The sequence below is a fragment of the Peromyscus maniculatus genome, chromosome 4 (genome assembly GCF_049852395.1).
Source record: "Peromyscus maniculatus bairdii isolate BWxNUB_F1_BW_parent chromosome 4, HU_Pman_BW_mat_3.1, whole genome shotgun sequence".
Lineage (NCBI taxonomy): Eukaryota > Metazoa > Chordata > Mammalia > Rodentia > Cricetidae > Peromyscus > Peromyscus maniculatus.
This window is the reverse complement of record NC_134855.1, coordinates 131,218,137-131,504,117: the sequence shown is the minus strand read 5'-3', so window position 1 is coordinate 131,504,117 and position 285,981 is coordinate 131,218,137. Positions and strand designations below refer to the sequence as shown.

The 285,981-nt window shown below is 49.6% G+C and overlaps 2 protein-coding genes and 3 long non-coding RNA genes across 15 annotated transcripts; 1 reads left to right on the top strand and 4 right to left on the bottom strand.

Moving 5' to 3' along the window:
• Positions 1-44,320: 44,320 nt before the first annotated feature.
• Positions 44,321-56,478, bottom strand: LOC143273036 (uncharacterized). The gene is made up of 3 exons (XR_013050882.1): positions 56,225-56,478; positions 50,644-50,843; positions 44,321-44,554 (listed from the first exon to the last, which is right to left on the bottom strand). It is a non-coding gene; the product is annotated as an uncharacterized LOC143273036 (long non-coding RNA).
• A 10,293-nt stretch (positions 56,479-66,771) lies between these two features.
• Nol4l (nucleolar protein 4 like) lies at positions 66,772-187,908 on the top strand. Of its 4 annotated transcripts, none has more exons than XM_076570886.1 (11): positions 66,772-67,111; positions 114,913-115,068; positions 120,527-120,638; positions 127,812-127,921; positions 160,365-160,506; positions 175,768-176,045; positions 178,528-178,713; positions 178,793-178,984; positions 179,186-179,308; positions 179,887-180,088; positions 183,613-187,908. In XM_076570886.1, the coding sequence occupies exons 1-11, from the start codon at positions 66,791-66,793 to the stop codon at positions 183,828-183,830; spliced, it is 2,040 nt and encodes a 679-aa protein (XP_076427001.1). In that variant the 5' UTR covers positions 66,772-66,790; the 3' UTR covers positions 183,831-187,908. The 4 variants fall into 4 exon arrangements, with proteins under 4 accessions (XP_076427001.1, XP_006985526.1, XP_042132448.1 ...); XM_006985464.4 differs by lacking the exon at positions 66,772-67,111 and adding an exon at positions 104,984-105,807; XM_042276514.2 differs by lacking the exons at positions 66,772-67,111; positions 114,913-115,068 and adding an exon at positions 116,042-116,190.
• LOC121828902 (uncharacterized) lies at positions 95,457-104,547 on the bottom strand. 2 transcript variants are annotated; one of them, XR_013050881.1, is made up of 2 exons: positions 103,560-104,547; positions 95,457-99,641 (listed from the first exon to the last, which is right to left on the bottom strand). It is a non-coding gene; the product is annotated as an uncharacterized LOC121828902 (long non-coding RNA). The 2 variants fall into 2 exon arrangements; XR_013050880.1 differs by having other exon boundaries at positions 95,457-99,638.
• Positions 150,897-153,583, bottom strand: LOC121828901 (uncharacterized). The gene is made up of 2 exons (XR_006071575.2): positions 153,224-153,583; positions 150,897-151,994 (listed from the first exon to the last, which is right to left on the bottom strand). It is a non-coding gene; the product is annotated as an uncharacterized LOC121828901 (long non-coding RNA).
• A 3,340-nt stretch (positions 187,909-191,248) lies between the features above and the next one.
• Positions 191,249-268,067, bottom strand: Asxl1 (ASXL transcriptional regulator 1). 7 transcript variants are annotated; one of them, XM_076570884.1, is made up of 12 exons: positions 267,784-268,067; positions 261,023-261,105; positions 256,568-256,676; positions 205,529-205,649; positions 205,356-205,453; positions 202,833-202,926; positions 202,258-202,410; positions 201,069-201,232; positions 200,873-200,969; positions 198,405-198,510; positions 197,045-197,675; positions 191,249-196,070 (listed from the first exon to the last, which is right to left on the bottom strand). In XM_076570884.1, the coding sequence occupies exons 1-12, from the start codon at positions 267,841-267,843 to the stop codon at positions 193,182-193,184; spliced, it is 4,605 nt and encodes a 1,534-aa protein (XP_076426999.1). In that variant the 5' UTR covers positions 267,844-268,067; the 3' UTR covers positions 191,249-193,181. The 7 variants fall into 7 exon arrangements, with proteins under 7 accessions (XP_076426999.1, XP_076426994.1, XP_076426995.1 ...); XM_076570879.1 differs by lacking the exon at positions 267,784-268,067 and adding an exon at positions 267,112-267,254; XM_076570880.1 differs by lacking the exon at positions 267,784-268,067 and adding an exon at positions 266,383-266,998.
• Positions 268,068-285,981: the final 17,914 nt, after the last annotated feature.

The following is a 285,981-nucleotide window of genomic DNA, read 5'->3' as shown; positions in this document are numbered from 1 at the left end:
GGCCTCATGCGGTCATGCATGCTGTCCCCTGCACCTCCAGCCTCCAGGCTTTATTTTATTCACTTACTTGGTACTTGTTTGATTGACTTGCTTGTTTTAGGACAGGCTCTCCCGTAGCCCAGGCTGGCCTTGGACTGCTGATCCGTCTGTCTCCGCCTTCTGTGTTGGGATTAACAGGTGTACGGTGCCTCACCTTGGCCTTCGGGCTCCAAATAAGGGAGAAATAAAGTCCCCTGAGAGGAGGGGATGACATCTGGCTTGAGATGGCAGCTTGGCTGCTGTCACTCGAACTCCCAAACTTACGACAAAATGACTCAATCCTGCCTTGCAGACAGGAGAGGCGGCTGGCCCGGAGCCCAGCTGGCTTTGTACCTGCGCCTGCCGCAGCCCCAGGATGTGGGCGCCTGCCGCAGCCCCAGGATGTGGGCGAGCGAGCGGCTTGCTTCTCCCAGTCATCTGGGAAGCTGGGCAGCTCCCTCCTGGGCTTCCTGGAAATGCCCGTGAGGTCACTTGCGAGGGGTCTGGCTGGGTCCACAGAGGTTGTACAAGGCACAGCACGGTGAGTTTCCTGGCCAGTCACAGGTGCCCTGAGCTTCAGTTTACTCCCCCGCACAGTGAAGATGGAGTGCTACCAGTCGCTGCAGGTCCTGGGGAAGATGAACGGAAACAGACTGTGTAATTCACAGGGTGTGAGGCTGACACACAGGGACTGCTCACTTGGCCGGGACTGTGTGGAGTTCCTTTGCTGGTAGGAGCAAAGCCAGGATGAGGATCTGCCTCCACCTCAGGCCTTCTGCCCAGGGCTTCTCCTCCTTGACCACAATCGGACCACAGAAGGGCCAGAGTGACCTTCACCAGACTAGAAATGCAATCCTCGTGTCCTTGGCACTGTGGCGTGTGGTGGGAAGTCTGGAGATCAGCTGTCAACAGCTCCCCCGATGGCCCCCAGGAAGCCCCAGTGGGGGCTGGGCCTTGGGATGGTGGCAAAGCACTGGGGTCTCATCTGGCAGACAATGACCCTTGGCCTCCTGCCTGGTCATCCACGATGCTCCGGTGTCTCCCGGCCTTCTGCGCACACTGTCCCTGCTCCAACAGAATGCCCACAAAATGCTTTCCACAAAACGTTTTATGACTTCTTTTCTGGCTGTAAAAGTAATTCTTGTTTATTGCAGGGAGAAAATTTCAGCAAAATTAAAGTTAAGAGCCAGACATAATGGTCCAGTGCTTGGAGGGAGGAGGAAGGAGGATCAGGGGTTCAAGGTAATCTCTGGCTACATAACAAGTTGGAGGCTAGCCTGGGCTACTGAAACTTTGTCGAAAACCAAAACCAATCAACCAAACAACAACAAAACAGTATTCTAGTTCCCAAACTTTCAGGTGTTTTATGCATCTGTTAAATAGAATTTTTGTTTGTTTTTTGCAACTACAGAATCCTATGATTTTTTTTTTTTTTTAGATTGGCATGAGCTGGAGAGATAGCTTAGGCATTAAGAGCACATACTGCTCTTCCAGAAGACCCAAATTCATCATTCAGTTCCCAGTTGGAATGAACATCTTCTTCTGGACTCTGTGGGCATCCACGCTTACGCACGCACGCACGCACGCACGCATGCACGCAGAGCCGCAAACACAAGCACACAGACATAATTTTTAAAAACTGCCAGTCATGTTGGTACGCACTTTTAACCCCGGAAGCCAGCTATGGTGGGAGGTGTACTTGTAGTTCCAGTGTTAGGGAGGCAGAGTCAGGGAGATCTCTGGGACTCACTGGCCAGAAAATCTCGTCTAATTGGTGGCCTCCAGGCCCATGAGAGACTCCATTTCAAAGGAGGTAGATGCCAGGGGTGGTGGTACCTGCCTGTAATCCCAGTGCTGGTCAGGTAAAGGAAGGTGGATCCCTGTGAGTTTGAAGCCTGCCTGGTCTACACAGTGAGTGCCAGGTTGGCCAAGGCTACATAGAAAGAACTTGCCTCCAAAAGAGTGGAAATAAACGGAGGTAACGGTATTTCTGAAGATGACATCTAAGGTTGTTCAGACACACACACACAGACATGCTCAGGCACACACATAACACACTCACACACACACACTCACACACATTCACGGTCACTCACAAACACACACACCTTTAAAATTTTGACATGAAAACTAGTTATGGTGGCTCCTGCTTATAATCTTAGCAAGATAACCAGGATTTCAAGGTCACCCTCCACCACATAGAAAGTCAAGGCCAATGTGACCTATATGAATCCCAAGTGCTGGCACTCTTTCTTTTTTGACACAAAGGATAGCCTTAAAAAAAAGGAGGGGCTAGAAAGATGGCTTACTGCTCTTGCAGAGGACCTAAGTTCGATTCCCAGTACCCACTGTTTCTCCAACTTTCATTTGAGGGACATCTTTTTTTTAAATTTATTTAAAATTTTCATTATATGTGTATGGGTCTTTTGCCTGCATGCATGTCTGTGCGCCATGTGCTTTCCTGGTGCCCCTGGAGGTCAGAAGAGGGTGTCGGAGCCCTGTAACTGGAGTTACGTTTGGTCGTGAGCTGCCATGTGGGTGCTGAGTATCAAACTCAGATCCCCTGGAAGAGCAAGTTTTCTCTTAATCCCTGAGCTGTCTCTCCAGCAGCTGGAGGGACTTTTTAACTCTTTAACTGTGCTGTGACAGCCTTGTAAGTGTTTGTGTGAATGTGTGTCCCATTTCTCCTGATTCTTTTTTCTTTCTTGAAACAGGGTCTCGCCACGTGATCGAACTCTTGATTTTCCTGCCTCAGCCTCCCAAGTGGTGGAATTACATGCGTGGGGTCCTCATCCTCAGAGTGTGTTCTCCTGAGGGCTGTACAGTTTGGGCTTCACATTTAGGTCTAATCCGCCTTCAGTTCATTGTTGTGCAGTGTGAGGTAGGGGTCCTGTCCTCCTTCCCATGTGACTAGCCAGTGTCTGCTGCCCCATTTGTTGAGAAGGACGTCCTCTCCCTGTTGAACTGGCTTGCTGTCTTTGTTGATGAGCTGACCTCAGATGTGAAGGTCTATCCCTGGGTTCTCAGATGTGAAGGTCTATCCCTGGGTTCTCTGTTGTGAAGGTCTATCTATCCCTGGGTTCTCAGATGTGAAGGTCTATCTATCCCTGGGTTCTCAGATGTGAAGGTCTATCCCTGGGTTCTCTGTTGTGGAGGTCTATCCCTGGGTTCTCAGATGTGAAGTTCTATCCCTGGGTTCTCAGATGTGAAGGTCTATCCCTGGGTTCTCAGATGTGAAGGTCTATCCCTGGGTTCTCAGATGTGAAGGTCTATCCCTGGGTTCTCTGTTGTGGAGGTCTATCCCTGGGTTCTCAGATGTGAAGTTCTATCCCTGGGTTCTCAGATGTGAAGGTCTATCCCTGGGTTCTCAGATGTGAAGGTCTATCCCTGGGTTCTCAGATGTGAAGGTCTATCCCTGGGTTCTCTGTTGTGAAGGTCTATCTATCCCTGGGTTCTCAGATGTGAAGGTCTATCTATCCCTGGGTTCTCAGATGTGAAGGTCTATCCCTGGGTTCTCTGTTGTGAAGGTCTATCCCTGGGTTCTCAGATGTGAAGGTCTATCCCTGGGTTCTCAGATGTGAAGGTCTATCTATCCCTGGGTTCTCAGATGTGAAGGTCTATCCCTGGGTTCTCTGTTGTGAAGGTCTATCCCTGGGTTCTCAGATGTGAAGGTCTATCCCTGGGTTCTCAGATGTGAAGGTCTATCCCTGGGTTCTCAGATGTGAAGGTCTATCCCTGGATTCTCAGATGTGAAGGTCTATCCCTGGGTTCTCAGATGTGAAGGTCTATCCCTGGGTTCTCAGATGTGAAGGTCTATCCCTGGGTTCTCAGATGTGAAGGTCTATCCCTGGGTTCTCAGATGTGAAGGTCTATCCCTGGGTTCTCAGATGTGAAGGTCTATCCCTGGGTTCTCAGATGTGAAGGTCTATCCCTGGGTTCTCTGTTGTGAAGGTCTATCCCTGGGTTCTCTGTTGTGAAGGTCTATCCCTGGGTTCTCAGATGTGAAGGTCTATCCTGGGTTCTCAGATGTGAAGGTCTATCCTGGGTTCTCAGATGTGAAGGTCTATCCTGGGTTCTCAGATGTGAAGGTCTATCTATCCCTGGGTTCTCAGATGTGAAGGTCTATCCCTGGGTTCTCAGATGTGAAGGTCTATCTATCCCTGGGTTCTCTGTTGTGAAGGTCTATCCCTGGGTTCTCTGTTGTGAAGGTCTATCCCTGGGTTCTCAGATGTGAAGGTCTATCCCTGGGTTCTCAGATGTGAAGGTCTATCCCTGGGTTCTCAGATGTGAAGGTCTATCCCTGGGTTCTCAGATGTGAAGGTCTATCCCTGGGTTCTCAGATGTGAAGGTCTATCCCTGGGTTCTCAGATGTGAAGGTCTATCCCTGGGTTCTCAGATGTGAAGGTCTATCCCTGGGTTCTCAGATGTGAAGGTCTATCCCTGGGTTCTCTGTTGTGAAGGTCTATCCCTGGGTTCTCTGTTGTGAAGGTCTATCCCTGGGTTCTCAGATGTGAAGGTCTATCCTGGGTTCTCAGATGTGAAGGTCTATCCTGGGTTCTCAGATGTGAAGGTCTATCCTGGGTTCTCAGATGTGAAGGTCTATCTATCCCTGGGTTCTCAGATGTGAAGGTCTATCCCTGGGTTCTCTGTTGTGAAGGTCTATCCCTGGGTTCTCAGATGTGAAGGTCTATCCCTGGGTTCTCAGATGTGAAGGTCTATCTATCCCTGGGTTCTCTGTTGTGAAGGTCTATCCCTGGGTTCTCTGTTGTGAAGGTCTATCCCTGGGTTCTCAGATGTGAAGGTCTATCCCTGGGTTCTCAGATGTGAAGGTCTATCCCTGGGTTCTCAGATGTGAAGGTCTATCCCTGGATTCTCAGATGTGAAGGTCTATCCCTGGGTTCTCAGATGTGAAGGTCTATCCCTGGGTTCTCAGATGTGAAGGTCTATCCCTGGGTTCTCAGATGTGAAGGTCTATCCCTGGGTTCTCAGATGTGAAGGTCTATCCCTGGGTTCTCAGATGTGAAGGTCTATCTATCCCTGGGTTCTCAGATGTGAAGGTCTATCCCTGGGTTCTCTGTTGTGAAGGTCTATCCCTGGGTTCTCTGTTGTGAAGGTCTATCCCTGGGTTCTCAGATGTGAAGGTCTATCCTGGGTTCTCAGATGTGAAGGTCTATCCTGGGTTCTCAGATGTGAAGGTCTATCCTGGGTTCTCAGATGTGAGGGTCTATCCCTGGGTCCTCCGCTATGTTCTCCTTCTCTCTGTTCATCTCTCTTCTCAATTACTACAGCGTCCTCACAAAGGGAATGGGAAGTGGAGTGACTCGAAAATTGAAATTCTTCTTTTCTTTTCATTTCTTCCTTTCTTTCTTCCTTCTTTTCTTTCTTTCCTTCCTTCCTTCCCTCCTTCCTTCCCCCCTTCCTTCCTTCCTTCCTTCCTTCCTTCCTTCCTTCCTCTTTTGGCAGAGTCTTGCCATGTAGCTCTGGCTGTCCTGGAACTCACTCTATAGACCAGGCTAGCCTCAAACTCACAGACATCAAACTCACAGAGATCTCTGCCACTCCAGTGCTGGGACTAAAGGCGTGTACTGACCATACCTGTCCTAAAATTGTTCTTTTAAAAATATTATTGGGTCTGGGGCTACACAAAGAAACCCTGTCTTGAAAAACAACAACAACAACAACAAAAATATATTATTGGGCAGGGCATGGTGGCACATGCCTTTAATTCCAAAACTTGGGAGGCAGGAGAATCTCTCTGAATTCAAGTCTAGCCTGATCTACATGGCAAGCTCCAGGCCTGCTAAGTATACATAGTAAGACCCCATTTCAATAAATAAATAAATATATAAACAACAAAAAAAGAAAAAGAAAGAAAAAATTGCGTTCTTTTCCCATCGTGCAGCATCCCTCTCCAGACTCCTGACTGAAGGCAATAACTCCCATCCCCCTAAACCTACAGCATCAATAGGTCAAGCCTACACACACAGAGCCCTCCCTGGGTGGCTCTTACGCAGAGCCCATTCGGGTACCCACAGCTGCTGTGAGTGTGTGATTGCAGCATCCGGGGCTTGTTCAACGCCGTTCTCTTTAAAGAGTATCATCTTAAGTCTCTTGAGTTTCTGCTGAATTTTACAATTAACTTGTCCATGTCTATAAGGAACCAAGTTTCAGGCTGGGGGTCGAAACTCAGTATTAAAGCCCCTGCCTAACATACAGTGCGTGATCCTCAGCAACACACACACACACACACACACACACACACACACACCATGACGGGGGAAAAGCCAACAAACTGGAATGTTTCTGGGGGTTGTGTTGAATCTGAAGACAGTGTGGAGAGTCTTACACATTATTAACAACATTATGCCTTCAGATTCAAGAATATGGATATTTCATGATGTTGGTTATCTAAACATTTTAAACAGTGTTTTATAGCTTTCAGAGTATAAATGTTGAACTTCTGTTAACTTTATTTCTAAACATTTTATCCCCCCCCCCCTTCTCCCTCGTTCCTTCCCTTCCCCAGGCTGACCTCTGGATGTGGCAGACATTGGCCTTGAAGTTCAGATTCTCCACTACACCTCCCGGGGGCTGGGATTGCAGGCGTGTGCCAACCATGCCCAGTTTTATGCAGTTCTGGGGACTGAACCCAGACACTGGTGCATGCTGGGTGAGCACTCTGGCAGCTGAGTACATCCCAGCCTGTGTAGGATGTTTGGAAACCCACCGTGAAAAGCCACTTTATACAAAGGTCACTCTGGTTCCGGTTTTGAGTCAACACTGACTCTGAAGCCACTGCCCTTCTCTGGGCCTGTTTTCTCTGCTGTGTTGAGGAAGGGTAGTTCATGCTTCCAATAATGACCAGCCCGCCCCACCCAACCTTAAACAAATAGCGGCTTGTGTCCGCCACTTCCCAGATCTGCCACCAGAGGGTGCTACAGACCAGCATTTGGCTGAGCTCCGGGCAAGGCCCCCCACCTCCTCCCCCGGAGCTGAGCCAACAAGAGATTCCAGGAATATAGGCTTCCTTGTAGCTCCACCTGCCCAGGACCTTTGTGCCTATCCCTCCTTGTATTGTGAGGCCTGAACTCCAAGGATAGAGGGATGAGGGTGCACTCTGAGGCCAGATCCCTGCCAACTTTGACTGGTGGCCTAAGGTCTCAGGGTTCCGGGTCGGGGAAGACAGCCTTGAGTTTCTCAGCCTCCAAAGGGTTTCACATGTCTAGGTCTCAAGATGGCTCCGTATTCCTCCCTCCACAGAGTTACCTAGCAAAAAGGTCTCATCCCTGGCCATGTAGAAAAATAACACAGCCCTTCACAGACATGGATGGATTTGTGTACCGTGCAGTCCTTGAAACCACGGCATCTGAAATTACAGATGCCTGGGAACTTCTCAGAGTGCCAGGGAGGTTAATGCCCACCCTCCAAGACCCTGGAATGAAGTTCCCCCTCCAGTGAGATCAGAACGTTGCCTTCAGAATTTGCTTTGCAATTGAACCCTAAAGCAAGCAGCATTTCCCACTCAGGCCCTTGCATGGAGATGCGGGAGTGCCCACTCAGAAGGGCTCAGGTGCCTGCATTCTTGTCCTTGTGCAGGGGTGAGGGCGAGGGTTGAGATAGGGTCCCTACAGCTCAGAATGCCCTCCAGCTTACTACGCAGCTGAGGCTGGCCATCCACTCCTGCCCACCCTGCCTCTGCCACCCAAGTGCTCAAATGATATACATGTCTCTGTGCTGGACTTTTCTTCTTTTTGTCTTTTCTTTTCTTCTCTTTTTTGTTTTGTTTTGTTTCAAGATAGGGTTTCTCTGTGTAGCTTTGCTCCTTTCCTGGAACTCACTCTGTAGCCCAGGCTGGCCTCAAACTCACAGAGATCCACCTGCCTCTGCCTTTCGAGTGCTGGGATTAAAGGCGTGCGCCACCACCGCCTGGCTTTTTTTTTTTTTTTTTTTAAGATTTATTTATTATGTGTACAATATGCCTGTATGCCAGAAGAAGGCGCCAGATCTCATTACAGATGGTTGTGAGCCATCGTGTGGTTGCTAGGAATTGAACTCAGAACCTCTGGAAGAGCAGCCAGTGTTCTTAACCACTGAGGCCTCTCTCCAGCCCTGCCTTTCCTTTTCAGTTCAATCCGTCCACTTCTGGGATAGAGGGGATGACTGGAGCCTTCACACGCACATCTCCAGGTGTGTGACTGTTTTTTCTCTGGTTACAGACTGGGGTCCCCTTGGAGGCAATATGAGTCCTAAGTTCATGTTGGTCCCCTTTGTGGAGACTGATTCTGAATTCTGCATCCAGCACACCACTCGGCCTCTCTAATGACTTGCTTTTATTTTATTTATTTATTTTTGGGATAGGGTTTCTCTGTGTAGCTCTGGCTGTTCTGGAACTCACTCTGTAGACCAGGCTGACCTCGAACTCAGAGATCCACCTGCCTCTGCCTCTGGAGTGCTGAGATTAAAGGAGTGCACCACTACCACTCAGCAAATCACTTTTTTTTTAATTGAAAAAAAAATAATTTAATTCTTATCCTTTACAAATATTTTATTGTATTTTATGAGTATAGGTGTTTTTCCTGCATGTATGGCTGCGCACCACGCCTGGTGTGCTGGTCAGAACAGGGCATTGGGTCCGCCTGGAACTGGAGTTACAGAGAGTTGTGTGCTAAGAATTGAACCCGGGTCCTCTGGTAGAGCAGCTGGTGCTCTTAACCACTGAGCTGTTTCTCCAGCCCCTCTAATCGCCCTCTCCGGGGCACAGGCTGCAACCTCTTGGAGTTGGAAGTGGGGGAGGTCTGGTGCCAGGCCCACCTGGTGTCCCTTGTTCTCACACCTGTCAGAGCTGACTGTGGGCTGCTTCACCTGCGCTGTCTCCGTGATGCTCTCTCAGTGGTCCTTCAGGTGGGATTGCTACCCTCTCCAGCTCCGAGGACACAGGCATCAGGGCACAGGGCAGCTGCTTCCGATGCCAAGAAGCATAATTGGCAAACGGGTGGGGCCTGGACTCCCACTCAAGTCTCTGTCTAAGGAGCCCCTGAGTTACACCTCTTCTTGGAACCAACGTGGGGCAGGACTGGGCAGTTTGGAGTCTTTTTTTTTTTTTTTTTTTTGTACTCTGAAAACACTCAAGGGTCAGAGGTCATTTGTTGAACCTTCCTCAGACATGACTGTATCGCTAAAACCAGAAAAGAGGGTGTTTGAGAACGCTCCCTCTCCTTCGCTTGCTTTGAATGTAATAAAAATAAAACCCCAAACAAAGCGGAAAAACAACGAAGAGTCTAGAGGTTGTCTTTGTGGCTTTGTCCCTAATAGTCAGACTTCCTTAGGCTAGGACTCATGGGCCCCAGCAGAGACACGTTAGGAGTTGGGGTTAGAAGGAGCCCCGCCTAGGCTCAGCACAGTGCCCACAGAACCCACCGCTGGTTCAGGCTAGGGGCCACAGGCCCGGCTTCGCCTTTATCAGGGGAGGATTTGGGTTGGTGGGAAGGCGGGGGAAGTTGGAGGCCCGACTGGCCAAGGTGGGCAGGAGAGATAGGGAAGTGGGGAGGGGGCCGGCCCTCTGGGGAGGGGTGGAGGCGGGAAGGACACGCAGAACCTGCACAGTGGAGGCCTCGCAGGCTGGCCCCTCTTGTGGTTCCAGAGCTTCTGGTGCCTTCCATTCTTGCCAGGCAAGGCGCAGCGCCTTTAATTAGCACCCTGCAACCTCTCCCGATTCATCACCGCAGCAGTTTAATTAGCCGCAGGAGGCGCCCCCACCCCCAGCTCTGGGCTGAGCAGCTGCCTCCCTCACAGAGGTGGCCACCACCTCAAGTGTCCCCTGTCACCCTCCCATACTCATTTCCCTCCCCAGAATGTGGGGTGGGCACAGCCGCCTGGCTGAAAGAAACCAGGTGCTCAGCCGGGGCTTCCTTCTCTGGCCTCCTGGCAGGCGGATCGGGTCCAGCCCAGGGCAAACCTCCAGCTGGATGGGGCTGAAGCCGAGCTCCCCCACCGGTGGAGACTGCTTTTCCCCTTGGGAGCTGCGGAGGCATCTCTGTCCAGCTTGCTCTCCGTACTGAGAAAAGGCTTCGGCCCTGCATTTTGCTTCTTCCCATATTTCTTCCTCCTCCCCCAGGCTGAGGCTCAGCCTCAGGAGAGAGGGCCCCGTCCTGGGACTCCAGCCCCAACAGATTCTGGGGCTTTGCAGGAGACCTAGGGTGGAGGAAGACAGGGCAGGGCAAGGAGGTGGGCCAACAGATAGGGGTCTGGTCTGCATGAGGCCTCGGGCAGGCCAGGGGCAGGTCAGGGGTAGCCCTACATAAGAGTCACACCATCTGCTCTGGGAGAGTACTGACGTGTAGCAGCCGAATTCAGAAGGCACCCCTACTCTCCCCTTTTCCCCAAGTTTTCCTCCCTGAAAAGGGCTTCTGGGATGTTTCTTTTCATTTCCTTGTTCTTCAGTGAGGGTGTGGATCCAGGGCCCACACTAGTTTCGAAGGTGCTCACTCACTGAGCCACGCCCCCAGCCCGGGATCTTTCTCCTGCCTTCTTCTCGACTCTGTCCAGGCAATTTCATTTTTTGTTCCAAATCAGGGCCCATTCTCTCCAACTTCATCATGGCTGGCCCTGCCTTTTCTGTAGCCAAGGCTGGTCTTGAACTCCCTACGTAGCTGAGAATGACCTTGAACTTCTGATCCAGCTGCCTCCACCTCCTAAATGCTGGGGTTACAGTTGGATACCACCATGCCCATCTTACTCAGTGTTGGGGGATCTCACCCAGGCCTTTATATATGATAGTCAAGGGCTCTTCCAGTTGAGCCACATGTCCGGCCCTGGTTTTGTATTGGTTCGTTTGTTTAGACAGGGTCTCACTAGGGTGGCCTCTAACTCACAGGAGTCTGCTTCTCTTGTCCCCCTAAGTACTGAGATTACAAGCCACCATCTCCCCCCTTAAAGATAGGGTCTCACTGTGTAGCCCTTTGCTGGCCTGGAACTTGCTATGAAGACTGGGCAGGCATCTAACTCACAGAAATCTGCCTGCCTCTGCCTCCTGAGCGCTAAGACTAAAGGTGTGCACCACTACACCCAGCCCTGTTTGGATTTTTTTTTTTTTTTTTGGTTTTTCGAGACAGGGTTTCTCTGTATAGCTTTGCGCCTTTCCTGGAACTCACTTGGTAGCCCAGGCTGGCCGCGAACTCACAGAGATCCACCTGCCTCTGCCTCCCGAGTGCTGGGATTAAAGGCGTGCGCCACCACCGCCCGGCGCCCCTGTTTGGATTTTTGATTTTTATAATTCTTTATTGATTCTTTGGGAATTTCACATCATGTACCCCAATCCCACTCACCTCCCAACCCCTCCATATCCACCCCTCACCCTTGCAGCATCCCTCCCAAAAGACCCCCCCCAATTAATTAAAAAACAAACAAACAAAAGCCCACCTCGATCCTGTCTTTCCTACCTCTCCAATACCTCTTTCATCCATCCTAGTGCCGGCCCGGGTTTTTGTTTGTTTTTGGTTTTGTTTTAAATATTTGTTAGCCCTGTGGTGGTGGCACCCGCCTTTAATCCCAGCGATCCGGAGGCAGAGGCAGGTGGATCTCTGAGTTTGAGACCAGCCTGGTCTACAGAGTGAGTTTCAGGACAGCTAGGGCTACACAGAGAAACCCTGTCTTAAAAAAACTTGAAATCCTCCTGCCTCAGCCTTCCAAGGGCTGGGATTACAGGCACGAACCACAGAATCTGGGCAGCTCAACCAAACCAGAGTGGCAGAAACCACTCAGCAGGAACCTTGGGTCTCCAGACACCACTTGCCAGGAAGCCTTGGACGGGTGTTTTCCCCATCCTCTGCCAATCCTGCACCCCTGAGAGCTCTGCTCTGTTATAGAGGAGACAGGTTAGTTAAGTCACTCACTCAAGGCTGTGCTGCTGATGCAGAATGTGGAGTCAGGGATCTCTAACAACAGGTAAATGAGAAAAATGAGGCACAGAGAGGTTGAGCAACCGGCCTGAGGTCTCTCAGCCACAGTTAACTAGTACATTGTATGACAAAGTCAGCCTGACCTTCGATACCTACTAGTGCAGAGCTCCATGGCTTCAGGCAAGTCCCCGCACCTCCTCATTGCATCAGAGCCCCTGAGCAGTTGGTGCTGGGGATGTGGGCCTCCCCTCTTGCTCTAGTGGCCGCTCCTAGAGGTCAGCAGGAGGAACATCATCAGAAGAGGCCCTGAGGTAAGTGAGTGGAGCAGCTGTCTTCCAGAAATCCCTTGGCCACTCTTCTGGTTGGCCCAGAACCCTTGGAAACCGGGAGCCTGGGGTCTCAGCCCTGGTGACTACCCCACCATGAGGGGTAGGTCTGTCAAGAACAGCCGCAGAAAGGGATTCCAGACACACTGTGCTCTGTCCCCGGTGTGGAATCTGGTTCCCCTGCTTCCTTCTAGAGCCGCTCTGGGCAGTCCTATTTTTTTGTTTGTTTGAGACAGAGTCTTGTGTAGTCCAAGCAGGCCTCAAATGCCTTATGTAGCAGAGGATGGTCTTGAACTTGCCAGACTCCAAAATGCTGTTGAATCTTGAGCAGAATGCAGGTGGGAGTCTACTGGGGGCAGCCAGGATGACTGCGAGCTTTGGGTTTAGATAAATTCAGGCCAGGTTTCCAGGAGGGGTTACCCCTGGCAGAGTGACCTTGGACTGGTGGGCTATGCCTCAACATGCTCACAGCAGTCCTTGTACCTGCTTGGCCCCTGACCCCGGATTAAAGACCATGAGCCGCCATAGCCAGATTCTCCATGGCAAAACCAACGTCAGTTTTTCTTTCACTATTTTTTTTCATTCTTCCCCTCCCCCACCCCTCCTTTTTGAGACAGGCTCTCTTGTGACCCAGGCTGGCCTTGAACGGTGTAGATGAGGGTGATCTTAAACTTTCGGATCCTTTCGTTTCCAGCCCCTGAGTGCTGGGCTTGCATCAGGTTTTTTATTCGGTGCTGGGGATCGAACCCAGGGTTTCACACATGGCAGGTAAACACTCTACCAATTGAGCCACACTGAACTACTTCCTCGGCCCCTTCTCTTCTTCTCTCCTCATGTAGCCCGAGCGGGCTTCAGAGTCACAAACCTCTTGCCAGTGCTGGGACTAGAGGGATGAACCGCATGAGGCAGCGGTTTCTATAGCTACGATGTGGCCCAGACTCTTTGGAGTCAGGGCACCCCAGCCCCTTACCGATTCCCTTCCTACATCTCAGGTACCGAGAGTGTGGGTTCTCAAGGAGCCAGGGTCTAGGGAGCAAGGTGGGGCTGAGGCCTTAGGTCATGTGTGGTTCATCTCGGGCAGCAGAACAAACACTCTGTGGGCGTAGGAATATGGGGGCTAGAGAGGCAAAGCTGGCCTTGGATCCTGCAGGCCAGCCCTACTGGCTCCTCTCCACTGTGAGCCCCTGGTTTCTTCCTCTGTGAAATATTACCAGGATGAACTGAAGTCTCACCACTCACAGGGCTTTTCTGTAGCGTACGGTGGATAGTAGCCGCTCAACAAATGCCAATCTCCTCCATTGATGAACCAATTAATACATTTTCTAGACCCCCACCGGGCCTGAAGAGGCCATCTGGGAGAGGCATCTGGTTGCTGACTGCCTAGATGTGGACCTGGAGATGTTAGGGGCCCCTTGACAGTGGTCCTGACCCCCCTCATTGACTCTTGGTCACGGTCTCCTCTGCAGGTGCTGGGGCTCCCCATCCTCTCACACATCTTCCTTGCCCGAGGCTGGTTTGGCTCAACCCATGAAGCTTCTTTCTGGCAACTCCTTTTTTTTTTTCTAGAGTGTTCTTGCAGATGCAGCCATCTGTCCTGACAGCATTCCGGTACAGCATTCTGGTGTTCTGTCTGGTCTGTGGGAACTGGAGGCAGCTGTTGGGGGTGGAAAGAGAGCTGAGCCAGGCCTGGCTGGGCAGCTGTGGGTGCCTCAGTCATTTCCTGATTGGGGTGCAGACTTCTGGGTTTGCCTACTTCTTCCCCTTTGCTCACTTAGTCCTAGAGAGAGAGAGAGCTGGGTATTGCCTGTCCATCTGTCTGTCTGTCCATGCTCACTGAGCACCTGTTTCAGGTTCAGCCCAACCGGGCCCAGCAAGGCTTGCTTTCTAGCCATTGTGTGGCACTCATCTGCTGAGAGTCGGGCTAGGAGTCCAGATGTCTGAAGATGTCCTGGGAACCAGGGTGGTGGCACACACCTATGGTCCCAGCACTCAGGAGGCAGAGGCAGGTGGATCTCTGTGAATTCGAGGCCAGCCTGGGCTACCAAGTGAGTTCCAGGACAGCCAGGGCTGTTTTGTAGAGAAACCCTGTCAACAAACAACAACAACAAAAGACACTTCACACTCATGAAGATGAATGAATGAATGAATAAATAAGTAAATTAATAATAATAATAATAATAGTAATAATAATAATAATAATAAAAACCAGGCCTTGTATCCCATGATTATAATTTTAAGTTCAGGTCAGCACAGACAATGTAATGGGAACCTGTCTCAAAAAAAAAAAAAAAAAGTAAGTAGGGCCAGGCGGTGGTGGTGCACATCTTTCATCCCACCACTCAGCAGGCAGAGCCAGGTTGATCTCTGTGAGTTCGAGGTCAGCCTGGTCTACAGAGCAAGATTCAGAACAGGCACCAAAACTACACAGAGAAACCCTGACTCAATTTAAAAAAAATTAGGATAAATGATAACTAGTATAGGCAAAGATGTGGAGAACTGCAGCCATCATAAGTGTCCATGGGAGCATGAGCTGATGTAGGTGCTTAGAAGGACAGTCCGGCAGTCCCTCGAGAGATCAAGACAGACCTGGTAAGGACAGCAATGCACTCCTAGCTGCACCCAGCACAATTAAAACCCCACATCCAAGGCTGGAGAGATGGTTGAGAGCTCTTATGGCTCCCACCAGGACCTAGCTTTGGTTTCCAGCATCCACACAGCTCCTAATAACTCCAGTTCCAGGGGAGCTAAACCCCCTTCCGGCCCCTGAGGGCACCAAGCACACATGTGGTGTACATACACACAGGCAAATACCCATCCACACAAAAAGTTAAATAAGGGCTGAATGGATGGCTCAGTGGTTCTGAGCACTCATTGCTCTTGTGGAAGACCCAGAGTCAGTTCCCAGCACCCACATGATGGCTCACAACTGCCTGTAACTCCAGTTCCAGGGGATCTGATATTCTCTTTTGGCCTCTGTGGAAACCAGACATGCATGTGGCACAACATATGTAATGCAGGCAAACACTGTACACATAAAATAAAATTGAATCAATCTTTAAAAAAAAAATCTGAGGGGCTGGAGATGGCTCAGAGATTAAGAACACCGACTACTCTTCCAGAGGTCCTGAGTTCAATTCCCAGCACCCACATGGTGGCTCACGACCATCTGTAATGAGAATCTGGCACCCTCTTCTGTGTACATAATAAATAAATAAATAAATATTTAAAAAAAGAAAAAAGAAAAAAATTGAAAACCTGGGGCTGGAAAGAGGGCTCATCACTTAAGAGCACTGGCTATTCTTCCAGAGGACCCGGGTTCAGTTCCCAGCACGGACATGACAGCTCACAACTGTCTGTAACTCCAGTTCCAGGACTTCTGACACCCTCACACAGATATACATGCAGGCAAAATACCAATGAACAGAAAATAAAAATAAAATAAATTTTTTAAAAATCTGAAAAGCAGCAATAAAGATCTCCGTGCAAAGCCACCCCCGACAGTCATCGACAGCACCGTTCCCATGTGTTAACTGTACAAGATGAGTTTCCCTGTGACGTTTTCACGGGCACACATCAGGAGCTGTGATCACATTCATTATCCATTACCTATCTTGTCTCTCTTCCCTCTTCCTCTGACTAAACAGGCCCCTTTCTCCTTTCGTTTTCTTTTCTTTCTTTCTTTCTTTCTTTCTTTCTTTCTTTCTTTCTTTCTTTCTTTCTTCTTTTCTTTTCTTTTCTTTTCTTTGCTTTTCCTTCTTCTTCTTCTTCTTCTTCTTCTTCTTCTTCTTCTTCTTCTTCTTCTTCTTCTTCTTCTTCTTCTTCTTCTTCTTCTTCTTCTTCTTCTTCTTCCCTAGTTTCTGCACACGAGCGAAAACATGCCAGATTTGTCTGACTCTAGATACTTCCCTTAACAAAAGGAAGTGTGCTGTGGGATGTCTTTCTGCACACTGTGAATATGTGTTGCTATGATTGGTTAATAAATAAAGCTGCTTTGGCCTATGGCAGGGCAGGATGGAACCAGGTGGGAAAATCCAAGAGAGATAGTGAGAGGAGAAAGGAGAGCAAGGGGAGATGCCGAACGGCCACCAAAGGAGCAACATGTAATGGGACACAGGTAAAGCCATGGAACACGTGGCGATACATAGATGAATAGTTATGGGTTAAGTTGTAAGAGCTAGCTAGTAAGAAGCCTGAGCCATATAATTTACAATTAATATTAAGCCTCTGAGTGGTTATTTTATAAGCAGCTGCAGGACTGTGGGGCCAGAATAAACAGAAGTGTTTATTTTTGAGGCAGGGTTTCATGGATTAACCCAGGCTGGCCTTGAACTAGAGAGCTTCCTGCCTCAGCCTCCCAGGTACTAGTATTACAGGCCTATGCCAACGCACCCATTGAAGGCCCCGGGTTGGATTCCTCAGCACCAGAGCCATTCTCCTCCTTTCAGAAAAAGAGAAGAAATACAGATAAGAAAAAAATGATAAGATGTAACACGAATCTTAAATGGTCTTATTAATAAAATCAAACCCGGAGCCAGGTATTGGGGTGAACACTAAAAGATCAGAGAAACAGAACCAGCCACAGCTTCCTCACCTCACCAGTTCCTCAGCTGATCTCGTTTCCTCAAACTGGAAGCCTCTGAGTCCTCATCTAGAATAAATCTCAGCTGAACTACTGCTCACAACCTGAACGCTTAACCAGGCTCTAGTTCCTGGTCCTCATGCCTTATATACATTTCTGCTTCCTGCCATCACTTCCTGTGATTAAAGGCATGAGTCACCATGCTGGTTGTTTCCAGTGTGACACTGAACTCACAGAGATCTGGACAGATCTCTGCCTCCCAAGTAATAAAAATGGTGTGTGTGCCACCATTTTCTGGCCTCTATATCTAGTGGCTGTTCTGTTCTCTGACCCCAGATAAGTTTATTAGGATGCACAATATATTGGGGAACACAATATCACCACAATAAGACCTTTAATTTTAAAACTATTATTGTTGTGTGTGTGTGAGCACACTACACCCTTGTGGATGTCAGACTACGATTGTATGGAGTCTGTTCTTTCTTCCGCTTTTGGGATTGAACAAAGGGAATCAGGCTTACATAACAAACACCTTTCCTCCACTGAACTTTCTCATCAGCCGGGCCCAAGCCTTGAGTTCCGTCACCTGGAGACAATGACCAACCGTGACCTTGACTCTCAAAGCCTCTGCTTCTCCATCTTTGAGGTAACTGTGTCAGGTTTTTGTCGATGTGACAAAATCCCCTAGAAAACAATGTGGGGAGAAAAGGTTGATTTTGGTTGAATTTCAGAGGGCTTGGCTGGCGCAGCAGGCATTGCCGTTTCTGGGCCTGTCGGGAGGACACTGAGGCAGAACTGCCACCCTCTGGGCAGCCAGAGCAGCGGAGGCAGAGGTGGGGCAGGGGCTGGTAACAAAACATAGCCCCAAAACACATCCCAGTGCCCACACTCATGCCCATCGGGCACCCATTCAGCTCGGAACTCATCGGTTGATGGGTGACTGAGAAAATGAGGGTGGTCCCTCTTCATCCAGTTACCTCGGGGGAGCCGCCAGCAGGGGATCAGGCCATCCATACTTAAGCTTTGTGGGGGACATTTCATATCTAGACCGTAACAGTGGGCTAACTGAACCTGTCTTCAGAAGTCGTGAAGAGGAAGGACAGGGGTCACACACCTGCTGACGTCACACCCACGAGAGCCTCAAACACATGCTGGCACCAGAGGCCCTGCTGTGCCCACAGTTGTGCCCATGTGGAGCACTGACCAGGCCACAGTCCTCCCCCAAAACATTCTTGTGCCTCAATCAGACCGTAATTTAAGCATCCATAGTTTAAAATTTGGAGTGTGAGGACAGACCTGAGGGAGCCCGTTGTGATATAGCTGAGGAACTGAGGCCTGGTGTTGGAGGATATTTAATCACCCTGTGAACCCCAAGTTAGCATTTGTGTTAATTAAATAAATCAACCTTGGGTCAGGAGGCTGAGTTAGCACCTAGTTGACAGAAAGTAATCATAGAGCACCAGAGGGCATCTGGAAGAGACAGAGAGACACAGCAGAAGTAAGAGAGAGGGATTTGGAGTGGCATGGCTTTTTTTGTTTTGGTGGGGTGGAAGGATGGGCTTTTGGGGAGATGCCAGCAAAGAGAGAAGGTTAGCTAGGTGCCACTCAAACTCTCTGAGCTAGCAGGTTTTCACCCCAGCCTTTGAATCTCCAGTTTTATTTATAAATAGAACAATAGAGATTTAGTTAAAGATCCCTTTAGCAGCAGCGACAGAGCCGGCGCCCGCAGGAACAGAGTTCCTGCCTGAGAGCAGGCTGGTAACTGTGGAGTCACAACTGCTGGCCGAAATAGCAGCAGATTAAGGCACAGCCACTGTGCCGAAGGTAAAACAGCCTGGAGGCTCCAGCCCTGCATGGTTTTCCTGGGCTCTCTGCCTGAAAGTCAAGTTGTTGCTGCTGCTTGGCCCCAAGGAAGAGGCGGCCTCCGAAGATTATTGTGCTATCGACTTGAGGGACCTCCATTATGTTTCCACAGACCAGAGCAAAGGGAAACCCGACAGGGTGGAGAGTTATTGCTCTATTATTTCAAATAAGGATTTTTTTCCACTTATGCCTACTAGGGGCCAATCCCTCCTCTGGGGTATTCATGGTTTTTCATTTGCTTCTTTTGTTTTTGTGTGTGTTGTATTGGGGTTCGAACCCAAGGGATGCTAGGAGAGCACTCTGCTACTAAAATACAGTCCTAGCCCCTGTAGGGCTTCTCACTTTATCTTTTAAAAGTTTATCATCATCATCATCATCATCATCATCATCATCATCATCATTTTAAAGATAGGCTCTCTATCTATAGTCCTGGCAGGCCTTGAACTCACTTTGGAGACCAGGCTCCCCTGGAACTCACAGAGATCCTCCTGTCTCTGCCTCCCAAGTACTGGGATTAGAAGCATGTGCTACTGCACCTGACTTTAAAGATTTATTTTTATTTATGAGTATATGTGCCTCTCTGTCCCTCTCCCTCCCTCCCGTCTTTGTGTGTGTGTGTGTGTGTGTGTGTGTGTGTGTGTGTGTGTGTGTGTGTGTGTGTGTGTTGTGTAGGTACCACATGAGTGCAGGCACCTGCAGAGGCCAGATAAGGTGCTGAATCCCCCTGGAGCAGAAGTCTCAGGCAGTTGTGAGCACCCTGTCATGGGTGCTGGGAACTGAACTCGGGTCCTCCGGAAGAGCAGCCAGTGCTCTTCAGCATTGAGTCATCTCTCCAGCCCTTATGCATCTTCTTGAAAACTTAACTAGTTCCCTTGTTAGGGACTTGAGGAACCTCTCTGTCCATACTCTGCTTGCCTCCCTGCTATGGGTGGGTGTATGAATTAAATAAACTAGGCCTTTTCCTTGTCTGGGTTGGGGCTCCAAACCTAAGGCCTCTCACATGGTAGGCAAACACTTTACCACTGAATTACACCCCCAGCTGTGGTTAGGGCACCTCAAACCTCACCCCAGAACTCCTGGGAAGAATGCATGCTGGGACCTCCAGCACATAGGCCAGCAGAGCCTGATATGGGAACCATTGTCCTTTGGTGACAGGACTGTGAGCCTCAGGCTCACACATCGAGGGAGCCAAGAAGGAGTGGCCCAATATGGGCACTGGCCGTCCAACCCCATGCGCTCCTCTCCAAGCCCAGGAGGTAGCTCCCCAAGCACTGGGGAGAGCATTGGAGATAAGAAGCCTCTGTGCCTGGTGACTGGCAGAGGGGGAGGGAATCCTCCCCGTCCCCTCAGGCCTGGTCCTCCTGTGCTCCGTTGGAGGAAGCTGCTCTATGCCTTGCAAGCACAGCTGCCCCCTAACTTGCATCCTGTCCTTTCCTGCCCTCTGACCCCTGCCCCTTCATCCTCTTCAGCTTCTCCAGGATGGCTACCTAGCAGGGAGACCTCAGCCTCCCCTGGAGTCCTGTGGAGCCTGGCATGATCCCAGTTCATCCTTTGGCCAGCACTGTGACCTTGGGCACTTTGACCTTGGGCAGGTGACAGTGAACCTCCTTCATCCTGCTCAAACTGAGCTTCCCAGCCCAGGGTTAGCGCTAGCTTGAGTCTGAGAGCCTGATGCCCCACGTGTTCACTTTGGTCCTCTGAGCCAGGTGTTCAGCCCCTCGGCATCTTCATCGGCAGAAGGGACCACACTAGAGCTTCAGAGACCTAGGAACTAGCCGGGGAAATGCAGGAGAATGGCTCAGAGCAGTGGTAAGGGAAGGGCGAGTGTTGGATTCGTCATCTGCCATCGGGTCCTGATCCTGGCCTTTGGGACTGCTGGAAAAACAGGGTTCTGCGGCCCCTCCCCAAGCACCAGGTCCTTGGCCTCTTGAGTCTTGTCCAGGTTCCTGTCCCTCCTGCCATGAGTCTCTGTTCTGCGTGTGTATGCATGTACACACACACACACACACACACACACACACACACACACTGGATACTGATGTCTACTGAACAAATTAAAAGATCAAACACATAAGACGAAGACCACAAAGCTCCAGATTTTCCTGGGAAAAGGAAGGCTTATCTACTCACTCACTCACTCACTCACTCACTCACTCACTCACTCACCCACCCATCAGATGCTCCCAGGCACAGAGGGGTTTGCAACAAGAAAATAAAGGCCCTTACCTTCTGAAGCCCATGCTCTAGAGCAGTGGTTCTCAACCTGTGGGTCCCAACCCCTTTGGGGTTAAAATGACACTTTCACAGGGACCAGGCTTCAGATATCCTACATATCAGATATTTAGATTATGATTCATGATAGTAGCAAAATTACAGTTGTGAAGTAACAATGAAATAATTTTCTGCTTGCGGGGGGGGGGGGGTGTCACCACACCATGAGGAACTGTATAAAAGGGTCACAGCATCAGGAAGGTTGAGAGCCACTGCTCTAGAGGGGGCGTGTGAACCACAAGAGGGTGCACTTCAGTGGGTGAGGACAGCATGTGAGTTGGTGAGAAACGCCAGAGAAAGAGCAGAGAAAGAGATGGGGAAATGGTCAGGATGTCATTTCAGACAGGGTAGCCAGGGAAAGGCCCTCAGGGGAGGCAGCATTGAGCAAAGAGTCCTAGGAGGTGGAGCTGCTGTTCCTTCCTTTACCCATTCATTCACTCTGGCAGGCAGGCAGGCTCAGGCCTTGTGTTTGGGGGGCCTGTGCTGTGGCCTTGCCATGGCAGGGCTAGGGAGGTACAGATGCAGCCTCACCCCATCCCGGTGGCTCAGGCGGCTGTTTCTCAGCAGTGGGATGAACATGTTCTGCCTACCCCGAAAGACCCAGGAGAAGTTGGGGGGACTAGTCCTCTTGGTTCACAGACCATGGAGGGGTTTTGGAAGCAATGCTTGCTGTGCCAAATTGAGACAGCCTTGGGCAGACAGGGTGAGGGGGTCTCCCTTGGTCCTGGGGGGAGGTGAAGTCAGCAGAGCCCTGGCTTCACAGAGGATGTGGAAGGGAAGATTGGGTGCCCTTGACAGAAAAGTTGAAGGACAGAGACTCCAAGTCCCAGGCTGTACAGCATGGGTAGGGTGGAGGCCAGAACAGGAACATGGCTGTCTTCTGGGGCTCATTAAGTGAAGAGACGGGAAATAGTGACAAGGTGGCCTTGACTAGGTAGCTGTCCCCAAGCAGTGGTCAGTTCCTCTGAATTGGAAATTTTCAAAAAGCAGAGTTTGAACTAGACATAGTGGTTCATGCTTCTAATCAAAGCACTTGGAGACAGAGGCCAGCAAAGCTCTGTGAGTTCGAGACCAGCCTGGTCTACACAGTGAGTTCAAAGCTTGCCAGGGCTACAAACGGAGACCCTGTCTCAAAACAAAAGATAAAAATAAATAAAGAAAAAGACTGGGAAACACCCGGTGCCTTCTGGAGACCCTGCCCCGCCGAGTGTCAAGATGCCTACGCAAGATCAGCAAGCTGTAGCTGAGGCGGGAAGTCTCAGAAAACCCTGGTGAGGGGTGTTTGCTGGGACTTCTGGACATTTTCAAACTGAAATGTTGGAAGAAGGGGACGAATAAAGCTCTCTTCTGAGGCTCTATGAGGTCTATAGGGAGGGCAGAGGGAAGGCCTCTCCCTCCCCACAGCAGCTCACAGTCCAGAGGGGCACCAACTGTGTGAGCCCATGGTTTGTGCTCAGACATGCAGAAGGTTCTCAGTGAAGAACCCCGAGGCAGCCAGGAGCATGGGGGAGCAAGAAGGGGAAAACAGAGTAAGAGTGGAAGTCAAGGCACGGGCAGGTGGGGGTGGCAGGTGGTTTTGGGAGGCTCCATGGAGGGTCTGATGAGCTGGGAAGGGGAATCCCAGCCCCTTGAACCTCCCTCTCCTCTCTGTATCAGTTCCTTACATAGTGTGCCTGCACCCTGGTTACAGAGAAGACAGTTTTTGTTTTTTTTTAGTGCTGGGGTTGAATCGAGGGCTGCATAGCACTCTATCACTGAGCTATATTGCCAGCTCTGGAAAGTTAGTTCTAAGACATACAGAGCTGGGATGTAGCTCAGAGGGTGGAGACCTAGGTTCGTCCCCAGTACAACAATAAAAGGAAGGTTTGGTAGGGGCTAGAGAGCTGATCAGAGCTTAAGAACACGGTCTGGTTTTACAGAGGACCTGGGTTCAGTTCCCAGCACTCACACGGCGGCTCACAACCATGCAACTCCAGTTCCGTGGGATTCAACCCCTCTTCCGGCCTCCAAGGGTAATGTATACATGTGGCACACAGACATAGATGCAGGCACAACACCCATATACATAGAATGAAAATAAAAAGGTTTTACAAAAATGTGTTAAGGATTTTTTTAAAAGGATGATATGGGGTGTAGGTCAGTGGTAGGGCACTTGTCTAGCATGCATAAGGTTCTGGGTTCAATCCCCAGCATTAAAAGGAAAAAACATAATTCTGCTTTCTGTTTGCCAGGTGTGGAGGTTAGTGTTACCTGTCAATGTGGTAGACTCTAAGATCACCTGGGAGACGGGTTTTTGGGTATTGCCTCTGCAGGACTGTCTTGAGGATGTTAACTAAGGTAGGAAGACCCATCTTAATTGTGGGCATGACCATTCCCTGGACTGTATAAAACGTGAAGAAAGCACATTGAGCACCAGCTTGCCATCGTTCCACATACTCTGCTTCTTCTTGAAGTCCAGGATTCAATCCCCAGAATAGCGGAAACCTAGTGAGGAGGCGCACACATGTAATTCTGGCATTCAAGTTAGAGGCCAGCCTGGGCTGCATGAGACTGTCTCAAAAACACACAAAATCATAATGGGGGAAAGGGAGAAAATACAGAGGCTCCACCTCCCCCTGAAGATCTGTGAGCAGTTCATGGTGCTAGGGGACGAGAGATTTCATTTGGTGATGTAGCCACTGGGAAGCTGCCCATGCCCATGTAAATAACCTCTTATCCATGCTCCTGTAAGTAACTCTAGTGAAACTCCCAGGGCTACAAGAGGAAGCAGAAAGAAAAAGACACAAGAGTAGCTGGAAGAAGGGTCAGTAGGAGAGGAGGAGACAAGAGAAGGTAATGGGGATGAATAGAGCATCAAAATATAGGCTAGGAGCCAGGAGTGTTGACGCGCACCTTTAATCCCAGCGCTCAAGGCAAAGGCAGGTGGACCTCTGTGTTGCAGTTCAGCCTGGTCTACAGAGGGAGTTCCAGGCCACCTGGGGATACACAGATTGTATCTCAAAAAACAAACCAAATCCATGGTATAGGGGTTATAGCCAAGGCTAAAGGGTTCAAAGCATCTTCTACTCCTGCAGAACACCCAGGCTGGATTCCCAGCACCCACTTGGCTGTCTTTAACTTCTGTTCCAAAGGATCCAATGCCCTCTGTAGGTCCAAGGCATGCATGTGTTACACAGACATACATTCAGGCAAAATATCATATGCAGAGAATAAAATAAAAAATATTTAAAATTTAAAAAACATGGCATAGAGAGTTGTGAAATATCATATGAAAATCTATTAGCATATATAACTAATATATGCTAATTAAAACATTAAAAACAGAGGAAACACAACCCGGAGGTCAGCCCACCAGAGATAACCACTCCAAAGGGCTCACATCACTTCTTCCTCATACATGCAAATAATTAGGGTAAGAGGAGAGCTGGCCGACTTCCGGCTTTCAAAGCAGGCTGGGAGTGCCGCCCAGAGGTAAGATACTCACATGTGCAAGCCCCTGGATTCAGTCTCGGATACTACAAAAGGAGAAGCACACCTACTTTTTATTTATTTATTTTAAAATTTATTTTAAAGGTTTTTTTTTTGTTTACATTTCTTATGTATATGAATGCTTTATCTACATATACACCTACACACCAAAAGAGGGCATCACATCCCATTATAGAAGGTTATAAACCAGCATGTGGTTGCTGGGAATTGAAATCCAGACCTCTGGAAGAGCAGCCAGTGCTCTTAACCTCGGAGTCATCGCTCCAGCCCCTTATTTATTTATTTATTGCAATTAACAAATTAATTTATTTCTTTTGTGTGCCCTGGGGGTACGTATGGAGATGAGGAAAAACTTGTGGATGTCAGTCCTCTCCTTTTTACCCTGTGGGTCCTGGGGATGGAACTTAGGTCATCAGACTTGGTGGTAGGTACCTTTCCCTGCTGAGTTACCCTTTTGGACCCATTGTTTTATTATATTTGTTTAAACCTTTTAACACGTTTAATTTATGCATGGGGGTGTGCACACGCGCCATGGTACCTGCACATGTGATGGTCAGAGCACAGTTTGCAAGAGTTAGTTCTCTCCTTCCACCTGTGGGTCCGGGGGTCAAGCCCAGGTCGTCGGGCTTGGTGATGAGTGCCTCTAGCTGTGGAGCCATCTTGCTGGTCCTATTTATTTATTTTTATTTTATTTTATTGAGACCTGTCTCATGTAGCTCAGGCTGGCCTCAAACTCACTATGTAGCTTACTTAGGCTGACCTTAAACTCCTGATTTACCTGTTTCCATCTCCCAAGAGGTGGAATTATAGTCCTGTAACACCACACCTAGCTTAAATAAACAAAAACAATACAAATAACCCCCAGAAATTGAGCTTGTTCAGTGGCTCCAGCTAGAAGCAGTAAGCCGCTTTTCTCTGGTCCTAGGACCTGAGGTTAGACCCATTTATTGTTTTTTTTTTTTTTTTTTTTTTTTTTTTGATTTTTCGAGACAGGGTTTCTCTGTGTAGCTTTGCACCTTTCCTGGAACTCACTCTGTAGCCCAGGCTGGCCTCGAACTCACAGAGATCCGCCTGGCTCTGCCTCCCGAGTGCTGGGATTAAAGGCATGCGCCACCACCGACCGGCCACTTTGCTAATTGTTATTTTGTGTTTTTGTTGTTGTTGGAGATGCTGCTGGTTTGTTTACTGATCAATTCCAAGACAAGAGGTTCCAGGTAGCTGGGTTAGGCCTAGAGCCCTCAAGGTGGCCAAAGGAAAAGGAATGGGCTCCCAGGAGCCCTGAGTCCCTGGATGTGGGGAGTGCCTGGGCCTAGCTATAACGGACAGCCAGGACTTTGTGAAGGCCTCAAGCTGCCCCCAGGTCACCCTCTACTTCCATGGAAGTCTCCCCAGATCCCCTCCATCCAAAGTCTCTCTCTCTCCCCCTCTCTCCCTCTCTCTCTCCTCTATCTCTATCTCTATCTCTATCTCTATCTCCATCTCTCTCCCTCTCCCCCCTTCCCCCCTCTCCCCCTCTCCCCTCTGTTTCCCCAGAGGTCAAGTTCAAGCTGGTAGAACTGGCTCCATTCAGTTCAGGTGAACGTGTGCTGAGAGAGGAACAGGAATGGGACAAATGAATGAACAAATGAGACAGACTGGGACCAGGGATGCCTTGCTGGGAGGAAAGAGGCCGTCCTGGAGTGACAGGCTCCAGGGGACACTAAGGCCAATCACACCGTAGAAGGAGAAGCATCACAAACTCTGGAGCCCCTTCGTAAGTTCAAATCCTGTCTGCTGTGTACAAGCTGTGGGACAGCCTAGCTTCTCTGAAGATATGTGGATGAAAAAAAGAAATAAAAAGGAAGGCCTTTTTATGACTGCTCCTAGGGGTGGTGGAGGAGAAAGTTTACTGTAGATAAAAGGGAGAGCATAGCCAGAGGCAGGGACGTCTGGGAGAGTCCAGAGTGGACATGACCCTGAGCCATGTGGCTGTGGTGTAGTGGTAGGAAGCCGGACTTAGAGACCAGGAGGGTAAAGGGTAGACAAAAAACCCAAAAGGTCCAGGTAACCAAAGTGGATGGATTATATAGAGAAGGACAGCTCGGAGGAAAGGTGGCCCAGCCCCTGGGCTGGAGAAGTTTAGGGTAGGGGGCGGGGTATGCCAGCCATACCCTATAACCCGTAGGGACTGAGGGATGCTGGGAACTTGGCTGCCAGGTCCACTTTGATATGTTAAATAGGCACCTTAGTCTTTGTCCTGGGTTTGAGACCCAACATCTTGGTTCAATGGTGTTTGCCAGGCATACACAAGGACACTAGTTCTATCTCCAGCACAAATACCACACCACACCACACACAGGCACACCATCAAACACGTACACACACACACCATCACCACAACCACCATCAAACACCCCCCAACAGGCACATACACACACCACACCACCATACACTACCACCACCACCATCAAACACCTCCCACACCACTCCACACACATACCATCACCATCACCATCAAACATCCCCCCACACCACACTCACATACACAGTACATACATACACATATACACACCACACCACACACCACCACCATCACCATTAAACACACACACACACACACACACACACACACACACACACACACACACACACACACACACCCTCACCAAACACAAACCGGGATAGTAACTATTCATCCTTCCTTCACGTTCTCCCTTCAATAAACACTTACTGGGGTTCAGCTATGGGCCCAGGGGAGCCTGAGAGGGCTGGAACCTGGGCTTGCCATAGCAGCTCTACTCACAGTACCCCCCTATCAAACTGTGGGGGTGGAGGGTGGGGGGGTGGGGGGGTGTTTGATAACAGTGAGGTGCGTGTTATTGACTAGCTGTTGTCATTGTCCTCAAGGGAAGTGTCGCCATAGGTGGACACTAAGCTGTGCTAGCCAACCATAGGGTAGAGGGGACTGTTTTCCCCTCCAAACTCCAGTGTCCTTTGGAGGAAGGCCAACTTTTGTGATTTTCCTTGGGCAGAGGGATAATCACCTTAGGCCCCTAGTTCTGTAACAAGGGTCCATCTGTCTGTAACAGGCATCCATCTGTCTGGCAAGGAGGCTGGCATGCAGGAGAGACCACAGTACAGAATTCTGGACTTGGCTCTATAAATCTCGGTTTGCTTATTTATCTAGAGTTGGTTCTTGCTATGTAGCCAAGGCTGGCTTTGAACTCTAGGTCCTCCTGAGTCAACTTGCCCAGGCACCATGCCCAGCTGGTTACACTGACTGTGAGGGCATTAGCATGGCATGGGCATTCCAGGCAGAAGAATGAGCCAGATCCCATGCACCTCCATGGATGAAGTGGAGATATGTACTTTCAATGGAAAAAACAAAGTATAAAACACTGTTTGGGGTACACACTATACAAGGCACCCCCCCACCCACACACACACATGTACACACCAGGGCACTGGTGTCAGGAGAAAGTTGAGGGAGCCCCTGTCCTCTGCATGGTTCCTATTATACCAACCTTTCGTTTGCATTGTCTGGTAGAAACACCACCACCCAACATCTATGCATCAAAAACCCACTCTGTACAAAATTAAACCGTTAAAGTTACTAAGTAAAAAAAAAAAGGGGGGGGAGGCCTTGTGGACTATGGACGTACCTTAGTTGGTAGAGTGCTTGCCTAGCATGCACAAAGCCCTAGGTTTGGATTTGATCCCCAACATGGCATAACTGGGTATGGTGGTGCACTCCTGCAATCCAGGACTTGGAAGGCAGAGGCAGAAGGATGAGAAGTTCAAGGTCGTTCTAGGATGCACAGAGAGTCAGAGGCCTGGAATATATAAGACTGTCTCTAAAAGCATGGGAGCAGCCGGGCGGTGGTGGCGCACACCTTTAATCCCAGCACTCGGGAGGCAGAGCCAGGCCGATCTCTGTGAGTTCGAGGCCAGCCTGGGCTACCAAGTGAGTTCCAGGAAAGGCACAAAACTACACAGAGAAACCCTGTCTCGAAAAACCAAAAAAAAAAAAAAAAAAAAAAAAGCATGGGAGCAGGCCTGGTTAGGTCCCAGGATCCAGGGGGTACCCCATGGGAGGCCTCTCCATTCTTCACCCCAACCTTGCTGACCTCTTGGTGTTCAGGGGCACAGATGGGCTGCTGTCTCCTCCTGGGGTGGGGGCTGGGGGGAGCAGATACAAAGGATGTGACTACAGGGCCAGTCCAAGCTGGGAGGGTAACTGTAGCTGCATTTCTCACACAGCATCCTGCTGGAAGGCCTGGGGGGGAGGGGGCACCAGCTCGCTCCTCTGCCTACAAGTCCAAGGTCATCTCTGGTCCCAGAGGCCTGCCCTGCTTGGAGGAATGGAGGTGGGCCCACCTTACAGGGCACCACAGTTGATTTAGGAAGAAGGTCTTGGTCAAATCTGAGACACCCAAGCCTGGCTGGTTCATAAAGATGCTGACTCCCATGTCCTCTTGGACCTCATCCTGTCTCAAGCTCCTAGCCATGTGGCTGGGCTCTTTGCTTTTGAAGTTTTTTTCTTTTCTTTGTTTTGTTTTGGTTTTTCGAGACAGGGTTTCTCTGTGTAGCTTTGTGCCTTTCCTGGATCTCACTCTGAAGACCAGACTGGCCTCAAATTCACAGGATTTGCCTGCCTCTGCCTCCCGAGTGCTGGGATTAGGGCATGCACTACCACCCAGCTCTGCTTTTGAAGTATATAAATATATCATATGCATTTCAGGAAAATATTCTCATTGTAAAATATCTCAAACATTAATAAAATACAGTCAGTAAAGACCAATCACCTTCCCCATATTTCCTGAACTCTGCCCCCTCAAACTGTTGTTAGTTGATGAGAAACAAAAATATTTTCCTGTGGTGGGCAATCAGCAATTCACACTACACCTGTGCTATCGTTGCCTGGGTCCAGGTCCTGGTTTTATCTGTACTTGTCTGTTTAGGCGTGCTTCTCACAGAAACACTAACATCCATGTTAGAAGCAAGATGCCTTACTTTTCACTGGGCGCCTCATGGACATGTGTGTGTGTGTGTGTGTGTGTGTGTGTGTGTGTGATTACATATACAACTACTTCCTTTTTAGTAGCTGGGGAGTCCTCTTCCTCTCCCTCCTCTTCTTCCTCCTAGTCTTCCTCCTCTTCCTCCTGCCTTTCTTTTCCTTTGAGGCAGGGTGCCTCCTGTGTTGCTCAGCTTGGTCTCCAGTTCCTAGGCTCAAGTAATCCTCCTGCCTCAGCCTCCTAAATAGCTGGGACTATAGGTGCCTGCCACTGTACAGAGTCTGTGCACAACTCCATAACATGAGCTGGTCCCTCATTCCTCTGTCCATACCCTGACTTTATTTATTCTTCCTTGCAGTGCTGAGGATGGAAGTCGGGCCTCTGTGCACCCTGGGCAAGGGTTCTACCACTGTGCTGCACTCTGGAAGAGCAGCCAGTGCTCTTAACCACTGAACCTTCTCACCAGTCCCCCTGGCTTGACTTTTAAAAGCCAGATAACTTTCTAGCCATCTTGGCTTGCCTCCCTTGTAAGAAGGGCCTTGACCTCCTGCCTGGGATGATTTCAGCAGCAAAGGGAGGAAGTCCTCCCCCTTCACATGTCTGCGCCGAAATGCCATTTGATTGTGGCTCCTTCCCAAAGAATGGGGCTGGGGATGGCTTGCCCCCTAGCAGTCCTCAGTCTCTCAGTGCTCTGGGTGCCTGACTTCCTGCCACAAAGGCTGGGATGTCGAGGAGGGAGGGCAAAGATGGAGGGCTTGGGAGGGGGGAAGCAAAGGGGGCCAAAGGACCCCTCAGTGCTGGCCAGTTCGTGCCCAGAGCAGGTGCCATAACTGTTCACCCTGAGGAGCAGCATGGGCTGGCAGGACAGGGTGAGCAAGAGGTTCAACGATGAACCAACTCTGCCTGGCACAGTGTGGGCCCAGTCTCCTAGCATCCTGCTCTATCATTACACGTGATCTACACCAGGCTTGTCTCCCACCAACACTCGCAGGATTCAGACCCACACAGCTACAGCCATAAGCGCTCTAATGTGTACTAGGAACATCCACACAGGTCTGGAACGCCCCCCATTAAGAAGGGGTGGTGGGAACACGACTCTCAATAGGGTAGGATCTGTGGGAAGAACCTTCCAGGTAGCAGGAACAGACTGTAGAAAGCTGTACTGGTAGTGATCTTCATCTGATGGTGAATCCAATCCTGGTCCATGTCTCTGTGTGATGGCACAGCTAGATGACCGGAGGCCCGGCCTGTACCACGGTATGAATGCAACACACAGGGTAGCTCAAGGCTGAACCCATCCTTATTTTCATTTGTGGTCAGTGATAGCTCTAGTGTTAACTCAGCTGTCATCACTCACTTTCAGACTCCTAAAGACATGGACACCATGACCGTCAGCCAGCCAGTGACAAAGATACTAGTCTGAGGTTCCACGGGCCCAAGGGCAAGCCTAGTGACTCCCCACGAGTGCTTGGAGCAGCAATAGATCTACCCTACAGGAAAAACAAGAAGGTGGGGGGAGGAAGGAAAAAGGAGGCTGGGGGAGGGTGCAGATGGGTGAAGGAATAGAGGGATGGAGGGAGGGAGAGATTGATGGATGGAGAGCAGATAAATAGAGGGGTAGATGGATGGATGTACAGGGGAGAAAATGATTTGGGACAAAGAAGCATGAAGGTCTTCTGACCATTGGACAGAGAGGACAGGTCACTGTCATGGGTACTTCGAGGCACCTGACTTGAGGTTTCCAGGTAGAAAGTAGGATCAGAGTACCCCAGTGTGCTCCTAGCTAGTGGGCAATGGGCAGAGATGGCAGAGGCCACAGGAGCTATGCCTGAAGCAGTGAAGGCTGCTTAAGAGACAGTCTGGGCTGGCCTTGGACCCTAGACAGGAAGAAAGGAAGGGTCATGGGGGGTGGGGGGTGGGGGGGCTTTGGGGGTAATGGTGACAGGCTATGGGTGCTGGAAAGCAGAAGACAGTCACAGGCTGTGAGTGTGATGGTTAGTTGTTGGTTTGTTTTATTTATTTTTTCTTGTTTGATTCTGTTTTGTGACAGTTTCACTATGTAGCCCAGGCTGTCTCAACTTCACAGGGCTCCACCTGCCTCTGCCTCCAGAGTCCCGGGATTAAATGTGCAGGCTGCCACAACTCGCTGATGGTTAGTTTTCATTATCAACTTGACATGAGGGAGAATCACCTGGGAAGAGAGTCTTAATAAAGGATCACCTAGGTCAGGCTGGCCAGTGGGCATGTCTGCCTGGGAGGGACCTCGTCTTGATTACATTAATTGACGTGGGAAGACCCAGCTTAAATGTGGAAGGCATGCCTTGGGTTTGGGTTCTGAACTGGGTAAGAGCAGAGAAAGGGAACTGAGCACAAGCATGCACTCTTTCCTTTCTGCTCTGGACCCGTGGTGTGATGTGATTAGCTGTTAGTTCTCTACCTCGACTTCCCTGCCACGAGGGACTGTAACTCGGAATCCTGAGCTGTAATTAACCCTTCCTCCCGTAAAATGCTTCCCCGTCAGGAGGTTTTGTGCCTGCAATTGAAAAGAAACTAAGATACTGAGCCTCAGCTTCCCAGTCTCTATGTAGAGACAACAGAACCTTCCTCACAGTCATTCTGGGGAATGAAGAGAGAAACCTCGGGGCAGAGACCTCCTGAAGAGGGACAATCGTAATGGAATTTAGGGCTGGGTGTGGCTCAGTGATACAGTGGATATTTCAGCACGTGTGACACTCTGCTCCCAGTTTTGAGGGGGCAGGGACAGGACATCCTGGCTAGTGTGCCTACAGGTTTTAGTGCATTCCGGAAACTATTTTTTTTTTCTTTTTAAATTGTATTTATATTTATTTCACGTGTATGAGTGTCTTACCTGTGTGTATGACATGTAATGCCTGTGGAAGCCAGAAGATGGCGTCAGAGATAGACTGGAAGTGGAGTTACCCTCAGTTGTTAGGTGCTATGTGGGTGCTTGGGAACAGAATACAGATCCTCTGCAATATCAGCAAATGCTGTTTGTTTGTTTTGAGACAGGGTTTCTCTATGTAGTTTTGGTGCCTGTCCTGGATCTCGCTCTGTAGACCAGGCTGGCCTTGAACTCACAGAGATCTGCCTGGCTCTGCCTCCTGAGTGCTGGGATTAAAGGCATGGGCCACCACCACCAGGCCCGCAAATGCTCTTAATTGCTGAGCCATCTCTTCAGTCCCCAGGCACTCTTTTTTAAAAAAAATTAATTAATTAATTAATGTAGTTATTTATTTAATGTGTTTATGAATGTGTGTTGTGTGTGTGTGTGTAGCACATACATGCAGGTGCCCAGATCCCTTGGAACTGGAGTTACAGATGGTTGTGAGCTACCTGACATGCATGGGTGCTTGAAACCTGAACCTGTGTCCTCTGAACAGCAAGTGCTGTCAATCACTGAGCCATCTCTCCAGGTACACCCTTCATCTCACATAGCATCAGGGTTTTGTGGGCCGGGGAGAGGGGTGTCAAGGTTTCTCTGTGTAGTCCTGGCTGACCTGGAACTTGCTGTGTAGACCAGGCTGTCCTCAAACTCAGAGAGATGCGTGTGTCTCTGCCTTCAGAGCACTGGGGATTTGAGGTGTGTCTCACCATGCCTGGTCTCAGGCACTCTTTGCTGCCCATCCTGCCCCACCTCTTCTGTTATGTTGCCCAGCAAACAGCCTCATTGCCACCTGGATAAATGTGAACCCTACAAATGGCTGGTGCTGACTCGTGGCATGCCTTGCTGCGTCACTCTTGATTCAAATGGCTTACAGTTCCTGTAGCCGCAGCCAGCACAGAACTCTCCTACACTGATACCCAGTTCTTCCTGCACACACTCTGTAGACATTATGCTCTATGGCTAGCTGACCCTAGCTAGGGTCAGCAGGACTCGGCCACCCAGACTGCTATCCAGGAGCTGGGAAACAGCAGTCTGCTTTGGGCCTGGGGCTGGCCACAGCCTTCGTTTCTGATCTGTAAGATAGAAGAGCTGCCAATCTGACTTGACAATTCCCAAGGGCCTTGTTTGTCTCCAACCCCCATCCCTGCCCCCTGGTTTGTATTCCCAGTAGGCATACCGCTGAAGGGTGTGGAGCCCTGTCCAGACCAGGGGGACTGGCAGGAAGTTTGAGTTTGACTGTATACTCCCCACCGCAGCCCTCAGTGATGGGTGCTTGCCACCCATCCTTCTCTCTGCCCTACCTGGATAAATCACTTCAGCAAGCCTCTGTTTCCCAGTCTGGGAACGACTGCTCCCTTCTCCTGTCCCAGTGTCCAGGCTGCTGGAAGCTAGCCTGAGCTGTGGGATAGGAAAGAGCTTTACTTGTTGGGAAGATTCATTGTGGTGACTGCAGGTGTGACCCCTAAAGAACCTCAAAACTGAGATGCCCCTACCCCAAAGGCTGGAGCCCTGGCAGTTTTGTGCTGAACAAACAGCCTCCCCGGGGCCTTACTAACCCCCATGCCCCAGGCTGGGCTATCCTTCAGTGGGTATCCCCACCAGGGGCCCTGTACCATCTTAGTTAGGGTTCCTATTGCTGTGACAAAAACTTATGACCAAAAGCAACTTGGGGAGAAAGGTGTTTACATCACCTCACAGATTGTAGTCCATCACTGGGGAAAGTCAGCACAGGAAGTTGGAGAGGAACCTGGAGGCAGGGGCTGGAGCATAAGCCATGGAGGGGTGCTGCTTACTGGCTTACTCCTCATGGCTTGCTCAGCCTGCTTTCTTTTTAACACCCAGGATCACCCGCCCCAGGGGTAGCACAGCTCACAGTGAAGTAGGCCCTCCACGTCAATCATCTATCAAGAAAATGCCCTACAAGGCAGTCCGGTGGGGGACATTTTCTCAATTGAGGTTCGCTCTTCCCAAATGCCTCTAGCTTGTGTCAAGTTGACACAAAACTAGGCGGCATTGTGACCGGGGAGGGGGAGGGGAGAGTATGCAACATCGCACCTCCCCACACACATCCTGTCCATTCTTCTTCCTCTTCCTCTAGGACCCACGGCCCTCCCCTGCTACCTTCCCTACTTTCCCTGGGCCTGCTCCGTGTCCACTCTGCCTCAGGAACCCCTAGATCCCGGGATCCGGGCACACCTCCTCTGCCAAGTGCCGTCCAAGGTCAGCCTGTGCAGAGCACCGTGAGGCCAAGGGGAGGGAGAAAGGTGTCCTTGCGCTCTGCAGTCTTCTGACCCAGCTACTGTCCCAGAGACCATGTGGTGTTGTGGTACACCCCACGCCCTTATCACAGGAAACCGTCCCAGGGTCTCTTCCCTTGGGCCATGCTGTCCTTCCCTCGCCTCTGACCTGTCCTTCTGCCTCTGTCAAGCCTTCCTCGGGCCTCTCTTTCCTGCTGTCCCCTGTTGACCGGGTGGGGAGACCTCTTTCTCTCTGAGAGTGAACCTAAGTCATATCTGCGCAGGTCTGGAGGGGACCATGCGCCTGGAAGGCAGGAGCAGGTTTCCCAGGTGCATGGAGCCTGGCTGGGTGCCTGGCACCCTCCGCCACTCCTTAAATGTGTGCTGGACAGCTGAATGAGTAGCCACCCCTCGCCACTCTCCGCATGGCCACCCGGGGCAGTTAGGAGTCTGTGTGACTTCAAGCACAGACAGACTGAGCTATATTTAGACACCAGGGCCAGGGCGAGCTTCTCGGGCGGAGGAGGTGGCAGAGCCCTGCAGCGGGGCCCCAGGGGACTCCTCGTGCAGTGGGACAGTCGCTGTGTGAGAGGCCAGAGTCATTACACTCCCACAAGGCTCCCCTACCCGGGAAAGGCAGGGACAGCTTCCCTTCGCCCCTGGAGACTCTCAGGCTGGCTTCATGTGCAGCTGAAAAAAAAAAAAAAAATGAGAGCGGGTCTGGTTGGTCAGTTCTGAGGCTGGGCCAGACCGGGGGCAGGAGTTTGGGGGCTCCTTTGGTCTGTTCCTGTTCTGTCTACTTGTCCTCTCTCCCTTCCTCCTCAGTGGGCACCTAGCCAGGCTAGCTGGGTGTGGCCAGTGGGGAGCCCAGGAGGGGCTGTCTTAGTCCTGGCCACCAGCTAGCTACCCAGCTCTGGGGCGGGTAGGAGGCAGGATGGATGTTCGCAATAATTACCCAGCTGCAGCTTCCTCGGAGCGGCAGCCATAGCAACCGGGCTAGCGCCCCAGCCGCGGCCAAGGGGCAGGGGGAGACATGGGCGCCCTGGGAAGGTCGGGGAGGGTAGCTCTAGGCACAGCCCCCAGCTCCCTCTGTTGGCACCCTCACTGGCTCACGCATCTCCAGGGGCGGGGGAGGAGGCTTTGTCAGCGCCGGGAGGCTGGCACAGCCCAGAGGAGTGTCAGGAGAAGCACCATTCCCTTTGCCAGGGCTGTAGGGCAGGGAGAGCCGGTAGCAGGGGGCAGGTGAGCCCACAGTCCCAGTACTGAGAGCTCAATTGGGCCCATGCATGCCCCCCTCTTCAGCGGCTGGCCAAGGACCCAGGACAGCTAATGTAACCACCCACGGTCCCATCCCTCTCCAGGTGTGTGACACCCCTGTGGCTGCTGGCGCTCCCTTGGGAGGGATGTTTATGGCTCACTCACCCAGGTCCTCTCATAGTAGGCATGGAGCTGCTTTGGGCAGGATTGGCTCTGCTTGGGGGTTTGCCTGTGAGAGAGGGCCTTGGGACCACAAAATCACCTCCCCCACTCTATAGTCGCAGGCTCTGCCTCTCTCCCTCTTATGCAAGTTGAGATTAGATGGAGGAACTGTGTTTACCGCTCATTTTATAGGCAGGAAAACTGAGGCCAGAGAGATGACCTGTCTAAGGTCACACAGCTGAAAAAAAGTGGAGTCTTGATTCAGTCTAGTCTTGCTTTGCCTTGCCAGTGCTGTGGAGCCCATTTGCCCCTTCAAGCTATCTGGCTGTGCTGCCCAGTGGTCAGAGCAGACTCTGATGTCAGGCTGCTGAATCAATGTCTCTGATTTTCTTATCTGCAAGACGGGAATGTAGCGGGATTGTCCCTGTAGACAGTGCAGGGATTAAAGAAAGCAGATTGGAGAGTGTGGCACCTGGCTCCGTGGGAAGTGTGAGCCACTGTTACAGCTAGAATAGGTGTCTTTTCGTATTGTTGTTACAACAGGGGAGGCAGCAGACCTTGATGTTTACCAAGGCCCCTTTGGCTCTGCCGGGCCCCCTAAGGTTTTTTGGGTCCCTTGCCAGCTGGGCTGGGCAAGCTCTGGGACGTGGGAATTCACAGCCCAGTGAGGAGGTAGGTGCTAAATAGACTAGTCCCATGGGTCCCAAGTCCCAAGAGTGATACCAGTCTGAGGTGTGTAGACTGGAGAGAGTAGATGAAGGCCTGGAGCGGGGTGGGGGTCGGGTGGGGCAGGGCCCTGACAGTCACAGGAATTACCTCTTCCTTGCCTCCACCCCCCAGGCCTGGAAAAGTCAAAAGAATATTCTAGAATAGAGTGTCACTGGAAGAACTGAAGAGGGAGCCGGGTTTGGGGACACAGGAGACTGAGCTTGGGCTGGGTTCCTGGGTCTTTAAGAATCTGAGTTCTTGGGTGTAATTTTCAAACAGCACTTAGCTCTGACCAGGTTGGGGTTTTTTGTCAACTTGACACAGCTAGAGTTATCTGGGAAGAGGAAACTCAATTGAGAAAATGCCTCCACCAGGTTGGCCTGCACGTAATCCTGCAGGGCATTTTCTTAATTGCTGATTGATTCGGGTAGTGCTTCCTGAGATGTAGTGATGGTCCTGAGGTGTGCCGGTGGCCCTGAGATGTGCCGGTGGTCCTGAGGTGTGCCGGTGGTCCTGAGATGTACCCGGTGGCCCTGAGGTGTACCGGTGGCCCTGAGGTGTGCCGGTGGTCCTGAGGTGTGCCGGTGGTCCTGAGGTGTAGTGATGGCCCTGAGGTGTGCCGGTGGTCCTGAGATGTATAAGGGAGCAGGCCAAGAAAGCCATGGGGAACAAACCAGTAAGCAGCGATCCTCCATGGCTTCTGCTTAAGTTCCTGCCTCCAGGTTCCTGCCCTTAGCTCTTCCCCGTCTTCCCTTCATGATGAACTGTGATTGGGACATGGAACCTGAAATAAACCCTTTCCTCCCCAAGTTGCTTTTGGTCATGGCATTTTGTCACAGCAATAGAAACACTAAGATGGGGTTAATATGTGTTTTTTGAGTGAATGAGTGAATGAATGAATGACTTAATGATGGAGAGCCACCTTCTGCCCTGGCCCAGCCCTCATCCCCTCTCTCTGTCTTCTCCCTTCCTCAGACCCTTTCCCAGCCACCCTAGTGTCCTGTCCCCATCCCCCCCCACCCCCGCCACTAGCTTAGTCTAATACATTATCAGCCACCACCCCTGGGAGCCCATAGTGTGAGGTGAAGGATCGAGAATTAAATAGAAAAATCCCAGCTCAGCAAACTGGCCATTGTACAGAAGCACGTTCTGAGGAAAGAAAGTACACACCAGGCCGGTCGGGATACTGCTTGAGTGGGGTGTTGAAGGGTCAACAGGAGTTCACCAGGCTGCTGAGGTGAAGGGCACAGCATCTGTGCAGTCAGAGAGGCAGGAAACACCCCAGCAGGATGTTCTGTAGAAGAAGGTAGCAAATAAGGTAGCAATTTTATTGAGCACTGACTGTATGTCTGCCCAATGCTCCAGGGTAAGCTTGTTAGAACCCTTTGCATCAGAGGCCCGTGTTTCTCCCCCTCTCCCTCCACCAACCTCTCCAGTGTAGCCCTGGCTAGACTCAAACTCATGGATGATCCTTCTGCCTCTGCCTCCCAAGTGCTGGGATCACAAGCCTGTGCTACCAGCACCCGTCATAATTCACTTTTATTGATGAGGGATTGAGGCTCAGATGTTAAGTGGCTTGTGCAAGGTCACACCACGCAAACGTCAACATCCACACTTTCAGTTATCCAGGCATTAGTCCAGGCTGAGCTGGACCACGAAGGGCCAGGAATCATACCTGATCCTAGGGTTACCAGACAGCCACGATAGGTTTTGATGTGGGAAAGATGGATGGGAAGGTCCAGACCAGCTTGGAAGCTGCTCTAATAGTTTATGTGAGGGGTAGTGAGGTTGACCTCAGTGGGAGGTGTTTAGGGAAGACAAGAGGGGTTGCTTTGGGAGACACAGAAAGGGAAGTGTGTCGCTGCCGTGGCTCCCGGGTGGATGTGTGGGGCGCAGCTAGAGTGGAAGTCCACAGAGTTCTTTTCTTGTTTTGTTTTGTTCTGTTTTTCAAGACAGGGTTTCTCTGTGTAGCTTTGTGCCTTTCCTGGAACTCACTCTGTAGCCCAGGCTGGCCTAGAACTACAGAGATCTGCCTGGCTCTGCCTCCCGAGTGCTCGGATTAAAGGTGTGCGCCACCACCGCCCAGCTCACAGAGTTCTTGCAGGAAGTTGATGCTCTTTTCTCTCTACTAGTTAATTGTATGTGTCAACGACTTTACAATTTCTCTCTGTGAGATTGAGTGTTTTAGAAAAAAGGAAGGAAGGAAGGAAGGAAGGAAGGAAGGAAGGGAGGAAGGAAGGAAGGAAGGAAGGAAGGAAGGAAGGAAGGAAGGAAGGAAGGAAGGAAGGAAGGAAGGAAGGAAAAAGGGCAGGTAGATGGGACAGGGCAGTTCTTAACTCAAGTGAAGTTGCCCAAGGCTCCCATCTCAGGCCTGGGAGTACCACCATGGATTTCCCAGCAAGCCAAGGAGGGCAGAAGGTGTCACTGTGGGTGGCTGTGACCCTTGAGTGTGCATGTGGCAGCTGGCAGTTATGAGGGACCAGGCAGGGGGCTGCCTTGGGTTTCTTCCAGATGCTGCTGGAGCTGCAGAAATTGGAGAAGTTTCTAGAAGCCTGGCAACAGCATTCCTTCTCTGTCTGGCTTCCCAAGGCTGGTCCAGTAAACTGAGCCCAACCCCACCCCACCCCACCCCCACTCACCCCTGCGCCACCCCAGCCGCCCACTACTCTGGGAGTGTTCAGCAACAGGACGGGCAGGTGGAGGCTGGAGCTGCAGGTGCTGTGCATGTCACCTGAGCCCTGATATTGCTGCCCCTTCAGGGAGGGGGAGCCCCTACAGAGAGAGGAGCCCCTATAGGGAGAGGGAGCTGCATTACCATGGATGCCTTCCAGTTAGCCCACTGGCCTCCCCTGGCTCCGAACTTGGGACAAGGGTGTTGTTCTGTTGACCTCTGACCTGGCCACATGACCCCTGTAGGCATCTGAAGCCAGAAGGGGCTGGGATTTGGTGGGAGGGGCAGGTTCCCTGGGTACCTCAGTCCTGGGTGTGAATCCTAGCCTCTGTTGGTTGACACCCAGGTACCCTTGCCCACGTCTCGGTTTCTCGAATCATCAGTTGCCCTGCCTGCCCCTGACATGGGAGCCCGTGGAGGCTGGCAGGTTCCTGCCCAGATGCTGAAAAGCACACGATCCATCCCCCATTCCCTCGTCTGTCAGTGAACACCGGGAGAGAAGTGTCCCACACTGATCCCAATGGAACCACTAGAAGCCAGTGAGTCTGAACAGCCGCTGTGAAAGGCCTAATGTACTGTCAGCTCGGCGTCCAGATGGGCACCCAGAGCAGAGCCCGCCTAGCCAGATGGCTGAGGCCCAGGGGGCCAGAGTCAGGACTGTGGGGCATGGGCAGCCGAGGCAAGCCTGCTCTCTTGGCCTCTCGGCCCTGCCTTTCCCTGTAGCCTCAGCTGCCCTGGCCTGTCTCCAACCGGAGTAGTGGGGCTGCTGATCTTGACACCGTACTCTGCCAGCTTTGGGAGCCCTGTCTCCCTGTGACCTTGTTCTGAGGAGGCAGACAGTCCATGCTTATGAAGCGGCCCAGCTAGGACACAAAGTCCGGCTTTTGGCTACATGACCTACATCTTTTTCCAGAATACCCCAGGATTCTTGGATGGGACCATCCCTCAAATCCCTCCAGGGCTGGCTGTCATTCCTATAGGAACCCGGGATCTGCCTTTTAGTCCAGCCACTGTTATTGTTCCAGCAAGGTCTCATTACATAGCCCAGGCTGTCCTAGAACCCTTGACCCTCTGCCGAGTGCTGGGTGGCAGGTGGGTACCCCCATGCACCATCCACCCCGAATATCTGCTCTTACTGTTCCTCCTTCTGCCACAGCCTCCCCGACTCCTGTGGGGCAGCTCGCTGCTCCTCAGTCTTGGCTCCCTGGCTGCCTGTTCCTAAGGGTCCTCCTGGATGAGGAGGCACCCGAATGCCCTCCCCTTCCTTGATAAGAATCACTTGCTTCCAGAAAAGTAGCTGATTTTTGTATAGGTAACAGATTCGCCTAGCTCAAAATTTAAAAGGTGCAAGACAAAATGCAGAGAGAAGAAAGTCTGTAAGAGTGTGGGAGCAAGTGTGTGAATGTGGGAGTGAGTGTGAGTGTGTGTGAGAGTGGGTATGTGTGAGCCCATGTGTGTGTGTTCCTGGTAGGCAGGCACTGTTCCTACCATCTTCATTCACCAGAGCCAGTTTTCTCCACACCTGAGCTGTTGCACATTGTGTCTCCTCCTCCCTCCCTCCCTCCCTCCCTCCCTCCCTCCCTCCCTCCCTCCCTCCCTCCCGTAAGTAGACAGTAATTTTTGGTGTGGTGACGTGCACCTGTAAATCTAGCTCACGAGCCTGAAACAGGAGGCTCTCCAGTTTGAAGCAAGCCTGGGCTGCCCAGGAAGACTGTCTCAAGAGGGAGAGGGGAGGGGAGAGGAGGGGAGAGGAGGGGAGAGGAGGGGAGAGGAGGGGAGAGGAGGGGAGAGGAGGGGAGAGGAGGGGAGAGGAGGGGAGAGGAGGGGAGAGGAGGGGAGAGGAGGGGAGAGGAGGGGAGAAGGACAGTGACAGCCTACTGTACATATGGTTTTACCCTGGGGTGGATTTTTGTTGTTTAATTTTTTTTGTTTCTTTTTCTACTTTACTGGTTAATCCTAGAGACTTTTTAAGGTTTTTTTTTTTCATTTATTTATTAAGGAATTTTTTTAATTTTTGTTTTATTATTTTGCTGTTTGTTTGTTTCATGGTGCCACAGGTTGCACACAGTGCCTTGTGCTTACCTAGCAAGCATTCTATAATTGAGCTATAGCAGCCCCAGCCTTATGTATTTATTACTGGTTTTATATTGTTCAGGATGGCCTTGAACCCACCATGTAGCCTGTGACTCAAACTTGGAACCCACAGGATTGAGGATGAAGCTCAATTGGTAGAGAGCTTGCGTAGCATGATTGAAACCCTGGTTCAATCTCCAGCATCACACACATGGAGGGTGGTGGCATACCACTGTACTCCCGACCCTGGGAAAGTAGAGGCCAGAGGATCTGAAGCCCAAGGTCGTCCTTGGCCACCTACCAGGTCTGAGGTCAGTCTGGGCTACAGGAGACTCTATGTTAAAAAGACAAGAAAAAACAGCTCACTGCTGCAGCCTCCCAAGTGCTAAGGTCACAGGCATGTACATTGAACCAGTTTTAAAGGCTCTTTTTATTTTATTCTATTTTAATAAATAACGAGACAGGCTCAGGCTGGCCTCTAACTCCCTATGTAGCCACAGATGACTTTGAATTTCTGATCCTCCTGCCTCTACCTCCTTAGTTCTAAGATTGCAGGTGTATGCCATCATGCCCAGTTGATGTGGTGCTAAGAATTGAACCCAGGGCTTCAAGCATGTGGGCAAGCACTCTACCAACTGAGCTACAGCCTCAGCCTAAAAGGATCTTAAAACAAAACAAACAAACAAACAAACAAAACCTGAGCATGATGGAACATACCTTTAGTCCCAGCATCAGGAAGAAGAGGCAGGAACTCATCTCTGTGAGTTCCAGGCCAGCCTAGTCTGTATAGTGAGTTCCAGGACAGCCAGGGCTATGTAGAGATAGACCCTGTCTCAAAAACAAACAAACAAACAAAAAAAACCCTCCAAAAACCAAAAAAAATGGGTCGGGGATTTAGCTCAGTGGTAGAGCGCTTGCCTAGCAAGCACAAGGCCCAGGGTTCGGTCCTCAGCCCTGAAAAACAACAACAACATCCACCACTGTACAACATAGCCTTGCACCCCACCCCACCCCCTAGGTAATTCCCATCACTCCCAGGGATGTGAGTGACTTAGACACTCGCCTCCCCCTAGCCAGCCCCCACACCCCCTGCTGGCCTCTGGCTGCCAGCCAGCACTGCAGGACAGGCCCACCCCAGGGCCTTTGCACCTCTTTACCCTCCTGACTATCTCTCTCCCTCTCAGGTCTCTATTCAACTGTCACCTGCCCAGACAAGCTCCTGTGATTATCTTGGCTCAAATACCCAGCATCCCACCTGTCTCTTTATTGTCCCTTATTTTCCCTGTTAATGCTGATTACCATTTGTGATGGGTTGTATTTGTTAGGGATCCATACAATAAGCACTCAGAATGTCTTGGTAATGTTCCATCCCAGCACCTGTGTGTGTGTGTGTGTGTGTGTGTGTGTGTGTGTGTGTGTGTGTGTGTGTGTGTGTACACACGCATGCGTGCACATGTAAGAGTGTGGAGAGATGCTGGATATCAAACTGGATGCCTCCCATAGTCTAGACAGGCGTCCTACCACTTAGCCATACCCCAGCCGTACAACTTCAGGATATTAGACAAAAACTCTGTAAATATTTGTTCTCTGAACAAATAAACAGTGCCACAGATGAAGAAATTCACATGTGCATGTGGGGGTACTCTTTGCCCAAGTCAGCATATAGCCATTGACATTTAATGCACCCCAGCTTGAGACCTCATTTGACGCCCAGTTTCTAGCTGTATACAGTCTGAGGCTGAATTCTTGCCCTTTTTGGGCTCTGAGGTCCTCACTTCCCTTCGTGGGGACCATGACAAAAGTGTGGTGGGTGGCATTCATGGCATTTTGCTGGAGAGTTAGGCTTTACCTGAATACCACAGCAAGTTATGGGTTGTGGGTCCCTGGCTTCTGCCTCCACCCTAAGCCCCACCCAGGCTGGCCCATTAATGGCTATCCAGCACTTTGAGATGGTTCCTGGCCATTAACAGTATTTGGAACAGCAATCCCAAGGAAATGTTTTTAAAATCCTGAATTGTCCTGGTGAACACATTGAATTATTAACCATCCGGCAGCCCTGCAGTATGTCTTGACAGTTTATTCCTACATGTACAATTTCATGAGAACCGCGTTCTCTGGGTTGGTAATATGTGTTCCCATCAAGTGTTCCGCCCCAGCTGAGGTGATGACTGGGAAAACTCAGGAAACTTTGATCTTTAAGGAACATCTGGGGAGCTGAGTATTAAGGGACATATCCCAGGGATACAATGTAGCCATGATTCCCTGAACTACCCAGCCTGGGGCTTCTTAGGGATTTACTAGAACCTTGACAGAAAGGATGGATTCAGTAGCTACAGATTCTCTTTCCAGTTTCAGGGCAATCTACTCCTTCCCAGAGCTGCTGCCTGTCAAGATTGCCCATCAGCTTCATGTCCAACAGGCCCAGGGTGAAGTTCCAGTGAGACACTTCTAGGGACCTATGTACTCCGGCCACTGCACTGCCCACCTACCTGCCCTGGGCCTCAGCCTGTTGTGGACATGAACGGAGTCCAGTGGACTCAAATTTAGACTCAGAAACATTAGCTTCCAGTTTGGGCAGTACTGTATATACAAATGGGTATACACAGATGTAGCTAAGTGTCTCTGGATCAGTCACCACCCCCTCTGATCCAGTTTCCCTCATCTGTAAGAGTGAAGCATCCATTTATGGGGAGATTTGGGCATCAGAGTATATGGGTGGGACAGACAGACCCAACCCAGGGCCCACCCCTGCAAAGCTCATTCTGGATCAGATTCTGAGGAGCTCAACAGACAAGGCCTGGATGCTGGAGAGGCTGTGTGGAAAGGAAGACTGGGAGGTGGCAGCGTTGAGACAGCATCCTCAATGGGACTCAGGATAGAGGTTTTTATTCCCTTCTTCTAGAAACCAGGAAGATGCCGTCCCCCGGAGACTGCTGGAGTCTAGTGTATACAGGCCAAGGACACTGCTCTGTCCTCCATTGTGTGAATGGCTTATCCAACGGGATTCCTCTGGCCAGGGGCTCCTGGGGTTGAGGAGAGATAGCCTGGATGGGTCTGGACCCTTCCATGAAGGTTCCGAGTCTCCGTGCAGCCACAGGAAGGTTCTGAGGAGAAGGAAGGACACAAGCAGCTTCGAGGCATCGCTTCGGCTGCTAGAGGGTGCTAGCAGGTCAGGCACAAAGTGGCTGATGCTCCAGTGTGGCACATCAGGAACCAAAGCTGCCAGGCCCCGCTAAGCTTGGGATGTCCGAGAAGAAAACCTGTTTGAGCCGCTGCTTTGCCCAGGGCCCTGAGAAAGTTCCCCCGTCACTCCAGGGACAAGCTCCAAGAGCCACAGGCTGAGTCTGGCTGTCTAACCTCCCCAGCCTGTGGCTCCAGACTCCTCCAGGCTCCCTCCTATTCCTTGAATATAGCAGGTGTGTGCTAGTCCAGGTAGGCCATTGCCAAAGTCCTCTGCCTGGACACCCAAAGGTTCCATCCCTGCCTTCAGACTCCTCCCAGATGCTACCCCCACCGGATCCAGTCACCCAGAGACAACATATTTCACCTCAGCCTTCACCTTCTGGCTCCTGCTTGTTTCCATCTGCCCATCCTTCTATCTATTCTTTTGTTCATTCAGTCAACAAATACTCACTGTGCCTAACTGTGGGTCTACCCCTGTGCTAGGTTCCAGGGGCCTAATGAGGAATGAGACAGACAGAGCCTGGGCTTGTGCAGGTCCACACAGCAAGGGGACAGATGGTGTCAGCCGCCTACACACGCCTGTGCTGTTTCAGGAATACTGTAAAGGTGTGGGTGGCATAAGGGTGTACATGGTGGGGGCCTGGTCCAGGCTGGGGTCCTGAGGACTTCCTTAAGGAATTGGCTACTGAGCTGAAGTTGGAGTGGACATCTCAGGGAGGCCTGATTATGGGACTTGGGTAGGTGGTGGAATAGTGTGCCAAGCCTGGGAGGTGGGCAAGAGCATTGTAGATGTGTAGCATGGCCTGGATGATTAGTGGCGGAGCTGGAAGAGATGGGGATGGTGAGAGATGAGGTTCATGAACTCTGTTTTGAGAGACTGTGGATGAAAGGAAGGAGTTCCAGGGGAAACTGAGGCAGAGGAGCGGGGCGGGGGCTAATTTATAAAAATATTTATTTTTGATTTATGTGTATGGGTGTTATGTCTGCATGTATGTCTGCACCAAATGCGTAGAGTACTCACGGGAGCCAGAAGAGGGCATTGGGTCCCCTGGAACTGGAGTTACAGGCAGTTGTGAGCTGTTGTGTGGGTGCTGAGAACTGAACCTGTGTCTTCTGCAAGAGCAGTCTGTGTTCTTAACAGCTAAGCCTTCTTTCCAGCCCCATAGTTTATATCCCAAATCTTTATCAGAGAGTGACTCAAAATGGGGATCGGTATCAGGGGTGCAAAGAGCCCATTAGGGTTGGCACTTACAGCTCACTGAGGCTGGACCATTGTCCCAAGAGACCCAAAGCAGCTCAAGGCTCAGCAGCAGAAGGATCATGTCTACTACCAGAGAGCCTTGTGTCTCCTCCTGCAGGCCTTTGGCAAGTGTCTTCAAAGCTATGCCCAGCTCCTGCAGATCCCTAAGGAGGGCCTGCATCTGGGAGGGGACTGGCTTCTGTCCCTTATAAGTCCTTCCTTGCAGACATTCCATCTGGTCCCTCCCCATCCATCCCACAGCCACAGGAGTGACTGGCTGGGGACACGCCTCTGTGATGTTCTAAGGGTCCTGGGATGCTGATTCATGTTCACAGTACCCCCTTCAGTATGTGGAGTTGGGCTGTGGCTGAAGCTCGCCCGTTTAAAGAGGACTTGCGTCTTCCTGCCCAGCCCAGAGTCCCTGAGGATTAGAACAGGGCAGGCCTGGTGTCTCCCCTGACTTAGACAGAACGGCTCCAACCTACTAGGGCAGCCTGGGAACCCCACCATGCTGAGTGAAGCTCAGAGCAGGACAGGGAAGTGCCTGGAGCCCACACTAAGCAGTACGACCTGACTGTGCAGCCCCTGAGCTGGGGTGACCAGTAATTCAGTTTGCCAGACTCTGAGGAGTGCAAACTGGGACCATCCATCAAGGCCAAAGCCATCCCACGCCGGGCAGGCAGCCTTCTGTGTGAGGTACAGCAGTCTCAGGCGCCAAGGCCTGCTCCTCGTGGGACATAGCTGTGTGACCTTGAGTGTCCCCTAATCACTGAGTAGTCTCCTTTCCTCGACTGTGACTCGAGGGTGTGGCCCCTACCCTGCCCATCCCAGGCCAGTGGGAAGCGCAGGAGGTGCTGGCAGCTAGAAATCCATATTTTCTGATTCAGGCCGTGTGCACTGGTAGTAGATGTGCCTGGGCCTCTGCATGGGCAGATTCAGGGCAGGGCTCCACTTTCGCTCCACACAGGGCCTGGCAGAGCATGCAGAGTGGATGCATCTGTGAATGAGTGTGCAGGTCAACACATCTGTGCAGGGCTGAGGAGTCAGAGTTTCTCTTGGCTTTCAAATAGGTCACCTTTAAGGGCCGGGAATCAGAAAAGGAGTTCGTGTCCAGAGTGGACCCACTTGGCACCTCTAGGCTGGGTTTCTTGCCAACAGAGAAAGATAGGAAGATGGCTTCCTCGCCCGGGTCTCTAGAATCTCCATGCCAAAGCAGTGAGAAAGACTGAAGACAGCCTCCTCCTTGCAGTTAAAGGGGAAGGCTGAGCAAAGCGTCGCCAGGCTTGTGCCCGGCTCTGTGGCGATTGTTCTGTGAGGGAGGCAGGTGGGAGGAGAGGAGAGAAGTTGCCAGGAGGAGTGGGCAGTGCCATGGGGGAAGAGTCAGGAAGCTTAGGGGTGACCTTGGGGACTGTACTGGGTTTTGTCTCACATCTGGGGCTGCTGGGACAGCCTAGAGACTTCAGAAGCTCAGTGTCTGCCTAGGAGTTCATCTGTGGGTGTGAACCTCAGGCTAACAAACCCCTCTGCCTGCTCCCAGCACAAACCATGTGATGCAGACCAATGTCCAGCAGCTCAGGGTAAACAAGCTATCCAAGGAGCCAGATTGGAGACACATTATTCCGTCCCACACAGAACTGGGTCCTCCATTCATAGAGCCTGAGGGTCCATCATGTCACCTAGTAAGCAGGCTGAGCAAAACCAGGATGGAGGCGGGCAGTGTCTTCTATCCCCAGACTCCAGGGAACTTCTGGGACCAGGGACTGAATGCAGGATTTCTCCCCAGGGGGAGGACACACAGACGCACCGGGGCGTTATCAGAGCCCTCCTCCCCCATGGCAGCAGGCTCACTGCCCACATTCTGGTGCCCAAGGCCACAGTGTCTGTCCTGCTCACGGTTTCCCCAGGGTCCTGTGGCCAGGCCTACTCATGGTGCAAAGACCAAGGAGGTTCTATCTGACTCCTCCATGGCCCAGAGGATGGACCTGAGGCCTGCTGCTGCACCGGGTGGGCAAGGGTCTGAGCCAATTCCGGGCATCAGCTCCCTCACTCGGCGGCATTGCCATAATTATCCAGCCATCCCCTTCAAGTGTACGGCAACCATAGCAACAGACAGATGTTCTGTCCCAGCCACGGTCCACAGCAAGGCAGGAGCCAAGCACAAAACTTAACCCCTTCCAGCTCAGACCGGAGAAGGCAAGACAGGAGGGGGGGGGCTGGGGGTTCTGGAGGCCCAGAGACCCCAGACTACATGCCCAACTTTGCTGGTCTGTCAGATGGGAACAGGGGAGTCCCGAGGAGCCATTCATTTCTCATACTTCCTCTCTTCCGTTTGTTCTGCCTGCCTTTCCTAATCTCTTCTTCCTTCTCTCTAGCATTGGGCTTGCGGGTGGAGGTCATGTTGAGTGTGGGTCTGGCTGAGCCCTCAGAATGAAATAGTTAAAAGAGCACTGGGTGTAGTCAGGTGAGCCGAGCTGGGCCCTGGCTGACACTCTCGTTTGCTGTGTGACCTTAAGCAAGTGACTTATCCTCTCTGAACTCCAACCGCAGCCTCTACATACAGAGGGGTAGACGCTGAGATTCCACAAATGTTTATTGCTTATCTATTGTCTGCAAGGCCCTGGGGAGACTCCAGGGAACAAGATCATGGGGGTGCTTACATCCCAAAGAGGTCAGGGCACCTAGAACAGGTGGGCCAGCAGTCATGAAGTGGTTCACTTTTGTTAAGGCCCCCAAGAGACCTGAAAGAGCCCTGTGATGGAGAGCAAGGCCTCGGGACAGGCCTGTGTGACAGGTGGTCAGGGCTTTGAGGATTGCTGCCCAAACCTGAGGACCAGGGACACGAGTCTCTGGCACAGGGACTAGCCAGGGTAAAGGCCTCATGGAGAGAAGGGGTGAACATGGTTGGCTATAAGTAGGGGGGTCCTGAAGGGCTGTGGGGAAGCTGAGGAGGGGAGGACTCCGGGAGCCTACTTGTGACATAACCCTGGGAAGGTTCTAAGTGGCCTAACTAGCCTACACTTTGCCATGTGTCTCTGTGTCCTTGGCTGGTGATATCCTAGCCAGTCTGCATGACTATAAAATTGTACATCCTCTGATGGCAACGGCCCTGCTCAAAGGACAAGATGGTACGACACAAGGGGAGGAGGCCATCCCCTCACTTGTTACCAGGCTTTGCCCCAAAGGCTCAGGGCTCAGCCCATTCTTAGCCCAGCAGGGCCCCACCCTGGTTAGCTATTAATGAGCAGAGTCATGGGGCCCCCTGGGGTGAGGAGCCTTGAGTCTCTGGCCCCACATCCCAGCAGCCCCCGGTCTGGCCAGACCTCTGACCCTTGTTTTGTGGCACTTAGCTTCCCCCGGCCTCAGTTTACTCTCCAGAAAAAAGGCTCAACCCCCTTTCCACAGAGCCTGGCTCTGCCCACTCTGGCCTCCACTGAACGGTTCAGCTCCCACCACTGCTGCTGAGTGAGCTCCCACAGTCCAGGCTGAGCCAGGCATCAGGGCCTTTGCACCGATTGCCTCCTGTACCAGAACATTCCTCGCTCGAACAAGTCGCTGGGCCTCTGCCATGCCACCTCCTTGGAGAGGCTCCGCGATCACCCGGTTTAACACTGAAGTGGCTGCTGTTGCGTCTCCTCTGCTGTGCATGCAAGGATTCCATTCCTCTCTTCAACCAAGGTTTCCTCTGCCTGGCACTGTCCTCGGTGCTGGGGACAGAACAGAGGACAGAACAAGCAGCCCCTGCCTGCCCTTCGGAGGGCATGTGCTAGGGGAGGAGACAGACAAGACAGAGGGGTGGGGCCTGTAGCTGGGGGCAGTGAGGCAGAACTGTAGCAGGGCAGAAGCCTGGGAGGAACTCCCTCCCTCCCTCCAGTGTGCCTGGGAAGAAGGTCACAGGTTTCTTTCTTTGCTCCATTCTTGGCACCCTGAACGTAGCGAGAGTCTGGGGTTGCTGTCGATGTGAATGGGGGGGTCATTACAGGAGCTCAGGCTGGCCCCGGAGCTCCTGGGGTGGACCCACAGAGCACTGTGATGGGTTGAGGTTGAGGTTGAGCCTGGGCTCAAAGCACCTGTTGGAGAAACGGCTCCTCATGGGGGTGGTGAACCCGCCGGAAGGCAGGGCTTCCAGACCACGGAGGGCCTGGGAACGTCATCCCGAGGACCCCGGCACCATGGATCACAGAGGACAAGGCCATTGGAAGGCAGGAGACCGGGTGAAGCTTCCGAGAGCCAGGGGCTGGCCGGGGTGAGGTGAGGGGTGGGGGTGACACACTGAGAGCTGAACAGTCAGTCCCGGCCACTCACACCTCTGCTGAATGGCCTTGGCCCTAGGCACTAGCTAGTAGACCACAAGTCCCACGATGGGCCAGGACCCAGGACAGAAGCCCCTATGCTCCCGGAAAGGACTAACCACCGCCATTATGTGTAAAATAAAGAGCTGATATCTGAGGGGCCCTGCAAGTGCCCAGGGGAGACTCAGAAGGTGAAGGGAGTAGGTAGAGCTGAAGGGACACTGAAAAGCCTGAAGGAGTGGCTTTGGGAGCTCAGGATGTCAGTATCAACACAAGAAACTCAAGCTGCCGGGGGAAGGTGCTCAGAAAGGAACGGAAGAGGGCAGAGGAACAGAGGCCGGGCAGTTAGCCACACTCCTCACTTCACAGACCCAAACCTACAGCCCAGAGATGTCACTTCTTCTCGCCAGGGTCACACAGCCAAGCCGCGAGGGTGAGTCCCCTCAGATCTCCTACACCTGCTTGCCACAGGTGGACTTGCCTGTTTGTCAGAGGTTGGTCAGATTAGTCAGTTCACAGAGCAGGCCAAGTTGGAGATTGGTGTTAAGCTGTCAAGGATGAGGCAGTGGGAGATGACGGGTCTTTTGTTCTCTCCTGGGGCTGCGAGCCTACAGAGGAGCTGCCTTCAGATGCTGAGTCTCGTCTGTCAGGTGAAAGGCTCTCTCCGTCTGTGAGGAGAGACTCACCAGAGCAAAGTTTCAGGTGAGGGTATGATAACCCTTCCCACCTCTCTGAGTGCCCAGAGGGTACTGGAGCCTACAAGAGGGCAGGCCTGGAGCTCTCAGAGCCGTGTGGGCCCTCAGCTCTGGGTTGGTTCCCTGCCTTGAAGTCTCCTAGAGACACCAGGAGCCCTTAAGAACTGGTAAGGGCGGGCGGGGACTCCAGGAAGGGAGGAGAGTGTCCTGACAGACCCTTGCCTGCTCACCCCCATCAGAAGCTGCCCTGTTGTTAGCATGAGGCGTTCTAGATGTCAGCTGTGCTCTGAAGACACACCCTGCACTAGCTTCCAGCGGCTTCCTCAGAGCAGATGGCATGTCTGCATCCTGGCATGGGAAGTCAAGAAGGCTGGGTACCCTCCCTGCTTGGACTTAATTTGTTGTAGGCAAGTGGCCTAGCCTTTTGGAAGCCTGGATGATATCTGGACCCCTGCAGATAGCTGGCATCGACCTTCCTCAGAGCTTTCTGACTTTGGTAGGTGAGGAGTTCCCAGCTATACCGGAGAAGTTTCCTGCTCTAAAGCTAGCTTCCCAACAGAGCAGGGCCCCGCTGAGACACTCTGGCGGGCCTGAGATGGTGGTTTGTGTGATACATGTCTCATTGACCTGGGATAGAGAAGCTGTTATGTCTCGTTTCCAAATGCGTCCATTTTGAAAACGAATAACCTTAGGCCAGGGAAACATGAACCCTACCCTTGGTACCCTCCTCTTACCACAAATCCAGGCTGACCCCCTAGGGGCAGGGACTGGCTGCTTTGAGGACATCTGTCAGTGTCTGCCCTCACGTCCCCTGTTGGGACCCAGTGTGGGATACTTCCTGTAAGCTGTGTCTTCAGGACACCGTGAAGACCCAAAAGGGATCTCAGCTCGTCTTGTGGAAGACACATGAAAGAGAAAGCATGAGAATTTTTGAGGAGCTGGGAATCCTGGGAGGGAGACTCTTTTTCTGCCTAGAGACCAGGGGGCTCCCTGGAGGAGGAGGCGCCAAGGCAGATCTGGGAGCCTCAGCTTGAGGGTCTGGTCTCGGTGTCTTCCTGGGCCCCAGTGAGGCAGGAGTCACGTTAGGCACTTCGCAGATAAGAAAACAAAGGCTCGGCAAGCTGAAGCGATAGGGGCCAGGACAGAGTCTCTCCCCAGCCTCAGCACTACCGTCCCGGGGCCCAGGGGCAACGCCGCCGCCGCTCACATCCCTGGCCTCTCTAGGAGGCCCACGTTTTCCTCTGCCCGAGCCTCCTCAGCACCCACTTTCACTTCCCAAAATGCAGACTTATTTTCAGTCCTGCTGACTTCCTTTGTCACTGAGGCCTGGGCGACGACGAAGAGGCCAGCAGAGTGCTGGCCTTTCCCAATGCGCTCTTGCACCACCCAGAACTGTGGGTCTGCACTCTCCGCTGCCTTCTCATTGGTGTCTGTCCCTGCTGCTGCTAGGCTGCTCTGGGCCCTGGCCACATGCTGCTTAGAGTTGATCCCTGCCCATCCGGAGCCACTGGGCCAGGCAGGACTGTGGGAGGCTGCGCCTGGGGTCTAGAGCCTGCCTAACTGTATCCTGGTCTGGTGACTTCATGTAAATCCCCCGCCCCCCAACCTCCAGTTCCTTGTGTGAGAGGAGACTCAACGGTCCTCCTCTAGCTCCTAGGAGACCCTCAGGGTTTGGTGGAGCTGAGCAACATGGAGTTACCAACTGATTCAAAGACTTTTGTTCTCAAGAAGCTAAAATTCTTCGGGGTGTGTGAGTTGAGAAAGCCGGGATGAATATGTCAACTAAATAACATTTTAGAAAGCAACGTGGAATCTTCCAGAAAGATTTGTATGATGCACAGGGAAGGGGACCCAGAGCCTGGTGCATTCTAGGCAGGCGCTGCTCTGCTGAGGCCCGCCTCCCACCCCAGGCTTGCCATGCGGAAGTCAGGGAGGCCTCCTGAGAAGATGATAGTGGCTGACTGACATGCAGGTATGACAGAGCACTGGCCTTGCAGCCGCCTAGGGAAGAGCATGCCAAGCCGAGGATGCCACGTGCAAACGCCTAGAGGCAGGAGAGCCACAGAGCTGGGCTGCGATGCAGGCTGTGAGGGTGGGAGGCTGGGGGGTGAAGGCCATGCAGGGCAGGAGGCCAGAGCACGAAAGCCCCAAGGACCGAGGGGCGGGGGTAACTTTATTCTGAGGGAGGTAGAGACACAGGGGACTTGGGAGCAGGGAGCTGTCCGTGTGATTCATTTTAGAGGTCTCCTTCAGGATATAGTGAGTCACTGTGGGGCCAGCTGGGGGTCAGAAGAGACAAGAGGGGCAGAAGCTGCTGTCCCGGGGCTTCAAATAGAGGTAGCAGACGGTCAAAAGCATTTGTGGGTGGATCTGCTGTCAAGGCAGGGTCAGGTATGGATGAGGCTCCAGCCAAGGGACAGGCGGCCTTAGCTGTGCTCACCGACCTGGGGAGCTCTAGGTGGGATTAGGGAGTCAGGTGTAAACACATCTTGCCAAGAAGCCCAACAGCCTCTGAGGCAATGCAGGGTGGTGGTGGGGTGTGACAAGTGAGTCTGGAGGTGAGGGGAGAGGACCGTGCCTTTGCCAAGACTTTGGACTTCCCTCTTAGCCTCCTGAGGGCCGGTAGTCCCAGCAGCGCCCCTCTCATATATGTGTGTGTGTGTGTATGTGTATATGTGTATATGTATGTATATATATGTATATATCATACACGTACTGCTGTGGAGTCCTGACCAGCCTCAAGCTCCCATACTGTCTCTGCCTCCTGTGCTGAGGTTGCAGGCAGGCACCGGCACTGGGTTAGCCAGACTGTGTCCAGACCTTTCCAAACCAATGATTTCAAATGACTCTGGCCCAGAGTACAAGCCATTTACCTAGCCGGGTCTCAGCCTCCTCTCCCTCTGGCCTTCCGCTCCTTGTGCCAACCACAGTCCCTTTTCCCTTACCCAGGCTGGACTTGGATGTGTCTGTTCCCAACTCAGTGGTCCCAGAGGTAACATATCCTTTTACTTCAGCTGTTTCTCCATATGCAAGAAGGACTTAGTCCCCTTGATTCCAAAAGAGGGTCTGTATGTCCCCCTCAGGGATTCCTGGCTGCTCGGTCTTCTCTGCTTCTTTCTTACCTGGTGAGATCTGGGGGAAAGTGCCTGATACCCCCTCCCTGCAGTCACACCTGCCTTTAGGGGTCTCTCACAGGTACTTCCTACTGGAGGTGCAGAATGGAGGTCCCTGTGCTGGTACCCTGAGAGGAAGGCTTCCCACAGACCTGGGTGAGCTACAGCGAGTCCCTCCCTTGCTCTGATCTTGCTTCCATAACTCATGTGTGTTGGGTGATCTGCTCCCTTAGAGCCGGGCCAGCACCTGCCCCTAAAAGGCACATGGCGTGACTGACATGCAGGACCAGCTGAGGCCAGCCAGGAAGAGACGCTCTGCCTGCGCTTCTCCAGGTCCTGGGCCTCCCTTGCCTCACTGGCAGGTGGCCACCCCTCTCTGGGCCGACACTTTTGTGCACCTGAGCGCCTGGACGTTTAGAGCCAGGTGATCCTAGGAGCCACAGTGCGTGCCGCTTTTGCCGCTGACAGCCGCGGCATATGGATCACAGGCTTCCACACTGGTGAGCTGGCTCAGTCAAATGGCCTGGTTCACACACGGAGGGCTCCAAAAACATACTGCAGCCCAGGATGGCTTTGAACCTGGGATCCTCCTTCCTCAGCCTCTGGGGTGCTGGGATCCTGGGTATGTGCCACCTCATCCAAGGAACACTGGATTCTTTGAAGTGCCTTTTCCAGTCCTGTCTAGTGGGCCCAGGGGTATGAGGTCAAGAGCTGACAGTCCTTGGCCGTGGTGCAGGATGAAGAAACTGTTGCTCCTGTTTCTGGCTGGGTGGGCAGGGTAGTGCCCGAGTGTGGCTGTCTCTGGCTACTTCCTGCTCTAAGGCCTGTGTCCTGATGACTTGCTGGCCCAGATTTCTTGTCTCACAGATGAGGAAACAGGCCAAGAGTGAAAGAGACTGAGCAAGACATACATCTAGTGAGTGGCAGGCTGAGGCTCAAACCCAGCAGCCTGTCTCCATCTGCTCCCCAGACCTTGAGGGCATTTCCTGTGAGGGCCTTGGTGGGATGTAATCTGAAGCCAGGGGCCCTTGGGTCAAAGGCAAAGACCTTCCTTAGCTCCCAGAAGTCAAGAATGGGACCTGGCTGCCAATGTTCATCTGTTCCCCCCTGTGCTTCATTTTCCACCCTTGTCAACCGGACTTCCCCGCCTGAGGCCCTGCACATCCCTGCTGTGGCCTGTTGTGTGGTTTTCCTCCTACCAGTGTACCCCAAAACAGAGTTGATGTGTGTGTCCTGCAGTCCTTGGACTCTGTCAAGCCCCAAGACGTGCCAGGAAGCGCCGAGGCAGTAGAGGGGTGGGAGCCTTCACAGAAAACATCCCGCCCATCGTGGCCCTACCTCCTGAAGGAGCCTATCGCTCTTTGCTCCCTGAAGTGTGGGGACACAGTGGATTCTCAATGGCCTTTCTGCTACCCCAAGGCCAGCTCCCCTCTGCCCTCTGCGCAGGTACTGAAAGGGAGCGCTTGGTGAGCAGAGGTGACCCTGCATGGCCTCCAAAGGTCAGGAGGTCATCCATCCATTGGCTCAGCACCAGCTGCTTGCCGATCACCTGCCCAGTGCTGACACTGGGGACATGGATGGGAGGAGGCAGAGTCAGCGGTTGCTCTCAGAATTCACAGCAAGGGATCATCAACCCAGATGCCATGGGAAGGCTCGGGTGGCTGGGACCTAGGGCTCTGTCCGGAGTGAGCTGTGGGGAGTCTGGGGGCTTGTGCAGGCAGTGGAGGTGAAGCTGAGAGCTGTCAACCTGAGTCTCAGGAGACAGCTAGATGGATCTGAGGTGAGGGGATGCTTGTGCAAAGGCCCTAAGGTCGGAGGAAGCCGAGAAATTCCAGCCAACAATGGAGGGTCAGCAGATCTGAAACCTTCAGGGATGGCAGAGGTGAGCCGATCTAGCTTGGCTGGATCACTAAAGGGGTTTCCAGACCAAGAGGGGAGGGGCCTTGGCCAGCTTCCAAATGTCTCACGGCACAGATAGAGAAACTGTGCCTCTGTTGGGCTAGGGAAATGGACGGGTTGAGAATACGCCTGGAGGAGACCCAGGGTTAGCGCCTAGCTTCTCGACGGCCCAGGCCTTTCCGCCCCGGAGTCGCCCAAGAAGAGGGAGACAGTTGGCATTCGTAAAGTGCCTGCCTGAGCCAGGGCCTTGGGTGAACACAAGACCACGGCCTATCCCTAGGAATTTCTTCCACAAAGAGGGCACGAGGGACCTAGGGAAGTTATTTGGCTACTGCCGTGTCCAGCCTTACCATACCGTCTCATCCCAGGCCGCTGTGGCAAGTAGAAATGACAGTTGCTGTCTGTGGATGTACAGACAAAGGCAAGGAGGGGTGACACACGTAACCATAGCCTCCTGATTGCCACTGTAGGGCTCTTAGGTCACACATGATCCAGGTTATAGCCATCTGGCAAAGTAGTGAGTGAGTGGTCCTTCCTGCCGCCTGAGATCTGCCTAGCTGCTAAGCGCCCATCTTCCTTGCTGGGGATGTGGGGAAGCACTGTGATGCACTTCATAGTGACTGACTCTCCATCTGGGAGGCGAATTGTGAGGTAGGAGGCTCAGAGAGACCTCCCAGCGCCAGCCTGGAGCAAGGCTGTGGGCGTGTGGGGTGGTGGGGCGGTGAAGGCAGCTCTCCAGGGATGATGTCCTTCCGGACAGCCCAAGGACAAACGCTTCCTGAGAGGCAACTGTCCAGGGGCCTGGCAGCAGCAAGCTCCAGCAGAGAGCCCAAGGCCTCCGTTCCCCTGTGGTCTCCTCTGTTCCAGCCCACAAAGCCTGTTTCAGAGCTGGGGTAAAATGCAGGAAGAAGCCGTTAAGCTTCTTCACCTCAGGGAGGAGGCCGTCTGCTGCCTGGGACTGTGCAGACTCAGGGAGGAAGCCCACCTGAACCAGATTTTTAAATCATGCTGAGGGCTAGAATTCAGGGCCTTGCTACATCTGAAGTCCTGGACCTAACATTGACAGCTTTGTCTCAAGGGACCAAGAACATGTGTGTTTAGTATTGCCTGAGAAGGCCAGGGTCACGGTGAGGTTGGCATCATTTGTTGAGGGCCTACTGTGTGCCAGACACTCTACCAAGTGCTTTCCCCACACCACTTTATCAGGTTTAGCGGTTCAGTTAAGGTCATACGGTTGGCCAGAGGTGGTGTAGGGCTTGAGTTGAGGAGGCTGGCTGCGGCGCCCTCACTCTTAATATCTTCATGCATAGGTGAATGACAGGCTTCCAAGGGTTTCAAGGGAGAGCACCGGCTGAGGGGAAGGGTGGTTGGATCTAGGACTTAGATTTTCTGTCAATTGTCTGTTCTCTCTGGGCCTCGGCTTCCCCTCTTCTGAGGTGGAGAAGTTGGACAAGATGACCTCAAGCTGGGGGCTAGGCCAGCTTCGATTTCCTCCTCTCCCAGGAGGTCTGAAGTGGAAGAAATTCTTGGCTAACTAGAGAGATGACCAGCTAACCTATCTAACAAGACCTTGGAGTGGGGGTATGACCTCAGACTGAATGTCTTGTTCGTAAGCCACTCCGTGGACACCTGTTTTTTAGCATGCAGGGGACTCAAGAAAAGATGCCGCACCGAGGAAGGCAGGCCGCTGAGCACAAGCCACACTGTGTGCTTCTCGCGGTGAAGGAGATTGGCTGGGTGCTTGGTGCCTGGAGGCCGGAAGTGCTCCATCCTTTCTGGGGGGCGGGCGTGAAAGCATAACAGATACAGTGAGGCACACCGGGTCCTGAAGGATGCACAGGCATTCTCTAGGAAGAGTGGCCCCAGTGAGGGGAGCAGCCTATACAAACCATAGTCAGGGCGACAGCTCACTGTGTAGCCAGCTCAGTGGGGTAAGGAAAGAGGCCTTGAATGCCAAGGAATCTGGACTTGGTCCTGGTGTTCTGGACTACAACAGAGGTTGTATTTGAGAAAGAGACTCTGGGGGCTGCAGTGGAGGGAAACCTGTTTAGTCACATAGGACAGGCCCCTGGGCTTCGTGGCTCTGAGACAGGGCTCTTCAGGCGGCAAGAAACCCAGCCCCAAGGGACGGAGGGATATAAAAAGGGCTTCAGTATGGCTGAACCTAGGGTTCTGTCAGCCATCACTTGGAGCTGGGAGATTTTCTTCCTTCCTTCCTTTCTTTCTTTTTTTTTTTTTTTTTTTTTCCCTTCAAGACAGGGTTTCTCTGTGTAGTTTTGGTGCCTGTCCTGGAACTCACTTTGTAGACCAGGCTGGCCTTGAACTCACAGAGATCCGCCTGGCTCTGCCTCCCAAGTGCTGGGATTAAAGGTGTGTGCCACCGCCGCCCGGCTGAGCGGGGAGTTTTTCAATGGCCAAGCTCAGGTCCATCTTGCCTTAGCTGCACCTGCCGGGAAGATGGGAAAGGAATCATTTCTCAAGGGACATGGGAGGCCATGCAGGGCAGGGGGGAGAGTGACAGGTCACTGTGCACAGAGGTGCTGCTGTGTGGTTAGAGGACAGTCCTTGTCCAGCTCTCACCTTGTACCTCCGAGGCTAAGGCATGACTGAAATGGGTTCCTCAAGGAATCAGGCCTGGAAGCAAGGGCACAAAATCTGGGGAGATGGTGTGAGTCCAGTGAGAAGGGGACCTTGGAGAATATGGAGGTGTCCTGCTCAGAAGGAGCCCAGCAGGCCCATGGACTGATTAAGGAGAGTGGATGGAGGTGAAGCCGGAGCTGAAGGCCACATCCCAACAACCTACTGGCTGTCCCCTTCAAGTCCCCAAGTGTGGGCAAACAGTGGCTCATGGCTCAAACACTTCCCATGGCTCTCCACACCCCAGAGGTTCTCAGCCTGTGGGTCGTGACTCCTTCCGGCGAATATCAGGTCTCCTGCATATCAGATATTTACATTACAATTCATAACAGTTACAAAATTACAGCCATGAAGTAGCAACGAAATAACTTTATGGTTGGGGGTCTCCATAACATGAAGAACTGTATTAAAGGTTCCCGGCCTTAGGAAGGTTGAGAACCACTGCCATAGCCCATTCAAAAGCCGTGACCCCATTCCAAGTCATAACCTGTCTCAGTGGCACCGTTTCTCTGTCTACTTCCCTGCCAGAACCCCACGGCCCCTGCTCCTTGCACCCACCCCCAAGGGACCAGGAGGTCATCTCTACTTTGAGCACACCGACTTTTCTCTCCTTTCCCATTGTCTCCCCTCCATTCCCTTTCCCTGTCCCTTCCTTCTCCTCCTCCTCCTCCTTCTCCCCGACCCCTTTCTGGGACAGAGTCTCTTTCTGAAGCCCAGGCTGGCCTCAAACTCATGGCTCTCCTCCTGAGAGCCAGGATCACGTGATGTGCCAGCAGGCTGGCATGGAGCTCTTGGGGGCCATTTGTTCCACCCCCCTCAGCCAACCACGCCAAATAAACTTGGGCTTTGAAGCCAGGCGGAGCTGGGTGTGAATTCTCCTGCAGCCTGCTTGGTTGGCTGTGTGATGTTCTGCACAGCATTTAGTCTCCCCAAGATGTCACTTTCTGACCTATTATCAGCAGAGCCACATATGACATAAGGTTCCGGCAGGCCCTGGGCAGATCTCAGCATTTGTTCAATTACACCCATCCTACCTGATGTGACTCAGGCAGGCAGGGACCCATCTCCCCCATGCCTGGCACACAGTGGGGGATGTGGAGGGAGGGCCTCACCAGACAATTTCTCTGTGCCAAGCAGACCCATGCTCCGCACCTCAGACCGCTGTGGGTGAGGCAGGGAGAGCCCTAGGGCACTACCCCATTCTGTGACGCTGACCTGGCATGCCGCTAGGTGCCGGAGTCCAGCATCAATAAATTACTGGTGAGTTCAGGTGACGGGACAGATCCAGTGTCAGCTTCCTTTGTGTCCTATAGGAAGCCTCCCGGCCCCCTTCCTCAGCCTCCCCCACTGAGGGCTCCATCTGTCACCTTGATGGCACACCCATCTGCCCCATGGTGGGATGGCATCTCACAAAGCTGCCAAGCCGGCACTGGCTCCATCCTACAGATGAGGAAACTGAGGCCGCATGAAGGGGAGTGACTCACCGGCCTCACTTCTCCATTGCATCAGAAGTCTCCATTAGAAGACAGGTGCACTGTGTGTACACACACTTAGGGTTTCCTTACGGCTTCATTCCCTCCTGGGAGCTTGAGACAAAGTGCTCACCCTGTCGCTCAGGCTGGCCTCAAACTCAAGGTTGTCCTACTTGGGCATCCCAAATGCCGGGATTACAGGTGTGTGCCACCCTACTGGCTGGCTTCATTCATTTCTTCACCATGGTGAACATCAGAGATTAGACAGTAGTAGACAGGACTGAGTCCCTGTCCTTCTGGAACACACATCCCAATGGGTGAGATGCCTCCAAGTGAAGGAGCAGGTGTCGCAGTGGAGGGAGCTTCTGAGTTTGGGAAGGCAGACCAAGCAGGCCAGGGGATGGAGTGCCTGGGGGACTTTTCAAAAGGGCAGAGGGGGCTCCTCCAGGGAAGTGATATTTCAATGAAAGCCCTGAATGATAGTTTCAGTGTTGCCTTAAGTTTTCACTTCTGGAAAGGTAGCTGTTGGACCCAGGGGACCATGAAAGTGGGCGGAGCTTGTACACCTGACTGTGTACCACACGGTGCAGCCCAGGTCACTGCAGAAGTGGAGACCTAACCGCCCTTCTCCTGTTCCTTGCCCTGGGGACTTCCATCTTACTGGCCCATGGGTTTCCCAGGCATTTTCATCTCAGATCTCCCGCCCGACTGATGGCCTTTGAGTTTGAAATCTCAGTCTACGAGTCTCAGCCTGGGAATGTACCTTAGTAAAAATAAGCAGAGAGTAATGCATATTGTTCTGGGTTTGATCCCTAGCACCCCATAAACTAGATGTGGTGGCACACACCTATCATCCTAGCAATTGGAAAGTGGAGTCAGGAAGAAGTTCAAGGTTATCCTCAGATACACAGTGAGTTTGAGGCCAGCTTGAGATCTTTGTGTCTAAATAAATGGGGTGGGCAGCTTAATGTCAGGAAAGCTGAGCAGTGTCCAGCTCACTTACTACTGATTTTCCACACCCCGTGACTGTTTAACACACAGAAGATATTAGAACAAATGTCCAAATGAAGGGTCGGTGGGCATAATAATATCAGGAGCAGTTTCTCATTTGCACACAGCCCTGTGAGCTGGAGACTATCATCAATATCCCCATTTTACTGGCATTCGAAACTGAGCCTACAGACAAGGGACTTACGTCACCAAGAGCAATGTCAGGAGAACGACCAATGTTGATGGTGCGACAAGAACAGGGTGGTACTAAACACTGTAGGTCTCAGTCCGACTTCATTCATTCACTCTTTTATGCATGCACGCATCCAATAGTTATTTATTAACCCACAACCCTTATCCTGGGTAGAGAGTAGAGGGTATTACACTTGCAATTTTGGGTTCAGAGTCAACACTCTGAAAAGCCAGTGGTCCATTAGTGACCAGAAATACTTGAGTCAACTGTGGGCCCAGGTGGCTCGGCAAACTGGCAGGGAGATACTAAGATGGAGGTGGCTTGATAGAGTGGTGCCAGGCCTGGTACTAGCTGCTCCAGCCCTGTTGGGGGCGGGCCTCTGTCAGAGTCTGGCTCACTTGGCTCATACCCCAAGCCAGGAGCTTCCCAGGACAGCCTTATGGGCCACATGACCACTGTCTATATATATTCCTGCCATCCTGGACCCAGCAGAGCTCGAGGGCAGGCAGGTGATCCAGGCTAGACAAAGCTAGGTGTTCTGTGGACCAGCTTCTTTCCTTTTTTCCGATTCAGTTCATCTGTCTACTGAGCTCAGTGACCTCATGCATTGCTAGCACTACTGGAAGGTGCTGTTAAGCCTGGGGTTTGGACATCTGGACAAACAGTTCAAACAAACAAACAAACAAACAAGCTACAAACAAAGAAACCAAAAAACCCAGGGCAGGGGCTGAAGAGATGCCTCAGAGGTTAAGAGCACTTGCTTCTCTTGCCGAGAATGTGAGTTCAGTTCCCAGCACACACAGAGGCTTACACCCTTCTGTAACTCCAGTTCTAGGGGATCTAGCACCCTCTTCTGGCCTCTTCCAGGCATTACATGGACCCGGTACACATGCATACATACATACAGGCAAACCTCTCATATACATAAAATAAAAATAAATGCACCTTAAAACAAGGACAGGGCATTTCACTAGTCTTTGACTGGTGGGCAACTTCTTTTGCCTCCTTGACAGGTATCTGGAAGGGGAGGAAGAGAGGAGCAGTTGCCCCAGGGCCATGGATGTGGGGAGACGCCCCAACCTTCCATTCTCTGGGACAGGATGCCACTGACAGGAACAGGCCAAAGGTCCAGGGATCTGTTTCTACAGCAGCAGGGACAGGCATGGATGGCAGAAGGCCATCCTCATCCCAGGACTCAGCCATCTCCTGCCTCTTCACAGCATCTCTTGGGGCAAGAGGCTGGATGTGCCTGGTGATGGGGAGCTGGCCCTGTGGAGAAGGCCAGGCTTCTGACCTTGTAGCCTTCCTCTCCTCAGTGCCTCTGTACCTCAGTCTGTAACTAGCTCCTATGGATCTAGGACACAATCCAAAGATTCCCCCTGGACCTCAATACTCCTGCCTTCTTCTGGGCACAGTGGCACACACCTTTAATCCCAGCACTCAGGAGGCAGAGGTAGAAACAGAGGTGGGTGGATCTCTGTGAGTTCGAGACCAGCCTAGTCCAATAGCAAGTTCCAGACCAGCCCGGGCTATACAGTTAGAAGACAAACAAGACTCCTGCTTTCCAACCCCTCTCTGCTCACCGATTGTGGCTTCTAAAAGATGGAACTTCTTTCCTTAAAGAGCTTTAGGGAAATGTTTTGGGTTTTGCTTGGTTGATTGTCTTTTGAGACAGGGTCTCTCTATGTAGCAATGGCTGTCCTGGAACTCTGTTTTTTTTTTTTTTTTTTTAAAGATTTATTTATTTATTATGTATACAGAAGAGGGAGCCAGATCTCATTACAGATGGTTGTGAGCCACCATGTGGTTGCTAGGAATTGAACTCAGGACCTCTGGAAGAGCAGTCAGTGCTCTTAACCTCTGAGCCATCTCTCCAGCCCTTGTTTTTTTTTTTTTAATAATTTATCTTTATTTTATGTGCATTGGTGTTTTGCCTGTATGTATCTGTGTGAAAGTGTCAGATCTTGAAGTTACAGACAGTTGTGAACTGCCTTATGGGTGCTGGGAATTGAACCCAGGTCCTCTGGAAGAGCAGTCAGTGCTCTTAACCACTGAGCCATCTCTCCAGCTTCTGGAACTCTGTTTTTTGTTGTTGTTTTTGTTTTGTTTGTTTTTAAGACAGGGTCTCTCGCCGGGGCGGTGGTGGTGCACGCCTTTAATCCCAGCACTCGGGAGGCAGAGCCAGGCGGATCTCTGTGATAGGCACCAAAACTACACAGAGAAACCCTGTCTCGAAACACCCCCCCCCCAAAAAAAAAGACAGGGTCTCTCTCTACATAGCCCTGGCTGTCCTAGAACTCATTTTGTAGGCCAGGCTGGCCTCAAATTCATAGAGATACATCTGTCTCTGCCTCCCAAGTTCTGGGATTCAAAGTACTATGTCTGGTTTTAAAAAATTAAAATTACATTTACATATCTATTTTGGGGAGGGCAGTGAGACATGCCATGTGGAGATCAGAGGACAAACTGCAGGAATTGGTTCTCTCTGTGGACCATGTGGGTCCTGGGGATCAAACTCAAGTCATGCGGATTAGTGGCAAGTACATTTACCAGCTTGCTGAGTTATCTTGCTGGCCCCACCTCACTGTAGGGCTTTTGCCTCTCTCTGCTGTTCCCGCTTCCTGGAAGGCTCTTTGCTCAGATCTTAGCATGGCTGGCTCCAGGGCACCTGCCATTTAAGGCACCTCTCCAAGCCTACCTCCTCAGAGGGGCCTGCCTAACCCCTAAGAATAGCAGGCACTTCCTGCATTATTTACTTCCATAGTACGCTGTTTCCATCATGGGCCCTTTCCTGCAATTTCAATGACTGACAGCTGGTTTGCTTGAAGGCCACTCACCCCACCCATTGAGGAGTTTCAGGAGAGTAGGACCTTGAGAAGCCCATGTTCCCACCAATGTTTGCTGAATGAATGAAACACCAAAAAAAAAATCAGTAAAACCTGTTTTTTTTTTTAATTTTAATTTCCCATCTTTAATACTTTGTGGCCCCCATGCAGAAGAAGGCATTTATTGGGCACTTTATATAGCAGACACCCGCTTGAGTATTTCTATACATGGCGCACTACCTGTCCTACAGATGATAAAGTTAAGGTCACCCAGCAAAGGTGGAAGCTGTCCGGAAGAACCTGGGAGCATGGAGCATGCTAATGCAAGTCTCAACTGCCTTCAATTCCAAGTCTGTTTGACTCTGCACAAAGCTCACCAGACCTACTAGACTGAGGGTCATGACCGTTTAGGTCTGACCATCAGGTATTTAGGGTCTGGAAAGCAGGCAAAGACCTAGACCGGTAGAGAGGGGGGGTCTGGCTTAGTGATTATTCAGGTGGGTTCAGATGAGGACCCCACTACCTACAGGACTCCCTACTCAGTGATCATGAGCACTGCCAGGCAGAGCACTTTGGCTCTCAGAAAGGGAGCCAGCTGGAGGAATGCCTGCCTACTGGGAAGTTCAGGCAAAAGCCCCCAGACCTCCGGGATGGTCATCTTTTGCCAGAACGTCTCCTCTTTATCCCCGGTGGAGTTCAAGGCATCTTGAAGCTCACTATGCTATGGAAACTGGCCTTGAACTCAATCTTTCTGCCTCCTTTACCACCACACCCAGCTCCCACTGGCCACCTCTTTATAGTGGGTATGGCGGCACAGATCCAAAAAGAGATCTTGGGAAGAAGAAGAGGAAAAGTGAGTGTGGAGTTGTTGGTGTATATAAAGTAACATGGAAATGTAAATTATCTAAAAATAATCGATGTGACATGCAGAGAGGTTGGAACTTGGAAGACCCCTTAGGTTCTCCCAGCATCTATTGGCACCTACTGTGTGCCAGCTGCTGTGCCAGGGCCGGGAAACTCAAGGATGAGTCAGATAGGGCCCCCGAGCATCTGGGTCCTCTGATTGGAGGGGTGGGAGGAGTGAACTGGAGCTCCCACCTGAGAGAGGAAGGCCTGTCTGTGTGTGAAACGGTATGGGTGCCAGGCAGAATTCAGAAGAAACCCTCTCCCCATTCCTCCTTCCTCATGACCTTGAGCAGATCAGGCCCAACTCTCCACTCCCCAGAACCTTCTGGAAGATGGGGATGCCCTTCACAGCTGCCAGGGCCTGGCACCCAATAGTCCCAACGACTCGGGTACGAATGAGTACCTAGTAGTTCTTAGGCAGAAAATGATCCTGTTCTGGGACTCAACTCTTGAGTGATAATATGCTTGTAAGAGCGGCCCGGGGACATGGGGGTGGCCCCCAGGGGACAGCAGAGAGGATAGTGCGGTAATTTCTTACACCCTGATAAGATAGGAAGGCAGAAATCCTGGCGAATTGGCCTAAACCTTTATTTATGCTTGTAATTTCATGGGGGAGGGAAGAAGTTCTATACTGGTCAGATCTGCTCAGGTGGGAGGGGATGTGGAGTCGCTTAAGTCCATTCACCAAAGGATTCTAGGCCAAGGTGCACCGGGAAGGTCAGGCTTGCCAGCATGGGTTTGTGGGTGTGTCAAGGTCTTCAGAGGCGCAGTGAGGTTGGCACAAGTGAGACCACGGGACAAGGTGACTTCTGTAGGGCCTGGGGCTGCCCACCCCCACCTCCATTAAGGCAATGGCGGCCAGTCTTTGGGTCATTCAGATGAGGCGGAAAGAGAGGAAGTTTGGGGGCCTGAAGGCTGGAGGCTTGGGGTTCCCCAGCGGGAACAGTCCGGTTCTGGCACCCAGCTGACACTGACACCAGAGAGGTCAGGCCAATTCCGGAAGGGAGAGAGGGAGGGAGAAGAGCCTGCCCTCATACCGCCCGGATTGGGCTACCTCGGCTAGGACGACCCAACCCAGGAGGCCGGGGACGCGGGTCGCTGGACTAGGGTCTGTGCCCTACTCCCCGCGGGACAGCCAGCCCGTCCCGGCAGAGCGCGGCCTTCTAGCTGTGGGCTGGGGCAGCCGGATGGAACGCGGTCCCTAGCTGGGTACTGCGCGCCTGCGGCTGCTGCCCTACCGGCCGCTGCCGGTGCGGCGGCCCCCGCGCCCCCAGGGGCCGGGCCGGGCGGGGCTGGGCTGGGCGCGCGGGCGCGGGAGGGAGGGGGGCGGGCGGCGGCGCAGGCTGCGCCGCTCTAACAGGTGGGATCCCGCGGCGTGGTGGAGGCGGGCGCGGGAGGAGGAGGAGGAGGAAGAGCAGCGGCAGCGGGAGCCGGAGCCGGAGCCGGAGCAGGAGCAGGATGAGCCGCGCGAGCTGACAGCCACCGCTGCCGCCCGCGCCCAGGCTCGGTCTCGCTCCCCGCGCCCGGGGCCGCTCCCCGCCTCCCGCCTCCCCTGGCCGCCCGCGGGGCGGCCCGCCCCCTCTGCACCTCCGGGCCCGGAGCTGCCTCCATCGCTCCTGCATCCCGGCCGGGGGGAGGAGGAGGCGGAGCAGGAGGCGAGCCGGAGCCGCCGCCGCCAACGCCGCCGCCGCCGCCGCCGCCCGAGCAGGACAGAGCGCGCCGCAGCCCCGCGCGTCCGGCCGCCGCCCGCGCCCATCCAGCAGCCGCGCCGAAGCCACACCGCGGGACAACCCGGGCTGCGGCGCGCCCCTGCCCAGCCCGGCCCGGCCCAGCCCAGTCCCAGCACCGGGCGGCCCGGTGGCCGGCCCGCCCCCGAGGGCGCCGGGCGCGGCGAGAGGATGCCGAAGCCGACGCTGCTGCTGCGCGGGGGCTGGGAGCGCGAGCGCAGCCCCGGGGACTCGGAGCTGGGCCGCCAGTTCCGGGACTGGTGCCTGCGCACCTACGGCGACTCGGCCAAAACCAAGACAGTGACACGCAGCAAATACCAGCGGATCGCCGAGGTCCTGCAGGGCGGCGGCGGGACCGGCGCGGGCAGCGGCCCGGCGGCCGGCGAGAAAGGCAAGTTCCAGTTCTGGGTGCGCTCCAAGGGCTTCCGCCTGGGCAGCGGCCGGGAACCCAAGATGGGCCAAGTGGTGTATGTGCCGGTCAAGACGGGCTCGGTGAGTGCGCGCGCGGCGGCTGCGGGCCAGTCCCACGGCAGGGCTCGGGGCGGGCGGGGGCGGGGTGGGGGTGTGGATGTGTGTCCGAATGGTGTGTTCTTGGGGTTGTCGGTGTGTCTAGCCCACCGGGGCGCGCGCGTCCCTGCTCACCAGCCCTCCCTGGCCCGCCTGGGCAGCGCTCCGGGTTTGGGGTGTCCCTGCCCCCCTCTGCGCCGCTGCCCGGGCCGTGGCCGTGACGGGCGGGCTGTCCCAGGCTGCTCACCCCAGCGTGTTCTGTCCTCCCGTCCCCTCCCCCCAGCCCCCCCGCCAGCAGGCGGCTGCTCCGGAGCTCCAGCCTCCCCCCTCCCGCCCCGGGGCCGCCTGTCCCGGGCGCCTCGCGCTCCCGCCCCCGGGCCGGCTGGGCGGTGTGTGTGGTGTGTGTGTGTGTGTGTATGTGTGTATGTGTGTGTGTGTGTGTAAGGTGGTGCTGCGGGGGTGGGGAGGCAGGGGCAGCGGCGGGACGGGTAGTCCTCTGGGCCTCCAAGCACCAGGGGAGGGGGCCAGCCCTGGCACTGTCGCCCCGACCCCACCCGGCGCTGGCCCGGGGAGGGGCAGCCGGAGCCGCAGCCTGGCGCAGGAGCAGCCTCCCAAGGGTGGGTGGGGCGTCCCCGCCGCCCCCCGGGCCCCGCGCTCCCCCCACCACGGGACAGGGGCGGCATGACCTATCCATCCCCTCCCCTCCCCCGTCCCCCGGGCCGGCCCGGGTGGCTCTGGGGAGGGGGCGGGTAACCGCAGCCCCGGGGAAGGAGGAGGCCGGTGGCCGGGCGGGGGCGTCCCCTCCGGCCCGGGGCGCCCTGGAGAGGGCGTGCGGCTTGGGCCCCGCGGCTCCCCCCGCCGGGACCTCATTGTTCTGCAGAGGGTGGGGGCTGGGGGGGGGCGGCTGCTCTCGGGGCGCTGCTGAGCTTTGAACTTTCCGTCGCCCAGACCTTCGGGTAGTCTGTTCTGTCCCCGGCCCAGCCCGGCCGGGCCAGCCTAGCTTTCCTCCCCGCCGCCCCTCCCTGGCCTCGCCCGGCCGGAGCGCTAGAGCCCGGCCGCCCCGCGCCGGCCTCCCTCCTCCCTGCTCCCCCGCTCCCCCCTCCGCGCTCCTCCCCCGTCCGGCGCGCCCGCCCCGCGCTCAGCCCTGTCCCCGGCTGGAGCGGGCTCTTCACACACAATTGATTCGGTCGTTACGAAAAGTGCACTTGTCCCCTCCCCCTCCCCCTCCGGCGGCCGCCCGGGCCGGGCCCGCGGGGTGAGGGGACCGCGAAGGAGGGAGGCGGGAGGCAGGGAGCGGAGCCCGAGGCGCCTCCCCCCGCGCCCAGGGGACGGGGCTGCAGGCCGCGGGGAGTGGGAGCCGCGAGCGCGGAGGGCGGGCGGCCCATCTGCGAGGAGCGCTGATAACCGCGCCGCTGCCGCTGAGGCCGCCAGCAGCCCATCTGCGCCGCTGCCGCCTCCGGCCGGACGGGGAACAGGGGGCAGGGCCGAGGGGCGCGCCCACCGGCTTCCCGGAGCGGGAGGCTGAGCCATGTCCCTGCGGCGCGGGTCACAGAGCCCCCCAGCGCAAATGGGCACTCGCCCCCAAACGCAGGGAGTCTGGGTCATTGTCCCCTGCTCCGATGGGCCAAGGATCCTCCCTCAACCAAATCAGTGTCCATTTGCCCTTACGGGGCAGGTAAGCTGTCACCTCCCACAAGCATGCTAGGTCAGCCCTTCCCACCCTGCCAGTTTGGGACTTCCACTTGGTTCTCCCCATCCTGAGCAAGCCCTCCCTCCTCCAGGTGGTTTTTCCCAGGGCAGCCATCCGCTAGACGGTTAGTTAGATCCGTGCCTTCAGCCTCCAGGGCTTCCCAGGTCAGCCCCCACCTCATCGTTCTCCTGGCTACCCTTCCCAGCAGCGTAGTCTTGCCCAACTCCTTTTTAGGTAAGATTCCCCAGTCCACCCACTACAACTGGAGTTCAGGGGCGATGCTCCCACACCTGGCATCTGGTTTACTGGCTCTCTGTGGGTCACCCACTCCCCTCGGGAGTGGGAATCATGAGGCAGTTTGTCCATCCTTTTATTCCACACAGCTGTCACGGCAGAACGCCCCTTCCCATCCACCAGCAGAAGCTGGTGCTAGGCTTGGGCTCTGGTCCTGCCTGAGCTAGCTCACTAGCTGGCTGCTTCAGCTCTTGAAGCTCACTCACTCTGCCTGTCTTGCCTGCCTTTTACAGCAGGGACCTGACAAGCCTCCACCCTGGCTCTAGACCAATAATAAACCTTCCCCAGGGGACCACCTGCCTGGGAGGCAAAGAAACAGGACCCAGGCCTCCCTGCCCAGGCTGCCAAGAGGACGGCAAACACAGCAGGCGTGCCCTCCTGTGACAGCCTGCCCCTCCAGTTCCCTGTGCCTGCTTGCCTGGCCTGCTTGTCCCCAGAGAACCTGTTAGTTACCTGCCACATGCCTAGCCAACCAGAGCCAGCCACTGGAGATGTCCGGAGTGCTGCCACCCCATCTCCAAGTATCTTCCTGGGGTGCCGTTATCATTTTTTCCATTTCTATTTTCCTTTTCGCTGATCTGAGGAGCAGACCCTGCTGGGGATTCCAAGGCAGCCATGGCCTCTTCCTAGGAGGGCCTAAATGGGACATTTTTTGAAAGATGGAAAGGTCATCCCTCTGCCTTGACTGATCCACACACATATACACGTGCACATGCGTATACACACACGGCAGACATGCACCTGGAGATGAAAGCTGTCATTGCTTCTGGTGTCAGTGGGGAAGATTCTGTAGTTTGTCTTGGGTGGGTTCCTGTGAAGGTCATTGGGCCATAAACCTTTGTCTAGGACTTTTGTTTGGTGTCTCCAGGCCTCGAGGTAGGCCCTGGGCCGTTGAGATGAGTACTGGGCTTTGGAGTGGGTGAGTGACTTCTCCTGGGACCCCCCCCCCCCAGCAAGGAAGACAGGTGTGGCTGACAAAGTGATAGTAGTCTGCAGAGGCTGGAGAGGGAGCGGGGGCAGGTAGGAAATGTCAGAGACGTGAGGAGGCAGAGATAAGCCCATGGTGGCTTCAGTGGTCTGAGAGTGACCATCATGTGGGTCCTCTCTCTTCTCACACCACCCCAGGTCCCCTTTCTTCCCCCTACAGTTCTGTGAAGATCTGTGGTCAGGGCCCTTTCCCAGTTTCCAGGCCAGCCTCAGGTCGATGATCTGACACTTGTCCTGTCCCATCTGGCCCTGAGCTTTTCTGGGTGTGTGTGACAAAGGCTTAATCTGTCCGGACGGGCCAGGGCAAAGAGGAGGGCGCAGGGAATTACACTCAGCAGGGCCTCCTGCAGCTGGGGCCCATGTGGGGGTGGGGCTTGGCGGGGGAGGGAAGCCTAGCTTCGGGGAGGCCGGCTGGTCTCAGTGTGCAGGTTGTCACAGGAAGTCAAAGGTGCAGGCAGAAGACAGAGAGGGCGGAGTCCCTCACTGGTGCTCACAGGGACGAGATCTTTTATGATAAGAGCCAGCCAGGGCCTCTGGCTGGGCAAAGCCTGGTTAGTTAGGCTTTATTATTTCGTGTGCTTGGCCTGCTTTGGCCACATTGGGTGGCTAAGCAGGGGAAGCGAACCCCTTGGAGGGAAGACCCTCCGATTCTGTTCCAGCCACATAGTGAGTCCGCCCCTCTCCTTTTCCCCTGGCCTCTGAGTGGGGCTGCCTCTGGGACCTGGGAAGGCCACAGATCAGGCTGGGCCAGGACCCTGAGCCAGTTGTCAATTCCTAGGTCAAGAGAACCCCAAGGCTCTTTAGAGAGAAGTGGTCTCCGACCAACAGTACCATCTTCCAGTACACAAACTGAGGCCCCAGGGAGAGGCAGCTCCACTGTGAGAGCTAGCACTGGGGCATAGGTCTCTGAACTCCACCATCGTCTCTCCTGGGCCTAGCACAGGCTTCGGATCCCACCATGAGAGCCATATTCCTCCCGGGCCCCCTGTGGGATCGCCCAACCCCACTGTCAACACGAGGCTTCTGTGAGCTGGACCCCAGGTGTTGCGCTGGCCAAATTGACTAATGGTGGTCTTTTCCCAGTTTGCAGATGACGTTCATTTAGTGGAAAGCGTTTTCACAGTCTGAAGTCTTCCTCCCCAGAGCTTTTGTGTAAACCTTTGGCACCTGCGGCCACTGGTCTGGGCGGGAAAGGGCCTCTGGTGATGCAGTGTAACATTGTAACAGGCTTTGGCTGAGTAACAGGCTTCTGCCTTCGGGGGAATGCCTTCCTCAGGATTCTCCTTGGTTTTCTTCAAACCGTCACCACCACACCTATTTTTCTCTCTGCCTCTCTCTCCTTTTTTCTTCCTCCACGTTTTTTTTTTTTTTCTTCTTTAAATTTTAGATGGGGTCTCACTATGTAGACCCCGGCTGGCCTGTGTAAACCAGGCTGGTCTCAAACCTGGTAGAGATCATGGAATTAAGGCAAGCACTCACGGCGCCTGTTCCTCAGTAGGCTAGTGTGTGCCTGTCACTGGCCTGAGATGGGAATCTCACAGCAGCGTAGAGGCCAACATGCTATTCACCTGTCAGATAGGTAAACTGAGGCTTAGGGAACGTAAAAAATTTCCCTAGACCACAGGACTGAGTGGGCGGGCCTTGGGCTTGGATACTGCTTCATTCGCATTTCTGTTCTGACTCTAAGGTATACTGCAACCTAATCTAATCTGAATGTCTAAGCCCTTCGTGATAGGCTTTCAGTCCCTTACCTGTCAGTCTGAATGTGTTTAGAAGGGCCCCCCAGTCAAGATGTCTGGAATTGTAGTTTGGTGCCATGTAAGATGTCTGGGGTTTTTCTAGAGCACAACAGGGTAGGCATGGGTGAGGAAGGCCTCTGTTGTCCTGGGTCTCAGGGGACTTTGAGAAGAGAGTTGACCACCGTGGTGTCTGGTGCAGGCCCCATTTAGATTTCTCAGGAGTGGCAGAGGAAGGAAAGCCTTTTCATTAATTAAGCCTCCATAATTTGGGTAACAGGGTCCTGGAGCCTTGGGGAGGTATTTTAGAGCTGAGTGTCATTTGGATATGAGTGTCGGGCTGTGACTTTCTGAGTCCTCTTTGGCTCTGGGTCACTCCACTGGGGTGGGGACAGCATGTACTCTTCTTCCTTCACTAAGTAGCCCGCCCTCTCCTTTGTGCCCCAGATGGGCTACCTTCCTGTCTAGAAGGCCAGGAAATACTCCTGGGAACACTGGTGGGTGGGTGGGGGGGTGAGAAGGAGTTGGGGCAGGGAAGCCCGTGACTAGGGCTCTCTAGGGACAAAAGTTGGTGGCTTCAGACAAACCTTGGCTTCTCCAAGCCAGCTCTTACCTTAGAGGTTGTACCACGGATGACGGAGTCCACACGAGTGTGAAGCCATGGGGTAAAACACATGTGCACAGTGTATGTGCATAGAGTACATGCTCCAGTCAGCCATGTGGGTATGCCTATCTGTGTTGGCTGAGAATGGTGGTGGGAATGTGTGCCCGGGCACCGGTGTGTGCAGGTGGAGGGAGGCAGCGTGCTTGTGATGTATGTGGTTGTGAGCGTCTGTGTTGGCAGCTGTGGGAACACCTGGGGTGCCGTGACGGCAGACCATGGTGTGACTGTGTGTGAGGATCTGATAGAAAGCCCTGGCTGGCTGGTGGTATGCTGTTCATGGGGTGCTGTTCATCACAGCTGGGTCAGTCCAAGGGGACCCCCTGACTCTGGTGTTCCTCTTGGCCAGCTGAAGCTGAGTTAGAGAAAGTGAGTGGGAGATGGGGCCTTGTCCCCATGCTGGAAACTAAAACATTTCCTTGACAGCCTCTCCCGTCCTCCCCAGGTCCAAAGTCTAGTCCCCGGGGCAGGATGGATTGTTCTGGGAGAGAGGGTTCTGAATCTGAAGTCAGGTCGGGGACCATGGACAGGATCTCAGCTCCACTTTGGTGGCAGGTAGCCTGCCTGGAATCTTCAGGCCTCTGTTTCCTTGCCTGGAAAACAGTCATAAAGGATGCCGAACCTGGACAACCTGGAGACGGCAGTGTTCTCCTTGAGGGCAGTGGTTAAGGAAGGCACCCAAGGTCACCCTGCTAGTGTCAAAACCAGGTCTGGCCCCTGAGCACCAGAGCAGGCAGAGGAGTGGGAGGAGGGCTGGGTGGCAGCCTGCTGTGGCCGCAGGCCTGTTAGGGTAAAGACTGCCCTTAAGACATGGGGTGGGACTCAGCCTTTCCAGCCACAGGGCCATGGATGGGTTTGCATCCCTGTTCCAACCTCTCTTAGGACACTCCTGTGAAGTTCACATCCCAAGGCACACAGCAAGTGTTGGAAAAAGTTGACTACTAGGTGAGCTTGCTAAGCTTTGCCCTTCCCCCCAAAAACGGCCATGGTGATGAAAACTGTCATGGACGTTGACTGGGACCCAGCCCAGGCCCTGGGACTCAGTAGGCAGCTGCAGGGACTTGCTTCCTTAAGATTGTGCCTGAGGCGTCTCTGTGCTGCTGTGTCCTCAGGGGCTGGGGAACGTGGTGGGAACTGAGCACCCCTCAGTACCCGGTACCCCTCTTTGCTGCTGCTGGGAAGGCCGGCAGAGAGGGGAGGTTTACCACCTCTGTTGAATGCCCTGTTGAATGCCCAGCCCACCACCTGCTGATAAATCCCTGAGGCCAGGGTCTGAGCAGGTCTCTCAGTCACCCAAGCCCCTACCCTGTGCCAGTTAATTAATCTTCCCCCCCCCCCAAAAAACGTGGGACGAGAGAGGTCAGAAGCCCTTCCTGGGTTCCCCAGTAAGCAGGGCTCAGACGCCAGAGCTCTGTCTGGCTTTCTCTGCAGAGTGTCCTCAGCCTCCGCCCACCCCAGGCTCACAGAGCCCTTGCCTGAGGGCCATTCTGAGGTTTCCCAGACCTCCATCAGCCCTTCCACCTGCTGGCCCAGCCTGGGGAGGCAGATGCCACCCTCCCTCCCTCCCTCCCTCCCCCTTCCCTCGCCCCTCCTCCTGGTCCTGATCAGCTGCAGCTGCAGGCCTGGCCTGGGCAACTCCAGGGGGTGGGGAGCCTGGAGGGAAGCTGCTTGGCCCTCGGGACAGGGTCACCAGCTCCTCCATCTTCGTGCCTCTTGGCCACCCTGGGACATGGAACTCCTCCGCTACAGGCAGGAAAAGTGTGACAGTGCAGAGGGAATTCGCTCCAGGTCCAGCAGAATCCCAGCGCTGAGCAAACATCTGGTTGTATAAGCCAGCCCCCCACCCCCACCCCACACCCCCACTTCTTGTTGTCAAGCCTCTCCTCTCCCCATCTAGTCCCTCCATCCTGCCTTCCTGAGCCACGTCTAGGAGGTGTTTCACCTCTTTCTTCTTATCTTTGTCTCCTCGCCCAGCCAGCTCATTTGAAAATCCTGATTCTGTCTTCAGCGTCTCAAGCCCCACCACATCTGTGCCTCCTTGAGCTGTGACCAGCCCTGGCTAGCGGGGCGGGGCGGGGCGGGGCGGGGCGGGGCATCAGCCCCCTACTGGTTCCCAAATCCACTCTGGCCAGAGGATCCCTTCTTCGTCCATACAACCAGAGGAGACTTTTTGAAAGGCAAGCCAGGTTCTGTCCTTCTGCCCGGAGCCCTCCGGGGACTTTACCTGATTCCTGGATGTAGTGGCACACACCTGTAAGTTGACCCTCAGCACTCAGGTAGAGGACAGCTGGGTCACAGCTGGGACAATAGAGTGAGACTCCACTCAGGAACCAAACACAAGATCCCACCTCACTCCAGGCAGGGGTGGATGTCCCCGAGCCCCGTGAGATCTGGCCAGCTGCCTGCTGCCTGCTGTCTCTACAGCCGTCCACTCGGCCTTATCCATCTGGCCACACCCTGCCGGCTTCCACTATTTTGCAAGCGCAGTAGGCCCCAGGGCCTTTGCACTGGCTCACCCCGTCATCTCCCTTCACCCCAGTTTTCTGTGCGGCTGGCCGGCTCTGTCTCCTTAAAATTTTTGCTAAATATCACCTCTTCAGAGAGATGGCCCTGAGGTCTCTGGGATGCTGTCCCCACCTCTCTGTCTTTCCTGTCACCCTTGTGTGACTTGGTAGACAGTACTGCCTCAGTGTTTCCCCTCAAGGGGGCAGCTTCAGCAGGGCTCTGCCTCTTTGTTTACTTTACACCCCAGAGGCCTGGAGTCGCCCCTGCCCCTCCCGGTTCCCTGCAGGGAAGGGTTACACAGATGTTCCCCTCTGAGTCAGACTCCAGGGCCCCAGAGCCCTAAGCACAGACACAGCCTTCAACCCACGGGTGCCTGGGAAGTCCTCAGAGAACTGACCTTTGACCTGGGCCTTAAGGTGCCCAAAACATCTTTCATGGGTGTAGAGATAAAGAGGTTGTAACTGAGGCAGGGTGGATGCAGTTGGGGAGGCCTTTGCAGGATGGAATCTGGTTGGCTTTCCCTGTGGCTGAGGATGGCCACTGATTTAGTCTGTTGAGAACAGAATGGCTTCAGAATCCTGAGGACTGGACTGGGGAACCTGGCTGGGGCTAGTTGGAGGAGAAGGATCTGGAAAAGTGCTATACCTGCAGGGTAGGTTGAGTAAGGGTTGAGGTTAGGTTGGTTTAGAAGGAGCCTTGGAGTCATGGGGTTATTATGGGCTCTAGAGAAGGAGAAAGGGGTTCAGTCAGAGAAACAGCCATGGGAGGCTGTAGGCCTCGCCCCATAGGAGTTGGGACAGCAGCTGAGGTAGGACATGTGTGTATGAGATGGAAAGAGAGGCATCCAGGGAGCCAGGAGATGTGTGGGGGCACGGGCGGATCTGGATGAAACTGTAGGTGGCAGGGGTATGTGGGGGGGCGGGCAGCAGGGGTGTGTGGTGGGGTGGCACGGATGTGGGAGGGGTGTGGGAGGTTGGCAAGGGTGTGGGGGTGGCAGGGGTGTGTATGGGGGGTGGCAGGGGTGTGGTGGGTGGAGGTGTGGGGGGGTGGCAGGGGTGTGGGGGGGGGTCTTGAGCAAACTCTGGTAAGTAGAATCTAAGAAGTGTCCACAAGCCCTAGGGTGCCTGAGGGAGGCCAACAGGGAACCCTAGGGACTCAAACCTCAGTGGCCAGCTCAGGAGCTGCCATGTGCACAGGAACCCTGGGCTGCCTGGAACTTTCCTGCTGAGTTGGGACCCGTCATCTCTTGCTCCTGGAAGGCCTCTGCTTGGGTGGATGACTCAGCATTTCTCAGCATCTGAGGACTGAGCAAATGTTCTAGCAGACATGGAGCCTTCCCTCATCAGGCCAGGCCTAATGGAGTATGAGGAGTGGACAAGAACACGTGAGGTCCAGGGCCTCATCTCAGGTCTGTCCGTCCGTCCGTCTGTCCGTGGACCGGCCCCTAGCTTCCCAGTCTTGCATGGTCCTCAGCCACCTTGAGAGGTTGTTATGACCCCATTCTACAGGTTAGCAAACCAAGGCACAGCCTGTGCTGGGCGCCCAGCTAGGTAGCCACTAGCAACTTCTGTTTCATCAGAAGAATGGGTCTGAGGGCAGTTCTTCAGGGTTGATGGGAAAATTAAGGAAAGAATTGAGTGAAATGCATCACATAGTCGGGTTGACATTCTCATAGGGATGTGAAGTCCGCACAGATGCTCAGTACTCATGACTAGGCTGGAGCAGTTACAGGGAAGACCAGAGGACAACAGGACCAATGGCAGACACGCCTTTAATCTGTACCCTGTGGGTTGGTGGGATGGTGGCTCGAAGCTCAGTTTGCTAGGCTGGTTAGGGTAGAGGCGGTTGCTCCATCTCAGGCACCTGGGGGAGGGGGAGGACTCCTGCAAAGATGCCAGAGTCAGGCCGCTGTCAGCCTCTGGTGAGGTCCTCTTTGGGGTAGCAAGAAGGCTGGATGGAGGAAGTAGCACCCAGAGCTCAGTCAGTGGCTTGAGGGACCTGGAGCTTCTCCAGAACTCTGAGTTGAGAGGCCTGGGGGAGTGGAGGGTTATGGATGGTTTTGTTTTGGTGATGGTGTCAGAACCCAGGGCCTCCGCATGCTGTACCCTCAAGCCTTTCAGATTGATGCTGAGGCTCTCTGCAAGTATGTGGAGCAGTGGGGAGTTGGAGGCAGGGGGCTGGTCTGAGGCAGGGGGCTCTGTCATTTACTACCTTGAAATCTTGAACACATCCCCTTTCTAATCCCTAGTTTCTTCCTTTATTACATGGAACGATAGGACTGGCAGTGTAGCTCAGCGGTTGTGATCTTACTTAGCATGAACAAGGTCCTGGGTTCCATCCCCAGCACCACAAAATATTTATTCGTGTGTATGTATGTGTGCCTGCATGAGTTTATATGCACCATATGTATGCAGGTGCCCATGGAGACCAGAGAGTGTTGAATCCTTCCAAGTTGGAGTTACAGGTGTTTGTGAGCTGCATCACGTGGGTGCTGAGAACTGAACCCAGGTCCTCTGCAAAACCAATACTTAAACAGTGAGACATCTCTTCAGCCCCAACCACAAAGTAAGTTTAAGGAATATAAGTAAAATGGAGTAGAAAATGCTCTGGATTCCATCCATCCTCTTGCAGGCTCTAGGCCACTGTGTAGGGCTTCTACCCCAGGGTGATGCCCTGTCCTCAGTAACAGTGAGCTGCTGTCAGGGCTTTGATGGAATGAATGGCCATTGAACCCCAGGGGCTGCAGGGCTGCCTGTGGACCTTTGAGTTCAGTGGCCTGGCCTCTGGTTGAGCTCTCAACTAGCGCTCACTCAAGGATCTTGAGAAAGTCCCTGCCTCCTTTCAAGCCGGTTGTCAGTTCTGTGAGCCCGATGGTTTTGCCTGTGTTGAAGCTGTGGGGAGTAGGAGGCTCCCAGCAAAGTGCTCAGCCCAGAAATCCAGAGGTTTGCTGCTGCACCTGGCCTGTAGTCAGCAGCAGCTGCGGGAGACTCTGGGATCGAGGGTCAAAGAAGCAGTGGGCTACGGTGAGGAGAGAGAGCGAGGGGGAGTGGGCACAGGGACACAGGCATGGCAGGGAGGGGGCTTCCAGGAAGAGGACATCAGCCTCCAGGATTGGCTGGGACCTGGTCCTCAGTCATCGAGTCATGGGAGGTGAGCCCATTGGGAGGGTGGCTTTCAGGAGGCAGGAGGAAGAACCCAGCCAGATTCTTGGACTCCAGGCTGCCCATTAAGAGCTGTGTGTATCCCAGGTGTGGTGGCACATGAACTTAATCCCAGCACTCAAGAGGCAGAGGCAGGCAAATCTCTGAGTTCAAGGCCAGCCTGCTCTACGTAATGCGTTCCAGGATAGCCAGGGCTACACAGAGAAATCCTGTCTGGAAACAACCCCCCCCCAACCCCCCCCCCCCCCCCCCCCCCCCCCCCCCCCGCCACACACACAAAAGAGCTGTGTGTGTGTATTCCCTGAGGTCTGGGGGCTCTGGATTCGAATCCTTGTTCCCTTACTGACTATGAAACCTTAGAAGCAACTTCTTCAGGTCTCCATTTCCACATCTGTAAAATGGAAGAGTGGTGATGTTAAAGCTCTCTTGGGGTGTAGGGGTGATTAGGGGTATACTGGGTCAATGCCCCCTGCATACCTCCAGAGTGAAAACAGTGACCGCAATGGCACAGCCTGTGTTTGGTGACTGTCTGGGAAGTACCAGGTCCTGTGCCAGAGACCTTCCGTGTGCTGGGCCTTGTGTGGCTGACCACTTGTCTTTCCTCACACACAGAGTCAGGCTCAGAGAAGCTGAGTCCGTGTGTCAAGGCTTCACAGTTGTAAGAGACAGAGTGGGCACTGGGAGCCACATGATGAAGTCTGACTTTGGCTCCCCACATCGCCCATCCTTTTGGCAGCTGGACTGAACCCCAGGGGACTGTAGGGGTGCTATATAGGCTTGGATGGTGGCTCTTACAAGGATGAGCAGGGTAGTATGGATCCATATGGCAAAAGGCTAACTCTGGGCCACGCTGTGGCTCCGTATCAGCCCAGTGGGAGAGCCTGGTGGCAGCTCTGGGGGGTCGAGGCCCTGTCCTTTATGGTGGCAGAAGTTTCTGTTCGGCCACAGTGCTGCTACAGCTCCAAGAGACCAGTATGGTCTGGATGGCATCGGAGCTGAGGGTGAGGAGAAGGTGCCATGGGGTCAGGGAGGGATCTGGGAAGCTGCTGTGAGCCAGTGATTCTGGAACTGGGGAAAGGAGGGGCCAGGGCCTCCCAGGAAAGCTAGGACCCTGTGGGCAAAGGTGCTTGGGACAGGCTTGCTTACAGGGACTCTGTGTGTGTGTGTGTGTGTGTGTGTGTGTGTGTGTGTGTGTGTGTGTGTGTGTGTGTGTGTGTGTGTATGGTTTAAGGCAACAGTAACTCAGCAGCAACCCCCAGTGGCCAGCTCCTGCCCCTGCCCCAAGCTTCCCAGTCCTTGAGTTTCCCAGCTTTGTCCTTCCACTGGACTCTGGAGCCAGGCTGCCAAGTTTGGATCCTGAGCCCCCCATCTGTGTGCTGTGTGACGTGGGCAACTTGTTGAACTTCTCTGTTTCAGTTTCTGCATCTGACCAGGGTGGGCTAACTTACACAATCTGCGTCAGGGAAAATGGAGGGCTTCAAATTGGGCATGTGGTTGAGGTCGCCGCGTGGCCGCCGCCATTGCCACCACCATTGCCACCACCGCTGCCGCCGCCACCGCTCTTGGCATTACTGTTCTGCATGCATAGCTGTTCACACTTCATGTGCACGTTTAAATGTCTGCTGAGAACCCTTCTCCGGTCCCAAAGCTCAGTTTGGGTGCCCCCCAACACTGGGAAAGAGGCAGGGGGAGAGGTCAGCCTGAGGTCAGTCCCGTAGCTCCAGATCTTGCAGTAGGAAGCTTCTGTGTGGAGGGGTTTTCCTGGTTGCTGGTGAGCCCCAGGGCCTCCTTGCTTCACCCAGGGCTTGTGGACAGATCCTCTGCCCCTAGACAGGGTGCTTCAGGTGATGATGGGTACGGGAGAGGACAGGACCAAAGAAAGATCTGTGACCAGGCTCCAGTGATAGGGTGCATGGCCTTCTCTGCCCCTTCTTAACCCTGCACTCCTTAGAAAACCTCCTGTGAAGGGAGGTGGCACCATGTTGCTGTGGGGAGCCCGGGCAATGCCTCAGGTATGATGGAGGGCTGGGTTGCTCACTGAGGACCTGGCTGGCAGGTCCTTGGCCTCAGGAGGAACGCTGCTGCCTTTTGTGGATCCCAGCCCAGTGGAGAAGCCTACTGATATTGAGTGGCTGGGCGGGGGAATAACGAACCAGACCAGTCCTCGGTTTCCTCCTCTGTCTAGCAGACCTGTTTGTGACAGACGTTTATGTGCACAGCTGTCTGGTGCAGGCAAGAGCTTCTGGCCCAGGTCCTGCCTCATGGCTCTGCATTCAGCAGCAGTTGCAGTTAAAGAACGAAGACTAACGTGGAAGCCACCAATGAGGGGCACAGGCTGCTGGGCATGGTGGCCCCTACCTATGAATCCAGTACTCGGGAGGTGAGTTCTAGGCAGTCTGAGTAGACTTCACGGTGCTGTCTTAAAACACACTCTCCAAACATCCAATACAGAGCTCAGAAGGGCTGGGCCACTTATTCACCCCCAGGCAGCAAGCCCTGCTCATTCATTCCTCCAGAGCATGGGAGTGAGGAGTGGGGACAGCGCAGACTTGACCTCCTCCCTCCGACATGAAGGCCAGAGGCTGGGGAGCCAGGCAGCCATCCTTATCCGGAGGGTGTCAGCTCTGTTGAACTCTGGGGCCACTTCTGTAAACAATCTCCAGCGCCCACCAGCTGCCCCATCTGGAACCTCCCTTTTCTGGGAAGTAGAACTCTCCGAGGTGCAAGGAATGAAGGGCCTTTCCTAGCACCTCATCCTGATTCTTGTCACTTCCCTGCAGTGGCACTCACTGTCCTTCCTCTGTCCTCTTCACCATCACTCACTGTGTACTCATTTAGCTACTTTTAGAGGGGCCTCCTGGGAGGTAGCCTCGAGCCCCACAGGTATAGCGTCTGCCCTGGCAGAGTTCGGGATACATTGTGGTAAATAGATGCTACATAGTTACAATGGTGGCGCTCATGGAATGGCAACGGGTGCTGGTGATGATGGTACGGTGATGATGATGGGAAGTGGTGAGGTGGTAGTTAGGCTGCTGGTGGTGATATTAATGGTGATACGGGTGGTGGTGGTGGTGGTGGTAATGATGTTGTAGTGGTGATGCTAATGATTATGATAATGGTGATGGTAGTGGTTGTGATAAGATGTTGATGATAGTGGTGATGAGTGTGGTGATGCTCATGATGGGGTGATGGTGGTGGTGATTATGATGATAGTGGTGATGATGGTAATGGTGATGATGGTGGTGGTGGTAGTGACTGATGAGATGGTTGTGGTGGTGGTGATGGTAATGGTGAGGATGCTGGTGGTGATAATGGTGATGATGGAGGTGGTAATGTGATGGTGCTGGTCATGAGGTGGTAGCTATGATGCTGGTGATGGTGGTTGTGATGATGGGGGTAAGGATGATGCTGATGATAATGGACTGGTGGGTTCTAACCATAACGATGGTGGTGATGGTAATGACAAGGTTGGTGGTGATGGTGGGATGATAGGAGTGTGTCAGCTCACAGTTCAGTGAGTACTCGTGGAGTGATGACCTAAGTGCTTCCTGTGTGTTTGCACATTGGCTTCTGCACCAATACAGCATGGCATGGAGCTCTTACACAACTTGCCAAGGCCCCTGTGAGCCGGATGTGAGCTCAGGCAGGCTGCTTGACCAGCAGCCACTTCAGCCATGGCTGCTTGCCAGTGTAGCACACAGCCACCTCCCCTGTCTCCTCAGATCCCTTTCTTGCTTCCTGGGACCAGCACAGGAGGAAAGGGCCTGAGCCTGACTTGCCCAGGCAGGGTTTATGCTGTTTGTCTTCTCCACAGCACCTTGTCTGAGAGAGCAGAGCCATCCTCCGAGGGGCCGCTTGAAAGTTAAGGAGTTTCCCTTTCCACAGGTGATGGCTTCTCAGGAGGGGATCTCACATCATAACTCAGGAGGCGGAAAAGAGAAGATTCTGTTGTTTACCCACTTCTGGGATCTGGTGTGGGCGTGGCTGGCCGAGGCTAGGGGCTCTGGAAGGACCACTCTACCCACCTTGCTGATTACTTTACACAGGCCCTCTGCTCTCTGTGCTTACAAATCCAAGCTGATCCCATGAAGGTGAGAGGAAGGGACAGGTCTCGAGGCAGAAGGCCGGGACGCAAAGGTGGCTTCGATGCTTCCTGGGTGTCCCAAGTCACACCCCATTCCCAGTCTGGGCCTCAGTTATTATGCTCACTTGTCCAAGCATTTGCCGTGTGCCTGCTCTGTACCCAGGTGCTCTACAGTGGAAACGCAGAGGGCAATCACTAGGGGCCAGCAAGATGCCTCAGCAGGCGAAGGTGCTTGCTGCCCAAACCCAGCAGCCTGAGCCTGAGCTCTGGGACTCACACCCGTGGTGTATGGAGGGAACTGACTCCTGGGAGTTGTCCTCTGACCTTCACGTGTGCACCGGAGCATGGGTGCCTCACCCAATATATAAATGAGTGGAATAAAAATGAGAAAAAAGAAAATCCGTGCCATCGGAGAACTGTCACACGGTGGGGCTGATACCGCACGATAAACAAGGAGACTGCCTGGCTTGCCGGGCTGGCAAATGCCAGAGAGGGTAGAGCAGGGGGAATTTTAAAGAGTGTCAGGGAAGGCTTCTCATAATGACAGCTGAGCAAGGCCGGGATAGGTGCTGAAAAGTAAGCTATGCAGGCGTTTAAGGAAGAGGAAGCACAAGGGCCCTGAGGCAGGGGTGTGTCCGTGAGTTTGAGGAACAGTGAGGAAACCATAGCCCTTAACTCCTGCTACCTTTGTATTTGGAGCGTAAAAGACCAGCTGTTTGTTTATATTTGTTTGTTTATTTATTTATTTACCAAGATATGTAGCCCTGGCTGTCCTGGACCTCACTCTGTTGACCAGGCTGGCCTCAAACTCACAAAGATCTGCCTGCCTCTTTCTCCCAAATGCTGGGATTAAAGGCATGTGTCACTATGCCTGTCCAAAAGATCAGCTTTTACCTCTCAGGACTCTGAAAGGTATCAGAACAAAATAATTTATTTGCCTTTATAGCGCATTCCTAGATGGAGCTGGGCAAAGGGGGAGGGGAGATCTTGCTGGCTGCTTCTTCAACTCTTTGAGTAGCTTTTACGACCTGTAGTGACTCTGAGGAGGGAGCATTGTCATCTTGGCTCCTTACTGGAGAGGGTGGCTCTTTCCTGCCTGGTCCTGGATTAGAATTATGGGTCTACCACTTTTCAGCATGACTTTAGGCAAGTTCTTCTCTGGGCATCGGTGTCCTCAATAAGGACAGGATGCTTGTAGATCAGAGTGGCAATGGGATTGCAGAGAATCCTCCAGAAATCGAGTAAGAGCCCAGCCTGGTGTGCTCAGTCAATGTTTAAAACTACAGGCTGGCCAGTTGTGGTGGCGCACACCTTTAAGCCCAGCACATGGGAGGCAGAGGCAGGTGGATTTCTGTGAGTTTGAGGCCAGCCTGGTCTACAGAGCAAGTTCCAGGACAGCCAGGGTTACACAGAGAAACCCTGTCTCAGAAAAACCGGAAAACCCAGAGGTTGATCTTTCGCCTGATTTGAATCATTCTCCTATTTTGCAAGCTTGTCTTGTTGCATGGGTCCCTAAGAGTCCCATGAGAAAAAGGGGACAAGAAATAATAGCCCACCTTAGGAGAGAGAAACTGAGGCCTGGATTGGATGAGTGAGTTGCCCATGGTCATAGTGAGCATCAGGACAGATGGATATGAAGACCAATGCCTCCTGGGCTCCAGGAGCTTCATGGTGCGTGGGACCTCCTGCGTACTCATCTGCGGCCATGAGTGGGCAGGTCCACTTGGCACAGCCACACAGGGCATCCTCACCCCCACCACACACAGTAGCAGCCACTCAGATTTGTGGTTCAGAGCAGGTTTTGCAAGGCATGGTCAGGAGGGCTGTGGTGATGCTGGGGAAAGGCTGGAACTGGGAGAAAGACAAGCCACGGGGCAGCGGGCGTGGGGCCAGGTCTGGGAGAAGAGGAAGGAGTGCTTCATGTGATTGTCTGCTTGGACTGTGTGTCCATCCAGGGAAAGGAGGGCCGGGTCTCCAGACTGTTCCGCCATGATGCCCCCAAAGAGTGCTGCCCCATCAACCTCTCTTAACCTCAGGACAGCCCCACGAGGGGATATCACTGCAGAGGAAGCTGAAGACGGACATGCCTATCCGGGGCGGAGAAGCCAGGACCCGGGGCAGGCCTGCCTGACCCCAGGCCCCAGGTGCTGGCAGGTAGGCCTGTATAGGGGAACCCCCTTCTCTTTTGACCTACCTTTCTGGCCTGCCAGCCCCTGGTTCAAGATCCAGCCCAGGAGTCCCAGCTCCTTGGTTATTGTAGCCTCAGCCCTCAAATTATTTGTCTTCTGGCCACTAGATTTAGCCCAGCTATGTACTAGCCTCGTAGAGGACAGCACACTGCCTGGCTCCTGCGAAGGAGTGGCCAGGGAGCCCACTTTGGTTCACACCGTGGAGGACACGGACATCTTTACCCCGGGCACACCAGTAACTCCATTTTTCTGGACCCATTTCATAGATGAAGAAATTGAGGCACAAAGCGTGACGATCGACGATTATGTCTTGAAACATAAGAGGCAGAGATGGGAATCCTAGGTCCATGCCATTATCCTCCAACTTGTCATCCTCCTCCTCCTCCTCGTCTCCTGAGGGCTGGGCTGGGGTTACTGGTGTGAGACACACACACACACACACACACACACACACACACACCGGGCCCTGCCCATTCTGTAGCTTCTGCCCTGCCCTTCCCTTGTGTGTGGGCGGTGGCTGCACAGTAGGAGGCATGAGCCGGGCACTCTTAGAGCACAGTGAACAGTGTAAAGTGAACTGGCTGGATTCTAATCTGGTTTCTTGGTTTCCTCGCTGGGGCTTTGGCCCACCCCGCGATCTCCCCCTCAGTTTCTCACCTGGGCTGAGAGAAGCAGCCACTCTGAGCTCTGTGAGGCCCAATGAGCAAGACACCAGGAGAGAACGGGTGGGACTCGGTGGGAGGTGTCAGTTCCCATTGTTCACTCCCCCTGCCAGGTCCCTCCCTCAGAGAGGGGTTTCTTCTTCCTGAGGTGTGGTCAGGTGACCCAGACCTGACTGGCGCTGCTTGCAGATGCTGCGGAGGACAGGGGGCCAGGACTGGCTGGTGACAGGTCCTCGCGGAGGAGAAGCTAGCTGCACCAAGGGCGCCTTTGTCCTCTCCGTCTCCTCCTGTGCAAATTAGCAATTACCTTTCTTGCTCCTAGCTCAGCCTTTCCTGGGAGAATTGCTCCGCAGAAGCCACCTGGCTAATTAGTGGGCGGCCACCCGAGACAAGGTTGGGGCCTAGCGGTCAGAATTGGGGCTACCAACGCCTGGGAGTTGGCATTAGCATGGCAGAGACCCGGCAACCCGGGGCCCCAGGGTGGTACAGTTTTTCTATCCCGGGGCTTCAGTCTGGATGCTCTGGCTTTTCAGCTGTGTGACCTTAGATAAGTCACTTTGCCTCTCTGGCAAGTTTGCCTATCCTTTATGTTGGGATTATGTGAGGTGGGGAGGCTGGTCCCTAAACCATGGCAGGTATCATTACTGCTGCTTCATTGTGGCCACGGCCAGTGCCTCGGGCTTGTTCTAACTCAGGTGAGGGAATGCAAAGAATGCAGGTCCAGTGACTGCCCTTGGCCCTGTCATGCCATGTTGGTGGCACAGACCGATGGAGAAGCCCAGCTAGGCCTCAGTCCCTGGGGCAACAGCAGGGCTTGGTTTCTGCAAGCCCAGACCTTCCTTTACTCCTCTGGAGGTGTGGTGCCCGTGTACCAAGGACTAGGATCTGGCTGGTGTTGAGTGAGGGCAGGATCAGAACTGTTTCAGGAAGAGTGGGTGGCAAGGCCCCTCTAGGGCACTGGGGATTTAGGAAAAGGCCTAGGAGGGGGTTTGATCTGTGCCTAATGCGACAGAGACAGGAGACCCTTAGCCTTGTGGGGGAGTGTGGGAGTGCCTTAAGGCCCAGGAGAGGTACAGGTGATAGGCTGTGTGCAGGGCCAGGTGAGGCTGGGCACACAGGGCAGAGGGTACCAGCCTGTCAGTTGTAGAGGGTGAGTGAAGGCCATGACCAGGAGATACGGGGCCTGCCTTCGGCTTGTGAGGCCAGGCCAGTCTGGCTCTCCCCACTGGCCCTGAAGCTTCAGGAAGCTCTCAGGCACCATCCCCTGGTGTGAGGATCACGAGGCATAGTTGAAGGAGTCCCCCAGCTTGACCTGGAAAGACTTCTGGAAGGGTGAGCCTCGGGCCTGAGGCTCATCAAGAAGCTGAGCAGAGGGTGGCTGTCCCCACAGCAGGGGTGACAGGCTGTGCCGAGACCTCAGAGCACCACCCACAGCCTGCACTCTGCTGCTGGGAGTGGGACCCAGGTCCTTCTGCGTGCGAGGCCAATGTTCAGCCATGGAGCCCCGTCTCCAGCCATTAGTCTGTGTTTTATCTTGGCACTGGGGAGGCACAGAAGGCCCAGGGCACGTGGCTTGGCATCTGATTGTCAGAGTGGGCCCACAGTCCCGCTAGCAGAGGCAACCCCCCCTCTTCCCTGGTGTCTGACCTGGGTAAAGCGAACCCAAGGTTGCCTCGATTTCTGTTTTTATCCACTGAGTGGGTGTGGGCTTCCTATGTCCCTGAGTGTTTGGGGGCTAGAATAGCATCCTTCTGACTTGCCTGTGGCCAGGAACCCTGTGGCATTCACTGAAGAGGAAACCGAGGCACAAAGACTTGCTCAGGAGACATAGCTGCGATTTGAACCTAGGCAGATCTGACCCCAAGGTCCTTGCTGCTCACCCTTCAGTAGTCTTGTCCTCAAGCGTGGCTGGGGCGTGGCCCAGTCCCCAGGCTGTTCCCCGGGGGCCCAGTTAATCCCCTTTCAAGACCCACCAGCCCAAGAGCCAATTAGTGCCTTCGTGCTAGGGCGATGCACCTGTCCCCTAGCTCTGGGAGGCCTGGCCCTGGGTAGATCCTTGGGCCCCACCCTTTAGGCAGATGCTTCCAGTATTTCCACTAAGAGAAAGGACTAGGCTCGGACTTCTTCAGGACAGCCAGGGGTGATGGAGGGCACGGTAAAGCCAAAGAGAGTAGTGTCCCAGCAGGATCTTCCACAGCCAGGCTGGGCCTCCACAGAGCAGCCCCCTCCCTCCATCTCTCCCAGAACCTCCTCTCTCTCTTCCCCTCCTGGGGCCATGGGTTCCCAAGATCCCCAGTGACAGGGGCTGCTGGTGGCATTGGCTGCAGTTTCTCACCTGCATGCAGGGTCTGGCTCCAGTGAGAAAGGAGGAGCAGTGGAAAAAAAAAAAAAGGTCCTTGAGATGGTGACAAAGGTCTGAGTGTGGGCCGCGAGAGCAGTCTGTTTCCAGGCAACTGCTCTACCCTGGGCTCCCCGCAGCGGCGGGCACATCCGTCATGCGGTAGCTCTGCTGGCGAGGGAGCTCCGGCTGCCGGCCCCGCAGCCCAGGCACACATCCCAGGGCCCCCAAGCACGGCCCTGCCGAGCACGGGAGGCCCTCTATCAGGGCTTGTGTTCGGGAGCACAATGTGGCGTGGCCGCCGCTGGCCGAGCACTATTGGGTACCTAGCCTGGGGCCTGAAGCACACAGGGCAGAGTTCCCAGTCAGTTTGCCTGCCAGTCTGCGGGATCGGCAGTTGCTTACATGCCGGCTCCAGACCACGTTTTGGCCGTTTGTTCTTTGGTGATTTTTCCCAGTCCTGCTGGGCCTCGGTTTCTTCGTCTGTGAAGTGGACATGATAGTTCTTACCCTGTAGGGTTGCTGGAAGAATTAAATGACTTACAGGCAATGCCCTAGGCTCAATGCCCAACACAGAGTGAGTGCCCTGTAAATACCAGCGCTTCTTCTTTATTAACTGCTTATAGAGAGGGGATGGTACCCGCCGGCATGGTGGTGCACACCTGTAATCCCAGTGGTTGGGAGATTAAGGCAGGAAGAGCATGAGGTCGTGAGTTTGAGGTCAGTCTGGGATGCACAGGGAGACCCTGTCTCAGAAAGGAAGGAGGGAGGGAGGGAGAGAGGGAGGGAAAGGTGGCCGAGAAACAAAGTGTCTATTGCAGTCAGAGAGACAATGTGTGTCCCGCTTTTAAGTGTAGGACCTTAGGCAAGTCACTCCAAGCCTGGGTTTTCTCCTGACTCAGCTGGGGAGGGGATCTGGAGGTGTCTCGGTGCCCCGTCCCCTCAGTGTGGGTTTGAAGCCCATGTAGAATTGGCAGGATTAGAGGCTGCGCAGCCGGGCCCCACCCTGGCAGCGCTCTGGATCCAAGTGGTCCTTATTCAGCAGACCTCGGGTGCTGCACATGGGGTGCCCACCTAGGACCTGCCAGGCTGCCCTCGCCAGTCCTCCCACCTACCTTGTGCCTGGGCCACTCTGTTGTGCAGGCCTGCACTGCTCCCTGCCGCCCCATTAACCTGCCCAGTCACTGTGCCTGCCCCAGCCCCGGCCCTTCTGCCCAGTCCCAGCTCTCACCCTTCCCTCCACCTCCTTTGTGGAAATAACCTCTGCCAGTGCCCTGGAGAGAAAAGAGGAGGAGAAGGAGGCCGCCCAGGGGCCAGGGGGGCCTGGCACGCCACTGGCCTTTGTCTCGGCCCTGCAGTCAAGAGAGGCTGGGTCTCCTAGGGCGGGCTATGCTGCCAGCCTGCTGGCTGCTCAGGGAGCCCGTGTGGGCGGCAAGGCCTGGGCTGGCAGTGGCCCCCCTGGGACGGCCTGGCCCACTCTGGTGAATGAGAGGCTAAAATCACCTTGGGGGTGACCTTGTCCTTCTGGGGCCAGTTACCGACAAGTGTTGGTACCTACTACGTATCAAGAGTGGGGGCAGCCCCCTAGAAGTGGGCCACACAGTCTGGTCCCAAGGTCTGATAGCCTGCATGCTCACACATGTTCTGTCTCTTCCTCTCTTCCCCCCTCTCTTTCCCTTCCTTTCCTTCTCTTTCTGCCTCTATTTACCTCTCTCCCTCCCCAACTCTCTCCCCCTCCCTTACCTCTCTTTTCTCTGTCTTCTACCCCCCCGCCTTTCTCTCTTGGTTTGTTTTTTATTTATTTTTATTTTTATGTGCATCGGTTCTGCCTGCATGTATGTCTCTGTGAGGGTGTTATAGATCCTGGAGTTAGAGACAGTTGTGAGCTGCCACGTGGATGCTGGGAATTGAACCCAGGACCTCTGGGAGAGCAGCCAGTGCTCTTAACGGCTGAGTCATCTCTCCAGCCCCTCTTGATTTGCTTGGAGACAGGGTCTTGCTATGTAGCCCAGGCTGGTCTTGAACTCCCAGTCTTCCTGTCTCAGCTGAGCTGGTGGCGCGCCTGGCTTGGTGCTCCACTGTTTGATGGCTGTGGGCCAGGTCCTGCTGCCTTTCTAGCCCCCTCCTGTGTGTCTCCAGAGTGAAGGTAAACACAGTTCTCCCTCTGCCTCCGTGGTAGCGGGTGCAGAGGAGAGAGCAAGCTCCTCATACCGCTCCTTCTGTTTCTGCCCTGGACTCTGCCCTTGATGTGGGGCTGAGAGTTCTTACTGTGTGTCGGAGCTTTACCCTGAGGAGGTTGCACCTCAAGAATTAGCCACCTACTGTGTGTTACCATTCCAGATGGGCACCTGAGGAGGCCCGAAGAAAGACCTAGGGCAGGGAGCTTTGTGGCAAGAAGGAAAAGGAGAGGAAGGCCAGGTGTGGTGGCTCCTACCTGTAATCCCAGCACTCAGGAGGCGGAACTCACGGATTGTCATGAGTTCAGAGCCAGCTTGTCCTCAGAGTGAATTCTAGGTTAGCTTGAGCTACAGTGAGACCCTGCCTCAAAGACAGAAAAAGGAAGGGAAGAGAGAAACAGGGAAGGGGGTAATATAGGAGGTCCTACTGTGTGCCAGGCTTTACACTGGAATCCAGAGCCAATGGGTTTGCCCACCATCTGGATGAGGAAATCTGGGTCCTAATTATTACCCAGGATAACCTAATGGAGAGGCATGAGGGCTGCGGACCTGATTTTGAGGCGCAGGAAGACTTCTTGGAGGAAGCAGTCTTGGCAGTCTTCCCCACCAAGCTCCCTGAAGTGGTTCTGAGACGTGGTCGGTCTTGCTTTGTTTGGAGATGGGGGACTCCTTGCCCAAGGAGGAAGGCACTGCTTCTGTTTGCAGTCAGCTGACCTGCCCTCTGACCAGTTCTGAGCACATTGGCTCCAAGCTGGGTCCCAGCCCTGAGTCCCAGCGGCTGAGCCTTCTACGTCAGCCAGCAGGCTCTCCTCAGACTTTCTAACCCCTTCTCCCAGCAGCCAGAGCCATCTTCTGGAACATAAATCAGACCACATCAGTGCCTAGCCTAAAACCCTTCAGGGGCTCTCCAGGGGCTCCTCGGACAAAGCCCAGACTCCATTCTGCAGCCTTTGAGGCCTGCCCAGGCAGCCTGGCATCACGGACCCTCTAGCAGCAGCAGCTGAAGAAGGAAGGGGTCATGACCCATTGGAGCCTCCACCTGCCCATGTGGCTCCTTAGGGTCCGTGGAGGGCTTGAGTGCAGATGGATGCCACCACCTGGGCTGCGGGGGGATGGGCAGTGCAGGGGGATAGGCTGGGGTGTCTTGGAGCTGGGTGACCTTGCTCTTGGTCCCTTTAGCTCCATACTTCATTTTCTCCATCAGTAAAATAAGGGGCTTACCTCAGTGATGTCACCAAGAGTCATATCCAAAGTGCTAGGGCACCCGGGGCTTTCATGCGCTCGGTCCCTCCACACACACTGGAGTCAGGACAGCAGGGAAGCTGCCAGGAGTCCCATCTGTGGTGAAGGGATGCCCCTGATCTCTGGAGTGGGTTTGGGAGGTGACCCCACTTTGTGTAGCAGACAGCTTGTTTCATTTAGCACTTACCCCATCTCTACCAGGTAGACACTATTAACCCCACGTTACAGCTGCGGAAATGGTTCAGAGAGGTGCCGCCCCTTCCCCGAGATCATGTGGCATCATTCAGACGTGGGTTACTGAGTCCTGTGATCTCCCGCCCTACCCTGCAGTGTGTGTTCCATGAGGACTGCACCCTGTTTCCGGATGGTTGTACACCTGACACTGTGGGGAGCAGGGCCGGGGGTGGGGTTGGACTCTGTGTCTTCCATTTCTGGCTTCACTGTGCACCTGCGGCATGGCCTTTGAGAGGCCCTGGGACTTCTGCTGACCCGAGGTGAATTCCTGAGGATCCCTCCTCAGTTCAGCGCAGACCTGTTGAGTGGGCTGATGGAAGGGGAATAGTCATTTCCCCCTGGGGCTCGGAGCATTTCTGTTGGCAGATGTTGGAGCTGAGGCCCCAAGGCATGGGAGCAGGCCAGAACTGAGGTTCACAGATGTACCCACCTCTGGCTGTGTGGCTTTGTGCCACTCACTTTCCCTCTCTGAGCCTCCGCTTTTGGTCTCTAGGCTCTCTGGAGGGAACTCTCCGTGGAAACAGGTGCTGCAGCAGCCTGTGTGAGGAAAGAGGGAGCATGGTGTCGGCCCTTTGGAAAACTTTAAAGGGGTGCGTGTGCGGGGAATGGGGGGTTCCTCTGCAAACTCTCTACATTTTCAGAGCTACCTCCCCCCCACCCAACTTATCCTCTAGCCAAGGGCCAGTGAGTCATAAGTCACTGATTTTTTTCCCCAAAGTGTAACATTCTCTCATATACTAGAATTTCATTATTTCACAAACCCACTTCATCAGATACCGTGGCAAACAAGGCTGCCTCCTGGTCCTACTTCTGCTCTTCCCCAGGGCTACCCGGACCTTCTTGGTCCCTCTAGAGAAGATTCATGAATATGTACATAGGCAGGGGTATTTCTAAGTTTGGTTCCTTTTTTTTTAATTAAAAGAAGCTACATTAATTTATTTAGTGCATGTGCATGTATATGTGTGTGGACACATGTGCCATGGTATGCATGTGGAGGTCAGAGGACAACTTGAGAGAACCAGTTCTCTCTGTGCCGTGTGGGTCCTGGGCTGAAATTCAGGTCTTCAGGCTTGACAGTACATACCTACACCCACTAGGCCACCTTGCCATCCCTGCTTTATTTTTATACAAAATATGTTGTCTACAATTTTTAAGTTGCATGCATGTATGTGTCCCAGACTGCACAATTCACCCATGTCAAATACACGTAAGTGAATCTACTACGTTCTGAACCATCATCACAGTCAATTTTTATCACATTTTTCTTACTTCAGAAGGCCTCCCCATACCCCCGAAGCCACGCCCCCTGCTGTTCTCAGCCCCCCCCCCCCCCCCCCCCCGTCAGCCACTAATCTGCCTCTGTTCCTGTAGAGCCGCCTTGTCATGGCGTAGGTGTTCTTTTGTGACAGACTTCTTCCAGTTGTGTTTTTAGGGTTCTCTATGTTGCAGGATATATCAGTCCTTTATCCCTTTGTATTGCCAAGTAATATTTCATTTCATAGACCTACCGTATTTTAGTTAGCAGTTGATGGACATGAGTTATTTCCATATTTTGCTTATCATAAGTGATGTGGTTGTGAACAGTCTTGTGCAAAGTTTAGCGTGCATGCGCTTTTCAGGTTTTTTTACACTTAGGAACGGACTTGCTAAGGTCACATGGCTACTCCAGGTTCAAGTATTTAAGGAACTGGTCCTTTTCCAAAGACTTGACATTGTCATTTCCTTTTAGCATCACAGCCAGCCAGGGTTATAACTCTCTGCATCCTTGACACCTTGACAACACTTGGTATTCTCTACCATTTGGCTTAGACCATCGTAGCAGGAGTGAGCCATCTCACAGTGGCTTTAATGTGACATGCCGGTAGCTGATGATGCTAACCATCTTTTCACAAGCGTATTGGTCATTTGTATGCTTGATGTGAGTGAAGGTCTGCTCACATCTTCTGCTCATTAAAAAAAATGTCATTTTACTATTGAATTGTGAGAGCATTTACACATGGTAGATATACATCCCTCTCAGACAAACTATTTATGAATATTTTCTTCCTGTTTGTGAGTTGTCCTTCCTTCCTTCCTTCCTTCTTGTCGTCCTCCTTCCCTCTCCCTCCTTCTCCCTTCCCTTATCTTATTTTCGGTGCTGTGGATTAAACTGGGGCCACGAGCATGCTAGGCAGGTATTCCACCACCGAGATACAGAGGTTATCCCCAGCTGGGTTTTTACTTTTTTTTAAAAAAGACCGGATCTCACTAAGTTTCTCAGGCAGGTTTAAAAAATGTTTTCTTGTTTTTTAACATTTATTTCTTTTGTGTAGGTGTGGATGGGAACAAGGGGACAACTTGTGGAGTTGGTTCTCATGTGGGTTCTGGGGATCCAATTCAGGCCATTAGTCTGGCGAGCAGGTGCCTTTACCGCCTGAGTCATTCTGCCAATCCCACCAGGTAGCTGTTGACTTATGATCCTCTTGCCTCAGCCTCCTGAGTAGCTAAGGTTACAGGTCTGCATTCCAAGGACAGGCCAAGTCAGTCAGTCAGTCTCTCTCTTTCTCTCTGTGTGTGTGTGTGTGTGTGTGTGTGTGTGTGTGTGTGTGTGTGTGCCTGTCTCTGTGTGTGTGAGTCTTGTTTTTTTTTCTCCGAGACAGGGTTTCTCTGTGTAGCCGAAGCTTTCCTGTAACTTACTCTGTAGACCAGGCTGGCCTTGAACTCAGAGAGCCACTTGCCTCTGCCTACTGAGTGCTGGGATTAAAGGTGTGCACCACCACCATGGTTCAGCAGTCTTATTACATCACTCAGGCTAGCCTCGAACTTGTGAGCTCCTTCCTCGTCCCCCTGAGTCCTGCCTTTTATTTTCTCACCAGTGTCCACTGAAGCACAAAAGTGTCACATTTTGATGAAGTTCAGTTTGTCTGATTTTTCCTATGGCTTGTACTGTCCATGTCACATCCGGGAACCATTGCCTAATCCAAGGTCATAGATTCATTTCTGTTTTCCTCCACGAGTTCCAGTCCCTACATTCTTCAGGTTGTTTTTCTCCTACGCAGTAAATCTATGCGCTGTTGGCACAAGAGCAAGTAAGAGCATAAAAGGACATTCTCATTCTTTTTTATAGCTGTATAATACTCAATTTTATGGATATACTATAATTTATTTACCCCATTTTCCATTGATAGACATTCAGAATCCTTCCAGTACTTTGCTTTCACAAGACTTCAGTGAACATCTGCGAATATGGATGTCCACCCCACACTAGTGAGTTTAGTGGGAAGTAGACTTGCTGGGTCCAAGTGTGTCTGCTTTTGGACATGATGATGCCATATTTCCCTCGACTGACATGGGGCACCAGCTGTCACTACCAGCAACCTGTCTAAAATGTGAGCCATTTACGCTGGGCGGCAGTGGCGCACCCCTTTAATCCCAGCACTCAGGAGGCAGAGCCAGGTGGATCTCTGTGAGTTCGAGGCCGGCCTGGTCTACAGAGTGAGATCTAGGACGGGCATCAAAACTATACGGAGAAACCCTGTCTCAAAAAAACAAAACAAAACAAACAAAAAATGTGAGCCATGTGCTGATCACTGTGTGCCATATATCAAACATTCAAACATTTTTTGGTCCCTAAACAACGATCCTGAAAGCCAGAGTGAAAATCCATACCTTACAAGGATCTAAGGTCACATGGTCTGTGTGACTCTCTCCCCCCTCCCCCCTCCCCCTCCCCCCACCCCTGTTCAGTCCCTGTATCTTCAGAGGGCCTTGGCCACTTCTGAACTAGCAGAAGGATGAGACTGGCAGGTGTGCCTGGAGGGTTAGAGATCACACTCATGTGGGCACAGAAAGTATGCCCTACCACTGAGCCGCAGCCCAGCCTAGAAGTCTAACTTCCCATCAGGCAGGACTGGGCTCTGCCCCGGCTCAGGCAGTGTCTTTGGGTAAGTCATTGCCTTCATGGTGCCTCAGCCTCCTCGGGTGAGTGCTGCCCTGACTTACAAAGAGCTCTAATGGCCATCATTTCCCCTGCTGGAAAAGTGGTGAGAAATGAAAGGGAAAATATGGTGGCTGTGTGTGTGTGTGTGTGTGTGTGTGTGTGTGTGTGTGTGTGTGTGTATGGGAGAGGGGGAGAAAGAGGAGCGGGGGAGAGAGAGGGGGAAGAGAGAGAGAGGGAGAGAGAGAGAGAGAGAGAGTCCTTCCAGGGAGGAAGACATTTGAATGGAGCATGGAGGGTAGCTTTGAGCAAGCAATGGTATTCCAGGCAGGAGGATGCTGTATGACAAACATTTCCTGGGGAGACCCAACACACACACACATATGTCTAGTCTGCTCACCCCAGATAGGGAACCCTCAACAGACCAAAAGTATAGATACCACTAAAGTCCAAATTGGTGAACTGATGAGTTTTAAGGGGTTACTTACAGAAATATGGGTGAGGGGTTACTTATAAGAGCAGAAATGACTCAAAGACAGCTGTATCACCAAGGCCCACCCCAGCATGGGTGACAGCTCACAGAGCTGGGAACCTGGAGCACACTGCACTGCCTGCAGGCAGCTGAGCAGCTTGGAGGGCATCCTTTCCAGGTGCCTCAGTTGGTCTAAACCTCTTCCTGGTTTCTGCTTCTTCTAGGCAACTGGTTGGGCCTCACAGTCTTCTTTGCAGCTCAGCGTCCTTCCTTCTGTCTGAGAGGGAAGCTCAGCTTCTGTTGCTTACTCTGGTAGGGAGGGCCTGGTGGGTCTGGTCAGTTTCAGGGACTTCCTGAAGCTATTTTGAGTTGTCCAGCTGTTACACTCTTCCTGCCCCACTCTTCAGCAATGATCCCGGAGCCTTGGAGGGGGTGACTGTAGGTGTCCACTTATGGCTAAGAAGTAGTCCACGTGTCACAGTGACGGTTCTCGGGAGCTTCCCCAATGGTCATGAGTGAGCTGATAACACTGATCTATGGGCATAAATACACGTTTAGAAGGCAGTTTAACAGACATATCACATCCATCTAGAAGAAAAAAAAAGTTGCATTCCCATTGGGACCTATGACTTCCCCAGCCACAGACCTATCCTGGCTTACAATACCAGGCTGGGACTCCCTCTTGTAGAATGGGCCTTAAATCCAACTGGAAGGCTGCGGGGTCTCTCCCAGTAGTGGAGCCACTACTATAGGAGCAGGCACATCCTGCCTGGGGTGGTGGCGTTGTCACATGAAGGGTCCATAGTCAAGCAGGGGTGGTAGTGGTAGGAATGGCAGACTTGCCCTGATCCCAAGGTAGAGGCTGTGGGAGCCACCAGAGTAGCTTGAAAGCCTGGAGCTCCGGCTGACGTCAGAGACATAGCAGCTATGGAAGGCCATGGTGTTGTGGGGTACTTGTACACTGTATGTTGCTGTGGTTGATTTAATAAAGAGCTGAGTGGCTGATAGCCAGGCAGGAGGTATAGGTGGGACTTTCGGCAGGGAGAGGGAAGTAGGAGATAATCGAGGCACAGGGAGCCGCCGACGAGACGTGGGGGGAGTCGGACATACAGAATGAAAGAGAGGTAAAAAGCCTCATGGTAAGACCTAGATTAATAAAAGCAGGTTAGTGTAAGTCATAAGAGCCAGTGGGACAAGCCTCAGCTAAGGCCAAGCTTTCATCGTTAATAGTAAGTCTCTGTGTCGTTATCTGTGAGCGGCGGGCAGAACAGAAAAGCGGACTACACCATGGTGCAAGGCAGTCCTGCTCGGCGTGTCCCATCTGCCGCCTGAGCAGTCTTCCCTCTCTGAACCTCATTTCTTCTTGAGGAGCAGCCTGAATAATGCTGAAGAACGAGGGGTCAGGGGTCAGGCAGCCCGGGTTGGTTTCTAGCTCTGCCACTTATGAGCTATATGACCTTGGCCATTTTTGTCACTTAGCCTTTCCTGCCTGTAGTTTACTCAGCCATAAAAAGTAGTTGCTGCTGCTTCCTGGGGTCACAATGAAGAGCACAGGGCTCTGAGGCCTGTGCTTGGCACACAGTGCATGCTCCATGTGGTGGCTGGTAGTAGAGCATGTGTCCTGTCTCTGACTGGGAATTCCAAGGCCTTCTGAGTGAATGGATGCTCAGGCTCTCTGGGGGATCTGGAGGGCTCATCGCTCATCACTAGTTCTTTCAGCAAATGAGTTGTGAGCACTTGCTTTACGCCAAGCCCTAGAAGATATTGTGAGGCCATCTCACAGAACTCTGACCTGACCCAGGGTACTGAAAGCCAAACTCATCATTTCAGATACCCACACTTTCTTCCTGTGTCCTACCTGTCCTGGATCAGGCATCGTAATTGCTAGCCAAGTGCCTTTGTCTCTGAGCCATACTTTCAACTTGGGTATTCAAAAAGAAACTTTTTTTTTTTTGAGACAGGGTTCTACTACATATCTCTAGCTGACCTGGAATTCACTGTGTAGACCAGGCTGGCCTTGATCTCACAGAGATCTACCTGCCTTTGCCCCCAAGATCTGGGATTGGCATGCACCCCCACATCCAGCCAGGAATTAGAATCTTATCACTCAGGCTTTAGCTGAGCTCCCAAATCTGGATGGAAGGAGTGACTTGCCCTGCCCTGCTCTTTTCACAGAACAGACCCAGAGAGTGAGCGTAGATGCCGGCCCTGAACCACTAGCACATGCTTCTCCCTGGCTCCTATGGTGCCCAGGATTGGCAGGTGGTAGGATACCCTTGGATACTGGATAGAGCTCAAAGATGAAAACAGACAGGAAGTGGGTGTGTAAGAGAGGAGAGTCAAGATCCTTCCAGGTGCCTGGCTTGAGCAAGAGACACTGGAGAAGGCCTTTGGTGCAGCAGGCTGAGTGGTGAGGACTTGGGGCTGTGGACAGGAGAGGAAGGACCAAATGCTTGCTGGACAAGAGCATGTTTTCCCCTGGTCTCCCAGAGACTCTCTGGATAAGACTTGCTTCCAGAGCTGTCCAGTTGACTGTTTGGAGGCAGAGAAGAGGCCCAAGCTGTTGTTGTGAACCTGGTGTCACTCTGAGATGACCAGGAGATAGACAAGACCCCTGAGGATGCTAACAAAAAGAGATCTTGTCTTAGTTTCAGGCTTTCTCCTTCTGTGGAATCCTTCCACTTTTTAATATTAGCAATAACTTAAAAATTGTAATACACTCCCACAGGTCCCTGAAACATATCCATAGCCCCCATTGGGCCTGTGGCCTCCTGGATAGGGTTCTCTGGTGTGTATGAGTGAGTCAGACTGCCTGGATTGAGTCCCGGCTGTGGGTCCCTATGTGAGTGAGTGACAGCCCTGAAGAGCTTCCGGTTCCTCATCTGGAAAATGGGAACAATCACAGTGCCATCTCCTGGTGACATAGTAGTTTCTGGACTGACAGTTCAAATAAAATATTCATGATGGCTTTTGTCAGTGACCAGGGTGCTTGAGCTGGCCAGGAGAGATCTTGTCTGCCTCTGACTCGCTGTGTGAACTCGGCCTGGTTTTAGTCCTCGCTGAGAAAGCAGTTTTTTTCCTTGGAGTTAGAGGATGTCCTGGGTGCCTTCAGGGGCCTCTGAGTGCCCCTCTAACCAGCACCCTCCCCGCCTCGCTCCTTCCAGCCTCGCCCACCTGCCACTTCCCACCCTCTACCCTGCGACCAAAGTGATCTTTCAAAAACCACAAATCTCAGCATGGTCTTTTCCTGCCTGGAGAAAATTGATGTTGATGCCCCATTGCCTTCAGGAATAAGCCCCAGGGTCCTGACCTGGCGTGGGCAGGAGGGGCTGGCCCTCGCCTCTCTCCCATCATCTCTTCCCATCACCCCTGCCGCATACAGCCTCGGCTCCCACCTCGATGGCCCCATGGCCCTTGGTGCTGGCACCCCCACCCCGTCACAGCCCACATCCCTGCCTTCTCAGCTACCCCACAGTTACCCAGTGTCTGTGTTTCTCAGATCTAACACCGCCTTTCTGCCAGCGATCCACCCACAGCTCTAAAGCCTTCTTGTTCTCGCTCTTATCCCTTTCTCCATAGCCCATTCTCGATGAGCAGCCAGAAAGAGTCTATTGTCATTTGGGAGGCTGAGGCAGGAGGATTGCTAGAGGTTCCAGACCAGCTCGGGCTACATAGGTCACTCTGACCTAAAGTACAATGCCATCAAACAAACAAACAAATAAATAAATAAAAATAGGAATTTGGATATGTCACCACCTGCTTACATTTTCTCTGTGGCTTCCTGTTTCACTGGCAGTAGAGACAGGACTTCCAGACCAGCTCCCATGCTGTCTCGCCCAGGCTGCTTGCCGTCTGGAGTGACTTGAACACTGTCACTTCAACAGAGCCTGTGTGGCCATCACACCTCACCGACAGGTGAGAATCACTCCTTCTAGTGACCATGCTGCAGGACCTTCCTGGTAGCACTGTAGTAGACACCCTTCCTCTTGGCGAAACGGTCCAGCCAAATGCCGCTTCCTCTGTGACGTCTTCTTCCGCACAGCCTCCCCGAGATCGTTCCTTCCCCCGTTGCATCTTCAGGCGACAGAGCCAGCCCCACGCTGGCTCCTGTCAGCTTGCTCCTCTTGCTGTGGGTCCCCACACTTGGTGCTGTCCTCATAGAAGCTGCTGGAGGCAGGAGGCAGTGAGGAGAGCGGACGGTATTGGAGCCTGACCTGTGCTAAGTGCTTGGACACGCCCTCGCCTTACTCCTCAGAACCCCATAGGGTCAGCTCCCCTAGAAGCCCCATTTTAAAGAGAAGCCAACAAAAGTTTGAAGAGATTTAGCCATGTGTCCTGCCCGAGGTCACCAGCCAGTCTTCCTGAGCAGGAGAGGTTAGTGAGTACCCGCAATGACTATATATAGCACCTTTCACATGCCAGGTACTGGGCTGCGCCCTGCACACATTCCATCCTCTCGGGGACATCCACTGCACTCCACCTCAGGGCTGGGAAACTCAGCTACAGGCACTCAGGAAGCCAGTCACAAGAGGGTCAAGCTTTGGCTTATGCTCCCTGGGGCCCCTGTCATGACTGCCACACTGTGATATACTGAGACATAGCAGACTCCTCCCTCTGGCCTACCTGGGAGGTCATTAGCACCCCAACACCTGGGCTAGCCTCCAGCCCTGGGAGGTACTGGCTAGTGGGTGTGTAACGAATGAGGGAACAGGTAGTTGAGGATATGGGCCCTGCCCCAGCCATTCTGCAGCTGTTTCCTGAAGCCCAAAGGTACAGCCACCCCTCTCCTAGCCGCAGTGACCCCCAGCACCCTGTTGTCCAGACAGCCCTAGGGAAGGAGCAGATCCATAAACATGAGGTTCCTCAAGGGCTCAGGAGGGGCACTGGGCGCTGTACAAGTCCTCAATATTATTGCTTTATTGTCATTTAAATGGAGCCTGCCTCAAACAGGCCACCCAGTTCTAGCCACCAGCGCTGGACAAAACCTCCATTGAAAAGCCAATTACAATCACTCCATCTAAATTGTCATGGATTTGTATAGAAAATTACATCTCCATTTAGTCCTGAAGCAACGTCCTAGGCATGGACAGAGGGGAGGCTGGCCCATTTACCTCGCCAGCTCAGCGCGGGTGCCGCAGGCAGAGAGAAAGCCCAAGCTGCCGGCCTTGGCTAGCCCAGGAACAAAGGCCAGTTTGTGGGGGCCCAAAGAGAAGCCGGGCCTCTGAGGGCGTCTCAGATTCCAGGCCTGGGCCGATGGACCCTGCACTGCCAGCTGGTCTCCCCTGCTGGCAGCTCTGGCCAGACAAGCTTCTGACAGCCGGCTTTAGGCGGCCGTCAGCCCTGCCACTATCCAAGGGGCCTGGAGCTTGGCTCTTGTCCACACTGCCAGGAAATGAAGGAGGTTAGCCTGGGGATCACTGGCCTAGGATCTTGAGAGCTTGGGTCATTCATTCATTCATTCGTTCATTGATCACTGTTGCTAAAGGGTCTTTGGGCAGTATGAAAAGCATAGTAACAGAAATGAGCTCCAGCCTCAGGTGTCCTGGGTTCCGGTCCAGACTCTGTCCTTAGCAGTCTTTTCAATTCTGAAATAGTTGCTGAGCACCTACTCTATGCCACAGAACAGAGTATAGCAGAAGCCAGGACAAAATGCCGTGTCTCCTTGTCCCTTAAAGCCAAAGGGAGATGTGCTCTTTTGTGAATGACCCAGCCTCTGAGGGAATGAACAGGAGCTGCTTGAGTTTTGTACAAGAGTTGTGTGTGAGTAGACAGTTCTAAAGGAATAAGCCAGAAGGGTGCTCCAGGCTGAGGAGACAGTCCGTGTCTGGACGGGGGCAGTTGGGCTGGCTGGGACAGCAGTGAGCAGTTGGTGCCTCTACGGGCTGCTTCTCTAAGACTTGGTTCCCTCAGCTGTAATGTGTGCATGATGGTAGGACTATTCCAGCTATTCTTATTAGGGTTAGTGCAAGGCCTTGCCCAGGCAGACCTCAAAGAGTATTTGCTGACATACTCCCGCTCACCTTGGGTGTATGTGATGAAGCCGGGGTTCTGATACCATGCACTGTGAGTGTGACTGCATTTAATTGTGTGTGAGACTGTCCCATGACTCCATATGGTTGTGTGACTGTGAGGTCATGTGTTCACGTATGCAACTATGACTGTTATCGTGTGTTGACAGTCACTCACATTTCTGGTGGCCTCACAACCCCCACACAGTGTTCTCAGACTGGCTGTATGTGGCTGGGTCAGACTGTGTGCCATGGCCTAAACATTGTCTGTCTGGGCCCAGTGGAACACCTGGCTGGCATGGCTGGCCAGCACAAAAGCAGGGCTAGGACGGGACAGGTGGGTGCAGCAGGTAAGGAGGGCAGAGTTCCCATCCTCCCCCACCCAGCCCTACCAGGTAGACTGGCCAATGCAAAAACAACCCCATCAGGGACTGCTCTGTGTACAGAAAACAAGTTCTTCTGGTATCAGCTCAAGTTTGGCAGGAAGTGGCTTTGGGGTGGCAGGAAGTTGGATTCAGCTCATATCAGCGCCAACCGAGGGAGCAGGGGAGCAGTTATCTAGGGTTAAACAGAGTTACCAAGAAGTGGGGCCCACCACCTCCCCATCCCGATAGTGTTGAGGGCCAGCCCACCCCTCCCGGTCACTTGGGATGGGGATGGTGGAGGGCTGGAAAGGAGAGCTGCCCCAGGCACATACCAACTGAGTCTAAAACGCAGACAGCCCATTAGCCACCTCTCATTATCCCCTTTTGGTCTGTTCATAAAGACAGACCTGTCCAAGGTCACCAAAGCAAGGGGCTCACAGTTACCTAAAGATAAGAAAACCCAAGCAGAGGGACAGAGAAAAGACGGAACCGGGACAGAGCTGGTGCCACAGAGAGAGGCATGCAGAGAGAGCAATGAGTGCTGGCGGAGACTTGGAGTATGCCCACAGTGTGCAAGGCCAGCCCATGGACATCACAGCTGACCATGAGGTTCTGAACCCATTTTCCAGATGTGGGGCCAGGAAGACTGGAGTGCCTCACATGTTGAGCCAAACCTAGGCTTGATTCTAAAGCACAGGGTTTTTTTTTTTTTTCCAGGCCACTTCCTGTGCCCAACTTCTAGAAGCACAGTGGCTGTCTACAAGGCGACGCCCCGCTGAGGAGCTGACCCAGTTGTCCAGTGGCAAGCCAGGGTCAGACTTGGACAGGGTGGCTACTTTTACCATGCAGCAGAGAGTGCTCAGCTCTGGCAGTGCAGACAGAGAAAGTCAAGGCCCTGCCCTTGGGTTGGTACTCAGCCACTGGAATGGGTTTTGTAACTGGTCAGAAGCAGAGTTCTCCTAAGGCCCAGCCCTAGACCAGCTGTGTCCCTGACCCCGACTCAAGCCCCTGGCAAGGAGGCTGCTGGCCCTGTTCTGTCCCAAAGCAGCACCAAGCTGTTCTCTGGCTGAGATGCTGATTTGAAACTCAGTTTGCATGTCGTTTGCACATTACTCAGTGTGTGTCAGAAGGTACGAACATCTCCCTTTCCGGGAGAGGGCTGCCTGCCGGAGGCCCCCCTGCCCTCCTCCAGACAGCAAAAATGCCAGCCGGCTAGACGGGAGCTACGCCCTGGCCTCTGATAGCACCCGCCTGCTGCCACCTCCCCCATTCCCTCCTCGAGCCAAATTTAGGCTGCTCTGCTACTGAGAGATGGGGAGAGAGGAGGCAGGAAACCCTGAGCTGGAGCTGCTAAGCCAAGGCCCGTATAGGGTGGGGCTGCCCCAGGGGTACCCCTGTCCCTAAAGCCCTGGGCCTAGCCTCCCCCCCCTTCACACTGGAAAGAAGCCCAATTGGGGAACACTGGGTTCTCTGCCACAGCCCAGGGTGCTGGCTGCCTTGTCCATCATGGATGAGAGAGAGAGACAGAGAGAAGAGGTCATGGTCAGGGCAGTGGGGAAGGGATCAAATAGCGTCCTCCTGCCCCAGACACTCGCCGCCGTTGGGTCCCAAGAGCTGGCTTTGCTTATCTGTACTTCCTGCCTTTCCTTGGCATGCCCCCCTTTATTGTGGGGTGGGAGGCTCTGGGTCCAACTGAGTCTGAGGGGACTGACCTCTTTCCCAAGGTTCCATCACGCAGTGTGCCAGCTTCCTGCCTTGGTTTGTCTTAGTTTTTCTATCTGGGAGATGAGAAGGGAATGACTTTCCAAGTGGCTGTCTATGCCGAGACCTAGGGTTTCTGGAAGGCTGAACATAAATTAGGAACAGTGGCTTCAGGCCTAGAAGCTTCCTGGATTTTTCAGGGACTAGGAGAGGTGACTTGTAACAATGCTGGGGACAGGACTCGAGTAAGCTGAGCCAGGAGAAACAGGGGAAAGACGTGAGCTGGATTGCAGCCACCTCAAATCCAGAGGTGGGTTAATAGATCCCAGTACAGTAGCTGGGGCATGGATCCTGGGGTAGGGCCGCCTGGGTTTGAAGGCCACCGTCAGTTTTCTGCATCTCTTTCCTCGCCTGTAAGAGGAGAGTGATACATTTCCAGGGTTGCTGGAAGGTGAAATGAGGCAGTGAACGCTTGGCACATAGTAGGTGCACCACGATGCCAGCCACCAGTGTGATTGTTTTGTCCCCAGAGCAGTTGAGAAGTCCCAGGGAAGGCATTGTGGCTCCGTGGCCAAATGGGAGCCATCAGCATGGGTGTTCAAGTCTGCATGACCCTGGGCAAATGGCCACACCCCGCTGAGCCTTGGGAGAGGAGCAGCGAGGCGCTTACCTCCGAGGGTCTGGGAGGACTGCGCGAGCTCAGGCTTGGCACGGCGCCTGGCACATAGCGGGCAGTCCCTGAAGGAGCCAGTGGTACCGCCTCGCACAAAGGACAGGTGGGCAGCGTCGGGGTGGAGGGCGGAGCGGGGCAGGTGTGCCGAGAGCGAGGAGGCGGGGCCGGAGCCGGGCGGGAGAAGGTGGACCGGCGCGCGCGCGCGCGGCAGGTGCGCGCGGGATGGGCGGGGCCCCCGAGCGGGCGGGGTCTCCAGGTGCGCGGGCATGCGCCAAAGCGGCGGGCGCCCTGGGCGCACGGCCGCAAAGCGTCCCTGTGTCTTTAACGCCCCCCTCCCCGCGTCCCCCTACCCCTTTGTGCACCCCCCTCCCCAACCGGGCAGCAGCCGCGGAGCCGTCCCCCCTGCACTGACAGCTGGTATCTAATTACTGTGTGAGAATGGAAAGTCAGGCTGTCCCAGCTCCGGGGAGAGGGGATTAACGTCTCCTGCAGAATACACTTCCTCTGGTGGGTTGCCATGGTTACTCTCATTACCTGCCTGCCCGCGAGGAGCCGCACGAGCCGCTCCAGCAGGCCCTCGGAACCGGGGCCGGTACACGCAGGCGCGCGCACTCGCGGGCGCAGGCGCGCGCCTGTCTCCCCGCCCCTTCCCTCCGGGAGCGCACGCGCGTGCGCCGTAGGGAGTGCGAGCGCTCTCACCCCTGCCCCTCATCCCGCCCTAGCAGCTGTCAGCGGCGCGCGCGGCCCGCCGGCCCCTGCGCGCGCTGTCAACAGTCATTAGCGCGCGGGACGCGCCCCTCCCCCTCGGTCCCCCAGCCCGGGGTGGGGCCCGCACCTGGGGCCCCCTGCTCGTTAGCGCACCCGGGCCTCCAGCTTAGGTCCGGAGGGACCTGTCGGGCTCAGAGCCTCCTCCTTCCACCTAGAACCCATTCAGAGGTCCGGTCCCCGAGGGAGGCGGGACCCCAGAGTCTCAGAGGGCGCCCCCTCCTGCAGTGGTGACGACAGCGGTCATTGATGAATGTCTCAAGAGGGCAGGCATGTTTGTGCTTCGTTCGGGCTTCCCGCAGCCCTCCGCCGGTGAGGTGGTGAAAGCCGTGGCGCACTTGGTGTCATTTCGCGCTCGAGGAAACTGAGGCGCAGCCCCTCCTCGTCTGAGGGCAGGGCTGGATTGTCTTCTGGCTCTGCCTCGCTTCTAGGAGCACCCTTATTGCTCAGATCAGGCCGGTCCCTGACCCTGCAGTATCTCCCAAGGGAGGCTTCATCCCCGCCTGGCACTTCCTTCCCCCGCCCTTCTCTTTCCCAAAAGGGTTGCCTTAGCCCGCTGCACTCCCTCCCTCCCCCCCTACCCTGCCAGGAACCCCAGAGTTAAAGCCAAAAGAAAGGAAAAAAGAAGAGCAGAAAAGGAAAAGGCTCCGGGGAGCAGCTTGAAGGATGTGGCACCTCGCTGTGGCTTCGGGGTCCGTCCCAGGCACTCTCTCTGTGGGCCCGGGCGTGCATGTTGGTCCTCGGCGTGATTTGAAAGAAGATAGAGGTTCAGCGAAGCAGAAAGGAGGTCTTGGAATATGTGAGGCTGTTCCAGATGGCAGGTGCGACTCGATGGCAGTGCTCCGCACTAACAGTTGGAGATTGAGCACAAGGGTGGATAAGAGGCAGGTGCTACATTGAGTCCTCAGTGCCTTGCTTATGCATTTATTTATGGGTGTGGGGAGGGCTTCCTCCCACTGCCCCCTCCAGGTCTGAAGAGCTCAGTGGCACTGGGGGCCAGAGAATTCCAGTGTGAGCCTTGTTTTGAAGGGATTGCTTGTTTTCAGTTAGGTAATTAATATTTAGAGTCAAGAGAAATAAAAAACACTGTCACTTGTATTTGAGCAGGGCCCTCCTTGGCCATCTGATTGCAACCTTACAAGTTATCACCAGCTTCTCCTGGGACTCTGGGAGAGACTTTCAGAGGTTGGGGTGATGCTCTTTCAGTCTGCTTTTCCATCTCTCGGTTTTCTGTGGTTTTAAGATCTCTCCACCTCTTCCTACCCCTCTGTGGCTCCTCTGCAGGGGGCTAACTCCTCCCCTTTGGGTCTTCCTTTAGCTCTGCTCAGGGCTTGGAATAAGACTCCCTTCTCCTGAAACTTCCCAAACTCAAGTCCTGGCCAAATTGATTAAAGCAGGAACAAGCCCTGTCAGTGCCTGGGAGGAGCATGCCCAGTGCCTTTTGCTGTGTTCTCAGCCTCTTTTCTGCCTGGCCTAGATGGGATGGAGCAGCATCATTGAGTTTGCCTGCGCAATCAACCCCCTGAAGTCCCAAACTCCCACACAAGTGGAAGCCAAAGGTTTGTCCCCTGGGGTGTGTTCTGCTGACTGATGCCGTCCTGTAGCAGCAATCCCGTTGATTTTCATGCCTCGTTAAGAGTTGGATCTGGAATGCACCAAGAGCGCATATTTTAAGGACTTTCTTGGTGGTTCCTTCCTCTCCCTTAGGAGGAACCCACTTGAGAAATGTGCCTGCTATTTAGCAACATCCTCTCAACCAAGGCCTCCTTGTGGCTGGGAAGCATAGTTCCCTCTTACAGTGATGAAGCTATGCTAAAAGGTATCCCGTGGCTTGAAACAGTGTTCTCACCTTGATAAGTCTGTAACTTGTTACCAGCCAGCAACTTCAAAGTTGCAGAGATGATGACAGAGCTGAGTCCATTAGCAATTGGACTGTGCTTGCTATCAAGGCCAGGGGTCCCTTCAGTTGGCTTCTATAGGAGATGGACAGGATTCCATCTGAGGGCTTGACCCAAGGGATTCTCCCAAGGATTGCCATGAGGCCACCTGGCAGGAGCCTGATGGCCTGCCAAGATGCCCTGAGTCCTCTCATTGGTCTTCAACCCTGTATATAACAATCTCCTTTTGATAAGTATTCTGGTCACTTGAAAAAACTGAGGAATTCAATTCCTCCTAAAGTAACTTTGCCAGGAAGTCAAAGTGCAGGGTCAGGCTTGTGGGGGTGGGGTGGGGGTGGGGCATCCCTGTCCATGCACCTGTGATCCACAGTAAGTCTCTGGGCAGATTTCTTGAATTTATAGTAACATTGCCTAATAAGAGTCTTCTTACCCCCACCCTATTAGGAAAGGTAGCCTTTGCTAGAAATGAAAATATTAACATACAAGGCCTGGAAGCCCAGAAGTGGTAGCTGTACTTAATGAGTCAGTGTCAGTTTCACTACTGTTTACCTTCATGTCTCAATCATGAAGACGTGCTAATTAGCATTTCTCAAAATCTTCTTGCATTATAGTCATTTGGGGATGGACTTTTTAAAACCTCAGAGCAAAGACTTGGTAGGCTGAAGTAGACCATGAAAAATATGCATTTTGTTTGTTTGTTTTTGGAGGCAGAGTCTCATGTAGCCTAGGCTGGCTTTGAGCCCCCTTTACAGTTAAAAAAAAAATGGCTTGAACTTCTGATGCTCCTGCCTGCACTCTGTAAGTGCTGGTATCATGGGTGTAAGTTACCATGTACAGTTTATGTGGTGCCAGGGATTGAACCCAGGACTTCGTGCATGCTAGACAGGCACTCTACCTACCAATCCATATCCCCAGCCCCCAAACACCCATTTTTTAAGAACTGCTCATATGATTCGTTTTTATATATTTTATGTGCATTGGTGTTTTGCTTACATGTATGTCTGTGTGAGGGTGTTGGGTCCCCTGTAACTGGAGCCACAGACAGTTGTGAGATGCCATGAGGATGCTTGGAATTGAACCCAGGTCCTCTGGAAGAACAGCCTGTGCCACTGAGACATCTCTCCAGCTCCCCCACTTTTTAAACTTTTGTTTGTTTGTTTTTGTTCTTCAAAATGGGCTTTCTTTTGTGTAGTCTTGGCTGTCCTAGAACTCACTCTGTAGACCAGGCTGGTCTCAAACTCAGAGATCCATCTTCCTCTGCCTCCTGAGTGCTGGGATTAAAGATATGGGCCACCACCGCTCAGCTCTCATATAATTCTAAGGCTGCTTATGTAGGACCCACACTCAGAGGACCAGAGTTCTACATATTTTGAAATATCAGTTACATGTAAAGTAGACATTTTGAGATTGCTTCAGTTGTGTGCAACCCCGCTTTTGGATCAGAATTCAAATGGGCTAGCTTTAAGGGAGTTGGCAACGTCTAAAAAAGTTAGTAGCTCTACAGTTTTAAAAATGAATGCCATGTCCAGTTAGGTTAGTTTGGGTCTGGTTGGTTGTTCTGGAGTTGAATGGTTCTGGAGTATGTTACCATGGCAATGTTCTTCCCTATAGAGAAAAAAACTCCCATTGACCTGGTATTTTTCATGTCCTTCCCCATGAAATGCTATAGAGTTTCTTTCCATCATTCCCGTCTGGCATTTTTGAAAGCTGGATCGTTAGGAGAGTCCAGGTCCTCTCTGATCCAGTCCCCTAAGTAAAATGAACTTCCTTTGTCAATACAGTGTGCAGCTTGTTTAAAGCAGGGGATTAAATGATACTGGCTTGGGTACCAGGCAGAAGTGGGTTGGCTGGGGCATCCCAAGGCTAAGGAGAGGACTGGAGATGCTGTTCAGTGGCAGAGTGCTTGCCTGGTGGGTACAAGGCCCTGGGCTCAAAAATGGTCAGTACAGGGCAGGGGTGGGGGATGGACAAGGTTCCCAAGGCTATCGGGAAGACACTTTGTGTTCTTTTAATTAGCAGCTCTCTCATATTTCTGTCTGCATTCCCAGCTAGGGAAGGCATGCCCCTCCTGCAGCATTTACCATAAAGGTCATTACCTTCATGGATGCACGGCCTGTGACTGCTGCCAGATCTCTTTGTTACCATCTTCATCTTCCCGGGGCTCTTGTTGAAGGCCAGACAGACATTCTGGTGTTCTTCCTTTAGGGTGTTAAGCACACAACCTTCAGGTGACCACAGCTCACTAGAGGGCTATCAGTGTAGGCCTCTGCAAACCTTGTGTGGTCTGACTTCTGTTTGTTACAGCCCTTCCCTGCTAGAGACAGGACCCAAATAAGACAGGTTGAAAATATGAAATCAATCGTTTTTTTTTTTTTAACAAGGTCTTCTTATATATGGCCCCCAGTCTGGTCTGGAACCCTCTATGTAGCCCAGGTTGGACTTGGCCTTGAACTCCTCCTTCAGCCTCCCAAGTACTGGGATTACAGGTGTGGGTCACCACGCCCGGCCAAAGCAATCAATTTTTAAAGAGGTAGTTACTGATAAATGCTCCCTTGAAGTTTCCCTGGGATAATTTTATTGTCACACTGGACCAGGTGCAAAGCCACTGCTTAACCAAGTGTACCTAAGAATAGAGGTGGGAGGCTAGGCCAGGGACAGAACAGGCACTGGGTAATATATTTTGCTGTTCTATCTAGGTACATTCATTTTGGGAGTTTTTTGTTGGTGTGTTTGTTTTTTGAAACAAGGTCTCACTTTGTAGTTCTGGCTGGCCTGGAACATACATACATACAGACAGACAGACAGATAGTATATACATGCAGCAAAACACTGTATACATAATAAATAAATAAATTTTTTAAAAAATTCGCAGAGATACACCTGCCTCTGCCAGTGTGTACCACTACACCTGACAATTATTAGTTATATTTTGAACTCAGGAAAAACTTACCAGTCCAAAGTTTGAGGACAGCCTTAACATATTATTTAAGAATTAAATTAAATTAAGTAGGACTATGCATCTCTCCTGAATGTGGATATTACCTCATGGGATCCAGTTTGTAGCTGACTAGATCAGAATGAGAAAAGCAATGCCGGGCGGTGGTGGCACACGCCTTTAATCCCAGCACTTGGGAGGCAGAGCCAGGCGGATCTCTGCGAGTTTGAGGCCAGCCTGGGCTACCAAGTGAGTTCCAGGGAAGGCGCAAAGCTACACAGAGAAACCCTGTCTCAAAAAAACAAAACAAAACAAAACAAAACAAAACAAAACAAAACAAAACAAAACAAAACAAAACAACAGAATGAGAAAAGCAGATTCCTAAACACAAAGTGTTCAGGCTCAGTGAGTCCAGAGGGAGGAGATGAACATTTACCAAGCGTAATGTGCCAAAAGCCTCACACAGACTTACCCCCATTTCTTTTTCATATATGTGTGCAGGTGTGCATGCATATTGGCATGTATGTGCATATGGAAGACTGAGGCTGATGTTGGAATTCTTACTCATCACTGTTCTGTCTTAATTTGACTTATTGTTTGGAGATCTCACTCTGTAGACCAAGCTGGCCTGGAACTCAGATCTGTCTGTTTCTGCCTCCCTGGTGCTGGAGTGGAAAGTTTATTTTTTGAGGCAGGGTCTCTCAGTCAGACCTAGACCTCGCTGTTAAGACTAGTCTCCTTTGCCAGCTTCCTTGTGTATACATGGATCTGAACCCTGGTCTTCCTGCTTACATGCAAACACTTTATCTGTGAACGATGTCCCCAGGCACACAAATCCCTTCACATGCATTCTCACTGGATCCTTAGAACATTCAGTCGGGACAGGCCCATCTTCCAGAGGAGAAAATAGTATCAACCAGTGAAAAGGAGCCGGGCGGTGGTGGCACATGCACTTGGAAGGCAGAGGCAGGTGGATCTCTGAGTTTGAGGCCAGCCTGGTCTACAGAGTGAGTTCTAGGACAGCCAGGTCTACACAGAGAAACCCTGTCTTGAATAACAACAACAAAACAAAAAACAAAACCGAAGAAATAAAATGAGCCACCCAGGGTCTCTGAACTGGTAAGAGGCCAGGCTGGTGACCACAAGCCCTGGAGGTCCTCCTGTCTCCCCGATACCAACAGCATTGGGCCTCAGGCATTTGGATGACTGTGCTCAGCATTTTAGGTGGGCTCTGGGGATTCAAACTCTAGTACCTGTGCTGTGCAGCAAGAGTTTTTAGCCCTGGAGCTATCCACACAGCCTGAAAATTGATACTTTTTCAAAATTAAATTTTGAGCTGGATGCAGGGGCACACACTTTTAATACCAGCACCCAGCAGACAAAGGTAGGTGGATCTTTGTGAGCCACCCTGGTCTACATAGTGAGTTCCAGGCCAGCAAATGCTCCGTCTTAAAACAACAACAACAACAACAAAATAACAAGTTAAAGTTTAACAGCTCTATAGAAGACAACAGAGGTCACTAGTGTTCTTAGGAGACTTTTTAATAACTGTGCACACCTGCACAGCCACATCTAGACTGAGGACTATAAAAACTCAGTTGTATTTATTCTTGAAGTTCATTCATTTTTGCCATCATAAACCTCTAGTTGAAAAATGTTTTCAATGGGCTGGAGAGATGGCTCAGTGGTTAAGAGCACCGACTGCTCTTCCAGAGGTCCTGAGTTCAATTCCCAGCAACCACATGGTGGCTCACAACCACTTGTAATGAGATCTGGTGCCCTCTTCTGGCATGCAGGGACACATGCAGGCAGAATACTGTATAAGTAATAAATTAATGAATCTTTTTTCAAAAAAAGTGTTTTCGAGGGGGCTGGAGAGATGGCTCAGTGGTTAAGAACACTGACTGCTCTTCCAGAGGTCCTGAGTTCAGTTCCCAGCAACCACATGGTGGCTCACAACCATCTGTAATGGGATCTGATGCCTTCTCTGTCGTTCAGGCATACATGCAAAATAGAGCACTCCTACGTATAAATGATTTTTTTTAAGGTGTATTTTTTAGAGGAGGCTGGAGAGATGGCTTACTGGCTGCTCTTGCAAAGTACCTGGGTTTAGTTAGCAGCACTGACATTGTAGCTCACACTTGACTGTAACTCTAGTTCCAGGTGATCCAGTGTCCTCTTCCTCTTTTGGCCTCAGTGGACATCAGGCATGCACAGGGTGCACATACATGCAAACAGGCAAAACATCCACTCACATAAATAAGTTGGGTTTTTGTTTGCTTGTGTTTGCTTTGAGACTTGGTATAACAGTGTATCCCTGACTGGTCTGGGACTCATTATGTAGTCCTGGCTAGCCTCAGATTCACAGAGATCCACCTACCCCTGCTGTCTGAATGCTGGATTAAAGGCTTGTGCCACCTCATCCAGCAATGGCTTTTAAAGAAATTCACTATAGCTGAGCTTGGGCTTGTAGCACACACTAGTAACCCTGGCACTTTAGAAGTGGAAATGGGGGCTAGAGAGACAGCTCAGTGATTAAGACACCGCCTATCCTTCCAGAGGATGTGGGTTCAATTCCCAGCAAATGTGACAGCTCACAACTGTCTGGAATTCCAGTTCTAGGGTATCTCATATCCTTTTCACACATGTGGTGCACATATATACATACAGACAAAAAATAAAACTTAAAAAAATAATCTCTGAGTTCAAGGCCAGCCTGGTGTACAGAGTGAGTTCCAGGACAGCCAAGGCTGTTATACAGAGAAACCCTTTTTTGAAAAAAAAACAAAAACAAACAACAACAACAAAGGATCAGAAGTTGAAGGCCAGTGCCGGGTACACAAGGAGGCCAGCTTGGGCTACATGAGACCTTGTCTCAAAAAACAAAAAGTTAACATTGTATTATAACTGACTGTCACAATATTTGACCTGTCTCAGTTGTTCAGGGCAGTATTTGAAGATCCTCCAAATGCTGGTAGTTACCAGTCAGCAATGAACAAGCTGGCCATTGTTGAGCCTGTAAAGGCAGTTTAGGACTTCAGAGGGCTCGGCTCCCCTGAGAAGGAAGTAAAAGTGAGTCCTGAAAAGATGTGTAATTTCATAGCTCATCTCATAAGTGACCACCGGGGAAGCTGGAAGTTTGCCCACAGTTTCAGAGCAGTGATGGTGGGCTAGCATGTAGCTCTCCTGCACCCATGCATTGTACACACACACATGTGCTTACACAGACGCCTGCTGTTTAATAAGTCCCCATGAAATAGGTCCTGACTGGCAAGAGAGTTGTATCAGGCAGGTGAGGCCATAACCCAGGAGTTCTAGGGTTCAGCAGCCCACACCACAGATGCCTCAAGCAGGCCAGTGGCGGAAAGACTTTCCTGTTCTACCATCACTGCATGTCTGTCTGGAAAGCCAAGGGATAAAACCCAAGTCTGTCTGTTGCATGCTGCTAAGGCCTGTATTCTTCAGCTATGAAGTCTGAGGGCCTAAGCTATCTGTGCCCGTCCTGTTCTCAGGCAGGTTCCAACCATCACAAGCTCCCAGAGTTGTAGTGTTCTAGTGTTGAGCTCTATCATATACTCAGAAACTTGGCCTCTTTTCTTTATGTAGCCCTGGAGGTCTAACTTGCTGTGTCAACCAGGCTGGCCCCAAACTCACAGAGATATACATGAAGACATGCACCACCACACTCATTCTAAAGTATGTTACAATTCTAACAACAGTGTTTGTGAAGATAGTCCTGCCTCCCAGACTTGGTATAAAGTGCTGCGCCGTATCTCATTTTGTCCTCCCTCGTAGAAGTTTGTAGGCAATGGAGTGCTTTCTTCCCTTTTTATAGATGAAGGGCATGGGGCTCAAAGATGCAAGATAGTCAAGGCCACACGTCATGGTGGGGTAGAGTGTGTCCAAACCACGTTGCTCTGCTGCTGCCAGCCAATGGCCCGCTTAACAGTAGTTGTTGATCAATCACCTACCACGTGCCGGGCATTTTTTTGGTGTGAGCCGGCAGATGAATTCCACACCTCCACAGGGCTGCTCTCCTTAAGCCTGCATCCTCTGGGAAGGATTGTCTTGGAGCTGTATCTTTGGGTGCATCATCCAACCCCTGCCACACTGGTTGTTCTTGACCTCTGAAGCCCCTAGAGCCTTCCCAATCTTCCCGTGGGGAGGTGACGGCTGAGGGCCGGGGTCCCCAGATGTACCTTGTATTCTGTGGACCAGAAGACACCTTCATGGCACACTGGCCTTGCCTAGAGCTTGTGCCCTGCAGTCTCCCTATAGCTTCCCTCCCCAGGGGTGTGGTGGAGGCGGGTGTGGCAGAGGGTGGGTGTGCAGGTGCCTCCCACACCTCTTTGCAGCAGAGAACTCAGTCTCCACCTTGGCATGCCTTGTTGGGCCAGCTCACAGCACTCAGGCCAGCCTGATAAGAGGCTTGAGGCCCATAGCCATCAGGCTCCCAGCCCTGCCACATCCACATGGCCTCCAGCCTGCTTTTCTGTACATCTCCCCACACAAAGAGCCTGGGTGCTGTGGCTGGCGTTCAGCTGCTGGAGTGGGGAGGGAGGAAAGCGGTGAAAAGCTTTTCAGAAAGGCCGGGGCGAAGGCAGGAGCCACCCAGGTGATGGGAGCTGGTCCCCTGGGACCCCAACCCAGGACCACAGTGAAAGGTTACTGCTAATTGGCAAGCTCCTGATGGGGCCGCATCTATTTAGCACTCCCCCTCCCCAGAGACTTCTAGGATGGTCTTGGCACAGCGTGTGATTTGAGAGCTCTCTGGGAGTCTGGCACAATCTGTCTGAATTGTGAACACTGAGCCTCTTGGTTTCCTAATTTGTACTTGTGTTGTCTTGTTTCTCTGCCCATTGTTGCTGGTAGATTTAGTAGCCCCCCTCAGCCGCCCTGCCTTCGGCACCCTCTCCCCACATCCAGTGGGCTCCCTCTTCTCCCCAGCCCCTAGCCACACTGTTGGAGGCCATGCTGGGCCAGAGAGCAGCAAAGTCCCTGCCCCCCTCCCCTGACCTGTGGCCTGGCCTCAGGGCCCAGCTCTCACCCCTCATCAGCCCTGACACTAACGCGGCTTGTCCACCCTGTCGCAGGGGGCAGATGGCCTGTCGGAGCCCGAGGGCATCTCTCTGAAGCGGGTTGCTGTGGTGGAAGATTTCTTTGACATCATCTACTCGATGCACGTGGAGAGCTCCGCAGAGCCAGGCAAAGCCCCCAAGCACGCCGGGCAGAAGAAAACCTACCGAGCGGTGAGATTTCTGTCTCTGCCTCCGCTGGCAGCCCCAGGCCTTGGCAGGAGGCCATGGGCTCCGCACATGTTGGGCGGGGAGGCGGGGCGGGGAGCTGAGGCGTGATGAAGCGGCCTTTGGGGATCCAGGGGGGCATGGGGCAAGGGCATGGCAGCCAGAGATGGCTCACAGGGTGAGGGGCGGGCTCTGCGGTCAGAGCACAAAGGAGAAGCAGGTTGGGGAGAGGGAGAGGGAGAGGAGGAGAGGGGCTGGGCAGGGCAGGGAGGAAGCCCTCCTTCCCCAGTTTCAGCCTCTTATAGCCTGCTGGGGGAGCACAGATAATAAGAATCGCAGGGGCCAGTGCTTCCACAGCATGGCATGGACTGCTTGCCAGCTTGCCCTAGATGCCTCCTGTGTGCGAGCTTAGCCAGATTACCACACACTATAAGCCAGTCCTGTGAGTTCCCAGAGGCTCTGGGTCTGAGAACTCCTCCTACCTTCAGGAGGTCACAATTGTGGGCCAGAGAGACTGAAGGCAAAGAGATAAACACAAAAGGAGAAATGCCTCCAAGACAGCTTTGAGAGAGCAAGAACCCCATACCGGGGGGCTCAGCAACCATACTCCTAGTCCTGGACATTTAGTGCTAAGCCTGGGGGGCTTCATGGAGAAGGCAACGTTATACCGGCTACCTTGAGGAGGGCAGGAGAGGATGGAATGGCTCTCTGGAGAACTATTACACCCCAGGGAGCTGGAAAACAGGGCTGTAGAGAGAGCAGTGGCCCAACCTTCAGGAGGAAGCTGCTAGGCAAAGGCCCCCTCCCTATTTGGCCCGCCCCACATCTGAGTCTGTACCCATGGCTCATGCCCAGGTCTAAGCCCACAAGCCAGACATTTTATTGTCAGCTGAGTCCTCATGGCCATCCTGTGACTAGGGTACTATGCTCCATTTTCTAGTTAAACGGACAGACCCAGAACCTCAAGTCACTGTCCAAGGTCACACAGAACCTGAGTAGCAGTCAGCTGGAATCCTTCCAGGCTCTCCATGTGGATTTTCTCTTCAGAATCCTATAGTTGTATCTTCCTGGGGCCAGGCTTGCCCACCTACACAAGGTGTGAAGGTCCTGAGCTCCTTGCTTTCCCATGTAAGTCTGCACCGTGTGAATACAGTACCCATGGAGACCAGAAGACAGCATTAGGGACTAGAGTTACAGTTATAAGATGCTGTATGCGTGCTGGGGATTGAACCCATGTCTTCCGGAAGAACAGCTAGTGCTCTTAACCACTGAGCCGTCTCTCTTTAGGAAGGGTCCTTTGCTGGGAACCTCAGAGAAGTGAGGAACCAACCTGAGCGCCACAGGATCAGCACTGTCTTCCCACCCTCCTGCTGCCCCTGAGCAAGGAAGCCAGTCTGGGGGTGTTTCCAAATGAAACTATAGAAGGGAGGACCATCGGTTAAGAACCAGCAGGTCCCATGGAATTGAGAAGGCAGTGTTTGCTCATTATTGAGCCTAACACAGTGCCGGGCCTCCATGTATATCAGGGTCCATCCTTGGCCCTTTCCAATCTCACCTCCTAAGTCAGATCTATGTAAAGGCTACAGGCATAAAGCAGGGACTCCTGTGAGCCCCCATTTTAAGGTGAGAGCCACAGCCTGCCTGAGGTCACCTAGCTGGTGCAGAACCCGGCAACTGACTAGTATCCATCCTTCCTTGCCACAGGTCTCCTGAGGCAAACTATCAAGCCAGCCACTGGCTACTGTCAGGCATGTGGGCTTGGCTGTATGGATCTGGTGACTTCCCTGGCTCCTCAGTGCCCAGCACCAAGCCTTGTCCATAGGCAGTCCTCGGTGGGGTCTGTGGCCTTTGGAACATGCAGAGGCTGAGGGTGAGTTGGGCCAGTCTTGCCAGCCCTTATGCTCCCCGGGCTAAGTAGACAGCTAGCCCATTGCTTCTGATCCATATGCTGCCATGTGCTCCATTTCCCTGCCCAGCCTAGAGCTGGCACACGACTGGCATGGAACCGGCTGGGCTGCACACACAGCTGGAATTTCAGCACAGGGCCAAGGCTGAGCCCAGCAGGCCAGGGCCTTTCTGCAGCAGTTCAAGGCCAAGGAGCCAGTGCTCCCCCTTCCCCTCCTCCTCTCTTCCCTGTCTGCCACCTTTCCTGTGCCACCCTCTTCCTGTTCCTGGGGCAGAGGCTGTACCTGGATGTCCTATCCTCACGTTTCATCTGCTTCCATTTCCTCCCACCCAGCCTAGCTCCTCCTCGGTCTTGCTCTGCAGAAATGAGCTGCCCCACCCCGCCCATCGCCTTCAGAAAGAGCCCCCAAGCAAACCCTGTGCTGATGATGGCTGGGGAGAGGCACAGCCTGGCACTGCAGGGCTTCATCAAGCCCTCGGATGAGCGGTTTCTGGATCTGTCACTGTGTATTTTGCCAAAAATCAGATTTTCCATCTATAAGGCACAAGGACTTTAAAATTCTTACAAGCCTGAAGTGCCTTAAAGGCTTGGGAGACAGTAGGGCCTGGGCAGCCTTGTTCAGGGCACTAAAGGAGGCCATTTCTTCAGTAGAAGGGAGAGTCTTTCTAGCAACTGAATTAGAGAACCATGAATTAGAGAGGAAAGGTTATGAGCTTGTAAGGCCTGGAGTTTTCGAGTCAGGCAGAAGCATTTGCATGAGATGATACAGGAGGAGCTCCTGTTTGAGCAGGGAGCCCTACCATAGCCTCCTAAGCAGGGTGACCTGAAGGTCCAAGGATCCCAGGAATCTCACGGTGCTAAACCCAGGGAGAGTTCCAGCTTGCTTCCAGTTCCCTGAGCTCTTTCCCAAACGCTTCACTGATCTCACTGGATCAGGGCTTGAGGAACCTTTTCACTTCCTCTTCCCCCCAGGGATGCTAGAGGCCTGATCAGCTTCCAGAGCGTAGATCTGGCTACCCAGGCCACTTTGGAGTTGAGGCCAGATGTGGTCAACAGCTGTTCCAGGCCCCACCACGTGCTAATCCACCACAGGGCAGAAGGAGGATCTTGTAAAGTGGTGCAAATCCCCACCCCACCCCACCCACCCCACCCACCTCATCAGGCTCTGTTGGCTCCTGAGTTGGGGAGTGAAAATGGGCCTTGCAAGTCAGCGACTCTGCAAATAGCTTCTGCTCTCCCTGCCCGTGAAATCTCTCAGTTTTTAAGACTGAGAAAAACAGAAAAGGGAAATCCATGCATGGTTTTAGGGTCCTGGCAGTAGATTCTGAGAACAACATGGCAGGCATCTCAGGACAGCTGAGGGAAGCCTCCTGGGGACAGGTCCTGGAGCATCTCCCTTCCAAAACACAGAGGCAGCTCTCTGGTTCTGTTTTGTACATGTGTCTATTTCTAGAACAGTCTGAAGCCATCTGAAAGCCACTGTCCTCCCGACAAGATAGCGTGTGAGGATTGCCTTTCTGGTCTCACTTTTGTGTATATGTGTGTGTGTGGTCCCGTGGACCTGTGGCATCTAGGCCCTCAGACAGAAATAGAGGCTCTATTTCTGGTCCTGGACCAACTGAAGGGTGAACCAAAAGATGCTGTGGAAGGTGAGAGAAGAGGGACTGTGTCGGCCATATGGGTCCCTCTGTACAGAACGGATTCCCCAGGCTTCCTTCTACTCTGTCCCACTATCTGGCAGCTCCAAGGACTTCTTACCTCTCCCATTCCCCTGTGGGACCCAGGGCCGTAAGATATATCCCCATGGCTCAACCCAGACCCCAGGAGATCTTGTTGGTCACCATCTCACCCTGGAGACAGACTCCTGTGCACGCTGCAGGCTAGGCAGCAAGGACTGGCATTCTCATCCTGTGTGCAGCGCTGAGCAGAGCAGCCTGGCCAGGGGCTGCTCTTGAGTCCTTTGAAAAGTGTCTGTCCAGGGCAGGTGAGCAGGCCAGCTTGACTAGTTTCTGGCAGGAACCTCCTCCCCCTCCTCCTTCCAGCTTATTGTAGCTCTCTTCCCCGTAGCCACTCAGCTCTTCTGAGGCCTAACTTTGGGAGCACTATCTCAGGGGAGCCCAGGACCTCATCTTTTGGCCAGTCAGCCCTGGCCCTGGCTCTGCCTGGATCTCATCCTTCCCTCCTGTCCTTCTACAGCCGAGCTCACTGTTCCCAACTCAGCATGCTCTGAAAGGGACCTCCGGAGCGCTAGGCTAGGATGAAGATGCCTGCTTACCTAGCAGAAAGCCCCCCACCTTCCAGTCCTCATTCCCCAAGTGGGCCAACCTTGCCATCCTCCTCCACTGGGGCTCTCCCATTTGTGGCCACAGCCAGAGATGCTGGGGTTGGCCCTTGTCCTTGACCTCCAGAGCAAAGCAATCAGACAGGGGATTTAGAAGGAAGATAGCTCATCACGGAGACTGCCTGCTCTGCAGAGCATCAAATCAGCTGAGAAGTAACAACTGTGTCACCAAAATTAACTCAAGTTTGCAGCTGGCAGGAGTAGCCATGGAACTAGCAGGCCAGTGGCTGGGCTGAGAGCCTTGAAGGCTGGTCCTTAGGGGGCTGCTGCAGCCTAGTGCACCCTAGCCATCTACATACCCTAGCTCTCCTCTCCTCTAGAGATTCGGAATGTCCATGAGTCCTTTTCCCTATAGAAACAGACTGTGTTCTTGCCACAGAGAAGGACCCAGTGCAGTCCAGAGTGGCCCCCAAGCCCTCACCCAACTTTCTTGCTGGGCTGTGGTAAGGACAGGAATGCTTGGTGATGCTGCCCCCTAGTGGAGCAGAGCGGGAGAACCGGGCTCTAGGCAGCAGGTGAGAGGAAAAGTGGCATCCCAGCGACAGCCAAAACAGAAGCCGAGTTTCCAACCCAGAGCAAAGCTGACCCCTTACTAGATTTCTAGGCCACCCCCCTCCCTGCTTCCTACCCAGCCTTCTCATATTCCCTCCATTCCATCTCCACCTTCCCTCCCTCCTACCAGCTCTGTCCTGCAGCATGGGATAGTGATGCTCGCAACACTGCCCCCCAAGAGCTGTGTGACCTCAACTGAATCCTTAGTTACAAAAGGAACAGGAAGGCTCCCTAGTGGTACAATGTGGAAAACTGGGTGCCCCCAAGCCAGCCTCCTACGGCTCTGCCGGAAAGGCTCTGGCCTGTAAGTTAGCCCAGGACGTCCATGGTGGAATTTTGGGCTCTGTTCATAGGCCAGTGAATTTACAAGTGGGTCTTAGTTTATACATCTCTCAGAGGAGAGGTTGCTGTATTCTAGAGCAGTGTTCATAAGTCCACCCTTCAGTGGCAGCAATAAAATGTTCTAAGAAGAATATTACATGTTAGAGGTTAAAAGCTAGATCATGTTTAAATGTTTTTCGTTTGCAATTTTTTATCTCCTTTATTCAAGTCTTAAAAACAAGTGGCTCATTTTACAGCAAGGAGTGGAGGCCACTGGCCTTGTTGTCACTGGTGACCAAGTTGCCTCCAAGGTGGCACATGACGTGCAAACTGTTTTCTGGCAGATCGCGGAGACCTACGCCTTCCTCCCCAGAGAGGCTGTGACTCGGTTCCTCATGAGCTGCACGGAATGTCAGAAGAGGATGCACTTTAACTCCAGCGGCCCGGAGCCCAAAGGTGGGGGCCACTGTTCCCAGAGGCCAGTATGATTGGTGGCACTGCCCCAGAGCCTTGTTTGATTCTGTGTAACTTTCTAATTAATTAATTACTTGATTACTTATTTGTTTTTGAGACAGTGTCTCACTGTATAGCCCAGGCTGGCCCTGAACTCTCAGCCCTCCTCCCGCCTCAGCGTCTCAAGTGCTGAGATTATGTGTGTGCCCCACACAGCTTGCTTATTGTTGTTGGTTTTTTGTTGTTATTGTTGTTATTTTTTAAGTTAAGCTTCACTTAAGTCAATGACCCATCCATCCTGCCCTTCCAGGCTTAGGCTAGCCCCTCCTTCCACCTCATTTCTAGTTAGAAACGGTTCCCTTCCTGTTCTCTGGCCGCTGCCATCCTAGCCCCTTGGCCTTGCCCATGGGCCTGTTTGCCCACTCATGTACACATGGATCTGGGTCTCTGAAGAGAGGCACACACCCCATGAGGCATGTTCCTCTTACTGTTTGGCCCTTAACACCTGCTGATGTTGGGCCCTCACTGAGGTCTGCTCCCTCCCTGTGCACACACCCATGTGCCCTCCAATCAGACTGATTAGAATTTAAAATGGACAGACCAGTTGTGATTAGCAAGTTGCCCCTTGCTCTGTTCAGCCCAGTGAGACCATCAAGGGTCCTCAATCAATATCTCCCTACACTGTCAACCATAACAGCCCATCAGAGCTTGTCTACCTGCAGCTGGCTTTGACTGTAACACAGGCCAGCACATTTAGCCATGGTTACCATGACTCTAGTGTGTCATGGGTTGGGGGTCACTGATCAGAGTTCTAGGCCTTCCCCATAACATGCTGTGCCTCTTCTGGCTGCAGCCTACAAATGATGAACCATGGTCAACAGGGCTAAGGGGTTGGGGGCAGTTGCCCGACCATGAGAACAAAGTAGGAATGGAGAGTAAGCCACTTATCCAGGTAGAACTCAAATGGCATCCACCCACCTAGGGAGGAAAAGTCAACCACATGATGACAGCCAGGTCACAGGAACACAGGCCACAGCAGAGTTTTCCTCTGAGTGCCCCTGAGGCACCTGAGCCACTTGTGACACCAGCTGACTCACCAAATCAAGAGGCTTTGCTGTCTGGGAACCACTAGTCAGTGGATGCCTGTCAGGCACATTAAACAGCTTCCAAGGTGTGAGGGTCCAGAACTTGTTAATGCTGTCCTATTGCTGAGAGCAAGCTCCTAGGCCAAGCTGTGTGGGTATGGGTCTCAGCTCTGTGCTTGGGGCTAGAAAGGGTCTCTACTCAGAGGACTGATAAGACTTGAGAGGTTGTCTGTGAGCCTGTGGGCTCAGAGCTCTAGTATGGGAGAGTGACCCCTAGGGGATGCTTGTCACAGAGCACACATGGCCTGGCCCCAGGGCCAAGACATCCTTGGCCCTGCAAATGGGCCTGGAGGGCTTTTCTCTGCTCCCTCCCCACATTGCAGGTCTGGGCCCTGAGCTAGCTGCCTGGATCCTGCCCACCCAAGTATGCTGGTCCTCTCCTGTTCCTGCCCTAATTGTTTCCATAGCAACTGGAGGAGTCAGGCACAAAACTGCTGCCTGAAGGAACAGAGGCAAGGCTGCCCTGGGGGACTGTAGGTCTCCCAGCTCCCCTGCTCTGCTTCCAACTGTGAGGAGGGTGCTCCTCCCCAAGGGCTGCAAGGTCTTCAGGCTTCTGGGCTTCTCTGTGAGGAGCCCAGCAGCAGACTTGCTTCTCTCCCCACTGACTGCCTCCCCCTTAGGAGGGTCCTTCCCACCCACAAGCCCCAGGAAAGAGGACAAGGAGGAGAAGGGGGGTTGCTCACAGCTGGCAACTGCTTAGAATATAAACCAGCTTGAGGACTGTGTGCTGAGCCTCTCTCCCTGGGCTTATCTTGACAGAAAGAGGACAGGTGTCTGCCCGTTCTCAGTCCTGGGCAGCTGACCTTCCCACTGCAGAGAAGTGACTACAGGAAATCAGACAGAGCATGGCCCATGCACGAGTGGGCACCAGGCCAGGGGGATCTGGTGTGCAGTCAGTCCTGTTCCCTGCTGTGTGTCCCACAGCAGGTTAGGGAACCTCTCTGAGAATCTCCTGCTCATCATAGCCCTGAGTTGTCAGTCCTGGCATACAGCCAAGAAAACCAAGCCCCAAAGAAGTGCCGGGTGAAATCCCTCATCCAGGCTCCCCTCACCTGCCTCCCTAGAGAGGAAAGCAGCAACATTGCCTTTCTCATCAGCAAAGTGGAAGCTGTGGTGGTGCAGATGCGTAAAAGGAGCCCACTCTGCAGAGCCTGGGCCTCGGATACCTTGGGAACATGAGCCCATTGTTAGGTTGTCGTGCTCAGGCCCAGGTGGCTTCCCTTTCCCCCTAGACCCAAAGCCAGTGGCTACAAAGGTAAGGTCAACCCCCGCCCTGAGCAAAATAGCTGTGTCCACCCACGTGCTAGATTTAAAAGGGAAAGTTTGGTTTCTGGACTGCCAGTAGAGAGCTCTGGAATCTGATAGGTTCCCTCTCTGCTCCATGGCTTGAGGCATCAGCCTCTAAATCCTTGTTGCCAGCTTTCTCCCTGACAGGAGAGACCTCTGCCCTCTGCATTCTCTCAGATTGCATCCCTGCCTGCTAGTCCTCCCTTCCCCCAGGGCAGGCTTCTTATTCCTGTCCCAGGAAGGTGGGGAGGAAGGGGGACAGGGGACAGGATGGAGTCTCCTCTGGGGCTGCTGGGAGGCTGTCCAGCTTCCTGGCCTCATGCTGAAAGGGAGAGGAGGAAGCGGAGTGGCCCCAGTGAGCAGCCTGTCCCCAGCAGAGTGTGGGGCCCAACAGCCCCTAGCTCCCCACTCCACAAACAAAGCAAGCTGCAGAGGGGGGTCTGGAAGTCGTCAGTTCCAGGGCCTCCACACCACCAATCTCCCACCAATCCCAGTGGGAACTCATTCTCAACCCGCCTGCCATCCTGGGCAGAGGAACCTCTGAGGGTGCGGTCCTGCTTTCTCGACCCTGGCAATATACTGGGACACGGTTGCAAACCCTGAGCTGGCTGTGATCAACGTGGGCTGTGCTCCTGCTTCCTTAGGAGCGTGCGGATCGCCCGCCAGACTTCTCTGCGGTTCCCAGGACCCTGCTGGCCCTTCTAGATCCCTCCTTCCTGTGCTCTCCAGTCCCATTCCTGCCCGTTGCTCTCTTCTGTCTTGCCTTGTTGGCTGGCCTTTTCTCTCCCCATTCTCACTGTGACAGTGAGAAGCTGCACAGCCTTTCTGATGGTGGTGTCCTAGCTGCAAAGAAGGGGCATTACTACAAGTACAGTCTCCTGGGTTTTTTGGGTCTGTGGGGAGCCCATAGGGCACGCTCAGTTCTTCTTGGCTGAGGAATCCACTTTATGCTCTTCAAAAAGCTTTCTTGTGCTACTCCAGGGCCCTCTTGGCGCTAATGGACTCCCACATACCTTACCCACCGTGTCTACTCCTCCTTGTTTTTCAGCCTCTTTTTCCCCTTCATGCAGTGAGCAGTAAGTATGAGTGATGAGTGATGCAGATGCATAAAAGTTGCCCACTCCGCAGGCTCCTGGAGCTTGCCCATCCATTGGCTACCTTCCTTCCACCGAGGCTTAGAATCCCTGTTTTGTTTCCGAGTCTGAACGTCACAAGGGTGGCTGGTCTTGTGGTTTCTTTGCTCCTCTTGCACATGTCCTTCAATGCCCAACAGAGCTCTTATATCCCCCTGGCCAATATCTGGAAACTTCTGTCATCTCTGGACTGAGGAGTTCTTTAGGTAAAATGTTGTGAGAATGGGCACTTGGAGAATGTGAAGACTGGGCATTCCTTTTTGGAATTTGTGTTGATTGACAGGTGCCATTTGTATCCACAGTGGAGCTGAGTGTGGCTTGGCCTGTCCTATGATGGGCAGAGCCTAAGCTGTTGATCCTTTCCAAAGCCCCGAGAGTCAGGCTGAGCACTTGGGCTGGTTTCCATTTTCCTTGGCAAGGAGGTGCTGAAACATTGCTTGGGGCCACTTCCTTGGCCTCTCGTCCTAGCAGCTGCTGGATCACTTGGCCTCTGTAGGTGATACCTCTTAACTCTCCTCTCTATATAGTATAGCATCCAACACAATGGCATCAGGCTGTCTGCAGTGGCCTGGGCACAGAGGACCACCCTATGCAGAGAGCCAAGGGAACCCCCCCCTTCCTGTTTACACTCTGCCTTAACTTGCCTGGCATGGCATCCTTCCCACCTGTGAGCACCACACGGCCACCATCGGCTTTGCATCTGTTATTTCTCCACTCACCACACCCAGAGCTCATGGGGCTCCCCCAGCCCTCGGCCTTTCTCCTTACTGTAGTGAGCCAGTTCTGGCCTCCCATGCCAGCTCCAGGACTCCCTTCCTCCCTGGAAATGTCCACCTTGGCACTGCTGCCCCAGCAGGATGCTCACTCCTGGGACTGAGGGACTAAGTACCCCATGGCCCACCAGTGCAGGTGTTCCCTGATGGCTCTGTCTGTCTGCTTTCCTGCCACAAGGATCGTGTCCACCTCTTGCAGAGCAGTCCTAGCTCCTTCGGGGTCCTGGAAGCATCTTCTGCTTTGTGGAGATTCTGGAGAGCACAGACCAGGGAAAACCCTACCTTCTGCCTACACACAGGTCACCAGCCTGGCCACTCTCCTGAGTGTAATTTTTCTTCCCTAAGCTGAACTGCCTTCTGCTTCTTGATACGCAGCCTTAGCATTCAGGTACAGTGCAAGCTACGTCAGGGCATCTTGCCTATGTAGATGGACAAATGGAGAGAGCCCCTATATGACCAGGGCCATTGGAGGGTGGGTGGCTCTTCACAGCCTCCTTGTTGTTCAGCTACTTCACCCCAGGCAGTTTCACCTTGGAGGAAATTACAGTGAAGTCGCACTTCTCAGCCAGAAACACCATGATTCAGAGATAGGAACATGGCTCTTGTCTGTGACCCCATCTCAGGGTCCTTGGAATCATTTGCCTAATGTGCTGCCTCCCACCCGCTCCATCTTAGTAGATCAGGGCCTAAAAGCTCCCTGAGGTTAAGGAAGTTAACTCTCGGTTGATAGTGGTCCGTTGAGGAAAAGAGCAGCTCCATTTTCCTACAAGCTAGGCCCATGCACACAGGATTCCCTGCCCCACCCAGACATGGTGGAGAATAGGGACTGCCCTCTCCACCGTCTGCGCAGTGCTCATGCACATTCAGTGCAGTGTCAGGCATCCAAAGTCAGTCTGGAAGTGACACTTGGGGAGCAACCCAGACTCACAGATGACACACGGCACCAGTAATGCTACAACAATATTTTCTTAAGTGGGCTGCCATGAATCTGATAACTACCATTTTGAGTCCGAGTCATCAGTATGGAATTGTATTCCAGATTCCTAGGTGACCAGTAAACATTTTTGGATACAATTTCTTTGTATGCAAGTAAGACTTGAGAGCTTTAGAGGGAAGCAGTGAACTTCTTCCTCTGATCTGGTTTTAGGGCTTTGGTGCCCTTGAAATGTATGTTTCTATTAGTTATCCAAGTTCATTAAAACACATTTGTCACTACAAAGAAGGGTATAGAGAAGTCTGGGCCCAGTCTGGCCCCGCAGGAGGGCTCCCTCCGAGTGACTCTGCCCTGTGTTTCAGAGGCTCTTTCTCCTTTTCTCACCATAGTCAACACTTAGAAAATGAGCTGTTTTAGACTCATTTCACACAAGTGTTTGTCCTCCTGCGGCTTCTTCACTTGGCACAGTGCTGCACGGGTGCAGAGGTCTCTTCAGTTGGGTGCTGGCTTCGGAGGGGTAAGTGGAGCAAATGACCCTGGGATTGCCCTGTCACCTGGCCCTGTCATCCACGTTTGCTGCAGCCTGTCTCTTGGCTGTGGTGGTGACAGAGGAGGCCAGGCAGGCTTTGCTTGGTGAGGCGGTCGCTCTCATTCCAAAGGACTCAGATCCTACCCCTTCGATGAAGTGGAGATCTTTTGACAGAAAGCCTATGGTAAAATCAACCTGGCCTGAGGCCCGTGTGAACAGGAGAGACCCAGAGAATAGGTAGCCAGGATGATGTCATGGCCACCAGAGATTCGAGAGTCATCTTTGGGGTTGGGGATTTAGCTCAGTGGTAGAGCGCTTCTATGATGGAAAAGATCAAAATACAGATGAGTAGGTATTCCCAGAGGTGTTCTCTGCAGTGTTGGTTACACTAGCCATACCTAACCAATCATAAGGGTAAATTCTTGGAAAATACCCATGGCAAAATGTTTAGGGGAAAAAAAATTACCTCTAGTGCTCATGAGGCTGAGCAGGAAGATCATGAGTTCAAGGCCAGCCTAGGCTACATACAAAGCAAGACCTCGTCTCAAAATAAATAACTTAATTAAATTAAACACCTTTTTTGAGAGGAAAGCAGACTATAATTCTCTGCATGCATATGATAACAAGTGTGCAAAGGAAAGTCACAGGGAAAATAAACAGAAGCATATGCCAGGCTGCTTGGTGCAATTACGCTTTTAGATTTTCTTCTTCACATCATTCCACACATTGCAGATTTTCTACAAAAAGAGCACACGTAGCTTTGATCCTCGGGACAGCATAGCAATAAGCAGGAGGAAAAACCCTCCTCTGCATGCGATTATGGAGGCACCAGGTTTTGGGAGGGTAGATGGCACCGGGGGCCTGGCTCAGATCTGTGAGCCATCTGGTCCCAGAGGGTGCTGGGGGCGGGGCAGTGTGGGGCTGAGGCTGGAGTGGGACAGGCAGAGGCAGGTGTTTACCAGGAGGAGCCGTCTTGGGCCAGAGTTGGAAACTTAATGCCTTCAGGGTCCTGGCAGGTGGCCTGGGTGAGCAAAGCTGTGCCCTGTGGTAAGTGGGACTGTGGCAAAGCACAGATGTCCTGCCTGTAAGAAGAGGCTGCTGCAGGGCCGCATGGTGGTCACAGGAGCCCCGTGTGACCAGACCTTCCATTTCTTTTGAAACAGACAAGTCTCACTTTTTGTTTTTTAAACTGGCACCTAACTGGCAAGCATTTTCAGCCAACTGTGTGCTGCACACCACACAGGTGGACAGTTGACCAGTGAGTGGCCACTGGCCCTGCCCTTCGTGGGGGGCATCCTCCCATCACCCCGGCCCCACCCACCCTCACCCCCGCAGCCGCACGGACTGAAAGGAGCTTCCTTTTGTCCTCCTGCAGAGAATGAGCCTCCGTCTCCTCTGGTGTCTGGCATTATCGACTACAACATGCCCCTCACCTCCACCTACTTGAAGCAGATGAAGCTACGAGTGATGAACTCTCAGGAGCAGGTAAGGTGCCTACTGTCTCCCCCAGAGACCAGGAGGTTGGGGGGCATTGCCTTTCCAGGCCTGGGGGGCCCCGCAGCAGCCTGTATAAAGGGGCAAATCAAAGAGACCCTTATCTGGTCATCTGGCCCCTAGCCAGCAGAGAGGGCAGAAGTGCGTCCTTCCTGGGAGTGTCTTCTGAAACCTGGACACTCAGCCTTGCCAGGCTTTGCCCAAGGATATTCAAGGGAGAGGTGCTCCAGAGCCACAGACCTTGGCTCTCAGGCCCTCCCCTCTGTCTGTTCCACTGCTGGCTGCTTGCCTGTGGCCTCTGTCATTCTTGCGTCCTAGACAGGCCAGGAAGATGGGCCTTGGAAAGTGGCCCAGGCCAGATAAGGCCTTGGGGCTCCCTGGTTGTTCAAGACTTCCAGATGTGGTTTGCCAAGGGATGTCAGGCACCATGAAACACGCCCCCACCCCTCCACTTGTGTCTCCCCACACAGTCCACTCGCTAACCTCTTACAAAGCAAATCGCCTGCCTTTCAGAGAAAATCTGGGTGAGCGCTGTCCTCTCCCTCTGCTCTGCTGCCACCAAAATCAGGGCATCCCTTCCTCACCTGTCTCCAGTGCCCCACCTCTGCTGATATCAAGTCCCCAAGGCTTAACTACAGGAAGGGAGCTTGTTCTCGAATGGAATCCAGGCCAGAACTCTGGGTCCATGCGGTCTTGCACTGCAAGCCTCTTGACAATGCAAACGTGTATGTGTGTGTGGGGGGGGGGTGAAAAGTGGGGAGCCTCGCGGCCGGGCCTGGATGTGGCAGGGTGAGTCTGTGTGGCAGCTGGGCCTGTGCTGCTCACTTTGAGCTCTCGGGCTGTTTGGCTTGACCTGCTGAACCGCCTCCCAAGCCCCACAACCCGGGTTCCTAGAGGCTGAAGGAAGGCAGCCAGCTTTGTTCTGGAAGGCCAGCCTCTCGTGTGTGTTTCCCCATCACCCAACAGTACCTGTCGTGGATGGCTGCAGTCAAAGGCAGTGAGTGTGTGCGGGGGTGGGGGTAAGGGGGTAGGGGTGGGGTGTGGGTGGGGAGCCTGGAGGTGGGGCAGAGCCTGCATGGTTTCTGCTTTGGGGTGGCAGTCTTGGGGTGTTATTGTTGTGCTAATACTTAGAAAATTTCACTCATACTGCACAGATCCCTGATGATTATTGAGGAGGAATCATGGCCTTTGTTTTCCTATAACCATCCACAGTGTCACTTCTCACATATGAAGAGCCAGGCACAAAACACGGACAGCTGAGAGCAGTGCCACATGGCCTTTTCTCTCCTGGGGCAGGCAGCTGGATCTGGGTCGCTGCTGGGGCCAGTGTGGTCAGTGTGGTGTGCAGACGTGACCTCTCTTCCGTGCTCCTGTCAGGTTTTATTTGGTTTTAAAATCTCACTATAGTTTCCCTTGCATCGGTAGAAGAGGGGCAGATTAACAAAGATGGGCCCTTTCTGTGAGCCAGGCTCTAGGGCTTAGCATGGGGCCCAGTGGTGCTGTTGTGAAGCCTGTCCTCCAGGGTATATGGTTATGGATACTCAGGGCGTCCGGCAGCGGGTCTGCGGCAGAGACAGGGAAGGCTTGCCACAGCAAAGGACGCCTAGGATGATGTTAGATGTGAAAGAAAGAGAAGTCCGAGACCATAGGGAGAACCTACACAAAGGCCCCAGGGCCAAGGGGAGAGTTCCCTGCTGACCTGCTGACAGAAAAGGGGATACTCCCAGCCACACTCGAGCCTCAGGTGAGTGTCTAGAAAACCAAAACTCACAGGCTGACTGACTGTCCTGGCCAGGCTCAAGCTACTCCCACAATAAGACTGCGAGAGTCATTGTCCCAAAATATTCTGGGAGTCTGGCTGCAGCTGGGCCCGGGGGTGGGAAGACTCAGAGCAGCCAGTTTCCCCTGTCTGTCTGTCGGGGAGGGGGTCAAAGGGCAAACCCTCCTTGCATACTGGCAGGTGAAGCAATAGCAATATTCCACATTCCCTTGTGCCTCCCACCTGTCAATCTCCAGTGCCCCCATCCCCCCTCCACCCCCCACCCCCAGCACACGAACAGCAGGGAGCTTCAAGGCCTCCGTCTCTCAGGCAGCAGGCAGCACTATTGTCCCTGCTTTATGGCTGGCACACAGGAGAATGAGAAATCACTCCGCTCACCCCTCACCCGATTGTTTATCTACAGCAGCAAGGCAGGGGCCAAGGACCAGAACCTCTGATGCTCCTGCTTGAGTTGAAACTAAAAATATACAGCCTTGCATTAGCAGCCTCTTCCTTACCAGTGAAGGCAGAGCAGGGTCCTCCTTAGGGCAAGTGACGTCCTCTCATCCAAAGTCTACCTTGGCCTAAGTTCTGCCTTGTCATGCCCCACACCCCAAGACAAAGTTTCACTCCATCCCTGTGACCACAGAGTGCCAAGAGCTGACACCTGTAGTGTCTGCAAGCTGCTGATGTGAGCTGTGTGGAAAGGAAAGGCAGTCCCCAGTAACTGGGGCCAGGCTAGAAAATGTCAGTTAATCATGCACTGTGGGAACAACTGCCCAATCATTCCCTTGGGGGTTTTCCAACGTTGTGCATCCAGGAGACAAGGGGGAGTGAGGGTGCATGTGCACCTCACCTCGTTCTGATCAGACAGTGAAGAGAGGAGGTGGGGTTTTCTTGCAGCTGGCCAATCATGTTGTTTGATTCAGGTTAATATGCTGGGAACTTAGTCCTTCTCTGTGTCAGATATTAGAAATATGGAAAGCTAACACCAGGGTCTGACACCTGTTAAACCCCCCCCTCCAATACACACATAAAAGGAAACTGATGATAATATTTACCCAAAGGAAAGAGATTCTTCTTGAGGTCTGATTTGTTGCAGCAAATATTTTCTCTTTCCTTAGTATGCAAGATGATATGGAGTTAAGTGACACTCTCTACAGAGACCTCCCCAAAGACTGTGACTCCAGGAGCTGCCGTCAAAGTGGCCACGATAAACTGAAAATATGGGCTGTAGTGTCCTAAAAGAGGTTTTATTTCCTGCCAGGTGTGGTGGCCCATCCCTGTAATCTTGGCACTTGGAAAGTAGAGGCAGAAAGATCCCAAGTTCAAGGCCAGCCTGGATTCAAAAAACTCAAAACAAGAGGGTTTGGTTTATCATGAACTCTCTTCTAGAGCTATAGAACTGAAACCACACTTGGTTGTACAGATGATAAATTCGTCTTCTTAGAGGAGGCAGGGTAGGGAAATGTGGTGAGCTCTGAGCTCTCAGGGAACAGCTGAGAGCCTTCCAGGAGAAGGTCAGATCCCAGGAAGGGATGCAGGCTGCACTGTGGGCCTGAGTGAACCAGTAGGTACTGACTGACCTGTCAGTTTCCAAATCCCCTTCCAGAGGGTGTTCTAAGCACTGAGAACCACACAGAATCACCCATTTACTGCCATTCACTTCTTCATATTTTTCCATTCTTTTGTAATTAAATAACACAGAGACTCTGGAGGAAAACCAGTAACAACAATAAGACAGAACAAAACTCCCCCCGCCAAAAGCACAAGAGCAAGAACACAGTGAGAAAGATCTATCATCTCCCCCGCCAAATACCTGTCCACTTCTCCCCATCTTCAGGAGCACCTTGCTAGCTTTGCCTGGAAACTGAGAGCTACCCTAAGTAGGGAAATTAGAGCCGGCCATGCACACCTTTAAACCCACTGCTCAGGAGGCAGGGGCAGGCGGATCTCTGAGTTCAAGGCCAACCTGGTCTACAGAGCGAGTTCCAGGACAGCCAGGGCTACACAGAGAAACCCTGTCTGGGGAAAAAAATGAAAGGAAATAGAGAGGGTGGGGACACCCATGGATATCACTTGTGGCTTGTGACTCTCACGGTGTCCACAAGAGGTCCATGTGCCTTCAGTGTCCCTGTGGTCCCATCTGCTCCTGAGATGCAGCGCTTGAAAGGATATCGAACTATGGAAGCCACATTTGGAAGCAGGGCCACCTTGCCCATCCCCACCCTCCCACCCCGCCCCCATGGGAACGTCATTGCTCAGAAGCAGAGGCAGAGCCCTGATCTGCTCCTCAGTCTCCTCACCGCTGCCGCAGATGCTCTGTTCAGAGGGAAGACTGCACTGGTCTCTACTCCCAGCAGTGCTAATGTCTCCTAATGGTTTTACTGTTCGCATAGCCGCGTGAAGTGATGTAAGCGCCATTGTTCAGTCCAGCCTGCTAGGGGCACCATCTTGCCTCCATTAACTTCTGCCTCCTCTTTCACTCCGCCCTAGTCCAGATACTCTCCCAGTCTTGGGGACCGATGGCCAGGACAGGCCTACCTCTACTAAGGGTCTACACCTGGAACCTGCAGGCTCACTTGGGGTCTCCAAATGATTTCCCTCGTTACCTGGAAAGCAGAGAGCTGGCACTGTTCCCAGTCAGGATTCCAGACCACTACCCCCACTTCACCCTGGGTGGCTCTGACTAAGGCATTTCACTTCTCTGTCTTCCATTTTGTTCATTAGTTACTTGAAAGCCAAAATAATGCACTTTCCTCATAGGTTTTTCTGTTTGTTTGGTTTAGTTTGGCTTTTTTGTTGTTGTTTTTTCAAAACACGGCTTCTCTGTATAACTGCTCTGGCTGTCCTGGAACTTGCTCTGTAGACCAGGCTGGCCTTGAACTCAGAGATCCTCCTGTCTCTGCCTCCTGTAAGTGCTGGGATTAAAGGCGTGCGCCAGCACCGCCTGGCCTGGCTCTAAAAGATATTATTTTTAATTGTGGGTATGTGAACATGTGTGCTGATGCCTGGGAAGCCTCCTGGAACTGGAGTTATAAATTGGTTGTGAACTACTGGCTGGGAATCAGACTTGGGTCCTTTGCAAGAGCAGTCCTTAACTACTGAGCTTTTTCCAGGCGCCCCCTCCCCACACTTTTTATTTATATTTCTTTCTTTATTTTGTGTGTGCACTTTGCGGGGAGCATTGTGTGCCACAGCATGAATGTAGAGGTCATAGGACACTTTAGGACATGGTTCTTTCCTCCTACCCTGTGGGTCCTTGGATTGAACTCAGGGTGTCAGTCAGGCTTGGCAACAGCTGCCTTTACCCACTGAATCATCTTGCCACCCCCACTTGTAAGGGAGCCAGATGATGTGAAACATAGCGAACACTGGAATGGGCGCATTAGAAGCACTTTCTGAAGCTATTTATTTCTTATTTGCAGTGCCGGGGATGGAACCCAGGGACCCACACAGGCTAAGTGAGATCTCTATCACCGAACCATCTTTCCCATCCCTCCTCACCCCTCCCCACCCCCTCCACCCCCACATTCACTTAAAACAAAACAAAAGGCTAATGTAAGGGCTGGGATGTAGCTCAGATAGCACTCTAATAGTGTTTACCCCGCTTGCATGAAGCCCTGGTCTCAGTCCTCAGCACTACAATAACCAAGCATAGTGGCCTATGCTTGTCTTCCCAGCACTAAAAGAGGCTCTGAATTTCAAGGTCATCCCCAGCTACATATTAAGTTCGAGGCCAGCTGATCCCTTGCTCAGAAGAACCCAAGAAAATGGGAAAACAAAACTAGCAAAGCGAGAGCAGAGGCTATGGCAAATCCATACGATATTTAAACTTTTTTTGAGTGTGTGATTAAGTGGCCATAACATACTCATATCATGTTGAGTTACAGCCATTACCAACTGTCTGTATTCACAGGTGGGGGGAGCCGTGGTGGCGCACAGAGAATAACCTCAGATGTCATTGCTCAGGTGTCTCTCTTCCATCACCTTTAGGCAGGCTCTCTCTCACTGGCCTGGAGCTGTAGTCGGCGGGCTGACCAGAGAGCCCAGCCTGTCTCTGCCTCCAGCGACCGCGATGTAAGTGTGCACCACCACATCCAGCTCTTTCGCATGAGCTCTGGCGAGTGGAGCGCTTTACCGACGGAACCCTCTCCGCAGCCTTAGTTCATGTTTCTTCTCATCACTTCTCACAAAGCTTGTGCCCATAAAGGAGCCACACAGTGTCTCTCCAGCTCTGTAAAACCTTTGTTGTACTTTGTGTCTCTGATTTTGGCTGCTGCAGGTCCCTCACAGGTGTGGCCTCAGGCAGCATTGTCCTGCCTCACCTGGATGCATTGACTTAGTGCTGTATCTTCAGGGTCCTTCGAGTCAAGGACTGTGTCAGAACTTCATCCTTTCACAGCTGAGAAAAATCTCTTTGTATGAGACTGTTACTTCATCTATCCATCCATCGATGGACATTTGAGCTGCTGGTACTTTCAGCACATCGCTCATTTTTTAAAATTTTATTTTTATTTATTTATTACTATTATGTGTATACACACATACACACACACACACACACACACACACACACACACACGCCTATGCTCATGTGTTTGTATGTGCACCGTGTATGTCCAGTACCCACAGTAGCCAGAAGAGGGCATCAGATCCCCTGGAACTAAAGGACCTAGAGTTAGTCAATATCTAGGGACTGGGAGCTAAGCCTGGGTTCTCTGCTCTTAACTTCTGAGCCATCTCTCCAGCCCCACAACCACATCACTTCTGGATTATTTCTTGAAGAAGGGAAGCATTGAAGCGGGACAGTGTTCCTTCCCTCCGAGCTCTTCCTCCTCTTTTTTGTCCCATGAGCTTTCTCACCCTACTCTTCGATCAGAATACCCCAAGAAAATGGCAGACCCCAAGGAGAACCATTGTCCCTCGGTCACAGTGAGTCAGACTGGGCCTGGCTTCTAGGTGCTGCCCTGGGCAGAGAGGTTGGGAGCCCGCAGACAGTGATGCCCTCCTCCTCTTCCTCCATAGCTGAGGTCACACGAGAGTTTGGAGGAATAGCAGAATGGGAAAGTGTCCACATCTGCTAAAGCTCAGTGTTTGAACTTGGGTGGCCTTTTTACTAAGATGTTGTTTGTTTGTTTGTTTGTTTGTTTGTTTTTATGTGCATGAGTGCTTGCCTGCGTGTATGTCTGTGCACCATGTGCATGGACATGGAGACTAGCAGAGGGTGTCAGATCTCCTGGGACTGGAGTTAAGGATGGTTATGAGCTCTCATGTGGGTGCTGGGCAGGTGAGGGCCCTGGCCCTGCAGGAACAAGTGCTCTTAAGAGCTGGACCATCTCTCAGAGGTATGGGTGTGTCACCCTTAAAAATTTTTTTTTAAAGATTTATTTTTTTATTATGTATACAGAAGAGGGCGCCAGATCTCATTACAGATGGTTGTGAGCCACCATGTAGTTGCTGGGAACTGAACTCAGGACCTCTGGAAGAGCAGTCGGTGCTCTTAACCTCTGAGCCATCTCTCCAGCCCCCCAAAAATTTTTTAAATGATTTATTTACTCTTATTTTATGTGCATTAGTGTTTTGTTTGCATGTGTGTCTCTATGAGGGTGTCAGATCCCCTGGAACTGGAGTTATAGACAATTATGAACTATACCATGTGGGTGCTAGGAATTGAACCAGGTCCTCTGGAAGAACAGCTCTTAACCGCTGAGCTCCCTGGGTATGTCTCCTTAAAGAGCAATCTCTGGAGAGTAGGATTGGACCTTCTAAGCCTATGGAGAAAATAAAAGAAATAAAAATTGCTCATCACACCCAAGAGTGGGTCAATGGGAACAAGAAGAGAAACCGCAACTATAAAGCATGAAGACAAGGGCTGCAGCTGGAATTATGGAGAGTGCTTGCCTGGTGCCCACAAAGACCTGGGCTCCGTCCTTAGGACCCCCATAAAACACCACTGAATCTAACACCAGTAAATCACAGGACATGTGAGTGGCTTAAATTCCACTACAGAGACAAGAAGGCTCAGATGGGCCTTTTAAAAAAAATAGCAAAAAAAAAAAAAAAAAAAGACAGTGGTGGCGCACGCCTTTAATCCCAGCATTCAGAGGGCAGGAGTGCAGAGGCAGGCAGATCTCTGAGTTTGAGGCCAGCCTAGTCTGCAGAGCGAGTTCCAGGATAGCCAGAGCTGCACAGAGAAACCGTGGCAGTGGTGGTGGTGGTGGTGGTGGTGGTGGTGGTGGTGGTGGTGGTGGCGGTGGCGGCAGCGGCGGCGGCGGCTGCTGCTCTTCCAGAAGTGCTGAGTTCAAGTCCTAGCAGCCACATGTCCTGAGTTTAATTCCCAGCAACCACATGGTGATTCACAACCATCTATAATGAGATCTGGTAACTTCTTCTGGCCTGCAGGTATATATGAAGGCAGAACACTGTATACATAATAAATAAATTTTTTAAAAAAGTAAGCAAAATCTAACCACTTGGTATTTACTGATATGTTTATTAATGAGCAAACAAATGTTCATTGTTAGAAAGTGCCATGTGCCCATGTTGAAAGGAAACCTTCCTGGGGATGCTCAGAGTGTTCCTCGGCTAGCCCTTGGGTGGAGAGGTCAGATGTTGTGAGGCAGCATCTTTGTGCTATGGCATTCAGTATGGCTTTGCCTTCTTCAGTTTTCATTAATCAATATCTAAAAAATGTCAGTGTCTGCATCCAAGCAATACAGGTGGGCCTGGAGGCATCCATGGCCGTGTAGCCTTGGCCAGACCATTCTCACCCTCCTCCCTGGGCTCGTCTGTGCTGGGGCGGGGGCCATGCCCTTCACCCCCAGACCTTACTGTTCTTGCTGGCCTCCTCTCTTGTCCCACCCCTGGTCTTCTGGAGGAAGACCTCTGTGGCCTCTGGGATTGCCCCCTTGTCCCCTGACCCGTACAGGGGGCTGGCTCAGCTTGCTGCTTTGGGAGGCCCAACACCAGTGACCACATTTTCGAGATCATAGAATCTCTTGCCCCAGAGACCTCTCTGGCTCTGGAGAAGGGTTTGAGCTGAAGCAAGAAAAGCAAAATCAGTGGAAACACTGGCCTTGGCCAAGGTGGCTGCCTGGATTTTTCCCAGCAAGTGTGGTCCTTGGAGCATTTCCACCGAGGGGTTCTGCTGACAGGGTCTGCCTGTGACCCCAGGGCAGCTTGCCCTCAGAAGTGCCCTCTCCCTCTCTGCAGGCCTTGTATCTTTTCTTTTCTGGTTTTGTTTGTCTGCATTTTTACTTTTATTAGGAGATGAAAACAGTATACCCTGCCCCAACCTGCCCACTTCAGTTTCTGTTCTCAACATAGATGGCCTCTTTTCTTTTCCTATCCCTCATCCATCTCTTCTGTATTTTCTTTCTCTCTCTAAGTAACAAGTTTATACTGCTCGTACTTGTTTTATTATTATTGTTTTAATTTGGGGTTTTTTTTGTCATTGTTTAAGAATTTCTTGATATGAGAGATAGTTTGAAAGTCTTCCACTCCTGAAGCACTGGTGTCTCTCTATTTAGAGAAATCACTGTTCCTTATTTACATTGTTACTGTGCACGTAATACTTGTAGCTGACCCAATTAGCATGCCACGACTGCATTTGCTTTCCCTGGATTTTCCAGCGTTGGCCACTGCCTCTTTTCCTCAGCCTTGGTCCTGTATCTTTTGATCTTTCTTGTGCTGAGAAGGCTTGTCCCTTCTCTCTTTATGAGCTCAGATTCACTCCCTTTTTCCTTTTTCTTTTTTCCTTCCTTCTTTCTTTCTTTAATACCTCCTACATTTGAATCTCAAAAAAAGCCAACCACAACAGCCCTGTGTTTCCTTTTAGTAATGTTTTCATTCTTGTGATAGATTATGTTTGAGAGGAGTTTTAGATTTACAGAAGCATTGAGATAAGGGGATTCCCACATTCTCCTCCACCCTACTAGCAGTTTCAACTATTAGTAACGTGTTACAGTGGCCAAGCAGGAGCCAACATTGATACACTGTTAACTGAAGTCCAAGTTTATTTCCCCTCCGAGACTTCACCAGTCATGTCTGTCCAGGATACATTATCACACTGAGCTGTCCAGTGCTTTAAGGCTCCCCTGGGCTGTGGCATTTTTCTGAGATTTTCTTGGGTTGTGATGACCTTGACAGTTGTCATGAGTGCTGGTCATGTGCCTTGTGGGATTTTGGCATTTCTCTGATGTCTTTCTCAATATAAACGGTAATGTTTATGGTCATTCCAAGGAAGAGCACAGGCACAGAGTAGTACCTTCGTCACCTCACATAGCAGCTTCTGACTGTCAACATGATTTATCTGATGCTGGCTTTGATCGCACCTGGCTCAGGCCATGTCTCTTGATCTCTTCCCTAGAGTTGCCCGCTCCATTCCTGAGGAGGACAGTGAAGGACCTGCCAGAGCCCTGGCTGCCCAGGCAATGCAGTTTTCTGTCCTTTCCTCCCCGCTCAGTCTGGCCACCTGGCTGCTTACTTCATACCCTGTTCACAGTGCCCCTCCATTTTGCTGGTCAGTTTTATTCCAGGTTGGGCCTCTGGGAACTTCTGCAGCCTTTCCACACGTGCCCCTCTGGGTCTGCCTTCTTTGGTTCTTTTGCTTTGGGGTCTGGTTTGATGTTTTTGGTTTGTCATAACTCGCTGGTACTGCAATAGTCCAGTTCATCTCATCTTTCCTGTCCCAGCTCCAGAAACAGCCATTTTCCCAGAGAGCCTGCTTCCTCTTCTTGGAAAGTCATACTGAAAATAAAATTGGGGTATTAAGTGTGCTTGCTGTTGGAGCATCCTCTCCTTCAGACCCTCTAGGCAGACAAAGACAAACATGTCTTCATTTTCATTTACATTTTTATGCATTATTTATTCATTTATTTTGTGTGCATATGTGTATGGGTATACGTGTGCTACAACATGTATGGAGATCAGAGGACAACTTTTGGGACGAGTCAGTTCTCTCTTTCCACTGTAGGTTCCCAGGATTGAACTCAGGACATCAGATTTGGTAACAGGTGCCTCTACCTTTTCATTTTTTAATATTTGATCTTTGTCTCTGTGAGTTTGAGACCAGCCTGGTCTACGAAGTGAGTTCCAGGACAACTGGGGCTATTATACAAAGAAATACTGTCTCAGAAGAAAAAAAACCTGTCCATTTAGAGCTTACTCTAATATACTGTAATATGTAAATCTTGCTTACCCTTTTGTCTCAGCATCTTGTATTACCTATTTAGGGGCTGAGGGTGTAGCTCAGTGTTAGAACACTTGCTTATAGCACATATGAGGCCCTGTATTTCATCCCCAGTACCACAAGATGATGATGATGATGATGATGATGATGAGGAGGAGGAGGAGGAGGAGGAGGAGGAGGAGGAGGAAGAATATATTTTCCCCACAGCCTGGAGACTACCTTTATACCTCACCAGATTTTCATTCACTCAGAATCCATTTGTGTTCATTCCCCTGGCCTTTGCCTGTTCCTGCACTATGCTCTGTTAAGTATTAAGGCTTTATAATCTCAGGAATGGATGCTCTCTCGCTGACTTTCTTTTTCAAAGTTTTATTGACTTGAAAAAAAGTTTTTTTAGGGGGAGGGAATGCTTCTTTAATGTATCCTCTCCTTGCTGGGGGAGGCCCACCTGACTTGACTATAGGAGAACTAAGCAATACGTTTGGCCCCAAGCCTTTTGTTCACTCAGCAACCTGCTGGAGTCTGGAGACTGTAAACAGGTCAGCTAGTACCCTCACCATCCTGAAGATGGGTTCAGCACAACTGGCATTTTTCTTTTGTTTTTTTAAAAGATTTATTTGTTTCTACTTTATGTGTATGAGTGTTTGGCTGCATGCATATGTATATGCACCATATGTGTGCAGTGCCCTCAGAGGCCAGAAGAGGGCACTGGATCCCCCAGAGCTGGAATTATAGATGGTTGTGAGTGGTCATGTGCTGGGAACTGAGTCCAGGTCCTCTGTAAGAGAAGCAAATACTCTTAACCACTGAGCCATCTCTCCAGCCCCACTATTGGTATTCTTGATCTGGAGGAAATGATCTCTCAGAGCAAGACAGAGGGAAGTGTGGGAAGCTCACTGTCAAATGTATCTGGTTGAGAGGCATCGTTTTCCTGATTAATATACTATGGAAAGCCGGGCGGTGGTGGCGCACGCCTGTAATCCCAGCACTTGGGAGGCAGAGGCAGGTGGATCTTTGTGAGTTCAAGGCCAGCCTGGGCTACAGAGCTAGTCCAGGACAGGTTCCAAAGCTACAGAGAAACCCTGTCTCGAAAAACTAATACACACACACACACACACACACACACACACACACACACACACACACTCACTATGGAATATCCTCAAATGTTTTCTAGAAATTTGCTGTAACTTCCAAATACCCCAAGAGAATGAATGTTCTTTTACTGGGACAGCTTGGATTCACAGAGGCCTGGCCCTCTTCTCCTGCCACACCCCTGAAGCTCTGTGGAAAATAAACAGAAACAGCTAGCATCCCCTCTCTTTCATGGGCTGGACAGCCTGAGCCTAAAAGGGCTGCTGTCTCTGGCAGCTCAAGTCCCTATCCAGGCTGTGAGAGTTCCAAGGCAACCAGGAAAAAATGTCTGCAGTACCTGTAATTTCCTAGCACAGGCACCATGGCTGTGTGGACCATGAACAGAAATCCTATGTGCAGGCCTACCTCATGCGCGCCTCACCTGTGTCTGCCGGAAAGCTGGGATGGAGGCCAGGAGTCACTAGCTAGGCCCCAGAGAAGAAAGGAAAAGCTCGCTCCTCCCAGAGTTTCACTGTAAGGCAGCCCAGCAGCTCAGCCCAGCTCTGCCCCTAAGGACAAGAGTACTCCAGCAGGAGAGGAGGCAGGAAAGAGCGGCTCAGATGGTCCAGATGGTCACTGAACTGAAAGCTGACCTTGTGACCCATCGCTGAGACCCAATGGGAATTTGTGATCTTGTCCCTAGGCCTGGATTTTATTGCATACTATTTTTACACCCTTGTCCTGGTAGGAGAAAACTCCTCGGCCTGGTTTTTGGGTTATCTCTTCCTTTCATGGCTAGTGGGATATTTGGGGGTTGGGCTTTTTGGGCCCTAATTGGCTTTTGTCATCTTTTCTTGAGGGCAAGGCCTTCCTGTTAAGGTGCCTAAATGCAGCCACTGAATACAGTGGCTGGGGCTCACACACTCCTGGGAGGCCCAGGCAGACCTGTCACCTCAGCAAGAAGGGACTCACAAGCCTGACTCCATGCCATGGGCAGTAGCCTAGGGCTTTGTAACCAGACCTGAAAGATACAGGAGGGTTTCAGCCGCCTCAGCAGCTGATGTCTGGAGATCAATTAGAGATAATGGCTCTGTGTTGACCGGAGAAGCCGTGGCCAAGCTTTTTCCTGGTTGTAACCATGTTTACATCATTAACAGGCTCACTCTCTTTTGAGGTTGGATTTGTGCTGGCTGCTTTGTTTAATGCAGAGGGACCAGTATAGACCCTTGGCAGGCTGGTAGCTTTGCCACCCCCATTCAGATGGAGAGAGTGGCTCCCTGACCCCTCCCCCCATGACAGGGCCACTGTTGCGTGCATCTGAGGAAATCGCTTCCTTAATTTACTCCGAAGTCATTTGTTCCTAATAAGTGCTGGGAGCCACTGAACACCAGGAATCTGGCAGTGAAGAGCACAGAGAACCTATCCACCCTCCACACTCATAGGCTATGGAGATGATAAATAAGTCCGGAAGAGAAAACAGGAAAGAGCAAGATGTTTGGGCAGAGAGTTCAAGTGGAGTAAGATGATATGCTTCTGAGGAAGAGATCTCTGAAGAGGTGTGAACTATTCACTGACTGATGAGAACTAGCCAGCCCTCTGGGCTTTCCTACAGAGGAAACAGCAGGTACAAAGGCCTTGGGGTAAGATGGAAAGAATGAGGAGAGAAGGAGCACCCTGCAAAGACAGCTCTTGAAGAGCTTGCCAACTGGGTACAAAGTTTGCTGTGTGCCACATGCTGCAACCAGAGCAGAGCAGGACTTGACCAGGTATGATGATAACAAGTGAAAGTATCTAGTGGCTCTGGTATGGAGCATGGCTACCTCACTTTCCCTTCTGAGGGCTGCAGCTTCCCTGTTCCAGAGGAGCAGCAGGTCTGGGCTGGGTCCCAGCACTTAGCAGAGCCTGTTTTCACTGTGGAGCCCCTTTTCCAAGGAAGTGGGGTGGTGGAGTCTAGGCCATTTCCGGCTAGCATCAGACAGGTGTGTCACTGGCAGATCCATGCCAGGCCCGGAGCCCAATCACTTGCCCTCCTTCACCACTCTCCCCAATAACAGGACCCGAGAGCCTTAAGTTGGGGGGCTGGAGACAGTTGGGTAGGAGGATGCAGGCCTCACTAGCCTGAGGTCAATTAAAATGATGGTGAGTGTCACCCTGCGCCCCGCTAAAACCATGCTGAGGAAGCTTGCTGTTTTCCTACCCAGTGCATCTGCAAGTTCAGGGACTCTGCATTTGTCCCTCCGACCTCACAGCACAGGACAAGCTAGAGGTGCCTGGCTCTGAGCACTGTCTCCTAGGAGTCCTTTTCTGGAAAGAAGGCACATGGGGGTGGCTTCCTGCCTGTCTGGTCCATGGAATCCTAGCAGCCTGAGTAGCCAAGTGTGGGGTTCTGTCGCTCCTGAAGCGAGAGGGCGGGAGGTCCTGCTGTGAGGCCCTCAGTGCCCAGTGCCGTTGGTGTCTGGACAGTGCTGTTCAACTTTCCTTTGGCGTCTTATCCCATCCAAGGCGAGAGGAGGGTGGTGCAAGGCTAGTGCAGCAAAACAAACGCTTTCCCAGAAGGCTGCAGAGTCATGTTGCTGCCTTTCTAGGCCAAACTCCAGAAGTGTTGCTGCCTCTATAGGCAGAAGGGAGACTGCAAAAGAAAGAACGCATTTTCTATCCTGTGTAACTGGGAAAGACTATGCAGGTCCCAGGTAAGCTAGCTTCTGCCATGGGACCTGCCATGGCCTGGGTGCCTTCATCTGAGCTTGGCATTGCCTTTGGATAGTAAGATGGTTCTGTCTGGAACAGGAGAGAAAAAGGAAAGGAAATGGATCTGGAGGATCAGGAGGCAAGGAGAAAGCAGGAGCACCAGAAGTCGGTTGCTTCCTTTGTGCAGAAGGCTGAGGCTCCATTTCGGAGTACCTATATAACCTGCATGACGTCCTGTCAGTGAAAGCACATCCATCCCCTGCATCCTAACACTGTTGTTTCCCAAGGAGGGGGAGGAGCAGAGAAAGGAAAACAGTCACTAGGGTAGTGTCAGGCTGAGGTCATCAGGGCTCCAGTGCCCTCAGCTTCATCAGACAGGCCTAGGTCTGCCAATCTACCCTGGTCCCTGAACCTGCTGTGGGCCACACAGGGACTGTGACTGTCATCAGTGACTGGCAACTCATATCATTGACACTAGTCCTCTCTCAGTTGGTGAGGCTTAGCATCCCACAAGGTTGTTGGCTCAGGAGTCCTGTCTTAACAGAGCTTGCCATGCGTCCTAGAGACCCAAACCTTGGTCCAAACCCCAGCATGCCCCTTGCTTCCAGTTCTGTGACTAGACTATTTTTACCCCATGGCTCTGCCCATCAGCTTCCTGAATGCTGGGTGACTTCAGTCACCTAGTCTCTCAAAGTCTCCAGCCTTCCTGTGCATGTGACATTATTATTATCACCCTTATTGCTTGCTGACTGTATAACTAGCCTGGTTAGGAGGCTGTGGGGTGACAGGAATTGGTTCCAAAGTGCTCTGGATCACTAGGACATGGTAGCTGGCTTGGCTTGTTGCCTTTTTCAAGCTTTCAATGGATATACATTGTCCATACCAACCCATATGCAGACAAGTACAGAGTAGACAACTGATATAGTTTGATGCACTGCCTACTTCCTATAGCCAATATCTAGAGCAAGAGACAACATTGTCTATATCTCCAAAAACCCTTGTGTCCTTCCAAGTCACTGCTACAAACAAAGGTGACCACTAGACTGACTTTTACTAGCACAGATTGGTTTAGCCTGTTGCAGGCAACTGCAGCATTACCCCCCTCCCCCAGGCCTGTGAGGGTCATCATACACACCATCAGTAGTTTGTTCCTTGCACTACTGAGCAGCGATAAGCTACTACCATTCTCTTCCCTGGCTATGGTGGCCGAAGTCTGGGAGCTTTCTGATGGAACTGCTGAGTCTAACCCTGCTAGGAGCACTCTAGGCTAGTATTGGTTTGGTTTTAGAGACAGGGTCTCACTATGTATCCCTGCCTCCTGAGCACTGGGATTGAAGGCCCACCACCATGCCTGGCTAAGTTATGTTCTTCAGGGGCCATCTGTCTATACATCCACAGGAGTGGAAGCTCTGGGGTGGGTAGTCTGGGCCTCACCGTAGAGCCTCTCCCAAGGGGCCAGGGAAGAAGGGAGAAGAGGCCTGGGCACTGCACTCACTCCAGCAGGGTCCCAGCAAGTGTCCAGTGTTCAGCACCAAGCCAAGCTCTGCTGGAGTGAGGGTCTTGGTGCCTGAGGAAGACCCTGGTAGGCCCTGCTGTGTGGAATGATGTGAGCACTCTGTTGTTGAAGGGCCTTCCCCAGTTCCTGAGCTTGCAGTCTGATAGGGGAGAAGAGGCATGAGGCAGGAAACTGTCAGCTCTACATATATGACAAAATTGACAGGTACCTGCCTCCAGACAGGTTGTCACCTAAGAGCCAGTCTGTCACCTTGGCACTCTTGAGTTTAGCAAGGTCCAGGCTTAGTGACAGTGGATGGGGCTTTGTTGACAGTCTGTGCATCTTCCTACCTAGCAACCCCTTTCCACCCTGTGCATCTGTCAACACAGCTTATATGTCACCTTGGCCGAGGCCTCCTGACACACCACTTCCTTCTTCGTGGCCCCATAACTGTCGAGAATATACCTCCTACGATCAGCATCAGATCAGGAGGCCACATGGTCATCTGCTTAATGTCCTCCCCCTTGCTGGCCTGCAGGTACCCAAAGACAGACCTCCATCTGCATCATCCCCGGCTGTGTTACCTGCACTGGTCATGATGCCTGGCACAGGCGAGGAGCTCTGTACACAAGGAGCACATGCTTGAAAACATGCATGATCAGGGGCACAGAGGGTTGCTCATGGATGAAGAGGGGCAGAAGATGGTGACTCTGTCACAGCAGAGTTCCCAGAAAAGACCAGAAGATCAGGCCAGTAGGGCTGCACAGTCCTTGGACACCAGAACTGGAACTGGGAGCTGTAGAAGGTTTCGTAATAGGATAGTAACAAGCCCAGAGGGCACCTGGTGGCATTTTAAAGCAAGGCACTAAGGGGTTGGAGAGAAGGCTCAATGCTTACAGCACTTGCTGTTCTTGCAGAGGACCTAAGTTCAATTCCCAGCAACCACTTGGTGGCTTAAAACCATCTATAACTCCAGTTCAAAGGGATTCGCCCTCTTCTGACCTGATCCAGGCACAGACACAGAACACATACATACATACATACATACATACATACATACATACATACATACAGGCAAAATACTCATACACATAAAATAAATCTGTAAGTGCCCTTTTCTTTTTTTAAAGGAGAATAATGGATGTGTAAGTATCCTGTGGCCATGGCTACCGGGGGCACATTTTCCCCAGTCAGGCTCCCTTGGTGTGTTCACAAGGGAAAGCCAACAGAGCAGGGAGGCACACTGGACTGCTACACCTAGATTTCAGCAAAGGGCCTGAGCTGGCTGGGAGGTTACAGCCAGCTAAACTGCCTACTGGGAAGTATAAATGGGTTAACTGAGCTACTCCTCTGCCCCAGTTGTAACCCAAAGTTGTGTATAATGAAGACACCTCCCACTTCTCACCATCTTTGGTTCAGAGAAGAGACACTTTTCAGGAACCTTCTCCCCACCCTTCAAGAGACTCTTCTCTTCTTTCTCCATGATGGCCCTGAACCCGGGGTATCTCCATGATGGCCCTGAACCCGGGGTGTCTCCATCCTGGTTTATTCCCCACTATGATGCAGGCAGAGAGTTTATGGGGGTTGAGGTGCATGCTGGCCTTATCAGATATATTTTAACAAGTTTTTTTATTATCTTTAAAAAAAAACGTATTTGTATTTTATGTACATTAGTGTTTTGCCTACATGTATGTCTGTGTGAGGGTATCAGATTCCTTGGAACTGGAGTTATAGACAATTGTGAGCTCCCATGTGGGTGCTGGGAATTGAACTCAGGTCCTCTGGAAGAGCAGTCAGTTCTCTTAACTGCTGAGCCATCTCTCCAGCCCCCTCATCAGATATTAACAGGTCCCTTTTAAAAATATTTATTTTTATTTTCTTTGTATGTGTAAGTGCTGTCTGAAGGTTTATACCATGTGTGTGTCTGGTGCCTGAGGAGGTGAGAAGGATTGGAATTGGATTTACAGGTGATTGTGAGCCACCATGTGGGGGCTAGGAACCACACCTGGGTCCTCTGTAAGAACAGGACCATTGAACCATCTCTTCAGTCTCTTAACAGATACCTTAGAGCAGTGAGGCAGGAAAAGACAGATGAATACAACCAAATAGATATAATTAAAAACAGTGGGACACAGCTCCAGGCTGTGGTGGCGCATGCCTTTAATTCCAGCACTCAGGAGGCAGAGGCAGGTGGATCTCTGTGAGTTCAAGGCCAGCCTGGGCTACAGAGTGAATTCCAGGATAGCCAGGGCTACACAGAGAAACCCTGTCTTGAAAAACAAACAACCCCCCCCCCAAAAAAAAAACAATGGGACATTAATATATTTTTAAAGATGTCATTTCCAACCAATAGATAACGGTGAAGTCCTCATTTGTTTGTTTAGTGGTGGAGAGGACCAAATCAAGAGCCTCATGCATACTAGACAAGCGCTCTCTCTAGCCGAGTGCTCTTAGCATGAGCACTTTAAGAAGATAATGTTAGTTCAGTGTGGTAGTTCATACTTGTAATTCCAGCATTTGAAAGTCAGAGGAACAGGATAGCTCTAAATTTCAGGCCAGCCTGGGCTACGTAGTGTGGACCTGGTCAAAAATAAAAAATAAGAAAAAATTTAACCCATGATAGTTTTAAAAGGCTGCGGTTACAGCTCAGTAGCAGACTTCCCTGTCACTTTCAGGAGGTGCTAGTTCTAGTCCTTAGCATCGGGAGAAAGAGGGGAAAAGGACAGAGGGAGGGGAGGCAGACCAGACTGGAGGCCACAGTAATCCAGGCCTCAGCAGGCTGAGGCAGGAGGCCAGCTACACAGTGAGACTCTGGGGAGGGGTGGAGTGTGAATATGAATGAGACCATTCAGAAAACAAAAGCACAGTTAGGCCGGGCTTGTAGCTAACTCACACAGAACGAACTCCAGGTTCAGTCCTTAGCATGCATGAAAACAGGCAGGTATGGCAGCATTATAATCCCAGGTCAAGGCCTGAGAATCCAAGTTCAGGGTTAGCCTTCCAGATAAACACTGAGTTGAGGCCAGCCTGGGATATGTGAGAGCCCATCTCAAAACAAAGCAAACTGAGCCTCTACTTCAGAGGTTGTGTGGAGATAAATTTAAAATAGAGACTTAATGCTGCACAGACAAAGATGTTCAGAGAGAAATCAGATGAGTTATAATAAAATCACTGAAACCTTGGGAATGGAAACCTGCACTTCTAAAACCATGAAGAGAAAAACCCAACTAACTAAACCTGACTGTAAGATTGTAAAATTTCCTTATGTCAAAACAAAAACAAACACACAATCACCAAAAATTAAAAGGCAGCAGAAGGGAAGGCACAACACACACACACACACACACACACACACACACACACACACACACACACACACAGCATGCATACATGAATACAGGTGTGTTCATGAAGGCCTCCTCTGTTGCTCACTGCCCCAGTCCCTTGAGATAGGGTCTCTCACTATACGCGGAGCTGGCTGTTTTTTGGACAGGCTGGTGTCTCCAGTTCCTACTCCCCAGTTTGGGGATTACAGGCACGTGTGTACAGACATGTCTGGCTTTTTATGTGGATACGGGGAGAGCCAAACTGAAATCCTCATGCTTGTATAAGTACTGTCGTAGGGTTACTATTGCTGTGAGGAAACACCATGACCAAAGATAATTTGGGGAGGAAAGGGTTTATTCTGCTTACACTTCCAAGTCACAGTCCATCACTGAAGGGAGTCAGGACAAGAACTAAAGTAGGGCAGGAGTGGATGCAGAGGCCATGGAGGGGGCTGCTTACGGCTTGTTCCACAACTCACTTAGCCTGCTTTTTTTTGGGTGGTGGCAGTGTGGGGTGGGGTGGGGGGGATTCTGAGACAGACTTTCTCTGTGTAGCCCTGGCGGTCTTGGAACTCCATCTACAGACCAGGCTGGCCTGGAACTCACAGAGATCCACTGCCCCTGCCTCCCTGGTGCTGGGATTAATTTGTACTGTATCAAGCTGATAATAGAAAAATAAATAAATAAATAAATAAATAAATAAATAAATAAATTTTTTAAAAAAGGAAAGAAAATGCCCCATAGGCTTGCCTAAAAGCTTGATCTTAAAGAGCATTTTCTCAATTGAAGGTCCCTCCTCTTAGCTGACTCACTAGCTTGTGTCAAATTGACATAAAATTAGCCAGCACAGTACTTTTATCCACTGAGCCACCTACTCAGTTCTTCATTTTTATTTATTGTTTAAACAACAACAAAAACATGGGGCATGCATACCACAGTATTTCTGTTAGGAGGTTGAGGGCAACGTGTGAGTTCTGTCCTTTCTCCATTGGATTCAGAGGATTGAACCCAAGTCATGAAACTTGGAAACAATACTCTCACCCACTGAGTCACGTTGCCAGCTCTTTATGGGGTAGGCAGTAATGACCTTGAACACTAGATCTTCCTGCTCCTACTTCCTGAGTGCGGGATTGTAGACATGTCCAGTTTATACAGTGCTAGAGGTTGAACTCAAGACCTTACGTACACTAGACAAGTACTCTGCCAACTGAGCGACACCCCCAGCCCTTGGGTTTCTAATTTCAAAGTAGAAGACTCTCTGTCAAGTACTGGGTTGAACATATTTCATCTTATGATTCACCTTGTATTGGGGAAATGAGGCCTACAGAGGCTGAAGCCTGGATGCCAACATTTGTGTGGTGTTAGAACTTGAATTGGTCCCATTGGGATTAAATCCTTTTAGTTTATCTTGAGGTACTTGGGATGAGAACCCAGTGTCTCCCACAGATCTGTGCTCCAGTCTTGGCTTGGACCTCTTGTATTCTGTTTGCCCTCCTGCTGCCCCTTTGGTGCCCTGATCTGGAAACTTAACTGAGCTTGCATCCCCTCAGCAGGCCAAAGGAAGTCCCATGCCTCTCAGCTGTGTACAGACTTGACACCCCTGGTCCTGGGACCCCATATGACCCCGCCATGCTCATCTCCCACCCTGTCTTAATCCCCCTTGCTGTAGGAACACTCATCACCATTGTGCTCCTAGGACCTTTATACCAGTTGTGGAATCTACCTGGAAGGCCACGCCTCAAGGTCTTCACTCAGTTGCCAGCCTTTGCTGTCTAGGGTCAGGGAGCATGCTAGTCTACTACTCCTTGAGAGCACCTGACCCTCCTCCAGCCCATCTCCTCCCTTCTCTCTGTCCTCACTTTCTGCCTCTCTCCCTTCTTGTACCCTTATGTCCAGGGTCCAGCTGGAATCCACATGTTGCATTTAGCTGGTGTTTTTCCTTAATCATTTATAACAAGAAGTGGTTTTTGTTTGGTTGGTTGTTAGTTTTTGTTGTTGTTGTTGGTTTTTTGTTTTGTTTTGTTTTTGAGATAGGTATTTCTCTGTGTAACAGCCCAGGCTGTACTGGAACTCCATTTGTAGACCAGGCTGGCCTCAAACTCAAAGAGATCTGCCTGCCCCTGCTGGGACTAAAGGCCTGTGACACCCACCCCCTGCTTTTGTTTGTTGTTTTTATTTTGGCTTTTGTGATAGCATCTTGCAGACCAGACTGGCCTCAAACTTGTAATGACCTCCTGTCCTGCTTCCTGTAACTAGCATTACAGGCATGCACCACACCCCTCCCCCGCATTCCTGGTTGGTTTTGAATAGTCCAAGACTATTTGTCTGTGGAGAGACCTCTTTCTGGATTTATTCAGATTCCAACAGTTTGTGGGGAGGGAGGGGCCTGGCACGGAGACCAAGCAACACAGATGCTGTTTCTACTACCTTCAGAAGGGGGACAGGGTCCTGTCAGGTCCACACCATTTGGGGGCCTGGTTGGGAGGTGAATGTTCCATCACCCTAGTGGGCAGGTACTCTCCCACTGTCATTAAGAAGTCATTTGTGATGACAAATAACTTTTCAGTGCTTTCAGATGCTTGAACAGTGTCCACTCTGGTTGAATTAAGTTCCTGTCCTTCCTCATGTCCCCTGGCCAGGCCTCTGTCTTGGGGGCATGGTCATAAAGTCTTCTTGTAGGTGTTCCACAGAGCATATGCCTCTAGCATCTGTTTCCAAGAGTGCCTCTCTGCTGAGCCTGGAGGGGACATGAAGGCGGTAAGGAGTAAGGACCAGGTTGTGGTTGTTGTTTTCTATGGAAGCCTCCCCACACTGGGAGCTGGGAGATTCTTGATTTAAAAAACTGGGTCACCTAACTCCTTGTGGAGAGCCACACTGTGGCCACTTTAAGGCCAGGGGGACAAGGACACTGAAAACCACCAGCTCAAGGTTCCTTGAGGAGGGGCAGGCAGCTCCAGTGGGGACAAGGCTTGGGAGGCTCCTGGCATTCAGAAGTGCTGCCCAGCCAGCCAAGGTACCTGGCAGTCTCCTCCGAGCAGGCGGGCCACAGAGCTTGGGGTGCTTCATTTCTAGGATGGTAAATGCCCTCCTCAGCTCCATGTTCTCTTTTATTAGTCTGAGGAGAGGTGGGTTATCTGGGTTCAGTTCTACCTTTGATCGTCAGCTGCCTATGGCTTTCTATTTCAAGCCCAGATGTCCACCACTGCTGTGAAATAGTGACTCAGGCCAGGCGAGGTCAAAGGTCTCAAGAAATGTGTTGGAAAGAGGCAGGAAATCCTAAGCCTGGAATTATCTCATTCAGTGTAAGGAAAGGCAGCTTCCATGTGGGAACGCCCATATTGCCCTAGAAGGACTGAACAAAGTTTTGACCCTAGACTCCCACATCTCCAAGGACGAGAAGTAAAGGTCTAATAGAAAAGCAGAAAAGTGAATCAGTTTGAAAGCATTTAATTTCAGGAGTAAAAGGCGCTAATGAGCAACACGCCTAAGTCCTTTTTTTTTTTTAAGTGTGAGTTTCATATTAACAGTAAAGTCTTTAGCATGTGCAGACTGAAGTCTGTGTGCTGATCATTTGAAGTGGTGTCATCTTTTTCTAATCCGTGAGCCGGGAGCTCCGAACCTGTGGCTGTAATTACAGATCAAACCTGTAGAGGGAGTCTTGTCTATCATAGATTGTTCACAATGCAAAGCTTTCAGAGGAAGAAAGAAAAGGGCTTTTAAAAGAAAAGTTGGAGGGTTAAAGGCAGTCTGTTTCAAAATTGCAAACAATCGTAGTGGCTGTCTTGTTTGCTCTCCTCTGCTGGCTCCACTGTGAATGAGTTGTAGCGTAAAGGAATCTGTAGAAATTGCCCTTCCTCCTCTGAGGAACCAGGAGGTGGGCTCCTTATTGGGTTTCTTTTTGGGGGCGGGGCATCTCCCCACAGAATTTCACGAACGTCTCTCTCTATCCTTGTTAAAGCACAAGCTTTATTCGGGGTCCATGTGTTCTAACCCGGGCTTTGGACTTGGTGTTGGGGATTTGGGGGGCGGACTTTGCCCCTAGCCCATTTTTCTCTGTCCATGTTTTAATTCTGCCGCAAGGATACTAGCTTGTTAGATCACAGGCGAGTCTGAGGTTGCCCGGAGATTCAGGGTACCCCTCTGGCCACCTCGCGCCGCCCCATTATATCTTCTCCTGAAGGCGAGGCAGAAGGTCTGTTTGCCCCGAGGAGGACCTCACCTTGGGTCCGCCTGCGTCTTCCCTTTCCTGCGGAGTCCCTGCGGACTGTGCGCGCCCAGGTCTGGGCAGCATTCTTGATATTATGCTGTGACTTTACAACTGTAGCCAGCGCGCCGTAAGGAGCCGGCACCGTGTGGTCTGCTGGAGCACAATGACCCGCGGAGTGGGGCGGGGGCCCTCAGAGGGAGCCGGGAGCAAGCGGGCGGCGGGCGCTCCGGGTCGCCGGAATGTTTGGGTCGAACAGGTGAGCGCAGCCTGGACAGTGGAGCTGGCGGCGGGGCAGAGAGGAGGGGTGCAGGGGCGGTACAAACTAAGTGGTGGGAAAGAGACAAAGGAAGAGTGAGAGGCGAGGTGGTGCAGAACGGAGGAGGCGAGGGAGGGGAGGAGACGGCCCGTGGTAGGGTGCTGAGGAGCTCAAGCTTGAACTTGATCGAGAAAAGGGGGCCTTGAGGTGTAGGCGGGGGCCCGAGGGAGAGTCGGCCACGTGCCTGGCTTTTCCTTGTCAGGGTCCCACTAAGACCTCCTAGGGTTGAGCCCTCGGGTCCCGCAGCCCTGCCCAACGAGCACCGGCGTCGCCCGGGATTGAGAGACGCGTAGGGTCGAGGGCTGTCTGGAGGCCCATGGCACCAAGAGTTCCCGACTATGCCTGCCTTAGTCACTTTCTTTGGGCCAAGTCTCCCTCTCCTGGCCTGAACGCAGACAGCTTGCAGGGTACGCCCCCACCCCGCCCCAAGACTTGAAGTCCGCAGCCTCTGGGAGCCTGGGGCGAGCCCAGCTCCCATCGCCTCCTTTCCTGGGCTGCACGCCCCCAGGGATCTTCCTCCAAGCTCTTCTCCCTTAAGAGAGCTCTACCCAGTAGCGCACGGCAGCGCGTCCAGCACTCCCTGGTCCTCATACCTGGCCCAACACCCCCTCCTTCCTCCTCCCCCCCCCACTTTCCTTTCTCCTCTCCCCTCTCCCTGGGTGCCTCCTTTTCCTCTCTTCCCCCTTCCCCCCATGCCCACTCCTCCTTCTCGCCCGCCCCTCCACCTCCTCCTCCTGCTGCTCCTCCTACTCCCCCTGAGTGCGTCCTCCGGCGCTCCCCTCCCCCCGGCCCCCGCCCCGTGCCCGGTCCCGCCCCCTCCCCCGCCTCCCCGTGCCCGGTGCCCCCCTCCCCCTTCCTCCCGGGCCGCGGCGCCGCCGCCGCCGCCGCTCGCCTTGGCCCTCCCCCTGGCCACCCCCGCCCCCGGGCCGGGCAGTGACGCGCCGCAGCGGTGCCAGCCCCTCTCCCCGGGCGGCCGCGGCGGCAGCAGCAGTAGCAGCAGCAGCAGCAGCAGCAGCAGCAGCTGGAGCGGTGGGGCTGTCACCGCCTCCCGCCCCGTTCACTCCCAGAGCCAGACCGGCGGTCTGCGCCTCGCCGCCCGCCCAGGTACAGAGTCCTGGGAGACCCCGCGACCGGACTGGTCCTGGGCCCTCGGCCGCCGCCCCCTCCTCCTGCCCTGCCGCTGGCCGTTGAGCTGCGGTTAGGGGGAGATGGGGGGTTCCGAGGAGGGGACTCACGGGGAGCTTCCTGCGCCTGGCGAGCTGCTAGCCCTGGGTGGAGTGGGCTGGGGCTGGGGGCGGGCGAGTGTGCCCGAGAGCGGGGAGGGGCGGAGGTTGCGCTCCCGGGCCTGCGGGGCGCCCGAGAGGTGCGCCTAGCTTCAAGTGCCCGGAGCTGCCGGGCGCACCCCACTCCTGGCCGTGCGCGCCGCCGGTCCTGGGGGGCGGTGATTGTGTGCGCCGCGCCGCGGTATTGTGCCGCGGCCACGCCGTTTGCAGCGGGCTCTGCACCGCGTCCCCGGGAGGACGACGTTCGCGGGCCGCGGGGCGGGGGCCAGGCTCGGGTGGCCGCTGCCTCCGGGAGAAAGGAAGTGGACTGTGTTTGGGGATATGGGGACGGGAAGCGTACAGTGGCAGGGAGGGGCTCATGCCACGGCGCCGGGAGTTGAGACACGGCTTGCACAGTTGAGCCCACTTTGGCAGGCTCCTGTCGCTCCGCCAGGGGACCGACAGCCCCTCTCATGTGCACCTTCGGAGCAGAAGCAAGGGTTTCGGGGACCCCTGGTGAAGGGACACACGGCGCGGGAGCCTGCGGAGAGCGCGCGCAAGGGTTAAGGTGGATTTACACCTCCGCCCTCCTGCTGCTCGCCGCCCTTCACCTAGGGCTCCCGGGCAGGATACACTGGTAGGCAGGGGACTGGGGAGGGGGGAGTGCAATTCGCCTTCCTATTACGGCCTCTTGGGTTCAGAAGTGACCCTACTCTCACTCTGAGCTGCGTTTGCGGGGAGTCCGGCCGCCTCTACCAGGCCGAGCTTCCTGGGGGAAGTTCTCATTAAGCCTCGCTAATTAGCATTATTCCCGGAGAAAGGTTAAGGTTAGACCGTCCTCTTCCTTACCGAGAGCCCCCTCCCTGCCATTCCCTTCTCCCTCCCCTCTCCCTCACAGCACAAAAGCACAAAAAGAAAGTGTGAAGAGGCGCAGATCAATGGAGAAGCCACAAACCCATTAATTCAAATGGAACCCTTTCCCCTTCTAAAACATTGATTTTTCTTTCTGTCTGCTCTGAGGGGAGATGAATAACCTCCTGATTTCACCTGAAATGGTGTTTGGACTCTGTGATTTCCCCCTCTTTCTGAGGATTGTGGCCTGAAATAGATTCTCCCTTGAGATAAAGCCCTACTTATCCCAGAATCAGCTGGAAGCCCCCTCCCCCCACGGCACACACCAGTGTTGGGGCCTGGGGAGAGTATTGGTGAGCTCCTCACTCCTGTGGGCAGAGCCTGTGATGGTGGAGCCAAGTCCCCTGAAACATGCCTGCTTCTGAGCTGTGGGTTGGTGTGGGGGAAAGGGCCCATTGATGGCCCAGGCCCCAGTGGGTAGCTTAACCCCGGGTTGTAAATTACCCTTTCATTGGAAAGCCATTTGAGCCCAAATGTGTCTTTGAATGCAATCCAGGCGCCTCTGCTAGGCTGTCCTATAGAGTAGTCCCACGGCAGCACCTCCTTTTGCTCTCTGACCCATTCTGCACCTTTCTACCAACGAGTGGTAGCACCCCAGCCTACCTCCCTGCTGAGACGGCTAACTTTGAGGAACAACTTCTCCAGGGCCTCAGCCACCCTGGGGCGGTGGGGAGCTGGTCCATCTCCGAGTTGCTCAAGAACTTCTTAGTCTAGCCTGAGTCCTTTTCTCGGAAGGATAGACTTGGAGAAGGTTAGTTCAGAGTGCTTCCCCTCTGGCCATCCTTTTGGCTGGAAGGACCCTGCTTGCCCAAGAAACTCAGATCCCTATTGATGGCAAGAGCTGTGTATCAGCAAGGTCTAATAGTGAGGAATGCTGGGAAAATAGTTGCCTTTGCTTAGAAACAGAAACCCATACAGTAGTGGGAAGGTGTGGAAAATGCTCACTCCAGCACCCAGGCGTCCACTATGGCGGGGACAGTGGAGCATGCACATGGGTCCATGAACATGTTTCTGACAGGCACGGGCAGTGTGAGAGTATTTGAGTGAGTGTGTGGGGGAGGAGGAAGGAGAGAATACTCCAAGTGTGCTGGATGATTGGCTGGAAGGAAGCCTCCCAGCCTCCCAGCTCCCTTTTTCCTAGAAGAGTGTGTTTATATGGCTAGTAAGCCAAGGTCTGTTAGCAAGAAGTGGAATTGTGTGGGCTGTGTCTCAGGAAGACTCACCACCTCTTCTGGTGGCCAGTGGGCATTGATGGGGTACAGCATTAAACAACAAACAGCCTTGGAAGCCCCAAGTGCCCAGGAGCTAACTCAGATCACCCTCTCCTGTTTCTTGAATGCAACCCCATCACAACAGGGGCATGAACCTTTGCTTGCTCTGGATCCTGGGAGTTTTCAGTTTCCATTAATAAGTGCCTGATGAGCTGAAGTAGTTAAGTTGGGGTCAAATGTGGTTCAGCACTTTCTTGGCATATTCTGAGTGATATGCATAATGCTCACCCCAAGCAGCTCAGGGGCTGAGCATTCCCTGACCTGGCTGGGCTCACAGGTGACCCAGAAGGCCCAACTGAGAAGCCACCTCCCACATCCTAGTGTATATGCAAGGCTGAAAGCTGGGGCTGGAGCAACTGCCCACACTCGTATTCTTCCCAGCTGCCCCAAAACCTGGGGGCAGTGAGAGGCGGGGCGGCAGCCAGCCACAGTGTCTGTTTCCTGCCTGGCCCTGGAGCATCCTTGAACACCCCCACTGCCCCCGTGGTCTGAAACCCACACCCGGGGCTCCAGATCAGGCCTCATAGCCTCCACTAGCACTGAATTCTCGGTAAATCCTCCTCCCTTTCTTTCTCAAGTGAGTGGTTGAGATAGAGTTACAGCTCTGAGGAAAGGCCTGGAAAATACTGTAGGAGGCACGCCCCAGAATTCCGAGCCCTGGAAGATGCAAATGCTGAGCTTCAGAGGCACCAGGAACCCAGTTCCAGAGAAGTTGACCCCAGTTGTAAAATAATCAGGTTACTGATAGCACCTGCCCATAGTTACAGCCATGGATACAGGCCTGCTTCCACTTTCCTCCATATGTCTCCCGAATTTCCCCCTCCGGGCTGCACAGTGGTTGGTGCTGCAGAGGAGGAAGGGCCTGAGCTAGTTGGGTGGGGAGAAAAGGAACTGGCTTCTGAATTTTGGACTGAAGATAAGAGTTATGCTCAAGGGTTTGGTTAGCTCCTCTTTGTGTGCCCAGAGTCAAGGTTGGGGGTGTGTCCTAAAGACTAACTGGGTGCTACCCACCCTGCCCAGCCAGCACAAGAGCTCCCCTTTTCAGAAGGTTAGTTGGCCCCACTGCCCTGTGACCCATGATAGCACAAGCACTATGGTGCATGGTCTGATGAACTTTTATTGCCAGGTGGGCAAGGCCACAGGCTTCAGGATGTAAAGGGCAAAGGCTAGGCCAGGGGGACCTAGCCATAGCTACCTGGTCAATCACACAGAATCTCAGGAGAGGGATTTTAGAAGCATGGCATAAATACTTTTATTTTCAATGAATGTCCCATTGAAGTTATTTGAGAGGGAGAAATTAGTAGCCCAAATTCTCCTGAGATTAAGAAGGGAGCAAGAAGTGACCTACTTGTGACCTCATGGGGGAGCAGGGGAGTGCCTGGGGTCTTAGACAGGCCTCAGGCTTCATCACTCCCGACCTGGGTCGGCTGCCTCCCTTCCTTCCTCCCTTCCTCCCCCCCAGGTCCCTCTGGACTTGGGTGATGGGTCTGAACTGTGTGCTCTGGTAATTGCCTGTGTAATTAGCCTGCCTTGGCAGCCTCAGCTCAGGGGTGAATAGGTGAGTAGGGAGCTTGAGTCTGCTCCTCGGACAGCCCAGCTCTGCTGCAGTAGGGCCTGCAGAAGGCTCTCTGCAGGTCAGCCCTAAGTGTGGATGTGGCGGGGAGTTGTGCCAGTCTGGCCATCTCCACAGCTACAGCTTACTCAGTTTGTTTGTTTTCTGAAAAATTTAGGTTTAATAGGCTTGATTTCTCACTTTAAAGAAAAGAGAAGAAGAAGAAGAAGAAGAAGAAGAAGAAGAAGAAGAAGAAGAAGAAGAAGAAGAAGAAGAAGAAGAAGAAGAAGCAGCAGCAGCAGAAGCAGCAGCCATAGCAATCAGTGGTGTTTGGGTTTTCAAAATTCCAGAACCACCTTTTCACAAAGCAGCAGTTGGGATGGCAGAAACCTGGGGGCTATGGAAAAGCCCCTGGGAGAGAGCCACTGGTGTTCAGTAACTGTGCAGGGTCCCCAGAGCCCTTTCCCATACTTGTAAATGGGCCAGAAGTTTTAGCTGAGTCCTCTCCTTTGATAAAGTCTGAAAGTAGGAAGGAGCCCCTCCTTAGCCATATAGATCCCTAGGGCAACTCAGCACAAAGTAGATGTTCAATAATGTGCATCAACTCTGCATGCATGTGTGTGCGCGCGCATGCCATTGAGGCTACGGAGCTCACTGCCTTCGGGTGTTATCTGGAGGCACTTTGTCATTAAGGAATCAGGCACTTTTGATCAAAGGGTGGAAAGTGCAATTTCATGGCTCTGGGTGCAGACTGTCTGGATCAGACCCCAGCTCTGCCTCTAGCTCTGTTACCCTGGACCGCTGGGGCCAGCCTTTGAGGAGCAGTGTGACTAGGCCTGGAGAGAGGCCTGCCCTGTGGGGCCTTATGGGACCAACCATTGTGAGGAAATGTTAGGAAGCTCTTGTCCCAGAGCCTGAGAGCCTGGAGCATGTAGATATTAGATGCTTTTTCTTTGCAGGTAACTTCAGTGTCAGTATGAAATGCAGTCCATCTATTGCGCCGAGTGAGGTAGAGGTCAGTCCATTTTCCTGAACAGTTCAGCTGCCTAAGCCAGAGCAGCCGTTGGCCATTTGTGGGATGGCTAGCAGCTGTAACTAAGGAAGACTGCAGCCTCTGGCCTGCGAGCCAGGGTCCCAGTTTTCATATGGCCCCCGTTCAAAGAACTGCACAGTGGGACCAGAGCCCTTAATTGTCAGATTAATGCAGCATCCTCATTAAACACCACATCCTGCAAGGCAGTTTAGTCAGTTCAAAAAGTCTTGCTACCTCATGAGGAATTCAGAGACCAGGCAGCCTGGTCCCTACTCTTGGAAGGCCAGAGAGCCTTCTGGGGTGACAGGATAGAGCCCCACAGCAGCTTTGTGCTGTGACTAGGCTGGTGGTACAGACAGGCAGCTTGTTTAGGAAGAGGAGCTATGGGGCATGGGCAGTAACTGATGTGAAGCCACTTTCTGCTCCATGGATGGGGAGTAGCAGGAAGGCCAGGAACAGGTCTGCTCCACAACTGGATTCCAGCACTGAGACACTCGTCCAGAGTTGGTATCCAGGGAGTACTTGGGTGAATGAATGGGTTTGCATAGGTGGTTGCAGTACTCTGGAGGCTGAGGCAGGAGGATTGTAAACTGGAGGCCAGTATAGGCTACATAGGTAGCTCCTCTTTCTTTTTTTGTTTTGAGACCAATTTTCTCTGGGTAGCCCTAGCTGTCAGAGAACTCAACTCTATAGACTAGGCTAGCCTCAGACTTAGAGATCCTCGTGCCTCTGTGCTGCCATCGGCTCAAGTAGCTCCTGTTTCAAAAGATTAAAAACAAAGAAACAAACAAACTACTAGGAAACAGAGTCACTTAATTCATGTATTCCCCAGTGCTTCCGACTTCTCCTGCTTCTGCTCCCAGAGCCCACCCACAGGGCCAGAGAGGGTCCTTACTCTATACCTCCAAGAGACCTTTCCCTGTTGTGCTCTGTGTAGAAAGCCTGTTAAGCATGCACGTCCCTGTTGATGTGAGCACATGTTGTCATGAAGGCAGGCTGTAGGAAGCTTCTGTGTAGTAGGTAGCCCAAAGGATGAGTGCGTGCGTGCGTGCGTGCGTGCGTGCGTGCGTGCGTGCGACCAGCACTTGTACAGGCGAAGGAGAATACACTGGGCTCTGTCCCCAGGGTTCCAAGTGTGTACATTTGGACCTGCAGTGTTGTGGCTCAGCTCCTGTCCTCTGGACTCACCACAGAGGGTCCACACTGCTACGTAGAAGCCGTGAATTCCAGGAAACTGCTGCCAGCAGGCACAGTTGGGGGAGGGAGGGAGACTCAACCTCCGGTTCCCTAGCACTTGGAGCAGATGTGGCTGCCCCAGGGACAGCAGCCGAGGAAAGTTCAAACCAAAGTGTGTTTGCTCACCATAAAAGACATGTCTGTGAGAGGGCCCTGTAGGGGTGGCTCCAAGGGTGCCCTGCCACGGGTCCACAGAGGCTATTGTGTCTTGCCTAGGGGTTGGGGCACAAGGTCAGGACTCCACATGTGGCACGCTGAGCCATCCTCCCTGTGTGTGTTACAACTGGAGCTCCAACCCAGTTGCTTGCTGCTCTTAAAAGGGGCTGGATTAGAAGGAGGTGGGGTTCCTTCCTGCTGGAAGGCTGAATTAAAGGGGCCCCATCCCAGGGGTTCCCAGATGACTGGCTAAGGGCACACTGAAGCCAGCAGTCGGGAGAGGGGCCGGTGCTGTCCTTTCCAGCAGACAATCTGCTGTTTGGAAGGCCTGGGCACCCTCTCTCTGTCCCTTCTTGGTGTGATCAGAACCCTGGCCCGCCCCACCCCTTCCTTCTCCACACTTCTGGGTTTGGCCTGCTCAGCTCTGGAAGCCGCCCAAGAGCATATCTTTGAAGGCAGCGAAGGTTAGGAAGGAGGAAGACAGAAATGTCCTCTGGGCTGGGGGAGTGGGAGAAAGGAATTCCATGTATGCTCACAGGAGTTGGCCGCAGGCCTGGTGGGGGCTGCCACCTTGGCCTCCTTAGTGCCCAGCGTGTCCTGCTACCCAGTGGAGGCACTGTGCAGAGTGAGCCCTCTTCCTCAGGCTCCGGTGGGGGAACAGTGACTCTTGTTTACAGCACTCATTTCAACCTTGGCTCACAAGGGTAAGAACCAGGCCCTGCTATCCGCTCCACAGGATGTGAGACCTCGTAATTGTCTTCAATTACAGACAGCACGGGCCCTCAACCCTAGCTTCCGCTAGGAACCGGAGCCCACGCCACTTCAGGGGTCAGGGGCGTGCCATCCAGCCCTCACTGCAGATGTCTTGGGGCTCCCTGTGCCCTCTGGGACCACCCAGACTCAGTGTGCACTGCTCTTGTTGAACACCTGCCTGCCTTCTTTGTCTCTGCTCAGGATGAAACTTCTGTGAGCAGTGAAGACTTTGATATGAATGACTCCACATGGATGTCAGCTGACCCCCACCTGGCCTCCAACCTGAGCCCCAGCCAGGAGGAGAGGATGCGGAGCCCGCAGAACCTCCATAGCCAAGAGGACGGTGAGTGCCCCTTGGCAGCTGGCAGGAAGGGCACTCACTGTCCTGTGAGTGGCCTGCACATAATCTGGGGGGTGGGACCCAGGTGACATTGGGGTGTCCCTGTTGTACTTGAAAGCTGGAATTGTCAGCCTCTCTGTAAGCCCCGCTGCCCCAGAGAGAGAAGGTTGCGCTCATAAGCAGGGCCCCTAACTGGCCATGGGGGTGGCCTCTAGTCTATTTATTCCTGTCTGTGTTCATGGGCTTGTCGGATGAAGATTTCAGAATTACCATGATTCAGGTCTGGGAAGGTCAAGAATGTATGTGACTTGGAGCTGTGTTCTTACGGCCTGGGTGAGGTTGGCTTTGGGACAGGGCTACCTGGTCAGTGGCCAGGCAGTTGGTAGCAGACCAGGATGGACTGGGCTGCTATGTCTGGATTTTCTTGGGGTTGGAGAGCCAGGGTCAGAAGTCAGATGTCCACTCCATGGTTCCATATAGAGCCTGAGAATGGGCTCTGGGCCTGACCAGGTTGGGGATGTGGGATAGCACTTGCAGGCAGAGGCTCCTGGTAGGGCTCTTATTTCTGAGACTAGGTCACTAGTAGTAGTAAAGGATGATGAGCCAGGAGCTAGGCCTCAGAGACCTGGGGTATAGGGACTGGTAATTAGGAGAGGTCAAAGGTCAGGGCTTGGAATGTGGGAGGGAGGTGCAGGGTTGAAAAGGGGTGTAATGTTAACTCTGCAAAAAAAAAAAAAAAAAAAAATGGGTGAGCCTTAAAGAGTAAATAAGGGGTAGGAGCCTTGCAGTTTGGGTCAAAGTTCATCTCCATGGCAGAACCCACACGCTGGTCCTCCCTCCCAGCCTGAGTCCAGCTTTGTCTGGGAGGAGTCCAGCATACAGGCAGCTGGAAGTGTCTGGACTTGGAGCTGGGGAGCCCGGGGGTGGCTGTGTGAGGAGTGGGGTGCCAGGCTGCTGGAAAAGAAAAGGCTTTTTGTGCCTTGATGCCTCGTGAGGTCAGCAAGACCCCCTCGTGCTGGGAGTCTCCAGACTGCATTGCCTTATGGCATTCCCACGGGTGGGGCCCAATGGGGGCCAGCACATGGGGGCTCTGGGGCTGGGACAGCCCAGCAGCTGACCTCCAGCCTGTCTGAGCTTACTGAGAACCACACCCAGCAGCATCGAAGGGCTGGGCCAGCAGCGCTTAGCAAGCACCCTTGGTTATGCTTTCCCAAGAAAGATCTAGAATTTTTTTTTTTTTTCAAAGTCCAGTGTAATAAGGGCATCTTGATCTCCCAAAGGTCTGGTTGTGCTGTTGTTCCTCACTGCACTTTTGGAACCGTGGTCACTGCCCGAGAACACTACCTTGGAGTCTCAGTGGATTGAAGTCGTCAGAATAGCTAGCAGACCAACAGGGATTTCTGTTGGGGCTGTGAAATCCTTGGTATCCCTTGCTACGATCTAGAACTTGGTGACGATGCAGTGCAGATGAAGAAGCAGAAGCTGGTGGGGTTAGCTGTCCTGCAGCTACCTGCAGGGTAGAGTCACACATACCTCAGGCCCTCCTGGCTATGGGCACTGGACATCTCATAGGCAGGCTGGCCTGCTCATAGAACTGGTGTTGACGAAGGCAAACAACAGAGCTAGGAATGGGGGGTGGGGTGGGGGGGTGGGGGGCGGTGATGTTGATCATGAGCCACCAATTTAATTATTGAATCAGTGGCTGATTCTGGAGGCTGGAGGCTGATGTGTTAGCCAGAAGCCAGCCTAGAGGGTATATATATATGCCATAAAGAAACCCAGACATCTGGTCTGGTCTCCGGTGCCTCTCATGTCTTTGGGGCCTGCTGGTGACCACGGTATCTACTCATAAGGATTTCCCACAGGGTTTTGGTTGGTCATGAACACTGCCTCAAGTCCTGGTCCAGCCCTCAAGGTGTGTCTCAGAATATGTGGTCAGTATAGATATGAGCTGAAATCTGGCCCCCATGAGTGAGCCCATGTTTCTTAGTGGACTAAGGGTAGGAACAAGCCCAGCAGGTGGCTTTGGTAATGCATTCCACACCCAGCCATAACTCTGCTTATGTGTCTATCCTCAAACCGCTGCCCCCCCCCCCCCCCCGTAACCCCGCCTGGCCCAGTCCTTTGGAGCACCCTGGATGGCTAGGCATCTGAGTGCCCCTCCTCCCTGGTTCCAGGAGGTACACTGTGCTCTGTGTTAGTGCTGGCCTTCGCTCTGGCCTGTGCTCCTCCAGCTGCATGCCTGGCCCATTATAGGGGCCTGCTGAATGTTTGTGGCCCAAATGAAAAGGCGAGCTGACATTTATAGAGACTGCCCTCGAGCATGGCAGCCAGGGAAATAGAGGCCCACCCCCCTCCTTGTTAGGTTATCTTCTTTGTTCCTGAGACCGCACCCCAGTATGCCAGGACTGCAGGGCTGCTGGGCACATCCACCCCTGTCTACCGTGATACAAGCCAGAGTGATGGCAAGAAGCCAGACAGTTTGGACAGGTTATACCTCCAGGGATTCGTCGGTTAGGGCACTTCGTTATTTCTGTGTTTAATTTTGAGGCAGGGTCTTGCTATATATATGGCCCAGACTGGCCTCGAACGCACCCCTCAGCCCTGAGTGTTGGGGTTACAGACCTGTGCCGCCAACCTTCTCACCTTAACTTTTAACAAAAGCAGAAGAAGGCTGGGCCTTGGCAGGGCAGGTCCCATGTTGGGACCATTGAACCCAGAGAGTGGAAAGCACACCAGCTTCCCCACTGTACTGTCTCCTGTCCTCGTGTTCCTGTCCCAGTCCGTCCCCGGCCCCCTTCCCCAGGCTTACCTATGGCAGTTCTGCTGTCCTCCTTTGCTGAGGTCCCGTTCTCGGGTGGTGGCAGCAAGCCTCATTCCGCAGTGCTCTCTCTCAGTGGGGACCATGTTTGAGGCCTGTTTGAGGACATCAATCTTGTTCTGTCTCACAGGGGAGGAAATTAAGGGTGGAGGAAGTCTGACCAGCACCAGGAGAGGCTCCCTCCTCTCTTCGCTTTGGCAGGAGTTTGTATGAGGTGCAAGGGTCCTCACACACTAAGAGTCACACGGGCTTCCTTCTTCTTCCTACCCATGCATAGCCCAAGACCTGCTCTTGGCTTTGTCTGAGCTTTCTCTTGGGTCTGTCAGGGCTCTGTGTGTTCTGAAAGCTTGGGAAAGCTTCTTGCCTAGGAACTGCCAAAGACAGACCACTGTTGAGACCCTATGTAGAGCCCTTAGAGCTGAAAAGCCCACCATCCTCTCTCTCACAGTCCATCTGTGAGATTCTCTTGTGAATGCCCGTGTCTCATACTGTTAGCACCCCAGGGACCCTAAGACAGGACCCAGCACAAGGCACTATTGGGGAGCATCCGTGAGTAGACAGAGATGTGAGTGCGCATGCACACCCAGGAGGTCAGCTAGCAGGTCTCCTGCGGGCAGCCATGCAGGGCCAGGGTCCAGAGCCTGTCCAGCTCTTCCTTCTGTTCCCCCACTCCACTAGGCCCTCACTGTGCCCCTTCCTGAATGGAAAACTTGAGGCCTGGCCTCCAGAAGGGATGCGTGGGGGCAGGGAACGGACATTACTCATCCCCACCTCCACGGCAGACAGGAAGCTCACGCCAGGGGACAGTGGAGGGTCCTGCTTCCGCCCTTCTGCAGCCACGCTGGGGGTTGCCTGGCAGGAATTATCAGCACTGGAGCCTTTCAGGGCTAATGTGTGCCCTTCTCAGATGAGGCACTCCTGCAGCCTGTCCCTGGGGACCTGCTGCTGGACATGGGTGCTTCCCTCAGTTAGGTTGGGACTAATACTTCCTGCAGGCCAGTGCAGCCTCCTGGTGCCCAGCACTAAGCTGGACGAGTCAGGGAGGGGTTTTCAGCAGCCTGACCAAGTGACGTATGAGGTTGTCAGTCCCTCCCATGTCTCCACAGACTCTTGGCTTGGGCAGGAGAGCAGCCTCAAGCATAGGGAAGTGGGGACCCTGCGGGGCTGTCACCTTCCTGAGGGCAGCTGCGGTGGCTGTCCAGACAGATCTTGGCGCTCCCCTTCCTTCCCTAGTTTGTGCATTGCAGAGAATTCAGGGCAGGAGCACAAGAAGGAAGCAGAAACAAAATGCCACCAGTACCGAGGACCTTTCCTCAGGCGTCTCTGACTGCTTGTCCTTCGCTCTCTTTGGAGGGAGGATCCTACTGTGTTACGCGTCTCCTTACAGAATGGCCTCCCCCCTTTCCTGTCGTCGGTTCTGCTGTGGTGAAAGTTGTCCAGTGATCCAAGGCCACTGTGCCCCCAGCCCCGGCCCTATGCATTGAGTTCCTTAGGTCTCTGACATGGAAACGGCTTGACCAGGCCACAGGAAGCAGCCAGCTAGAGTCATTTGTCCTAGGCTTTGTCCCAGCCCCTGCCGTGAGTAGATGCTCAGTGATAACTATTGTGTAGCCACGGACTGATGGGAGCCAGGGAAGGGTTCCTAGAGGAGGCACTGGGCAGCACCCGGTCAGAGGAAGCAGAGTGAGTGGGCTTGGGGCCTCGGGGTCCCAAATGCCCGGAAGCTTCCTGTGATCCCAAGCCACAGCCAAGAAGGGCAAGGCAGGGCAGCCGCAGCCAGCCTGCAGCTTAGGCGGCCGAGGGCTGTCCTGGACCTGGCTTGCTATTGGCGGATCTTGTCCTCTGCTGTGGGTCTCCCTTCCCCATCGTCTGTTCTAAGCAGGTTGCTCACCCTGTGCCAGCCTCAGCACCTGTCTAGTGTGGCCACTAATCTTGTGTGCCCTTAGAAGCTGTCAGAAGACCAAGGCTTTGGGCCTTCTGCCGCCTAGAATGCCAGCTGGGCAGCTGAACAGCCCCTTGTGATCAGGTGGGCTCCAGTGACCCGGCTCAAACCTGACAGTGGTACAGCCCCTCCTCTCCCAGCCAGCCCCATGTCTCAGGGTGCTGTCCTCCCAGGTGCTGTTCTCCTCTCCCTGCTCCTCCCTGGGCTCTGGGAAGGTGTGGGAAAAGGCTCAGGCACTAGCTCTCCTATCTGATACAGGGCCAGACCCTGCCTCTGCTCCTTCCCGCTTGTGTGGTCGTGCTTGGAGGAGAGTCCTGTGCCCACCTTACTGGGCTGTTGAGGACTGGATGGGGTGTGGACATTGGGAAAGATCTTAGGCCAGGCTGGAGTGAGGCTCTTGGCCCACTGCACCTAAAAGGCTGTGGGTGGGGAATGGGGGTCGGTGATGACTGTGGACCAAAAGACCTCTGTCTCTCTTCAGATTCTCTTGATCCCTTCACCAGACTCAGTTGGCCCAGTCCTGCTTCCTTGGCCTCCTCAGGCCCCATGAGCTTCTGCCCACAGCCTTCTTCCTGAATGTAGAGTGGTGTTCCTAACCCTTAGGATCTTGTACTTTAGAAAGGGAGACAGCCGGTCATGGTAGTACACTCCTGTAACCCCAGCACTAAGGCTGAGGCAGGAGGATGGTGAATTGGTGGTGGGCCTAAGTTACATAGCATGTTTGAGGCCAACTTAAGCTACATAGCAAAGACCCTGTCTTAAAAGCCAGCCAAACAGGTGGGCCAAGAAGACCCTGATGCCAGGTGGGTCTGAGCCCTCACCGCTTCCCTTAGCATCCCCAGTTCCTCCCCATTCCCACCCACAGGTCCATAAAGACCCTCACAGCTGCGTCTCTGCATGGCTCTAGGGAATGGGGGAAGCAAGCGAATGAAGAAAAGACAGATGGACAACAGACAGAAAGCTGGAATTGGGTGGCCTGAGCTCTGGGCTAGAGAAACCTCAGCATGCTGGAAGCTCAGCATGTTTATAATATAGAGTTGAACAAAGAGGCGGAGGGAGTTACAGCATCCAGTTGAACAGGGAGGCGGGGTTTGTGGTGTACAGCTTGATCAAGGAGGCAAGCTTAGCTGGTCTTGGTGGAGCAGTCTCTTGTGGGGGCCAGTCTTCAGGCTGTAAACATCTGGGGGAGAAAGCTGTGGTGAACATTTTCTGCAGACTGTCAACATTCATACTCAAACCTAAGGAAGGCTGTGCCACTTCCCTGAACCTAGCCTGGAGAAGGCTTTGCTGCTTTCTCAAGAGTCTGAGACTTTGGAGTCCTTGACATGGCTGCTCCCATGTCAACAGTGCACATTCTCTCAGGACACAGCCTCTGCCTGCCACCCACTCTGAGGCTCGCAGGTGGCTGAGGAGACAGCTGAGGGGTAATGTTGCTGTCCAGGGAGAAGCAGACAGGTGACGGCATACCTGTGTGCTGCCACCCAGAGTGCCCCTAGCAAGTGAGAAGTTAGGCGAGTGAGTGCGTGACTAGTAGAGAAAGGGCTGAATGAGTGTTGGGGCCAGGCCTGTGCCACCTCTGGTCCCCCTCTGCCATGGCCACCCTTCAGTAGGCCTGCACTCATATGGAACAACACTTACCACAGCTTTGGAGCTCCTGGCCCTTCAATTGCGTCACTGTGGACGCAGTCCTCATGGTTAGACACTGCCCTGGTTATTGTCACATGAAGGAGTGGTACCCACTACAGCCTCCTGGGATGGCCTTAGAGGCTCTATGTTTGCTATAGGGGTCTCACTGTGCAGTTCAGGCAGGCCTTGAACCTTCAGTCCTCCTGGCCTCCTGAATGCTGGGATTACAGGCCTGCCCCACCATGCCCAATTCCACACTGGGCTCTTACCTTTGCTTTTTTTTGTCTTTATTTTTCTAATTTTATGTGTATGAGTATTTTTCCTGTATATATGTCTGTGCACAACACGTTAGCCTGGTGCCCATGGAATTCAGAAGAGGGTGTCGGATCCCCTGGAACTGGAGGTACAGTGAGCTACTATGTGGGTGCTGGGAATTGAACCCAGGTCCTTTGAAGAGCAGTCAGGGCTTTTTGAGCCATCTTTCTAGCCCCATCTTTATTTAAAAAAAAAAAAAAAAATCAGCACTATTAGAGATTGAACCTAGGACCTTGTGCATGCCAGACACCATTTTTCACTCAATCTATATCCCTAGCTATCCACAGTGGAATTTTTTGGTTTTTCGAGACAGGGTTTCTCTGTGTAGTTTTTGCACCTTTCCTGGAACTCACTCTGTAGACCAGGTTGGCCTTGAACTCACAGAGATCCTCCGGGCTCTGCCTCCCTAGTGCTGGGATTAAAGGCGTGCGCCACCACCGCCAGGCCCACAGTGGCCTTTTAAATGGAGCGTCCCTGCCCCACACTGGTGGGTCTTAGTCCTGTCCGTCCATTACGCTGACTGTTTGTCTCAGGTCATGTCTTGTGAGGTTGGAAGCCAGGCCTGGGCCCTCTCCTCCCCCTGTAAACCAAGAGCTGTTTGCTCTGATTTGAAGCACCAAACATCTGACCACAGGAACAGACTCTCTTACCCTACCCCAGGGTTCCAGCTCTTCTAAGGATTGGTCAGGAGCCATATGGCAATCCTGGGTCACAGAAAGTGTCCATCAAACTGGTCTGCGGACAGCACAGTGTTAGGCTGGGCCAGACTCGGCCTGCCAAGGCAAGAGGAGCCAGGAGACAGCTCCAAGGGATTCCTGTCTCACAGGATCAGGCCAGGCTTGATCTTGCCCTGACCTTGTCTAGGTTACTGGGGCCCTAGAATTCCTGGTAAGAATATTAGGACAGGACAAGTTCTGGGGCCCAACAGGATGAGGGTTCCCTGCTAAGTGAAGGGAGTGAGACCCTGCCCCCTCTCTTCCTCCCTGACCTGGAAGATTAGCCCTGGCCTTGGGGCCATCTGGCAGATTCTAGTCCTGCTATCAGCAGACTCCCCTCATCCAGCAGTACTCACAGCCCCTCCTCTTCCCTGCTGTGCTGAAGAGGGCTTGGGTAGGACCATACAGGCATGTACCGCCCTGGCCTGAGTTGTCTGGGGGCGGCTCTCCCAGGAACCAGGAAGTGGCTGGGCCACATTGTCGTCATCACCCTGACCTAAGGACTGGGATGCACCAGCCCTAGACCAGCTTCCGGGAGGACAGGAAGGGTTGCCAGGGGCCTGCCAACTCCATATACAAGCTCCCAGGCAGGCCCTGCCCCATGAATCACTCACACATGGTAGCCTGAAGTGGCTGCTTGCTCTCAGAACACATGATCTGTGGGGGTTGGGGGTAGCAGGCAGTTAGGGAGTCTAGCTTGAGTTTTGCCCTTGGAATTGGTATTTGTGCTTGGCCTGCAGCGAGCGGAGAAAGTGGTGGTCTGGGAGGACAGACCAAGGGTTTCATACTGGGAGCCTTTCCTCTGGCCGGCCGGCCGTAATTTGCCAGTGTGTATTGGAGAATCTAGGGTGGGGGTGGGCTGAGGCATTCTTTGTAAAGCCATCTGGGCGCTGCTGCTCACTCTGGGAGACTGGTGACTACCCTGGGAGCCTCTGAGCCTTGACTGAGCTGTCTCCTGTGAAGGGGTATTTGTACTCCTAGAGCCTGACACTCAGATCTGGTGCAGACGTGGTGTCCATGCCCACCGGCAAACGTGGTTTCAGTGCCTAGATCACCTGCTCTACTCCCCTGTTATCTGCACCTTGGAACTTCTCCAGGGGACCAGATCCTGGGGTCCCTGCAGACCTGCAGACCTGCTGTGTGAGCTGCTGAACATTCAGAAAGGGTTGGTGCAGAGGTATGTGGCACTCATGAAAACATACCTGGCTTGGTGCTCTTTAGCAGAAAAACAGAAATGTGTTACCGATTACTTATTGAAATGATATGTTGGATATATTAGGTAAAAGAAACTCAAGTTTCCTTTTTGGAAACAGGGTCCAGCTCTGTAATCCTGGTTGGACTTGAACTTTCTATGTGTAGTCAAAGCTGATTCTCCTGCCTCAGCCTCATATAATAGTGGGATTACAGGATTGTATCACTGCAATTAACTTTACCATACATTGTTAAAATTAATGTTTTTGTATAGCATACATGAGACCCTGGTTTCCATTCTTAACACCGTACAAAAAGCCATCACCAAACCCCAAACGGACCACCACCTTAGTTTCAATTTTCTTTCACTTTTTAAAAAATGTGGCCACTTGCACAATGAGAACCACACTTTGGCTCACACCGTTTATGGACAAGGCTGCTCCTGAGAGCCTAGGCATTGGTGCCTAAGGAGCAAGACCGAGATGGAAGGCAGGCAGGTGCTATTGATCCGGGGGTGAGTATTAAGGACTGTGTGTTAGGAAACATGAGTGGATCAGTGATGTAGCTTAGTTGGTAAGTGCTTGCCTAGCATTCATAAAACCCTGGGTTCCTTCTCCAGCACTGCATCCGCTGGGCCTGATGGTGCACATCCTATAAGCACTTGGAGGCAAGAAGACGGAAATTCAAGGTCATCCTCAGCCCTAGAGCTAGTTTAAGGACAGCTTGGGATTTGTGAGACCCTATCTATATAAAAAACGAAAAAGAGTGGAGCCCTAGAGGGGGTAGGCATGGTCTCTGTGACCCCTAAGCCTTGGCCTTACCAGGCTGCTTAACCACAGGGAGAGAACCAGGGCACTCGAGAGAAGCTGGGTGGCAGCAGAGCCTGAAGATCAAGTAGAGAATACGGCCTCATGTGGATAGTCACATGCCCGGTGTGGCCTTATCACTTAGGACAGTCGGGTCCCTTGGCCCCTGTTTGACCCCTGTCCCTCTGCCTGCCTTCAGAGAGCACAGATGGGCGCCAGGAGTTTGGAGCTCCTTGGAACTATGCATTACGTAAACACTACCCAGGCCACCACTGGCCTTTGTCAAAGCAGGCAGGGCTGAAGGATGAGGTGGGAGCCCTAGTGAGGGTGTGCTCCAAATTCAGAGGAGTCGGTGTGGCAGCCTGCAGCCCAGAGCTCCTTCCAGACCTTCAGTGACTCCTGCCTGGCATATACAGTGTGGGGGGGGCGGGGGGGGGCTGGGGGGCGGCGCGGCAGCTAACGGCTCTAGCACTTCACCTTCCCCCTCCTTCCGGGCTCCCAGCTTTTGTGTGTGAATTATTGATGCCCCTCCTCGCCCCTGCCTGGCTGCTGCTTTGACCAGAGCTTCACCAAGGGGCCCATGCTGCCTCCAGCCCTGCACCTCTGCTGCAGCAGGCAGCTTGCCCGTGTGCCATACTCATAGGTTCCTGTGCCCCTGCCACCTCTCCAGCCTGGCTTGGGGGCTGGTGTGGGTTGCCCACCGGGGAAGGGTACCACTGGCTGTGGCCCCAGAGCCCACAGTGGTGATTGGCGGCTTGCACAGAGCTGGGCCTGTGCAGGCTGCAGGGCGCTGGCGCCCACATAAGGGCATTGTTTGCTGAGGTAAAAGGAGTTTTTGTCTCCTTCTGGAGACGGGACAGAAGGAGGAACAATTTCCCCCATTCATCAGTAATTCTCCCATTTGAATAGCAGCACATCACCCCGTTACAGTAGATGGGCATGGCAGGCCTCCCCTGCCCTAGGGCTCTCCAGGCACAGGTGGTGGGTTCTGGGTCCTCCCAGCCTAGGGAGTCACCCTTTGCCAAGAGGACCATTTTTATGGAAATGGACAGAAGAGATACATCCCTGCTGCTTCCCCAAAACCTCCAGGGCACCTCTCCAGGCTGTTCACACAGTCACAGGTGGGCAGCTGTGACCTGCCAGTGTTGTTCTGGGTTCAGGTAGGTGCATGCCCTAGAGGGGACTCTTGGCATAACCGCAAGATGAAGACCAGGTAGGGGCCAGAGGGTCACCTGAACCTCTTGCGTTTCCAGCTCCAGGTCTGAGTAGGTCCTAAAGAATACCTCACAGGAGAGGCCATAGCCTCCAGAGGGCCCTGGCACTAGGCCTTTAGTGCTGTGGGGCCAGCTGGTTATTTCATGGAGTCATAAAACACTGGAGCCCAAGAGGGCGTCAGCGGCAACTCCCTGGGCTGCAGATAAGAGGAGTCCAGGAGGTGGTTGTGCCCAAGGTCAGGCTGAAAGTGAGGCCTGCCGAAACTGCTGGCCCAGCCCACCATGTGCCGTTCAGGCGTGGGGTTGGGTGCCTCTTAAGTCGTGTTTCTTGGAGAGTGAGGAAGAATTTGCCATGGATCAGACCCCAGCTACTGGATCTCTGTCCCCTTTCCTAAACCCTGTGGGCTGGGAGGTGAGGTTCTGGCATTCAGGGGTCAGTATCAGCAGCCTCAGGATAGGTAGGAAGCAGAAAGTCTGCCCCCAGGCCTGGCCTCTACCCCCATGTTACTCAGAGACCAAAGCAGACCATGTGATGTAAAGTGGCCTCCAGCTAGCTTTGACAATAAGGAAGTTGTTACTCTCATAACCAGATAGTCCAGGGTTGCCTTTGGTTTAAGGCATAGGCAGATTTTGGAAAGGTTGTGTCAGCCTATCTCTGAACCTCCCCAGGGTGGGCCCTGCCTAACAGGTAGAAAAAGCTCAGGTCTGACTTTGGTAGGTCCAGCTTGGTCATATGACTTTTTACCAGTGGCTGTGATGGATCATGTTGACTGGCTAGGCCTGGGGTACATGCTTAACCTGAGGAACCCTAGAAGACCCAGACATCCTTGCCAGAAAAAGGGGTGTGGCTTACAGGGAAGCAGGAATGATCCAGGCCTACACACTAGAGCTCTGCCAAGGCCCGGGGGCAACTTACCTACAGGCTACAGACACAGTAAATGAATAGTATGGCAAGGAGGAGGTAAGTGTGGTGGAAAAATAGGTAAAGAGGTTAGCATGTCAGTGTGGGGGCTGGGGAGGGAGGGGGAAGGCTTCCTGACACAGTGACCTTTAAGCAAAGCCCCGGAAATAAAGGAACAGGAAGTGGAGAACAAGCTCTGGGGAGCCAGAGACAGGTGGCAGCGAGAGGGAACAGAAGTACAAAGGCCTAGGTCACAGCTAGATGGCAGGGTGAGCTGTGAGCAAAAGGCGGGGCAGGAGAGCGGGGCAGGAGGGCAGGCCGACGGACAGTGCCGCTGTGGGCCGCCTTCCCTGGGATGAGTTCTGCAGAAGAGCTGTCAGAGCTTGTGCCAGGATGAGGTGGGGTAGGACAGTGTAGGGTATAGAGCAGGAGACACTTTCCTGGCTCTTGATTCCCAGTCTCCTAGGCGGCAGGTGCCTGTACACGTCCCAGACCCTCTACTCTCCTTCCCCTTCCACTTGTAATGCTCACCTCTGATACGATACTGTGGGGCCCCACACACCCATGCTGCAGTCGGGGGACGTGAACGTAGGAAGCAGGTGAGAATGAAGTTAAGACAGTTTTGGGTAAAAGAAGCCAGATTTCATGTTTGAGCACCTGCTCCATGCCAGGGAGAGTTGATAATATCATAAATGCCGTTTTACTGATGCAAGAGCTATTGGAAAGAGGAATTGAGGCACAAAAAGAGGTGGCCTCTTTGAGGTCACATAGGTTATATCTACCCTGTTCTTAGCTCCTTTGTATTATGCTAACACCAGCCGCCCCAGGTGGAAAACATGTGCCTCCTTTTAGGTGGCGCTGGATCACGCTGTGTAAAAAAAAAGAGCTGGCCCAACCAGGTGGGACCCCTATGCTGGGCAAGACTTTCGGGGCATTGTAGAATGTGGGATGTGTCCTGCCTCAGGTGCAGCATGGGTAAGGGCCCATCGGCTTGCTCAAAGTTCAGGGTTTTTGTCTGGAGTTTTTTTGTTGTCGGTTATGAAATCTCTGGGCTGTATACTTCAGTACTTCAAAATACAATCGGTGCTATTATTTCCCCAACTTCTCATCATGCCAGACAGAAGCTCTGCATTCACTAAGCATTAGCCCATTTCCCTCCACGGGCTTGAGGGGGCACCGCCTCACTTTTTGCCCCAGTGAATGCCTCCTCTATTATTGCCTGTGCAGTTAAGTGGGGTCATTCACTATATCCTTTCATGTCTGTCTTATTTCACATGGCATAATGTCCTTACAGGTCCTCCATGTTGCAGCGTATATCTCAATCAGATTCATTTTAAGGCTGAGTCTTCTATTGTATGGCTAGGTCACACTTTGCCTATTTACTTCTAGTGACTTTTTACGGTGCTAATAGTGTATCCTGGTCACTCTGGATATTTACATCATAGGATGGGTTCCCAGTTTCCTCTATAGGGTTGCAGCCATGGGCACAGCAGTTCCCAGGCTCTGGTGTCTTGTGGGCCTCATCTATCCAACCACCTTCCTTGCCAGATGGGGATGACCTCTGAAAACAGAGAGATGGGTACCCCCACTGGAGCCAGCACCTGTTCTTTCTAGAGAGCCAGACAGCATGAGCCTGGGCCTGTAGCTTCTCATCACAGCTGATCTTGACCCTGGGTTGGAGCCCTGGGATTGCCCTGAGTGTCCCGGGCAGCTCCAGAGCCACACTCAAGTTGCCTGCTCTAAGCAGGAGACCGGAGACTCCTCTGTCCCCATGCAGGGTGTGGTGCTGTAGCTGTCCTTCAGCCTGGTGCCTGTGGTGACTGCAGTAACTGTTGGTAACATGGCACCTGGTGAGGAGCAGCTTATCCCTCCAGAGGAGGATCCAGTGCCCTTCCAGGTTGAGCAAGTGGCCTGTGGTAGGGTAGAAGTCATAACTTGGAAGTAGCTAAGACTAGATAGAGGTGTCAGGGTAGGTATTCAGCTTTGTTCCGCAGGCCTCAGATACCTGAGCCGCTCAGGTACCAGGTTCTACTATGGTTCTTCCCAGGTGCCCTAAGGCAGCAGAGTAGAGTCAGGCCATGAAAGCTGGCTGACATGGGCCCAACTGGAAGGAGCAGGACACACAAAGCCCTAACCCAGGCCTTGAGACCCTGTGCTAAGGGGTTAGGATGGGAACTGGCAGGGCAGGCTGCAAGGTCATGAGGCTGGAGCATGGGCAGTGACCTCCAGGAAAGGGCTGGCAATGGCAGAGGGAAGGCCTGAGCTGCGAAAGGATACTGAGGAGGTGGCACCCACCAAACCCCAGTTCCCGGTAAACTTCCTAAGATGTAGCTGGTCCTCAGGCATGCCAGTCATCACTGCCCCTGCGTCTGGGATAGGGCCAGCACACAGTAGGTGCTTAGTTAATGGTGCCAGGGAATCGTTTTTCACTACGCCTTTTAGACTTGTTGCTGGAGATACTGCCAGAGAAAAACCCAGCCCGTTTGTGAGGGCAGAGGACTTAGGCAGTGAGGTCCCCGAGATAGGTCCCGGGCCTGGGGTCAAGCTCACAGGATAAAGGGAGGGTGGAGCAGTACTGCCTAAAGGTGGCCCGGCAGTGTAGCCTGGCCCCGTGACCTGTGGCAGCCGAGGGGGAGGAATGTCACTGCACCACACTTTCCCCATCCCCCTCTACTCAGGGCCCTGGCTGCTTGATGGGCAGACCGGCCCCGCCTTCAGGCAGCTGAGAGGCTAGTGATTGGCTAGGGCACTAGAGCCGCTCAGTCGCCATGGGGACGTTCAGGCGGCGCTCATGCCCAGTGCTCAACACTAGGGACTAAATCTTCATAATCTGCTAGCGGTGGGGGTGGGGTCCAGCGCGACCCTGACCTGGGGAAAAGGCTGGTCCAGGCTATGGTCAGGGCTCCCTTGACCACCCCTCCCTGCCCCTCCCCTCTCTGGGTCTAGCTGCAGAGCCTCCAGGGTACCTAAGCACCATTGTCATCCACGTAGGTGCTCCCCTGACAGTGACCCCAGGAGGTCTAGAGTAGCTGCTGTGGTCCCAGCTAATGAGCAGGAGGTAGGGGCCTGTGGGAAGAGAAACCTGGAATTTATCTAAAAATGTCTTTTCTTGGCGCTCAAGTTTATGCTCTGGATCCTGCAATGCTGCACTCTCCACAGCAGGGGGCTCCCGCCGCCAGAAAGCAGGAAGACCAGCTGGGAACGGGAGATGCAGCCCCTCAGCACTTGGCTTTGTGCTGTCTGAGGCCACTTGGCCGGGCACAGAGGGCAGAGGCTGCAGATCTGGCTAGACTTGTACGGGAAGGCACGGATGAGTAGGGAGTTTGGCGGTTCAGCGGTCTTCTTCCTCGGGCAGGGCAAGGAGAAATTCAAGGTCCCCCTGTACAGAAGAACGTGAAGGTGGAGGGGGAGCAGTTCTGAGCAGCGAGAAAGGCTGGTCCCTTGAGCTTGCCTCTGGCCTTCGTAGGTTTGTAGGTGAAGAGAAACCTCTATGCTCTGCATATGCTGGTCATGACCACTTAGCTCCTCGTGGTCCCACTTCCCTGATTTGCCTCAGCTCAGGTGGTAAGCCTGAGGCTCAGTTCCGACCCCAGAGCATGTGGTATGGAGAGCAGAGCACCCTTGTTCTCTGCCAGGATAACAGCACAGGTACTCTGAGGCCGCCCCACCCAGCAGGGCCTCTGGAGCAGTGGGCGCAGGGACAGGGCCTCATGCCCAGGGCTCTCATTCCAGACGACTCCTCCTCTGAGAGTGGCAGCGGCAATGGCTCGTCTACCCTGAACCCGTCCACTTCAAGCAGCACACAGGGCGATCCTGCCTTCCCTGAGATGAATGGTAACGGTGCTGCAGCCCCCATGGACTTCACTGCTGCCGCTGAGGATCAGCCGATCAACTTGTGTGATAAGCTGCCACCGGGCACAGCGCTGGGCACACCATCCTACCCCTCCGACGGCTGCAGCACTGACGGGCTGCGGAGCCGCGTCAAGTATGGGGTAAAGAGCACTCCTGAGGTGTGTGGGGCTGCAGGCCGCGTGCCTCTGGGTTCCTGGGAGGCTGGAGGGAGGTCGTACCGACTGTAGTGTAGTTGGAACTGAGCCAGCCCATTTGTGACAGCAAGCCAAGGTAGTGGCTACGGCCACTTTGCCATGGACACACTAGAATGGCAGATGGCTGAGGGTGCCCCAGATAGGTCTCGCTTCTCTGAGAAGTGATGGCTCCTCCCTTGGTGGAGAGATGGCAGGTGATGTGTGTCCCTGAGGCTTATTCCCTTCCCAGGAACAGAGTCTGCTGTAAAGAACAGCAGCAAGGGGCACAGTGGGCACCGAAGTGCAAGACATTGCTGAGCGTGGGAGTCACGCCCGTAACTCCGGAACTCAGAGTCTGCCTGCAGCAGGAGGGCGCGGAGCTTGAAGGCAACCTAGGCTACATAGTGAGTTCCAGGACACTCTGAGCTACACAGTGAGATCTCAGAGGAAAACAAAAACTTCCCAAAGGTTCAGTTGTTAAAGGTGACCTGAGTCTGATCCTCTGACCCTGCATAAAGGTCGGGGGAAAGAACCAGCTCCCATTGTCCTCTGACTTGCACACACACCATGGCTCGTGTGCTCCTCCCCAGTGTACACGTTCACCTTTGGAAAAGGCGGCACAGACCTCGTACTTCCTGGCTACTCAGTCTGCCTGTCCCTAGATTTCAGATGATGCAGAAAGGGGCGAGTGGTCAGGATGAGGGCCTGGAACTCCTCTCTTGACCAGGCTGATGTGGGTATAGAGGTGGGCAGGGTGGGTCCCCAACCATGGCCCATCATTTCACATACTGTCCTGCACCATTAAGGTTTCCTGAGAACAGCTGCCAGCTCTCCTGGAGAACCTCTTCCACTCTGCCAGCCACCCGAACCCACCTGCCTACTCCCAGCAGACTCTTCTGGCCTGGCCTGTCTCTTGCAGAGGGGTGGGACACAAGCCCAGGACATGATCTAATGTGACGGAAGCGTTGTGCCACATGTGTAGCCCAGCTCATGGGGATGAGGGTAGAAGTAGGTCCAGGCGCCAGAGAGAGCAGCTGTTCCAGCGTGGAAGCAAGTTTGGCTTAGCAGAGCCCTCTAGCCACTGCCACCATGGCCATATGGCCACACGGGCGGGCACTGAGGGTTCCTACAGTTTCCTCGTTGGCTTTTTCCCTGGCAGAGGATTCAGCTAAAGAATCACTTGCAGATCTGACATGCCCATGGCATCAGAGTGAGCTGGTATCCAGCCTATGCCCTGCATGTGTTTTGACCCTACACTATTATTCTGGAGGGCTGGAGTTCTGCACCCTAGGTCTTTGTGTGGTCATATCGAGGGGAGCCTGAGGACTAGAGACACCAGGCCATGTGTGTCTTTGTTGAGTTTTTCCTCAGAAAGCAACAGGTCCTTCTAGGCCAGGCTGTGGCCGCATCACAGGGCCTGACTGCAACTGTGTGTCCTCCTAGGCCCGACTTAGCCACTGTATGCCTGTGTCCTTCAGGGAAGAGATGAGGGGGTCAGGGCACACCACAGATACAAACTTTAGAAAGCCAACGACAGCAGCATCAGAGCCAGGGCTCTGCAGAGTATTGTGGAGCTGGGTCCCAAGGGGCGAGCTAGTAGCTGGGAAGCAGGTGAAAGCAGAAGCCATAGTCCAAGGAGAAACAGGCCGTTGGTGCAGGCTGAGAAAACCCAGGAGCCCAACTAGATCCTAGCACACAGAAGGGGCTGACTCATGGGAATCCTTTTTGTGTCCTTCCCATGATGTGACCAGTCCTGGAATGGACACTACCACCTTTGCCTATTGTCTGGTTGAAAGCAGAAAGTGGGTAGGAGCAGAGTGCGTAAGCCCTTCCCCATTCAAGGTGAGCTATACCAGGCAGGCCCGTCTGGTCACCCTCTTCTTGAATACCTGCTTTCCCAGGACTCATAGTAATCTCTTGGGAAACAAGCAGAAACAGCCTCGTCTGGGAGCTGGGGACTGCACTCTGCTTCGTGGCCCTCCCTTTCCTGGCCCATCTGTTCCTCCCGATAGACAAGCACATTCGCTGCTCTGGTGACAGCTCACTTGTCAACTCAAGGTTGCAGTCCCTTGGGGAACCAGGAGGAACCTTGGAAGCCCAAACAGATCCTGGCACACAGAAGAGGCTGGCTGATGGCAATCTCTTCTTGTGTCCTTCCCTCAACATGGCAGGTCCTGATGTGGACACTATCACCAGAGCAGCTGCTACTCCACTTGACCCACTGCCTCCAAGAGGCAGGACCTTTGTCTGCTCTTCCAGTCAGGCCCTCCTGGCAGTAGCCCAGGGACACTGGGGCAGAACTGTTCCTCTTGGTTCATAGTGGGAGGTAGGGTTCACTTGCTGAGGAGCTTGCAGCTAAGACTCTTGAGGCAGCTGGATGAGCTCAACAACCTGGTCCCCAAGCTTACCATGGGAGACCAAGTAGGCAGCCATCTGATTTGTCTCTTTGTCTCTTGCCCGGTTTCAGTCTCCCCCCTACAGCTCTGGGAGCTATGATTCCATCAAGACTGAAGTCAGTGGCTGTCCTGAGGACCTGACAGTGGGCCGGGCCCCTGCAGCCGATGATGACGATGATGATCATGACGACCATGAGGACAATGACAAGATGAATGACTCAGAGGGCATGGACCCTGAGCGGCTCAAGGCCTTCAATGTGAGTACCAGGCAGGGCTGGTGAGACAGGGATGAGTCTAAGGCGAGGCCAGTCCCTCCCATGGCCTGTGTCTCCCTAGATGTTTGTGCGGCTGTTTGTGGATGAGAACCTGGACCGCATGGTGCCCATCTCCAAGCAGCCCAAGGAGAAGATCCAGGCCATCATTGAGTCATGTAGCCGGCAGTTTCCCGAGTTCCAGGAGCGGGCCCGTAAGCGCATCCGCACATACCTCAAGTCCTGTCGTCGCATGAAGAAGAATGGCATGGAGATGGTGAGCACCTCCTCCTGGCCACCCTGGCTTGTGGCTGTCCTCCAGACTCCTTACCCCAACTTCTCAGTAGGTCTGTTCCACAGATGAGGAAAACAGGCTGTTAATCAGATGCTGGAGCCCAAACCCCGGCTTTGCCATGCCCTACCCCTGGCCAGGGTCCTTCCAGCCCACACAGCAGCTCTGTGTCCCTTCTGCCTGCAGACCAGACCCACTCCTCCTCACCTGACCTCAGCCATGGCAGAAAACATCCTCGCAGCTGCCTGTGAGAGCGAGACCAGAAAAGCAGCTAAGAGGATGCGCCTGGAGATCTACCAGTCCTCACAAGTACGTGACCATGCTGGCTGTTCAAAGGTGTCTCACCCCAGGGGCAGCGGCCATTGCTCATTCCACATGTACCCGCAGCTGGGGTACCCAGTGAGGTGGGAGGGCAGTCACCACATAGTCTGAGATTGACAGTGCTGTGGCGGGGCAGAAAGGATGGAGAGAGGCAGGTGCCAGGGGAGGTGCGGGGGGGTGGGGGTGGGGGGTGGGGTGGGTGCTGGAGGGGTTAGTCACTAAGGACTGGCGGACCTGTCAAAAGGAAGGCTGACTGGATGTGGAAGTGCATCCCTGGTAACCCTAAGACTCGAAAAAACTGGAACAGGGAGATGACAGGTTCTCGGCCAGTACAGAGAGGACTTTTGCACCAGGCAGTGACAGTCAAGTATGTCCACAGAAAGATGTCGTCAGGGGAAATCCCTGAGGTAAGATGCCCATGGCAAGAGAACCAACTGCATCCCCTAGGTCAAGTCATAGCACTGGGTCCCAGGAACCAAAGGACTGTGGCCGTTGCCTACCCTGTGTCAGGGACAGTGGTTAGGTTTGCTGTTCCTTGGTTCCCAGCACTGTCCTCTCCTCTGCAGGATGAACCCATAGCCCTGGATAAGCAGCACTCTCGGGACTCCGCAGCCATCACCCATTCCACCTACTCACTGCCAGCCTCTGCCTACTCCCAGGACCCTGTGTATGTCAACGGTGGCCTCAACTACAGCTACCGTGGCTACGGCTCCTTGAGCAGCAACCTGCAGCCCTCTGCTTCCCTCCAGACAGGAAATCACAGTAACGGTAAGTAGGGGCAGGCCTGTTCTCCAGAGAGTGCCTAGCTGGGTCTGCACAGCAGCCCTTGGGAGGGGTGGGGCAATGGCTCGGCTCCCCTGTCAGCAGCCGGTCTTTAGATGAGGTCAGGAAAACCTTGGCTCCCTTCTCTTCTCCAGTGGCACTTGCTTCTGCTGTCACTGCAAGTGTCCCTCTCCGGTTCCATTCCCTGAAAGGCCTCTTGTGAATTGGCAGTAGAGCCAGGATCTGGCTCAGCTTCTATCCATGGAGCCCCCATTTCAGTCATTTGGGTGATGGTTAAACATTAGGTTTCTCTGCTCCATGCCTAAATTGGGCAGCTTGGCAAGTGCTTCCCAGGAAGCATCCCTCTGCTGCAGGTAGCACCTAGGGGTGGAGGGAAGACAGAGACAGATACCTTCTGCCCCTCCTGTGGCATTAGGTATTGTCTTACCTGGGAGTGGAACAGGCGTCAAGGCCTCTCCAGCAGGCGCATTGTGGTGGGGGTGGGGAGGGGTGGGGATGCTGGGCTTTGGTGGGGGTTGGGAGTTCATAGGCTTTAAACACAGAGGGGCTTAGCCTCCATCATCCTATTCTAGCCCTGTGATGAGAATGTTTCCAGGGACAGGGCAGGAAGCAGAGGCAGTGTGCCTCCATGTTATTCAGGGGCCAAGGAGTGAAGGAAGTTGAAAACATCACGTTGCTGCTTCAGGGGGCAGGCGGAAGGAAAGGAAGGCACTTGCTGGCCGGGGAGCTCCGGGCTAACAGGCCCCTGACTGTCCCTGAGTAGCAAGGTAGAGAGAGGGCCAGTTTCTAGCCCTAGTAGGAAGCCCAAGCCTTCGCCACCCACCCCTTGCTCCACACCTTCATGCTCACTGTGCTCCAGAACTGGAAGAAGTGCTAGTGTCTGGAAGGTCTCTGCCTGGGCTTAGCCTCTCATCCCTTCTTATGCGTCTTAACCTAAAATAAGAGGCTGTCTGGCCTAATCCCTAGAGCCAGGCCAAGAGTGGTGCATACCAAGGGTAGAATGGCTGTCCCTTTGCTGGAGTATCGGAAGTGGGTTTCAGGATCTGGGAAGTTAGAACTCTTGGGGACACTAGTACCAATTGATTGAGGTAAGGATGACCTGGTGCCCAGTCATACCTAGGCAGTACCAGTCTTCACCTGGTATACGCAGCATGGCTTGTCTTAGGACTGCAGCTTTGGTGGCTCCCTGGCCTCTCATGAGGTTATGGATCCTGAAAGACATGAAGAGCAGCCAGAACTGAGATCAGGGGGCAGCTGTGTGCCCCATGTATCCCATCTCTGAACCAAGAGCTGACCATTTCCTCCTCACTGGGAACAGCCTTGTCCTGTAAGCACCAGTGGCAGAGGAGAACAAGCAGTAGCTGCTGGGTCCCAGAGCCGTCCCTCCCGCTTGATTCAGCTCGAGGAAGCCCACAACAGCTATGCTAATGGCTTTTCCTCCTCACTTTGCTCAGGCTGTCATTGGAGAATCAGAGCCTGCTCCTCTGGCCTGGGGTGCTACGCAGTTTGTGCCCACATTAGCCCCACAGGGACCACTAGCAACCTGGAGAGTCTGGCTGTAACCAGAGCCTGCACAGGGATGGCCCCAAACCACCCAGAGGGAATCAAACCTGTCCTGTCCCCTTGGTTCTGGTTCTGCAACACACTGTGATTATAACAGACTTACTGTTCTGCCTTCTCAATTCCAAGAGCATTGTTACGTAGTCATTTGTTTTTATTTATTTTGGTTTTTTGAGACAGGGTTTCACTCTGTAGACCAGGTTAGCCTCGAAATTACAGAGATCCACCTGCCTCTGCCTCCTGAGTGCTGGGATTAAAGGTGTGTGCCACCACACCAGGACTATTTATTTTTGTGGTGCTAGAAACTGAACCCAGAGTAGGTATTTCACCCACTGAGTTACATCCCCAAGGAAATATTTTTAGCAAACCATCCACGTTTTCTGGTTAGAGGGAAAAATAACTGTTTACAAACTGTTCAAATCAGATACCAACTTCTTTTCCCAATCAGCGGCTGCACCAACTTCCTTTTTAGCAACAGTTGTTTCCAAAATTTATGCCTAGATGTTCCTTCTAGTCTAGATGTCTCCAAGACAAGGTTTGTCCATCTCTACAGTGTAAATGCAGCGGTGAACAGGGAAGTAGAGACATGCTGATGGCCCAGAAGAGCATCATGTAAGACAGCCTCCAAGATGAAGGCTGAGGGCAGGGGACGCAGGGCAGCAGCTGGGAAAATGAGCTACCTAGGGTGGAAAGGGCTCACCAAGTACATGGTCTCTCATTCCTCAGCTCTTTTCATTGCTTGCTTTCTTGATACACACCTACAAGGCTTTTCAAGCTCCAAACACTTCCATGTCTACCTATTGGAAGTCTGTTCCAAAAGTCCCAGGCCTACTGAGAAGTCTCTGGGCACTGCAGCTAGTTCTCCCACAGGCTGAAAAGCCTGTCTGCTGGGCTCTGGCTGTGCTTCCCCAGGATCATTTGGAGCTGGGAGGAGTCAGGTGGCAGAAAAGGACTTGCTGAAGGAACCTGCTGAATTCCAGTGCTGGCAGCCCACTCCATGGAGCTGCTAAGGGAGAGAGGCAAAGAGGTGGCTTGTGATCCCTAGGGGTTTTCAGACCTTGGGTTCCTTTGCTGCCACAGCTGGCCAGTAGGGGGCAGACAGCAGACAGTTTCTCCAGAAAACCTCCTTGGGTCCTGTGGTTTCTATTTCTTCTCCCCAGGAGCATCAGCCTTCTCACTTGGGACAGAGAACTCCTCAGAGGACAAGGAGCCAAGGTGCTGAGGCTCAGCAGACCTTGCCCCTCCCCCATCCTCTAGGGCTGGGTGTTCACTGCCTTTCCAAACTGGAATGGTGGCTGTTCCCAGGGCTCACTGCAATATGGTGCTGTGTGCTGCACCCTTCCCCGCTCAGCTTTCTTGTGGAGAGATGGCACATGCACCTTACTGCCCCCCAAACACACCAACAGCCCTTTCCCACAGTGCCTGTAGTACAGTTCCCCCCTGGGACTATTTATTATTCCTGTTCCAGTCTTGACCACCACTCAGGGCGAGGCAGGGCTCAGGAGTTAATGGCATAGATGCTGTCTCAAGGCCGCCTTTTCCTTTTCTGGGGACCAGAGCTGGGATGTGTCTGATGGGAGTCCTCAAAAAGTAGTGAAAGGCGTGGGTAGAGGCCGGAAGCTAGGTTGGAGCCCTGCTGTGGCTTATGCTAAAGCCTGATGCATGCCACCCCATTCCTAAGGCAGAACCTACACATTTCCCATGTGAACTTTGCCTGTCATAGGGTTGATAGTGAGGTTCAACCTCGAACTCTTGTCATGTAAAAGCCCTATTCTAGATCCTGGGAATACAGCCATCAGGGAAATAGACCAGGGCCTCCATCCAATACTATGCCCCAGTCACAGAACACACAAGGCATGGCTGGCTGGGTGTCCTTCCCAGATACAGGCAGGGGCTTCCACTTCCTCTAAAATTTATAGAGTCTAAGAATCATCTTTTCCTCTCCACAGGGCCCACAGACCTCAGCATGAAAGGTGGGGCCTCTACCCCCACCCCCCCCACGCCCACCCCTTCCAGCAACAGCACCAGCAGGACCATGCCCACAGCTCAGCTCAGCCCCACGGAGATCAGCGCTGTGAGGCAGCTCATTGCCGGCTACCGAGAGTCTGCAGCCTTCCTGCTGCGTTCTGCGGATGAACTGGAAAACCTCATTTTACAGCAGAACTGACCCCACTGGCCCCCAGAATGCACGACGCCGACGCCAGGGAAGGAGGCTGTCCCAGCCTGGACCCAGCTTCCTGCCTCACCAGTTGGTACATTGTTTTCTGAGAGAGGTGGGATCCAAAAGAGCTGTTTCTAGCCACACTCCGAGCATCTGAGACTTTGGGCACAAGGACACTTTTTTTTTTTTTTTTTTTTGGAATTTCACCACACGGGTGCTCTGACCTGCTTGGAAAGAGGCCAATGGGGCAGCTCTAAAAGGGTTGGGGCTCCCCTGACAAGGCACAGGGGCTGCAGCTCTATTTAGAATCACCTTCATGGACCCTGATGTTAGAACCCCCATCCCAATAATTACCTTTGAAGTCTTAGGTGAGCAGAATTGCATATTTATTGAGAAGAGCAAACGTGGACCCTTTCTTCCTCTCCCCTTAGTAATTTATTTTTCTGAAATGGATTCTTTTGTGTTTGTACAGATTGCCAGTCTTTGTCTGTATGATCAGAAGGATGTATCCCTGTACCTAACATTCCATATCACTACACTGACGTGGGCTGGGGGCCAGCAGAGTAGGCCCAGCACACCCTTGGGAAGGCCACCACACTCCACTAGGCTGTCTTGTCGCACATCCCAGTGCTGCCACAGGGATACTGCCAGGCACTGGCAAACAGGAGGACCTCACCCACACCCACTGCAAACAGAAGCACCACCCATCCTCCAGAGTTCCGTCACACGGTCACCTGTATTCTACCTCACACTCCAGCGTGGGCTTTTCCAGGATGTGCTCCAAGCGTGTTCTGAATGACTGTCTCCCCAACTCTTTAACTAGCTGCTGGGGGTTAAATCAGACCTAGTGTCCAAGAGCCAGAGCCCAGAGGGGCTTGGCCCTTAAAACCAGCAGCTTGCCATTGCCTGGCTCTTGTAGATGCTTGACAGGATACAGTGCTGGGAGCTGGTCAAGGACCCAGGTCTGATGAACACAGGCCCCGGTCTCAGATAACCTGCTGGAAGGGCCACTTCTTCAGGGCCAGCTCCCTTTGTCAGGCCTGTGTGCTCCAGGGTGGACTAAGGCTTCCACCTCTCACCTCACGATGGGAGTAAAGGGATCAGATCGGTGATGGAAGTGGGGAAAGGCCTGTCCTATAAGAAACCCAGTCCCTGGAGTGTGACAAGGGACAAGAAAAAGCTGACCTGGTTTCTTTCCTTCCTGATAGGCACTTCCTCTTGCTCTGTGCAATACCTACCAGTGCTGCTAAAACCAGGGATTCACCCAGACCTCAGCAGGCCAAGGGGCCTCTCCCTCAACACTCCGTAGCCATGACAGCAGCACTCTGCTGCCTGCCCCTGCCCAGAGCTGGCAGAAGCCCTGTTGCCTTTCCTCCCTCAGAGCAAGGAGGCCTCAGGGGAGCCAGGGCTGAGTGGCCACCAGGATAACCAGAGAGCCACTCTGGATCCCAGAGCAGGTGCCCCTTCCCAAACTGGTTTATGGCAGGGACTGCTTTGTGGGCAGCCTGACAGACCACCCCTCAAACAGGTGGGCAGGCAGGGCGCCCCACCCTGCACACTTCCACCCTGGGCTTAAATGTGGTCTCTCATGTGGCCTCCAATGCCTACCCAGCCACACCACCTCTGCCTTCATGTGCCCGCTCACCAACCAGGCCTCTGGACTGGGCCAGGACACCTGAGCCCCCTTCGTACAGCACAAGCTCCAGTGCCCAGGGCCTCCCCACAGCTGGCCGACCATGTGCCCAGTTCCCCACCTGCTCAGTAGGACTCCTGGATGTTTGAATTTGTGTAAATATTTATTTTTGTGTGTGAATACTACAAAGTAATCAGATCTTTTGCAAAATGTTACCCCCGGCAATTTGTGAAAATATTAATGTAAAAGTTGGCAGAGACAATCGCCGCCCTAGAATTTCTGGTATCAATTGCTTACCATGTTATTTCTGCTCCCAGAGGCAGTACCCAGGCTAGACACAAATGGTTTGCATTTTTGGAAGACGAAAGAAGAGACTAGGCAGGGAATCCCCCCTCCACCCCCATGGGACACATCTGTAAGAGCGAGCATAATCTACACCTAAGGGATGTTCCCTAAGTGCAGGCAGGCAGTCTCGATCAGCCACCGGCAGCCTGCTCCGAGGACAGTGTGAGCCTAGGTTCCACGTTTTCAAGAGCACCAGAACCAATGGCAGTGCTGATGGCCTCCAGAGGGACTGCAGGACAGTGGAATCTACCATGCTGACCTGGACTTCCTCCCGGGGAAGCTGTCCCCAAAGCCTCAGAGACAGCCATTGTCAGGAGCAAGATAGTGTGGGGACAGGATTCCATTACCTAGTTCAGTCAGGGGACTGGTTCTGTTTTGCTTTTGTTTTGAAAGATGCAGCTTCAAGCCTTCCCCTCCTGACTTGGGCCTGCCTTTTCCAAGGGGGAGCTTCTCAGAGCCCTGTCCTACAGCCACTTCAGGCTGATGGAAGGCTCAGGGCACAAAGTCATCATTGGTGAACTCAAGTTCATTGGAAATGCCAGTGTAGGATACACCAATCTCAGAGTCCTTGCAGGGCAGATGCCTGCAGGTGTCAAGAAATGGTGGATGACCTGTTAGACCAGTGGTAGTGTACATGACCCATCTGAAAGGGGTTTTCTCTCACCACTCAACAAAAGGACAGTTTATTCCCAAGGATGGTGTTGGGGAGGGGCAGGCAGTCTAGGAGGGTCTTAGAGGACTTGGAACAGATGGAACCCATCTGTCCCTCCCTATTCTCAAGGGCCACATATGACTCCCCAGGTGGTTATAGGATTAACTACCAGTTCATTCTCAAAATGCTGCTTTGAACTCAGAGGGTTGATACTTTTAATTTGTAATTTTTTGTAAAACTTTTTACAAGATAGTAAAGTATTTCACCAGAATACCAGTTTCAATCCGTCCGTGGTCTGATTTTTATATAATTTAGTGGTGCTTTAGAAACTTTGTTTTGTTGTTTCTGAGCTCAACAGCTCGATCCTCTCTTGCCTGTATCTACCTAAGACCAATGTGAACCTTTGTATTTTGCTCCTAATTTTGGACTCAGTGGAAGTGTACTGTTTACATGTACAGACGCCCCATCCCTGTGTGTTCTGCAAGACGCGCGCTCGAGGAGGAAGATGCACCTCACTAGCTCATCTGCTTAGCATAGCCACAAAGCAAAACCTCTCACTTTGTACCCGTTTCCACCTAAAAACAAAAACCTACACCACCTGGAACTCAGATTTGCCAACACATTCTGCCTGGTGGACGCCCTGTGCTTCTCATGTGTTCACTGAGGAGAGGGATCAAGATAGCTCTTCTTGTCTGCTGGGTGGGGGATAGCACATAGAGGAGGCTGTAAGGAAGGACTGCACTGCCCAGCTCTGGGAGGAAGTGCTTTGGACAGCAGGCAATAGGAAGAAGGTCAAGAGGACTCATGGGGCCCTTGGGAGCAAGCCAGGCAGGATTTAGGGACAACACAAGAGGTCATCAATCTGCTGGCATAACTGAGACACATTTTGGAAGAGCAAGAGTTCCATGTCAGGTGAGACTGTGACTTTCGGTGCAGATGGTACAAGCACTTCTTCAGGGTTCCCACCACCTCTGGGGAGGGTCAGGGGCTCCAGACAGTAAGCATAAGGCACTTACCGCAAGCAGTGGATGGCACCAACTTTTAAAGGTGACTTTATTCATCAATGGTTTCACCGCTAAATTATATTTTTACAGATATGCACCTATGCAACTTAATGTGGCTCTTCTAAGCAGGTGAGGACCTCCTCCTCAATGCTCTATCAAGTGTTTGTGTTCTGTAGTTTCCCAGTAAATGTGGCTAAATACTTTAATTCTTAGGATGTGTCTTTCTACGTGATGCGGCTACTAAATTCTGTTTTGTTTGTGGAATGACTAGCACAGGCCAACGCCCTCTTTCCCTCACTTACCAGAAGACCAATGAGCTGTTAATGAGCGGTTATCTCCATGGTATTACTGCTAAATGCACTGATGTCATAAGTATGTGGAATCCTTTTCCTTTTGAAACTGTATATCATATACCAGACTGAATCTACTTAATAAACACTGAACAACAAACCCAAAGCTGAGCTTTGACTGTGTCCCACCTCCAGCAGCACCTCCAACCAGTCCTGGTCCTTCTGAATCTAAGTCTGGAGACATCTTCCTACCAATAGAGTTCACCTTTCCCTAGCCAATAATGAGCTCACAGACATCCTCACAAGGTTTTCATTTTGGCACCCCACCTGTTAGAAAGGGAGGGAAGGGTACTCCTGGTCCAAGGTGCCCAGCACTGGTGGCAGGTCTCCTGCGGGGCAGTCAAGTTTCAGTCACCTCATTCCCACTAGAGGACTATGCAGTGGAGGCACACTGTGTATCACACCTTGCCTAAATTCAGTCATCAACCAAGCAATAATTTAGCTGTAGCTGTGTGACAACAAAACCTATGCCTGCTGTTATGCAGGCGCCTGGCCAACTGACCAAATCTAAGCTCCTACAACAACCCTAAAGAGCCTGGAAAACTAGTCCTGAACATTCAGTAACTGACATCCAATTCTAGGCAAAACCTCCCTTGAAAGAAATCAAAAGGCCGCTTCCCCTAGTATTTATTTGCATAGTTTTCCACCCTACGGGTCATTTAGGTTAAGCTTTTAGGAAATGTTACAGGAAGATGGCTGGGAAGAAGATGATTACCATGAGTTTGAAAAAAATTTTAGATGTAAAAGTTAAAAGCAAAATTTTTACTATTCAAACTGTTTATGCAGATATAAGCAGGTTTTTGTTTTGTTTTTTGAAACAGGGTCTACATAGCCCTGGCTGTTCTGGAACACTCTATGTAGACCAAGCTAGCCCTGAACTCAGAGATCTGCTTGCCTCTGCCTCCCAAGGGCTGGGGTTAAAGGTGTGCCCACCACACCTGGCTACATTACCAATTATTAAAGCCGTACACAGCAATTCCGTGAAGGAACCAAATGCACATATTAAAGGACGAGTGTGAGTGGTTTGCAGCCCTCATTGGCTATGCACCTAAGCAGTGCAGATATGGTTAGGTATGGCAAAGCACAAGATGAGCCTCCACACCACACCCTTACCAGGTATGGGAGCCAAGTGCCAGCAAATCCCCAGTAATGCCAAGAAAGTTCCCATCCTGCCAAAACTATTGCTGAGATTCACTAAGGAACAAAAAAGCCCCACAACTTTGGCAATACCCACAGAATAAAATCTGCAGACCCTAGTGGCTTTTCAGCCATCAGAAAACACTTACCTCCCCAGTGAGGCTGTGGCTCCTCAGACACAGGAATCCCAGGGGAAGCAGCTGGAGTACAGAAAACAGAAATCATTCCTCTTGCTTCTTTAGGTGGTGCTTCAGTTAACACAAGACACCATCAAATGGGAAATGTCATGTTAAAGCAGTGACAAGTTCACCCAATAATACTAGCAAACCTTCTCTTCACCCACTCAGGGGAGAACACACATCCTTTTAAATCATCCGAAATGCCCTACAGGCATGAGCTGAGGATGTAACTCAGTTAGTAGAGGGCTAGCCTCGCATGCTCAAAGATCTGGGTTTAATCGCCAGGCCCACATATACAAGGTGCAGTGGTCCATGCATAGCACCTGGGAAGTAAAGGCAGGATCAAACCTGGGATATGTGAGACCCTGTGAAAAATACAATACCACTGGGTGGTAGATGCCTTTAACCCCAGCTCTCAGGAAGCAGAGGGATCTGAGTTGACAGCTACTCTGGTCTATACAGTGAATTCCAGGCCATACAGAAGGTCTCTATTTGAGACCTTATCATAAAAATAAAAAACCAAAAACATACCCTACCCCTCCACAAACCCAATAAAACAAAAGCAAAAACAACACATGGGAAAGCCTAGTACTTAGAAAATCTGTCAATCTTGGCAAAGGTCTATCTCCCTCCATCTCTTCTATGAATTCAGATTTTATTAGGTTTACCATCCAGGAGCCTGGTTGCCTCTAGAGCTTGTGTGCATTCTGCAAGTGTGCAGCAGGTAGTCCCCAGAATGAACACCCACCTACTGAGGCAAGGCAGCACCCCAACAACACTATGCCAGGCTTTCAAACTGATGCGGAATGGAGAGAAGAAGCATGAGTGCTGCCCAGTTTGGGGTATAAGTAGCAATCTCCAGGTCACAAGCCCACCTTCTTGATAGCTTACAATAGTACCCTGCGAGTAATCCAGGACAGGGACTCAGCCTTTGAGAGTCTGCTATTTCCAATGTCTACACAGGCCCTACCCCTTTCAAACAAGGTCCTATTTCTTTCTCTTTGGTTTTTTCCACACAGGTTTTCTCTGTGTAGTCTTTGCTGTCCTAGAACTCTGTAGACCAGGTTGGCCTCGAACACACAGAGATCTGCCTGCCTTTGTGTTCTGCATGGCCAAAGTTCTATTTCATCAAGAGCATGTTAGATCATCAAACAGACAACATGTGTACCTTGCTCTTTCCTTAGTTTGGTCTTCTAATCTCAGCACTGCATTCAGTAGCTGTAGAGTGAGGTTGAACACCGGGTGTCACTGCATAGCCGGCCTGGCACTACCACCTCAGCACAGCCCAGGATCCCTGAGGCAAGAGTGACACCTGATAGCAGCTACTTCAAGCTTTAAGTTTGTGAAGCTGTTAATCCTGGCTTGGCATAAGTACCCCCTGGTGGCAAGTGTACCCATCACCCCATGTCAATACAACTAGCACCCACATTTGGACAAGACAGTAAGTAGCAGCCTGTCCCCTAACCACTATCCCATTCTGCCTCTTAGATATGATTCTGGTGGCCAGATGCTGTCCCCAGCAGAGTCTAAACTCCTGAAGACGAAGGACAATTGGATGTGGCGATATGGAGGCACTAGAAGAAATCTTTGCCAGCAGGGGCTTCCATCACCCAATAGAAATGCTCAACAGGAGCTCTACAAAACTTGTGCTCCAAGTGTCCATGATTCTCCCATGGCCAGGTCCTATGCTTACGTTTCACTTCCATTTAGTTAACCATGCACTCAAGCACTCCTGAAGTACCAGGCATCCATTCAGGCTTGCCCAAGCAGCAGTGACCCTGAATCTGCCCCAAACCATGACAAAGCCAGAACTAGTCATTGCTCGGTTATCAACCACGGGAATCCATATGGAGAGCTCCACCTGAGAGAGGCAGGTGATATGGATGAGCTCCTGGAAGGAGGGAGGAAGGAAGCCTTTTAGTTTCTATTTGCAGTTCCCATTACTTCCATTAGCTTCCTGGCTCTATTATACCCAGTGGAAACGTTCACTGAATCAAGAGTTCAAAGACCAGTGGAGCTGCCTATTCCATTGCACAAAGGAGCCCATCAAGAGAACCTGTCCAGCTCTGTACTTTACCCAACCTCCCCATATCCACAGGCAGCAATAGATGACAGGGAGACAAGTGCAGGTTGTACAGGTTTATTTTTCCAATACCAATGAGACATACAAGAGCAGCGCTTTTTTGAGCAGCCCCATGGACCAGACCACTGTCAAGTTTCACTTCTGAGACCCCAAAGGTCTTAGAAGACGACTGGATATGCTTGGCTCCTGCTCCTGGTCTTTGGTAAAGAGACTTTTGAGCACACAACATGAACTTGGCCAATACTGAATTTAAATCACATCACTATCAACTCCTCATTCACACTTGATTGCCCTCCCCCCAAAAAAGACAGCCACCTCAGATGAAATGGGGGAGTGGCAGCTTACAGAGAAAATGAGATTTGCTCAAGGCACACAAATTTTTATACTTCATACAGAAGCACTCACGCAAGGAGACAGCTAAATTAAACAAGGACTCCCAATTTTCAAGTAAAAATACAAGAAAGAGGGTAGGAACTGGGACGAGGTCAGACAAATACGAAGGGTGTCTACTTGATGGCAACGTGTTAGGAGAGAGGCAGGCAGCAGGCATGGCTTTGTTCCCCTGAAACCTACTGTCAGAAGTAAGTCAAAAGGAGCCTAGCAATCCCCAATATTGCTTTGACAGGTGATGACCCTGGAGCCAGATCCAGAAGGCCTGTCTGGGGGCCGCCCAAGGAACTCACCCATGAATCCAGAAGCACTTAACACTGGTGATGGCCATTTGTCATATATGGCAGCAGAGCAGCCACTCAAGGCTGGAAGAGAATAGATAGAAGGAACAAGACATGTTTGCTCAGTGGTGTGTGAGCAGCTGTCTGTGGCGCTGTAGGCGGTGGCAGATTCTCTGGTGACAGGTGACAAGGCACAGGGCCAACCACAGGTCACAAGTCAGTAACTTCCTTCTCACATCGGCAGCACAGCACTCAGTGGCTCTGACCATTGGTGCACAGAAGTAAACAACACCATTTAATCAAGGGTGCTGAAGACGTAAATAAAGGAAGAGACGACGTTCATGTTCTCTGTACAATACATCCATTTACAGAATTGGCCAGTACTGTGTACAACATATAAATACAGAATAAAACATTAGAGGTGCATAGAGCATACTTACAGAAGCCAAAAAGTTCACTTTATACATCCAAGAATAGAGTTAAAAATATAAAAATAAGAAACAGACTGCTTGGAAATGTAAAATGACTTTCACATACACAGGTGCATGGGTGCCCACTCCCACAGAGTCAAATGTGACGGGGTGGGTAGCAAGCAGTAGTCACCTGCAACATCTGTACAGTTAACTCTCAAGGTCTACAGATAGCATTTCCATAGCAGACAGCCCTATTTCCAGACCCCATTGTCCAAGAAGGGCTATTCAAGCTTCCAAAAGAATCTGTGGATCCATGGGTTACAGACAGATACAAGTTCCAAACTGGGTGAAGCACCAGAACCAAAGGTCAACTTGGCTCCATCAACTGGCAAATGACAGAAATATGACATCAAGATCAGCAGGTGTTTGATCCCCTGGTGGGCAATGATGGAAGTTACTTTAACCCTGTGTGGCTTCTGCAACCATCAATTCCCCAAGCAAAGTAGAAGACTGCAGGGAGGGGCAGTGGAAGACTGACATTCCTGCTCAATTCAGGCAGGTGAGTTCCAGCCATGGAGAACCCAACCTTCTTGCTTCAATTTCAAGTCCATTTGCCCTGCCACACTATGCTGCCTGACTCCAAGAGGGTTTAGGCTGGCTGGTTGTGGGCAACCACAGGTCTACCCCGCCCCCGCTGGAAACCCTACTAGCAAGACTAGAAGGGTGTCAAGTGACAGAGGGCTTCAGCACTATAAATTTGAGGGGAAGGCAAGATTTATCTCGCCTAGAAATAGTTCGTTATACCAATGATATTCTGTATACAGATTTAAGATCAACCATTATTAAAATACACACACTAAATGTACAATGTTTCCAATGGCCATAATTTATTATCTCACCACAAGGCACAATACACAGAGCTTTGAGGGTCCAATGCAGTCATCATGGCAGAATGCTCCGCAGCCTTGGCACATGATCATGGCTTTCAGGCTGCATGCACACTGGAGAGAGATGCTTTCCACCGCACTGCTGTCAGTGAACATTTGCAGGGAGAGTGATGCAGTGTGGCCTGCACCAAAGCTGGCTTTGTGGCTCAGCTGCACCACACTTCCAGCAAGGCCTTTGGGAAAGGTGGCAGAGCTGGAGGAGTAATTAAAGCTGGTGGGACTCAGCTGTAGTTTAGAAAACTTCCCATACAAAGCCTGCTTGATGTTGAGTTGGGAGGGAATGGAAGAAGGCTCCAGGGGCTGACTTAGCCCTTTCCCTGGCTCTCTGGGTAATTTCCAGAAAGGCAGGTCCACAACAAAAGGCATCCCTTGCAAGTGACCCACTAGTTCCAGAGGACTACACCCTGCAGCTTTTCTATTCTCTGCATCTGCCTTAAGTGGACCCCTCGAGAACGTCTGCTCTGTCTTGTTGCCACCAGCAGAGCCAGGTGATGGCTTTGGCGTCCAGTCTTCCCTTGCGGTCTGCACACCATCAGATACCGAGTTTTTGCTTGGTTCTATCTTCCGACTGGGAAAAACTGGAGGGACCTCAGCAGGTAGTGGTGTCTGCTCTCCAGACCTGGGGCACTGAAGGATGGGGATCGTATTCCTAGGACCAAATAGTTTCTTCTCTTGACTACCAGCATTGTTCTGATCACCCAGGGTCCTATCTGTCTGCTCAGGACCAAAGGAGAGGCTCACATTTGCAGAGGAGAAACATGGCACTTCGGAGGTAGTGTGATCTCCTGGACACTGGCCTGAGGCAGTACCTGGATCACTGCCTTGGGACTGGGAATGGGCTTCTTTCTGCTCTTCACAAAGGAAGGAAGAGAAATGCTCTTTGGAATCTATTTCTTCCAGGCTGCCAGAGGAAGGTGTCAGTTCTGTCACTGGATGCTGGGAGTCTAAACTTGGAACCATCGATGCAATCTTCTGGGGCATTCCAGGAGCCTGGGAGGCCTTTGCCCTGCCAAGACCAGTGCTTGCTGCATAGCTCTGGGCCAGAAGAGACTCCTTCAAAGCTAGTGCAGAACCAGGGCTACTTCTGGCAACTAGGTGATTGTCTTCCCCAGTACCTTGTACAGTACCTCTATCCTGGCTCTGGTCTCTAAATGGCAGCTGTGGGGATTCTGGCTTGCTGCCTCTGTGACCTGGAGGAAGAACCTTCTCCAGAGGCAAGTTACCGTGCAGCAGGTGCATCATAAGAGGGTTGGTAACCTCCACCGAAGAAGAACCAGGCTTAGGTGGGCACACAGACCTGGGCTGGCAGTCAGTACTGGAGAGCAGCAGCGAGTCCGAGATCTTGGGTGGGACTGCACATACTCTAGAGACCCAGCTCTGAGAAGCCGCTATCCCTTCTGTCCTTGTAAGCACACTTGGGTTCCTGCTCACCTTGGACAGTGAGGAGGATGGGGCCCAGTCCTGCTTTTCACTCCTGTCCACTAACAACTCCTTTGCCTCTGTGGCTTCACTTGCATCCACTTCACTGCCGTCCTCAGTGAGGTGGCCTTCAGAGTCAGAGGCTGTATCTGTGGACTCGCCGTGAGGACTTGGAGTTTCAGATATGCCTTTCATCTCCAGTCTTTCAAGGCCCACCTGCTCACCATCACTGCAAGCGCTGTCCATGGTTCCAGGAGGAGGTGCTGTCCAGAGTGAAGCGCAGCTCTCAGAGTGGGGCACACCCGCGGCTACCAACTCCCCAGGCATGGCAGCAATGAGGGGAATAGCTCTCTCCCACTTCTCTTCATCCCTGGGCTCCAGAAATGGTGCATTTTCTCTGGTTTCTGGCTCAGACTCTTTCACTACCTCATAATTTGACAGAATGGGTACCCAGGAGGCAGCACCACCAGATCCAAAAGCTTCAGTATTCAAAGATTCTTGTCTATCACTTTCCCTTTTGAGGGGGCCTGTGTCACCAAGTCCTAATCCATCATCAGCAGATTCATCTTGTAGGTACTTAGCCAATGACAATTCAGATCTAAAAGCAGGTGTCACATTTACAAGCTCTTTTACCCTGGGATTATCATCAAAGGCCTGGTCATTTACTCCTCCTAATACATCTCCCACTGGAGACTGTTCAGAACCATTCTCTGAGGGGACAGTGGATCCTTGATCCTCACTACCCCTCTCCCAGGAAGTATTACCAGACTCACACTCAGTTCTACCATCTAGAAGCAACTTAGGCTGCTCTAACTTCTCAGCCACCGGAGTTTGGGAGGACAGTGGTGGCAAAGCCTGGCATGGCTGGTCTCCAGTGGGAGCAATAGGGGGTTGGGAGGCATCTTCCAGCCCACTTGTAAGCACACCTGGGACCCTCCGTGATAGGCAGCTCTCCTTTCTGAGAGAAGCCACGTCCTCTACTCTGGCTCTGGGCAAGGCAGCTTCAGCTGGAGTGTGCTCTTCATTCAGAGGACAAGGCGGCAGTAGTTGTGTTCGCTGTAGATCTGACGCACTCTCTCCAGAGGTGCTTGGGGCTCCCCTGGGCTCAGAGTGGCCACAGGCCTCACCACCATCACCACTGCCGCCGCCTCTGCCACCTCCCTCATCGATGGCCCCACTGCCACCTCCACCCGGGCCACCCCCCCCTCCGATGGCAGTGGTTGCCGCCTCTCGATGGCAGTGGTGGCCTCTCGCCCCTCGGGCCTGCAAAGCACGGGCTTTAATGTCTGCGAGGGTCCTGGCACCAGTCCAACCCCGGCAGGAGGACTCCGTGATGGGGACAATCCGGGGGCATATCTGGTAAGTGGGCCGACCTTTAGCCACCCAGGGTGGTTTGATACGTGAAAGTTGAATCTGCAAGAAGCATAAATAGCAGTTTTAACAGGGTGACCTGACCTAGGAACTACATAGCAAAACTGGAATGTAAGTTATCTTAGACATCATGGCCTAAAAAACACACTTTCCTAAAAATTAGAATAATCACAGTAAAATGGCCACCTATAGACACCACTTCATTCTGAGCAAGCTCCACTAAAGAACCATTTATGCTGCAGGAAAATCTCCCCATCTTTTTCCCTCCTTGAAAAACATTTTTTTAAAAATTTATTTTATTTTATTTTTATGTGCATTTGTGTTTTTGCTATGGGTGTCAGGGTCCCCTGAAACTGGAGTTACAGACAGGTGTGAGCTGCCATGTGGGTGCTGGGAATTGAACCCGGATCCTCAGGAGGAAGAGTCAGTGCTCTTAACCCCTGAGCCATCTCTCCAGCCCCGAAAAACATTTTTTATGACATTTATTTATTGTGTATATGTATGCACAGAGGCCACAATCACACGTGGAGTCAAAGAACGACTTACAGGAGTTGGTTCTCTCCTTCCATCATGTGAGTCCCAAATCCAGGTTATCAGGGTTGGCAGCAAGTTCCTTTACCCACCGATACAAAGTTTTTCGTTGTTAACCCAAGCTGACTTTGAACTGCTGGCAATCCCCCAGTTTTAGCTTTTCAAGTGCTAGGATTGTATGGGAAGCCAAACACACCATTCAAATTTAATTTCTAATTTAACCTGTGGGTCATTAAACAAATAATGTAACACCTAATAAAATTACAAACCTCAAAGGATTTTTGACATCCAGATAATTTTAAATGCATCATCCTGTCAGTCACAGGAAGCTTTCTTACTGACAGTTTTGTACTCCATGTAATTCATAACAGGGCCTGAGAGCCTCTGCTCTTGCCCTTGTCCCTGTCCCTGACAAAAAGCTCCATAATCTCATGATCCTCAAAAGAAGTCTGGCACCTGGGACTCTAGGTACTGAAGTTTCTTACCCGGATGGGCGGGACTTTGGGCTCCTCTTTAGTGGGCTGTGGCTTTTCGGTGTGAACACTTTCAATTGTGTTACGAAAGGACTGACGATCTTCAAGCCGGGGCTTCTTTTCGGGAAAGGATGCAGAGGCCGACTGCTCAAAGGATTTCCTCTTCTGATCCTTTGTGTCTTGAGCCACAGTGTCCTGAGGTAAGCTAGGGATTCTGTCTGGAGATGTAGAGGCACATGCCAAATTGTCCGTTTCTGCTTGGATCCGGGGAGCCACAGGCTCACTGGGACACTTGGAACTCTCCTGTCCAGAGGCTGCAGAGGACACATCTGGCCTAGGGGGACTGCTCACCCCTTCCGAGTTGGTCTTAGCATTCCCATCTTTGGAGAGTAAAACATCTGGTGCAGAATTTACATCCTTAGCAACTCCTGCTTGTTCTGGCTCCTGTTTTCTGTACAGATTCCTTCTGGATCTGGTTCTGAGATCTGGCCGAGAACGTTTCTTAAAGTGCCCATCCCGTTGACGGGTGGTGGGCCCACGCTGCGGCCGTGCTGGTTCTCCTGGGACACACAATCCACTCTTGGCTTTGGCCTCCTCCTGGCCCACTTTCTGCTGCAGTGATTCTTCTTTGGTCAAACCCAATCTGCAAACCAAACTCACACCATCAACTACAGGCCAGAGAATGCATATCTTTATTTCTATGAACAATATGCACCTCAGATAACTTAGGTAGAATGAAACAAATCTGCATGGTGCATAGACGTGACCCCAGAAAAACATACTAACTTTAGTGTGAACAGTATTAAAAAATGAGCCAAGCCACAGCCATTTCCATGCTTTTATGTACATACTACCTTCAATCCTTGATATCCAGGACATCCTGCAGATGCCAAAATCCAAGGATGCCTAAGTTCCTTAGACAAAATGGCATGTTTGTTTGTAATATAACCTACCTACATGTTTCTAATACCTTATTTCTTGTTTTGTGATGCTAAGAATCCAATCCATTACCTCCCACATGCCAGAGAAGCAGTCTGTCTCCCCCATAGGCTTTTAAAAAAGAAGCTCTCTTTATATTGCCCAGGCTTGCCTTGACCACTTGGGTTTAAGTCCATCTCAGCCCCGAGTAGCTAGCTAGGTCCCCTAATCATCTGCAGACCCAGTTTCACTGTGTGACACAAGCAGTTGTTAAGACTATGCTGATCACTACACTCTCTCAAAGCTGCAGTTTCCCCTGTAAACAATCTGAGCTAGTTTGTTGAGTCTATGCTTATAGAACCCACAGATATGAATGGCTAACTGTATTTGGACACCAACTGTCTCTGTCCCCTTAAAATGCCCAGACCAGAACTCATAGCACGCAGTGCCTTACTTCTGTCCATAGTAGTCCTCAAAGAACTTTTCCTTCCATTGCTCCACCTTCTTCTCCTTTTCCATTTCCTGTCTTATCCTGACTTGCATCTCATGAGTGAATTCACCTAAAGAGAAAAATAACTTCCAGTTAGTGAATTTGGATACTACTGTACCTGTCCTACAGACACCCAAGCCTTCTGGTTCTATAACACATATTTTACTGTTGTGTGTGTGTGTGTGTGTGTGTGTGTGTGTGTGTGTGTGTGTGTGTGCGCGCGCACGCGTGTGTATACACATGTGTACCTACCTATGTGCCCATGCATGCATGTGGAGGGCAGAGGAAAACCTTGGTAGCTATCAAAGTTGGTTTGCTGGTTCTAAAGATTGCGTTTTACTTCCATGTCTATGAGTGTACACCGTGTGTGCATGCAGACACCTGCTAAAGCTAGGAGAGGGTGTAAGATCCCCCACAGCTGGAGCATCCAACATGGGTGCCCAAAACCAAATGCATCTTCTGGAAGAGTATTCTTCACTGCTGAGCCATTTCTACCCAAATAAAGGATATTTTGTTTGAAATAAGGTTTTTCACTGGTCTAGGACTCACCATTTAGGCTAGGCTGACCATCAAGCCTATCTCCACCTCCCCAGTGCCGGATTGATGACTGCCACTGAGGGGCAGCAGGCTACCACACATTGTGTGTGTGTGTGTGTGTGTGTGTGTGTGTGTGTGTGTGTGTGTGTGTGTGTGTGTGTGTGTGTCTGTCTGTCTGTCTGTCTGTCTGTCTGTCTGTCTGTCTTCAAAATCAAGTCCTCATGCTTACCTGGTAAGCATCTTCCTAACAGGCCCACCTCCAGCCCCTATCAGGCAGTTCTAAACGCAATGTAACTCCTGTCTCTATCAGTGGCCCTTCCACAGCATGCTCAGGACAGAACTAACACTTCTACTATAAGAAATATTTACTCCTCCATAACTAGTCAGGAGCAAGCAATACACTAATCAAAACAATGAGCAACCAGAAGAACCATCCTTACTCCCTATGTAGAACGTTACCATTGCAGACCTGAATCTTTATCTTTGAGGATGCCCATTTGGTGGGATCTGGGAACGCGGACTTCAAGTACTCTCACGCTCACCCTAACTGAAGAGGAGCTCGTTGGGCTGCTCTTGATGCCAACAATGTTATTCATACTAAAGACATCTGCTTTCTTTTTAGGCACCAATGTCTTGTATTAATACCTCTTGATAAAGAAGATGAAGGAAAATGAGTGTCTGGTTTCCTTTTAAGACTAGCAATGGCTTTCAACAGAATCAGTCCCAATAAAATCCTGGGTACCAGGGCTCAGTGGTTAACAGTTCAGTTCTGAAAATCTGTATCAGGTGGCTTACAACTCCTGTAACTCCAGCTCCAGAGAATCTAACACTTCTGGCTTCTAAGGCACCTGGACTCATGTGCACATATCAACATACACATACATATACACATAAAATCCTGGGTACTAAGTCTTTACCAAACTTCACAGGTAGACATTTTCACACTGTCAATTTACTTCTGAGATATTCATTTATGTCCTGCTTGATTCCACAGAAAGGACTTCAGAAACCTATGCCTTCTCCCATTGCTGATTTTACTTTATATGAGTTTATATGATTTTGCTGCAATAAGTCCCAGCTCTGTATATAAACTGTCAATAACAATGAAACCCAGGGGTAGTCTAGGGATCCTCTCCACACATTTATCATGAAGTTACTATAGAAAACTAAATTCAAAGACACTAGCATTTACTCTAGCTATGACACAAAGAGCATGGTGGCACTGAGTATGTCATCTTGAGGTGGTAACAATCCGTTACCAGAAGGTATAGATATATATATTATTAATAGTAAAAAGAACATGTAGAATGGATATCCCTAAGGTGTTGCGTTTTCAGAGCAGTGTGTCCTATCAATAACACCACATTTATTAGTACTGTGAGCAAAGCCTACCTTACATTAATATCCTCTGAGAAAGACGTAGTCAAAATGAGCACCTGGATTTTACACTTGATTTTAGACAAAAGCCTGAGAGGTAATGGTGCTTCCGTTGTTTTTTAGCTTAGCATGTATGGGTGTTTTGTCTGCATGTAAATGCATGCACTATGTGTGTACCTCACACCCTAGGAGGATGCCAGAAGAGGACATCAGAAGAGGACATCAGATCCCCAAGAACTAGAGTAATAGACAATTCTGAGTTTCCATGGAGGTGCTGGGAATTGAAACTGGGTTCTCTGGAAGAGCAGGCAACATCATTTTTTTCTTTTTCCGAGACAGGGTTTCTATGTATAGCCCTGCCTGTCCTGGAACTCAGAGATCTGCCTGCCTCTGCCTCCCGAGAGCTGAGATTCAAGGTGGCTGCCACCACCGCCCAGCTGCAGGTAATACTCTTAACCTCAGAGCTACAAAATACCACACGACAGGCCTCTCAAGCCATGTGTGACAAGTCTACTCACCATCAGCAAGGCGTTCCCGCCAGCTCTGAGCTGCATGGGTGAAAAACTCATTATTGAGTGCGCTGCTGCTGAGGCGCAGCAGGCCATCTGTCCCCACCTAGGAGGGGCAAGGGACAAAATGAGAAGAGTAAGGCAACTGCAGAGCACAGGAGCCCGCCTAGACAGAGAGAGACCAAGAGGAAGTGTGCACTGGCACCTGTCTATCCACTTCAGGCAGGAGGAAGAGGAGTTGCTGCTGGAAATGTGCTGGCAGGGCATGGAAGGTCCGAGAGTTTATCAGAGCACGGAGGTTGGTGTTGACAAGAATGGACCCAGGTGTCTCAAAATCTACCTCTTCCCCTCTGTTGCGCTTCATCTGACCTGCAGTTTTGGAAGTAAGGGTATAGATTTTCAGCTTAAACCCCCCACCCCCAAAAAAAGATCCTGCGAACGAACACCCAGGCTTGCCTCCCCCAGGATCAAAGCCAAAGGGAGGAAGACATTCTTCCCAAGAAAATCAGACAGGGCAGGTTCTAAGCTTCCCACTAAGATTAGAGAACCAGCTCCACAAAGCCAAACTGGAGAAGCCAGGTAGTTAGTGGACTACAGAAACACCTACACAGAAGGCTTTGTGAAAGAGGTATGTTCTACAGGCAGACATGTACTAAGGGTTATTAAAAGTCAAGTGAAGGGTCTTACCTCTCTGATGTATGCAAATGCTATTTTTATTTGAAAAAAAAAATCACTATAAGTAAGAGACCTGGTCATCTTGGATTAAGCACTGCTGCTGAACTGTAACTACATCAAAATAGTAAAGGCTCACTTCACTTCCACTTGGCAATGACACAGTCTAACTTTCAGAATCCAAAGCTGGTCTTCACACAGTTCCACACAGCCCAACTACGACACAACCATAGCTGGTGGGCCTTAAGAAAGCAGTCCTGAAATAGCCAACAGCACACTAGTCCTGCAGACAGCCTCACTGAGCTTGTCTGCCTGCTCCAGATCCAACACATGCCACCATTCAACACACGGCCTAGGCTAAAACAATGGAGCGTCTGACTGATTGCTGATGCTGAGTTGTAAGCAGGATGCTACACCTCCAAAAATGGACGTAGGGATTCTTCACGGAGAAGAGAGCAATCCAAACACTTATGAAACAATATCAAGGCAGGTACAGACCAGTCCCCACAGTGACAGGTAAGAAGCAATGTGAGTCTATTTCTGCCTACAGGAGTTTACTCAAATGGAATAATCAAAATAAGAGGAAAAAAAAAATCAAAATATAGCAGGTTACACCCAAGAGGCAAAATTAAACTGAAAAAGTGGAGAAGATAACCATCTTTTTACTTTTACCTTCAGGGGGCTCTTTTATAGGTAGAGGCAACATGTGCTAACCCACTCACCTGTAGCTGGCTTCCTGAAGCCTCTCAAGAGCGGGGCAGGGTCTCGGGTGACCTCTGCCTGGCCTCGAATAGCAGTGCTGCCCAAGGCCAGAGAGCCACTGCTGCTGCTGGATGGGCTGCCGCTTTCACCATCAGCATGACGGCTTGAGAACCCTGAGGGCACAGCATTCCACTGGTCAAAAGCATCACACGCTATATCCATGGCTCTCAGACAAGTTTAGCTATCCCAGCTCTCCCTGATATGCTTCTGGCTCCCAGCCCTTGGCTAGCAGAGACCACCACCTAATAAAATATCACTAAAGAATGGCAAACCACAGCTTTTACGCCAAACTACCAAGTACTGGCAAAGTTATCATTAGATGTTCACAGCCGACCCTGGAGGCAAGAGGAGGGTATATGACAGAACCCAACACAAAGCCCTCACCACAACAATACACTGCCTTCCTGGGTTAGTTTTCATGGCTCTTGGACTCAACAACTCTACTGGTATCACACTGCTAAGTCAAAGGCTGCTGACCGAGCCAGGTATCCAAGACCCTAGGAAAATGCACCACAACCACCGAGGCCACACATACCTGATGCAGATTCCACGTGGGCCCCGTTTACCTTCAGAGGAGTCAGGACGACACGAGGCAGCATGACCCCCGTCTTTTTCTTTTGTTTGTTTGCCTGTGTTTCCAGGAGGGATTTAAAAGAAGAAAGGAGTCATCCCAGGGCCACTACAGCACTTCTTTGGCTTTGTCCTACTCCTTCACTCCTAAGAGTTCATGTGAAGGGGCCCAATGGCTAAAGGTACTTCCTGCACAAACCTGATGACCTTTGTCCCAAAATCCAATAGGGGGAGAAGAGAACTGACTCTCCGAAGTTGTCCTTTCAACTCCACAAACTGTGGCCAGACAGACAGACACACACACACATACACACACACACACACCCGTCCCCCCATGTTAGGGTCTGGAGAGATGGCTCAGCAGTTAAGAACACCGGCTTCTCTTCCAGAGAACCAGGGTTTGATTCCCACATGGCAGCTAACAAGCATCTGTAACTCTAATTCCAAGAGATCTGATTCCTTTTCAGGCCCCACTCTAGAACATATATACAGTGCACAGTGCACATAAACACAAGCAAACAAAACATTCATATGCATAAAATAAAGAGGAATAAATCTTTTAAAAAAAAGAGTTGAGGGGCTGGAGAGATGGCTCAGTGGTTAAGAGCACTAACTGCTCTTCCAGAGGTCCTGAGTTCAATTCCCAGCAACCACATGGTGGCTCACAACCATCTGTAATGAGATCTAGTGCCCTCTTCTGACCTGCAGTCACATATGCTGTATACATAATAAATAAATAAATCTTAAAAAAAAATAAAAAATAAAATAAAATATATATATTTAAAAAAAAAAAAAAAAAAAAAGAGTTGACGCCCGGGCGGTGGTGGCACACGCCTTTAATCCCAGCACTTGGGAGGCAGAGGCAGGCAGATCTCTGCGAGTTCAAGGCCAGCCTGGGCTACCAAGTGAGTTCCAGGAAAGGCGCAAAGCTACACAGAGAAACCCTGTCTTGAAGAAAGAAAAAAAGGAGTTCACACGCACACAAATCTCCCAGGCAATGTTAGTACAGATATGGTCTAATATCAATGCACCAAGCACACTCCCTCAGCTGACAACAAAGAAAAAAAAGTAATCATATACTACTGTTCCCATCTATAGATAAGGAACTTGTCACAGCTGGAAGTGACAGGGGGCCGAGTACATAGCTCAGTGATAGAGTGTTTGCCTAGCCTGTACAAGGCCCTGGATCCAATCCCCAGCACTGTAGAAGAAAAGGAAGTTGGCAGGCTCATCTTTCCAACTGCTGCCTCTCAAGTACATGTTCTCATATTCTCAATGCACTGTGACTTCTTCCTGGACATTTACAAACATGGTGTAAGAACTAACAGGATGAGGTAAGTATGATGGCGCACACACCTAGAATCAAAGCACTTAGGAGCATCTAGGAGACACAGACAGGATGACCAGGAGTTCAAGGCCATCCTTGGCTACATAGCAAGTTATGGTGGTATTTTATTTGTACTGAAATGTGATTTTGATTGTATGTTAATAAATAAAGTTGCCCAGGGGTCAGAGCTATTAGAGCCATAGCAAGAGCATGGTGGTGGTGACGCACGCCTTTAATCCCAGCACTTGGTAGAAGAGCTAGGTAGATCTCTTTGTGTTCAGGGATACAGCCAGCATTGGAGACATACGCCTTTAAGACCTGGAGGGTGGTACTTACAGTGATGAGGCAGTCATGTGTTTGGGTTTACAACCAACGAGAAAGCAGAACAGAAAGACTATTTAAAGACAGACACACAGGAAGTAGCTCTCTTTTGGGGAAGCTGGGAGCACTGCAGGAGGTAAGATTTTAGCTCTGAGCTCTGACCTCTCGGCTTTCTCTTTTACATTGGTTCTGTGTTTCTTATTTTAATAAGACGGTTAGTTACATCTACAGCAAGTTAGGCTAGCCTGGGCTCTATGAGGGCTGAGGAAAATAAGAGAGAAATGGAGGAAGGAGAAACATAATTACAGTTGGGTGGTAGTGGCCCACTCCTTTAACCCTAGCACTCAGGAGGCAGACACTCAGGAAGTAGAATCTCTGAGTCTGAAGCCAGCCTGGTCTAGGACAGCCAGGGCTACAGAGATACCATGTCTTGAGAAACCAAAACAACAAGAAAACCATCCACATAATTACCTAGGCACTACTCTCAGGCTTAATAAGCAGTTCTCTACAGGCTGCTTCTAAAAATGTTACTAGGAGTGGGGTATGGTGGTATGTATCTTTAATCCCAACACTGGAAGGGAAGAGGTAAACAGATTGCTCTGAGTTCAAGACCAGTCTTGTCTACATAGCAAGTTCAAGGCTAGCTAGACTACATAGCCAGAACTACACAGTAAGACAAGACCCTGTCTCAAAATAAAGTAGAATGTTGAAATAACAACCAACTTTATTCTCTTCACTCTTCAAAGCTATCTCCGGACCATCTGCTGAAGATGAAAGAACCCTATCATGTGCCTGCTCTCACCTACCCACTCTTATCCTGTCACCAATGCACCTCATTACCTGTGAGGAAGCCCTGTGGCTGTCCCTGGAATTGGAGAGGGGCCGGCTCTGAGACTCTGTAGAACAGGATGCATTCGACGATGTTTCATCCAGAGATACTAGAAGACAGGAAAACAAAAGTTTAGTCCCTAGGAACTGCTTGGTCTCTTCCCACCTCTTGTTCTAGTACTTACCATCATTTTCACCACTCACGGTGCTGGTTTCATTAGACCCACAGCTTTCCACATCAGCTGAGTCCTCTGGCTCGTCTCCATCTGCTGTAGCTACACTTCGAGACCACTGCACAGCATCCTTCTATGATAGCAAGTTAAAACTCAGGTGAACAAAACCTTTCAAATCCAACAAGCACAGCAGACATTCTGAAATACATGGTTTTTTGACCATCAAATCCAACGAAGAGCTCTACATTAGAGTTTTAGGGGCCCTTGACCTTTCAACCCCCTGCTGTGTTCACTTCTGTCAGCTTGTTTCTGATACTATGGTTTCTGATTCTGTTTTCAAGAAGCTAAAAGGATTCTGATGCTCATTTCCTCTGATGTCTCCCAGCATTTGCAATCATTATAGGACGCAGAGGGAAAAGGTCAGAAAGACCCAGGCATTTCTCCATAGGCTTAGAGAGATCAGCACCATTGCCAATCCAATGCTGGATCATGTTCAGGTTGAGGATAACCAGTTTTTCTCTGCTCCTTGAAGCAGCCATCTCTTGAACACTATGAATAGCCACAATGTGGTGAAAGGTCCAGTTGGCATAACCAACCAAAGCAAAATGGATGGTTAGATGGCCTTCACAGAAACCAGGGCAGACAGGTAGTGAGGTAGACCACGGTGCCGGGAACCCTTTGGTTGTCCTGCTGCATAGACCAGCTCAACAGCCTCTGAAGCCCAGAGAAACACCACCAAAAGATAGCAAAGGCACACAATACATGCTTTTGAAGATGGATTTACAACCCCCCTTCCATGACGGTTCCAATGATCCCCTGCACCCACCAATATTTAAAATATTATTTTCCTTTTGTTCTCAGATAGTCTCATGTATTTCAAACTTGAACTACTGATCCTCCTGCCTCTGCCTCACGTCCTAAACACTGGGATTATAGGCATGCACCATCACACCTGGTTTTACATGATGTTGGGAATTGAACCAGGGCTTTGGGCATGCAAGCAAGCACTCTACTAACTAGGTAAGCTACATCCTCAGCTCTAAAGTATTCTTTTTTACTTCTTCATGATTTCTGTTTCCCAGATTTAAAGTACTGATGTATTGATTGATGTTTCTATCTTCTGTGAGCTTTCTATCAAGTTTTTTTCACAAATATTATTAAGAAAACCACAGTGTCCAGTACAGCCAGGGCCATACAGAGAAACTCTATCTCAAAAAATGAACAAACCAAAAACCCAAAACAAAACAAACAAATCACATGGTCTATGTTTGCATTAACATGTTATTAAACACTTAGCACCTCCTTATAAGCTACCCCACATTAGTTCCTGGGAAGAAGTGGGAATCACCTATTATGATGGTTGAAGGAAAATGATCCTCATGGGGAGTGGCACTATTAAGAGGTATAGCCTTTTTGGAGCATATGTGGCCTTGTGGAGGAGGTATGTCACTGGGGGAGGGCTTTGAGGTTTCAGAAGCTCAAGCCAGGCCTAACGACATTCTCTTCCTGCTGTCCTTGGATCCAGATGTAGAACTCTCAACTATATCTCCAGTACTATACCTGCCTGCATGCCACCATACTTCCTGCCATGATGACAATAGATTAAACCTCTGAAACTGCAAGCAAGCTCCAATTAAATGTTTTCCTTTTTTTTTTTTTTTTTGGTTTTTCGAGACAGGGTTTCTCTGTGTAGCTTTGCGCCTTTCCTGGAGCTCACTTGGTAGCCCAGGCTGGCCTCGAACTCACAGAGATCCGCCTGGCTCTGCCTCCCGAGTGCTGGGATTAAAGGCGTGCGCCACCACGCCCGGCTTTTTTTTTTTTTTGATGTTTTCCTTTTTAAGAGTTGCCATGGGGCTGGAGAGATGGCTCAGAGGTTAAGAGCACTGGCTATTCTTCCAGAGGTCCTGAGTTCAATTCCCAGCAACCACATAGTGGCTCACAGCCACCTATAATGAGATCTGAGGCCCTCTTTTGGCCTGCACACAAACAAACAGGCAGAATACTATATATATATCATTTAAAAAAAAAAAAAAAAAGAGTTGCCATAGTCATGGAGACTCTTCACAGCAATAGAAACCCTAACTAAGACACGCGTACTCAAGAATCTTATTTGAACAGGGAAAAACTGATTCTAATATAAATAACAATAACAGAGTGTGAGTATGCAGAGAGCTGTGGGAGCCCAGAAAATGGGTCACCTAACACATGGAGGCAAAGAAAAGGGGACCAAGGTTTCAAGAATGGAGCTTAAGTGTCTAAATCTTTTTTAAGCTGCCTAAATAATTATTATGGGGAGTGGGGGAGATACTAGCGTGCACATGGAAGTCAGAAAGCATCTAAAGGCTGAGCTGTCACCTGGGGCCATGGTGACACCTGGGCCCAGTCTGCTGATGAGGACCACGTCTAGGTCGGTGGTCCTACCACAACCAGGGTCTGTGTTGATGTCTGTGGCCGATGGATCCCTGGGGGCCTAGGCCATAACCCATGGCCATGTTGGCACTCAAGGCCATGCTGTCACCAGGGCCCATGATCTTGTCCAGGCCAGGGTCTGTCTTGATGTCCATGGCTCCTGATATTGTCGAAAGCCATGCTGATGCCAGGGGTCTGGGCCGGCACCTGGGGCCATGGTGACAGATGAGGACTGTATCTGGGTCTGTGGTCCAACCATAACCAGGGTCTGTGGGTCCTACCACAATCAAGATTCATGGCCTGTGGTGCCATGGTTCTAGGCTGCATCCTGTGGCATGCTGGCGTCTTAGGGCCATGCAGGCACTAGGGCTGTGCTGATCTGGGTGGCCTGTACTGCTACATGGAGCCATGGTGTTGTCCGGGCCCAGACTGCTGCCTAGGGCCATCCATGTCTGGGCCCATGGCCCAGCAGCAATCAGGGTCTGTGCTGATGTCCCTGGCTCCTGTTACCAATGAGGGCTGTGTAGATGTCTAGGGCGTGTTGACATCTTAGGGCCATGCTGAGTTGATCCCACCCCTCACTGGCCCTGTCCCTTGCTGGGCACTACAGCAGGAGAGCCCACCCCAAGCCCCAGCACTTAAAGACAGATGGCCCTCACCCTGAATGTGGGAGAACTAGCTCTGCCCCTCACCTGAGGGCCTCAGTACCAGTGGGCCAGCTCAGCTACCACCCAGACCCACATCTTGGGCCTTGGGTTGGCCCACCATAACATCTACCCCATCTATGACCTCCTGGAGTGTGGTGTAAAGGGACTAGTCCTGGAGAACAATAGCCACAGGATCTCCATGAGTCAGGGCAACAGCAGGATATCCAAGAGGAGTTTCAGTGAGAGTGCAGTGATGAGGGTATGCCAGAGGCCTTGAACCAGACCAATAAGTCACAGCAATGAACATTTTGTGGGTGAAGCTGATTGGACAAAAGGGTATACTGTGTGACACACCACAGCACCCAATGCCACTAGGATGAATGAAGAGGTGTTCCAAAGATTGAGGAGCAATGTGGGTTTTCGTTTGGTTTTGTTTTGGTTTTGTTTTTAATTAATTTTTTGGGGGGATATTGCAGGGGTAAGGGGAGGATACAGAGGGATTGGGAGGTAAGCAGGATTGGGATACATGATATGAAATTCCCAATCAAACAATTATGTCATAAAAAAAGCCAACATTAACATCAATAGTAACATCACAAATGAGGACAAAAAACAGACCATAAATTACCCAGACATAAATTCCACAAGAGAAATACAATATTAGGGGAAAAAATACAAAATTATGAGAAAGATTTAAAAATCTCAGTGGAGAGCTACATCATGTTTTGTTTTTATTTTTTAAACTTATTTTATGTGTCTGGATGTTTTGTATATCTGTGAATCACATGTATACTTGATACTCTTGTAGAAGCAAAGAGCATCAGATCTCCTGGAACTAGCGTTATAGATGATTGAGCCACCATGTGAGTGCTGGGTTCTCTCAATTCAATTTGGGTTCTCTGAAAAAGCAGCCACGTGTTCTCAACTGCTGAGGCATCGCTCCAGCCTCAACACCATATTTAAGAAAGTTCAGTATTGAAAAAAATGTCAATTCTCCCCCCAAAGGATACTCGAATTACAATGCAAAAGTCAACATATTTTAGTTATTTTAAAGATTTATTTTATATGAATGAATGTTTTGCCTTCATGTACATATGTGAACCACATGCATGCATGGTGTCCAAAGAGACCAGAAGAGGATACCAAATCCTCTGGAACTTGAGTTAGGAGATGGTTGTGAGTTACCATGTGAGTGCTGGGGTCCTTTACATGTGAGTGCTGGGGTCCTTTACAAGTAGACTTAACCTCTGAGCCATGTCTCCAGCTCTACACAGACAGCCACACACACACACCCCTCTCCCTCTCTCCTACATAGAAAAGCAAAGGGCCTCAAACATCAAAGGTATTTTTCAGAAACAGGACAAGGACAAATACTCTTGTAAGACAGGGTCTCACTATATAGCTCTGGGTTGCATGGAACAGACTATGCAGAGCAGGCTGGTATTGAATTCAGAGATCCATCAGCCTCTGCTGGTAGTAAAGGACACTGACATCCTTCTCCAGGGTCTAGCTAGGAAAGTGCACCCCTCATCAGGGAAACTTCTCTTTGCAACAGATAGAGATCTGTTGAAAACCACAATGAATGAAAATGCAGTTGTGCAGCCCAGTCCCAATGGATATATCTACAACATAACTCGTACAACCAAGGCTCAGGGATCACTTCAGAAGAGGCAGGATTCTACCAGAGAAAGACAGTTTGCTGTTAAGACCGTGTCTAGGAAAAGTCAGAAGCTACAGCATAAAGTATCATCAACCTGACTGCCCAAACATGACTTGAACAAACACAACACTAAAAGACTAGCTAAAATGGAGAGGGAAAGCTCAGCAGGCCTCAACCCTAGACAAAGGACTACAAGCTATTAAGAAATTGCCAGGCGGTGGTGGCGCACGCCTTTAATCCCAGCACTCGGGAGGCAGAGCTAGGCGGATCTCTGTGAGTTCGAGGCCAGCCTGGGCTACCAAGTGAGTTCCAGGAAAGGCGCAAAGCTACACAGAGAAACCCTGTCTCAAAAAACCAAAAAAGAAAAAGAAATAGTCTTCCCCAGGGAAGAGCATACCCAATGGTTACCAAATGGTTAGCTCTGAAAACATACATGCGTGCAATGCTATACAGACAGACTGAGCAGGTTGTAATTATTTAGGAATGCATGCACGCACGCACGCACGCACGCACGCACGCACGCACGCACGCACGCGCGCACGCACGCGCGCGCGCGCACACACACACACACACACACAGACACACACACACACCACAAAGAAAAAAGAAGGCCATGAATTTGAAAGAGAGCAAGGGGGAGGGGCAGCACATAGCAGGATTTGGAGAGAGAAAAGGGGATGGGGAAATGATGTAACGATACTCTCAAAACATTTTTTTTTAAAGTTGCCCAGCAGGGAGGTGCTTCTTTTAAACTCCAGCGACTAAACAAGTAGTTGCTCAGGGCTGAAAAGAGGGATAGTGAATGACACCACTCAAGGGTTTGTTTCTTTTGGGGGTGATAAAATGTTCTAAAATTAGAGCATGGTAACTATCGTATAACTTTATGAATATATTAAAAAGCCACCAAATTGGAGAAAATTGTATGGTCAGTCAACTATGCCCTGGTAAACCTTGATCTAAAACACCTAATGATGTTGTGATTTTGTTATGTAAATCATTAAGAATTAAAACTATTAAAGCAAACTTAATGTGTGTTTAAAACTTCATTTTTAAACACTATTTTAGATTTATTTTATTTATTTGGTTTTTTGAGACAGGGTTTCTCTGTGTAGCTTTGGGGCCTGTCCTAGAGCTCACTCTGTAGACCAGGCTGGCCTCAAACTCGCAGAGATCTGCCTGGCTCTGCTTCCTGAGTGCTGGGATTAAAGGCCTGTGCCACTGCTGGATTTATTTTATTCTATGTATGAGTGTTTTGCCTGTGTGTTTGTGGACCACAGAGTTCAGAAGAGGGCATAGGATTGCCTGGTACTGGAGTGGTGGACAGTTATGAAGTACTTTGTGGGTGCCGAGACTCAAACTCAGGTCCTCTGCAAGTGTAACAAATGCTCTTAAACACTGAGCTATCTCACCAGCCCCTAAACTTCATTATTTGATTTTAAAGAATTTTTACTTTACTTAATGTGTTTGAGTACTTTGTTTGCATGTATGTCTGTGCTCTCCAAGTGTGCCTAGTGCCCATGGAGGTCAGAATGGGTATCACATTCCCTGTGATTGAATTATAGAAGTTGTGAGCTGTAATGTGGGTGCTGGGAATTGAACTGGGTTTTCTGGACATGGAGTCAGTGATCTTAACCACTGACTCATCTCTCCAACCGAGATTTTGTCATTTCTCTTAAATTTGATATAAAATAGTTCTACTGAGTTTGAAATTCATTTCAATGTTACAGCTGTCAAAGAAGTAAATAAAGGAAGTACTATTATGCTTAAAGTGAGCACACTCTTGTAATAAGAGTTTCAAACTGTGTGACAAAAAAGGAGTTTCCATCAACCAAAAATAAAATTTTCCTGTGATCTGCCACCCACATCTGCAGGACAAGTTTGTAGTTAATGGTAACCATGGCTCACTATTCCTCTGAAACTCTAAAGTCTAGATATACTTTAGAATGCATAATTTCTTGACTTTAAAATGGTAACGTAATAGTATTATTAGCACCATATTAGCACCACCAGCAACACATAATCAAATACATCTTAGTATTTTTAAAGTAAAATGTGTATACATACTAAGTGAAATAAACAGTCTAAAAACCGGCCAGAGAGATTACTCAGCATTTTCTGCCAAGCTTAATGATCGATCTAAGTTCAAGTCCTAGGACCCACCTGAAGGATGCTGCCTTCTGAGACTGACAGACACACATTTCTCAATAAAATATTTGGCAAGGTGGCACATACCTATAATCCCAACACTTGGAAAGCTGAGGCAGGAGGGTAATTATGACTTCCATGTCACCCTGAGCTACACCAAGAATGCCAGGGCTGTCAACAACAATGAAAAAATGTTCAAAGGATTGAGACTTTATAATCTCACTTTTCCCATCAATTATAAAATGTGAAGAAAATTTAATGGACTATATCATCAAGGCCCAGACTCTTATAAGTACTGCCACTTATATTTTAAATTTAGGGGCTGGAGAGATGTCTTGGTGGTTAAGAGTACTTCCTGAGGACCAGGGTTTAATTGCCAGCATCCACATGGCAGCTCATGGCTGTCTATAATTCTAGTTCCAAGGCATCTGACACCCTCACACAAACATGCATACAGGCAAAACACCAATTCAAATGAAATAAAAAATAAATAATATAAAAAAATTAAGCAATCACTTATTTTTATCTTATGTGTATTGCTACCATGTATGTTTACATCATGTGCTTATGCCAGAAGAGAGCATCAGACTCCTTGGAACTGAGGTTAGTTACAGGGGGTTATAAGCTGCCAAGTGGGTGCTGGGAACCCAAAACTTGGGTCCTCTACAAGAGCAGCCAGTGATCTTTATTGCTGAGCCCTCTTCAGCCCCAACCAGTTTTCAATAGTGAAAAACTGGAAGCATCTTGAAAAGTCTTAATAATGTGTACTGGAAATAAAAGCTAAGACTGATAGGGTACACGGCTAAACAAGAGTTAAGGAGTAAAACCATATCTATAGCAACAAAATAGCACATATTTTTTTCATGGCCACATATAGGAGGAAACCTGGCTTACTGAGTAGGTGGGAAGAGGAAGGTCAATGGTGGAAGTCAAGGTCATTCCCCACCTTTTCTGCAGGAAGGCTTTAACTCCTATGTTGAAATATAGCAACCAAATACATGCCTCTCTTCATCCCCTGCAGCATCAAAAGAACGGATACAAAGAAATAATAAAGATGCAGTGCACAAAGAGAAGGGGAGGTGGAAGACAGCAAAGTGAGGGATATGAACAGACTCTAGAAGGCAGCTGGGAAGGAAGGTAAGTGACTTGGCAGGAGAAGAAAACTCAAAATCTAATGCCACAGAGGAAACGTTACTGAAAATAAGCCAGATAGAAGGGAAGGAAACATGGGGCTGCCAACAGGAGAACTTGCTATTCTTCTGGATAAGCAGATTCCTCAGGTCATTTCCCTGCCATTCAAGCAATACTCTTCCAGTTCTGGAAGAACTGCAGTATTTGTTCTAGTTGGGTTGAACCCAAGAAATTCTCAAAGAGAAGACAATAGGCACAGACATGGGAAATGGGGAGTAAGATGCCATACTCTAAGTAAGAACAAAGACAACATACAAAAGAGCTATGTTCCCAGAGGGGCTTCCAGAGATCCCCCAAACCACCTCACCTGTTCTTAGCTGACTGGCAAGCATTCAAAGGACTGCAGGTCTAGTGACCTAAGCCTGTATTCCCAGCTACTATGGAGGCTGAAGCAGGAGCATTCCAAGGTTCTAGGTTTATCTGCAGTACCAGAAACAGAGGGAGAGGAAGAGAAACAGCAAGACAGGTACCAGAACTTAAAAGAGCACACCTTCAAGTAGGTAACTGAGGAGCCCCCCAAACCAGATGGGTTTCCATCTCTCTATCCTAACCACTCACTGCTCACAGCAGAGAACCCATCAGTTAGTTCTCTCAATATGAAGGACTCAGCAAGGACTGGCAGATGTTTAAGCACAGCTGTTAGATGAAAGATGTCCAAAATTAAACAAACAGAAGTAGAAATCAAAAGGAAGAAGATAAATGTCATAGTAAACATTCTCTAAGAGCCCCAACAAGCACAGGGTGCTTTTTAAAAAATCATCAAGAAGCATAAGCAAACACACAATGTTGGGATCTAAAAGCAGGTTATTAGAAATAATATATTCTCTCTCAGAGAAATGACTAAAAAGATGATCCAGTGTTTTAAAGCACTTACTCTTGCAGAGGTCCCAGGTCCAATCCCTAGCATCCTGTCCACATGGCAGTTCACAATTGTGCGTAACTCCAGATGCACACGATACACTGACATACATGTGAGCAACACACTCATTCACTCAAGGGCCAGTGAGACGGCTTAGTGGGTTAAGGCCACTGCCAAGCCTGATGGCCTCAGTTTAATTTTAGGACTCACAGGGTAGAAGGGAGAGAACTCACAGGGTCAGCTGTCGTCTGACCTTCGTGCACATGCATGCACATAGTAGAAACAAAAAACCAAAACTGTACTCAGATGAAAAGACCCAAGTTTCCAGGCTTTATAATTATGGCAAGAGGCCCACTCTAATGAACAAAAGATCCATCTCATATCATATTATGTAACTTCAAAATACAGAGAACACATCATATGCAGGCAGGACATCATACCTCTCAAGCAAGTTTTGGAGAATGAATTAAGAATAAAATCAAGGCTGGAGAGATGATTCAGCAGTTAAGTGCATACCGCTCTAGCAGAAGACCAGAGTTCCTCTCCTAGCGTTCAAGAAATGCAGCTCACAACTGCCCTAACTTCAGCTCCAGGGGAGCTGATGCCTTTGGCTTTTGCTGCTATGCACACTCATATACACAGATCTATAATTAAAAATCAAACTCTTCTTTTTAAAAAATAAGCAAGCCAGGCAGTGGTGGTGCACGTCTTTAACCCCAGCACTCGGGAGGCAGATGCAAGCGGATTTCTGTGAGTTCAAGTCCAGACTGGTCTACAGAGTTAAGTTTCCAGACAGCCAGTACTGCACAGAGAAGTCCTACCTCAAAATAAGTAAGTAGGTAGGAAGGTATGTAGGTAGATAGATAGATAGACAGATAGATGGATAGATAGATAAAATAAAAATAAGCCAAAGTAAAATCTTAGGCCTCTGTCCCAAACTACTACTAACACAATACGGAACACAGAATACAACAAGTGTTGAGATCTCAACTTACCTCCCACACACCTATTTCTCAAAAGGCAACTCTATTCAACTGTGCTCTGCATAAATGAATTGCACAGAGAGTATGCACATAAACTACAAGAAACCGAGTCTCATGAGATCTAGGAAAGACAAGGAGAAAAGTAAAGAGAATTTCCAAGATGCAGATAAAAGAAGCTCTGGAAAAACTTTCATGTGAGGGCTGAAGAGATGGCTCAGTGGTTAAGAGCACTAGCTGCTCTTCTATAGAACCCAGATTTGATCCCCAGCACCCGTATAGCAGCTCATAACTGTAATTCCAGTTCCAGGTGATCTGATGTCCTCTTTTGGCACCCACAGGCACCAGGCATATAAAGCAGTACACATATGCGCAGACAAAAATAAAATAATAAAAATCTAATACTTAGAAAACAGCTATGTGAATGCCAATAAGTAACCAACTGGCCCCAGTTTGCCTGGGTCAGACCAACCCTTCAGTCTAGGCATATAGGCAGGGATGGTTGCCTGTCCCTACAAAAGCTACATACTGGAAACAAGAAGAATGACAGCCTGAGGTCAAAACCTTCAAAAGAGGAAGAGGAGGAGGAAGAGATCAATATGATAGCTATATCCAAAGAAATTTACAGCTGTTGGGAATACTGGGCTTCAGCTCTTCTCCACAACCTATTTTTATTCCCTATATTTGATATAATATTTTTAAGTAGGAAAACATCAGATAATTACAAGAGTCAAAACCATAACCAAGGCTGTATTTACAAGTGTCGCTGGTCCCTCTCCTACTTCACCATGTCACTCCAACTCTTCATTCTGCCCCATCCCCTCTCAAGCAGCCTACTGTAATGCTTTTCTTTTCCTTGCACTTCTTTGTGCATAGATAATATACCCATCTATTTTACTTTCCCTTCATTCTTAAAGACACACTCCCCAAAATGCCTATCACAGATAATATTCTGCACTTTGCTTTTAAAAGGCATCTACTTAAGCCAGGCAGTGGTGGCGCAAGCCTTTAATCCCAGCACTTGGGAGGCAGAGACAGGCAGATCTCAGTGAGTTCGAGGCCAGTCCAGTCTACAAAGCAAGTTCCAGGACAGCCAGGACTGTTATACAGAGAAACTCTGTCTCGAAAAACCAAAAAACCAAACAAATAAACAACAAAAACAAATTAGGATAAGAATTTATACTGTATAAAGCTGATGAAAGAAAATGCTGGCCATACTTTCAGACGGGGAGGCTAACATCTTTTTAGATTATGGATTAGCCTATAGAAAAATGTCTGTTGTAAATCCAACAGTGAAGGGGAAGATGAATAGGTATCTCACTTACACAACTTAAGTAAAAGATAGCTCTCTGAAGAGATGAAGATAAGTTTCTTCTGCATCTCAGAATCTAATCAATATTTATATGTATAATTCAGCTATCATTTGGCTTAAAAGGGCTTATTGGGAAATGTTATCATTTTTACTATTTCCTACAGAGAAAATATTTACTGCTTAAAATAACCCTGGACTTTTGAATTATAAGCTGTTTTTATGTTCAAGCTATCTGTGTATTATTTCTCCTGCAGTTGTACATAAAATGTTTTTACATTAAAAAAGGACAAATACTATAGAATTGTATTACATGAAATATATAGAATATACAAATTTATAGAGACAGAAAGACTAGATGTTATCTCAAGATGGAGAAGAAAGGAATATAGAGCAATGATTTCCTAAGTACCGAATCTCTGTTTTGTGTGATGGAAAAGTCCCACAAATGGACAGTTGTATCAGGACATAATATCATGAATATAATAAATCAATATAATTAATGTAATTAATATCATAAATATAATTATTGAATGAATACTGCGAATGTAATCAACGAATACCACAAATATAATTAATATCATGAGTGTAATTAATAAATATATCGTAAGTGTAATTAAATAAATAAAACACAAAAAAACAACTACTCTAGGGATCACATTATGATTTCATCGGCAGTGCCTAACTTTCTTCTCAGTTGCATAATATTCCACGATGTGAACGATCACATTTATGTAACCACTCCCCATTTAGATGACCATTAATGTTTTGCAAACAGAAACACTATTGCTCTTATCCAGCTTAGTGAGTAAGAGCACCTGTGTGAGCATGGGAAACCAAGTTCAAACCCCATATAAGCACCTGTAACCCAGGCACTGGGAGAGGGGGCAGAGAATGGACTGCTGGAGCTTGCTGGCCTCCAGCCTATTTCCCAGCTTAGTGAGAGACCCTGCCTCAAGGGTTAAGCAGAGAGTAACAGGCCATCCAACTTCTTCCTGATAGCCACGGTCTGAATACAATCTCAGTCAAACTCTGTTATGGCACAATACAACTCAAAGAGTGTATGAGTGTGTATGAGTATATGAGTTTTTCTACAAACAAAAAACAAAAGATCAATCAATTTTTCAATTGAGAACACATGCCTGGCGATGGTGGCACATGCCTTTAATCCCAGCACTTGGGAGGCAGAGCCAGGCGGATCTCTGTGAGTTCAAGGCTATCCTGGTCTAGAGTGAGATCAAGAACAGGCACCAAAACTACACAGAGAAACCCTGTCTCTAAAAACCAAAAGAAAAAAAGGAAAAAGAAAAAAAAGAAAGAAAACATTTGCTATTTTCTTCTCTAAACTAGGTCTCACTTCTACTAAGTGACACAGAGCAAGGTTGTGTGTGAATGTGACATCATGCAGATGGCAGAGCCCAGGGGGTAGCTTATAGTGGAGGTCAGAACTTGAACAGGGAGCAGAAGGGTGTCCACCAGGCTTAGGAGAACAAGAGGGCTAAAGTGGGCACTGAAGGATAGTGTAGCAGGAATAGGAATAGTTACAGAAGGTGGAGGGGTGGACTAAACAATAAACACACTAAGGTTTTGTTCGTTTCTTTTAGTTCATGTACGTGTATATGCTCATAAGTGGACACCAGAGTTGCTTTCCACTGTTTTAATTTCCTTCTCCCTCCCCTCAGCCAACCCTGATCCCAAGAAGTCTGTGTGTATATACATGTGCATGCCATGAAACACGTAGAAATCATAAGACATTTGGAGGTTTTGGAAGTTATTTCTCTCATTTTGCCTTCATGTGGGTTCCAGGGATCGATCTCAGGTCATCCATCAGGTTTGTGTACCCTGCAAGTGCTTTTACACCCCACTAAGCCATCTCACTGGCACTTTTTTTTGGAGACAAGACAGGGTCTCTCACCAAATCTGGAGCTCATCATTTGGTTAGGCTGGCTAGGTGGTCAGCAAACTCCAAGGACTTACCAGTTTCAGCCCCCTAGTGCTGGAATTACAAGTAGGCATTGCCAAACCCAGCTTTTTATGTGGGTTAAGTTCCTTCATTTTTTATTCCTATCATAACATTACCTATTTACAGATAATGTACTGAATGTAATGAAAGAAAAAAGACAATGCTGCACAAGTTTTTTTAAACCCCTTAGGAATGTACAGATAATTGGTATTACACTGCATTAATCAACTGCTACTTTTTTTTTTCAAGCTATGACTATGACAGTTTTCAAATAGAAAAAGGCTTAGCCACATGTGGTACCATATGCCTTGAATCACATGAGTGTTATTTTCTAGAAACCAGATAGATCTTGGCTTGGCATGAGTTCATGCCTGCCAATTATCATTTAGAAAGAATTTCAAAGGCACTATTGCAGAAGGGTGTTGGATGGCCTGCCCCTGAAAGAGACAGCTGGGAAGGGCAGAAAGACTCAGGTAGCCAGGGTCTGTAGGACAGGACACCACAAAAGAGAGAGCTGCAGAGAGCTACAGAGGAAAGCTTTCCAATGTGTTAACTGTCTAGCCCTCAAGTGTGGTGAAACTACCCAAGATTATACTTAAGCCAAAAGAATTACAGAACAGTGCCTGGTCCTTACTCAGGACCTCACATAGTGGCTATTCCTATTACACAGACTAGAAATGTCAAAAACAGCCTCAAGAATCAAAAAATGACCTATTCTAGACAGGAAAAAAAATCTTGACCTTAACAGACTATCAAGTGCACACTGTTTCTTAGCCGAAGATTCTTACAAACAAAACTCGCAGTAGTTTCCATGTAACTTAACCAAACCACTAACAAATCTTTAAATTTTTATTTTTAAAATACTTTTTAAAATTTCTATGAGTGTTTTGCTTGCATGTATGGCTGCTGTGTGCCAGCCTGGTGCCTGTGGAGGCCAGAAGAGGGCATCCGATCCTACTGAAGTGGAATTAAAGGCAGTTCTGAGAACTGAATGGAAGTCCCTAGCAACCTGTTGCATAAACAACAAACAAGCAAGCCATCTCTCCAACTTCCCAGTAACAAAGGTGGTTTTGTTTTTTCTTTTAAATGTAGGCATACAAAGATGCCCCCCCACACACATACAAAATTATCCCTACTAGGATAATCAATTGAAACCAACTCAGAAAAAACACAAATGTTACAAACAGAAGAAAAGAAATTTGCAGAGTTAAACTGTGTTTCCCTATATTCGGCAAGTTAAATAAGAATATTTAAGGTTTTTTTTCCCCCCTGAAAACTTATTTGTGTTTTATGTGTCATGGGCACTTTTCTGTATGTATCTCTATGCATCACATTCCCATAGTGCCCAAGGGAGCCAGCAGAGGCATTAGACCCTTTGGAATTGGAATTAGTTTCCCATGTGAGTGCTAGGAAATGAACCCAAGTCCTCTGCAAGAATAACAAGTTCTCTTAACTGCTAAGCCATCTCTCTAGCCTCTGTTTTTTGTTTTTGAGACAGGGTCTCCCTATATAGCCTAGGCTGGCCTTTAACTCATGACCTTCTGCCTCGGCCTCTTTTTCAACTGAGATTAGGTATACATCATCATATCAGGCTTTAGATGCTATTTAAGGGCCAAATCACAATTCTAAGAATATGCTGTGGTGGCGCACGCCTTTGATCCCAGCACTCTGGAGGCAGAGGCTGGGGGATCTCTGAGCTTGAGGCCAATCTGGTCTACAGAGTGAGTTCCAGGAAAGCCAGGACTGTTAACACATAGAAATCCTGACTAGGAGAAAAAAAAAAAAAAAAAAAAGCCAACAACAAGATACCTGACAGAATAAACCACCACACAAAACTAGTCAGAAAGAGAATGAAGAAAATAACAAGGCACCAGTAAGTGTACAAGAAGGCATGCTCAATGTGGATGAACAAAAAGGTAAGGATGGATGGAGTCAAGTTTCTTTAGGAAGCAAGGTAAGCAAAGCACTCAGGAAGATGTCGTCAAAGGCATGTTCAGCTCTGGTCTTTCTCTAGTCTTTAAGCTAACAAATACATAAACCAAAGACCAGACAAAACCACAGAAAAAGAAATCAGACTGATGTTTGTCAAAAACTGCTCCAAAGAACAGAATGGAGGAAAAAAATAACTTGGAAACTACAAAAGAGGTGGTTAATAACACCAATGTACTAATTGTCATTCAACTGTTGAACTTTAAAATAATGGTTGTTATAATTTCACATTGATTTTTTGAATATTAAAAATAGTTTTATTTTCAATTAAATATGTGTTTGTACATGTGAGTACAGTGCCCATGGAGGCAAGAGTGTGTCAGATCCCTTGGAGCTGTACTTATTGGTATTGGCAATGGGTATTTAGGGACCTAACTCAGGTCCTCTATAATAACAGAATGCATTCTTAACCATCTCTCTAGTTCCAACCTCTACCTACCTATCCGCCTACCCATACTCTCACTTATTTTAAGAAACAAAAATCATTCATACAACACCACAAATACATTTATTCTGATGTTAAGACAGGGTGGGTCTCACTATGTATACCAGGTTGGCCTGGAACTCACTATGTAGTCCAGGCTAATTTCAGCCTCCAAAGAGTTGGAATTACAGGGTGCACCTTCACATTCAGCCTACAAGTGAGTTATGTAAGTATGATTTTAAGTAAGAAACCTGATGTAAAGTATAGCATTAGTAAATTTAAAGAACAGTTGAGAGCCATTGAGACAGCTCAGTGAGTAGAGGCACTGGCCAAACAAGCCTGATGACCTGAGTTTAATTACCACACAGTGAAGACCTGATTCCTTCAAGTTGTCCTCTGATGCCTACAAACACATTGTGACACACTGAAATGGCTAATAATAAAATAATTTTTAAAAAGCTTTGTTTATTATAAGACTACAGACAAAAGGATATATAACTAGTAAATTATGGACAGAAATGACTCAGACAAAATCTCTTAAATAAGGAGACAACTGAATGCAGTGCTGCATTCAATACTGTGTCCTTAACAGAAAAACAACAATAGCAGAAAAACTGAACTGCATAAAGCAGAGTTAGCAGTGCTGTACTGTGGTGATATGTTGTGTACCCTAATAAAATCTGCCTAAGATCAGAGAACAGAACAAGCCACTAGATTAAACATAGATGCCAGGCAGTGGTGGCACACACCTTTAATCCCAGTATTTGGGAAGCATACATGGCATTAATCCCAGCACTAAGAAGGAAGTGATGGCTGAGCAGAGAAAGGTATATAAAGTGTGAGGAGACAAGAACTAAAGGCTTTTCAGCTAAGGGCACAGAGACTTTCAGTCAGAGAATTCATGGAAACCTTTGCAGCTGGAGCCTTTCAGCTAGGGAGCTTTTTCAGGCTGAGGAGTCCTAGAGGTAAGAGGTGGCAGCTGTGGCTTTTTGCTTTGTCTTTCTGATCTTTCAGCATTTACCCCAATATCTGGCTCCGGGTTTGTTTGTTTGGTTTGTTTTTTCAAGACAGGGTTTCTCTGTGTAGCTTTGGAGCCTGTCCTGGAACTCACTTTGTAGACCAGGCTGGCCTTGAACTCACAGAGATTCACCTGTCTCTCTCTGCCTCCTGGGTGCTGGGATTAAAGGTGTGTGACACCAATGCCTGGTGGCTCCGGGTTTTTTATTAAAAGACCTTCTTAATATTCGTACTAAACTGTACCATTGTGAATTTCTTAGTTTTAAATGTACTACAATTAAGTAAGACAGAAGTGCCAACATTGTGAGAAGACACTGTGGTCAACAAATTGGGCATCATCAATAGCTATCCTGGTATTGTGGGATATCTGATCACACTGTGTGAAGATGTGTCTTTGTCCTTCCTTGCCTGCCTAAGGCACCTTCTGACTTGTTTAATAAAGAGTTGAACAGCTAATAGCTAGGCAGGAAAGGATAGGCAGAACTTCTGGGGAGAGAGAGGAACTTGGGGGAAGAATCTGAGGCGGGGATTTCACCAGCTAGACTTGGAGTTAGGCAACTCAGAGCAAGTCAGACATACAATACTGAAGAGAGGTAACAAGTCACATGGCAGAATGTAGATGAATATAAATGGGTTAATTTAAGTATTAAGAGATAGTTGGGAACAAGCCTAAGCTAAGGCCATGCTTTCATAATTAATAAAAAGTCTCCATGTCATTATTCGGGAGCAGGGAGTCCAAAGAAAGTCCAACTACATCCTGGGATACATGCGGTCTTTGGGTCACATTTATACTGGGGAGAGCTATGTAGAAAATACACAAAAATGTTGCTATCTTTCTGATTCCCCCAAAGAAATAAAACTTTTTTTTTTTAAGTTAAGTGGAGGACTAGGGAGACGGCTCAGTAGGTAAATACTTGCTTTTATAGACATGAGTACCTACATTTGGATGCCCAGCACCCATGTAAAAACAAAACAAACAAAAAGCAAGCCCAAGCCCCATGGCTGGGGAGGCAGAGACAGGTGGATACCTGGAGCTCACTAACCAACCAGCCTACCTGAATCAGTGAGTTCCAGACTGGGGTAGAGACCTTGTCTCAAAAACTAAGGTAGAGAGCCATTGCAGAAGACACTGACCTCTGGCTCCACAAACAGACACAGATGCTTTGCACCTTTTTGCATATGTGCACACACAGAAACATAAGCTCATATATGTCATACATATACCAAAGTTAAATCTATGCCTACCATACAACTTGGCCATTTAATGCCACTTTGTTCTAGGAAAAACAAAAGCATTTCCACATAAAGACTTGTATAGAAATAGTCATAAAAATCTTATTTGTAATAGTCCAAAGCTGGAAAACCCAAATGTTCCTTTATGGGTGAGGGGATCAATACCTATCAAGTCATTATATATGAACTAATATATCCAACAGCAATGCATAAATCTCACAATCAGCAGCACACTGAGAAAAAAAAGGGCACACACACTGAAAAAAATGTATGTTTATGTGAACTACAGAAAAAACTTCCACAGTGACAATTCAATAGTCACATGGAGATGGAGGTAAAGAGCAAAACAGACTGTGAAGGAACAAAAGGAAAAAGTATGGGGAGATAAAAATGTGAGCTGTTGGCTAAATGGCAACTACAATAGGAATGTGGGTAACACACTACTATTGTTTGACACTGATTATACTACTTGATGTCCTAAATTGTTTTGTTTTGTTGAGACAGGGTCTTGCTAAATAACCCTAGCTAGCCTAGAACTTATATGTAATAGGCTGGCCTGAATAGCAACCCTTCTGCTTTAGCCTTGAGTGTTGGTATTATAGGAATATGCCTATTCCTTACATTTTGATAATAATAAAATGAGAGGACTAGGAGTGTGGCTAAGTAGTTATCGAGGACTATGGGGGTCCAGCCCCTCGATAGTCCCCTCCCAGGGTCCACGGAAGGCTCTATCAACCAGCTGAGGATCTATTCTTTAGGGTCGGTAAATCAGTCTACGCACGCAGAGTTCATTGGTCCATTCGCTTTAATTCCTCTGGCATAACATCCTTTATACACAGCTTTAGTTCTGTTCTCATGTCTAGCTCCTTTCTTGCCTGATTTTTCTATATTTATCTACTGTCCCCTCTAAGTTCTATCTTAATTCCTTCATCTAGTTCTGTCCCTTCTAGGTTCTCATCTATCTAGTTCTTTCCCCTATCAGCTCCTCTCCCGTCTCCTTCTCTCTCATCTGGCTCTTCCTCATCTTGTTCTTCCCCATTTGGCTCTTCCTCATCTTCCATCTCGTTCCTCTAGTCCTCTCTTTTAGTTCTTCAATCTAGTTCTTCCCCATCTCAGTTCGTTCCTCTCAAGTTCTTACCCATCTAGTTCTTCCATTCTCTTCTCTCTTCTCTGTCCTCTCCTGCCCTGGGAGTTCTGGTATATATTTACTTACAAGCAGTATTTCCTTAGCAGTGCAAAGCCAGGCTTCCAGGGTCAAATGGAGGAGTGATAAGAACAGGCTTAATTGACACATCCGCCAGGCCTTCTCAACCAGGTAACCTGGATGCTTAAGTCTGTTCTTGGAGAGTACAGAAGTATCTCTGATAAGGTACTTTCCTCCATCCGGTGATGGACCTGGCCGGATGCTACCAATAATGATAATTACAGGGAGACTTGAACTGGGAGTTCTGGCTGAGCATAGCTGTTAGCACAGAAGGTTATCTAAAAATTCCTAGAAGTGGTTAGGTAAGTAGTTAGAGGTCTATAAAGTTAGTAAGGCTGTAAGAAAGGAGGGGTCTGAGCTAAATTGTGTAAAGCTATTACTTAATGTCTACCTGACCTAGGCGGTGTCCCCTTGTGGAATTTACCTTAAGTCAGGAGACTCGCCTGTGGGTTGTTATCACTGTTAATCCTCGGAAATTGGGTGACCACCTGGGTGATGTCTCCTTTAGTCCTTGAAAGTGGCTAGGGGAGATATCTGATTCCAGAGAAAGCCTTTCCTGAGGCTGTTCTCCAAATGCCTGGAATGTGTATGTCTAGAGAGTGATCAGTCCACATTGTTAGCCTTTCTTAGGGAAAAATCAATTGGGAAAACTATGAAGGCACACATGATTTTCATAACAGAATGCAGCTGATATATAACAAGCCAAGTAACACCAAAAACTCCTTGGGATTTGCCTTCCTCTGGAGGAATTCCATGATCCCTCCAGGTAGTGACTTTGCCATAACCAGCTGAGTTCTTAGGATATATTCCTGCGGCCCGCAACAAGTAGTAAGTTTTGTTTGGCCCTGGTTCAACTCCTACACCCCTAAGTTAGAATTAAAGGCATGAAAAACATCTGTAGTGGCTATTCTTGGTGATCAACTTGACATCTTGGGAAGAGGGAACCTCAAATGAGGAGTTGCCTCCATCAGATTGACCTGTAAGTATTTCGTCTGTGGGGAATTTTTTTGACTGTAAATTGATATATGAGGGCTTAGCCTATTGTAGGCAGCACATTCCTAGGGGGCAGGCCAAGCTATGACCATATCCATCATACTCAATTACAGTTGATGGTCTCATAAATGTGTATTCATTTCTAAGTATTTGTCATTGTTGCAATAGTTTGGATCTGAAGAGAATGGTCCCCATAGGCTCATAGATTTGAATTCTTGGGTCACCAGGGAAGTGGCACTACTTGACAGGATTAGGAGGTGTAGCCTTGTTAGAGAGGAAGTGTGTCACTGAAGGTGGGCTGTAAGGTTTTCAAAAGCACAAGCCAGGTCCTGTGGCTCTCTCTCCCTGCTGCCTGTGGATCCAGATATAGCTCTCAGTTACTTCTCAAGCACCAGGCCTACCAGGCTACATGATCCCTGCAATGATAAGGGACTAAACTTCTGAAAGTGTAAGTAAGTAAGCCCCAATTAAATGCTTTCTTTTGTAAGAATTGTTGTGGTCACAATGTCTCTTCAAAGCAGTAGAACACTGATCAAAACAGGCCCATATGCTAAAGTCCTCAGCTTGGACCTAGTGAACAGTGAAGGGTGGGACCAAATAGAAGTCTTCTAGTCATGGGATGGAGTGGTGCCCTGTAGGGGACAGGAAGAAAGACTCTTACTACTTCAATGTTTGGGTAGGAAGTAGACTGCCTTTCGTGCCACCGTGTGCCTTGCCACCCGACCATGGTCCCAAGAGCACCAGGATCAACTGATCATGGACAGAAACATGCAAACTTGTCAACAAACATTTTAATTATCTCAGAGCATTTGTTTTGCTAGGTGGGGGAGTCCCCTCCTGTATCACAGACTAGCCTTGGACTCAATATGTGATTAAGATGCTCTTGAACTTCTGATCCTGCTGTAACCATACTCCCACCAAGTGCTTGAATGACAGGCATGTACTACTATGTTTGGCTGGTTTATGTGGTGCTAGGAATTAAAAGCAGGACTTCATATATGCAAGACAAGAATTCTACCAACTCAACTACACCAGCCTTCAGACTTGGTGTTGCATTTTTGTTTTTGTTTGTTTTTTGTTTTTTGAGACAGGGTTTCTCTGTGTAGCTTTGTGCCTTTCCCGGAACTCGCTTTGTAGACCAGGCTGGCCTCGAACTCACAGAGATCCACCTGCCTCTGCTTTGTTTGTTTTTACAGTAACAAAAAACCTAACACATTTCTAGAAAATAAGAATAATAGTGTGTGGTGCTAGGAGTCAAACTTAGGACCTCATATACATTTAAAAAGTGCTCTATCACTGAGCCACAACATCAGCCCTCACCTTAGCGCCTCTTTTCTAATCTAGAAAACTGATAGTAAAAAAGTTGAACCAGGTGGTGGCGCATGCCTTTAATCCCAGCACTCCAGAGGCAGAGGCAGTGGATCTCTGTGAGTTCAATGACAGCCTGCTCTACAAAGCAAGTTCCAGAAGAGCCAGGGCTATAAAGAGAAACCAAGGGCTGGAAAGATAGCTCAGCAGTTAAGAGCACTGGCTGTTCTTCCAAAGGTCCTGAGTTCAATTCCCAGCAACCACATGGTGGCTCACAACCACCTATAATGAGATCTGATGCCCTCTTCTAGCCTGCAGGCAAAACATGCAGGCAGAATACTGTATACATAATAAATTAATAAATCTTTAAAAAAAAGAAAGAGAAACCAACCAACTAGCCAAAGAAATAAAAAAAACCCAGGATACTCGGTAATATTACCCATTTTCCAGGTTTCTTTTGTAAATCAATGAATATATGCCATAGATTATAAGAATGGTTATGTCATTTTTCCACCCTGTAATATGACTTTGCAATTCCTCTCAGTAAGAGAAATATTTTGCTGCTCCTGGGAGCTGATGTGACCAACAGACTGATGCAGGGCTGCTCAACCTTGATAATCTTGGTTTTGGACCAGATAACTAATTCCTGTTGCAGAGGCACTGCATACTACAGGATGCTCCAGTATTGCTGGCCTATCCCCACTCCACAGCAAAGATCTCTCTCCACTTTCTACCTCCATGGTGAGAACTAAATGCTGTGGGATGGTCTGTATGTCAAATGTGTTGCTCTGATTGGTCAATAAATAAAACACTGATTGGCCAGTGGCCAGGCAGGAAGTATAGGCGGGACTAACAGGGAGGAGAATTGAGAGAACAGGAAGGCCAAGAGAGACACTGTCAGCCACCGCCATGACAAGCAGCATGTGAAGACACCGGTAAGCCATGAGCCACGTGGCAAGGTGTAGATTTATAGAAATGGGTTAATTTAAGATATAGGAACAGTTAGCAAGAAGCCTGCCATGGCCATACAGTTTGTAAATAATATAAGCATCTGTGTGTTTATTTTATAAGTGGGCTGTTGGACTGCCGGGGCTTGGTGGGACCAGAGAGAAAACTCCAGCTACAACTAAAGTTATCAGACTGCTAAATATGGGGAACCAGAACAGTCCTTGGCTGTAAACTATGCCATGTGACACGGAGGCTTAAGAAGCACTTACACACCGGGCTTGCCCTTTTGTTGCTACTTACTAAGCACTTTTTGTGACTCATGTGGCAATCTCCCAGTAGCTCCAGCCAACAGAATACAAGGGAAGAGGGCCATTCTAGACCACCTGGTGTATCTATTTCATTTTGCTGCATGACACATTATCAGAGACTCGGTGACCTAAACAACATACATTTATTATCTCAGTTTTCTGGGGGTGAGAAATTTAGGCACAAGCATGGCTAGACTTCCTGCTGAGGGGCTCCCAGAGTTTGAATCAGGGTGTCAGTTGGGCTCATTTCCTTTCTTAAGATTAAGGTCTCTTGCAAATGCCCATGGTTACTGTAGAAAACTATTTCTATTAGAGGACTAAGGTCACTCCCAGGGCTGTCAGCATGGACTTGGCATTCTGCTCCCAGCGTTACTAGAGTTCTTGCCACTTGGCCTCGCACATGCCAACATGTATCTTTAGCAGACTTGTTCTTATCATCCATCTCTGAACACGAGACCCACATCTAACTGACTCAGGCCTACCTACCCAGAATAACATCTTTGGGTTAAAAATCAACAGAATCTAAAAAAAAATCTCTCTACCTTTGCTTACCCTACTGCTGAGAACAAATTACAATTGCCACTCCCACATAGAAGATTACACAGGGACAAGATTATCAGAGATCATCCGAGAGATCTTTCTGATACATCTAGCCTCCAGCTAATCTAAGTCTGTGCTGATAAGGAAGCAGACTAGCAACCAAAGAACTGTAAGTAAAATAACAGGTTGTTCTAAGGCATCAAGTTGTGGGATGGCTTGCTGCACACCTAATACTAAGAGTGAAGTGTGGCCGCAGTCCCATCACAGGAGAAGCTGAGGCAGGAAGATCTTTAGTCCTATATACTAATTTGGGATACACAGCTAAAACTGCCTCAACACACACATACACCAAAACAAACAAATATTCCCTCCCAAAAAAAGACTAGGGGATAGAGGACTAGGAAGCTAATAGCAAAGACCCAAAAACTTCTACCATATATATACAGTATCAGGCTAGGTATTCTGACAATGCAACAGCAATTCCAAACTCAAAGGCACAGACAGCACATTTTAAATCTACAGATGAAATGTGAAGCTTCAATCAGCAGATGTACTTTTTCAAAGACTATGTTAATCCTACAGCCAACATTCTGAAGTCATTTTTCCTTTTACAAGATATTTCACAAAGTTAGGCATACTAACAGACTTTATTATGTAGTTTTAGCCAGACTTACAAACACAAGCATAAAGGCAATTTGGTTTTACCACTGAGAAAGCAAATGCAAGGAACACTAAGGAAACAGCAGAGCTGACAATTTTAAACTGAGTATAAAATTCTTCATCAAACATGCTGCAAAAAATACAATACAATTTTAGGGTTGGGATTTAGCATGCTAAAGCCTAGGTTTACTAATGAGCACCACATAAACTAGCCAGGGTAGCACAAGCCTATAATCCCAGTAATCTAGATGAAAGGCTGATGAAATCTGAAGCTCAAGGTCATTCTCAATTATGCAGTGACTTAAAGGCCACCTGGGATACAGGAGATCCCACCCACCTATCCCATCCTTGCTGAAGAAAAAGAAAAGGTAGAGGGAGAAGAGGAAACACTACAATTTTAACTGTATTTCAGTGTTCAACACTGAATCCATTAAACAGAGACAGGTAAACAAAAAACAACCCCTCTACACCACCCAAACTGAACTTCTAGTTTTTTTTTAACTGGGGATTTGGAGAGAGCTCAGTAAGTAAAGGAATTGAATTCTCTCACAAGGACACATTAAAAAAAAAGGGGGGGGGATTCTAGAACACACCTTTTAAACTCAGCAGAGGCAGGTAGATCTCTGTGCCTGATCTACATGGAGAGTACCAGAACAGCAAAGGCTACATAGAGAGACCTTGTCTCAAAACCAAACAAACAATCAACCTAGGCAAGGTGGCATGCATTTGAAATCTCAGTTCTGGGGAGGTAAAGAGAGGTAGAGCCATAGGACTCACTGGCCATCTAGGCTAGTTCCACTTGGTAAGCTCCAGGCCTGGGATGGAGTTAGGGGGATGAGGCACCCAAAGAAAGATACCCAAATTTTTCTGTGGCCTCCACAGATACACAAGTGAACCTGCACACTTTTAGGCAAACACACAACATAGAATGTGGATGGGTTAACAGATTTAACACTACTGGTTAAAAAAGCATCAGTAGAACATCCCAAAATAGAAGAAAATATTTAAAACAGAATTAGTAAACCAAGGAGTTGGGGACAATTTCAAGCAGCCAATATATATGCAATTAAGTCTTCAAATAGAGCAGGAGTGGAGATACAGAAGAAAATTATCTCACGAATTAATGACTGAATATTTATCAAGTGTGATCCAAGGAGGTAACAAAATCTAGCACATGAAATTGGAAGCAAACTACACTAAGCTGCACCACAATCAGACTGTAAAAATGCAGTTTAAGGAAATCTTGTGGGGTGGATGAGATAGCTGAGCCTCCATAAAAAGGCATCTGCCACCATGTGTAACAGCCTAAGCTCCATCCTGGAACTCACATGATAGAGAAAACCAAACCTATACATATGCAAAGTGATATGCAAGTGTCAACCACACATACATGTTCAAATTTTATTATTTTATGTGTATAAGTGTTTTATCTGCATGTATGTCTGTGTCCTATGTGTACACCTGGTGCTAGCAACTGGGAGGTACAGACAGAAGGACCAGAAATTCAAGGTCATCTTCAGTTACAAAGCTAGTTCCAGGCCAGCTTCAGTTACATGAGAGCCTATCTCATAAATAAATAAACGAGCAAATAAATTAAACAGATATTGATAGATAGATAGGTAAATGGCTCACTCCAAGCTCAGATGGCTCTACTAGTGAATTCTATCAAATATCAAACACTGAAGGAGGAAATACTTTTCAATTCTTCAATAATAATAGTATGGTATCATTACCCTTATCTGAAAAATTAGACAAATACACCACAAGATCTATAGGTCAATATATCTCATAAAACAGACACAGAAATTGTTCAGATTTTGTCAACTCATATCCAACAATATAAAAAAAGGGAAATAGATCATGATCTAGTGAGTTCAATTCTGGTGACAGCTTAGTTAACTGTTAGCTATAATAATCTCCACTTTATAAAGATTCAGAGACAAGTAATTTATGTAAAGAGTCAGTCTGTCAGTTTTCTTTCTTTCTTTTCTTTTTTTCTTCCCAAGATAAGGTTTGTGTAGCTTTGGCTGTCCTGAAACTCAGAGATCCACCTGCTTCGGCCTCCCTGCTGGGATTAAAGGCGTGCACCACCACCACCTGGCTATTCTGTCAATTTCTGACTAAACCAAGTTTCTAGAGCCACTATACATGTAACTTGACAATAGTCCCATTTAAAACAGAACCAAACAGCAAATATGCTTCTAGTTCTCCTCCAAGTTGTGCCTAAAGAAAATTATCCATACACCCCTGACAAAAAACACACAAATACACAGACACACAAAGGACAGTCACTGGCTCAATAAGGGTGCTGGCTACCAAGGCTGAGGACCCGAGTTCAACTCCTGGGACCCACAGGATGGAAGGAAAGAATTGATTTCCATAAATTTTCCTGATTACCACATATGGTACATAACCAATTAAGTAAACAATAAAAACTTTTTAAAAAGTCATGAACAGTATAGTTTGTGAAATTTTCACCAAAAATTTACAGTGAAAGTGGGCACAGTAATCTCAGCATTCAGGAGGCTGAAACAGAGGGACCATGAGTTAAGACCAGTCTTAACAAAACCTCAAAAAGAAAAAATAAAGGGGAGGTGGGTTTAATACAATGGTACCTTAGTTTGAACAAAGTAGACAAACAAAGCAGACAGGCACATATAAAAGAAAAATTAGAAACAGATTCTGATCTGGAATTTATCACTCCCATACTGTCATGGGAACACTAGGAAGTCAGGATTTGCTCTACATACCACAGTTTAGAATTTAAGGCTCCCTCTAACTGCAGTGTTAAAGGGTTGGTCCCTAATGTTGGTGCTATTGGGAAGGAAAGAAAAACAGGTTCTAGTACGAGGTCTGAGACGACTGTAGGCATGTCCTGGAAAGAAAGTGTGGAAGCCACATTGTATTTCTTTTGCATCTAAGACATGAGCTAAGTGGTTTTGCTCTGTCAAAATGCAAAGATGTACCTCACCATAGGCCCATAGAATGAGGCTAACCAGTGCTGGCTGATCCGAGTACAGAGTTAATACCACCACACCTATCTCCCGTGATCACTGTTTGTGCACATGCCAATATTGTCTTTTCAATAAATTCCTGATTTCTCATATATGTAAGCATCTGCTGTCATAAGCACTGTCTTTGTCAATTGATTCCTTTGAGTATTTTACTGTAGTGACAGAAACCTGACAGACTCATGACAAAGTGACACCACTGACATAGCAGCAGCTACACAACCTCCATGACATGCAACTTAATTTAACTCAGAACTTTCCTGCTTCAGTGAGCTACACCAGTCTTACAAGGTGTGAACAAATGTCCAACAGTTCATTCACTGAATAGAGCAGACAGGTCCACCATAAAAGCCTCCCATACACAAAATACATACATAGGGGCAGGCCTGAAAGCAAAGCAACGGAGCTACTCAAAGCCAAATACCTCAAAGATCTACTAAAACCAGACAGGACTCTGGAGGTGGGAGAGCTATTCTGATACCTGTCAAAGAATGAAAGACAATCTGAAATGAATTAGGTGCACACAGTATCAGAAGTCACTGAGGCTCGAGAGACAGTTCAGCAGTTAAGAGCAGCTAGCTGGACTTCCAGAGGACCAGACCAGGTTTGATTCACAACACCCACATTGTGGCTCACAACGGTCTACAACTCCAGTCTGAAGAGGTCCAAAGCTTTTTTCTGGCCTCCAAGGGCATCAAGCACACACATACAGACATACACACATACATACTAGCAAAACACACATAACACTAAGTTTTTAAAAAGTGATATGATGAAGTGTATGAAGCCAACAAACAAACAACCCACCCCCACAACTACACAGGAAAAAAAATGAATGTCAATCTACAGCCCACAAAAAAGTTGTTTGCTGTCTGTTAAAAGTCAGAGTTCAAGTAAAGCAGTATTGGTGCCCACCTTTAATGCCAGCACTTGGGAGGGAGATGCAGGCAGATCTCTGAGTTTGAGGCCAGCCTAGTCTACAGCCAGGGATACACACACACACACACACACACACACACACACACACACACACACACACACACCCCAACCAAAAGACAAAAACAAAAAAGGTTCAGAGTTCAAAGTATCACTCTAAAAACCAAACTTCCATTTCAAAAGTATGGATTACCAAGTTACTTTACCCAAGTGGTTCAGGAAGATCTCAGAAGATATGAACTGAAAGGCAGATGGAACATGAGCAAACCTGACAGGATCACTTGAAACTTAAACCACTCTCTAATGAGAATCTTTCACAGTGTCTCAGAAAAACAAATCCCAGGGCTACAGATGCAGTTCAATTGATACATGCTTGCCTAAAATGTACAATGCCCCGGCTTTGAGCCCCAGAACCAAAAAAAAAAAAAAAAACAATTCTTTAAAAAAATCTCACAGACTGTAACACAAAAGGTAACAGGCTGGGCATGCTGCTGCACTGCCTGTAAATCCCAGCCCTTGAGAAGTGGAGGCTCAATCTTGGCTACACAGTAAGTCTGAGACCAGCCTGAGCTATATAAGGCCCTATCTCAAAACACAAAGCCAAAATCAAATAAAAATAATAAAAAGGCTGGGCCTGGTGACTCAGTATGTATAGGGGGATCAAGAGTTCAACGCCATCTTGAGTTAGGTGTCAGAACGAAGGGGAGAGGGAGAGGGAGAGAAGTAGAGGATAAGAAGACAAAGCAAGAAATATGAGAAAGTAGTGTATTCTGGCTCCTATTTTCAGTATACAGCCTCATGGTGGAAAAGAACGGCATTTGGGGCGTGCATGCATTTGGCCAGACAAGGGAGCAGAGAAAATGCAATGATGATCTTTTCTTATTCAGTCCAGGGCCCTAGCACAGAGCATGGTGCCACCCATATCACATTCAGGGTCTTGTTCTCTCTTCAGCCAAACTTCTCTAGAAACACATTCAGTACATCCAGGTGTTTGCTCCATGATTCTAAATTTAGTCAAGTTGACAATAAGTATGGAAGAGTGAATGGGAAGGTGTGACATAGTAAAACAGGATCCTCAGAAAAAGCTATAATTCCAAGTGTGAGTCTCCCAATTGTAATTTACTCAAACACACACTGCAGCAACCTCACAGCAGTAAAGACAGAACATGTTAACAGGAATCCTTGAAAGTTGCTATAAGCCAGGCATGGTGGTGGTGCACACCTTTAATCCTAGCACTCGGAGGCAGAGTTTGTGAGTTTGAGACCCACCTGGTCTACACAGTGAGTTCCAGGATAGCCAGAGCTATATAGTGAGAGCCTGTCTCAAAAAAAAAAAAAAAAAAAAAAAGGTGCTATAAACAATAATAGACAACTTTCAAATGAAACAAAGAAGCCCGAAAACAGTAATATCTTTCCATGACAGAAAGTAATTGTCAACTACAAATCACTACACTAGGCTATTAGGAGGGCTTGCTGTTGCTTTTCCAGAGGATCCAAGTTGATTCCCAGAACCCACAAATGGCTCCAAACCATCCTGAACTCCAGATCTCAAGTTCCACTCAATTCTACACCTTCATGGTGCACAAACACACATACAGGCAAAACATTTACATAGATAAAATAAATCTAAAACATCTAAGAAACAATAACCAAAATTAGATCACTACACACTGAAATATCACCAAAGAGAAGAAGCCATCCACTGAGAAATTAATTTGAAACAGGGGTCTTAAGATACACCAAGTAGTCTATACTGAAAGAGATCTATAAATGATCTTCAGAAGTACACAACAGAGTCAACACACAAAGAACAAATGGACTGCAAATAGCAGTGGCAAATCAAAAAATTAGTATTATTTCAACTGAAGTCCTAACTGCAATTTCCCCCAAGAGGTGCAGATTAAAGGAAGGGATGGGTGCATGCTGGTACTCTCACCAAGCTCTGACAAGTTTCTCATTTTCTTGTGGTAGTGGGGACCAAACCTATGGTTTGGCTGATAAATACACACATAGAATACTATGGCACAGATAGACTGAAAATAACCATATGTTAAAGGAAAACTTGAACACTGTATGAGTTAGTTTAGTGGTTAATATCAGTGTAAAAAGGCAGAGCACTAAGGAGCTAATTAAGAATCTATCTTTAAAAAGGTAAAGAGAGGAGGAAGATGAGAACTGATTCTACAAAGTTGTCATCTGTGTCTCACAGGCTCAAGAGCACACACGCACGAGAGTGCACACACACCTTCCTTTCTAATACACAGTTATAATAAATATAAAAAATTAAAAAATCTTACTGGGTAAAAGAACAAATATATTATTCACCACAGACTTCCTATCAGAAACTATGCAAATCAGAAGACAAGGAATGAATAGCTTTGAACTGCTCAAAGGAAAACTCTCCTGGTTAGGGAAATGGCTTGGCAGATCAAAGTACTTGCCGCCAAGCTTATGAACCTAAGTTCATTCCCTAAGACCACAGTGGAAGGAGAGAACCAACTCCCACAAGTTGTCCACTTACTGTCATGTGCATGCCATGCCATGCCCATGCCCACAAACACACATGACACACCCACACTCACTCACCCACCCATCCCCACACACCTCAATAGATAAAATTTTTAAATAAGTATTTAAAGCAAAAATAGTAATAATGTTCTATGAAATCTAAGAATTATGTAGAAATATCACAAAATGACTAACACAAAAACCAACGGAGTAAATGTAAGAATATTATAAGGATCTTGCATTTTACATGAATGACATAATGCTTAAGAGGTATTTTTTTGTTTGATAACGTTACAGTTTATAAAATACCAGGCAAGCTCTGACAAATGTAGAACTATAATAACAATGACAAGAGAGCAAATTAACTAGGAAACAGATAAACAGGGTAGATTTAACTCAATCATAACAATTACTCTAAATGTTCAGGGGCAAGGCTCAGCAGTTAAGAGTACTGGCTTTAAAACCATTTGTAATTTGGAGGTGGGGCTTTGAGAGATGGTAGCGGTGATCCCACTGCCCTCTTCTGTCCTCCAAAGGCACTGCATGCACAATAACACATACAAAATGGCCATCCACATACAACAAAAAGAAAGGTAAAAAATTCAAGTGTTCAAGAGCTGGAGAGATGGCTCAATGGTTAAGCAAGCTTTCTGCTCTTACAGAGAACTGTGGTTCTGTTCCCAGCACCCATGTTGGGGAGCTCAAAATCACCTCTATCTCCAACTCCAAAGGAATCCAACACCTCTGGCCACCAAAGGCATTGGTACTCTTGTGCACAGACACACAAGCATACAGACAATTTTAAAACAAATTAAGGTTCTGGAGTGATGGTTCGGTGGTTAAAAGCACTTGCTGCTCTTGGCGTCAACTCAGGTTCAGCTCCCAGCACCCACATGGGGGCTTACAACCATCTGTAACTCCAGTTCCAGGGAATCAAAAAGACTATAGAATACATGCATTTATATGATGCTCTGAAAAAGCAGCAGTACAGGGGCAAACTATGAATCAGTAGTCACTAAGAGCTGTGGATTGGAAGCACTAAGGGAATGCCCTATAAACTTAATTAGGGTGATAGTTATATTGCTGTATCTGCTGCTAACAACACAAGATTCTACACTGAAGGGGTGAACTTTACTGTAATTTTAAGGGGGAAGAGAGACAAGTGTAACATTAACACTTACTTGAGCAATTCCATTCAACCCACTGAAAGCAAACATTTAAATTGTACCAAAATACAAACAAATATAATCATATGAATTTTAAAACATATCTTAGAACTGAATATTTGTACACTAAAAAAGGGTAGATCTCAGTGTATACAAATGGCATCAATTTAAGAATGCAGGGAAAACCGGAGACTCCACAGTATTCAAAAGCTGCAAATCAAGAGGCATTCTTACCCACTGCTAGGGAGAGAGTACATTCATCAGCTGCTTTAGAAACCAACTGGACAACTTAATGGTCACAAGCAAGAACAAAAGTGAATTCTTGGTCTCATTCTTGAAACACATACACCTTGGAGAAGCCAATACACAGACGTACCAAGAAACATGTACTCAGTGCAACAGTTTGCCAAAATCACAACTAAAAACAACCAAATACAAGTGTGCAACAGATCAACCATGAGTCACACAAGACAGCACACACTACAAAGCATGAAGTAGTTCAATTAAATGCTCCAACACAGATGAAACTCAGAAATAACAAACAAAAACATCAAGTCAGAAAAAAAAAGGGAGGGGGGGTGTTTCTCTCACTCTGTAGACCAGGCTGGCTTCGAACTCAGAGATCCGCCTGCCTCTGCCTCCCAAGCTGCTGGGATTAAATGCATGTGTCACCATCACCCAGCAGAAAAAAAAATATTTTTAAAATCAAGAAACCCTGAACAACATACTTAGGTTTACACCTCAGTAATGCACAAGTGTGGGTAGACCTATAGATGAAAACAAAAGGAATTTACTTGGCAGAGAGCTTGCTTCCCTGCCTATCATGTATAATGTCCTGGGTTCAATTCTCATCCCCACATCTATAATCCCATAGTCAGCATGATCAGGAAGTCAAGGTCATCCTTGGCTGGCTGGACAGCAAGTTCAAGGCCAACCTGAGATATATGTGACCTGGCCTTGTTATAAATGATAATCTGAACAGTTGTAACCTGAATCAGGGAGGGAAAGGAGTGGACTCAGAGGGTTCAATGGGTAGAAGGCTGCTTGCACTTGGGATGTCTAGTAGGCAAGAGGGGAACTGAGGGTGTGTTTTTCCTCCCAGCTGCTAATTTTTTTTTTAAGGACATGAGCTTTGTATATACTTTTTTTTTTTTTTGATGTTACATATTTTGCAAGAAGAGTAAAAATAACATAGTCTCACAATGAAAGCACAGTAAACTGCTATACATGGTGGTTCCTACCTCCACTCCCAACATTGGACACTAAGGCGGGAGGATATGTGTTTAAAGCCACCCTGAGCTATACTATATTGCAAGACTAGCTGTAAGCAAAACACCAGGCCCAGTAGGTCCAACAAACAGGTACTACCATAAAGAATATCTTAAAGATACTACTGCACAAAAATCAAGAAGAGGAAAGCAATACACTTGTCTTTACACCAAAACTGTACAAGTTTCAAACTAGAGTATCATAGACATCTGTATGTAATTTATACATACAGACACAAAATTTCTAATAAGTTATAAATCTAGCAATAGATACATACAAAGAAAACCATACTAAAGTTACACTAGGAAGGCAGGGTGCCTCCGCACTGGAAAGTCTGCTAACAGGACTCTGTATTATCCAATTAAAGAAAACAAACTAGAAATCATTGACTCACAAATATTTCCCAAGTCTAGAAGGATCTACATTACAAATCCCTCCCTGTGTTGGTCTGAATAAGAACAGTCACTACAGGCTCTTATCTTTGAATGTTATCACCAGGGAGTCAAACTGTTTGAAAGGATTAGAAGGATTAGGAGGTGTGGCCTTGTTGGAAAAAGTGTGTCACTGAGGGGTAGGCTTTGAGGCTTTTTTTCTTTTTCTTTTGAGACAGGGCTTTATTATTTTCTTTGGCTGTCCTGGAACTCACTATGTATACTACTAGGCTAGCCTCAAACTCACAGTCATCAGCCTGCCTCTGTCTCCTGAGTACTGGGATTAAAGGCCACCATAGGCAACCACACTGAGCACAAGGCTGTTTCTCTGCCTCTGGATCAGGATGTAAAGCTCAACTACTACTCCAGCGCCTGCCACCATGCTCCCCACCATGATGACAATGGACTAAACTTCTGAAACTGTAAGCCAGCCCCCAGGTAAATGTTTTCTCTTATAAGAGCTGCCTTGGTCACAGTGTCTCTTCATAGTTATAGAACCCCTATAGAGGATTATGTGCGTTCGTTTTCTTTCTTTGATTATATTTTCTTTCTTTCTTCCCTTCCTTCCTTCTTTCTTTCTTTTTCTATTATCAGCTTGATATAGTATAAATTCTTATCCTAATGCCTACCCAGTAACTGAGTAAAACCAAAACTTATTATAAGCCACAGTCAGGAGGATTATGTTCTAATCAAGGGAGATAAGCAGGAGCTGTAAACAAAATCTATGCATAACATAACAGCACATCAGATTATGACGACTACCTAGAAGAAAAATGCAGGCAGGAAGAGGAGATTGGAAGTGCTTGCTAAGAAATATGAGACCAGCACAGTGCAGTTAAAGTGAAGACTTGAAGGGGGTAGTATTTGAGATGAAAAAGCAGAGACAAAGGCCCTTAGAGGAAGAATGCCAGCATGTTCAAGAATCCCAAAGGAACCCAAGGCATTTAAGGAACAGTAAGCCAGAGGGAGAAGTTAGGAGGCTGATAAAAATAAGGTACCACAAGCCACATTAGGAAAACTGACCTTTACTATGCGTGAAGATAGAAAACTGGACAGGAAGGGTTAGAGAAATGGTGTGATCTGACAAACAGCTTTGTGAAATCTCTTCTGTTTGTGTAGTGTGGTGATGCATGCCTGTGATCCTAATATTCAAGAGGCCAAAGCAGGAAGTTCAAGACCAGCTTGTATCCTGGATCAAAACAACAAAATTTCTACCCTTTAAAGGCAATGCAAAAACAGTATCTTAAGAGCCTGACTCTCAAGTGTTAAGCCTCAAGTAAGAGCCACTGACATTAGCCAGGTGGTGGTGGTGCACGCCTTTAATCTCAGCACTAGGGAGGCAGAGGAAGACAGATCTCAGTGAGTTTGAGGCCAGCCTGGTCTACAGAGCAAGTTCCAAGACAGCCAAGACTGTTACATAGAGAAACCCTGTCTCGAAAAACCAAAACAAGGGGGGGGGGGAAGTCTGTGACATCAAAGAGACAGTGCAAGATAAGAGGAATGGGCTATAATTTGTTAGTTAAGACTTCTGCATTATGAAGTCTTTCTGATATAAATACTGACTTATGAAACTAAAAATCTACATATCTACACACCAGAAAAAATGCCATAAACTAATTTCCTATACCTGAGAATGCTTTCTTTTCCCAGACCTAAGAATGCTTAGTGTTGGGATTCTGCCTGCATGAGCGCAGTTCAGGAGCTAGGCAAGGGGTCTTGCATCAGTGCGCACTGTTGATTGCTACATGGCGTGGTCACACAATCAGTGTATGCGCAGGGTAGTTCCCTAAACCCACCTGCAGGAACCCTTAAAAAGCCAGACACAGACCACTCCCCCATCCCTTCTCTGTTCTCCCCTCCACCTCTCTGCTCTGTGCACTTGTGTCTCCTCCAGGTCTAGTTCTTCTGCCCCCACCCCTCCTAATAAAGCTCTGATACTGGGTTTTGTCATGGCTCATGACATTTCCGCATGGTAACCAGCACCACTTATCATTCTTAACACTTCTCAGTCTGGCGGTGGTGGTGTATGCCTTTAATCCCAGCACTTGGGGAGGCAGAAGCAGGTGGATCTCTGTGAGTTCAAGGCCAGACTGGTCTACAAAGCAAGTTCCAGGACAGACAGCCAGGACTGATACACAGAGAACCAAACCCTGTCTCAAAAAACCAAAAAAAAATAAAAATTAAAAAAAAAAGCATCTTCTCTATTGTTCAGTATAAACTCCTTGGCTTTTCTCTTTAAAAAATAAAAATTTTCACTATGTGCTCATACGTGTATTACATGTGAGTGCATGCTTGCATGCCATTGTGCATATGTAAAGATGACTTGTTCTCCTTCCACTGTGTGGGTACTAAGCCATCTCCCCTGTCCACTTGATTTCTTTTGAATGGCACTAATTTCTCTAACAATATCTTTCTTGTCTATAGATTTAAATATGCACACTTTCTAAAGTATACTTTTTTTTTAATATTTTTCTGCTCTGCTTTCTGCTAATATTCACTGTAAATCCGGCTAAAAACTGCCAAAAAGAACCATGCCAATTCCTGAACATTATATTGTCTTGAAAATTCTTCTGCCAAACTAATCAGTTGTGGTTTTAAACCCAGCACTCAGGAGGCAGAGGCAGGCAGGTCTCTGTGAGTTCAAGACCAGTCTGGTCTACAGAGTGAGTTCCAGGACAGCCAGAAACCTTGTCTCAGCGGAAAAAACAAAAAACTAATCAGATCATTACTTTTCAGTTCAACTTCAAAGTCTCAGGACATCAACAAAACAAAACAAATATATTCTTTTTGAGACTAGAAAAAGCTTTAAGTGAGATATGCAAGGGAGAGGAATTACTAGAGAAGAAAGAGACACAAGAGAACGACACAGCAAGGTGAAAGCCAGAAGACAGTGGAGAAAAGTTGCATTTGTGCTGAATGTGGTAGCATTTTCCTTTCTTTTCTTTTTTCTTAAGATTTACTCTTATTTTGGTCCATAGTTAATCACGGCAGTAGAACAAGTTAAACAAGGCAGGAATATGAAGCAACTGGTCACATGGCATCCAGTCACAAGAGAATGAAGAAGCAGTTTAGGACCCAGACCCAGGAAAAGATGGAACCTACATTTAAGGTGGCTCTTTCCACCTCAAGTAACCCAATTAACACAATTCCTCATAAGCATATCCAATGCTCAATAATCTTTCACAGATGTGCCTAGAAGCTTATCTTTGAGGAAATTCCAGATCCTGTCACATTAACAACACTAATCATCCATCATACCTTCTTCCTTCTCTGGCACCAACTTTCTATGTGAATTAGCTTTTTCATCATTGTGACCAAAATATCTGACACAAACAACTTAAGGAAGGATCTGGGCTCAGAGTTTCAGAGGGCTCAGTGCATGGCTACATGGCCCATGCATTTGGGCAGAGCATTATGGTGCTGAGAGCATATGGTAGAAGAAAACCGTTCATTCCATTCCAGAAGGTGAGAGAGGAAGTTTTATGGAATGATCATTTTGTACACTGTGAAAATATGTCTTTGCCAAGGTGCCTTCTGATTGGTTTAATAAAAGAGCTGACTGGTCAGTAGCTAGGCAGGAGATATAGGCAGAATAGCAAGAGGCAGAGGATGCTGGTAAGAAGGGCAGAGTTTTGGAAGTCCAAGCAGATGAACTTGCCATGTTGAAAGAAGGTACCGCCAAGTGGCAGAGGGTAGGGTAGATAAGACCTATGGGTCAATTAACATGTAAGAGTTAGCTAGGAACAAGCATGAGCTATCGGCCTAGCATTTATAATTAATAATAAGTCTCTGAGTGGTTATGTAGGGAACAGCTGACCTGAAAGAACTGATCGGAGGTCTAGACAGAAAACTCTGCCTATAAGGAAGCACAGGAAGAAGCCAGGACAAGATATGGTACCCCCAAAAGGAGATAACCCATTAACTGATTTTCTCCAACACTTCCCTAATTCCTACCTTTAACTACATCCTAATAACGCCAACATATTATGAATACATCAAATGATTAACTTGTTCATTTGATCTAGGTCTCATAATCTAATCACCTCTGGAAACACCGTAACAGACACCTCTCCCAAAGTATGCTTTACTAAGATCCTTCCTAAGCATTTCTCAAAGCTATTCAGTTAACAGGATTAACTATCAGTGTGTTAAAAATGAATCTCTGAATAACAAAGAAAAGTGACCCCACATAGCACTTACAGCTTCTCAGATTGGTTGTTCATGCAAATATAGTTGTGGGTCAAAGAGCCACTTTGAAGAACATGATACTATCTGGAGTTTAGTTGGCACTCAAACATCAGTCACCATCTTTCCTTCCAGATTTAGCTAAGCAAGAAGTGTGATTTTCTCAGAATAAATAAATCTTTCTCCCTGAAGTCTGATCTGAAAAACTGAGTCATTGAGTACAGTTTCTACACCAGCTGACCTCAAGAAAATCTTAAGCATTTCTGAAACTTATACAATCCTAAGGAAACACAGAATATATGGAATCTTTCTCCCAGAATCGGGTACTTTAAAAAATAGTAATTACACCAGGTGGTGGTGGTGCACACCTTTAATCCCAGCACTGCAGAGTCAGGCAGATCTCTGTGAGTTCAGGGTCAGCCTGGTCTACAGAGTGAGTTCCAGGACAGCTTGGACTGTTTCACAGAGAAACCTTGTCTCAAAAAACTTAAACAAATAAATTAGTAATTATAACAAAACTATAGCTTTTCTTTTATTTTACAAATAAGCAACACTTTAGCAATTGAGACATTACCAAACCGTTTGGCTCAAGCTGTCACCATGTCATTCCACTGTCAGTGTTTTCCTAACTGCTATGTTTCCATCTCATTTTCTCACAAGGCTCCAATGCCAGCAGTTAGACTGACAAAATTCAGTTCTTTTCTGGGGCTGAGAATGCAGTTTAGTTGATAGAGTGCTTGCTTAGCATGCATGGGGTCCTCAGTTCTATCCCTAGTATGGCATAAACATAGTATGGGCAATATGTGCCTATAATCCCAGCATTCTGGAGGTAGAGGCAGAAGCATCAACAGTTCAAGGTCATCCTTGACCAACAATATGTTCAAGACCAGTCTAAACTATACGGGACTCGCCCTAAAAAAGAAAAAGGTGACCAATGAGATAGTTTAGTAGTTAAAGGCGCCTGACAACATGAATTTGAGTCCCAGAATTCCCAAATTCCACATACACTGTTATCTTCTGATTTCCATACATGTACAATGTGGCATGTACACTCCCACACATATACACAAATAAATGTTATGCAGATGGGTAGACAGACACAGGTAGTTCAGGGGCTGCAGACATGGCTTAGTAGTCAAAGAGCTCAAACTATTCTTACAGGGTTTCTCTGTGTAGTTTTGGTGCCTGTCCTGGATTTCACTCTGTAGACCAAGGTGGCCTCGAACTCACAGAGATCTGCCTGGCTCTGCCTCCCAAATGTTGGGATTAAAGGCATGCCCCACCACTGCCCAGCCAAACTATTCTTGCAGAGGACCCAATTCAGTTCCTAGCACTTACACTAGTCAGATCATAACCACTTATAAATTCACTTTCACAGAATCTAACGACTCTGGACTCCAAGGTCACCTAAAATCATGAGGCATACGCACATAAAAACACAAATAATTAAGCCGGGCGGTGGTGGCGCACGCCTTTAATCCCAGCACTCGGGAGGCAGAGCCAGGCGGATCTCTGCGAGTTAGAGGCCAGCCTGGGCTACCAAGTGAGCTCCAGGAAAGGCGCAAAGCTACGCAGAGAAACCCTGTCTCGAAAAACCAAAAAAAAAAAAAAAAAAAAAAAAAAAAAAAAAAAAAAAAAACCAAAAAAAAAAAAACACAAATAATTTAAAAAAATAACAATTCTTTTAAAAAAGGCAATTAATCTCTTAGGCATTGTGGTGGTTTGAAAGAAAATGGTCCCAAAGGGAGTGGCATTATTAGGAGGTGTAGCCTTGTTGAAGGAAGTATGTCACTGTGGAGGTAGACTTTCAGGTCTCATATGTGCTCAAGCCCTATGCAGTGAGACAGTTCACTTCCTGCTGCCTATGAGTAAAGATGTAAGAACTCCCAGCTCCTTTTATAGCAAGGTGTCTGCCTGCATGCTGCCTTGCTTCTCGCCATGATGATAATGAACTAAACCTCTGAACTGTAAGCAAGCCACCATAATTAAATGTTTTCCTTTTTAAGAGTTGCTGTAGAGCCAGGTGGCAGTGGTGCACACCTTTAATCCCAGCACTCAGGAAGCAGCCAGGCAGATCTCTGTTTGGTTTCCCGGAAGCTGCCCGGCAGGTCATGGGAATAACGCCGTTGCATCGCCAGTCGGCATCATTAGTCAGCCAGCCTGGTGTACAGAGTGAGATCCAGGACAGGCAACAAAAAACTACACAGAGAAATCCTGTCTCGAACTCCACTCCCCCCAAAAAAGAGTTGCTGTAGTAATGGTGTCTCTTGACAGAAACATAAACACTAACTAAGACAAAGTGGCACCAGTAACTGGAATATTGTGATAGACAGGACCATGTTTTTGTTTGGAATATTATGGACTTTGGTGTGGTGATATACTGTGTCCCCAAAAATATTGTGCACCCTAATAAAGCTTATCTGAGAATCTGAGCAGAAAGCCAGCTACTCTACTAAACAGGCAATGGTAGCACATGCCTTTAATGCTAGCATTGGGAAGGCAGAGATTCATCCAGGTCTCTCTGAGTTCCAGGCCACACTGGGGAAGAGCCAGGCATGGTGACACAGGCCTTTAATCCCAGCACTAACCATGGAGGTCTGGGGGTCTGTACAGACAAACAGGAAGTGATGTAGCTGGGTGGAGAGGAAGTGAGATGCACAAAAGAAAGGCATATAGGCATGGGTATACAGGAAGCAGCTCTCTTTGGCTGAGGATTTGCACATGGTAAGAACGTGCTGGCTTCTTTCTACTTTTCTGATCTCTCAGATTTTACCGCTCTGGGTTTTCTTATTAATAAGACTGTTTAGCAATTGTCTTACACTCTGGGAGTTTGGGTTAGGAAAGCAGTAGAATGTTTAATGGGTCATAGTAACATGGAAGACAGTGGTACTAAAAGAGATTTGAAATGTGAGGTCTGGATCAAGAGGTTTCAGAGAACAATACTACTATGTGGCCTAGAGATCGTTCTTGTGATATTTTGGTGAAGAATGTGGCTGCTTTTTGCCCTTGTCCCAAGAGTCTGTCTGAGACTGAAGTGAAGTGTTTTGGACTAACTCCTTTGACAGAGGAAATGTCAAAACAGCCTAGTATAGACACTGTTGTGCGGTTACTAGTGTTAACTCTAATGAAGATTTATAATGAAAAGGAGCAAGCTGACCAAGGAAAAATATTTGAGGAGAAAAGGAACACCAGAAAGTGGAATGGAGCTAAATCCTATATTCAATAAGATAAACAGATTAAGAAATGGAATAAAGGGAGTGGTTGAGAGAATTCCCAGCCACTCCCCCATGATCACACATACACTGGCAAGATGCTTAGTCATTCCAGGGGCCTTACATCCTACTAATCCATGCGCTTCGTGATCACATAATCTATGTGCATGCATGGCATAGCTACGTAAGCCCAGAAGCAGATGTACAGGGGAATCCATAAAAGCAGGTCCCCCATACCTGCTTCTCCTGCATTTCCATAGGCCTAAGCACCCCTTGTATTCCCCTTCCCCTAATAAACTCTTATACAGAAGACAGGCTGGTGGATCTGAGTTTGAGGCCAGCTTGGTTCAGAGAGCAAGTTCCAGAACAGCCAAGTTAGGCAGTGAAGGTAACTGCTGAAAACAGAAAGCCAGTGAAGATGTAACTGAAAGACCTGAGTTCAAGGTCAGCCTGGTCTATAGATCCAGTTTCAGGACAGCCAAACTTAGGTAGTGAAGATGTAATTGAATGAGGGGGCCACGTTCCAAGCCCAGCAAGCAGCTGAACTTGGCAGCTTTAGCCATGTGGTTCTGGAGTTAAGGATAGAAGAAATAGGCTATGGAACTTGCCTTCATGACTAAGGAAAGCCACTGAGGCCAAGCATGTGTCATAGGTGTCTCTGAATGGAAGCCTAGAGAGGCCATTGTGTGAAGCTGTGAAGAAGCCTGGATTGTCTTGGAGACCTCAAGATGTTAGAGATGCCAGAACAGCTGCTAACAAGGGAAAGAACCGGCCCAAGAGAAAGAAGTGTGTTGCAGTTGATAGAGCTCAATAGAGTTGGAGATCTGAAGACCATTTTGACATCAGACATTGAGATGCAGAGTTTCAAGTTTGCCCAGTTGGTTTTCGGTCTTGCTTTTGGTCTAGTATTTCCTCACTATGCTCTCTTCCCTACATTTTAGAATAGTAATGTATATCCTGTGCTATTATATGTTGGAAGTATGTGATCTGCTTTTTGATTTTGATTTACAGGGGATTACAATTAAGAGATTGCATGAATCTCAGAAGAGACTTGAAACCTCAGACTTTTAAATTAAGTGAGAGACTGCTATATGAGAATATGGGGACTTTTGGAGTGAATGCATTTTTGCATTATGATATGGTCTTTGTGGGACAGGGAATAGAATGTGGTGGTTTGAAAGAAAATAGCCCTCAAAGGGAGTGGCACTATTAGGAAGTGTGGCTTTGTTGGTGTAGGTGTGGTCTTGTTGAAGAAGTGTGTCACAGTGGAGGTGGGCTTTGAGGTCTCATATATGCTCAAGCCATGCCCAGTGAAAACAGTTCACTTCTGTTGTGAGTCAAGATGTAAGAACTCTCAACTCCGAGACTGGAGAGATGGCTCAGTGGTTAAGAGCACTGGCTACTCTTCCAGAGGACCCAGGTTCAATTCCCAGCACCCACATGGCAGCTCAGAACTGTCTTGAGTTCCAGGGGATCTGATGCTCTCACACCAATGTACATAAAATAAAATTGAAAAAGAACGTTCAGCTCCTTCTCTAGCACCATGTCTACCTGCATGCTGCCTTGCTTCTCACCATGATGATATTGGACTAAACCTCTGAACTATAAGCGAGCCACCACAATGAAATGTTTTCCTTTATAAGAGTTGCTGAGATCATGGTGTCTCTTCATAGAAATAGAAACCCTAACTAAGACAGGCATAAAACAGATTCTGACCAAGTCACTGAAAATAAACAAGTTCCCTCTTGATACTAGAGAAGACTGGAAATTCAGACAATTGTATATACCCCCTTTCAAAGGTAGACATTCCCTTGAGAAGTATTCAAGTATGTTTTACCAACTGAGGAGAGGTCCAAACCTCCACCAAAACCAAGCTGCTATTCAACAAACTAGAGCAAATAGTACCAATCTAACTGACATTCGAAACAGACTTCCTACAGCAGAGTAGGTTTATGTAAGTGTCAATCAGTAAGGCTGGTAAGATAGCTGAGCAAGTTCAAAGTGTTTGCTGTACACACCTACCTGTGGTGGTTTGAATGAGAATGATCCTGAGAGGCTCAGATATTTGAATACTTGTTCCATAGTTGGCAGAACTATTTGGGAAGGATTAGGAGGTATTGCCTTGTTGGAGATGAGTTATGGGGGGGTGGGCTTTGAGTTTCAAAAATTAATGTCATTCCCAGAATGTCTGCCTCCCTCACTTGTGAATAAAGATGTGAGCTTTCGGCTGCTGCTCCAGCACCATGCCTGCCTGCCTACCTGATGCAATGCTTGCTGCTAATTAATGACAGTCATAGACTCTAACCCTCTGAAACTGTAAGTCCCAAATAGTCTTTCTTCTCTAAGTTGTCTTGGTCATGGTGTCTTATCGTAACAGTAAAAACATAACTAAGACACTAAGCACCTAGGTTTGACTCCCCAGAACCCATGTAAAAGTGGAAAAAAACCAACTTCACAAAATTCTCCTTTCACCTCCACAAGTATCACACACACATACCTCCCCCCACAAATAATAATAATTAAAACAGTTGAAGAAAGAAGTCAATAGCCAATAATGCCAAATATATCACAAAGAACAAGAAAGAAAATACCCACAGGTAGCTTGCTTTTCATACAGAACAGCCTACTCTAGACACTAAAACAGCAAAGTCTTACTAGTGTTTAACCCAGAGTATTCAAAAGAGCTCTAAGGTGCATGGAAGATGCCCTAGGAGCTTAAGGCATGAAGTGGCAATAATAGAAAACATGAGAAGATGCCAGTCCCTCATTATTGTTTCAATTATAGCAATTTAAGTCTCCATTTATATTTTACAGTTCCAGTTTATGATATAAAAGGGCCTTACATGTTTCTGAGCTATCAATTTTAACTACAGTGTTAAAACAGAAGTTTAAGTAACACAAGTGCTTTGCTGCAACTCTGATCTTGATGGACTTCTACCCCAATGCTCTAGTTTTCTTTTGAGACGTGGTCTTGAGGGCCTCAAACTCACTATGTAGCTGAGAATGACCTTGAGCTCCTGATCCTGCCCCTCTACCCCCTAAGTGTGAGATTACAAGGAGTGTATATCACCACACTCTGCTTTCAGTGCTCTGACACTACCATACACCAACCACTCTTCTAACACAAAAGGGAACCAACATTAAGAAATGTCAATAAAATTCAAGGAGACTCTAGAAACCCAAATCAAACTGGCATAACAAAAGTTCCCATCTCAGGATCTGAAAATTGCTACGATAATGTTACCATACTCAAAGTCACCTGCTTTGTACATTCCCTCTTGCTTATTTCCATTTCCATTATAAACAGAATATGCATGTTTTAGGTTATTTTTTCTTACTGTTCAAGTTAATATCTAAGAATATTTTTTCTTGCCCCCACTGGAGCAGTTGTACTCAAAGCTATGAAAGAATCTGCTAACATTTGAAGTCAATCTTGGAGCTGGAGAGATGGTTCAGCAGTTACAAGCACTTGTGGCTGCTCTTGGAGAAAACCCCAGTTCAATTTCCAGCACCCACATGGCAGCTCCCAAGTATCCTGAATTCCAGTTCTAGGGGATCCAATGTCCTCTTCTGACTTCTGCATCAGGTACATACATGATGCACAGACATACATGCATGTAAAACCCCATACATATAAAGTAAAATAAAACACAACAAATCTTTGTTGGAACTAAAGAAATGGCTCAGTAGTTAAGAGCACTACCTGTTCTTACACAGGACCCATGTCTGGATCCCAGGGACTACATGACAGCTCACATCCATCTGTAACTCTAGTTCTAGGGGATTCTGCCCTCTTCTAACCTCTGTAAGTACCAGGCACACATGTGGTGCCCTTACATACATGTAAGCAAACATTGATACACTTAAAATAAAAATAAAGCTTAAAGAAAAATCTTTGCATTTTAGATAAAATTGACATTGAGAAAAATGAATTGACCAAAAGTTGCAAAACCTGAAGAAAAACTCTTTTAAACTGACATAAGAGACACTAAATTCGAAGATGTGTCCTGGATTCTAGTCCCTAACTCAGCTAGCTATATGTACTGTCATTCAGAGATGATTATAGATACAGCATTTCATCTGCTGGGTGTTCATTTTCAATCTGTAAAGTGAAAATAGACTGGATGACTTGACATTCCTTCCTTAAGATTTTAGGATTTTAAGCATTAGAAAGAATGCCTTCTTTTCTCCCTAAGAGTTATAGGAAGTACAAAAGGTATTGTCTAAATATGTTGATGTATTTTTTTTTTTTTTTTGGTTTTTCGAGACAGGGTTTCTCTGTGTAGCTTTGCGCCTTTCCTGGGACTCACTTGGTAGCCCAGGCTGGCCTCGAACTCACAGAGATCCGCCTGGCTCTGCCTCCCGAGTGCTGGGATTAAAGGCGTGCGCCACCACCGCCCGGCATGTTGATGTATTTTTTAAAATGATTTGTTTTTATTTTATGTGCACTGATGTTTTGCCTGCATGTATGTGTATGTGGAGGTGTCAGATCCCCTGGAACTTGAGTTACAAATAGCTGTGAGGTGCAATGTGGGCGCCGGGAACTGAACCCAAGTCCTCTGAGAGAACAGCCAGGGTTCTTAACCACTGAGCCATGTTTCCAGTCCCAAGTTGATGTGTTTTAAATGAGTTTCTCCCCACAACAATCAAAATGATTACAGTTTAAACTCTACAAAAGAGCAATATATTTTTAAAGATACTTAAAATGTTTAAGCTCTTTATTATTATACCTTTTGATATTGATTTATTGGGAAAGAGGCTCTGTGCATGCACCTATTCTCCAGCACCTCTGTGGGGGTCAGAGAACAAGTTCTCTTCTTCCACCATGATAATCGGGAATGGTGGCAAGCACCTTTTACCTGCTAAGACATTACGCTGGCTTAATGTTATATCTTTCTTTAGCCATTAAAAGAAACCAGATTGTAGCAATAGCCTGGGGAAGACAGATTGACTTCTAATGTCAGCAGACTCTTGAATAGATTTTGGTAAAACTGCTCCAAAGAGGACAAGAAAAAAATTTCTTAGATACTAACTTGCTAAACAGCAAAGAATGTAAACAAGCATGTTGTTTATAACTCACAGAAACAAGTGGGAGAAAATACACAAATCAGCTCAAGACTCTGTTAACACCATCTTCTAATCTTCTTTCAATTAGGATACTGTCAGATTAGACACCAAGCAACAAGATGTAACCAGATTTCCAGCCAGTGGTTTTGCCAAGTGTAAAGCCAGGTTTGAGACACTAACTTAGGACACAGTTGTCTATAGGATGGTTATTGATTGATCAAGCAGAAGTACTAGGCAAGCAGTTCAGAGTAGACAAGAGCCAACTAGGAAAGCGATGTCATCTAATCTGCATTTTAAAAGGGACCACTGCTTATCATGTACCTACTAAAACTCAAATGAACTCTGATACTGCTTTTCAAATGGCAGTGGCTATAATTTTATCCTATCTGAATCTAGACTCTATACTCATTCTTTCCTTTGTATTTAATGATAATTCTGAACCGCTGGTATGCAGGTGTGTATATAAATTTCAATTGTAAGAATGCAACAATTAAGCTGGGTGGTGGTGTACTCCTTTAATCCCAGCACTTGAGAGGCAGAGGAAGGAGGATCTCTGAGTTCCAGGCCAGCCTAATCTAGTTTGGGGCCAGTCAGGGCTACACAGAGAAACCCTGTCTAAAAAAAACAAAAAAACAAAAACAAAATCAAACAAGCAAACAATAAAAGAATGCAACAATTATCTCCATAAATTTCCCCTTTCCTTTTTCCTCTAATAAAAATTGCAAGCTGGGCGGCAGTGGCGCACGCCTTTTATCCCAGCACTCGGGAGGCAGAGTCAGGTGGATCTCTGTGAGTTCGAGGCCAGCCTGGGCTACCAAGTGAGTCCCAGGAAAGGCGCAAAGCTACACAGAGAAACCCTGTCTTGAAAAACAAAACAAAAACAAAAATTGCTGCTTTTGCTTGTGTTTGCCCTAATAATAGGGATTCACATAGAATCTTATAGAGTCTAGGTCAGTACTCTACCCTGAACTGTTTCTCTATCCCAAATTGTTCACTGTTGTTGTGATTATATACAACACAAGCACATGTGCAGGTGTGCCCATGAGGAGGCCAAAGGATCACATTGGTTTTTCCGCTCCATCACTCTTCATCTCATTCCCTTGAGATCCAGTCTCTCGCTGAACTTGTAGCTAGGCTGGCTAGGCCAATAAGCCCAGCCATCTTCCTGTCTCTAACCTGACAAAGTGCTAGGGTTATGGACAGGCATTCACAGTCATGACTAGCTTTTTACAGGAGTGTTGGGGATTTGGAATCAGGACTTTATGACTGCCTAAGAAATGCTCTTACCTATAAGCTATGTCCTCAACTCCCCAAACAGGTGCTTTTTGTAATGTAAGAATACATAAGTGTAAGTCCTCTATTTCTTTTTGATGTTTTATTATTATTTATTCATTTTATTTTATGTGTGCTTTGCCTGCATGTATGCCTGTGTACCAAATGCATGCTTGGTGTCCATGGAGGTTACAAAAAGGCGCTAGAACCCCTGGAACTAGAGTTATAGAACTAGAGTTACAGAAGGTTGTGAGGACCACAAAGGTCCTCTGCAGAGCAGTCAGTGTGCGGAACCACTGAGCCACTCCTCTAGCCCTCTGTCTTACCAAGGTGTGTTTCCATATTGGTGACAGTGTAAAGCTGGGCATGCTAACAATCCCAGCCCTTGTAAGACAAAAGCAGAAGGATCACATGTTCCAGGCCAGTTTGGGCAATCAAATTAGTTCAAGGCCAGCTTGGGCTAAAAAGACAGACACTGTCTCCAAAACAAGAATATTCTATGAAACAGAAAACACAGCAATTAAAAACTAATTTAAAAAGATGTATCCCCGGGCTGGAGAGATGGCTCAGCGGTTAAGAGCACTGACTGCTCTTCCAGAGGTCCTGAGTTCAATTCCCAGCAACCACATGGTGGCTCACAACCATCTGTAATGAGATCTGGCGACCTACATGCATGCTTGCAGGCAGAACACAGTATACATAAAAAAAAAAAAAAAAAAAAAAAAGAGATGTATCCCCAACACAGCAAAATCTACTAACTGAATTCAACAAGCAACAGGAGCCTAAGCATATATACCACTTTAAACAAAACAAAACAAACAAACAAAAAAAAAAAAGACAGGGTCTCATGTAACCCAAACTCAGAATGGCCTTAGTATGGAGCCAAGGATAACCCCCAATTCTTGGTTCCTACCTCAACTTCCATTGTGCTAGGATTACAGGCACTCATCACCATGAGGGGCTCATCTGCTTCCAGATATTAATATAAATTATTGTTTGGGTTACAAGGAGAATTTTACCTACTTTGTTGCATTTCCTCTTACATTTATATGTACTGCTTTAGTAAGTCAAAAACATAAAGAAATTACCCAAACTGAAATTCTATCAGAATCACAAGATATGAGCTATATGCCTGAGGTAGCTCTAGGAATAGTTTTATTAAAATTATGAAGCTAGGCGGTAGTGGCGCACGCCTTTATCCCAGCACTTGAGAGGCAGAGCCAGGCGGATCTCTGTAAGTTTGAGGCCAGCCTGGTCTACAGAGCGAGATACAGGAAAGGCACTAAAACTACACAAAGAAACCCTGTCTGGGGGGGTGGGGGGGAGAGCACCTATACATAGTGGCACACAACTTTAACATCAGTACTCTGGAGACAAAAGTAGGCAGATCTCTGTGAAATTAAAGCCAGCCTGGTCTACACCCTGCCTCAAATTAAAAAAAGAGAAAGGAAAAAAAAACAATTATTTATTATCACATGTCAAATAAGGAATTTTTGTTTTTGTATACGTTGTCTGTGGGGAACAACCCCGGGACGTTCAAGTGTCATACATCTAAACTATACTCACAGGGAGACATCGTAACAACACAAGAAGCTGGACTTAGTAGTTCACTTGTGCAATCCCAGCACTTGAGAGGCTGACACAGGTGTGTCCCCACAAGTTCAAGGCAGGCCTGGGCTTCATAGAGACCCTGTCTTTAAAAAAAAAAAAAAAAAATCAAAGCAAGGGGCCCACACAAGATTGCTCAGTGGCTAAAGGCTTGCCACAAGCCTGGCAACCTGAGTTGCCTATAAAGTCCTCTGACCTGCACATGTGTGCTATATGAGAACATATAAGCTTTTAATACTGGCAGATATAGGCAGATCTCTGAGTTCAGGACCAGCCTGGTCTATATATCAAGTTCCAGCCCAGCAGGAACTACATAATGAGACCCTGCCTAATTCATAAACAGACAGACAGAGGGTTGGCAGTGTGGCTCAGGACAGAGTTCTTGTTTAGCCTGCAAAGGGCGCTGGCATTGATTCCCAGCACAAGTAGAGGGGGAAAAAAGAAAACGCATAACCAAAACAAGGAAAAAAGTCTAAGTCAAACAAAACAACATGACTATAATCCTATCCCTGAGCAGTCAAGGCAGGGGGACTGGCATGGGCTAGAAACCCACACTTTCTCAACAGCAGACAGAGGCAAAACAAACAAACAAGTCAAAACTACTAGCAATAAATATTTAGAAAACATAACAAAAACCTAAACATGAAAAATATCCGGGCTGGGGACATATAGTTCGGTGGTAGGGCCATCTACCATGTTATAGAAGGTCCTGGGGTCAATTATCAGCCCCACAAAACTAACATAACAGAAAGTTGCCTGGCTACTTAGGAGGCTGAACAGAGAGAATTTCTCAAAGAAGGATCATTGGAGCCTTAGATTGAGGCTGAGCACAAAGCAAACTCCTACTTCAACAAATAATTTATGTACACAAACTTACTTGAAATAACAAGTTATATAATTTGTATTTATTCAGATATTTAAATTTTTTGAATTAATTGCTTACCAAGTAAACAAAATTCATAAGAAAGTTTGTATATAGGCATTTAAAAATACATTATGGAGCACTAAAGGATCAGCATTAAATGTTTAGTTCCTTTGGTCGCCAAGTCATCTTATGTCTAAATAGGGTTACTCAACTAAGCCTACTACAATAAAATTGGCCCACCTCCTGCTTTCATAAATAAGCACTTGTTTAAAGGTTGAAACGGGCTGCCGAGATGGCTCAGAACTTACAAGCATGTCTACTTTTTGCAGGGGATGGGATCTGGCTCCCAGCACCCACACGGCAAGCTGCTAACAATCTGTAACTCCAGTCAAGTGCCCTCCTCTGGTCTCTGCCGGCCCAGGCAAACATGATGCACACGTACAGTGCAGGCAAACACGATGCATGTGTATATGTGCAAGCAAACATGATGCATGCGTATATGTGCAGGCAAGCTCGCACATAAGAGTAAACCCTGCATGCGTGTATATGCAGGCAAACCCACACCTAAGAGTAAACCCTACATGCGTATATGTGCAGGCAAACCCACACATAAGGGTAAACCCTGCAAGGCATGGAGACACACACCTTTAACCACAGCACTTGGGAGGCAGAGGCAGGCAACCTCTAAGAGTTCGAGGACAGCCTAATCTACATGAGTTTTGGCCAGCCAGGGTTACATAATGAGATCCTGTCTCAAATCAAAATAAATATTTGGAAAACAGCCTCCTCAATTTGCACATGGTGCATGGCTGTTTTCCTGCTACTGTGGTGGAGCCACAAGAGCCACTAGGCCAACAAAATCTAAATTATCTATTAGCCTGTTATACAGAAGTTCTCAGACTGTGATCTAAATGATAGCCAAATATATCAAAAATGGCAGAAAAATAACTGCTTGCTCATTTCAGCCCAATTATTTAAGGTTTTTATGAACTCCTTTGTAATTAATGTCACTTAGTAAATGTGACATTCACATTGTGGTTACTTTTCATAGAGTAGGTATTACATTAGTTGCCCAGTAATTCATCCCTCACAACATTATTACAAACAAAATCCTCACTAAGGCACATTTGCAATTATCACTATATATATTTATCTTTCAGTTGCATATAACCTACTAAGGTACAGACAAGCAAAGCTGAATACAGAAACAACAGCTGATATAACTTAATAACTCCTAACAGTCTATTCACACTACAGCATCTCAGAGTACCATTAAGGACAAAATTATCAGTGTTATCAGGACTGCGTACCAGGAAAGACAATCCATCACACCATTCCAAACCCAGCAGGCTTCTTTTATGCACATTAAAAAATTTGAGAACTGGCCAGGCAGTAGTGGTGCACGGCTTTAATCCCAGTCTCAAAATAAATAAATAAGCAAACAATAAATAAGTAAATAAGTAAATAAATAAATAAATAAATAAATAAATAAATAAATAAATAAATAAAATAAAGCAGAAATATTGTCAGATGTGAAGAATGAACCAGTTACTAAAGCCAGGCATAGTGGGGCAAACCTTTAATCCTAGCACTTTGGAAGCAGGTAGAGCTCTGAGTGTGAGGCCAGCCTGGTTTACAGAGCAACTGCCAGCACTGCCGAGGCTACCCTGAGAATTTCTATCTCGAAAAACCAACAAAGGCTTTGAGAACCATTGCACTGAAAGATAATTTTACCTTGAGTGTGAAAAGGCTGATTCGGCCAGGCAACTTATAAAATAGCCCTTCTCCTCCTCTCGAGTTGGAATGTAGCATGGCATTGAGGCACGCAAGAGGAGATGTCCCACTGGAAAACACGAAAAGATGGAAATGGATCACAAAAACCGGCTTCTACTTACCAACCCCCTGCCCCTCCTCCAATTCATTTTCAAACCAAGAGGTAAACAAGCAGTGCAGGAGCAACGACCCCACCCATCTATTACGGAAGCAGTAGAAGACGAACAACTGAAGTCCACAGAAGCCACTCAGAGGGTCTAGGCTATAGTGCGTGACAACTCAGGACAGGCCAAGCCCATCTTCAGTGTTTCCTGACAATATAAACCCAATTCTCAAGAAATCTAGAGAGTACAGCAGTTAAGAGTGCTTACAGCAAGCCAGGCCTGGTGGTGCACATCTTTAATCCCAGCACTCAGGAGGCAGAGGCAGGTGGATCTCTAAGTTTGCGGCTAGCCTGGTCTACAGAGTGAAGAAACTTGTTCCTGTCTTGAAGAGGGGGAAAAAAAAAAAAGAGTAGGTTTGCTGCTTTCAAAAAGGACCAGAGTTTGGTTCTTGGTACCTGTGCTGGGTGGCTCACAATCTGTCAACACTAAGCTACCTATGCCCTCTTCTGACTTCTGAGCGATACATGGCATACACACATACAGACTCACACAAATTAAAAATGAAAAATTTCCAGGGGGCTGGTGAGATGGCTCAGGGGTTAAGAGCACTGGCTGCTTTTCCTAGAGATCCTGAGTTCAAATCCCAGCAACCACATGGTTGGTCACAACCATCTGTAATGAGATCTGGTGCCCTTTTCTGGTGTGCAAGCATACACACAGAAAACCGTATACATAATAAATAAATAAAAAAAAAAGGGCTTAAAAAAAATTTCCAAGTCGTATGTTAACAAATTTAAAACATATTATTTTAACCAGGTACACTGACTCGTTCTTGTAACTTCAGTACTCAGGAAGCTTACATAGGAGGCCTGCCACAAAGCCTAGGCCACATACTCAGTTCCAAGCCACTCTGGGCTATATATGACAATCTGCTCAAAACAGAAACAAATACACCTTAATAAAATTTTACTATTACAAATAAATGTTTTCAGCTAGGCTTAGTGGTGCACGCCTTTACTTCCAAGCACATGAGAGGCAGAGGCAGGTGGATCTCTGGGAGCTTGAGTCCAGCCTAATCTACACAGCAGAGCTCCGAGATAGCTAGAGCTATATAATAGAGCCCCCGTATCAATTAACATTTAAGAAAAAAACATAAGTATTTTGGTTACTAGGACCAAAGAGATGGCTCAGCAGTTAACAATACTTGCAGCAGAGGACTGGGGTTCAGTTTCCAGCACTCATATCAGGCAACTCACAAGAGCTGTCAGTAACTAACACTAACACACACACACACACACACACACACACACACACACACACACACACACACACACACACACGTTCTTGGTCAGGGAGATGACTTAACAGGTAAAGGCTCCTGCCACCAAGCCTGAAGACCTGAGATCTATTCCTAGGGTATGGTAGAAGACCTGAACCAACTCCTGTAAGTTACTCTCTTACCTCTACACCCCCCTCCCCAATATCCACATAAAGTAAGTAAAATGTAATAAACACTTTGAATAAAAAACAAAAACAAGTTTCCCAGTAGCTACATTGTAATATGTTATCATACTCAGGACATTGCCACATAGCTATATGAAAATAGCAGACTCAATGGCACTATATCCCCATAATATGCTCATACTTTATTTTTGCACTTGAATGTTTTCTAATAAAAGCACACAAAAAACACGGTATTTGATTTTTCTTTGTATGAAAGGGAATGGGTAAGTCTCATCTAGACACTTCATTTATAAAGAAAAAGGCCATTAAATGGATTTAGTGTAAATAATGTTTAAACACCTAACTAGATGGTATATTAAGTTCCATGGTCCCTGCCACAACAGTAGGTTACAAACTGACAACTTCATGAGACAGAGGACACTTACTGAATCTTAAAACAGAAAAATGTGTCAAAAAACAGACAAATGTTAATACTAGGAGTCAACCTATGCATGTTTTCTTCCCTTTCCTCACTATGTTAAAAAAATTATCTTAAGCCCCTATTTTTTTAAAACTAGCAACCTAATTTACATAGTGTTAAAAATAAATTGAGTGTAAAAAAGCCATTAAAAAAAAAAACAATTATTCTGCTTTGAAACACACTGAATGCTAAAAATAACTTTAACAAAAAAAAAAAAAAAAAGTCACTAAAAGCAAGCTGGTGCAGAATCTAGACCAGCAAATGGCTGTGCTAGCATCTCCTACAAGGGGCATAACACACTGGCAAGTCCCTTCTGTGATTCCTACATGCTATACCTATGTACAGTGACAGAGCTGCTCACTCATCCCAAATACTACAATTCCTAGAACAGCAAAAAACAGAAACAAGAGACAAATTTACCTTCTACAGGCATAGTGATCCAACAGTAGGGCAGACATCAGCATGATGGGAAATAGCCCATAAAAACAAAAATAAAGCACAATTAGTACATTGCAAAGTTCATAGGTACAAGTAAAATAGATGGGCTATAGGCAACCCTAGGCATCCCTCCACACAAAACATTAAAAAAATATGTGATCTGAGGAAAGTGAACAACTTTTATCATTTCAACTGGCTATAGTTTGATTAGCCACACAATATACTAACTGCTTAGGACTGGGGAGAAAAGCTCATTCAATAAAGCACTTGACAAGCAAGCACTCAGACCAGACTTCATGCCCCAAAACCCACATGTAAAAATTAAAAAGCAGATGTGGTAGCCAGGTGCTTGGAATTCCACTGCTGGACAGATACGACTTGGTAGCAAATCAGTACAGTCTAATGGGCAAGCAGTAGGTCCCAATGAGAGACTCCCTTTCTCAAAAAGCAAAGCAGAATGACATCCAAGGTTGTTCTCTGGCACACACACAAATATATACACACCATGCATCTGCACATACATAAACATGTATGCAATATCCCCCATTATCAAAATGGTGCTTGTTCCGAGTCCCCAAAAGGGACTGCTGTTATATAGACTCCTCTTTCCTCACTTATATTAAAGTGGCAGGAGGCAGGGAGATGGCTCAGTGGTTAAGAGCACTGGCTGCTCTTCCAGAGGACCTAGGTTCAATTTCTAGCTCCCACCTGCATGGAACTCTAGTTCCAGTGGTTCCAATGTCTTCTTCTGGCCTCCATGGGTACTGCATGCACACAATGCACAGACATACACTCGGGTAAAATACACACCAAAACAATTTAAAAAAATTTTTTTTAGCTAAGCAGTGTTGGCACACACCTTAATCTCAGCACTCAGAGGCAGAGGCAGGAAAATCTCTTGAGTTTGAGGGCAGCCTGGTTTACAGATGAGTTCTAAGACAGCCTGGGCTACAGAGAAACCCAGTCTTGGGGGTAGGGGACAGATTTTCAAAGGGGTTGGTATAAACGGTGAGAAGAGGAAAATCAAAGACAACCCCTGGTTTTCATGCCTCCAATTATTTATTTCTGTTTCTCTCCAGGAAAACATTATAACAAATTCAAGGTTACTCATTAGTACATTTTAAAAAAATGATTTATTTTTATTATTTTATGTGCACTGATGTTTGCCTGCATGTATGTCTGTGTTAGAGTGTCAGATCTTGGGGTTACAGACAGTTGTGAGCTGCCATATGGGTGCCAGGATTTGACCCAGAGTCTCTAGAAGAGCAATCAGTGCTCTTAACCACTGAGCCATCTCTCCAGGCCCCTCATTAGTACATATGTATCACAAAAGACTAAATCTGCTAGTTGTGGATGGTGTGTGCCTGTAATCCCAGCATTTGAGAGGTGGAAACATTAGGAGTTGAAGGCAAGCCTCAGCGGTACAGTAAGTTGGAAACTGCCCTGGGCTGCAAGAAACTGTCTCAGAAAACAAGAATGGTTAAATCTTTGAGTACCCAGAGGGTTTTATGCCACTGAGACCACCCTTAGATCCAAAAGGACAAGACTTCAGTGGTGGGGCAAAGAAAAGTAGAGAGAAAAGAGCATATATTGGCTTACTCCTTCTCTATTACTAAAACTTGTAAAATAAGAGTGTATGAGAAGCCAGGACAGTAAGACCTTATCTTTAAAAAAACAAAACAAACAAAAAACAGTATACTAGAAAATGTGTCCGATTCCATTAAAGAAAAGTAAGACCCTAACTCTAGCTGTAGGTCAAGATCTGGTTGAGGTCTTGTGAAAGACACTATTTCTAATGAAAATAAATGGATGTCTGCCCAGTCCACTCCCACCCTCCCCTCAGGACACAGCACACTACCATCAGATACACAATCACAGACAGACGGACAGGTTGACTTACTACTGCACAGCACAGATACACGTCATTTAAGCAACAAGAGCAATACAAACCTCATTTCCTTTAGTCCTTCTGCCTCTATGACCTGCAGAATCTGTTTTGGTGTCATTGGAGCATCCGAGTAGTTTTCTAACACCTGAAGAAACATAAACGTCCTGACTTCAGTGTGAAAACTTCCATTGCATTCAATCTGTACCATGGCCAGTAGTTCTGCTATGAGAATTGCCAGTGCCAGATGAGATTTACCACAATCAAAATCACTTTGGTGTGGGGGTGTGGCTCAGTGGCTGAAGTACAAGGCCCTGGGTTCTATCCCCAGCATGACATTAAAACAATCACTTCAGAAATCACACTTTTTTTTTTTTTTAAATTTATCTAACTTTATTTTATGTGTGTTGGTATGAAGGTGTCAGATCCCCTGGAACTGGAGTTAGAGACAGTTGTGAGCTGCCATGTGGGTGCTGGGAATTGAACCCAGGTCCTCTGGGAGAGCAGCCAGTGCTCTTAACAGCTGAGCCACCTCTCCAGCCCCCAGAAATCACACTCTTATCAGTATATTGACAGTTAAATGCAATTAGATAAAAACACCACAATTAGGTAAAACATTCTCATCTTCAATTCTAAGGATAGCTATTTAAACATCTACGTGTAATAAATAGTATGCAACAGTAGCAGCTCTGGTAACTGCACAATTTTATGTTAAAATACAGAATATAGACAATGTGTGGTGGTGCACACCTTTAATCTCAGCATGCATGAGGCAGGTGGATCTCTTGTGAGGCATGTCTCAAAAAATAAAAACCAACAAAAAAAATATTGCTGAAAAATATGTAAGATGGAAATTCATTCAAATTTTCCTTTCGGAGGAACTTTCAGGCCAAGTGTGGTGACTCATGACTTTAATCCCAGAAGAAGCAGACAGATGTCTGTGGGTTCAAGGCCAGCCTGGTCTTGAGCTACATAACGACATCCTGTCTTAAAAAAAAAAAAAAAAATAGTTTTGACTAGTACCCATATGGATATGTGTGTATATATACAGTTTTTTGTTTTTGATACAGTGTCACTATGGAGTCCTAGCTGGCATACAACTCATTATGTAGACTAGACCAGTCTCAAATTCATAAAGACCCACCTGCCTCTGCTTACCACATGTTGGGATTGAAGGTGTACACCCCCATGCTGGGCTGTATATTCAGAGACAACCTAGGTTAACTCTGAAATTGCCATACAGTCATGCTGGGATTACAAGAGTGTGCCGTGCCTATCTTCAGCTCTGAACTTCTGGGTTAACTGCCACAGTACATTTTGCCACTTGACGACACGAAGCTGTGGTTCTATGTGTAACTGACATAACACACAGTGAGGAACCTAATGCCCTGCTTGTGTTAGTTCATCTGTGACTAAGTCAGCACTTCCCCAGCAAGTGCCGTTCTCACTGAGAAGCTGAGCTGTTTCAGAAATGTTCCTCTTCTAAGGAAAGAAAAATAAGATGTCATCATCTTACTTTCTACACCTGTGCAGCTGCTTCGGGTACTCCAAGCTAACGTGTGTTAACACCCAAGCTCTCCCTGTCTTCACAAAAAAAAAAAGGAAGGCTACAGAAGACCTTATCACTAAAGGAAATCTAGGTTTGGAGAAGTGAGCACTAAAACAAACTCCTGTTCTTCCTCCTGAGACTCTCTCCTAATTTTTACATTGCTCTTGGATAATGTGTTAATTACAAACACTGCTTCTAACTCTGATGAATCTGATCCTGTCTACCTCTAGTCCTGACTTCTGTCAAGCTTCAGAATCAAGTAGCTCTGTCTGACTCATCAGTCTAGCTGTCCATTCTTCATGTGTGCTACTCTAATTCATCTCAGCAACTGTAGTTTGTCCCCTCTCAGCCCTATGCTTTCTCCCTATATTCCTTACCTTGGTTGGCACTCAAAACCTTTCTAATCACCTAACTCAGCAACACACACATGGCATCCTTCTCTCTCATCCACCTGGTTCACCACCACAGCCAATGACCCAACTTAACAGCCTCTTCCATAATACCCTTTAATACACAGGAAGGCCCTGGGGCCGTTTTCCTAAAATCCACCCCTATTTGTGGTTATCCCCCATTTAAAACCACAGGGAACACCTGCTTTGTGCCAGGCCTAATTCTAGGGACTCAGATTCTATGTTTATCATGTTTCTATGATAATCCATTCAAAATCATCCTCAGCGACTCTGACTGTCACTCCACACGCAGCAGAGGGTAAGTTTCCAGAGTCCACCCTATGCCCCACTAAAGCACAGGCTTTAGAATCAGACAAGCCAAGATTTAAATTCTAGTCTCTAACCTGAAACAAGAACCTACCAATCTGAGCCAAAGGTCCTCTCTCACTCTTCCTCTCAGGGTCACTTTTCAGATTAGAGAGAACGTAAGTAGGGACTTGTAGGTGCTCATAGGCTGGGCATACAAGGCCTCCCAATCAATCACCTGTCTGTCTCCCCACAAGACTACCTCACTGACACTGCACACTTCTGTCCCAGCAATTACTCTTTGTTCCACCCCAATTGCGTACTTTGCAAATATATTCACACCCATGTATTTTTCCCCCTCCCTCAGCCATTCTTTTTTCATCAACTCCTGTATGTATGGCCTCCTCTGGGATAGGCCTCCTTACATTCCAATATAACCCTTCAAGACTCAGCTTAGAAAGTACCTTCCTGGCCAGGCGGTGGTGGCACACGCCTTTAATCCCAGCACTCGGGAGACAGCCAGGCAGATTTCTGTGAGTTCAAGACCAGCCTGGTCTACAGAGCGAGATCCAGGACAGGCTCCAAAACTACACTTAGAAACTCTGTCTTGAAAAACCAAAAAAAAAAAAAAAGAAGAAGAAAGAAAGAACGAACGAACCTTCTTCTGGAAGCAGTCCCTGATCTATGCCAGGCAGACTCCAATCTCTTTTAAGGTATTTCCACTGTTCCACAGTACAAGTAATTATCTCCCAAGCCTGGATACTTAGTGAGAAACTAATCATATTTATTAACAAGAAGCAAAAACCAATATATCCTTTAAATCTGTGCATTTCCAGAAACACGTATACCTGTAGTTCTGTTCATGCATTTGACCCACCCCCAAACTATAAGTTCCTCCTCTTCATAGTCTAAGATTACCCAAATGCCACCTGGGAAACCGACAGTAAACCTTAGTCCATGCTACTCATGTTCACTGTCACAAGATACATCTCTTTGACACTAGCTGAGCTAGCACATCTTCAAACACTTTTTTGGGAAGCATGATTCTGAAAAAAATATCTACCAATTATTCAAATAGTAGCCAGGAAGAGCTTGAGAATCTTAAAACAGAAGAACGAAAATTCTACAGAGAAGTTACATCTAAAGATAAAGTATTCATTTTCATTAAAATTGCATATACCACTAGCTTCCGGAACAATCAAGCAGTGTTCTATTCCCAGTCTTTCTCTATAGACTGCACATTTTTTGAAGGAAAGAAAAAAGTATCTCTTCTACTTAAAAGGAAAAAAAATGTTTGATGTAAGAATGGTCAGCCATGAATAAAAGCAAGACAGGAATCTATTTAAGAGTTGTACACAATTTAAAAGGAAATCTCGTTGGCTGTTTCTCCCAAATTGTTAACAAGCTGGCAAATTAATCCCCCTCCTCTACTTCCAACAGCTAGAAACCATACCAACCACACCGTAAGGCCATCTGAGAGAAAAATGTCCACTTCTTAAAAGTAACAACTTCAAAAAAACCCATCTGCAGGGGTATGCTACTCTACTGGAATTCTCAGCTTTCCTACACCAAAACAGATTATCTTCTTGCCAATCTGAGCCAGGTCAGGAGCAATTAGAAACTTCCACCTGACAAACGCATGTGGTCACCACACACACTCTAAATTCAACTGTTCAAAAGTAGTTAAGAATAATCCTGTTACAAAGTGAACTGCCCTGCCGTTGTCTCTGCTTGCCATATCTCTCTTTGCAGGAAAAGCTAATAAACTCCCCAGCACTCAGTGTGACAGGACTTTTTTAAATGGGAAGAAGACTCAAGTCAACCTCCCACCCCCACAAAGACACAGAAAATTCTAAAACACAAGCCACATAAAAGATATGCAAAATTGCACACCACATTCCCACAAGTCCTCTTTCAAATGTACAACTACACCACAAAGAAATTCCTGTTCAGATTACTATTTTTAACTGAAGAGCCAAAGAAGAAAAAGAGAAATAACTTACTTAAGATAATTGAGTTTGAAGGTGAGCCAATGATAAAATAGAAATAGCAACCTTAACCTTGGAATTCAAACCACAGTAAATTTAAGAACCTAAAGAGGCTTAAAATAACAGCCGATTCCAAATTGCTAGAGCCTTTCAACTAATAAGAGCCAAAAGAGCTTTGAGACAAGATTTTTAGAATTGTCAGGACATAAATAACACGGGATTTGAAGGTACTTTCCCCTACCTCTAACAAGTGGGATTCTGGCAAGCAAATTTTCTTTGAGTGCCCAGAGTCATAAACACCTGCACACAGAAACTCAGAATTTCAATCAAGAGTCAAGACTCAACCTCCGTGGTAAAATAAAATGTTTCATTTCCTAGGCTCCTGCAGGCCTAAATTTGTCTCCAGGTGAAGCATCGATGAAGAAATCTCAAGTTCCAAGATTGAAAAAAACTAGCCAAATATTCTAGTTCTGATTGAATAATTGGGGGGGGGAGGGGGGAGACAGGACATGACACAACACGGACACCACCACCAAGGAGTTTCAATTTTTATAGGCCAGACAAAAAACAAACCGAACTACAACCTTCATACAAACAATCCCAGTTTCTGTTCCCAGGGTAACAAGATGATCAGGATGATCATGATGATCAGGAACATCAGTGGAAATTCTCTGCAAGCTCAAACAGCCTGGTTAAATCAATAACTAGCTTTCATGAGTCCAAGAAAGACAAAGGTGCACTCTAGATTTTTATCAACCGCCAACACTTTTAAGGCAGAACTCACTTTTCAGTAAAAGGAACAATAAGAAAGCTGAGCTGCACTCCACCATTAAAACTGAATTATAACAATTACATATAAAATACAGGGCGTCAACAGACAAGTAGGATGCACCATAACCTTGCACTATGGCGCCTGAGGAAGTGACATCTCCGAGAGAAGTATAACCTATTAGGACTGTCATCAGCAATATTTTATAAGAACATGCCCCAAGTCTTTCAGCGTTGTATTTTAATTCCAAAAGGAAGTGGTCTCACAAGTTCACAAACCCTCTGGGCAGGCAGCTAGCTCAAGCACAAGCCATCAATTTACTTTTTTGTATGTGTGTCTCGCTAAACCCTCTCAACAGGAGCCTCTGTATGAACAGACATACATTCTTTGCAAAGTGTCTTCAGTTCCTCTGCAAAGAGCCTACCTCTAGTGCAGTCACAGCGGCTCAGTGTGATCTGAATGTCCACGGGCCACCGGCACAATAATCCCTTAAGCAGTTGGCTAAAGTAATGTTTCTAAGCAGAATCTCGGGTTCAGTGTGTTTAAAATGGGTCCTAGAGCACCGTTTTTAAACAAAGTCCCCAGGTATATTCCCGCTGGGCACTCAAGTTTGAGAACCGTGGCTCAGGGTTCAGATTGGTCCGCAGCAATTGCTTGCCGACACACACACCTGGTTTAAATTGCCAACGCTCTAAATGCTTCCCATGTCCTTGAAACCAGGGGCGCTTGCCCACCCCCGCGGTGTCCACTCACCCACCCCACTGCCCACGAAGTAGTGAGGGGGAAGCACTTCCGACCCTGCCCGGAAACCTAACTCCGGCCCATGAATAAACGGCGCTTCCCGGGACCCCCTGCCGCGGCCAACGTGGGGGGAGGGGAGACCGGAGCCTAGGCGCTCCCAGGGGAGGAGACGCTTGCCAGCTCGCCCCTCCGAAGGAATTCGGGGGGATGGGGTGGGGGGCTGGGGGGTGGCGGGGGAAGAGAAAGGCGCCCCGGCGGCCCACCCCGGCCGGGGACCTCCGGCGCTCCACGCCCGGGCGGCCCCGCCCCCTGCTGCGGTGGGCAGGGCCTCGCCCCTCCCCCGCCCCGGGGAGCCGCGCGGGAGCCCACCCCCTAGACCCCCCGCCGCGGCCCCCCGGGCAGCTCGCCTCACCAGGCGCGCGGCCTCGGCCCACGTGCGCTCCTTCTTCCTCTTCTGTTTGTCCTTCATCCTCCTCCTCCTCCTCCGCGGCGGCGGCAGCTCCACGCGGGACCTCCGGGCGGGGCGGGCTGGGGCGGTGGCGGTGGCGGCGCGGGGCTGGGGTGGTGGAGGAGGCGGCGGCGGCGGCGGCGGCGGGGGTCGCGTGGCGGCGGCGGCGGCGCGTGGGGAGAACTCGGGCGCGGCCGGAGAGGGGCGGGCGCACCGGGACCGAGTGGCGCGAGGACCCGGCGCGAGGGCGGCGGTGGGGGAGGGGCGGCGGCTCCACACGCGCCCGCGCTGCGTCAGTCGCCCACGGTGGCGGCGGCGGCGGCGGCGGCGGCCCCGCGATGGCTAAGGAATGCGGCGGCTCCGCATAACCACGGGGTCAGAGGTCACGGCTCCGGGCCTCCGCTTTCCCGCGCTGCTGAGAAACCCAGACCGGACTAGTGGCGGGCCGGGATGGCGAGACGCAGCTTTCCCTTCGACGCTCTGATCCGTGCGTGTCTGCCGTGGGTGTGTGTGTGTGTGTGTATGTGTGCCCGCGTGTGTGTGAGAGAGAGAAGAGTGAGGAGGGGGAGTGTGGGTTTTTTTTTTTTTTTTGAACAAAAACAAACCGAAAGGGTAGCTGGGATTTGTAGTCCTTACTCGCTCCACGGCCTCCCCCACTCCGGAAGAAAATGGCTGCCTGAAGTGCTTGGACCACATTTCCCGTCGTGCTCCGGTGCCGTGTTTTCCGCCCACTCTCTTCCGTACCCCGCTGTGCTCCGAGCTCGGTAAAGAAGGGGGCGGGAAGTCGGTCTTGAAGGGATGGGGCGGGGTCTCGCGAGGTTCGGGAACTAGCGGAGCCCTGAGGGTTTCTGGGAGGTGTTGCTGGGAAGGGGCGGTGGCTGGATTCCCCCTGGCCGCGTTTAACCCGTTCCGAGCTTTTTGGGTACTAGGGGCGGGTCCAGTGAGGGTGAGGATCCGGAGTTAGTAATCCACTACTCTGCTTCCACTTTGGGCCTCCCCCTGCAGAAACAGTTCTCATCTGCACTTCTAGTGGGTGACAAGCAGCAGGACTTTCCCTTTTGGTCCACCCTTGAATGACTCAACTGGCGCATAGTAATAAGCAAAGAGACACTCATATCAGTAAAACGGTTATTTCTCGATTGACCGACCTAGACGGTTAACCATTTCCTCTTGTACTTGCGTACCGCTATGTATTTGCCGAGGGTGCACCTGCGGTCTACAGCAGAATTGCTGTCAGGTGAATTTGGTAACCTGGTAGTAGATAAAGACTTAAGGGGCATGTAGATCAAAATGCTCCTGAGTGTTATTTTAGAGGAAATACACAGGAGAGAGGTCAAATCCTAGTGTCAACCAAATTTAGATTTAGAATCCTAGCTGTCAAACCCAGCGGTGGTGGTGAACGCCTTTAATCCCAGCCCTTGGGAGGCAGAGGCAGGCAGATCTCAGTGAATTTCGGCCGGCCTGGTCCCCAAGTCGAGTCCCAGGACAGCCAGGAATGTTTCACAGAGAAACTCTCTCACACACACACACACACAATCTAGCTGTCACTACCTGACTCCTCTTAAACCCTCTGATCCTCAATTTGATCTATGTTAGCATAGCATCCCACAAAATTGATGGTATGGGGTCCAAATTAGCATAAAATATCTAGAAGATCCTAGAGAGAATGTGGAGGATCCTGACATTAGGCTCCATGTAAACTGGCTTCTGGCATAGAATAAATAATAGCTGTTATTACACACTCACATTGAGCAATGGAGCCTCTCAGAGCCTTGATTGCAGGTGTTAAGTGGGATGAGGTTTGGAGCACCCAGAACATAAAGAGTATTTCTCTGTGCATTTGTTGAATCAATGTACAGAAACAGTTTTGAACTGGATTAATAGCCTGTTTTAAAAACTGTGAAAGCCATGTTTTACAGTTTCTAACACATTTGTTTATTTTTATTTATTTATTTATCATGTACACAGAAGAGGGTGCCAGATCTCACTACAGATGGTTGTGAGCCACCATATGGGTGCTGGGAACCGAACTCAGGACCTTTGGAAGAGCGGTCGGTGCTCTTAACCACTGATCCATCTCTCGAGCCCCGCTTTCCAGTTTCTAAAAGGTTTCTGTGGGTGAAGAAATGCACTATGCTCTCTGGTGTTAGCATGCAGGCAGCCAGTGCTGAGGGAAAGCACACAGAGCAGTCAGACCCCTACCACCTAAGGGGCTCAAAAATCCTTACTTCTTGTCACCCTAGGATCAAACCCACTAAGCAAAAAATCTACAATGAATAGACTGTGGAAGGTGAAATTTAGACATATTTTTACATCCCCCTACTTGATTTCATCCTACCAGGAAGTTGAGGAATAACTTCTAAAACTGTTTTATTTTTTTTTCTTTGACTGTGGTGATATTTTCTTTGTGCTTTAGTGTTCCTTCCTACCAGATTCATAAAAGAAGTTCACTAAAGAAGTGTAAAATGTATAAAGTTGAGAGACATTAAAAGATAGTTTTAGTAATGCAAGTTAGAATGTAAAATGAATTAGGTACAACCTTTTGGATTCACCAAAATAGGACAAATAATGGAGTATTTTCTCTGAATTTGTCAAATGTTAATGTATTTATAAAGACATTGTATTTATGGCCTATATATATTGTATATAGTTATTGTACTTATTGTATATAGTTTCTCTTATATTAGTTACAACTGTTTTTTTAGACAAAAAAAAGGGGGGCGGAAATGTGATATTTTGTTTGTGCTTTAACAGATAAACCTTGCCTGAAGATCAGAGTGTGGAGCTAGCCACTAGAGGCCAGGCAGTGGTGGTACACACCTTTAATCCCAGCACTTGGGAAGAGGAAGCAGGAAGACCAGGAGACCTGGGCTATACAAAATTGATCCAGTCTAAAAGAGAAACAGAGCCAGGCAGTGGTGACACACAGCTGTGATCCCAGGCCTTTAATCCTAGCACTAAGGATTGGAGACAGGAAGTAATATGTCTGGGGAGAGAGGAATATAAAGTGGGAAGAGACAGGAGCTCAACTCCCTTTCAGTCTGAGGTAAAAAGTCTCTCTAGCAGCATGAAATTTGCAGGCAAATGGATGGAACTAGAAAATATCATCCTGAGTGAGGTAACCCAAACCCAGAAGGACAAACATGGTATGTACTCACTCATAAGTGGATACTAGATATAAAGCAAAGGACAATCAGACTGCAACCCACAGAACCAGGGAGGCGACATAGCAGGGGGGACCCTAGGATAACTGTGGCTTATAATAAGTTTTGGTTTTACGCAATTACTGGGCAAGCCTCAATGAGACATTTCACTATTAGGATAAGAATTTATACTGTATCAAATTGATAATAGAAAAATAAATAAAAATAAAAATAGAAGTCTCTCTAGTAGCTGGCTGCTCTGCTTCTCTGATCTTTCAGTTTTCACCCTGACTCCAGGTTTTTATTATTAAGAGCAATTAGGATTCGTGCTACATTTGACATTTTAGGTTTTGTTTTGAGACAAGATCTCACTATGTAGCCCTGGCTGGCCTGGAACTCACTCTGTAGATCAGGTTGGCCACGTGCAAAGGTATATATTAGGATTTTGTTGGGGGATGTGATTAGTGCTAAGGATTGAACCCAGGACCTCACACAACCACTGAGCTATATTTTGTTATTTTCAAACAAAATCTCACAATATAAACTGGCTGGCCTCACACAAGCTGCTGTTCTCTTGTCTTTGCCTCCCATTAATACATGAGGGGTTAAAATACATGTCCCACTATGCCTGGCTTTTAGTTGTTTACAGTTCTTTTTTTTCACTCTGCAGCTGAAAGAGTTGTGTCTGAGGATATTGTAACTTATTTCAAATGTTTTGAATCTCTCCTATCTCCAACACATACATTTGGAGGGATTAAATAGGGAAGAACCACTCTAAAATGCCTGTTTTGTGTTTTTCTGTGTTAGGAATTGAGCTCAGGACTTCATGCATGTTAGATGATATACCACTACACTGCCTTCCAAGCCGTTTTTACCTATTTTCAGGTTCTTATTAAATCACAAAGGCTGGTTGGCAGTCACTCTGCCTCATCCTCCCCGGAATAGCTGAGATTACAGGCCTGTGCTACCAGATCTGACTAAAATGTTCATGTAGAGTATGGGTGCTGTGGAAAGCAGTTCCTACTCAAAAGTATCCAACCTTACATCCATGTACACCACCGCACTCAGAACTTACCCCATTCAATGGGAAAAAGAGCTTTGCAGATCAAGTTTAGGCCCGTAGGAAGATCGTCCTAGACTTTCTGAGTGGGTCAGTAATTCCAAGGGTCCTTGAAAGCATGGGTGTCTTGGAGATAAGAAGCAACACAGCTCACTGGTGCTAGTTTTTGAAGTGACAGAAAGCAAAGGAATGTAAGCAGCCTCTGGACTAAGAAGCCGTAGTCATTCAATCCAGTGGAGCTGAACTCTGACAGTGTGGATGAGCTCAGAAACGAGTCTTCAGAAAGGAAAGCAGGCACCTTGACTTCCGCCTCAGATTGAAGCAGGAAACCCCTGGAACTCCTGAAACCCACTCAGTGTTTGGACTCTAGCCCAGAGAAGTATGGAGCATTTACAAGTGTGTGTTTCAAACTACTATGTCTGTGTTAATTTCTTACAGCCAGCAAAGGCAAATGCGGGCAGTGTGGCAGCCCCTTTAGTTTATCTCAGCAAGCACTGCCTAGTTCTTGCAATGGGTCAGGCTGTGGGAAAATCCACATGTAAGTATTTCAAGATCTCTACCCTTGCAGAATCAAACTGATAGTGCCATCATTAAGCATGAAGAGACATACTATGTCCAGAGGACTGTTGGAAATGGGTGAGGTAGCTCATATCTAATTGTGTCACTTGGGAGATGAAAGCAGGGGGATTTTGAGTTCAAAGCCAGTCTAGGATATACAATGAGACTCACTCTTTAAAAAAAAAAAAAAAAAAGGAAAGTTAATAACCAAAAGTTTTTGTTTTGTTTTTGCAGTTAACAAGAATCAACGTGTCTTCTTGCCAGAAGCAGCAAACACATACATGTTCTTTTTTAGTGTATTTTTATGTTGTTTTTAATCAGTGCTTTTATTACAGGTTACCTTGGAAAGTTAACACAGGTGCAATGGGCTGAGTAAAATAAACAGAACTGCTATTTAACCCTGCCCAGTTTGGGGATGAGTCATTGTTTTTCATTTATGGACAAAGCACACAAATAATACAAGCAACAAACACCAGAGACACACAAAAGGACATAACATCTCTGAGCCTCAGTGTGATATATTAACACTAGTTCTGGGGCTGGAGAGATGGCTCAGTGGTTAAGAGCACAAAGTGCTCTTATAGAGGACTTGGTTCAATTCCCAGCACCCACATGTCTATCTCACACATGCAATATATATATATGGCAGAACACCCATACACATAGTTTTTTTTTTTAAAAAAAAAACTGAAAAAACACATTGGTTCTGGACTCCTGTGGGACCTGGGTTTGAAACTGCATCTTGTGTGCCCTTGAACAAGTTATGAAACCTCATCAACCCAGCATTTGTCATTGGACAGCAGGGTGCAGGACAAAATCAAAGGGTGATCTGTACAGAGTGCCACATGCCTACTTAAGAGGCTGAGACAGGGGGATCACTTGAACCCAAAAGCTTGAGACCAACCTGGATAACACAGGGAGACCCCGTCTCGCAAGAATGAATGAGATCCCAGTTGTTCAGCAGCAGCATTGCTGATGATCAGCTAATGTGGAGCCTTCCCACCCTTCACACATTGCATTCTTTTTTGTTTGGTAACTACTCATGCTGGTGTCTGCTTGGATTTGTTTCCTGTACCCTCAATGCCAGCCATAGTCTTTGGCATGTGGTAGGCAGCTAAACTGTTGGTGTATGAGCCCATCTCAGTGATTGTTCTGTTGTAAAAAGTCTCTGAGGAATGATCCACTATCAAATGCTCTCAGAACAGCTTTTGGAACCAGCTTATACTGGGGTGGGGTGAGGGGAGTAAGAGAAGGTTTTTCCCAAACAGGTCTCTACAAGTGGTAAGTAGAGACTTCATGGCATCCCCATTCTCATTGAGTTGCCAAACATGCCCACATGATGGATGACTCAACTCATAACTGCCATTCACCATCATTTAAATTCTACTGTTCAGTCTCCCAAGATTCTAGAATAGGTAATTAAATTACCAAAATGTTTACAGTAGTAATCTCTAGATTTTATAAGACTGGGAAGTTTACCGTTAGTTTTTCTCTACAAAACATTAAAAGTTTTTTGGGTTTGTTTGTTTGTTTGTTTGTTTTTTGTTGTTGTTATTTTATTTTTGGGGGGTTTTCGAGACAGGGTTTCTCTGTAGTTTTGGTGCCTGCCCTGGATCTCGCTCTGTAGACCAGGCTGGCCTGGAACTCAGAGATCTGCCTGCCTCCTGAGTGCTGGGATTAAAGGCATGCGCCACCATGCCTATTATTTTGCTTTTTGAAGATAGGACCCCACTCGGTAGCCCAGGCTGGCCTCAGCAGTGGCCTGCTTTAGCCTCCAACTTCTGGGATTCCAGGTATGATCACTGTGGCTCTTAGGGCTGGATAAAAGTCATAGCTCTGCCTTGTCCTGTGGGATTGCTCTTTCAGGGAAGCCACCATGTCTGTCACAAGAGCACTCCAACAGCCTTAGAGCTACAGACAATTATCCGGGACAGTTTTCTTCTTTTATTTAATTTTATGTACAGTGGTGTTTTGCTATGGGTGTCAGGTAACCTGGAACTGGAGTTACAGACAGTTGTGAGCTGCCATGTGGATGCTGGGAATTGAACCCGGGTCACCTAGAAGAGTGTCGTCAGTGCTCTTAACCGCTGAGCCATCTCCAGCCCCCACCCCCTCAGGACAGTTTCAAACAGTTTTCAGCCTTGGCCAGCAATGCTAACTGCAAACCCGTGAGGCCCAGAGCAGAATTGCCCAAATAAGATGGGTCTCAAGCCCACGGAATCAAGAGATAATGAATTAACGTCATGTGGGAGAGAATGGATTGCTTTCAATGTCATTTAAGTATCGAAGTAATTTGTTACACATCAGCTGATAGCTAATAATGAAAGTGCCTCCCTTCTGGGTAGTCGTTGCTGTGACACTGCCCTCTTGACAAAAATACTTAAACAAAATTCTGTAACAGTCCAGGGTGTTCCCAGCCCCTCCAGAGCTCTGGTGGATAACAGCAGCAGCCACAGCCGTGGTGCTGTGTTTTATCTTGGAATTCAGGGAAGGAAAAGCAATGTCCAGATCTAGGAATATCTCTCAGAGGCAGAGCATTTACTTGCATTTGCCTGTACAAGGCCCTGGCTTTGATCCTTAGTGCTGCAACAATAAACATCCCACTTGTCTCTCTTCCTAGATTGAGTCCTGAGCCAGGACTGACCCAGTTTGCCTACCTTCCTGCTCTGCTTCCATGGAGCTGTGAGGTCGAAACCACTGCTCTCAGCTGAGAAATCTGGACCTGGTCCTTCCTCCTCTCGGCCACTTTGGTGTTCCTTGTTGTTGAAACAGGATCTCACTTTGCAGCCCTGACTGCCCTGGAACTTGCTCTAAGGACCAGGTAGTCCTGAACTCAGTGAAATCGGCCTGCTTCCAGAGTGCTGGGATTAAAGGTGTGCACTGCCATGCTGCCACTCTACCCATATAGTCTACATTTCTCTGGCCCCATTTTGATTGTAATTCTGATGGACTCACACAGACAAGAAAATAAAGTTGTTATCCTTGAGATAACGGGATCTCTAATGGGATCTTAATAGATGGCACAGGTGTAATCCTAGCACTTCGGTGGCTGAGGTAGGAAGATTACCGTGAGTTTGAGGCCATCCTTAGCTACAAAGTAAAACTATCACACAAAACCAGCTGTGGTAGCACGGACCTATAAGCCCAGCACTTGGGACATGGAGGCGCTACAAGAAACCCTATCTTACAACAAAAATATATTTCTTTAGAGAACAACAAAAAGGAGGTAGTGACAAACACTGGGGACCTTCATGAGGAGCAGATACATTATCTGGGCCTTGAACACTCCAAGGAAAGAGTGACTTGGAAATTGCAGGAACGAGGACATGAGTACGATGGAGTGGCTTCAGTGTGCGTGTGAAAGTGCAAATGTTGGCGCAGGGCCAGCAATCTAGTGGGCAAAGCATAGCTAGAGTGTCCGTGTGGTGCAGGGAATCAAACCAAAGGCAAACGCTCTACCCCCGAGCTACACCTGCAGCTCAAGCAAAGGGGAAGAAACTACCTCCTGTGCCAGCTTCGAATCCCCAGGAGCTCAGATACCAGCTCTTCCCCGTTCCCACAGCACAGGACCTGACAGCAGCCTTTGCTGAATGATCACTGAGCCAGACCTGGGTGCTGAATGTGGTCTGCAGTGCAGAAGAAAAAGCAAGATTAAGTTACAGAGTTACCCACTATGGCTCCTGGAATATTTTTCCAGCTGAATTTTCCCTGCGTTGTGTGTTCTCTAAAGCCTCCATTCAAAATATAATTAGGAAAACCCAATTTACTCTTAACATTGATTATGACGTCACTGTCTGCTGCAAATGAGAATGTCAGCCTGATAAAGCCAGAAACTTCTGGCTTAGTCCTTTCCTTATCCTCCTAGCAAGGGGCTCCCCTGTCCCAGGAAAAAGCAGAACAACTTTGTACCATTTACATCACTGGCTTCCTGCGAGGATGGGAGCTGGGTGCTGAACCCTGGGGACTTGCAGCCCGCTTAGACACAACCCCTGCAGTGCAGGGTGAGTGACTAGTGAAGGAACGCTGATGTAGCATTAGTTTACAGAAACCTGTCCTGCTGCTGGAGTTGAGAAACGTCTCATGGCTAATATGAGCTGGAGAGGAATTATCTCATAATTTAGCAATTATAGCTACTTTGGAGGCAAAATAAACATTTAAAATTCATTTCCATACCAGAAGTAGTGCATTCCTATAATCCCAGCTACTTGGGAAGCAAAAGGCAAGACAATCTCAAGTTCAAGGCCAGCCTGGTCATTTTACCCAAATTAAAAGAAACCTTTTTTTCTCTTTCGAGACAGGGTTTCTCTGTGTAGCTTTGGAACTTGCTCTGTAGACCAGGCTGGCCTCGAACTCACAGAGATCTGCCTGCCTCTGCCTCCTGAGTGCTGGGATTAAAGGCCTGTGCCACCACCATCCGGCAGTAACCACTTTTTATGTACTAATAATTCCTCTAGAAGATAATGGGAGACACAAACTCTTTCAAAATGTACTTCAGTTGGTAGTTGCCTAGTACAAATGAAGCCCTGGGTGTAGCTGGAGTTTTCCTGCCTTGCCCACAGTCAGGACAAATCTTTGTCACCCACCAGTCCCACAGCCGCTCAGACCCAACCAAGTAAACACAGAGACTTATATTGCTTACAAACTGTATGGCCGTGGCAGGCTTCTTCCTAACTGTTCTTATAGCTTAAATTAATCCATTTCCATAAATCTATACCTCGCCACGTGGCTGGTGGCTTACCGGAGTCTTCACATGCTGCTGGTCATGGCGGCGGCTGGCGGTGTCTCTCTGCCTCAGCCTTCTGCTTCCCACAATTCTCCTCTCTCCTTCTCCCACTTACTTCCTGCCTGGCCACTGGCCAATCAGTATTTTATTTATTGACCAATCAGAGCAATTTGACATACAGACCATACAGCACCTGGGTTTGATCCCTAGCGATGAATATACTGGACATAGTGGCACAAACTGTCATTTCTACACTTAGATGAAAGGAGGAGGGTCAGAAGTTTATGGTCAAAAAGTCAATTAACAGAAGTTCAAGGACACCTGAGGCTACAGAGGAAGTGGAAGAACAGCCTGGGCTACGTGAGACCCTATTCAAAAGAGGGAAAGAAAAAAAATATAAAAACTCTACCAAGGAGTATAGTCTTGAGTAGGTGGAGATTGGCACTCGCCTTCAAATGGAAAATCCTCTAGTAATGATATCCCAAAATTTGTCTGTCAAGTAAATGCAGTCCAGTGAAGATCCAATGCAGTTTTACTGCCAACATGATCCTAAAGTTCAACTGGGAAAATAGGTGCATCATTTTCATACCAAAAAGATCTAACATTTACTGGCCACTTACCATGTGCCAGGCCCCAGCAGAGAACTCCACAAACAAAACAACAGTAACAAAACAAAACAACCAAAAAAAAAAACCCACTATGAGGTTTAAGGGCCATCATTACTATCAAATAGATTAGGGAGCACAGATTCAGAGAGAAAACAAACTAGCCCAAGGGCCCCAAGGTCCAGGGACTCAGCCGTTCCTGTTCTACTGCCAAGAGAAGCCTCGCGATCAGTCATCTGGTTTGTTCAACCAGATATTAAGATATATGAGGCAGCTACAACAATGGAGCGATTTCAACCAAGGGCAGACATAACTACTGTACCAAACAGGTGGGTAAGGAACTGCAGCGCGTGAGGAAAAGTGGCACACTGAGAAGGAGCAGAAGAGAGGATCAGTTAAGAGCTCCTGTTGCTCTTGAAGAGCAATCACATTCTCAGCACCTACGGCAGCTCACAACCACCCTTAACTCCAGCTCCAGGGGATCCAAAGCCCTCTTTTGGCCTCCATGAGTACCCCACACAACGTGCCACACACCCAAAGCAAAGAAACAAACCTTTAAAAATAAACTGGAGAAAAGGTAGATGTCAGCAAGAGCAAACAAGCTGGGATCCCATCACCTTTATTCAATCTAAATACATTCCAGCATACAATTTGTATTTTTATTTACATGTGATAATGAAAGTATTGGAAGAAAAATATCTTTCCTATTCTGGATCTGAAGTGTTTCTAAATATGAAAGTTCAAAAGAGCTCTATCAAGTAAATCAGTTGATTTGACTACCCAAATTTAAGTCCTATGCAGCAACAACATGAAGGTAGAGATGATAAAGTGAGGGAAGTATCTCCCATCCATGTGATAAATTTAAAGTTCTTAGTAGAGAGGCATGGGGTTGGAGAAATGGCTCAGTGGTTAAGAGCACCCACTGCTCTTCTGAAGGTCCTAAGTTCAATTCCTAGCACCCACATGGCAGCTCACAACTGTCTTATGCCTTCTTCTGGTGTGCAGATGTACATGCAGATAAAGTGCCAATATACATAAAATACATGAATAAAAAAATATCAAGGCATAGTGTCACACACCTGGAATCCTAATACTTGGGAAGTGGAAGCAGGAGTATCCGTTTGAGGTGCATAGTTTGAAGTCATCCTGGACTATATGAGACTGGGTTTTGCTTTTTGAATTTTTAAAATCTTTTCTAGAAATTAAGGAGTCACCAAATTTATTTGTGTATGTGCATCAGGGGAAGCACACACACCACGGCACATGTGTGGAGGTCAGAGGTCAACTTGCTTCCCCTTCTGCTATGGAAGTTCTGGGGCTCAAGCTGGGGTCATCAGACTTGGCAACACCACCCACAGAGCACTCTCACCAGCCTAGCAACAGCAAACAACCTTAGCAAAGAGCTCTTGTTCTGTTGAGATGGGGTTACTATGCAGCCCTGGCTGGCCTCTCAATGACTGTGTTCACCAGGCTGGCCTCGAACACACAGAGATCTCTCCGTCTCTGCCTTCTGAGTGCTGGGATCAAAGGCATGTACCACCATGCTTGCCTTAACAATTCTTAAAGGTTAATAGAAATATCTCAAATGGTGATAGATCAAACTGGCAAGGGTTAAAATTATTGGCAGAAATTGGTTTTACCAAGGGTATGGGAAGATGACCATAAATTACTACTGGGTGCCTAAGCTTATATAGTTGTTTGGGGAGGAAGCAGTTTGGCAATCTATAACAGAATCATACTTGTTTTGAGCGAATGGGATTTGAACACAGATACAGTTAACAGATATCTGTGATGTATACCGAGGATTAGCCCCAGGGAATAAATAAATAAGTAAATAAGTGAACAGTAATCTGTGTCCAATGTTGCTAATACAGCATGGCATAAAATAGCTTAAAAACTGGTAACGCCTTCAGTGACCAGCAAGGCTGTTAAATCCTGGTGCAATACAATCAGGTGTTAGGTGTCTATTAAAAATAAGTCCGTCTAGTGGTGGTGGCGCACGCCTTTAATCTTAGCACTCAGGAGGCAGAGGCAGGTGGATCTCTGTGAGTTCGAGGCCAGTCTGGTCTACAAAGTGAGTTCCAGGACAGCCAGGGCTTCACAGAGAAACTGTCTTGAACAAAACAAAACAAAAATTAAATAAGTAAAAAATAATAAGTCTACATTAAGTTTTTATGTGTCCACGAAGTTTTATTGAGTGGAAGCAATAGTGTACTATGAACCTGTGTATATAGTTTTGTTTTAGGTGATCCCGGTAGAGCCCAGAGCCTTGAATATCCTTAACTACACTCAGCCACTGAATTAAGCTCACAGTCTCCTGTATATATTCTGAAGGCAAAACTAAAAGATTGTGTAGAGATACTCAAAAGATCATTAGATCTGGATAATGGACTTTCCGGTGATTTAATTCTTTAAATGTTTCTGTATTGTTTTCTTTTTTCTTTTTATCTCTCATAGGCTTTCACTATGTAGCCTTCACTAGCTCAAACTCATGATGCCCAGCTTCTTGTGTGCTAGGATTACTGGTATACCCCACTATACCCAGCCTTTGTGTCTTTTACTATCAGAATATATAACTAGAAACAATGATGCATAAGATCACATTAGGATCCTCCCTCAGTACAATAGAGGTGAGAAGACTACCCAAGACTCAAGAAAGTTAAGCAACTTGCTCTGGGCATATCAGGATCTGAACACAGGTCTGGGTGACACAGGGACTTTCCATAATGCTGCACCACTACTATTAGTACCATGTGCTAGTTGGTAATATATTCCTTCTCTTGCATGCCTGAAGGATGGCTGCTTAATCTGTTCAGCAACTCCGCAGGATCTGTTCGACCCAAAGAGATGCTGTGGCGTCAAACCTCCCCGTTCATAGCACTGATCTAGTGGCACACTCCCTTCACTGAGAGTCTTTGCTCATCAGGGTGGCCTGACATCTCCATCTTGTAGCACTTGGTTTGACTGCAGTGCTTAAAGATAGATTATGCATTTAAGTATACTGCATTTAAGCATACATACCACATAGTATGTAAATGAGAATGTGGTGAAGTCTTACTTATCTGCCAACTTTTCACACAGCTCTGCCACCTTCAGATTGCATCTGGCAGAGTAAAATCATCACTTGGCAGCCATGCACTTTAGTCTAGCCCTCATGAGCCTGGCTGTGAGGTGCCCTGGGGCCTTCCATCCAGCTCCTGACCACCTGGCATGGTTCTACAACTGACTTTGCTAGCCATTAGGCTTCACCACTAGATGTGACATCCCTCTGTGCAGAAGCTTCACCCTGTCTGCCTAGAGCATAGGACACTACTCACTGTGTATAGCGCTCAAATGAATACATGACCCTGCCACCAAGCCCTGTCTGCTCTCGTTACTACTGGGATAAACATGCAAAGGTAGCAATCACTGTGTTATCCTTTAGAGCCAATTGTGGTGGTGTGTGCCTATAATCCCAGCACTTGGAGGCTGAGGCAGACAGATCACATTCAGAACTGGCATGAGATACACAATAAGTTCAAGACCAGCTTGGTCCACACCATGAGTTCTGGGCCAGGCAGGACTATATAACAAGACCTTGTCTCAAAAAACCTAAAGAAGCAAAAAGGGTGTCCTTTATGAAAATCTGAAATCATATCAGTGCCACTATTCACCTATCAGCTTTGGGAAGGACATGGTCCATGGCTGTAGCCCATGAGTTACGAAGGGCAGCTGGAATCTTGTTTGTCTGGGCAAGGTACATTTCAAAGCTAGGCCCTGCTTAAGAGTGGCCTGGCCCCATTCCTAGGGGACCAAGACTGTGGTGTCAAGCTGAAGCAGTCCTTGGAATAATGCCTTGCATAGTGAGCTGTGCCAGAGAAAACTCCTGGTGGAGAATTTACCAAGCAAGTCCAGAAAGCCCGTGTGAATGGCAGACAGGCTTACTGTAGGCACTTAACAGAATTGCTTTCTGTTATCTCCAAGGGAACTAGTAGCATTCAGGGCTCAATTAGAGCATGCTGGGGTATGACCAGGGCTGTGCTTCCCTCACAGGATGTATATATATTGACACAGTAGCTACAGAACGTGTTGTGGGGTTCCGATTCTTCTGAGCGGCTCTCCACCTGGTCCTCCATCACTCCAAGCCTTACAGATTCCCCAGTCACCAGGAGTGTTCCAGGCACTTGTTCATGTTCCCTTCATCTGGCATGCTCTTCTCTCTGCCCAGTGGGCAACACCTACTCTGTCCTTGTCACCTCCTCTGCAAAGCTTCTGTCCACTCCTCCTGGAGTACGTCACTCCTCTCTGACAGGTGACACTTGCTGCAGGTGTCAGTAATTACCAAGTCATCTAAATGCCAGACCCAGAGAAGGCCATCAAGTCACCCCTTCAGGGAATTTGGCCAATAGATACTACACAAATGCATAGTTTTAAAAGGGCTAAGAAAAGAACAAGGTACAAGAGACCCTCCAGCCAGGCAGAGATAGGAGGAAGCCAAGATGACTGTGGAGGTGACTTAAGATGGTTCCTGAGAGCTGGGCATGCCTGCACATACCGTAATCCCAGCACTTAGAGGCCAAGGCAAGAGGATTTCAAGTAAAGGCCAGCCTGAGCTACATACATATGGACACTCAAAAACAAACAAACAAACAAACAAACAAAACCCTATCCTGGTACCTAAGAGATGAGTAGGAATTATCTATGCAGAGTAGAATGTTTTTAGGCAGAGAGCACACGTATGAAACTGCCAACAGAATGGGAGCCAAATGGAGACTGTACTACCTAGCCTCAAAGGTCTGGGAAGGCAGTGTGAAGCAAGGGGCAGATCTCCAAGGTAGCAGTCACTCAAACTCCAAGCCCTTTGTTTTTGACACATACCCCGACCTGCTCAGAAGGGTCACAGTACATCTCTTGCTCTCCCTGTGTCCTGGGCAACAGGACCCCTAGCACACACAGTGTATAAATACCAGGTACCGACAGGCTGCATGGTCCCGAGCTGCAGGAAGAGACCTCTGCCTCTGCACACGTCCACCCCACCAGCAAGTCCCCGGTTGGCTTGCCTAACTGAAGCGACCGGGGGCTGGTTAACCACAAACCCAGTGACAGAGACCAAGGCTGCGGCGACAGCAGCTGCAAGAGCTACAGTTACATCCTTGACAAATGTCACCAACCACTCCACTGGCAGATGTGACCACTGCATGGTTCTCGGATACCAAATTCTCAGAGTAAACGTCAATCAGATGGCAACCCTAGCTTAAGAGGGCCCAAGGTTAAATGACCAGTGTGAAATTCAGAGCAGTCTCCAAGATTCAGTAGTTTCTCAAATAAATTTTTAAAACAATGTCTAAGATGAAATACAACTAAGTCGGCAGGAATATCCAAGTCACTTGAGGACCCTGTCCTAGGTCTATCGTCACTGAGATGGTCCCTGGCCCAATTCAGGGTTCTAATATACTTTACAAACACACAATTCAGATTGCCCTTCAAGCACTTGATTTCTAGTTAGTAGATTCTGACTATTCTCCGTTGATACTTATTATTCAGGGCAGGGTCTGGGTGGGTTTCCTTTATGGAATGGGTTGAGAAGTAAAAGCATACTACACATAATTTGAGCATATTTTATGAAGGAAAACAAACTTTGCCTAAGTCACACAAGTCATTGTCTTGGCGCTGTGTGAACTTTTTATTTATGTTAATGGGCATTTTGCTTGCATATATGTCTGAGTGCCCTGGGCCTGGGGAGGCCAGAAGAGGGCCTTGGATCCCCCAGAACTAGAGTTACAGTTCTGAGCCACCACTGAGTGGTGGGAATCAAACCCAGGTCCTCTGGAAGAGCACCAGTGTTCTCGATTGCTGAGCCCTCTCTCCAGCTCACCTGTGAATTTCTCGTTGGTATTTTGAGAGTTCTATGCTACATAACCTTCTGGTCGAAGTCCTGCAGCCTTCCCGCAGGTGAGGGTAACGGACTGCAGGGGACCGGAGCGGGCAGCTCAGCCGAAGAGTGCTTGCTCAGCACGTGCAGGGGCTGCACATGCGCCTCAGCACCGGAAGTGCATCAGCACTCTGCTACAGGCCCTTCACCAGCGCTGCGCCCGCCTGGCCACACTCCTCCCCCTGCCCTGGTCCAGCTCACTCCTGTGCTCCAGACCTCACTGCCAGTTTATCTCTTCAGAAGCCCATCCTTTATTTACTAACTATTCTCTATATTGTCATGCTATTTCATGGCATTTATGAAAATTCTGGGTTTTGGTGTTACTGTTTGGGTTTTTATGTTTGTTGGTTTTCAAAACCGGGCTTCTCTGTGTAACAGCCTTGGCTAGCCTGGAACTTGCTATGTAGACCAGGCTGGCCTTGAACTCACAGAACTCTACCTGCTTCTGGCTCCTGAGTGCTGGGATTAAAGTCTTTAATGATATTCTTTTGGTTAACACTTCCCCTTTAAAGTACAAGCACTGTCCCTTTTCCATGTGCTAGGAGCCCTTAGTGTTATACCAGTACACTAGTGTCTTGGTACACTGTAGGTACTTGATAACTGTTAGATGATTCGCTGCTTTTCTTTAGAGTCTGCTAAAGATGGTTTCTAAGTCTTCGGTTAATATCAAATGTAAAGCTGGTTTGCTCAGTACTGGCTCCTGGTTTCCTGGGCTATAGATTGTTTATCGCATCTTCCTAAACAAATGGCCTTATTGTGGCAATGACCACACTGTTGAATGTTGCTCTGGCGCACACACTGTGCTTGTTGCTTTCACTACATTGCTAATCTTCAGAAGGGCCCTGTAAGGCTATTCTCACCCCACCTGACAGATAGGGGCTCCAAAATCCAGAGAAGTGAATTCAGTTCCTCAGATTCACAGAGCTAGAGAGCAAAGTCAGTGCCAGAATTCAAACCTAGCTCAGAGTCCCAAGTCTGGGGTTTTGGTGGGTGGTCTAAATGAGAACCGTCCCCCAGAGGCTCATGGATTTAAAACTCCGTCCCCAGTCGGCAGCTGTTTAGGGAGGCTGTGGAACTTTAGGAACTTTGAGGAGCCTTGCTGGAAGAAGTAGGTCACTGGAGGCTGGCTATGAAGAGTTTATAGCCTTGCCCACTTCTAGTTCTTCCTCTCTGCTTCCTGTGTGTGGCTGAGATGTCATCTTTGAGCTTCCTGCCATATTGGACTCTTACCCTCTGAAACTGCAGGTCAAAATAAACTCTTTCTTCTATAAGTTGTGTTTGGCCACTGAATTTTATCACAGCAACAGCAGAGGGATTAACCCAAGGTTCCTTCTGTGGTCCCATTTCTCTGGAGGAGGTACTCAACTTGCTGAAGTTCACCCAGCATACCTTGCGATACAAGAATCTACAAGACATGAGGCCTGATTCTGATTTTGACATTTTGGTTTCTTAATGGTAAACAACATGACATTTTGTTTTTAAGAGAGACATGGACATATTTTAAAATAAATTGTATAAAGTAGAATAGCTTCAAAAGAACTTTAAAAACAAAATATGAAGTTGAAAATTTTCATGCCTCTCGCCCAGGCCCAAGCACTTCAGGTCAGGAACTGCCACAAAAACAAAACACACATTTTTGTCTCTTCCTTTCCTTCCATTCTTCTTTCCTTTTGGTGACGTTGGGGATCAAAGACAGGGCCTTGCATGGTAGGCAAGAGCTCTAGCACTAAGCCACGCCTCTAGCCCTGGCCTCCCTCACTCTCTTGCTCTCCTAGCTGTATTTTTCAAATGTCAGTATTACAACTCAATGCTGGTGTTCTCCTGCTCTCCCCTAACTACAACAGTCTAAACACTGAAAGAGAATCACAGCACATCAGCTACACGCAAGTCTCTTTAAAAGGCACTAATCATTTACAAGGACACCTTTTTGTAGATACAATAAATCTGATTGATTTTTATTACACATCTTAGTTTAGAATCACTTTTACATCGCTAGACAAAGAGATAATACAAATAAATATCAATTGTAAAACTTAAAAGTCCCAAGTATTGGCATATCCTTTGTCTAAAGACAGCCGAAGAGAAGGTCAAGATCATCAGTAACTCCAAAGAGCGGTCAAGCCCCCGCCTTCTGCCTGCCCACATCATTCCTTTCATAAATAACCTCAGAAGCATTTCATTCAAGAGACGGGACAGAGGAAGGTGCCAGAATCCGAAAGTACCAGACCAAGACTTGCATGGTAACTGTGGGTCATGCTGTTCTCAGCTAGTTCCCTCAGAGCTTTTGCATTATGGCTTTCAGAGTACATCAGTAGCCCATTTCATCCACGGATGGTGTCTGGATGGTCCAAGGTGTTCACGGTACTCCTCAAACTCAAGAGGCAAAAGTGAGGCAGAACTGACAGCCTATGTTAGCAGGGAATCAATGTGTCTCAGGAACTTGGCAGAGTCTACATTCAGTGAGGGAGGACTTAATAAGAGTCAGGAAGGGCGGACAGGGGCCCATGCCTGAGCTGTACCACACTCTGGCACCCTTGGTCACGGAAATGTAGGTGGAGCAATTCAAGCAGCATGCAGGCATCAGACAGGGAGCAATTCAACACGGGTCAGTCTTAAGAAAGTGCTTCATGCCTATGATTTGTGGCCTCTGATTCTGAATCTAGGGGTCTGGAAATTGTGTCATTTGAAGCCAGATACATTCTACTGATTAGAGGAAAAGAGAGTCTGATAAGGATTGTATACGCAGCCTCAAACACCTTCCAGATGGTCTTCTTAGATCCTTTTAAAGACTTGCTTCTAGACTACACTAGCTGCTGCAGGCATGAAGGCCTTCC

Coding starts and splice junctions, on each gene's coding strand:
- Nol4l (XM_076570886.1), top strand. CDS start 66,791: ATGCCGAAGCCGACGCTGCTGCTGCGCGGGGGCTGGGAGCGCGAGCGC. Junction 115,069..120,526: donor AGAAGAAAACCTACCGAGCG/GTGAGATTTCTG, acceptor GTTTTCTGGCAG/ATCGCGGAGACCTACGCCTT. Junction 127,922..160,364: donor TGATGAACTCTCAGGAGCAG/GTAAGGTGCCTA, acceptor GTCTCTGCTCAG/GATGAAACTTCTGTGAGCAG.
- Asxl1 (XM_076570884.1), bottom strand. CDS start 267,843: ATGTGGTCCAAGCACTTCAGGCAGCCATTTTCTTCCGGAGTGGGGGAG. Junction 200,970..201,068: donor TGCCTGAAGTGGATAGACAG/GTGCCAGTGCAC, acceptor TGCCCCTCCTAG/GTGGGGACAGATGGCCTGCT. Junction 196,071..197,044: donor CCAAAGTCCCGCCCATCCGG/GTAAGAAACTTC, acceptor TGCTTCTTGCAG/ATTCAACTTTCACGTATCAA.